Below are 288,358 nucleotides of genomic sequence, written 5' to 3' on the forward strand. Positions count from 1 at the left end.
TTCAACCTGATCCTATGTATAAATAGTAAGGGGGTCCTGCTCTAGGTAAGGGATGGGTGGGGCTGGAGTCTCACCCTTGGTCTAGGCCCTGAGCCCACTAAGGCAGGTGCAGCCACCTCAGGCTCCTCAGAGCATTTGAAACTCCCTTCATTTGACATCTGGGGGAACAGAGGCTCAAGGTGGGGATTCTGAGGTCACAGCAGCTGCAGCACAGCTGGAACCAGAACCCAGAGGAGCTGGACCCAGGAGGGGTGGAGAACATGCCCAGGAGCCCACAGGCTTCACACAGAAGCTTCCAGAATCAAAGTAGACAGGTGGGCCTGGAGAAGCAAGGGGAGAGATGGGTCCTGTCCTCCCCTCCAACCCTGGGAGGATAAGGGCTTCTGGGACATCAGAAAAGATTATGAGGTCAAATGGGGATCTGAGGGGAAGTTCCCAGTCAGGCCCTCCAGTCAGGGCTGGGGCCCAGGGACTGAGAGTGCACTGAAGCCAAGCACTCTCCTTCCTTCTCTCAATGCTTCTGGAGTCCAGGGGACTGACTATGGCAAAGGACAAGGGGTCAAGGGTCCTCTTGAACCTTCTACACTTAGTTTACACCTCCTGCTGTCGTCATGCCCATTGCACAGATAAGAAAACTGACGTTCAGGATTCAAACCTAGGTCCTCGTGACTTAGAGCCTCATTCTTCCCCAGCGTCAGTCAGCAGGTGGGCCAAGGGTCCTGCAGCCACTTCCTTTCCTCAGCCATCACAGGCAAGGGATCCAACATTAGCTAAATGGCCTTTCTGAAGCTTTTCACCATAGGCCAGAGGCCTGCTGCCAGCAGTTGCTTTGAATTCTGATTATATGTACAGCTCCTGGGCCTGGGTGAAGTCCCTCGACACAGAAGACTTACAAGACTTTTTGCTTCACCTGAAAAGATAAACTTCCAAAAATAGCCCATTCCAGCCTCCCATGTGTCTTTTTTGTCTGTGACCCCCACTCAACTGGGCAGAGAGAGTGATGTTGCAGAAATGAACAGCATCTAGGCAACAGGAATGTAGCAGTAGGGGGTGGACACAGAACAGACCCATGGGGTGTCAGTCCTGGCTCTACTACTTTCTGAGCTATGTCACATTGAGTGGGTGATTTTACCTCATGCCTCTCTGTGTTTATTTGAATATGGGGTAAATGTAAATTCATTAATACACTATAAAAGCTTAGAATAGTGCCTGGTATATAGCAAACCTCAGGAAAATATTAGCTATTTTTATCACACACACTCATGCCTCTTAAAACCTTCCTGGGCCCCCACTGCCAGCAGGATAAAACCTCACTTCCCCACCCCAGATGCAAACCAGGCCTCTCTTGATCAGCGCCCCGGCCCCCGCCCCAACTGTGGTGGGACAGGCTGTTCCCAGCACTCTCAAAGCAGGGGAGCAGTTTTAGCACTAGGATCTCAGACTCATTGAGCAGGCAGCAGTAGGGGGCATGGCAAGAAGAGATGCCATGGGCAGCCCAGGACCAGGCATGGCCAGGGCTCCTGATTCCCAGAACTGGGTCCCCTCAGCACCTGCTGGCTCCAGGACAGAGGAGGCAAAAGGGGTGGGGCGGCTGGCTCTCATTGCCTACCTGGGGTTCCCAGCCAGGATGTCAGAGGAGAACTAGTCCCCTGAGCACTTCTCAGACAAGGGGAGAACTTACATCAGGACTCAGGATAAGGAGGAAGCTTCTCCCAAAGGGGAGGAGCACGGCCTTCCAGCAGGTGCATTACTTCAGAAACTGGCTTTTTCAGCGGTCTCCCTTCCTCTTCCGGAACACCCTTCCTTTACCCTCTCAGGCTAGCTAACTGCCCTTAATGAACACCTGCTGAGCACCAGGACCTTCCCTGGCAATTTATCACTCAATTCTCACAACCACCTGAGGAGATGTATACTCTCCTCTATAGCTGAGGAGACCAAGGCTCAGCAGGGAAGCCACAGAAGAGCCTAGGTAGGTGTCTTTGATTACCCTCCAGATGCTTCCAGAGACTAAACCCTGGGCCCTCCCTTCCCTGGCTGCCTGCAGCCAGTGTCCCTTAGTATATATAGCCAGTCCTGGGTCATGGTCTCCCTTATCTTTTCCTGCAGGGACCTGGCTTCTGCTGCAGCTCTGAAGATAATGGCCCACATGGGCCATGTCAGTGAGGTCAGGCAGCATGCCAGATACATGCAGACTTTTGAAGACTTGCCTGGCTGTCTTGCCAGTGGGTTTCAGCCCCAGACAAGTTCACTACAGATTCAGTGAGACTGAGGAATGACAATGGAACATTCTTGGGGTGAAAAGGTTTATTACCAACCTTGTTTTTCTGGCAATAGGTCGAATACTAGAATTAGGTCTGCATCCAACAGTCTGCAGGTCTGTAATCCTCCTTCATCTCTGCCTCCACCCAGAGCTCTGGGCAGAGGTCTTTGTAGAGTGACTCTGTCAATAATAGCTAATAGCCTACAGGTGTGGAAGCAGTAGCCTAGTGGCAGGCCAGTTACATCATCAAGTAGTTTAGGTTCAGGTGAGGATCCTGGCCATCAAAGCCTTTACTTTATCTATACTCCACCCCTCCAGGATTCTCCTCTCACAATCTTCATGCTCTCAGTCTTTCACAATGATCCCTGTGTGAGAAAGCTGAAGCATTGTAACCAGATTCCACAACAGCAACAGAGGATAACAACAATGTAGAGATAATAACAAAATTAACAAAAAGTTGAAGAGGAGGGAATACTTCCAAACCCCTTCTATGAGGCCAACATCACTCTAATATCAAAACTAGGCAAAGACATCACAAAAAAAGAAAATTATAGACCAATATCCCTGATGAACATAGATGCAAAAAAAGCCAACAAAATATTAGCAAACTGAATTCAAAAATACATAAAAAAGATCATCCATCATGATCAAGTAGGATTTATTCCAAGGATGCAAGGATGATACAATATTCAAAAATCCATCAACATCATACACATCAATAAAAAGGACAAAAACCACATATCACATCCATAGATGCTGAAAAAGCATTAGAAAAAATTCAACATCCATTCATGATAAAAACTCTCAACAAAATGGGTATAGAGGGCAAGTATCTTGACATAATAAAGGCCGTATATGACAAACCACAACCAACATCATACTTAACAGCAAGAAGCTGAAAGCTTTTCCTTTAAGATTGGGAACAAGACAAAGATGCTCACTCTCTCCACTTTTGTTCAACATAGTACTGGAGGTCCTAGCCACGGCAATAAGACAACACAAAGAAATACAAGACATCCAGATCGGTAAAGAAGAAGTCAAACTGTCACTGTTTGCAGATTACATGATATTGTATATAAAAAACCCTAAAGAATCCACTCCAAAACTACTAGATATAATATCTGAATTCAGCAAGGTTGCAGGATACAAAACTAATACACAGAAATCTGTTACATTCCTATACACTAATGATGAACTAGCAGAAAGAGAAATCAGGAAAACAATTTCATTCACAATTTCATCAAAAAGAAGAAAATACCTAGGAATAAACCTAACCAAGGAAATGACAGATCTATACCCTGAAAACTACAAGACACTCATGAGAGAAATTAAAGAAGATATCAATAAATGGAAATACATCCCATGCTCATGGATAAGAAGAATTAATATTATCAAAATGGCCATTTTGCCTAAAGCAATCTACAGATTCAATGCAATCCCTATCAAAATACCAACAGCATTCTTCAACAAACTAGAGCAAATACTTCTAAAATTCATATAGAACCACAGAAGACCCCGAATAGTCAAAGCAATCCTGAGGAGGAAGAATAAAGCTGGGGGGATCATGCTCCCTGATTTCAAGCTCTACTACAAAGCCACAGGAATTAAGACAATTTGGTACTGGCACAAGAATAGACTCATAGGTCAATGGAACAGAATAGAGAGTCCAGATATAAACCCAAGCATATGTGGTCAATTAATATACGATAAAGGAGCCATGGACATACAATGGGGAAAAAACAGCCTCTTCAACAACTGGTGTTGGCAAAACTGGACAGCTACATGTAAGCGAATGAAACTGGATTACTGTCTAACCCCATACACAAAAGTAAATCAAAATGGATCAAAGACCTGTATGTAAGTCATGTACCCATAAAACTCTTAGAAGAAAACAGGCAAAATCTCTTGAATATAAACATAAGCAACTTTTTCCTGAATGCATCTCCTCAGGCAAGAGAAATAAAAGAGTAAATGAACAAGTGGGAGTACATAAAGCTAAAAAGCTTCTGTACAGAAAAGGACACTATCAGCAGAACAAAAAGGCATCCTACAGTATGGGAAAATATATTGGTAAATGACATATCTGACAAGGGGATCCAAAATGTATAAAGAACTCACAGGCAAAACGCAAATAAACTCAACACTCAAAAAGTAAATAACCCTATAAAAAATGGGCAGAGGATATGAACTAACAATTCTCCAAAGAAGGAAGTCAGATGTCCAACAGGCACATGAAAAGATGCTCCACATCACTAGTTATCAGGAAAATGCAAATTAAAACCACAATGAGCTATCACCTCATACCAGTTAGGATGGCCAACATTGAAAAGACTACGAACAACAAATGCTGGTGAGGATGTGGAGAAAGGGGAACCCTCCTACACTGCTTGTGGGAATGTAAATTAGTTCAACCATTGTGGAAAGCAGTATGGAGGTTCCTCAAAAAGCTCAAAATAGAAATACCATTTGACCCAGGAATCCCACTTCTAGGAATTTACCCTCAGAATGCAGCAGCCCAGTTTGAAAAAGACAGATGCACCCCTATGTTTATCGCAGCACTATTTACAATAGCCAAGACATGGAAGCAACCTAAGTGTCCATCAGTAGATGAATGGATAAAGAAGAGGTGGTACATATGCACAATGGAATACTATTCAGCCATAAGAAAAAAATAAATCCTCCCATTTGCAACATGGATGGAGCTAGAGGGTATTTTGCTCAGTGAAATAATCCAGGCAGAGAAAGACAAGTACCAAATGATTTCCCTCATTTCTGGAGTATAACAACAAAGCAAAACTGAAGGAACAAACCAGCAGGAGACTCACAGAGTCCAAGAATGAACTAATGGTTACTAAAGGGGAGAGGTGGGGGAGGGTGGGTGGGAGGGAGAGAGAACGGGATTAAGGGGTATGATGACTAGTCCATGTGGTATGTGGGGGTCATGTGGAAGACAGTTTAGCACAGAGAAGACTAGTGACTGTCTGGCATCTTACAACACTGATGGACAGTGCCTTCAATGGGTTATCAGGGGGACTTGATAATATGGGTAAATGTAGTAACCACTTTGTTTGTCATGTGAAACCTTCATAAGAGTGTATATCAATGATACCTTAATAAAACAATAATAAAAATTAAGATACAAAAAGATTTTGATAAGGTAACAAAAATTATAATAATCCTCAAGCCAAAGGAGGTTATTTCAGCTATTCAAAATCAGTTCTACTAGGATGAGTTCATGACTCACACTTAGTAGTGGTATGGATAGGGAGCTCCATGCACCCCAGCAAGGAGCAGTCTTTTTGCTAGGGTTTGTGTCCAATCCACAAAGACCTGAAGGGTGATAAGACATGTTTTAATGACACTGACATAGGCAAATCTTGTCCATCAGGTAGGATGAATGCAAGAGAGTGATAGGACTATGTGATAGGAGCGTGATAGGACTACAGCAGGAAGGGGGTCCCATCTAGGTCTAGTACTCCACACCTTTACCCCTCTGCCTGTGGGGGTTACTGAGGGGTTTATATAGAGTGCTACTGGAGGTGGATGCACTGGCCATAATGATAAAACAAAACTTCCTGGTAAGATGCTCCTACCTTTGGGCTGTTCATGATATACTACTGTGATTTGGGGGACACTCTGCTGTTACTTTAGGAATACTCAGGAGGCCAGCTTCCAGGCCTTGTCCCCAAGATGCCAGGAGGGCCAGCCATTGTTGATCCATGTGTCAAAATGACCAAGGCCACATCCACTGAATGGAGTCTCCAGGGTTTAGTGCAGCAAGATATTATTCTGGTGGCTGAACCTTGGCTTCAATGATTCTTCCTTATTTTGTACTTGCAGTCGTATAGGGGAGGCAGCATGTCTATGGGGCTTAGGGCTCCCTTTCAGGGTCTCTTATTCAAATGTCATAGCACAGTCCATAAGTGGACTGACCATCCCCGCAGACTATTGGTATCTGACTTTAATCTGGATTTTAACAAGCCATTGTGCTTCTCTATTATGTCTGCTGCAGTAGGATTGTATGGCACATGACTTCCATTTGATTCCCAACTGTTGCATCCATTCTTATAGTGCATGTCCAGTAAAATGAGTGCCTTGATCACTCTCAATTACCTATGGTCAGCCATAGGCTGCAAATACATGCTCCAGGCCTCTTTTAGTTGTCTGTTGGTTTGCACAACATGTAGGGAAAAGCAACCAGAAGTCCAGTAGCTGCGTCCACACAAGTCATAGCATACCGATATCCTTCTGACACACGTAGAGGCCCAACATAGTCTATCTGCCACCTGATGAGGGATATCGGCCCCTTAGCTATTGTTCCATGTTGCTGTGGAACTCGGTGTAAGTCCCTTTTGGATCACACAACACACTCCTGCCTAGCTCTACAAACTTCCTCAAAGGTCAAAGGCAAGCCCTAATGACAGGCTAAAGGCCACATTGTCTTTTGCCCCACATGCAACAAATACTGATGTAACCATTGCACTACCTCAGAGGTAGGCTTTCCTTCTAACCAAAGGATCTGGGCCAATTTATCTGCTTCATCATTTCCTTGGGATGCCAGTGGCAAATGACCTGTCACATGGTATACTGTAATTATTTTAGTCTGACCACAGGCCCATTAGTCTTGCCACAATTCTTGCCCCCATAGGGGTCAGTGACCAACCAGCTAATTGGCATGGTACCAGGTTGGTAGTCACAGGGTCAAGCCCCGATAGACAGCCCAGCTGTCAGTGCAGACAACTATAGAGGAGGGCTCCTGGCTGATCACAAGCCACATGGCCCACAACTCTGCCCATTGGCTGCTCTGCCCCTCACCATCTTCCATCCATATTGTCTCAGTCTTAGGATGGAAAGCTATGGCCCTCCATTTTAGGGGCTGCCCGTGGCTGGAGCCTTCTGTGTACCATGCATCTCCAGGTATAGGGGTTCTTCCCTCCCAATAGGGACTCTCTGTTACTAATGGTTCAAAAGCAAGTTCTTCCTGCTTTTCAGTAGTATATGTCACCAGCCCAGATAAGCATGGGAGTTCTTCACTTAAGGGGCTACTAGAGAGGGCACTACACTGCTGTAGGTAGGCACCCCACTTGGCCAGTGTGAGCGTTTCTGCCACACCACTCCTTGGCTTTTGGGTCCAGTTTCGTACCCACCCCAGGATGGGATAGGTGGTTATTACCTTTATTGGGGCCATTCCAGTGATGGGCAAGGCGTGATACATGGCAGCCAGGATTTTTTCTATCAAAGTGTATCATACCTCTGCCCCTTTCCAGAGTTGTGACCAGAATCCAATAGGTTGGCGAGTTCATTCAAGCTGCTGCCAGAGACCCCAGCCATAACTGTCTTCAGACACATGAGCATCCAACTCACAGGGCCTTGATGGGTCTATCACACTCAAGGCCTGCATGGCCATGACTGCCCATTTTGGTGCAGTAAAGGCAGGTGCACATGTCTCATCCCAGTCCCATATGACACCCTTTCATTACCAACCACTATAACGGCTTCAGAATTTTTGCCAAGTGCAGGATAAACACTCTCTAGTAGCCTGGAAGACCCAAAAGCTCCTGTAACAATGCCACAGTTGTAGGCGTAGGAAAGGCCTGGACTTTATCTATGACTGCTTCTGGTATAACTTTGGTCTTACCCTACCAGACAACCCCCAAGAATTTGACAGACAAACCATGTCCCAGAACCTTGGTGCTGTTTACAGCCCATCCTTTCTCCTGTAGATGTTGCAGCAGTCTACGTGCTGCACCTTCTAGATCTGAAAGAGAATCAGATATGAGCACAATATCATCAATAGAATGGTACAGCTGCACCATTGGCAGTTTCTCCCATGTAGCCAAGTCCTGGGCTACAAGTCCATGACAGATGGTGGGACTGTGGAGGTATCCCTGTGGAAGGACAGTGAAAGTCCGTTGCCATCCTTCCCATGTGAAGGCAAACTGTTCCTGACTTTCCTGCTCAATGTCAATGGAAAAGAAGGCATTAGCAAGATTTCCACATAACAGTATGTTCCTAATTCATGGCTAAGGGTATTATCAGGTCTGCAACAGAGAGGACATCAGCATGCATAGGGGTATGACTTTATTTAATTCTCTGTAATCCACAGTTATATCCTAGGAGCCATCTGGCTTTTTACTGGCCACACTGAGGAATTGAAAGGACAATGGGTGGGTTTTATAATACCCACATTTTCCAGTTCCTGGAGAGTTTCTCCTATTTCTTTATGCCAGTTTCTTTTCTCCAGACAGTTTGTATTGTTTGGTATTAGTCACCTGCCGAGGTATAGGTAAAGTTATGGGTGGGTGCCTAGCATGTCTCCTCAGAACTGCCTTCACCACACATATTCTCAGTCTGCACTCACCTGCAGTGGTCTGCAACCATAGACCCTGCAGGATATCAATTCCCAAAATACACTCAGGGGTGGGAGAGATATATACAGTATACTCCTTTGGGGTAGACACCCTTATTCGGGATTTGGGCTCATTTCACTCTGATAGTCTTACCCTCATATTTGTCTATAATAGTGGGGGTCCTGGGAAAACACTCAGGGTTACCACAAATCAGTGAACATTCAGCTCCTGTGTCCACCAGAGCTGTCCATTCATATGGACATGCTGTATGTTCACTGGGGACCAATGGATAGCTATTTCAACATATGGCCTCCGGTCCCACCCTCGTCCCTCAGGGAAAATACTTTGACCTTCCCCTCAATTAAGCTGTGTTCCCCAGTCATCTTCCTGTGTGGGTTCAAGTGAGGTTGGCTCGCTCTCCAGCACGAAGTCTTTCAAACACATAGGCCAGACTTGTGGCTCTGTCTCTGGCCTCTGCCTCTGTGTTCTTAATGGCTGGAACTGCTGGTCTGGTTTCAGTTGTTGCCATAGCTCCAGTAAGATTCTATTTCATTTCCCATCTAATTTCTTCTGTCTGCTCCTGCCCATATTAAGTCAACCCACATCTAGGTCCTCATAACCTTCACTGGGGCCTTTAAATTCTTCTTGTGAGTAGCAGACCTTATTTCTTTCTGTGCTCTTATTGCTTTAGCCTCTCCTAAGTCTGCTACTGTACAGGTAACCTCACTTATGGGCTGCCCTAACTGAGGGGCAAGATTGGCCACTAGAGACCCAAAGGGGGATGTGGATGTGGGAGCTGTTTGAAGCACATTTCTCATCCCGGAAATAAAAGACTCCTCATCTGGGCCATAATTCTCTGCACTGTAGATGGCATTTTTTATGCCTAGCTCCCATAACACCTGTTGGAGCTCAGCATATGTCTGCCATCCAGCAAGTGAGGATGGTAAATCACACTGATTGGGCCACACAGCATGAAGTGCAGCCATAAGACAATCAAGGAGGGAGTGACTCCCTGGGGTCTGATGTGCATTTTGTAATCACTGCCTCAAGACAGGCTGCACTGTCAGGGAAGCCAGCTTTCCCATCTCTGATCCAGAAGGAACAATTCCATCCACCCCTAAATCCCACAGACGCAGGAGCCAAGCTGATATTGACTCCGAGGGCTTCTGCCAAAACAAGGAGCCCAAATCCACCAGCTCAGCCTGAGTCTATGGGTGGACCATAGACTGCTCCACGACCTGGGGAGGGGGCTGCAACCTCTCCTGGGGGAACGCTCGGTTGCTGTGTCTTTATTTTTTTTACAACCACTGGGGGTACTTTCAATAGAGGAGTCAGTGCCTCTGACACCACCCCTTCATCCTTCCCCAGCTCCTCGATTTCCTGGGCTGATGGTGCCTTTCTCTCCACTCCCAGAGTGCCTCCTCTGTTACATCCTTTACCTTTTCTACAGTGCCTCACGGCAATGCTAGCTCAGTCTTCAGAAGGTCTCTTACCTTCACCTCAATGCCTCGCAGCTGGCGTTCTCATGCTGCCTGTTCCTGTGCTTCCCTCTGGAGTATGTCCTTTTCCTCTATGGCCTTTGCCTCCTTCAGAGCACCTGGCAGCGCTGCTGTCTCATTCTGTAAGGGATCTTTTACCTCCTTCACTGGACCTCACACTGCCTCTTCTTGTGGTCTGCATGGGTCTGTCCTTTTCCTTCATGGCATTTACCTCTTCCACAGTACCTCATACTGATGCCATTTCAGTCACCAACAAATTTTTTACCTCCTCAACAGCACCTCACAGCCAGCGTTCTTGTGCTGCTTCCTCTCATATCAATGCCATTTCATTCTTCAGTGAATCCACAGCAGTTCACAGCTCGCATTCTCGTGCTTCCATTTTTTGTATCTCTTTCAGAAGCATGTTCTTCTCATCTGTAGACTTTTTAATACTGTGAGAAGCAGCCAACCCACATTCCCCACTGCTTCACGGGCACTCTGTTTCTCAAAGGACCTTTGAGACTATACCAAGGGCCACCCCTACTGCCTCTGGTATCACCTCCACCTGCCTCCAGTCCTGGGGTGGGGCCCAGTCCTCTAGGAGGCAAGCCACCTCAGACCACATACCCATTGTTGGACAATAGACTGTCTCTGCATTCATACGGGCAGCCCACTGGAGGACCCCTCCTATAACGGGCAACCTGTCTTTTTCCTTGGTCAACAATGAATCCTGCAGATGTCGCCAATTGTCTTTCCAATGGGTTTCAGCCCCAGGCAAGTTCACTATGGATTCAGTGAGATCAAGGAATGACAATGGAACGTTCTTGGAAATCAAAGGATTTATTACCCAGCTTGTTCTCCTGGTGATATGTCAAGCACTAGAATTACATCTGCATCCAACAGTCTGTAGGCCTGTAATCTTCCTTCATCTTTGCCTCCACCTAGAGCACTGGGCAGAGCTCTTTATATAGTGACTCAGTCAATACCTAATTGCCTACAGGTATGGAAACAGTAGCCTAGCAGTAGGCCAGTTACATCGCCAAGTAGTTTAGGTTCAGGTGAGGATCCTGGCCATAGGAACCTTCACTTTTTCCACACTGGTGTTCTACAGGTCTTCTTCCAGGCTGTGCAAATCTCAGCCCTGTGGAGCTGTCACCCATCTGAGAGGCTATGGGTGGTAGGTGGGATCTTACTTACTGAGGCAGTGGTGCATGGTGATGAGAATTTGGGAGAGAGGCCCCAAACCCCATTCATGTTCCCTCTGTTCATACACAGGATGCCCCTGCTCTGCCCTCACCTCACCTGGCCCCAGTCCTTGGCACTAAGGAGGATGTGGGTAAAATGGAAGTTCCTTTGGCCAGGATCCTCACCTGACCCTAAACTACGTGATGTAATTGGTCTACTTCTAGGCTACTGCTTCCACACTTGTAGGCAATAAGCTATTATTGACTGAATCACTATATAAAGATCTCTACCCAATGCTCTGAGGGAAGACAGAGACTGGGAGTATTACAGACCTGTAGACTGTTGGATGCAGATGTGATTCTAGTGCTTGACATATCACCAGGAGAACAAGCTGGGTAATAAATCCTTTGACCCCCAAGAGCGTTCCATTGTCATTTCTCCATCTCACTGAATCCATAGTAAATTTGCTTGGGGCTGAAACTCACTGGTAAGTCAGGGGGTAACCAAGGTGTGTTGGCCTCTGCCCCCAGGAACCTTCTACCTAGTGGTGCAGAGGTAGCAGAAAGACCTGGGAGTCATTCATTCAGACTTGGTTCAAATCCCATTTCTGCCATTTCCTTGCTTCATGATGCTAAGCAAGGCACTTTCCTCATCTGAAAAATGAGGCTGATCCCATTCACCTTGCAGGGTGATTTAAATGTGGCACAGTGCTTGCCTCAAGGTCGGTGTATGGAGAAGTTGGGGTTCCTATGTCCAGGATCCTCACTGAACTTAAAACCACCTGATGATGTAACTGGCCTGTTGCTAGGCTACCACTTCCACACCTTTAGGCCATAAGCTATTATTGCACTATATAGAGAGCTGGCCCACTGCTCTCAGCAAAGGCAGAGATGCTAGTGCTCAACCTGCCGCTGGGAGAACAAGCCAGGTAATAAACACTTTCACCCCAAAGAACGTTTTGCTGTCAATTTCTTTGGTCATATTGAATCCATAGCAAACTTGCCCGGGGCTGAAACCTATTGGCCAATAACTGATCTTATTTCCTACTGATCTTATTGGCCAATGCGTTTCAGCCCCGGGCAAGTTCACTCTTGATTCAGTGAGACCAAAAAATGACAGTGGAATGTTCTTGGTTTGAAAGGGTTTATACCCAGCTTTATTCCCATGGTGGTAGGTCAAGCTCTAGAATACCGGGTGCCTCAGGACAAGTCCACATGCAGCAAGCAGGTCTCTGCCTCTGGGCCTCTCTGCCCCCCAAACCATCTGTCTCTGTCCTGGGTGCTGCCACTACTCCAGCCTCTACTCTCCTGCAGCTGTGTAGCCCAGAACCCTGGGCAGAGCTCTTTATATAGAGTCAATAATAACATATTGCCAACACGTGTGCAGTGAGCAAGCCGACCAGGGTCAGGTGAGATTCCTGCCCATAGGAACTTTCATTTTCTCTACAGTGGACCTTCAAAAAATGTCATCCCTCTCCTTAGAAGCCCAGACCCAGGAAACAGAACTGAGCATGTTAAAATACATCTCCAGATCTGGAGGGAGGGCATATCTCAGCTGCTGACCACAGAGTGTTTGCAGTTGATCCTGAGGTCAGTGGTCCCATCTCTGCTGGGGTGGGCTCTGACCTTGCTTCAACTGACTCTCCTAGCCACCCACTTGAGTGCCAGCCACCCAGCCTGGGGGGCCCATGACAGAAGGAGCAGTACATGGGGGAGATGGCAGCTGGGCCCCTGGTGAACATGGCCCCTGCCCCTGGCTGCAGAGAGTTCCCTGGCATGGAGGACAGTACCCTGCCCCCCCCATCAGGTGAGGTGGGCACTGATGGGCCAAGAGGAAGCAGAGAGGGTCTCAATGTGAGTATCCTGTCATGATTTCCCTTCAGGGGACCCTTAGCTGGTTGGGGTTTCTTTTCTCAGTTTCTCACAGCAAAAGTGCAAGGACACATCCTTGTCCCAACCCCCTGCCTCTCAGAAATCCAGAAAAGCATGAGCCATGCCCCTCCCTTTGCCATGAAAGGGTGATGGCCACTAAGGAGAAAGACAGGGGTCAGCACACAGATGCTTCCTCATTACTTTACTTACACAATTGGCTTTTTCCAAAATCAGCTTAAGACAGCTTACAATGAAAAACTTAATAAAGCTAATTGTAAACTAGACACAGAAATCATGGACTAGGGGAAAATAATAAGGATAATATAGTCATGAGTATGGGTGAGTATCCTAGTCACCACGGTAAAAAAAGAAATAAGATCAGTTATTAGAAAGGAGTGATATTAGTTTTACACATTTTTCTCTTGAAGCTTTGTATAATAGGCACTGAGTGTTGTGAAGGACAGAGTCACTCCATTTTTATAAAAAAGCAGATTGTATCAGTCTATTTGGCTCACAAGGACCTTTGAGAAAGCACAGGGTACAACGTTAAAGTGCCACCTACTGAGGTTGGAAGTGGTCCACAAAAGGTTTCTGACCACCTGCCTTGGCCCAGGTGTTCAGGTGGTCTCCTTTGAACTGTAGACCAGTGCTTCTCAAGCTTCAATGTGCACACAGTCTCCAGCAGGTCTTGTAAATGCGGTTCTGATTCAGGAGGTCTGGGGTGGGCCTGAGACTCTGCAATTCTAACCCCCCACCCCCCACCCTGTAGGCCATCATGTGCACCCCATTTGGAGCAAGGGTCTAAAGGCCAGACTTCCCTAGTTGTGCACTTTTGCAATCTCCCCCAGCTGAAAGGCAATGCAATGCTACCATAGACAGACAAGAAGGACCTGCTCCTGGGCTCACTAAATGCCCTATGGAGCTACTGGGCCAGCTTCCTACATTCCCATTGGCCACTGATGTTCTAGTCACAAGCCAGGGCTCTTGATCTTACACAAAGTTTATTAAGTACCTACTATGTGCTGGGGAGCTTCCTTAGAAAAATGGCTGCTCCTGCTCACCCCGCCCCCAGTCCCTTATCCACCCTCCCTTTTAGCACCTGCTTTTAGAACCCCCTTCACATTCTTGTGCTGGCCAGAGTAAAATCTCTTATGGATATACTGCTTCTCATTCCACTGAACTCAGAGAGCTTTTCCTCTTGGGAAGATCATGTTTCAGTAGAGGACTGAAGGAGGCAGCCTTATGCCAGAGGACAGTACCAAGCTCTGGGGTGCAGGGCCAGGATCCCAGTGCCCCACACACTGCACCTTATAATGCTCTACAACATTGGCCACATGCCTGAATGCTCAAATCCAAGTTCCCAAGCATGCTTTGCCAGCTTGTGTTCCCATTCAGTGCCTCCCTCTCACAAACCACTCCCATCAGCTCTGGGTGGTTCTGACATGGCTTTACCGGCTGGGTCATCAGAGTGGCAGAGGAAATTCCTCCATTTGCCCAAATCACACTCAGGATCTCCCACCATGAAGTGCAACCACACTCCCTCCCTCACATGAGGGAGCAGCTCCAGAGGCTTGAAGGAGAGCAAGGGTGAGGAGCACCTTCTCTGGGGCCCACTTTCTGGGCCCAGCCCCAGCCCCAGCAGGACTAAATCCAGGTGGCCTGACTTCCCACCAGGGCTGTCAGAGAATACGGCTTCTTGTGACCATCTCATTTTAATAGTCAATGAGAGTATTTATTTCGTGAAATGGATGCACTCTGTCCCAGCCAGTAAATGCTGGATGAATCCAAGAAGCTGAAATTGAACACGTCCCTCCTCTCTGGCCCAAGTAGGAGATGAATATAGATTCTCTTCCTGGATGCTCTAGTCCTCTTAGCCAAAGGGCCAGCCTTGTCCACGGAAAAGGGCAATCTCAGAAGGCGGGCACCAAGGGGCTCTGTAAAGAGAATATTCAGTAGCTCCAGGTTCAGACATCCATCAGTGTGTATATGGAGCACTCCTCTGTACCAGCACCGCACTAGCTCTGGGGCAGCAGGGAAGAGGTGGGAGGTTTGGGGCCAGAGGAGCCACAGGAAAAAAAAGCTATCCAGAGATGCTGAAGGAAATGAAGAAGGGGGAGAGTAGGGCACATCCATTCAACAACTATGTACTGAGCACCAACTGCATGCCAGGCATGCTCTAGGCACATCCAGTGAGTGAGGCAGGTGAAACTCCCTGTCCTGGGGGAGCCCACATTTTTGTGGGAGCAGACAGGTAATAAACAACAAACAGGAAGTGTGTTTTAGAGTGTGTTAGAAGGAAATAAAGGCAATGTAAAAAAAGAAAGAAAGGAATAGGGCACAGTAGGTGGACGAAGGATGGGGGATGATCAGGTGGGTACCACAGAGATGTGGCTATTTCAGCAAGGATCTGAAGGAGGGAGGGAGGGCCCAAGGTTCGGGCAGAGCAACGGCTTGGGCCCAGGCCTGCCTGAGCACCCTGTCAGATCTAGTTAAGGAAAGGGAGGGGACCAGCCAGCAGGGCAGGATTGGGGGTGGGGTTAGGGAGCCAGGGGAGGGTTTTGGGCAGAGGAGCACCCTGATCTGCCAAATGTCCTGAAGGAAGGATGGCTCTGCCTGCTTTGCCCTCGGCCTGGCTGTGGACAAAGTTCTGGCACAGGGGAAGTGCCCCATGTCCATGCACCGTCCTCCCTCCTGGGTCAGGAAATAGCTCATCTGCTAGGGAGCTTGGCCTCAAAAGTGTTCAGGAATGTTTACTGAACACTCACCCCACCAGCCCCCCTGCCAGGTGAGACACCTTTCTGCTCAAGGCACTCCCAGTCCAGACAAAGCAAAACACCAACAGCCAGCAGTCTGGGTGGTGCCCCGCCCACTTAGGTGCTTGAGCTCGGCATTTACCTCCCACATCCCCATGCCTTCCAGGCCTCTCCATTTTCTCTTGCAGAAGCTCAAGCTCCTCTTAGGTCATTTTTCCTTTTGTAGACATCTACCAGGCCAGCCTTCTCTCTCTCTCTCCAACTCATGGGAAGCCCCTCAAAGAGGCCCACCTTTCTTTAGAAGGATGCTGGATGGATCAAATGGCCCTTCCCAGGATGCTGGAAGACCTCTCAGCCCTCCATTGCTCAAGCTCAATCTCCTTGGGCTGCCCACTGGAGTCGAAAGAAGGATGCTCAGAGATCCCCATCAGGCAGAGCAGATATTTAAAGAGCACCTACTGTGTGTGGAATTAGGAATTGGTTCCTGTCTTCCCAAAGTTTACAACCCATTGCAGAGGCAACTCAACATCCAAGGGCAGGGACCAGGCATTGGGCACCTGTGTCACCACCCAGAACATTGCATAGCATGGTGGGACTCCCTGAATGTTGAACTGAAGAAGCTCAGAGAGGGTATTGCCCAGGGGTGTGGCAGAACAGAATGCTGGGGAGGAAGGATCTTTTAGGCAGAAGGAAACCTATACGTGGGACAGAACCAAGGGTGCTCCTAGAGGGTTCTCAGCAGGGTGGAGCAGGGGAGAGGCCTCTCACAACAGCATTCCCACCACCTGGAGGTGTCTCTTCATCCCCATTGTGCTCTTTGGGGTCTAGCTGTGGGACCGTCCTCAAGGCCCAGCTGCCTGCCTCTGGCCACAGGATTCAGATAGTCACTCCTAGGGCTGATCTCCCCAGCACAAGTTGGCCTCCTGGAGTAATTTGAAGTTCCTTATCAGGTGTTGGTCCCCAGGAATATGTCCCCAGGAATATTCTTAACAGAGTTCTAGAGCTCAAGAAACCCTCAGTCAGCCTCCCATGAAGGACATTGGTGCCAACAGTACCCTACTTAAGTATCAGAGTCCCCATGACCTCAGTGGTAAAGGGAGGGGATTGACTGTCAGTGGTGTGTGTTGTGAGGTCACAGGTGAGAAAGAGCTTCAGATGAGCACATACACACCTCTAGAAAGGTACCCAAAAGTCTCACATAAGCCTACTTCACTGCTGTGTTGTGATGCCATCCACACAGAGGAGGAAAAGCAGCAGGCAATGCTGGGGCCACCTTTCTCAGAGCAGGGGTTGTTCTGGAGCCCAGGAAGTGTAGACATGGAGGCAAGCCCCAGTGTCCCCAGCAGCTCCAGGAGGCCCAAAGGCCTTCTGTCTGCTCCCAGGCCCTGAAACCTGGGGACTATTGGGAAGGGTCAAAGGTCCACCCTATAGGTGGACAAGGGACAGAGATGTGGCAGGGCCACAAAAGCCTGAATGCAACCTTGCGGGAGAGGGTCTCTGCTGCCTGCTTCCATTGCAGGACAGAAAGAAAAAGGACCCCATCCAAGGCCTTGGCCTCTTAGCATCTGGGCAATTTGGCCTGTCCCTACCCTTGGTAATTAAATATATGTGGGTTTGGGGTGTTCCTCATGTTAAGGAAGCAGGATTCAGAAGTCACTCTGGCTTTCATGTCCTCCTTGTCCTGGTTACGGTTCCGCACTCTAACCGGGGTGGGAGTGGGGGAGGGGGCACATGCATATCAGGAAGCGGTAGGGCTGTCTGCGAACCTCGGGCCAGGACGGAAGATCATTGGTAGCCGCCGTCGCCAGAGCTACAGGGCCAGGCGGGGATCAAGGACCTGCAGCTTCCCGACTGCCACCCGGGGCGGGGTGGGGGAGGGGGTGGCCGAGCAGGATAAGCAGCCACAGGCAGGCGGTGGTCACCTCCCCACCGAAAGTCCGTCCCCGCGGGCGGGCAGGCGGGGCGCGGAGAGAGGAGGAGCCTCGGGCATGGGCCACCGCCCTCGCTGTGGATCTTCAGTCGCCGCCGCTGCTCTGAGCAGCTAGCCGGAAAGGTAAGTGACCTCCTCCCGGGTCGCCACGGGGCAGAGGACTGCGCTCTGTCCGGGGACCCGCGCCTCGGCAGTGCCGGCTTGCACCTGAACTGTCGCCGCCCGGAGGCCGGCACCGCCACACGTCTGCAGGCGACTGCGGCCGCTGGGATCAAGCCACGTGTGCCCCGCGGCAGAGAACCGGGGTCCCGGGTCCCAACCCGCGAACTCCTTCCTTCCGCGGGGACGCGAGCCGCGTGCGCCAAGCAGGGTGGGCAGGGCCGGGGGCTCCGGGGGCGGGGCTGTGGAGTGCCGGCGCCCGACTTGGGGATGCAGCTCTGCGCGCCCCCTGCGGACCCGCAGAGTCCACGGGTCCTGAGTGCTCCGCAGATCTGGCCGGCCGGTTTCAGGGGAGGGCCAGGCGCGGCCGGGAAGATCTTCCGCGCCAGGCCTCCAGGCCCCTTCGCAGCCCCGGCCGGCGGAGCAGGAGCGCACGACCTTGGTCAGGAAGAGGCTGGGCCGACCAGGGCCCGCCTCTGCCCTCGTAGCTCTGGCTGGCAAACTTACCCCGCCCACCCATTTCCCCGAAATTTGGGGGCAGGCCGCGCAGAGAGGTGTGGTTGGAACTTTGATCACTCTGGGTAGATGAAGGGTTAGGTACACCCAGCTAGTATGTCGTTTGGGGTCCAGGCGGCAGGATCCGAGGGGAAAACTCAGGCAGGTCCAGCCAGAGCCCTGGCGGAGGGCACCACAGGCCTCCCAGTGTCCAGGGCCGCCTCTGAGACAGGCTTCAGAAGTGGGGGTTCTGGCAACACCCCAGGGAAATATTTCTGTCCATCAGAGTGCAGTAATACAATTAATAGCACACATTTATTGTGCATTTGTCTGTGCCAGGCAACTTGCTTTACACACAATATCCCAGTTAATCTTTAGGACAAGAAGGCACCATTATCATCTCCTTATAGCTGGAAAACTGAGTCTCAGACAGCATGGGTATTTTACAAGAATGCACAAGTAGCAAGTTGCAGAAGTAGGATTTATACAGACTTTTCTGACTTGGGGCCCAGAAGAGCCTACTAGTGAGAGACAGGCCACGTTCTCAGGGGATGGTAACAGTCCAAAGAATGCAGTGCTGGGGGCCAGAATATCCACAAGACCAAAAGTTCTCACCTGGATGTGTCTTTTCAGTCACCTGCACAGTTTGCTAAAAAGACACATGCCTAGGCCACACCCACAGCTGATTGAATCCAAATCTGCAGAATGTACCCTCCCGGGCACGGGGAGGGTGAAGTCTGTGTCTTAGTCATCTCTGTGCCCATTTCTACCCCATCCCCACGCCAGGCCTGCAGAGGGGCCAGCTTTGTGCAGGTGCTTAATCAATGTTTAATGGGTGAATAGATGTAGTGGGACAGGGAGTGTCACTGGGACAGAGAAGGTTTCCTGAAGGAGGCTGGACAGGTGGCCTCAGCCAGGCAACCTGGAGATGGTGTGGGGTGACACTGGCCTCAGAGCTGGCAGGGAGCTCAGGCTGGGCCCCCTGTTCACTAGAAGGTTGGACAGCCAGCCCCGAACCTGCTGAACTGCCCAAAAGTCGACCTGGTCACATTTGGGACCACAGGTGTGCCCTCTCCAGTCTAGAGATGCCAAACAGGTAAATTCCTCTCCCTTTCATGTTTCTTGTCCTTGCCCCATGGCCCTTCCCCCCTCGGACTTATATGAGTATTGGGCAGGGCTTCAGGTAATTAAAAAGTGAAAGGTACTCACTAAAGTCCACAGCTACGCACCTGGGCTGTGGAGGGAGAAAGGCAGCTGAAGCTGACTGACTGAGGGAGAGCACGCTTGGCTTTGCAGGCATATGGAACCGAGTCAATCTCAGCTCTTCACCATGTAACCTTGGCCATGTCTTGAGCTCTCTGAACCTGTTCCTTCATTTATGAGACCCTGGTAAGGATTTGCACCCACCCGATAACCCTATAAAACAAGGGCAGGAATGAGTGTCTGGAGGTTAATTATTGTGAAGTGTTGAGTTTTAGGAGTTGCAATAAATATCAGCTCCCTCCCCCTTCTCTCAGGATCTAAGTGTTCCTATCTGAACCCCTCAGTTCACTGGAGAACATAATGAAGAACCAGAGAATGGCCTCCAAAGCCCCCTTCAATGTTGCAGAGCTGGCCTTGGGCCTCAGCCTCAGGGCTTCCTGCTCAGTGTCCTGACCCATGCCTCACAGACTGAAACGAGAAGTCTGTACCTCCTGCTTCATTCCCTGCACATCCTGCAAACCTAAATCTCAGCAGGCTGGGGCAGGGGAGCAGGCTATGCAGGGATGTCTGAGCTTTCTGGGCCCCAGCTGAGCCTAGATCTAGCCCTTCCTGCCCACCTCAGCACATGCAGTGGCCAGGCCTTCGCATCTCAGCGGGCCGTAGGCTCCACTCCCACCACACCTGAAATGACAGTTGTCATCGTCACTCAGCACGCAGCTGCCCACGTGCCAGGACTTGGGCCAAGCATGTGGTATGTGCGAGCACATTTGAACCTTCCAACTCTCTTATGAGGTAGGTAATGTTCTCCCAACCATGTAACTATCCTAAGAAAACACAAGACTCCAATCCATTCTTTTTACCCCAAACTTGAGGCTCCTAACCTCTAACAAGAGGCTTGTCCAAATTCTGCCTCATGATTTATTCATTCAGCAAACATTTACTGAGCACTTAGTTTGGTGCCAGGACTCAAATCCTGGCTGTGTCTGACTTCTTGCAAGATGAGTGTTGTCATTTATAACCCTGCGAACATCCACTTATTTTTTAATACAAATGAGAGAATTTGGCACCACTAAGGCCTAGGTCCCATAGTTCATGCAAGCCTGGACTCAAAACCAGAGGCAGCTCTTCCTGGAACTGGAAGGATTGACCCCTGTGCCTGCTGTTAGGGCCAGTAGGCAACTACTAATTTGTGTGGGATCATAAAGTCCTGTATTGTCACTGCCTCAGGGACAGAATGCTTCCCTCCTCCTCAGATATGGAACACTGTCACTGGAGAATTTCCTGATGCTCAACTCTTCCCACTCTGTCCTCATAAATCACCATAGTCCCCTGACAGAATATGCAACAGGTGAGCACTAATTGTCCTGCAATCAGGCAGTAACTTGTTCCTGCCTCCCCCTCCCACTAAGGAGAGCCAGGTGGGATCTAAGCAAATAGCACACCTTTTAAATCTTCTGGGACTATCAGGAGATTAAACTGTAAAAACTACATCTCCAAGGTTATAAACCAGTCACAGGTAAATGCAGGGGAATTTGGAGACTAGGATGAATGAGCCTGCCAAGCTTTGCATGGTAGAGTGGGCCCCGTCAGCTCACATGTGGGCAGCCGGTTTCCCACAGCCCATGTGCTGGGCTGCATGCTGGAATGACCCTTTGCATTACTGTGGCCTCGAATGTTTGTGGTGTGGCTGTCAGGTTGTGTGCAGGGTGACCTTCCCAGGGGGCTCAGGAGGGTGGCAGCATGTCCTGAGGCTTGGATGTGGGCGCTGTGAAGGTGAATGGCTTGGAGCACATAGTTGAAGGATGTCGAGGGCCAGGTGGCTGTGAGCTGGGCCCCTCAAGTGGGATCTGCAAAGCCCGGAAGACCAAATGCAGAGCCTGCAGAGTCACCGGCCAGCCTTTTGGAATCTGAAGGGCCTATGTGGAGGCTGGGTGACTGACCATGCAGGCTTGTACCTGGGACAGGAGTGGATTGGACACTGAGGTGGGCTGAGGAGGGGGTGAGTGTCAGTCGCCACCATCCAGCAAATCGGCCACAACCTGGTCGCAGGGCTGAGTGGCTGCAGAAAGTGTGACCAGGCACCTTGTGGCTGGTCTATGAAGATGGCTCCAGACTGGCCAGCAATAAGGTGGAGCCCAGAACTGGAAGGAAAGGCAACCAGACATGCTGAGCTGAGCAGCCAAGGATTGTGATGGGGTTTGGGGACTTCCATCCAGGAAAGGCCTGCGTTCCTGGAGTTTCTGGATTGGAACACTGGAGCTCAAGACCTGACAGTGCTCTGCTCTTGTGAGTTACCTCTTGGGCCTGTTTGTCCTCACATAAGCTTTGCTATAACTCTTCTTGAATGTTCTGATCCAACCTGGCTGTATGGGTGAGGGGAGAGGGGGTTCCCAAGATTGGGGGGGTGCTCAGAGGAGGGCTCTGAGGACCCTAGGGGACAGGGAATCACAGCTGCCCTGGGCCCCTCTAGAGCTGTGGGGTGCTCTTGGAGCTCCCTCCCTCAGTCTGGGGGATTTGCTTTCATAAGGAAGGGTGGTGTCCTGATGGCGTAGCTTTTCCACAGGGACCAGAGACCACCCAGAAGCTTCAATAGGATCGAGAGTGCTCAGCCACCCCAACTACTAAATCAGGGACTCGGGGCCTAGGGCTGCCCAGAAACCTGCCACCTAAGCTCCCACTGACCCCGTGCTCACTAATGTTTGGGAGAGCTGCCCAGCCCCAATGCCCAAGAGGCATGTCCTGGCTTCACGGGCGAGCAGAGCGCACTGTGTGGGGGGTGTGGGTACACGGCAGAAAGGCACACAGGCCCTTGCTCTCAGGGAGTTTACAGTCTAACCAGGAAGCTGAGTGACCATACAAAGCACCTCCCACCAGCGTGGGGCTTTGGGGCCAGGGTGGGAGTCTAGGCACATGCAGTGAGTTACAGGAAATGGGTAAACAAGAGTAGTTCTAAGATGTGTTTTGTGGTGATTTTGCATTTACTGTTTTACTCAGTCATCAGAACAGAGAAGAAAGTAATCTGCCCAAGGTCACACTGCTGGTACGTGGCTGAACCTGAATCCATATCCGGGTCTGCCCGACCACATCCACCCGCGAGCACAGCTGCCAGTGCATTCAGAGTGGGGAGAGACGGCTGTGGGGCTATGGAGGGCTGAAAGGTGTCTTAAGTGCCCAAGGGCTCTGACTGGATCTTCAGGGAAGGGAGATTTGGGTGGCTGGGAGGATGTCAAGACAGAAGAAGGTGGAGGTTCGGGCTTTGGCAGAAGTGGGGAGCAGCAGGGACTGGCTGGAGGGGGAGGGAAATGAGCTGAGTAGGAGGTATGTGTGCACAGGTGGCACCTGCGTGCTGGACTTCGGAGAGATTCAGGAATACCCCTCTCCACAGGAGGTTTCTCTCCAGTAGAAGAAACCAGACATAGGGGTCACAGCAGTCAGAGAACCAAGTGGGCCTTGTTCTGTAGTTGGTCATAAACCTGACAGCCTGGTGCTGTGTATTCTGGTTATCAAATGCCCAGAGTTACTCAGAGACAGAGTTTCCCAAGATAACCAGTTTTTAAGCAAGTTAAAAACAATTGAATATACTTGTCCTAAGACAGGATTTGGCATACTTTACTTCAGTGATAGAAAAGCCCCTGCACCTCCCTTCTTGCCATTGTTGTGGCCTCCAAGATCCCTGGAAGAGCTGCTGACAGCCAGCAGGCCCATGGCCACCCATGTTTGCCCTGGTGCCAGTGCTGTCTTCTGTCTTTCTCCCCACTGTGAGCACTGACTGGCAAGAAAAGAGGACTGTGAAGCCTTTGTTGGCACAAAATGCTGAACCAATTACCACTAAGCCAACGACAGCCACGGTGATTGAGATAAATTACCCCCACAGCAACTGATAAATTGCCACTTTCTGCAGCCATTATGTTTGTTTGTCAAGGGAATCGTGCTATAGACCCTAGCATCAGCCAGGTGTCACATCAGCCTGTCATTGGTAAGTATGGTTAGGGGACAGATCCAAGGTGGTGGGGTGGTATGTGCACCCTTCCAACCAGCCCTGCCAACCCCCAGCCTCCTTAAGCATGCCCCGGCATCTCTGGGTGTCCGAACAACTAGGCGTGTATGATCTCAGTTCAGGTGCCGCTCTTTTGGAACTGGCAGCACAGCCTAGTATAATGAAGTTCTTGCCAGAATAAGATGGGAAGCAGCATCTGCACAATAAGTCAGGAGCCTTTTCAAAGTAAAGAGTTCAGGGATTTATCACATACAGTGCCTTCAGTTAGTGAGAGCAACAGTTTTGTGGGTTCTGGTGTGTTTTAAAATAAAAGATGTTAATGTTTGTGATGCAGTCCTGTGGAAGGCAGGCCCATTGGGATTGTAAATTTTACTTATTGGTAACCATTTCTGGTTGTTTTAATTTATCACCGAGCTGTAAGTAATCGAAACAGATTTTTCTAGAATGATTTGAAAATCTAGATATTTGTAAAAAGCCCTATAAATTATTCATTCACTTCTATTTTGCAAAGCGTTATGCAGTGACAAACTGTTTTCAGACCAAACTTGCATGTGTGTGTATTTTTGTGTGGATCAGCTTGTGTGATGGGGAATGTGTGTGTCCGAGCTTTTTGTACTCCCTTTTGTAGGAACTTCTCAGTCTTCCTTTTTAAAATATAATGATTTCGTTTATGATCTCTAAATAATGATTCCAGGCAGTATTACAAGAAATGTAACAGCAAAATGTTTGTAAGAGTCCATCAGAAAGGGAGAGTGCCCACAGAGAAAATAGAAATGCACCCATTAAGATGTGTGTGGCTATAACCCAGCTTTTAAGTCCTGATTTGAGACTGGCCTCCTCTATCCTGTTTCCTCTCAGGTCAGTGGTGGAGGGTGGGGGATCAGGGGGTGAAGAACCTGGACTCAGGAGGAGCCTCCTTGCCTCCTGGCCCCAGGAGCCTGAGAGGAGGGGAGGACCGTGCTGTCATGGTTTGGAATCTAGGATAGAAGGCGGCCCTGGGTTCGTGGAAACAGCATGAGAATGAGGTTGGAAAGTATGTGTTCAGGCAGCTCCACAGCGCAGAGGGAAGGCACAGAGAAGGGGAGCAGACCACCTCGGAGTCCCATGGGGACCAGGTGACTGGCTATTGTTCATGCTGGCCCTCACCACCCTGGAGGCAGCTGGCCTGCAGGACTGGATGGGACTAGAGCAAAAGACAACTCTGGAACCTTAAGGAAGCCTAACTGAGCCTCAGTTTTCTCACCTGCAGGATGGAAGTAATAATAGCCTTCCACACGTGAAACCCTAAGTGTGCAAGCCCACAGTCAGGATCTCTCCCCAAAGAGAGTCTGGCCTCACCTCACAGAAGCTTCTCATCTGCCTCCTGATGATTGTGGAAGTGCCACGTGCCAGGCCCTTGATGGTTGCTGGGATGAGACTGCCCAGCTGTCACTGTCAGGGAGGGCAGAGCTCACAGGTCAGGGAAGGTCCGGAATTTCTTCAGGTCGCGGCTTTAGGGGCAGTCATGTGGAGGGGAGAACAAGGGGACTTCCCCAAAGCTGCTGCTATTTGCTTAGCAGTTAGCCAGCTTTTTACTTAGATTGTTTCAGATCCATAAAATGGAAAAGATTTTGCAAAAGCTGTTATTCATTTTATCTGACCGGAAAATGTGAATGATTCTTATTAAAGGTCTTATTTTTAATATTAAAATTAGCACATGGGGAAAAGTGATGGAGATTATGGGGACTAGGGACCCCCATCACTCTCTACCCCTTGGACCTCTGAGGTGTTGATTGGACCTACCATTGTATGCCAGTTCCCTCCTGTTGCTTGTGCTATGGAGAGCCCTGGGGGCTGGAAGAGGAAGATCAGTCCTGCCTGGAAGAGGAGGTAGGATGAGGGCTTACCGAGAAAATGGCCTTTCTTCTGGAACTTGAATTTCATCAACTGGAGGGAAGGAAATTTCCAGACACTAAACCTATGAGCTGAGCAGGAAAAAGTATGAGGCCTGTGTGGGGTGGCCAGAGATGAGCTCATAGACCAGGCAGGCCTAGTTGGGAGAAGCCAGCAAGGCCATCTGCCAGCAGCAGAGCTGGGCCTCACCTGCCCCTGAACGTCCCTGCCCGATGGGTGGGCAGGCCACTCTGCATGGTTGCTGCCCCCTGCTTCGGAAGTCCACAGGCCCTGGAGCTGTGGGCCCAGCATCCCTGAAGCCTCCTTCCACAGGTACCCATGTACAAGGCTGCACTGTGACGTGCCTCAGATCTGGTGCTTGATTTTCCACTTTGGCCAGAGCTGCATGAGTCTATTTGTGTTTTTCTATGTATTTTCAGAGTTCAAACTCATCAATGTATGAATCTTCTGTATTATTAAATTTATCAAGTAGTGACATGCCTGGCCAGGTCCAACAGTATGACCAAGATGCCATAGGGATCAGAAATTCATGGTATCATTCAATCGCCACTGGGTACAGGAGGGTCCCACCTAGGTGCTGGGGAAAATAGCCAGGACTTACAAGCACACTCTGCTCTTGGGCACAAACTAACAGTTAAGTCATTCAAGCCACACTAATTAATTGAGCACTTGATTGGCCCCAGGCCCCAGGTTAGGTGCTAGAGACACAGAAGTGAGTAAGAAGTGGACTCCCAGTCTGATGGGTGACAAATGAGTGGACCAGTGTGTGCAGTCAGTGGTAATGAGACAGAAATGCAGAGGAGTCCCAAAGTATGAGGTATCCTCTATCCTTAAAGACCCAGGAGGAAGCCAGGAGGTCTCCAAGGGCTGCCTGGAGCAGCCTTTTTAGCTCTGCTTGGAGCTGGCCTATGCAAGTGGTTGGGAGGTAATTGCATGACCCTCTCCACACAAAACAGTTGGGGAGAGGAGGCTGACTTCCAGTGTCTCTAGGAGTCCAGAGGAAAGATTTTCCAGAGGAAGAGCTGCTGAGGATCAGGGGAGGGTCCCTCAGAGGCTTCCTGGAAAAGGTGGCCCATCAGCTCGGCAGAGCAAGGGAAGCATACATCCCGAGCCCAGGAATCTGGCCACGTGATGCAGGCTGTGCTCCTTAGTAGGAGCCCGTGGAGCTGCCTCTGTGTGTTTTGGCTGCCTTTGCCTCTGCCCCTGTCCAGGAGTAGGGAGGTCTGATCCCTGATTCTGCAAACCTACTCCATGGTAGGGGAAGGGCGTGCGAGGCAACTGCAGCCCACAGTACCCTGCTGGCCCAGGGTTTGCAGCTCCAGATGTCCCTGGAAAGCAAGAAACCATCCCACCCCAGACACTGAGGCTGCAATATAGCTACTGCCGCTTGATAGCCTCCAGCCTGGCTGGATTAACTGGCCCATAGGGAGCTGGCTGCCCCCACATGCCAGCACCCTGACCTCACTGGGTAGAGATAAGCCACTCCTCCCTGGCTCCCACAGCACCTGGGCATGCCCTCATTCAAGCACTTTTCTCCTTGCTTTAAGATGTAGCTGGCCTTTCCTCTAAGAGCCCTGGGATGACAGGCCATCTTCTGTCATCTGCCAGAATACCTACTGGGAACACAGTAGGACATTTTTCCAACCAGGATTGGGAAGAGCAACTAATGCATAAACCTGCACAGGCTATGTACTACACAACTCCAGGGGTACTGTTTACATGGATTGCAGTGTAAATGGTGCCCCCCCACCCCTGGGGTTGTACAGAACTGGGACTTTCGGGCTTGAGCATCTTCCCTGCCTTGAGCCTCTGGCCTTGGTGCAGACCTAGAGGACTTCCTCCTTCCCCCTCCCAACCAGCACTGACTGTCCTACCTCTATACTGGCAATGGTAATAATGAACGGGTCAGCAAGCCCTTCCTCCAGGCCTGGCTTTCAAATAGTGATAGTGAAAGAGTCCTGGATGTGGAGTCAGGCCATGAGAATTCTTGGTCATCCAGGAAACTTGGTCCTCTGGGAAGGGCTCCCCAGTCAGGGTGTTGGGTTGGGGGCTCCTAGGGCCTCAGGATCTATGTGGTCCCCAGAACCACCCCTCGCTTTTCCCTCAGCCTGCAGTGGGCCTGACATGCAGGAAGGGAAGGACCGTGGCAGCCATCTTTGTGGAGAGTTTGCCTCAGTGGCTCAGTGAGCCATGCCACCATGGGCCTGACCACCTTCTCCTCACTAGAAAGAGCCAGCTTTGGGAGGCCAAGGGGTGTGCAGAGATCGGGCATGTGCACCTGACTTTCCAGACGAAGAGGAACATGGAGAGGGAACATTGGTACCAGGGGGTTCCAGAGGCCAGGGGAGGACTTAAGAAGGCGGCAGGCTAAGCTGGGCCTGAATAGGAGCCCAGGAAAAAAGTCAAATCTGGAGTGCTTCTCATATGCCAGTGATCTGTTGATTCATTCATCCCCGCACATAAATTCTGTGAGCATCTACTGCAGTGGTTTTCAGTGGGGACCTGGGCCCGGCAGCAATGGAAGGTCTGGGGATGGAACCCAGCAGTATGTCTTAATGAGCCCGACACGACAGTTTGGATTTGACCTAGTACATGCCCAGTGCTGGATTAAATGCTGGAGTTACAAAAGTGAGTGGGTCCCAGTTCCTGCCCTTCAGGAACTTGGAATCTAGGGAAAAAACAGGGAAAAGAAATACTGTCAGTGGGAAAGGGGCTGTTCTCAAGGGTTGTGGAGGCAGAGGCAGTGGTGTGCATTTGATTAAGGAGCTGGGGGTCCTGGAAAGGGAGGTTGGGGACCCCAATGGCATGAGGATCATCCTTGGCAGGGAGCCACATGTTGAAACAACAGCCCCTAGAGGGCTCAGAAAGCCCACTGCAGGGTCCCAAACTCTCCCAGTACCCCGGCCCCTGCCTCTCCCTACAGCCCCTCCCTCCCCATCCCACTGCCCCTGTTCTTCCTGCTGCAAGTCCCAAAGAGCAGCTAGTCTTTCCCTCCAGTTGTCTTGGGAGGAACTGTGTGTGTACCTCCAGGCTATTACCTCAGAGTGCATTTTTAGAAAATTTTAGAGTAAATTTTTTCATTCAGCAGAGAGCACCATATATAGATTTAGGTGCATCTATTTCAGCTTTACACAAAGGTTTTTTTTTAATCCTAGACAGAGAGGAACAAAATGAAAAAATTAGTGAATTTAATGGGCTCAGACCCTGGCACGTTGTTCATCTCATATAATCCTTACTATAAGCATTAAAGTAAGTAACACCACTCCATTGTACAGATGAGGAAACAGGCTCAGAGAGGTAAAGTGTTTTGCTAAGGCCACCCAGCTAATAAGTGGCAGGTCTGAAATAGGACCCCAGTTCCCTCCAAGCCTGTATTTTGCAGGCCTTCCTTGCAGTTTACTAAGGCAACTGATCCTGCATACATCCAGAAGTTTTCCTGAACCCTTGTTCTGAAGGCTACACTCAAGGGAGCCAGCCTGGCCTGGCTGGACAAGCTCCCAATGACCAACAAAGGCTCTCAGGGTCTGATCTTCTGCCTAATGAAGCAGGGGATGAGTTTGGTGGGGCAAGGGAAGGAATCAACTTAATACTAGCAGATTTGCCTCTGTGTGCTATTTTCCAGCTACAGGTCCTTATGTAAGCACTCAGCCTTTTGAGTGAGTATCAGGTAAGGCCTCCTACCCCCTCTCACTGGAACACATCTGCCTTGTTCACTGCCCCAGCCCCAGAGCTGGTAAGGCAGACCTCAGATTTCAGCTCCCTTTCTTGCATGCCTTCCAGTGTGGCCCTGGAATAGATGTCTGTTTGCATGGAGGGAGGGCAGAGAACTAACTGTGTTAGCAAAAGTTGCAGCACCTATTCAAATATGTGGAAAACAACCTGGAAGTAACTCTGGAATATTGTAGAAACACCAACATGATGTCACAAAAGCTATGCATTTAGCCCATACAGAGCCCCTAAACTCTCACCCAAAGTGTGCTTACTCTTAGTTTCCACGCATTAATAACTGTCTGTGGGAGCTCAATTTCCATTTTTTTTACAACAACTTAATTGAGCATAACTCATATGCCATGCAATTCACCCATTTAAAGTATACAATCCAGTGGTTTTTAGTATATTCACAGAGAGTTGTACAACCATCACCACAGTCAGTTTTAGAACAATGTTCAGCACCCCAAAGAGAAGAAACCTATACCAATGAGCAGTCACTCCCTGCTTTCCCCCAGCCTCCCCCTCACTCCCACCGCCCGTCCGGTCCCTGGCAACCACTAATCTATTTTCTGCCTCAATGGATTTGCCTATTCTAGGCATTTCATAAATGGAATCATACAATACATAGCCTTTTGCAACTGGCTTCTTTCATTTAACATAATGTTTTCAAGGTTCTTCTGGCTTGCAGCATGTATCTGCACTTCATTTCTTTTTATTGCTGAATACTGTCCCATTATATGGATGTATTACCCTTTATCCATTCATCAATTGATGGACATTGGGTTCTTTCCACTTTTGGGGTATTATAAATAATGCTACTAGGAACATTGGTGTACACATTTTTGTGTAGGCATTTGTTTTCATTTCCCTTGGGTGTATACCTAGGAGTGGAATTGCTGGTCATATAGAAACTCTATGTTTAGCCTTTTGAGAACCTGCCAGTCTTTCCACAGTGGCTGCACCATTTTCCACTCCCACTAGCAGTGAATGAGGGATGATTTCTCTATATCCTCACCAACACTATTATCTCTGTCTTTTTTTATTAAGCCATTCTGGTGGGTGTAAAGTGGTATCTCATGGTTTTAATTTGCATTTCCCTGAGGGTTAATGATACTGGGAATGTTTTTGTGTGCTTATTGACAATTTGTGTATCTTCTTTGGAGAAATGTTTACTCAAATCCTTTGCCCATTTTTATATAGGTTGCCTTTTGAATATTGAGTTGTAAGAGTTCTTTGTATATTTAGAAACAAGCCCCTTAGATACATGATTTGCGAAATTTTTCTCCTATCACATGGGTTATCTTTTCACTTTTTATGTGATGTGTTGGTTTGGTATTTCTTGTTCACAGCCAATTAGCATGACCTGTGAGGCCTTTAGGAGGCAAGCAGGCAGCCAGCCAGCTGTGAGAAATGTCCTGACACTGAGAGAGGATATGAGCCTATAAACAATCCTATGCAACGGTTCTGTAAAAATAGGGCAAGACCTAAGAACATTCCCTCTTGCAGAACAGGGTGATCCCTGGGTTCTGGGTGAGGATCTGACTGCCTTGGCTTGAAATATACCCTGCACTGGGGAAGGATTTCTACCCCCAGACAATAAAGAGAGCACACTGTGAAGCTGTAAGCTCCGGTAATGTGTGCCTTCAGTCAGAAATATGCGTGGGACCTCTACCATGTACAGCCATGGAACAAACATGGTAACCTCTACCCTCCCGAGCTGACAGGAAGGTAGGAAAGGGCCTGTGCACAGGAGTCGCCAGGCAAGGATGTCAGAGAAGTCCCCAGCCACAAAGCAATGCCCAGGTGTGTATGGCCTTCCACTACTCCATGCCCACTGAGGGAAGCTGGGTGGCTGCTGGTATTCCCACTTTACAGATGGGGAAACTGAGGCTAGAGTATAGGACTTGTCCAGGATCTCCTGGTGGGAAATCATCAGGATAGAATGGATTTTCAGCCTGTCAGACCTGTACTGTCCGTTTCTACAGTTTTTAGGTTTAAGAAAAAAGTTCTATGCAAGAGTTTGTTTTTATTTATGGCTTGGTAATCCCTGGTCGGGCTGTGGGCACACACCAAGTTGCCCAAGGAACAAGAGCTATTGGAGGGTCCCTACAAACTAAGATTCCACCCACCAGGCTATGCTCATGCAGCCCCCTCTTTCTGGAATCCTTTTCCCCACCACCACCACTCACACATCCTTCAAGGCTCAGCTTAGGCCTGCCTCCTGCTACCCAGCTCCTGTCTGAAATCAGTGCCTGGTTCTCAGGAGACCTTGATCAGGTTCATCCTGTGCCTGTCACTCCCTTTGGGCTCATCTCCAGAACAGGTATGGACTTCCCCAGGACTGTAAAGGATCGTTCCCGAGGGACAGGAACAAAATTTAGAATTTCCATTTGTAAATTATAACCTTATCACTGTGAATTTACATTTGTCTATATATGGTTTATAATATGGATAACATTATAGTACACAATTATATTGTAAATATATTTAATTTATAAATATAGCAGTAATAGGAGTGTGTTCCCCCCCTCAACCTCCATTTAATTTTACTGGCCAGATACAATTTAAAAAAGAAGGCTGTGGGCCACCAGGGTACAAGAATTATGCCATATTTCTCTCAGTGCCAAGACCGGCCTGGGCAGGAAAAGTTAACTCAGTCACTCTCTGAACAGGAGGGGTAGAAGGCACCCCAGATGGCCTGCAGGCCATCACTCCTCCATCCAACTGTAGGTGCCATAGCCAGCCACTCCCACGTCTGACCCTGCGGTGACCCCTTTGTGGCTGCAGCCAGGCCCAGTCACTTGATTCTAAAGTGTTGGTTGCTGCCCAGGCAGTAAAGACTGCCAGGCTATTTATGTCATGACTGCCCACTATGAGTGGCCTGCCCTGGAGCAGGCAAGAGCTGGCAGGCAGGCCTGTGGGCCCCACATGGTTCCCAGCCCCAAATACAATTCATGTCATGGCCGTGCCAGGGAGTGGGAAGCCTGGACAGAGCCCCACAGGGGACAGAGACCATGGTTTTTGCCAGCTCTCACCCAAGCCTCAATGCTGGGTTGTCAACAGCTTGGAGGAGAGGTGAGCAGGTCTGTGTGAGCGCTGCACGCTCCAACCCCCTCCACCTCACTGAAATTTGATCCCCTCCCTCCTCTGGACCTGTAAATAGAACCAGGGAGCCAGGGCCCAGCCAGGAGGAGTTTTTCTCTCAACTTCAGGCCACATGGACTGGCAACAGGGGCTCCAGTAGGCCTCTGGGGCCCCCGGGAATTGTACCACCTGTCCTACCTCACCAGCCTGCACACCTGCAGCAGGCCTGGTCTGGGCACTGGGAGGGCAGAATTTTTGAGAGGTGACTATGGCCCAGAATAGGACACACACCTGCCCACCTGCATGGGTACATGCACATGGGCACAAGCACCGGTCAGAAAAGCAGGCTCTGAGCTCGGACACATATTACCTCATTGCAACCTCACAGAAACCCTTGGAGGAAGGGACAGTTCATATCCCCATTCTGAAGGTGAGGGGACTAAGGCCAAATGTACCCAACTCGTAAGTGATGGGGGCGGCTCTGATTGTGCCCTAGCACCTGGGCCCAGGTGGCTCTGTTCCTGCATCAGAGCCATAGAGGAAGAAGCCCAGGGGTGGAAGGCTCCACAACGAGGCCGTTTTCCTGTCCCAGGGACTGAATTTTGGTGGCAAGAAGCACTTGAGAGGTGCTTTATGTTTCATTTCCATTCATCCTATGAGTGAAAGCAGGGCACCTTCCAACTGTAAGTCTGGGCCCTTTATAGATCCCTAGACTGTTGAGTCTGTGGGAGGCTGGAGCCGCTCTGGTGCCCTGGCTGCTAGAGAGGGCACCTAGAGAGGCCTACAGATGCTCCTGTGTCCCGGGGCCGCTGCAGGTGGCTGCCTTCTGCTGCAGCTGCCTCCTCAACTCCTCAAAAGGAAGCAAATAGGAGCCAGGTTCTGAGTAATGAGCCTCAAGAGCCAGCCCCACATGGTTTCTTCCCACCTCCTCAAGGTAAGTCTGGGGTCAAACATTGACCAGATTCAAAGTCTAGGTCTCACTGACTTTTTCCCTCTGGGCTGACTCAATTTTGCTGTGAGGCTATAAACCATTTCAGGCCCTTCAAGAACCAGCACATGCCATGTGTGCCATGAAGGCCCCCTGACTTCTTCACCTTTGGCAGTGGCGTCTAAGCAGACACTTGGTCAAGAAGCCCTGTGTGCCCAGCCACTCCTGGGCTGTGCCCCTTAGGGCCCTTTGTCGTGGGTGGACACCCCCCCAGCACACATAGACACACACAATTGTGAACCACCCGAGAGTAGGGGCCATGTCTTACTCATCCTTACACTGAGAAGTTCTTTGGAGATGGGAGAGAATGAGGAGAGAGAGCAAAGACAGGGAGAGGCCTCAGTGTAGTTAGTTACTGTCCCACCCAATAAAGACAAAACAGACAAAACTCACCTAGGGCTGTCCCTGGGCGGCTGAGGCAGCCACCAGGAAGAGCCAGGGTGTATCTGTCCCAACCCTGACTGACCACAGGGGACATGGGAGGCCTGGGAGAGGAATCTGCATTCACCTTGGTCGAAATTGCGAGGCTGGTCTGGGGGCCTTAAGGCCCCCTTGCAAGGCCCCGTCGTGGCCTCTCCTCCTTAAGGCCGAAGAGGTACTGGCAGGGTCTCTGCATCCTTCCCCTGCCTCATCCTTGCTGCTGGTACAGTAATGGCAAACCAGTGTTTGCTTAATAATTACTGCCCGACATCTACCTGAGTGCTTATCATGCAGCGCGCGAACACTGTTCTGTGATTTACATACATTGTATTCCTACCACCTCCTCATAAGGAAGGTACTGTCTCCCTTTTTTAGCTAGGGAAATGGAGGCACTAACAGGCCTGAGATCCCAGTGGATGGTAGAGTCAGAATTAGACCCAGGCAGTCTGGCTTCAGAGCCTGGGTGCCCAGGACAGCCCTCCCTGTCCATGGACTCAGGGCTGTTTGTGTCCAACAGTAGCTCATCACTATTTGGAATAACATCCTCCTCCCCAGAACCAGACAGAAAACTCTCCCCCATTTTTCAGGAAGGGGCTGTCCCCTTCAGGCCAGCCTGAGTGGGGGGGTGGGGGGGGTCCCAGCTGGTACTTCCATGTCTTTGAGTGTGGCCTATCCATTTGTGGGAGGGCTTAGCAGGCCCTTGGCAGGGAAATGTGTCAAAACCACTTCACAGGTGGGACGAGTGGAGGGAGTTGCTGTGCCTGGCAGAGGCCCTCTGCTCAGCCAGTGTGGGCTCAGCCCTGCCACTCACTGGGGCATCCCTGAATAGTCACTGGGCTCTGTCTTGGCAAGAGGACTCTTGGGGAAGCTCAGGCTGCCCAGGCCGGCAGAACTACGTCCACTCTTCCTTCCATGCTCTGGGTCACCTGGAGCAAGTTCCTCAACCTCTCTGAGCCTCAGTTCCCTCCACTTGAGTTGGGAATAATGCACCCACTTTGTGGGTTCTGTGAGGACTAGATGGAGAGGCCTTAGAGCAGTATTCAGCACACAGTAGGGCACCTCATAAATAGGAGCTTTTGCTGCGGCCACCTTGTAAAATGTCCAGGTCACGGTTTTCAAAACCTTTTAAGATTGCATTGTCTGTCATCTTGAAGCAGACTTTGTGACCTCCATTTACAAAGGTGGACGCTGGAGCCCAGAGAGACACAGGGGCTTGTCCAAGGACACACAACTGGCCCATGGCAGAAAAGGGACACAACCTCGTCTTAGATACTGGACTCCCCACAACTACACCCCTCACCCAGTGTTGAGCTGGTCCCAGGAGACTGCTGTGGAAAGCAGGAAGAGGGGGTTAAAAGCCATTCCTGCTGCTCCACTGGTTCCGGGCCAGGGTTCTTAACCCTTCTATCCTGAGGACTTCATGAGCCTATAGGATGGTGAAGCCTCCGAACTTCTGCTCAGAATAATGCTCTCACATGAATGAATTAACATAGGGTTAAAAAGGAAGACAAGTGTATTTAAGCACAGTTCCTAAAATATTTTTAATGCAATAGTAATTTGCATGTTTCTTTATTAATACATTAAATAAGATCTAGTGGCAGTTCTAATATTTACTATTTATTTTTTTCATTCTCCTCTGCCTTATTGAAGTATGATTGGCAAATAAAATTACATACATTTAGGGTAGACAATGTGATATTTCAATATATGTATGCATCCTGAAATAATTACCACTATCAGTTAATTAACATATCCACCACCTTACATAGTTACCATTTTTTGTATGTTGGAAACACTTTAGGGCTACTCTCGTAGCAAATTTCAAGTACATACTACAGTATTATTAATTGTAGTCACCATGGTGTACATTAGATTTTGTTCATCTTAAAACTGGAAGTTTGTGCCTTTTGACCAATGTCTCCCATTTCTCTACCTCCCAGTCCCTGGTAACCATTTTACTCTCTGCTTCTAAGTTTAAGTTTTGGATTCTTATATAGTGAGATCATGCAGTATTTGTCTTTCCATGTCTGGCTTATTTCATTTAGCATAATGTCCTCCAGATTCTCCATGTTGACACAAATATCAGAATTTCCTTTTTTAAGGTTGAATAATATTCCATTGTATAGAGAACCACATCTTCATCCATTTATCCATCAGTGGACACTCAGGATGCTTCCATATCTTGTCTACTGTGGATAAAGCTGCAGTGAACATAGGTGGAGCTATCTCTTTGAACTTGAGATTGTATTTCCTTGGATCAATACCCAGAAGAAGGATCATATGGTAATTCTATTCTTAATATTTTGAGGAGCTTTTTTCCATAATGACTGTACCAGTTTATATTCCTACCAGCAGTGTACAAGGGTTCCCTTTTCTCTATCCCCACCAACATTTATTATCTTTTGACTTTTTGATAATAGCCATCCTAACAGGTGTGAGGGAGTAGCTCATTGTGGTTTTCATTTACATTTCCCTAATGATTAGTGACGATGAGCACCTTTTCATATAATTATTGATTGTTTGTATGGTTTCTTTGGAAAAATATCTATTCAGGCCCTTTGCCCATTTTTTAATTGGATTATTTGGGGGTTTTTTAACTATTGAGTTGTATGAGTTCCTTATATATTGTGATAATTAACTTCTTATTAGATATATGGTTTACAAATATTTTCTCCAATGCTGTAGATTGCCTTTGAATTTTATTGATTGTTTCCTTTGCTGTGCAAGAACTTCTTAGTTTGATGTAGTCCCACTTGTTTATTTTAATTTTTATTGCCTGTGCTTTTGGTGTCAAATCCAAAAACTCCCTGCCAAGACCAATGTTAGGGAGCTTTTTTCCATGTTTTCTTCTAGGAATTACATGGTTTCAGGTCATACTTCCTTTTTGAGTGAGTCTTTAGCCATTTTGAATTTATCTGTGTGTGTGCTGTAAAATAAGGGTCCAATATCATTTTTTTGCATGAGGATGTCCAGTTTTCCCAGTACCATTTATTGAAGATACTGTCATTTTTCCATTGTATATTTTTGACATCTGTGTCAAGGATTGGTTGATTACATATGTGTGGGTTTATGTCTGGGCTCTCTATTGTGTTCCACTAATCCTTATGGAACACAGTACCATATTGTTTTTGATTAGTATAGTTTGTAATATAATTGAAATCAGGAAGTGTGATGTCTCCAGCTTTGTTTTTCTTGCTCAAGATTGCTTTAGCTACTTGGGGTCTTTTGTGTTTTCATGTAAATCTTAGGATTGTTTATTTTATATCTGTGAAAAATGCCATTGGAATTTTGATAGACATTGCTTTGAATCTGTAGATTGTTCATTTTAACAACATTAATTCTTCTGTCAGTTTCTTTCATCAATGTTTTTTAATTTTCCATGTGCAGATCTTTTACCCCTTTGGTTAAATTTATTCCTAAGTATTTTATTCTTTTTGATGGTATTGTAAATAGGTAAATAGTATTTTTTCTTAATTTCATTTTTATTCATTGTTAATGTATACAAACATAACTGATTTTTGTATCCTGCAACTTTACTGAATTAGTTTATTAGGTTTAACAGGTTGTTTTTTTTTTTTTGGTGGAGTCTTTGGAGTATTCTATATATAAGATCATGTCACCTGCAAACAGATAATTTTTATTCTTCTTTTCCAATTTGGATGTCTTTTATTTCTTTTTCTTGCCTGATTGCACTCACTAGGATTTCCAGCACTATATTGTATAGAAGAGGCGAGGGTGGGCTTTCTTGTCTTGTTTCTGTTCTTAAAGGAAGAACTTTCAGCTTCTCACCATTGAGTATAGAGTTAGCTGTGGGCTTGTCATATGTGGTCTTGATTATGTTGAGGTACATTCCTTCTATACCTAATTTGTTGAGAGTTTTTATTGTGAAAGTATGTTTAATTTTGTCAAATGCCTTTTCTGGATTGAGATGATCATATAATTTTATCCTTATTTTGTTAATGTGGTATATTATGTATTGGTTTGCATATGTTGAACCAGCCTTTATCCCAGGGGTAAATGCCACTAGATCATGGTGTAGGATCCTTTTAACGTGCTGTTGAATTTAGTTTGCTGGTATTTTGTTGAGGATTTTGGCATCTGTATTCATCAGGAATATCGGCCTATAATTTCCTTTTCTTGTCATGTCTTCATCTGGCTTTGGTATCAGGGTAATGCTGGCCTCATAAAATGAACTAGGAAATCTTCCCTCCTCTTCAATTTTTTGAAAATGTTGGTAGAATGAATTCTTAATTGTTCTTGAAATGTTTGGTAGAACTCACCAGTGAAGCTATCCAGTCGTAGGATTTTCTTTATTGGGAGATTTTTTTATTACTGATTCAATCCCCTTATTCATTATTGGCCTGTCAGATTTTCTATTTCTTCATATTCAGTCTTTATAGATTTTATGTTTTTAGGAATTTATCCAGTTCTTCTGGGTTGTCCAACTTGTCATATAATTGTTCATAATAGTCTCTTAGGATCTTTTGTGTTTCTGGAGTATCAGTTGTAATGTCTCTTTCATTTTTTATTTTATTTGAGTCTTTTTCTTTTCTTAGTCTAGCTTGTCAGTTAGTTAATCTTTTTAAAAAACAGATCCTAATTTTTTTTTTTCTTAATCTGATTTTTTTCTTTGGTTTTCCTAGCCTCTGTCTCATTTATTTGCACTCTGATCTTTGTTGTTTCCATCCCTCTACTAACTTTGGACTTCATTCCTTGAAAAGTGTAATGTTAGGTTGTTTGAGATCTCTCTTTTTTCTTAATGTAGGCATTAAGCTATAAATGTCCCTCTTATAGCTGCTCTTGCTGCATCCCACAAGTTTTGATAGATTGCATTTTCATTTTCATTTGTCTCAAGATATTCTTTGATTACCCTTTTGATTTCTTCTTTAGCTCACTGGTTGTTTAGGAATGTGTTGTTGAATTTCCACATAATTGTGAATTTTCTAGTTTTCCTCCTATTATTAATTTCTAGTTTCATACCATTGTGATCGGAAAAGATACTTGATATGATTTCAATCATAAATTTGTTAAGACTTGTTTTATGACCAAATATCTGTTCTTGAGGAGTTTCTGTATATGTGAGGAGAATGTGTATTCTGCTGCTGTCAGATAGAATGTTCTGTATACTCTGTTAGGTCCATTTTGTCTAAAGTATAGTTCAAATCCAATGTTTATATACTTATTTTCTGTCTGTATGATCTATCCATTGTTGACAGTGAAGTCTCTTGTTCTTATTGTATTGCTGTCTTTTTCCCCCTTCACATCTATTAATATTTGCTTTTTAAATCTAGGTGCTCCTATCTACCATAATTTTAAATTAGTTTAAGTAGTACTTAGGGAACTCATTTATAATTAAATTTATGATATGACATTGGTCAGTATTGGTAACAAACTCACAACTGCTAACACTACTGTGGTTTGTTACTTACATTCATACTTGAAGGAAATAGCAAATTTCAGTTAGAAGCTGGTTACAATTAAAACATAATTTTTCCCATCCAAGTTTACTATAAACTCCTGGCCCAAGTTATGGGCCTTTCTTCCATGTTAACTTGTATCTCAGGTTCAGTAAAGGAGATGCCAGGGCACCCACCCAATCTCAAGGTCCCATTCACTGTCATGTCCCACTCAAATCCCACCCTCAGAGAATAGGATTTCAGTGTTCATTCCTTAATTCAGCAAACATTAAACACCAACTGTGACAAATGGTGAGATCCAAAGTCAAATAAGAAGAAGTTCCTACTTTAAGCTGCTCATCTTCTACTTAAGAAAGAGCATCCAAAATGCAAAATATAAGCAAGCACAGGAATACGTCCACCTTCCTGATAAATAACACCCAGTGAAGGTGAGGTTGGGGTCACTTCTGGGCAGTAACACTGTTATCACATAATCCTTTTGAAAAGAAGTATGGCATTGCATAGCATTGATCGTGAAAATGCCATACTCCTCTTTCTCAGCATTCTCACTCTTGTGAATTTGTCCCGAAGAAATAATTCAGGGCAAAGGACAAAGAGTGGAGGCCAGGGCAAAGGACAAAGAGGAGGCCACTCCTCTTCCTGAATGGCTGTCCTCCTTGGGAAGGGGCTAGGTCTCACTCAGTTTGTCCCCCATCTAGCACACGGTAATGCTCACGAAGGCCTGCTGAGTGAATGCAGTTACAATAGACAAGAAAGGGAGGTGGTAGGAGGGGTATTCCAGGAGCCCTCCACTAACCAAGCTCCTGTTTTCTCTTCCAGCCACTGAAATACTCAGAAAGATGGACAAACCACTGATCAGCCGTCGCCTGATGGACAGTAATGGCAGCCTTGCTGAGGCTCCCAGTGGGGCCCCCAACGTGGGCATCCTGGGCAGTGGGGATTTTGCACGTTCCCTGGCCACACGCCTGGTGGGCTCTGGCTTCAGTGTGGCAGTGGGGAGCCGCAACCCCAAACGCATAGCTGGGCTATTCCCCTCAGCCACACAAGTAACTTCCCAGGCAGAGGCAGTGGTCTTCCCTGAGGTCATCTTTGTGGCCATGTTCCGGGAGCACTACTCTTCACTATGTGGACTCAGCGACCAGCTAGCCAGCAAGATCCTAGTGGATGTGAGCAACCCCACAGAGCAGGAGCACCTTCAGCACCGTGAGTCCAATGCTGAGTACCTGGCCTCCCTCTTCCCCACTTGCACAGTGGTCAAGGCCTTCAATGTCATCTCTGCCTGGACCCTGCAGGCTGGGCCAAGGGACGGGAACAGGCAGGTAGGTGCTGGGGGCTACCAACCACCATAATAATAAATATAAATGACTAAGTTCCACTGAGGACCCTCAGTGTGCAAGGCTCTTATGTGTATATTATCTCAACTTATCTCACATCACCTCAAAGTTCCATTTTTCAGAGCAAGAAACTGAGGCTCAGAGACCTTAATGCACTTACACCAAGTCCTACATCTGGTGAGCTGGGATTTGCATCCAGTTCGTATGAATCTGAAATCCATGTTCTTTCTTTTATGGTAACTTGATTTCCTGGGGAGCAAAGAGGAAAAGGTTTATGTCTTTTTATTATTGGGATACAAAAGGGAGACAAGACATTGCTTTAGAACGAGAATTAGAAAGAAGAAAGTAACACACTTATGTTCTAGGTCCTAAGGAAGCAGGCTTGTCCCAACCTTTATCTCCTTTATCCCAAGGGCTTCCAGGAACTAAGCCGATTTCTCAGAATAGCCAGCAGCAGGTTTTTGTAGGAGTGAAAAATGGCTCCAGGGCACAGCCAGAGCTGCGTGACAGTTCTTGGCAGGAGGAGCTCTTCCCAAGACAAGGTGATTTTTAATGCCAAGAGGCCACCTGTGTTTTCCTGGAGGAAGAATGCCAGGCTCCCTGTGTGCGTAAAAACTTTGACTAATGAGTCCATCCCAGATGCCTCCTCTGCCCAGCTCCATGCCAGACTGTGGGAGAGCCCACTGGTGCCCAGCCCCTGCTGACTGGGAGGCCCTATGTTCAGCCTTCATCATGGGACCCCCATGTGTGAAGAGGTGAGAAGAGTAGTTGAGTGTTGGGCAGCAGGGCCTGGAGGGAACAGAGCAGCAGCAGTTAAGGAAAACTTTCTTGGCCTGATGCTACCACATGTTGTCAGGCACAGAGGCAGGGAGGGCATTCAGGTGGATGGGACAAAGGCACAGTGGTGAGAAATGATGCTCCTAGACCTGTTTCCTCACCTGAAAAATGGGGACCATGGTACAGACCTGCAGGTTATGGCGAGGCTGAGGGGTCACATGTGTAAAGCCTGGCACATAGCAGGTGCAGAGTCAGTGCTGGGAGACCGGACTGATCATAGCAGTGTCCTCAAGGCCCATGGAGCGTTCAGGGGTCTGAGGACACCAGTGTCCTGCATGGGAACTTCCTGGGGCAGTGAGCTCTGAGGCTAGGCCTGGCTTGAGGAGGCCTAGTGTTTGGCCAAGGGCCATAGGGGACAGGGGGACATTGTCAAAGGGGATACTTCTGGACTGACGGGTGGGGCTGCCACCACAGCAGTATGTTCTGGGCTATATGCAGAGCCCAACTGCTTAGCAACTTCCAGGGCTGGCCACAGTCCTCAATATACCTAGTCCAAGTCCTCTGGTGGTGCCTAGAGGTGCATTTTGCTTGTGGATGCTGATGCCTATGAACTGGCAAAATGCTCACTATTAGGTAAGTCCAGGTGCCCTTCTTGAGTAATGGGCAGCTGGGTCACAGACTGGGAAGCCACAGGGGGTGGAGGAAAGACCCCTGGTCTGGGAATCAGCCCCCTTCTGCTTCCACTGTGCCCTTCCATGGCAGCTCACTGGGCATGGCAGCTCACTGGGCTACTCAGTGAGGAGTTTGCCAGCTGCTCTCTGAGGCCCCACCTGCCCCTGCGGCCTGTGACCCCATTTGGATCCCCCTTTGCTCCTCCCCACAGGTGCCCATCTGCAGTGACCAGCCAGAAGCCAAGCGCACTGTCTCGGAGATGGCACGCACCATGGGCTTCACGCCTGTGGACATGGGATCCCTGGCCTCAGCCCGGGAGGTGGAGGCCATGCCCCTGCGCCTCCTCCCGGGGTGGAAGGTGCCGGCCCTACTGGCCTTGGGGCTCTTCATCTTCTTCTATGCCTACAACTTCATCCGGGATGTGCTGCAACCCTACATGCAGGAGGGCAAGAACAAGTTCTACAAGCTCCCCCTGTCCGTGGTCAACACGACACTGCCGTGCGTGGCCTACGTCCTGCTGTCGCTGGTGTACCTGCCCGGTGTGCTAGCAGCTGCCCTGCAGCTGCACCGCGGCACCAAGTACCAACGCTTCCCCGACTGGCTGGACCACTGGCTGCAGCACCGCAAGCAGATCGGCCTGCTCAGCTGTTTCTGCGCTGCCCTGCACGCGCTCTACAGCTTAGGCCTGCCACTGCGCTGCTCCCACCGCTACGAACTGGTCAACCTCGCCATCAAACAGGTACAGCGCCCAAGTACAGGAGCGGCAGTGACTGGGGAGCAGCCTGCCAACTGCCATCTGCTGATTCTGATAGTGCCCACACCTGCTATCCAAGATTTTGTGTATCGGTGAACAAAACATGAAATTGCTATGACCATAGGCGCAGCCAGGAGGGGAGACAGACAAATCCAGCTGTGAGTTACAGGGTATTTAGAAGGTGGTGAGTGCTAAGGAGGAAAATCAAGCAGGGGAGAGCAGTGGGGTGCAGTTATAGAGGGATGAGGGGAGGTCCTGCTGAGTGGATGACAGGTAAGCGAAGGTGGCAAGGAGGGGACTGAGCCAGCAACAGCCCAGGGAGGAGGGAGAGCCCTCGGTGGGAGCTGGCTGGCACACTGAGGAGTGATCAGAGGACCCTGTGGGGGGCCCAGTGGGAGGGCGATAGGGGAGGCCTGAGAGGTGAAACCAGACCAGGGAGGCCTTGGACCCTCAGGTGCCAGCAAAGGGGTGGTGATCCGCCTGATGTTTTAACTGGCTCTCCCTGGCTGCTGAGCAGAGAACAGACATTAGGACGTTGCAGGGCAGACGTGGGAGACTGGTAGGAGGCTGTGAAGGAACCTAGATGAGAGGCCAGGGAGTGGGCAAGAAGGTATTAAAGGCATATTTTGAAGCAAGAGGGCACAGCATTGCAGAAAAATCCACAGGGTATGCGGGTGGTCAAGGATAACTCCAGGTTTTTTACCTGAGCACCCAAGGGGTGGAGGTGCCATCAGTTAAGATAGGGAAGGCTGCAGGGGCTTTTGGGGGGGGATGGTAATTGTTCATTTAGGAAACCCATATTGTGCTCTTTTGCCAGCAGGATTCCTGGGAAATGGGGGCCTTCAGGAAAAGCCAGGTAGCAACCCAGGCACCATCAGCTGGCATGTGCACCCATAGAAACGTCCCCCTGATGCTCCCTCCTAGTTCACAAGTTCACAGGGCCTGATTCTGAGTCCAAGCTCACATCTGTAAGCAACACTGCCTTTCTTTATTTTCCGCAACCTGCTTAATTCCACCTCCAGCCCCCAGCCCCTAGCAAGGCACAGGGTCCCGCCCACCCAGGATACTAGTTACCCGATAGAGTTTGGCCTAGGTACCAGTGAGGCACTTCTCATCCACCCCCCTCATCCAGCCCAGGTAGGCCCTGCAGTTTCTGTTCTTGTTGGGAAGCTGGCATCTTACTGAGGCAGGGCCCTCCCCAGGCACACCCACCATCCAGCCATCCCCTCAGAGGCCAAGCTGCCTCCCAGAGCAGGACTGGCCAGCAAAGGTGGGCTGCTTTCTGTGAACCCCAGACCTCACCCCCTACTCACTCCTGGGGCCCGCTCCCTCTGGCAGCTTCTCTAATGCTCTTGTCCTTCCGCACCCACGGACTCCTAGCATTAGCGCCCCTGTGGGCTTAAGGCACCTAAGAGAAGGGAAGAACCCTAGCACTAGGCAGGACATCCTGCTTTCTGCAGGAAAAACAAGTCCAAGTTAACATATGAGTAAATGACCCCAGAACTCAGGCCATTCACTCACTCATTCACTGAGCATCCACTCTACCAGGCCCAAGGGCCACAGAATGGAATAAGACATAGAATCTTGTCCCCTGCTTTAGGTGGCAAGGTGTGGCATGCAGGCCTGAAGGCAGGAGACTAGACTCCTGTCCTTCAGCATCACTGATTGGATCAAAGAGAGACCTTGACCTTGAGCAAGTCACAGTCCCCTCTTTTGTCCTCAGGACCTTGATGCTGACAGACATCTCTCTGAATGCTAATGTTTTTGATGCTCTTTGATGATATTTTCTTACTTCTAAAAAGAGCCAGCCTGCTCAGCAGGAGGCTCTGCATGGCTCCTCAGGGACTGGCACAATGCCTGCTCCCCAGGTGACAGCAGATAAGGGGGGCACATGTTTCAGGCAGTGAGTGGGGAAGGAGGTAATGCCTCCACCCCTTGGACATAGGCAAACCCCTGCACCCTCTCTTCCCCTACCCACCCCCCAACTGCCATTCTCTAAATTCTTCAGCCTGCCGAGTCTTTCCTCAATGATGTGTTAGCTCAGTTTTGCAGTGCTGCAAGTCCCAGGGTGCAGAGGGGTGCATGCAAGGCAATCCCCCAGTTCCCCATCCTTCTGGACCCCAGTGCAGGCTGCCAGGCCACTGTCAGTCCCACAGAACAGGATTGCTCTCAGGAACAACAAAGGCCTGCCATGCAAAGGGGCTTAACCTTGTGCCACAGATTCCGGAGGGTGTGTCTGGGAAAGGGAATGGTAGAGGGAGGGGGGGTAACACAGAACAAGCAGACCAGAAGTAGCGAGTTACCAGAACCTGAAGGTGAGCCCGCGTGGAGTTTGCAGGTCAGCCATGCCCTTGGGCTCTGAGACAGCAGTTCATGCCTGATGTGTGACTTTACCAGCCTGCCCTGGCTGCCCTCCCAGGGTCTCCAGGAGGGCAGGCACTCACCACCCTGCTACCCTACTGGGCCTTTGGGGAAAGGGATTGCCCTTAGCCTGGACTCAGACACTCTCCCAGTCTCCTTCCACCCCTGAGGCTACAGATTTCAAGGCAGAGCTGTATCCCAGCTGTATGGAGAACCTCTGAGGCCCTATATATTGACAGTATCATTACCTACAATGACTAATATTTGTGTGGTGCTCTGTGATTCACTTGTGTGGCCCCCTAGAAATGCATTTCAAGATCACAAAGGTCAAGGTCGAGATCAAAGTAAATGTTTAACCCACACATTGTTGTCTTCTCCCCCTGACCACAGATCTAGTCTAGGCTATTGGAGAGAACTGCCTAACACTGTCATTTGACCATGTCACTGCGAAAAAGCACTGATTCCCCACTGTCCTTTGGGTAATGAAAGACCTTTCACGATGCAGCTGTGCTCTCTCCCAGCCTCATCTCCCTGTGACATGTCACACTTGGGTCCCATACTGTCCTCTAAATGAGCAGAGCTCATTCCTCTAGTCCCAGACCCCCTAGCCTGGAATATCTTGACTGTCTGACAAACTCCTGTTCCTCCTTCAAAGACTCTACCTCCAGTCTATCTCCCCCATTTCCCATACCCACCTCTGCAATCTGCTGTATTTTGTCCACAGCCCTGTGATTCTTCTTATGCATCTCTTTGTAGTCATTTATTTACATGTCTGTCTTCTGCCCAACTCAGAGTTCCATGACTGCGTCTGGCACCCCTTGAGGTCCATGGTTTCTAACACAGATTTCCAGTGTATGTTTGCTGAGTGGCTGATTGTTAAATTGGCCACCATGAAGCCAATACCAGGCATCTCTTAAAAGGAGCACATGTAGAGCTTGGGGCAAGAACCAGTCTAACTTCCCAGCTGCCATTAAAACAACATCAGTAGACATTTATTATATTAATCACCTACTGTGTGCCAGTCACATGCTACTTGTTTCACAAACATCCTTTTAGTCCTTGGCAATAACGCTGTGAGAAAGAGGCAGTAGTGTTATTATCCGGGGAAGGGATTTTCCGGGGTTTCATGATTGCTCCCCAGTGGCAGTGCCAACATTGCAGTCGAGGTCTTGGGACTGCAAAGTCATTCTCCCACGGGAGGAAGCTGCCTCTTCAGCATCCTGCCCTCCTCTTCTCCGGGTTTAGCTGGTGGTCAGCCCCACCTATCACCCTCCCTTGGGACTTGGAGAGGGGCTAAAGCTACAGCCTCACTGTCCTCCTCCTGCCCCTGGGTCCTGCAGGGTCTAACCACAAGAAAGGACTGTCCCACACAGGAATGCCACCATGCCATCTTATTGATCAACACCCTATCCTTGTCATCCTCAAGGTGGCTGACTTGATCAGTTCTGGATGTGGGAGGATTAGTAGGGAGATGGAGAGCTGTTACATCTGTGCAACAGTTACCATGTGTGACTGGTCACTGGGGGAGCCCTCAGTACCGTACTGTGGCTCTGTCAGCTGGGTAAGAATCCCACAGGCTACTGAAGGTGGCCAGGATCCAGGTCCTCGTGCAGGTTCCCCCCATCCATTCCTCTCTTGCCCACCTCACCCCACCCCTTCCTGGTGTCACTGCAGAGTAGAAATATTAGAGGAAAAAAAACAAGACATTTTGCAAGCTAATGTGGTATGTATGTGTAATCATCCAAAGTGACTTGTGACATTAACCGCCTGATCTTACCAAAATGCAGAAAGGAATGACTAATGAAGTTTATTTGAAGAAGAAACTTGCAACAAGGAGATGACTTATTTAGCAGCAGTTAACACTGTGAAGATGTGAGTAAGCCTTCTTTGGACTCAGTTACACAGGAGACCTCTGGCCCTCTGCAGGCCACACTTTTCTAGCTAATATTGACATATTCTTGGTACACAAGCAAAATCATAGGGTTTTAGACCATCCTCTTTCAACTCTCCCAGTAAAGAAATGGGCCCAGGGCTGGAACTGCCCAGAGTCACACATGACTAGTGGTCAGGATGAGAACCTGGGTCCCCGGACCCCTGGGTTTGTGGCTTAAAGATACCAGCATGAGCCATTCTGTCCTAAAATAGAACAGAAGCAATAATTTTTTTCAAATTGCAGGCCAAGTACCCAATGGATGGCATTTTCTCATAAGCTTTTCAATAATTTTTGCTCAGCCCACTAGATTCATTTTTAATATTATTGCATCTGGTAAATGAGCTTGGGTTATTTTTTTCCTGCTAAAATACTTTCCCAAAAACCTGTTTGAGTTATTCTGTTTTTTGAAGCAGAGACTTGTCTACTTAAATATAGTCTCATTTCCTAATGCAAGTATGTTCCTTGTTCTGGCGGTAGAAGTAAAGTACCAGCATTTCATGACTTCTCTGACTCCTTACTCTCAGAGTCAGAGTTCTTGACTTCCAAGAACTTTGCTATCTGGTCTAGTCTAGAAATGGTGGTTTCTGATGGAAGGACCTTGATCCAAGTGCTTCCTTGTGTGTGTGAGCAGGGATGGGAGTTGCTCAGCTGTAAGGAAGCTCCGAGTGGGGAAGGAGAGTGTAAAATTCTCCAGGTCTGCAGGGGTTCCCTGAACTGTGTGTCCCTGGAGCTCAGTGGGGGATCCCAGAGCTCTGTGTGGGCAGGTATCCTTCTCGGCAGCCCAGGGCCTGGCACACAGTAGGTACTTCATGAGTGCTCACTGGTCAGCTTGATGAATGGATGTCAGTCTTTGTTTTCTGGCAGTAGTTGAGCTAAAGCTATAATCCTCAGAGAGCAATGGGGAGCTGTGTGGGAAGATGGCAGCTGAGAGCTTTGAGCCAGGGACTATTAAGGAGTTTAGTGTTGGTGTGTGTCTATGTGTGTCCTGAGTGCAAGCCAGTGCTGGGGACAGCTTGGGGCACCAGGAGGGCAAAGGGTCCAGGGTGAGACAGGCTGGAAGGGGCAGCAGGCAGCAGAGGCATGAGCCCACTGGGATGAAGGGATTCTGAGCTAGGAGAGCAATTCCCAGCCAATTCTGGGTCTGGGAACCAGAAAACTGGTAGTGGATGAAGGGTCTTGTTGACGTCTCTGACTGCTTACTCTAGGCTCATGGGAATGTGCTGGTTGGCTGGCCCCAGGCACATTTGTGAAAGCCATGGGGAGGGAGCCCACGTCTTCGGAGCCAGACTGCCTGGGTCCTAATTCCAGCTCTGCCATCTACTAAGCCGAGTAATCATGGGGAATTTGCTTGATCTTTGTGCCTCATTTCATTCATTGGTGGAATGGGGGTAACAGTGACCTCCACTGTGTGGAGCTGATACCTGAAAAGCACTGAGAACAAAGCCAGGCACAGGGTGTGTGTGTCTCCCATCCTAAGGTACCCGCTCGCCCACATCCCAGGGCTCAGCCTTGCCGCGGTGCTCATGGGTTTCCCTCCATCCACATCAGGTCTTGGCCAACAAGAGTCACCTCTGGGTTGAGGAGGACGTCTGGAGGATGGAGATCTACCTCTCTATGGGAGTGCTGGCCCTCGGCACGCTGTCCCTGCTGGCCATCACCTCACTGCCATCCATTGCAAACTCCCTCAACTGGAGGGAGTTCAGCTTCGTTCAGGTAAAGTGGCTCTGCCTCTGCTAGTGAGCCTCAGTCGGGCCTTGGCTCTGCCCTTGTGTGCAAGCACCTCCCCTCTGCAAAGCAGCTCTGGCTTTCATAGGCTTTCATAGTCTGTATGACAGGACCGCTCAATCAGATGCCAGAGCCTTCTAGAGCCTGAGGGCCCAGCCAGATCTCCCAAGTGGCTGCCTGGGGCAAGCTCGTCCTCATGACATCTGGGGAAGCCCAGGTATAGGCACATGAAAAAATTAGACAGAAGCCCAACTCCCAGACTATGCATTGTTTCTACGTTCTTGAGCTTCCCGACCAGAATTCCATGACATGCAGTCACTGGGCATGTAGCTGGCCTAGCAGGGAGGGAATGAGCCTAGCCAACCACTCAGCACCCTCATCTCAACCCTGCCCTGTTGTTCTCGTTAACCCCTTGATTCATGCAGGGTAGATGGGAGGTGAGCTTTAGGATCACCAGTTTATAGGGGATAAAACACAGCACTTCCCAAAAGACACCATTACTATGAAAAATCTAGAGAACAGGTCTCTAGTCAAATGAATTTGAGGAAAGATTTGCTTCCCCCTAGGAGATTCGCAGTGCACCTTGGCATGTCAAAGATTCTGGTAATGTCTACAACAAGCAAGCCCTGATAACCTATTAGAACATTAGTGCCCTCCCACCCCCACCTTTTTCAGAAAACAGCTATCTACACTTCACAGAACACATTTGGGGGGATGCCACTTGTGGCAAAAGGTTCACTGCATTTATTCATTCAGTAAATGTTTATCCAGCACTTTCTGCATGCCAGGCATGGTGCTAGACCTGGGGTGCAATTGGGAGCAAGACAGACAGAGCCGTTTTGCTTATACAGGCAAGCAAGGCATCTCGCACTATTCCCTGTGCAGAGTATATGGTCAACTCCTGAGTGCTGGCAGATTAACTCATCCCCTCTCATGGATGGGCACTGACTAATACTGGATTCTGCCTTCGAAATTGTATTAGAGGAGAGAATAGCTATCATATCCACCCCCGCTGTCAACAGAAATCTGTCATGTATTTTCTCTGTGCAGTGAGGACACAGTGGAGGATTCAAAGAGGGACACTGACAGTGCAGTGCTCTTATGTAATCCAAATTAATTGTCCCTGATTGGAGATGCTCACATATCCTAGAACAAAACACTGTTGTGGTTGTTTTTTAAAAGCATGTCGGTTTCCGAATCTCACTGGCTCTGCTCATCTCAGAAGGTCTCTGAAGGAGTGCTTAGGGTTGACACATGCCAGCATAAGAGGGGGAAAAAGAATTTTATTTATCTGACACTAATCCTCATGTGTTGTACACTCAAATCTAGGATTTTTCTGTCCCTGCCTGGAGTATCCTGGGGTGCATGTTTTATCCACAATTAAAACAGACTTCAGGTTGCTCCCCTCACCAGAAAGTTGCTCCCTTAAGCAGCTGTAGATTACAAGTCCCAGCTCTGGCTGCCAGAGAAAGCCAGGGGATTTGATTTTGTTAGCAATAGCTGCCTGGGACCTCTGCAGCATGCTCTGCTTTACATACTGAAGAGTTGAAATACAAATACAGAAGTCCTTCTGCCCCTGCAAGAGCAGGGAAGTTGGAAAGTGAAGAGATGGATAGAAAGGCAGGGTTTTGCTCATGGAAATTAAATGTCTGCATTCTGTACACAAAAAAATAGACCTGACATGGAGGAGGAACTGTCCGCACCTAGGAGTGGGCGTTCCAGCTCTACCTCCCCGCATCCTAGCTCTGTAACCATGGGCAGGTCACGTCTGCTCCCTGAGCCTCACTTTACACTCTTAAAAAATGGACTTAATGCCCTACAGAAATGCTGTGATCCACTGTGAGGATGAGGTGTGAAAGAAAAATAAAGAGCATTTTGCTATTATTCCTGAGGCGTGTGACATTTCCATTATCTCTGACTAAGCTACCAACTGCCTGCTTCTGAGTTCAGTAGGAGGCAGCAAAGAAAGGCTGAGAGAATCCAACCCTGAGCCTCAGAATGGTCCAGGGCAGCATTTGCAAATTGTGGTTGACACTCACTGGTGGGTCATGTAATCAGTCTAGTGGGTCACAACCAGATTTTTTTTAATGAAATAGTGTAACAGAATGTCAAAAAAGTCAGAGTGCTTTACATGTTCTAAATTTTTCAGTTGTATTGATTCCATAGTTATCTTTACATATGTGGCGTACCTGGTTGTGTACTGTGCAGTAATGAAAAATGTGCCCAAAAGGTTGAAAGCTGCCACCCAGAAGGTCGAAGTCACCGAATTGTCTTGGAGAACTACAGATACCAGGCCCAGCCCTGACTTATACACGGAGATGCCCAGGGATGCGAGGGAAGTCTGTTTTGGCAAGCTCCTTGGGTGTTAGGCATGCATGATGCAATATGTGGCAACCTCTAAGGGGGGAGTGGGGGGACATGGGCTGTGGAGCCAGCAGACCTGGCATTCCATCCCAAGGCCACCACTTACCAGCCCTGCACCATTAGACAGTTTCTTAGGCTCCAAGAGCGTCTGTGTCCTCACTTGTGTCTGTGTCTACCTCCTGTGATCATCAGGAGGATGTGTGCTGCGGACATATAAAATGCACAACACCTGCACCCAGTAGTGCTATATGATTTTTCATGTAAGCTTGCAACCTTTTCCTGTAAAGTTAGCACTGCCAATGAGGCTCTCCCCAGACCCCACTTCCTTCCCCAGCCACAGGTGCCCACAGCAGGGCACTAAGGCTTAGAAACTAGATGTGGGGACACTGTGGTTCTCAATGAACCTGGCATGACCCCTGGGTCTATAGTGATTTTAGCTAAAAGTCATCAAAACAGCATGTTGATCCCACAGAGGTGACTTGTGCTTATGTGTATCCTTTTGTTCCTGAGGCTGTTTTCAAAGGTTTTGATTTTGGTTCTTGTTATTGTTTTGGTTGGGTTTTGGCAGTGCTGACTGCTTCTAATTAAGCCAGTTAAGCACTGTTAGATTGCAAAATACCAGCCCTGTGCAGCTCACAGAGGACTTAGGGTTCTGCTCTTAGCAGCTCAGTTCTGCCCTAGAGTTAGAGGCACTTCCTGTGACTGCCTGAAATAATGACAGAGACCAGCTCTGAGCCCAGCTTTGTGAGCAACACTCAAAGCCCCTTCACAGCGTTGTATTTGGGCACCAGCTGGAGCCCACAACCTGGCTATTTCTTTTCTGCTAACAAGATTACATGTAATAAAAATGGCCTTAGCTTGGAAGGGGATGGCGGTAGTGGTGGGGCTTAATTGCCTCATGACGATGTCCCCCTTTCTTTGACTTCCTTTGGCTATAAAGTATTCCAAAGGGGAGCAAATTTTAGGGAAACAAACTTGCTGGAATCATCCAGGCTTCCCACTGGGTCTGGAATGCCAAAAAGGAGCTTTGTTATTGGCTGGCCTTTGGCTGTGAGCACGCCCTGTGAACCATTAGCCTAAGGCTGGGGCTTCCTGCCATCTGTCACCATGGGATTCTGGATGGCAAAAGGATGAGGGTGTATGATTGGGAGCAGCATCTCTATACTGTCCCACTGCATGTCCCAAGTGCCCAACACAATCCACTCTCCAAATTAGGGGCTGAGCATGGTGGGGCCCATATGAGTCAAATGCCAGAGTTCCAAGGCATGTCACCAAGGGAGATGGTGAGGCTTCACTGGGATCCCAGGGTTAGGTTCCTAGCCCTGGGCGGCTTCTCATCACTGCAGGGTCTGGGAAAGGCCTGTGGTGCAGCATGGGCCCATCAAGGCCCTCAGTGGCCTTTGTCAGAAGGACAGATAAGACCAGGTCCATCCCAATCAAACAGCCTGAGCAGAGGACCCATGAGGGTTTCTCAGCCTGAAGCCAGAAAGGCCTGGGTGACGACAGTCACCTAATTGAGTGGTTCTTACCCCTGCTGCACATTTTCATCATCCCCAAACTTCTCCAAGTTACCACTCTATAACAATTTAGTCTTCATGTCTGGAACGGGGGCTTGGGCATGAATATTTTTCTCAAGCTCCCCAGGTGATTTTACCATGCAGCCAGATTTGAAAACCACAGTCTCAGACTGATAAACTCTCTGGGATAAAAGGCACTTCCCAGCCTTCTCAACAAAGCCCAGGAAATCCACATGAGTTAGGGGAGCAACAGTTTGCGACTGGGCAGCTGGTGGGGGAACATCAGGGTGGTTGTCAGGCTCGTTCAAGATTTATCCCTGATGGTCAGTGTTGGGGACCTTTCCTCCCCTTCTTCAGTTTTTTTTGTGTGTGTGTGTGTGTGGTAAAATAACAACACAAAATTTGCCATCTTAGCCATTTTTGCAGTTTAGTGGCATTAAGTACATGCACATTGTTATGTGTCCATCACTACCAACCATCTTGAAAGTCTTCATCTTGTAAAACTGAAACTCTGTCCCCATTAAACAAGAATTCCCATTCTCCTGCCCCCTAGATCCTAGCAACTACCTTTCTATTTTCAGTCTCTATGATTTTGACTACCTCATATAAGTAGAATCATATGGTATTTGTCTTTTTGTGACTGGTATCTCACCTAACATTATGTCCTAAAGATTTGTCCATGTTATAGCATGTGTCACAATTTCCTTCCTTTTTAAGGCTGAATAATATTCCATTGTATAGAAATATCACATTTGCCTATCCATTCATCTGTTGATGGACACTTGGTTGCTTCTATTTTTTAGCTATTATGAATAATGCTGCTATTGAACATGGGTATGCAGATAATCTCCTTGAGACTGTGCTTTCAATTCCTTGGGGTATATACCAAAAGTGGGATTGCTGGATCATTTGACAGTTCTAGTTTTGATTTATTGAGGAATCACCATGTTGTTTTCCACAGCTGCACCCTTTACATTCCCACTAACAGCACACAAAGGTTCCAATATCTCCACATCTTCTCAACACTTGTTTTCTGTTTTTTTTGAAAGTAGCCATGTGTAAAGCAGTGCCTCCCTGTGGTTTATTTGCATTTCCCTAATGATTGGTGTTATTGAGCAACTCTTCATGGGCTTGTTGGCCATCTCTGGAGAAATTTCTGTTCAACTCCATTGCCTGTTTTTGAATTGGTTTTTTGTTTTTGTTGAGCTTACAAGTTTTCTACATATTCTGGATGTTAATCCCAAATACTTTCTCAGTGCTGGGATTTTTAACTGCAGTCTTCAATATCAGAACTCAGAAAATGTTGGTGTGGTTCAGAAGTTGCTACGAGATTTGGAATTCTTGATAGGTAAGCGGTATGGATTTGCTTACATGTGACTCACAGTCAAGGAGGCTTCCATCTGGGAGTTGACCATTTCACTATGATATATGAAGTAACAGTGGGTATTAGCACAGAGCCAGTCATGGCCTTTCCCATGAGCCAAGAAGTTGTTAAGGATGGGATAAAAAGATCCTTGAAGTGGTCACAAAGCCAAGGAGAACCAGAGTTGCCCAGGAAGCATAGAAACTGGGGATTTTTTGGCAGCTAGTATTTTATTTGGGGTCAAATATGTACCTGGAAACCTACCTATGAGCTTATAGTGCATAGCCATGAGAAAACATTTATAACTGTTTTTAGTAAAAGCTTTAGCAGCAATTCTTCTGAACCATGTTCTTCCACTTATTGAGGTTCACCCTCCTGGTGTTTGTTCTGGAGTGGGTCCAAGCAAAGTGTCCCCACACTAGGGAGGAGTGAGAACGAGGCACGGGAGGGAAGCAGACCCACTGAGAACTATGGCTGCAGGGAGCAAACAGGGCAGCACCTCTCAGCCGAGCCCCTGGATCAAGCTGACGAGCTGGCTGGCAGGAAAGCCAGGAGGTCCAGCCACAGCCTCTCTGCGGAAAGCTCAAAACCAACCTGTAAAGAGCACCCTGAGGTACCGTCATGCTGCCATTTCCCTTAAGCTGGTCCAGTGTCTCCTTGGAGAAAATGCGTATGTTTTCGCTGCTTGATGAGTCACTGCTGTTTTCATTCCTTACGTAACACAGGGCTCTCCTGCCCCAAATCTTTCAGGTGCTCCTCAGTGCTTCCAGAATTCCATCAGAACTGCCCCGTGCCTCTCCTCCCTGCGCCCATCAAGCCCCAACCCCTAGGGCCCTCTGCTCTCCATCACTGTCTGCCTCCCTGCAGGCTGGGGGATGCTCATCTACACAGCACCCCACCACCACCACCACACCTCGGACTATAGCTTTTGAAATCACACACTTCTCACTGAGGCTGATGAAAGGCTTGCCCAGTGTCACAGTATCAGTCAAGATTAGCTCCAGCAGCAGGGTCTGGAATGCCTCATTTGTAGCCTGCAAGAAACCTTACATGCAAAAGATTCCAGAGGTTGGAGTTAGAGCTCAGCACTTCTCAGCTATTTCTACAATCAAAGTTCCCAGAGAGAGTCACGTCTGTATAGCGTTTGGGATGATGAAGTGCTGCTTTTGCCTGGAGATGACCCACAGAAGCCCCCACGTGGCTTAAGGCTCCCCTTAGGAGGCCTGACCATTTCTGCTTGAATTTGTGATGGTGTTGGCCTCCCCACAGTCACTCATCTCCATCCTAGCAGGAGAATGATCCTGGTGGCATTTCCAAGTGGGGTGTTGATCATAACTCAGTACATGGGCAGGAGGTGAGGGTGCCACACCCACAGAGAGCACCCATATGGTGCCATGGGCCTTGCACACAGCATCAGGCCCCTGGAGCCACCTTTACTGTTGGTGCCAAAACCACATGCCAAGCTTTTTGGTTTGTGTTTATCTTTAAATCAAAGTCAGTTTACTTTTTTATCTGGCCTTTTCTTAGGCCATATATTACCTATGAAATTATGACTTTGGTAAACTGGCAGACATTTGTTACTCTCATATATGTTAAAATATACATGAAAGCAGTCAGATGTTTTCAAACATCTTCAAACTTAATAACACAGTTTGGGGGAAAGCATTATTTTATTGAATGCTCATGAATTAATCCTTATACACTCTGAGGACAGAAGCATTATTTCTTTTTTCTTGGGGAAACTGAGGCTCAGGGCATTTAGGTAGTAAAAAGATCATGCAGAGTGACAGGGCTGGGATTTGAACCCAGAGCCTTGACTACTAAAGTCAGCCTCCTTCCTTCCCATCTGCTAGGCAAGCAGCTGAGCCATGGGTGGAATCATGGTGTCCATCATCACCCAGGCCCTCACTCCAACCCTCTTTTCTTCTGCAGTCTACACTGGGCTTTGTGGCCCTGGTGCTGAGCACGCTGCACACACTCACCTATGGCTGGACCCGTGCCTTTGAGGAGAGCCGCTACAAGTTCTACCTGCCTCCCACCTTCACACTCACACTGCTGGTGCCCTGTGTGGTCATCCTGGCCAAAGGCCTGTTTCTTCTGCCCTGCTTCAGCCGCAGACTCTCCAAGATCCGAAGGGGCTGGGAGAAGGATGGTGCCATCAAGTTCACGCTGCCAGTGGACCATGCCCTGGTCCAGAAGACGAGCCATGTGTGAGGTGCCAGCGCCTGGCCCAGGAAACCAAATGCAGCAGGACAGTGCCCTGAGCCTGTCAAGGCTTCTTTTCTTGATCAAGCAGTATGTCATAATCATGCACAATTTGGTGGTTTGAGGCCTGAATTCCCAGAATGCAAATTTATGCAGTAATCAAAATGACACACACACGTGTGTGTAATATATGTTCATATATATTTCAGATATATCACAGGATTTGCAATTACACTTACTTAGCTAAAAAGTTGAGTCCCTGAAAGTCCAACTGGTAGACTGAAAAGCGAGTGCCAGATGTCAGATCTGCAGCTTATGTATTATTGTGACATTTACAGAGACAGATACACACTTTTTGCACAGAAAAGGCAGTGAGATTCAAAAAAGGCACAGAAAAGCTCCTCAGTGGATTCAATCCATGCCCACACTTCCTTTTCACTACTTTTCAAGGCTTTTGCAGAGCTGGGGCTGTGTGGTGGCAGCACACACGTGACCTCTGCCTGGAGCTGTTTATATGCACTGGGGTGAGGTGGTGGTGGTGAGGGGTTGCCAGTGAGCAGGGGTGCAGCTCCCCCTTTGTCACCTTTAGTGGAAGGAGGCCAGGCTGGAGCAAGAGTGCTGGTGGGGAACCTGGTGTCTGTGCCCTAGGAGCAAATGAAAGGTCCGTCCTTTGCCAGCTGTGCAGGTAAGGAAGGGGGTTGGGCTGAAGCTGTTCCCCTAATCCTTCCTGAGCTGGGGAGATTTTCTTCTTGAAGGTCTGAAGTCACCACAGTGGGTGCAAATTGATCTTCCCACAGGAGTGTGAAGTTACCTTCTTGCAGAGCCACTAATGAACCCTGTCTTGAGAATAAGTGTAATTTATTTCCCTCCTTTGAAGTGGTCTGACCGTTCTTTAAACCGCTGTGCCTTCTCACCTTTTAGATCATTAGTTTGAATGTCTCCCTGGAAGGCCTAGAGCAGACCCTCTTCAGTCAGTTCCAGAGAAAAGGAAAGGCAGAGAGGCTTAGCACCACAGCTCAGCCTTTCTCAGGAGGGGGACGTGCCCAGGGGGCTGCGGGCTGGTTGTCTTTATTGCTTTGGGCCTGTGGAAAAGCACTAGGGCCCTGTTCAAATGTCTCTGCTACCTCTGGGCAAAGAACCTGCCCTCCAAGCACCCAGCCCCACACTGCTCCGAGGAATAGGGAGAATGTGGGCAGCTGGACCCACCTAGGACCTCCAATCTTCCACTTACATTTCAATATAGCCGGCAGCGTCTTTCCCGCCAAAGTTGCAAACCTGAAATGCTGCTGCCCCAAAGCACAAGAGGCTGGACCTCAGCCAGGGCCACCAGACATGTGTGCTCAGGTCATAGGCCATCCCTCACTGATTCCTGCCCAGTTTTTATTTCCCCATGGAAAAAAAGCAGTTGTCGGCTGAGCCCACAACCCCTGGCAGAACCAGGATGATCTATCCTATCCACAGAAGAAACTTTGAAGCCAAAGAGGTGACGTCCCGAGGAATCAGGGAGATGCACACTGGACTCCACTCTGAAGTGGGAGTGTTGGTCACACTAATAGTCTTAGGTCTTCCAGGCTGGAGGGCATCTTAGGATGGACATAGTGGAGCCAGCAAAGGCTGACCAGACACTGCTGCCAGAGGATGATGCCCTTGCCTCCCCCCAGGGAGCCCTCAGGGGCTCATCTGTCTTGAAGGGTGTTAGGGTCCTTTAGTGAAAGGAAAAAAAAGAACAAATCAAGAGTATCTCATTAGGCCAGTGACTGATGGAGGGAAGGCAGTGCAGGCTACAACGATCTGCTTCCTGTCTGTGTTTCTGCCTGCTACTCCAATGGACCCTGATGGAGCAGCCGTGGTCCTCACAGAGGCTCACTGAACAGGAGGCAGATTAAGTAAAGAGGTCAGCATTTGCTTAACAGAATGAGGGCCCACAAATTTCCCGGGATAGGAACCAGGGAGAATATGGGCAACTGGGCCCCACCAAGGATCGTCAGGCCTTCTCAGCATGGGCTGCCTTCCTTCTCCTGCCTCGCTGAGCCTGGGGATGATTCCTTATACCAAAGATGCTGACACAGAGCAAAGTCCAGGATGCTCCTGCCCCTTCCTGCCCACCTCCTGCTGCAGGTGCTCCTCAGGAAGGGGACTGACTCCAGGAGGTGGCAGCAGGAGGGAACAGAGGAGCTGGCCACCCACCAGCTAGACAGTCAGTTCATGAAAGGCAGGAGGGCTGTGCACTCGGCCTCAGCTTGGTGTTTGCTGCTGCTCTTGGCGACCTTTCCAGGTGGCTGGCAATGGCATCCCCATGAAAGCAAGCCACTCCCTTATAGCCTGGTAAATTCTGTGTGCCTCTGGGTACAAGAATGCCTGAACCAGTGTGCTCCGGAAACCCTACATGCCATGGTCTGAGGTTAACATTTAAAATCTATGTCACTGAAACAGTCTGTTTTGTGTTTACCTTGTAAAGCTTGTCTAAGAAACAGTGAAAATAAACACCTAAGCTCAAGTGAATTGTAGGCTTTTATTTCTGCCATGTCCAGCACCTGCCAACTCCTTCATTCATTGGCTCAACAAGCCATCTGGTTGGAGCTTGTTCTCAGTTGGACATTTTGCAAGGTGCGCAAAGAATGATCTGAGCTAGAGCTCCCCTCTAAGGTAGGTCAGACATGGAGACCTACAGTGACAGGCCATTGAGGACATGGAGGACAGCCAAGTGACAAAGTGCAGGTTGTGAAAGGAGTACCCAAAGCCAGTGTGGGGTGGGGTCAGGGAGGCTTCCTGGAGGGCTCAGTGTCCACACTGGGTCTGAAAGCTATGGCCTTGAATGTATGCTGGAGCAGCAGTACTTCTCAAACTAATGTGCACAGGAGTGGTGTAGCGATCTTGTTCAAACAGCTTCTGATTCATAAGTCTGGGATGAGACCTGAGACTGCATTTCTAATAAGCTCTCAGTAACACAGATGGTATTGATCCTCAAACACTGTAAGTGACAAAGGCTTAGATGAATTCATCTCTTCTGTACTGTAATCTACAGCCCACACATGAGTGCATCTCTGCCTCAGTAATTTCTCCAAGACCCTGGTTGGTTCCCTGGCTGCCCTGGCAGGATGCACCACTGCATGGTGCTGCTACAGCCCTTATGTTCTCTAAAAGGCAGAGAGAGGACACACACCACCAGACCACAGCCTTGCACTTTGTGTGCTCCATGTAGGGTGCCCCCAGGGGGGGGCCAGACATTGGCCCCAGGTCCATTAATACCATAGAAACTCTCCAGAGAACACCCACCTATCCTGTAGTTAAGCTTTTCTGCTGAAGCAACCAGAATTATCTTATCACATAGGGAAGAAAAAAAGAAACCCATGTGCAGAAAGTAGTCCAGTGGTTAAAAAACATTTCTTAAAAATAATCAAAAGGTGTCCTTGAGCCCATGAAAATAGTTTTCCAATGAAAGAACCACAGCCAGAAAACAACTTCACTACAAATAATTTTCAATAGGAAAGGAAAAATCTTGGGCTTGGAGATTTGATTTTCTACTCTGTGTCCTCCCACACACAACACTGGGAGAATTAGGTTTACAAAGAAGTGATAAAATAGATGAGAAATATCAATTTTTCAGTAGTTCACATAAGAAATAACCAAAAAAAACTCACATTAGTTTAAAGAAGAATTATCAGTCAGCTATTTGACAAGCTGAATCTTTTCCAAAAGCAATGAAGTGGGCCCTTGATGTGCAGAAGCTCACCCGTTCTGGGTCACTGCCCTGGTCACGTTACAAAGGGGAGCTTGGCAACACTAGAGCAGAAACTCTCAGTCCCACCAGAACAGCACTAACATTTCCTAACAACTAGGTTGAAAATCCCTTTTAACTAACCTAAAATGAAATTCAGAAATAATATAATCTACCTATACATATACTTTTAAAAAATCAATATAAGGTCTTAGTTGAAATATAAAGTAGAACTAAGTATAAAGTAACTGGCAATAAAATATATATACTTAATACTAACAATGAATAGTAATTATTTTAAGTGATAATCTTAAATAAGTTGATTTTAAGAGACATACAATGATATTCAACTAAACACTGTTGACCTTCTTTATAACTGACATTTTAAAATAAGGGCTAAAGAAGTGTAAGAGTATGTGCATATATGCTGCATGTGTCTGAAATGAGGATGAATGCAATGGAAAACTCCTGTAAGGTGATGACCAATAAATGTCCATTGGATTTGGATATATGAAAAATTAAGAATTTCAATGGAGTGTTGGAGGTAAAATCAAGATTAGGAATATGGTAACTGGGGGATGGGGTAAGGGAGAGTTGCTTATTTTTTCCAAGATTTTAAATATGTTTTAAATGTTTCTAGAAAAGAACAAGATGAACAGAAGTAGCTGAAGATGACAGAGAAAGACAGACAGGGAGGAAACTGGAATCAAAGTTCTAGGGGATATGGGAAGAAATTAGGTCCAGAGCATAGGTGGCTCTGGTGAGGAGGAGGGTTATCTTGTCTTTTAAAATTTGGAAAAAAAGGTATCAATGAGGGTATGGTCTAGCCTGGTGATGTAGTTGTGGACGTTCTCTGACAATATCTCTATCCTTTGTAAGAAGTAATCAATGCCACCTGCTGAGAGTGACAGGCAAGGATGAGGACTTGGCTCTCAGGGTTGAAGAGGAAAGAAAAGGTTAAAAATAATTGTTGGAGAAAGCAAAATGGGAGCCGACCAGAAAACTGTGGTAGGGTTAACCAAAAAGCAAGGAACTTGTTTATAATATTTTTGTCTAAGGTGAAACATATTAATAGTGTCTCCTGGGGAGTGTACAAAGTAGAGTTTTTGTTCAGTTAAGTTCTGTTCTCTCCCACCAGTCTCTGTAATAATTCCAGATAGTTTATCTTAGTTCACTTTGATCTCTAATAGTTACTAAAAATGTTCTGGCTTCATTTTTGTTTTCTCAATTCAGAAATGAACAGTCACAAGTGGAACCTTTGATGCACTTAGCAACCAAAAAGCCTCCACTGCCAAACCTCCCATAATGTGAATAATCAACCGTTTGTTTACTGAGTGTTGATTTCATCTACTGGACCAGAAACCTAGCTTATTTCTTCATACAGAGAGCCTACTCTTAAAAATAAAATTTAATCCAACAGTTAAAATTTTTCCCCAACTAGAGAATTCATTAGGGCTTTAACTTCCCAAAGAGTTTTCCTGCTACAAAGCAACTAGTTCCTGGACAAAGGATACATTTTGTTAGTGCACTGCCAAACTCAAGGGAGGTAAAGGAAGTCACTGGCAGAAAACAAATGGGAACACCATTGCATATACAAATAAACAAAACAATGTCGTCATTGGCTCCTGGCAGAAGCAAATTTAAGTCTTTGCTGGAGAAAGCAATTTCAGTTAAACCAACTAGGAGCTCTGTATCTAAGATCAACAAACTATAGGTGAGAATCAGCAGAAAGACAACCCCCAAGAACTTCAAAGAATAGAATTATCAAAATTAGAATTATGATCTAAATACCTAATAATTAAAAACAGAGTCACAAAAATAAGTAAGCAATAAGTCGCTATGAAAGGACCATGCCTGATGAAAAATAGAAACTTTGGAAATGAAAAATTGTTAGAAAACAAAACTAATTTGAAAGATTCAATGGCAGCTTTGAGAAAATGGGTGAATTCTAAAATAGAGCTGAAGAAATTACCCAGAATGGTAATAAATTCACATCATTTCTTACATGAACTACTGAAAAATGGATAGAAAAGAGACAAATGGATAGAAAATATAAAAAAGACGTTATAAGAAATTAGGTTAAAATGAACTAACATACAAATAATTGAAGTTACAGAAAGAAAGAATGGTAGAAAGGTAAATCTTAAAAAGATAAGGCTATGTCTACATTTGCTCTCTTACAACACTAAACTTTGTTTTCTACCTTTATCTTGTATCTACCTACCACTTCAGCATTTTATTAAAAATAATAATAATAAAGAGAGAAATGTGGTATCCACATATAAATCAAGTATAAAAACCAAATGAGTATTCATATTGGAACTGACTGTTTATAGTTCATAATGCATGAGCAAAACCGAAAGTTTCTGTGATGACTGCCCTTGTACTGTTCACTATGTAACTTATTCATTATGTAAGAATTTGTTCTCCATGTAAGAACTTGTTTGTTATGCCTCAGAAGATTGGAGACTGACGAAAATTAGGCTTGGGGTGGACTAATGATTGTGCATTGAGCATTGACTCCCCTATACAGAATTTTATTGTCGTTAACAACCATTTGATCAATAAATATGAGAGATGCCCTCACAAAAAAAAAAAAAAAAAAGAGGACAGACTTCCAATGGTAAAATAAATAAGTAACCGGGATGTAATGTATAGCATAAGGAATATAGTCAAGATATTGTAACAGCTTGGTAGGGTGATAGCTGGAACCTAGAATTATGTATATAAATGTTTTATCACTGTGTTGTACACTTGAAACTAATGTAATGTAATACTGTGCGTCAACTACCCTTCAATAAAAAATAATTATCTAAAAAAAAAAAGATAAGGCTATGGATTTTCCAAAAGTAATGAAAGACTGGAATCAAAAAAAAAAAGAACAATGTACAAAGTATATCACCAGGTAGGAAAGCACATTTTAAAAATGAAACCACACTTAGGCACACTAAGAAGCTCTTGAAAGCAGCCAGAGAAAAATGAAAGATAACTTACAATTGCAAAATTATAACAGGCTTCTTAACAAATCAGTAGAAATCTGAAATAATGATCTAATATCTTAAAAGTACAGAGTGGAAGTAATTGTCAACTTAGAATTGTAAACCTAGCAAAACATTTTTAAGAAAGAAGGAAAAATAAGAACATTTCATATATACAAATATTTAGAGTGTTTACCAATAGTTCTTATCTAAAGAAATTCTAAAAAGGTATACTTCAGATAGCAGGAAAATCATCCCAAAGGGGGATCCAAAAAACAAGAAGGAATGATGAGCAAAAAAATGGTAACCATGAATGTAAATACAGACAAGCCTTATCTATTAATAATAATGTCTATATTTTATGGGGTTTCTTTAAAGGACACACTAAAAGACTGGACAACAATGACATGTAAATTAAGTAAGGGATTGAGTTAAAATGTCCTGAGACCCTTGTTTTGGGGAAAGGGTCAAATTTAGACTAATTTGGATTTTGTTAACTAAGCCTGGAAAAATGGCAAGGGTAACCACTAAAAAGCTGAAAATACAATATCCAAATCTTTAGGAGGGAAAAAATGAAATAAGAAAGCAAATGAAAGTTTCATTCCTTGAAAAGAGAAAAATATCATAGAAAAGGCAAGACATAACAAAGCAAAAAGTAGATGTTAGAAACAAATCCACATATATCAATAATCACAATAAACAAATGGGCTAAATTCTTCAGTTGAAAGATAGAGATTGCCAGATTAGATTTTTCAATATAGTTATATGCTATTTATAAGTGGCATACCTAAAGATTAAGGATAAAAGTATAGTAAAAGATGTGTTAGGCAAAAACAAACAGAAGTTTAGGTAACAAATATCATCACATAAAGTATATTGCATCACAAAGGACATTATTTAGGTTAAAGGAGTCACTATATAATAAGAAAAGAAAGATTTAAAAATTTTAGAACTGTATTCATTGAATAATATAACTTCAAAATACATGCATAAAAAAATTGAAAGAAATATGAACAAATCCATCATACTGGAAGACTGCAACAAACAAAACATTTCTGTATATATGTGTGTGTATAATGACACAGCAAGCTTAATACCATAAGAAATAGGGAAATCATATTCTTCTCAAGAAAACAAACTTAAAACATTAGACCTGAGCAAATCTCAACAAATTTCAAAGAATAAATATACAGACTACAATCTTAAAATTTTGTAAAAAAATGTTAGAAAACAGTAACAAAAGGTTATCTTTTAAATGTCCATAGATTTTGAAATTTAAAATATACATTTCCAAATAAATCATAAATCAAAGAGGAAATTATAATGAAAATTTTTTAAAAATCTAGAACTGGTAATTAATCTCCATGTCAAAAAATTAAAGGTGCAACAAAAATAGTCCTTAAAAGGAAATCAATAGTCTCAATAGGAACTAATGCACTAAAAGACTAATCCATAAAGTAAAAATAAAAAGTATACTAAATAAAAGAGCAGAAATTGGTGAAATAGAAAACAAAGATCAGTAGAAAGGAATGACAGAGCCAAAACTTGGTTTTTTGATAAAACTAATCAAATGGATAAATCTTTGATAAGGCTGGTCATAGGAAGAAAAAAGAAAAGCCTCAGAGAAATAATTTTAGGTATAAAAAAAGACAAAACTATACATGAAACAAGTGTAAAAGATAATAAGAGAATACTACTACACATGAGTTTATGTTATTAAATTAGAAAACTTAGAATGGACAAAAATATAACTTACCAAAAGTGATTAAGAAAAAGAAGTCTGAATTTCCTAAGTCAGTAAAGAAATTATCAGTAGTTTAAAATTTTTCCACAAAAAACAAAACAAAATAGAAAAAACACACAAAGAAACAAAGCCCAGATGGCTTAACAGCAAAATTCTATTAAATTTTCAAGGAAAAAAATATTTCCATCTTAAATAAACTCTTCCAAAAATTATAAAAAGATAAGCCATTCTCCAACTTAACCTAGAAGGCAATGAGCAATAATAAAAACAGACAAGAACTATATAACAAAGGAAAATTACAAACCACTCTCATTTCTGAACACAAATGCAAAAATCCTAAATGAGGATATTACCACTTAATCTTGTGATACATAAAAGGATTATACATCATGACTAAATTTGGCTTATTCCAGGAATACAAATGTAGTTTAACATAAATTCTATAAATATCATTCCCCACATTAAACAAATTATCAATAGATAACAGAAAAAGATAAATGATAAAATTCAATACCTATTAGTGATTTAACTTAAAAAAAAATCTCTTAGCAAAGTAGGAATAGAAGGGAACTTCCTTAACCTGTTATCTATCAAAAACTTACAGCAAATATTATTCTTAATGATGAAATGTTACTAGCAGCCCATTTAATATCAGGAACAAAGATGCCCACTATCACTTATTAAAGACTGTACCAGAAGTACTAGCCAATGCAAAAGAAGAAAATAATAAAAGGAATAAACAGTATATATAAAACAGGAGAGGAAGACACAAAACTGTCATTATTTACTGACAATAGAATTGCCTATACTGGTAACCAAAAAATATCTACAAATTAACGAGTGTTTAGCTATTTTTAAATATGTTCAAGAACTAAAGGGATGGGATTAAAGATAGCGGCATGAGAGGAGAGACAGAGGCTTCCTCCTAAAACTGGATACCATTAGAAAATTTAATTGGCGTAACTAATCATGAGAGAACAACAGGAAAGAGGACAGAGTCAGACTGCACACACCTGGAGAAAAGAGCAGACCTCACCCAACGCGGTGAAGTACCAGAGCCGTGGCTCGGCGGGACCCGAGCCCCTCCCCTACCCCAGCTCACCGGCGGGAGGAAGAGGAATGGAACAGGGAGGGAATGGAAGGCTTGGGACTGCTGAATACCTAGCTCCGGAGATCTGCGCTGGGAGCACAAACCTATATTTCATGGTGCTTTCATGGGACTTGCATGACTACCGGGTTGGAAAGTTAATACAAGCAGAGTTCCTGGGGAGACTGGGATTCCGGCTGCTTGTGGAAAGCAGGGATCCATATCCGGCTGCTCTGGGACAAAAACATACCTGTGTGCCCGGACCACTGGCTCAGGCAGTGGAGACAGGCACAGCAGCCGGGAGGCGGGGAACAGCTCTTTCCTCCCCCTAGGCATGAGTACTGCTCCCCTGCGACCCCCGACATTCCTTTAGGGGCTGAGCAGCTCCAGAGACTACAGCTTCTGGACACTAGAGGGCGCCATATACAAACATGAAACGCCAAAGGAACTGTGTCCACAGTAAAATTATTAATACAACTTCCGAGAAAGATCTAAATGATATGGACCTCGTGACTCTTCCTGAAAGGGAGTTCAAAATAAAAATCATCAACATTCTAATGGCATTCTAATGGAGGTACTGAAAGACATCCAAGAACTCAGGAATGAATTCAGGTCGGAGATCTAATCGTTGAAGAGCACAATGGAGGGTATTAAAAACAGGTTGGATACGGTGGAGGAGACAATAAATGAAATAGAAACTAGAGAAGAGGAATACAAAGCTGAGGCACAGAGAGAAAAAAGGATCTCTAAAAATGAAAGAATATTGAGAGAACTGTGTGACCAATCCAAGCAGAACAATATTCGCATTATAGGGATACCAGAAGAAGAAGAGAGAGAGAAAGGCATAGAAAGTGTCTTTGAGGAGGTAGTTGCTGAGAACTTCCCCAATCTGGGGAAGGACATAGTCTCTCAGGCCATGGAGATCCACAGATCTCCCAACATAAGGAACCCAAGGAAGACAACACCAAGACACATAGTAATTAAAATGGGAAAGATCAAGGATAAGGACAGACTGTTAAAAGCAGCCAGAGGCAGAAATAAGATCACATACAAAGGAAAGCCCATCAGGCTAACATCAGACTTCTCAGCAGAAACCTTACAGGCTAGAAGGGAGTGGCATGATGTATTTAATGCCATGAAGCAGAAGGGCCTGGAAACAAGATTAATTTATCTGGCAAGATTATCATTTAAATTTGAAGGAGGGATTAAACAATTTCCAGATAAGCAAAAGCTGAGAGAGTTTACCTCCCACAAACCATCTCTTTAGTCTATTTCATAGGGACTGCTATAGATGGAAGTGTTCCTAGGGTTGGATAGCTGTCACCAGAGGTAGTAAAACCACGGTAGGGAGGGTGGAGCAGCTGATTGCGAGGCAAATGCAAAATTAAATTGACTATCCCCAAAGTCAATCAAGGGATAGACAAAAAGTACAGAATTTGATACCTAATATACAAAGAATGAAGGATGAAGAAAAAGGAGGAGAAATAGAAAAGAACCTTTAGATTGTGTCTGTAACAGCATACTAAGTGAGTTAAGTTAGACTCTTAGATAGTAAGGAAAGTTACCTGGAACCTTTGGTAACCACAAATCTAAAGCCTGAAATGGCAATAAGTACATACCTATCGATAATCACCCTAAATGTAAATGGACTGAATGCACCAATCAAAAGACATAGAGTCACTGAATGGATTAAAAAACAAGACCCATATATATGCTGCATACAAGAGACTCACCTCAAACCCGAAGACATGCACAGATTAAAAGTCAAGGGATGGAAAAATATATTTCATGCAAACAATAGGGAGAAAAAAGCAGGTGTTGCAGTACTAGTATCAGGCAAAATAGACTTCAAAACAAAGAAAGTAATAATAGATAAAGAAGGACATTACATAATGATAAAGGGTTCGGTCCAACAAGAGGATATAACCATTATAAATATATATGCACCCAACACAGGAGCACCAGCATATGTGAAACAAATACTAACAGAACTAAATGAGGAAATAGAATGCAATGCATGCATTTTAGGAGACTTCAACACACCATTCACTGCAAACAACAGATCCACCAGACAGAAAATAAGTAAGGACACAGAGGCACTGAACAACATGCTAGAACAGATGGACCTAATAGACATCTATAGAACTCTACACCCAAAAGCAACAGGATACATTCTCCAGAATAGACCACATACTAGGCTACAAAAAGAGCCTCAGTAAATTTAAAAAGATTGAAATTCTACCAACCAACTTTTCAGACCACAAATGTATAAAACTAGAAATAAATTGTACAAAGAAAGCAAAAAGGCTCACAAACACATGGAGGCTTAATAACACGCTTCTAAATAGTCAATGGATTAATGAGCAAATTTAAATGGTGATACAGCAATATATGGAAATAAATCACAACAACAACACAAAGCCCCAACTTCTGTGGGACGCAGCAAAAGCAGTCTTAAGAGGAAAGTATATAGCAATCCAGGCATATTTAAAGAAGAACAAACCCAAATGAATAGTCTAATATCACAGTTATCAAAATTGGAAAAAGAAGAACAAATGAGGCCTAAGGTCAGCAGACGGAGGGACATAATAAAGATCAGAGAAGAAATAAACAAAATTGTAGAAGAATAAAACAATAGAAAAAAATCAATGAAACCAAGAGCTGGTTTTTTGAGAAAATAAACAAAATAGATAAACCTCTAGCCAGACTTATTAAGAGGAAAAGAGAGTCAACACACATCAACAGAATCAGAAACGAAAAAGGAAACATCATGACGGACCCAACAGAAGTACAAAGAATTATTAAAGACTACTATGAAAACATATATGCCAACAAGCTGGAAAACCTAGAAGAAATGGACAACTTCCTAGAAAAATACAACCTTCTGAGACTGAACAAGGAAGAAACACAAAATCTAAACAAACCAATTATCAGCAAAGAAATTGAAGTGGTAATCAAAAAACTACCCAAGAAAAAAACCCCTGGGCCAGATGGATTTACCTCAGAATTTTATCAGACATACAAAGAAGACATAATACCTATTCTCCTTAAAGTTTTCCAAAAAATAGAAGAGGAGGGAATACTCCCAAACTCATTCTATGAAGCCAATATCACCCTAATACCAAAACCAGGCAAAGACCCCACCAAAAAAGAAAATTACAGACCAATATCCCTGATGGACATAGATGCAGAAATACTCAATAAAATATTAGCAAACCGAATTCAAAAATACATCAAGAGGATCATACACCACAATCAAGTGGGATTCATCTCAGGAATGCAAGGATGGCACAACATTCAAAAATCCATCAACATCATCCACCACATCAACAAAAAGAAAGACAAAACCACATGATCATCTCCATAGACGATAAAAACTCTCAACAAAATGGGTATAGAGGGCAAGTACCTCAACATAAGAAAGGCAATATATAACAAACCCACAGCCAACATCATACTGAATAGCGAGAAGCTGAAAGCTTTTCGTCTGAGATCAGGAGCAAGACAGAGATGCCTACTCTCCCCACTGTTATTTAACATAGTACTGGAGGTCCTAGCCACGGTGATTAGACAAAACAAAGAAATACAAGGAATCCAGATTGGTAAAGAAGAAGTCAAACTGTCACTGTTTGCACATGACATGATATTGTACATAAAAAACCCTAAAGACTCCACCCCGAAACTACTAGAACTGATATCGGAATACAGCAAAGTTGCAGGATACAAAATCAACACACAGAAATCTGTGGCTTTCCTATACACTAACAATGAACCAACAGAAAGAGAAATCAGGAAAACAACTCCATTCACAATTGCATCAAAAAAAATAAAATACCTAGGAATAAACCTAACCAAAGAAGTGAAAGACCTATACTCTGAAAACTACAAGTCACTCTTAAGAGAAATTAAAGGGGACACTAACACATGGAAACTCATCCCATGCTCGTGGCTAGGAAGAATTAATATAGTCAAAATGGCCATCCTGCCCAAAGCAATATACAGATTTGATGCAATCCCTACCAAATTACCAACAACATTCTTCAACGAACTGGATCAAACAGTTCAAAAATTCATATGGAAACACCAAAGACCCCGAATAGCCAAAGCAATCCTGAGAAAGAAGAAGAAAGTGGCGGGGATCTCACTCCCCAACTTCAAGCTCTACTACAAAGCCATAGTAATCAAGACAAATTGGTACTGGCACAAGAACAGAGCCACAGACAAGTGGAACAGATTAGAGACTCCAGACATTAACCCAAACATATATGGTCAATTAATATAAGATAAAGGAGCCATGGACATACAATGGCAAAATGACAGTCTCTTCATCAGATGGTGCTGGCAAAACTGGACAGCTGCATGTAAGAGAATGAAACTGGATCACTGTCTAACCCCATATACAAAAGTAAATTCGAAATGGATCAAAGACCTGAATGTAAGTCATAAAACCATAGACTCTTAGAAAAAAACATAGGCAAAAATCTCTTGGACATAAACATTAGGAACTTCTTCATGAACATATCTTCCCGGGCAAGGAAAACAAAAGCAAAAATGAACAAGTGGGACTATATCAAGCTGAAAAGCTTCTGTAGAGCAAAGGACACTATCAATAGAACAAAAAGGTACCCTACAGTATGGGAGAATATATTTGTAAATGACAGATCTGATAAAGGCTTGACATTCAAAATACATAAAGAGCTCACGCACCTCAACAAACAAAAAGCAAATAACCCAATTAAAAAATGGGCAGAGGAGCTGAACAGACAGTTCTCCAAAGAAGAAATTCATATGGCCAACAGACACATGAAAAGATGCTCCACATTGCTAGTTATCAGAGAAATGTAAATTAAAACCACAATGAGATATCACCTTACACCAGTAAGGATGGCTACCATCCAAAAGACAAACAACAACAAATGTTGGCGAGGCTGTGGAGAAAGGGGAACCCTTCTACACTGCTGGTGGGAATGTAAATTAGTTCAACCATTATGGAAAGCAGTATGGAGGTTCATTAAAATGCTCAAAATAGACTTACCATTTGACCCAGGAATTCCACTTCTAGGAATTTACCCTAAGAATGCAGCACTCCAGTTTGAAAAAGACAGATACACCCCTACGTTTATCGCAGCACTATTTACAATAGCCAAAAAATGAAAGCAACCTAAGTATCCATCAGTAGATGAATGGCTAAAGAAGATGTGGTACATATACACAATGGAATATTATTCAGCCATAAGAAGAAAACAAGTCCTACAATTTGCAACAACATGGATGGAGCTAGAGGGTATTATGCTCAGTGAAATAAGCCAAGCAGAGAAAGACAAATACCAAATGATTTCACTCATCTGTGGAGTGTAAGAACAAAGGAAAAATGAAGGAACAAAACAGCAGCAGAATCACAGAACCCAAGAATGGACTATCAGTTACCAAAGGGAAAGAGACTGGGGAGAATGGGAAGGTAGGGAGGGATAAGGGCGGGGAGAAGAAAGGGGGTATTATTATTAGCATGTATAATGTAGGGGGTGGGGGAAAGGGGAGGGCTGTGCAACACAGAGAAGACAAGTAGTGATTCTACAACATCTTACTATGCTGACAGACAGTGACTGTAATGGGGTTCGTGGGGGGGACTTGGGGTAGGTGAGAGCCTAGTAAACATAATGTTCTTCATGTAATTGTAGATTAATGATAACAAAATAAAAAACATTAAAAAAAAAGAACTAAAGGAAGCCATGCCTAAATAAAGAAGGAAAGCCTGAGAACAATGTATCACCAAATAGAGACTATCAATAAAGAGACAGAAACCAACAATGCTCTACCTTGATCTTGGGCTTTCCAAAACTATGAAGAAATTAATTTCTGTTGCTTATGCCATCAGGTATTTGTTAGGGAAGTCTGAGCTGACTGCAACAACCATGGAGGCCAGAAGGCAGAAAGATGACATGTTTAAAATGCTGAAAGATAAAGACAATCAACCAAGATTTCTAAATCCAATAAAACTATCCTTGAAAAATGAAAGACTGCAGGGGTCACCTTCCATCATGACAATATAAGGGCCTCCACTGACCCACTCCCTAGTGAAACTGATCAAAATTATTTTTAAAACATGTATTTAAAGCCTCTCGAAATGGTCCTAAAGGCAAATAGCAAAGAAACATATATTTAAGAAAACCTCCCCCCAAGAACTGTTAAGAAAGGCAAGAGTGGACAGTATTTAAACCAAGACCATACCTGTCCTCCCTCTACAAGCTTAGTGAGGTAAAGACTGCAGACTGCTGCAGCCAAGAGCACAGGGCTACCTCACCTCAACCTAGCAGCTGACAGGCTTTCTTCCTGGGAGAAGCAGAACTTCAGTGTTTCATCCTACCCCCAGCTGCCTGTTGCTAAGGCTAATAACAAACAAACATTGTTGAAAGGTGGTGGGTCCCTTCTGCGCAGTCCTCACTTGTAGAATAGAGGCTCTATCTTGTGTATGGCATGCTGAGAATACCGGGGCTCCAATCATTCTTGCCCCAGCCCATGAGGTGGTGGTTCCACACCAGGAGAGATAAGCCAAAGGGACTTCAAGCTGCTGCCACCATCCTCCAGTGATCACTCTGCTCCTAGAGCAGGAGTACAACAGAGAGAAGCTTGTCTTTGTCCCCTCCTGGAGGTCTACAGCCCTGTCTCAGAGATTTTGCCAGGGTAGAGAAGCAGACTATAAAATAGCTCCTAATCCCTTCCCAAAAGAAATGACTGCATTTTCAACATGGAGCATGGAGAAGTTCATACCTAAGGGGTTTTGGTGAGAGGCAATGGGCAGCACAATCAGACTTTTAAGAAAACACAGCCTAAATTGTAGGCTGGCTAGTTTATGAGAGAACCTTGAAATAAGATGGCTGAGAGGAATCCTCCTGGGGTCAAAACAAATATCAGTCACAGTCCTCAGAAACTAATCCTTCAAAAGAGCCACACTCTAACTGGATTAGTTTGAATAACAATTTATACTCCAGGGTATTATGGGAGACAATAGAGCAAATCAGCTAGCATTTAGTGGAGTTTAACAGCTGGGTATGGTCAGGAAAAGAGAGAAAGAGAAACTTCACCAATACTCTGTGACTATGTGTATTTACAAGTTGGTCCTCCCGAAGCAGGAGGTACCTGGTGGGCTAGGTAGAACAAGACACGTTGCCTTGGTAGAGATCGACCAAGCAGATGCTAACACCAGGCATTGTGGTCAACCAGCCAAGTGGGACACATAAGAAACTACTCCCTGAAATGGCCAACCTGAGAAACAAGGGGGTTTTCTGATACCCTAGTCTGGCCCTAGTAACAGGTCCTAGGCAACCAGGTGGACTTCCTCCTTTCCAGTGCTTATTTATAAAATCCTGGACACTGCAGCCCAAATGGGCTCCTCTCTTGGAGCCCTCCTGATTAGGCAGGATCCATTTTCTTTTCACTCTTCATTAAAAGCTTTGCTGGTTGCTCTGTACTCTTGTCCATTGGCTCCATTCTTCATTGCCTCCAAGACACGATTCTGGGAAAAACAGCATCTCAGCTGATAACACTCCCTGAGAAGCAAGATCAGAGACCTAACACTGTATGGGAGGAGGGAACAGATGTCACTAAAGTATTCTGGTCACTAAAAAACAAACTAACGAAAAAATTAAAAACCCTGGTTGGGGGCAGGGAGGACCAGTGCCCAGAGTCACTACAATGTATTACTTAAAATGTCCACTTTCCAACAAAAAATTATGAGACATGCAAGAAACAGGAATATATAACCCATATACCATCTTTGGGGTGGGGGAGGCAATAAAAACTGCCTATGGATATAAGCAAACATCAGATTTCACTGAAAAAGACTTCAAAATACCCATTAAAAATATGTTCAAATATGAAGGAAAAAATAAAGATTTATGGGTAAACAAAAAAATGAGATAATTCATCACCAGCAGACCTGCCCTGTGAGATATACTAAAGGGAGTTACTCAGGCTGAATTAAAGGACACTAAATAGTAACTCAAATCCACGTGAAGAAAAAAAGAACACCAGTAAAGGTAACTGCACATGTAAATATGTAAACGTATTTTTAATTTTAACTCACCCATCTGATTTAAAAGACAACACATAAAGCAATAATTATATATCTGTATTGATGGTCACACGGTGTATAATGATGTAATTTGTACAATAACTGCACAAAGGAGGGGGCATGAACGGAGTATAAAGGAGAAAAATTTTTGTGTACTATGAAATAAAGTCGGTATTAACCCAAACTAAACTGTTATAACTTAATACGCTAATTATAATTCCCAAGGCAACCAGTAAGAAAATAACTTAAAATATATAGTAAAAGAGATGACAAGGGAATTGAAATGGTACAATAGAAAATGTCTATTTAACACAGAAGAAAGAAATAATGGAGAAATTGAGGAACAAAAAGGATGACACATAGAAAACAAATAGCAAGATGGCAGACATAAATCCTGCCTTGTCAGTAATTACATTAAATGTGGAAAGATTTAACACCCCAATTAAAAGGCAGAAATTGGCAGAATGAATTTTTTTTACATGACCCAACTGTCTGTTGGCTGTAAGAGACACTTTACATTCAAAGTCACAAATATATTGAAAGTAAAAGGATAGAAAAAGCTATACTATGCAAATAGTAACCAAAAGAGAACTTGAATGACTACATAATAAAAGACAAATAGACATTAAGACAAAATTTGTTACTGGGGACAATATTTTATAACAGTAGAAGAGCTGATCTATCACAAATATATAAATTATAAACGTGTGTGCACCTAACAAGAGACCCTAAAAACACATGAAGTACACACTGTCAGAAGTGAAGAGAGAAATAGACGATTCAACAATAATTGCTGGAGATTTCAATAGCTCATTTTCAATGATGGGTAGAAAAGCTTGACAAAAGACCAACAGGAAATCAAAGATTTGAACAACAATTTAAATAAACTTAAACATTACATGCATCTGTAGAACACTCCATCCACCACCACCAGAATACATGTTTTTCTCAAATACACATAAAACATTCTCCAAGACAAACCATGTATTAGGTTATAAAAACAGCCCCAGTAAATTTTAAAAGATTGAAATCATAAAAACTATGTTCTCCAACCACAATGCTATGAAATTAGAACTCAATAACAGAAATAAACTATGGGAATTAATTAATAATGTGGAAATTAAACAACACCAGTGGGTCAAAGAAGAAATAACAAAGGAAATTAAATAATATTTTTTAGATGAATGGAAACAAAAATACAATATATCAAAGCTTACAGAGTACACCTAAAGCTGTAAACACTTGTATTAAAAAAGAAGAAAGATCTCAAATCAATAACCTGAAGAAACTAGAAAAGCCAGAGCAAGTGAAACCCACCCCCCCAACACACAAAAAAAGAAGGAAGTAATAAAAACTATAGTGGAAATATATGAAATAAAAGAGAAAACACAGAGAAAAAAAAAATTGGGTCTTTGAAAAGATCAACAAAATTGACAAACCTAAACTGACCAAGAAAAACAGAGGAGAGACTTACACTGCTAAAATCAGAAATGAAAGTGGGGACATTACTACCTATCTTGCAGACACAAAAAGGATTATAAGGGAAAACTATGAACAACTATAAGCCAAAAAATCAGACAGCTTTCCAAGAAAAATTCCAGAAAGTCACAAAGTACTGACACCAGGTTAAGAAGAAAACAGAAAATCTGGACAGATCTGTAACAAGTAAAAACATTGAACTGGTGATCAATAAATCTTCCCACAAAGAGAAGCAACAGAGAAGGAGGCTTCACTGGTGGGTTCTACCTAATTTTAAAGAAAAATTAAAAATAATCCTCACAAATTCTTCCAAGATATAGAAAATATGGGAACACTTCCTGTTACAGGTTGAATTGTGTGCCCTCAAACTTCATATACTGAAGTAGTAGCCCCCAGGACCTCACAATGTGACCTTATTTAGAGAGTCTTAAAGAAAGAAGCTGAGGTGAGGTCATTAGGGTAGGCCCTGAGCCAATATGACTTGTGTCCTAGTAAGACAGGGAAATGTGGACACTTATATACACATAGAAGGAAGATGATGTGAAGAGACACAGGGAGAAGAAGGTCATCTACCAGCCACAGAGGGAGGCTTAGATAGAGCCTTCCCACACAATCCTCAGAAGGAACCAACCCTGCTACCACCTTTCTTTTAGACTTCTAGCCTCCTAAACCAGACACTAAGTTTCTATCATTTAAGCCACTCAGTTTGTAGTGCTTTGTTACAGCAGCCCTAGCAGACTAAGACATTTCCCAACTGACTGCATACAGTCAGCATCATCCTGATAACAAGCCAGACATCAAAAGAAAAGAAAACTACAGACCAATATCCTTTATAAACATAGACATGAAAAATCTTCCATAAAATACTAGAATATTGAGTCCAGTAACATTTGAAAAAAAAGTTGTATATTACAACCAAGTAGAAAATCATTGTAAAACCCTATTAAAAGAATAAAGGACAAAAATCACATAATAATCTCACTAGATGTAAAAAAAAGAATATTAAGAACCCCAATGCTCTTTCATAATAAAGATAAAACAAATTAGGAATATAAGGGACCTTCCTCAAACTGACAAAGGCATCATGAAAAAGCCCATAGCTAACATTAGCATTAGTGATGAAAGACTGGGTGCTTCTCTCTTAAGATCAAGGGGACCCTAGATAAGGGTATCTGCTCTCACCAACACTGTACTAGAGTCCTATCCAGGGCAATTAGGCAAGAAAAGAAATAGAAGGCATCCAGATTGAAAAGAAAGAAGTGAAATTATTTACAGATGACATGATCTTGTATAGAGAAAATTCTACAGAATCCACTAAAAAACTAGAATTCAGCAAGGTTTCAAGATAAATGGTCAATATATAAAAATCAGCTGTACTTCTGTATCCCAGCAATGAACAATACAAAAATGAAAGCAAAACAATTCCATTAAAATCAAGACTAAAATACTTAAGAACAAACTTAACAGAAAGGTGTAAGTACACAGAAATACACAAAAAATTATAAAACATCATGGAAAGAGATTAAAGAAGACCTAAATAAGCAGAAATACACCTGTCTTAATGGATTAGAAGATTAATATTATTAAGATTATAATAATACCCAAATTGATCTACAGAAGCAATGCAAACTCCATCAAAATTCCATCTGGAATTTTTTAGGAAATTGACAAGCAGATCCTAAAATTCATAAGGAAATGCAAAGGACACAAAATAGCCAAAACAATTTAGAAAAAGAACAAAGTTGGAGGACTCACACTTCCCAATTTCAAAACTTACTACAAAGCTACAGTAAACAGGACTGGCATTAGGACAAACATATAGATCAATGAAATCAAATTGAGAGTCCAGAAATAAACCCATACACCTATGGTTAATTGACTTTCAACAAATGGTGATAGAACAACTGGATAGTCACACAAAAAAGAAAGAAGTTTGGTCTCTAGCTCACACCATATATAAAAATTAACTCAAATGGATTAAAGACCTAAGTGTAAGATCTAAAACTTGTAACACTTTTAAAACAAAGCATAGCTGTGAACCTTCATTACCATGGAGTAGTCAATGGTTTCTTAAATGTGACACATAAAGCACAGGCAACAAAAGACAAAAATAGAAGGACTGGACTTCATTAAAAGGTAAAACTTTTGCACTTCATAGGATACTACCAAGAGGTAAAAAGACAATCTGTAAAATCAGAGAAAATATTTGCAAATCATTTACCTGATGAGGAACTTGTATCCAGAATATATAAAGAACTCTTACAACCTAACTGTAAAGACAACCCAATTTTTTTTTTAATAGGCAAAGAAGGGATCTGAATAGGTATTTACCCAAAGAAGATATGCAAATAGCCAAGAAGTACATGAAAAGATGTTCAACATCCTTAGTTACTAGGAAAAAGCACAGTCAAAAAGATACCATTTCACACCTATTAGGATAGCTACAATCAAATGAATAAAAAATGTTGGCAAAGGTGTGAAGAAATTGACACCCTCATACATTGCTGGAATGTAAAAATGGTGTAACCACTTTAGAAATAGTTTGGCAGTACCTCAAAAAGTTAAATAGAGTAACCATCTGGATATGATTCAGCAATTCCACTACTAGATATATACCCGACAGATTCAAAGACATGTTTATACAAAAATTTGTACATGAATGTTCATAGTAGCATTATTCGTAATAGCAAAAAAGTGGGTCACCTAAACTGCCCATCAACTGATGGCTGAATAAGCAAAATGGGGTCTATGCATACAGTGGAATATGCATGTATCAGTACTTCCTTCCAGAAATAAACCCATACACCTATGGTTAATTGACTTTCAACAAATGGTGATAGAACAACGGATAGTCACACAAAAAAGAAAGAAGTTTGGCCTCTAGCTCACACCATATATAAAAATTAACTCAAATGGATTAAAGACCTAAGTGTAAGATCTAAAACTTATAACACTTTTAAAACAAAGCATAGCTGTGAACCTTCATTACCATGGAGTAGTCAATGGTTTCTTAAATGTGGCACATAAAGCACAGGCAACAAAAGACAAAATAGAAGGACTGAACTTCATTAAAAGGTAAAACCTTTGCACTTCATAGGAAGTACCGATACATGCTACAACATGGATGAATCTTAAAAATATCACATGGAGTAAAAGCAACCATATACAAAAAGCCACACACTGTGATTCCTTTTATATTAAATGTCTGGAACAGGGCAATCCATAGACAGAAAGCAGATTAGTAGTTGTCACAGGCTGATGGGAGTGGGAACAGGGAATGACTGCTAATAGGTACAAAGTTACTTTTCATTTCCAAATGAAAATGTTCTGGAATTGGATGTTAATGATAGTCACACAACCTTGTAATGTGCTAAAGACCACTGGATTATACTCTTAAAGTGTAAGTTTTATGGCATTGATTTATATCCCAATTAAAAGAAAGAGATTTATTATTAAATGTGAAGAAATTTTAGGAATGCCTTAACCAATTTAATTTACATATATTTCCTTATGTGGATTCATAGGAGTGCTTTATGATAAAAATGCTTTTTAAATAATACAAACATGTTAAGTGATAAGAAAGCATTATGTCATCATTTAATTGATAGCAGTTCTTTTTTAGCTGCACTAAAATAACATCACATCTTACACAGATGGCCTCTCATAGTCAGTGAAATATGGTATAACAGAAGTGGCATTGCAGATTACTGAGGAAAAGGAGATATTAGTCCCTAAATGGCTCTTGGATAATTGGTCACACATATGGGGAAAAAATCGAATTCTACCTTACCCATTTACTGAAAAAAGTTCCAGATAAGATTCAAGTTTCAAAGGTAAAATATTCACTTATATAAGAGAAAGTATAGAGCATCTTTATGACAAAGGGGCAAGACACAAATGGCACTAAGCATAACAGAAAATAATGATACCTTCAACTCTAGTAAGATTTTTTAAATCACTGAACTGTACATGTTAAAATGGTGATTTTTATGTTATATGAATATTGCCTCAGTAAATATAGTAAGAACTCATTTATCAAAAGGTACCAGATTAAAACCAGAGAAAATATATTTTGCAAGACCTAGAATTAATTTTGAAAATGGCAACCCAGAAGAAAGCTAGGCAATTGAAAACTATGAAAAGATAATTCATAGAAAAAGATATATGGGGGAAAAATAAAAATATGAAAAGATGTTTGACTTCATTAGGATTCAGGAAAATGCAAAAGAAGACAATAAAGAGCAATATGGAAAATTAAGAAGTCTGACAATACCAAGTACTGGCAAGCATGTGGCTCAGTGGGGACTTTCATGTTCTGCTGATGACAACATAAATTGATATAACTGTAGAAAACAATTTAGCACTATCTTGGAATGTCAAATATTTGACCTAAGAACCTGTAATTTCTCCCCTAGGTACTTAGACAAATTTTTGCAAGTATATAACAGTAAACGAGTATAAAAACATCCATGGGGATTCTGGGAAGGTAGCAAAGTTGGTGGTGTAATTGTTTAATTTTTACCAATGCCCCATAAAGAGACACAGAGCAGTCAGGATTGCAGAACTAAAACCTGTGGCCATAACTGCAACAAACTAGATGACACAGATCCCCAAACTGTGAGACCCGGACGGATGGAGACACATGGACAGGACCCACAGGACTCAACAGCCTCACCAGACGTAGCGACAGAGCATGTGGCACATCTAGGCACTTCACAATAACCAACCGGCAGCCCCAGGAAGCCCGCAGACAACTAGAGGGTGCCTGCGTGGGGCAGAGGCTGAAGGCACCAGGGCAGACCAGGCCTAAGAAACCCTCGGAGTTGACTCATCCAGGCTGCCATCCAGGACAAACCCCAACGAAGGAGTAACTGCTAGGAACAGAATCTCAAGGGAGCAAGTCAGGAAAAGAGAGAAAAGGGAAAAAGAGGATCCAGATAAAAGTAAGGGAAGAGAAGTCACAAGATCTCAGGAAGTGAGATGTCAAGGTTCTTTACTACTTAACAAAACAAAACAAGAGTGTGCTCTAACTGTGCAGTTAGAACTCTGATAGCTCCTTGCTAAAAATTCAAGCAATATAATATTATGTAAACCTAAGTAACAGAAAAGGATTGCAGTCAAATCCCATACTGTTATTCAAGGGAAAAATGAGGAGCAGAGTAACATCCCTGTGGAAAATAATAGCATGCCAGAGGAACACAAAGATGAAAATGATCACCTAAAATTTCAAAATGACAAGAGGAGGGAGAGGAGATGAAGTGGGGGTCTACAGATTAAAGGAGAACTAAAAGACATTTTAAAAAAAAGAAAATTAAAAACAGGCAAAACTAAACTATAGCATTTAGGAATGGGTGACACTACAGCAAAGAAAAGTAGAGGTGATTTGCACAAAGTCAGGCTGCAGGAGGGAGGGCATTGTGTTTGGGAAAGAGCGTGTCAGGCTGATGGGGTTAGAGTTAATCTCTTTTTCGTGGGGATGTTTAAGGGTGTTCACTTTTTAATTCATCAAACTTTCATTTTGTTTTATGCTACATATACAGGTATGTGCATATATAATGTTATTTTAACTAAACATTTTTAAAAGAATGTTCACATTAGTATTGTTCATAATTGCCCCAAACTGGGAACAACCCAAATTCCATCGACAGGGCAATACATGAATAAATTGTACTGCTCACATGATGGCCTATTATTCAACAATGAAAATAAACCACCTATTCCTCCAGTGTAACTCAGAAACATCAAATGGAGTGAAAAAAGCAAGCAGAAAAAAGAAACTGTAAGACACCTTTTTTATAAATTCAGAAACCAAGCAAAAACCAAGCAAAGCATGTTTATGGATATATACATACGATATTTTTAAAACTATTTTAAGGAAGCAAGGGTGGTAAACACAAATTTAGGATGGCATACATATATATGTGATTTTTAAAACTACACTTCTAAAAAGAGAATGATTAATCCAAAATTCAGGATGGTTTTCATTTCTAGGGAAGCAACAGAGACAGTACAGATGAGGTGCACACAAGCTTTTTCTTAAGTTGTGTGGTGGGTTAATACTGTACTTGTCATTACTATGTTTCATAATTTACAAATGTTTTATATTAAGAGTTTAGATGTATATACATACACATATATACATGTACAATGGAATACTACTATAAAAATGAAATCTTGCCATGCGTGACAACCTAAAGGGTATTATGCTAAGTGAAATAAGTCAGACAAAGAAGGACAAATACCATATGATTTCATATATATGTGGAATCCAAAAAACAAAACAAATAAAACAGAAATATACTCATAAACTCAGAGAAGAGACTGGTGGTTGCCATGAGGAAGGGGGTGGGAGGATGGTGAAATAGATGAAGCAGATAAAGAGGGACAAACTTCCAATTATAAAATAAATTAGTCACTGGGATAAAAGTACAGCATAGGGAACATAGCCAATAATATTGTAATTTCTTTGTATGTTGACTGATGCTAACTACATTTAAGGTGGTGAGTGTTAACTAATGTATGTAATTGTCAAATCACTACTTGTACAGCTGAAACCAATGTAATATTGTGTATCAACTATATTTGAGTAAAAAGTTGAGTTTATCAGATCTACCTACACAAAAAGAATAAGAAATTGAAAATGTAATTCTCCCTTTTATCAGCCATTTGTTCATTCATTCGGTCACTCAGTGCATTGCTGTGTGTCTACTATAATGCCACGCACTGTGCTAGGTTCCAGGACAGAGCAGTGAACAAAACAGCCTCTGCAGCTACCTCTTGTAGCTCACAACCTCCTAGGATTTAACTTACTGCAGGTGGTGCTGAGTGGGATGTGGATTTTTAAAAATCTCTAGTAAATAAGAGACAGGACAATCCACAAAAATTCAGCATTGTCAGGACAACTGGGGCAGGGGGGACTTCCTGGTGTCAATTGAAGGAGGTAATTTGAAATGTAAGGTCATTAATCAGCCAATAGAAGACAGCAGAAAGATCAGACCAGCACTCCAAGACAGTGGTTCCCCAACACTGCAACTCAGTTCCATGAAGAAGTTTTTTAATTTTTTAAGAAATATAATATACATATACATGCACACACACACATACATAACACACACAGATTACCCTTAGCTTCTGTCCTCCCTAGATTTCTGTGTTAGCATTTCCTCATTTATGCATTGATAGTAATGATAGGTGGCTGTTGGACTTTGTTACTGTTTAGGGAAATATGGTTTTCTTTTTAATGTCTTAGTGATTTTGATTTGCCAGCTCTTTATGTCACCAAGATGTAAGTTATTTATTTATATCCCAGAGTCTGAGAATCGTTGCCTAGGGTCACATTCGAACCCAGCCCTTTCTTTTTTTTGAAAGATATTGTAGGAACACTGAGCTCACTTTTCAGTAACCAGCAACCACGGGCTGGCCTCTCAGCTCCACTCCACCCACCGCAGAATGGGCCCAGAGAAGTACCAGAGCTCATCCTGGGCTCAGCTTCTTCATACAGGAGTAGGATGAAAACTACCACACAGACTGTCATGAGGACTGAAGGACATAATTCACGTTCAAGAAGATAATGTATAGTAATGATAATGCTGTGGAGCTCAATTCCTGGCACCACATAGCAGTAAAGGCATCAGTGTGTGTATGTACGTGTGCATGTGTGTATTTGTACATGCATGTACATATTATTACAAATACATCTACCCCTATAAGATGTCTCTATTACAGAATCAAACTGCGAGAACTTTTACCTGAAGCTCCAGGGATCCTTTAGGTGGGGTGTGCTGTGTCCAAAGTCAAATGCTTAATTGGTAGTCATTTCTTCATTCTGTAGGTCAGGGTAGCCACCAACTGCACTCTAGTTCACCTTCTAGTTCAATTTCTGCCATTTCCAAATAGTCTGTGAGCCCTATTTTTTTATATCAATGTTTCCTTCAAATCAACTTACCTTTTTCCTTGAAATACATTAATTTTTAGTGTTCCTTGGAGAGTCAGCATAGCACAGAGGTTAAGAACATGAAGTCTGAACCCAGCTGCCAGGGTTTCAACACCGCTTCTACCTGAGTTAACTTCCAAATCTGATTTAACACCCCCATGCCTCAGTTTCCCTATCTATAAAATGAGGGTGATTTTAGTTCTTATGACAAAGGTTTAAAACTAGATTATAAAAATCACAGGAATTTCTCCATTTAAAACCGGCTTTCCACAAAGTAAGTGACACATAAATGCTAAATAAAAACCTCTCATGTCAGTGGAAAACCAGTATTCCTGCCCTAAAATCTTAAAACAAATAAAATCTTAAATAAATGAAAACAAAGTGGTGTTATAATTCTAGCCAGATACTTACCTGCTGAAATACTTAATGGAGTGGCCCTGGTCTCTCTTTAAAAACATTAAACAGAGAGGAGGGAATGAGGCTAAGGAAATCTTGAGGACACACCAACACCAAAGCAAGGCCCCTCCTCCACCCAACCAGAAGACCTAGGAGAGAAATGAGTCAGGAGTCCCACAGTCCTCCCCTATCCATGGAGGATGCCTTCCGAGACCCCCACTGGATGCCTGACACCACAGTCATACTGAACCCTCTGTGTTCTGTGATTTTTCCTATACATACATGCCTATGATAAAGTTTAATTTATAACAGGCACGGTGAGACCAAGAACAAGAAAAATAAAATAGGACAATTACATAATATACTGTAATAAAAGTTATGTGAGTGTGGTCTCTCACTCTTTCAAAATGTCTTACTGGACTATACTCACCCTTCTTCCTGTATTGATGTGGATGGTAAAATAGCTATGTAATAAGATCAAGTGAGGTAATGATACAGGCATTATGACACAGTGTTAGACTACTACTGACCTTCTGACCAGCCTTGGGTAGGCTGTACATGCTCTGAAAAGTTCTGGAAAGGCTAATAAGATGTAAAAAGTCAGGAAAGTGAGAGGTGTTCCAAGTGGCACATGTAAATGAAAAATGGAACCAGGCATTCCTGTGCCCATCTGTTTGTCACAAACATCCCTGAGTTGGAGTGAAATGCCTTACACTGATGGTTTTGGCTCCAATGCAGAGAACCTGTTTTCACTTTGAATTGAAGTTTTGTTGTACAAGGCACTGTGGGGATTGGGGCGGGGGTTGGAGGGAGGGGGGAACTGTCACTCACCAAGCCTCCTCTCTGTCCTTGTCCTGGGATGACTCAGCACTTCCCAATAGATAATTCCAGGTGACAGCCCACAGCCAACTTGCCTTCAAGTTTCTCTTGCAGGCAGAGCTGGCTGGTTTAATTTCCATGTATTTATTCTTTTAACTACCAGTGTCACCTGAGATGGATGGCTAGACGGGGTGGGCAATAGACTTGGGATCTTGGCACCACTGAACCTCCTGTTTTGTGTGGCCCAGTTTACAAGTGCCTGTAGAGTGTCAGTCTCAGCAGGCCCTGACAGACTGAGTGAGCACCCTAGCACAGCCTCCCTCCGTAAGAGGAGTAAGGATGATGTTTAGAAAGCAGAGCTCCATTCCTGGAGAAAAAGTGCCACAGAGATATCAACACACAGTTCTGCACAATTGGTTTGACACCAGAACAACAAAAGTGGGAAAGGGAGATTAAAAAATAATCTCAAGGTCACAGTCCTAAGGGGTGTGACGGAATGAGGAACAGGGTGAAAGCATTAAGCCCAGAATAACAACACACTCTGAGTTCACTCATAAAACCCAAGGCTGAGGAAACACCATTCTTGCCCTTGGGAGACTCCTTCACAGTCCCTCAGAAAGAGCATCCACTTTGGATGTCCTCTCTTTGTAGATGAGCACAGAAGTTGTGAAAGCTGGCCCCTTAGTGAGGATCGGGAACCATTAACCAGGCCACTCTCAGTAAAGCATGAAGTTGAGGCCTACTTCCAACCTAGGAAGTCCCTCACAGGCCCTTCTTGGAGGCCCAGGGTCCCCGAGAGATGCTGGTGACCATCTCCCTCAAGGCTTTAGGCTGGATGCCAGCAGTGGCACCACAGGGCAGCATGGGCAAGGTGGGGAAGGGTCTGCAGGAGCTTAGCACTCAGTGGCCTCTGCTGCATCCTCCCAGCCCTCCCATTCTTTGGTTTTGGGGATGTGCTTGGCCTAACCAACTGTGCATCCACCTCTCCCACATGGGTTTGATGGTCTGACTTTCTTCTCCCTCTTGATGCTCCTCCCCTTTCTCTCCTCTATGTCCCCTTTCCATTTTACAATCGTGTCCCATTTCTGCCTTAACAATCTTTAAAGACTGAGATTAGAGGATGCTTCCACTTCCAGATGTCATGTTATCAAATCCAAAAACCAGAAATTGGGCTTTGACGATGGGACTGATCTTGGAAGCTGAGACTTTCAAGAAAGTCCAGGATACAAGCTTTACTTAACTGCATGATGAAATGCCCACAAACATTCAGGCATATAACCATGAGTCAGTGTTGGCTTCTTGGTAGAATCTGGCTTTTCACCCTGCTCCCTTATGCTATGAAAACAGTTTCAGACATCAGGCTCCCTTTTCCTCTGAGCCATGCTCTTTCTCCCCCATAAGCACTGGGTTCCTAAAAGCCTTCCATGATTCAGCAGCATCCAACTTCAGTTTCTCCATGTCCTCTTAACCTCATAACCAGGAGAGCACATCTTGCTAACCAATACAAAGAAATATCCAGTCAATGACAAGAGCTATCTCCCTGTCATTGAGCCACACTACGGACAGGCACCATGCTAAGCACCTGAAAGACATCCTGACATTTAATCCTGACACACTCCATGCAGTAGGCATTGTTAGCCTAATTTTACAGATGAAGAAAATGGGGCTTGAAGTAAATTACCCTGAGTCAAACAGACCCCAGAGACTCTACTCTTAAATAGTGTATTAACTGTGCTCATAGAATCCCCGAAGAGGCCTCAATGGGTCATTGGGTTTGTGTAATACTGATTTAGGTATATATGTTCAAATACCTCCACCCTGAAAATACTGTTCCAGGTATCCTCAAGCTGTTGGTATGCAAATACTGATGTACATCAGCCTGTGCTCACTTGTACACTATACATCTTTCATTTTTTTGCAATCTAATAGTTAAAATATTTCATGTTGAAAACTCAAATATAGGTACACAGATTTTTTTAAAAAAGAAAAAAAAGTGTTGGCAAAACTGGACAGCTACATGTAAGAGAATGAAACTGGATCACTGTCTAACTCCATACACAAAAGTAAACTCAAAATGGATCAAAGACCTGAATGTAAGTTATGAAACTATAAAACTCTTAGAAGAAAACATAGGCAAAACTCTATTGGACATAAACATGAGCAACATCTTCATTAACATATCTCCCCAGGCAAGGGAAACAAATGCAAAAATGAACAAGTGGGACTATGTCAAACTAAAAAGCTTCTGTACAGCAAAGGACACCATCAAAAGAACAAAAAGGTACCCTACAGTATGAGAGACTATATTCATAAATGACCTATCTGATAAGGGGTTGACATCCAAATTTATAAGGAGCTCACGTACCTCAATAAACAAAAAGCAAATAATCCAATTTAAAATGGGCAGGGGATCTGAACAGACACTTCTCCAAAGAAGAAATTCAGATGGCCAATAGGCACATGAAAATATGCTTCACATCACTAATCATCAGAGAAATGTAAATTGAAACCACAATGAGATACCACCTCACACCAGTTAGGATGGCCAACATCCAAAAGACAAACAACAACATGTGTTGGCGAGGATGTGGAGAAAGGGGAACCCTCCTACACTGCTGGTGGGAATGTAAATTAGCTCAACCATTGTGGAAAGTAGTATGGAGTTTCCTCAAAAAACTAAAAATGTAAATACCATTTGACCCAGGAATTCCACTCCTAGCAATTTACCCTAAGAATGCAGCAGCCCAGTTTGAAAAAGACATATGCACCCCTATGTTTATCACAGCACTATTTACAATAGCCAAGAAATGGAAGTAAACTAAGTGTCCATCAGTAGATGATTGGATAAAGATGTGGTACACATGCACAATGGAATATTATTCAGCCATAAGAAGAAAACAAATCCTACCATTTGCAACAACATGGATGGAGCTAGAGGGTATTATGCTCAGTGAAATAAGCCAGGTGGAGAAAGACAAGTATCAAATGATTTCACTCATCTGTGGAGTATAAGAGCAAAGAAAAAACTGAAGGAACAAAACAGCAGCAGACTCACAGAACCCAAGAATGGACTAACAGTTACCAAAGGGAAAGGGACTGGGGAGGATGGGTGGGAAGGGAGGCATAAAGGGAATAAGGGGCATTACCTTCAGCACACATAATGTAGTGGGGGGGGGGGAATGCGGAAGGCAGCATAACACAGAGAAGACATGTAGTGATTCTATAGCATCTTACTGCGCTGATGGACAGTGACTGTAATGGGGTTTGTGGTGGGGACTTGATAATGGGGGGAATCTAGTAACCCCTCATATTGCTCGTGTAATTGTATATTAATGATAACAACAAAAAAAAATAGAAAGAAATATACTATGGGTGTTTGCTAACAGAATCTTATGGTTGACAATTTTCTAAAGGATTTAGCCTAGAATTTTGCATGAATGAATTTAGATTTGAATATCTGTAGATAGCATCATGTGGAAAACCTCTAAAATTTTGAGCCTATGCTCATGTAATATTGGTTGTAAAGACTTCAGGCAAACTAATGTGTCTGAATACAGTTTTCTCATCTGTTTGAAGAGGATGCAGTATCTCTGCCCCAGGGTTGTGCAGAAGATAGATAAAGGCTTTCATATACAAGAAGCCTGCTGCGATGCTCATTAACACTAGTATCTTGTAATTTCTTTCTCAGGTTTCCATCAATAAGATGTTCACATTTGTTTATTATATTCTTAACAATCAATAATTTAGTCAAATCCAATTCATATTATATATAAAATTATCTACTGTGCATAAAATCATGTGAAAAGAATGACACAATAACTATCAACTGACATTTTATTTAACATGATAGAGTGCCATAGTCTCAGTACAAAGTGACCTTAACTGCTTCTAAATTCCTTCCTTATTTTTATTGCAACAAATCCTATCATGAAAGAAGACCTTCACAGGGTCACACAACTCCAAAGGACTTCTTTGGGGATATGGACAGGCACCTTTGGCAACTCAGGAAGAATGTCTCATACTGTTTTTAATGTGGGGAAGGGTTTCCCACAGGATCTGTCCTGTCTCCCTTTTTATGTGTCCAGTCCTCAATGACAGGACCACATTTTCTCCATCTTTTGTATGTCACTCCCAAAACCTTGCCAACTCAAATCAACAAACACATTTTAACAGATAGTGCATATCCAACACTGTGTCAGGGCAGGGATGAAAGGTAAAAGGAAAAGAAACTGTGGTCCCAACAGTGCCGCACAATCTCATCAGACAATTTTGGCACAAGCTGAATTATGTGGATATTATTGCTGGTATCTGAATTTCTTAATAGAAGTTCCAGAAAGCCAAGTTAATTTTAGAAGAGTACATGATGCAATAGGGAAAGTGAATGCATTCGTTCATATATAAATAAATAGACCTGTTATTTTAGTCCTGATCTGGGTCAAACAGTGGAGCCACATCAGTGGAAGATGAATCCCAGAGAGCCGCATCTTGTGGTGAAGGTCAACATAGAGAAAAGCAGGGTCACAGCACATTGTCAGGGTGGTAGTAGACTGTCCAGGACAGATGAGGAAAACCTCTAAAATTTTGAGGTTGAGCCTACTAGTCATCAGGTGGTGGGAGGTGGGGTCCAAAAAGACCTTAAAGACAGGCGATCCTGGACAGAGTCTCCCAAGATGGATGAATGTCTGGTGGAGAGGGGCGGTGCCTTCCAAGATCAGTGTGAGAAACCTGAGGCATGTGGGAGCCAAGTGTGTCCTGAGAGAACAGGTGATGCGTCAGAGGTGGGCTGTGGGAGAGAACAGGGGGTGCCAATCACATGGCAGGAGGAAAGGTTGCAGATGTTCCTCTATATTAAACCAAGAAATCGCCAGTGCCATGCCACAGCGTGCACTTTATCCTGAAGGTGACAGGTATCCAACAGGTGGTTTTAAACAAGGAGGGACATAGCCAGACTTGGATTTTTAAAAGATCACTCTGGCAATAAGCATGACAGAGGGACTGGATGGATAAGATCCTGCAGGTAAGGACAGATGGGAGAATGTCTCAATGGCCAGGATGAGTAATGATAAGTCTGCAAACTGGGGCAGTGGCAGGGAAAAGAGAACAAAGGACATTCTTGAAATGTTAATTCCAGGAATTCTGAGCAGACTCATCTTAGAAGGTATCAATATCAGAGGAGTGAAAGACAAAGAAGGATCTCACTCACTCCAGCTACAATTAAGAAATCTTTCTAGCACACCTGGTGGATGAAAGAAACCTCCCTTTAACCCTCGGAGTCCCTCCTGCCCTCCTGCCAAAGACAGTGTGGTAGCTGGTTATGCAAGGTCTCTACAGTCCCACTCCATCACTCACGAGAGGGGCAACCACGTCAGGTGCCTCAGCGAGACCCTGCCCAGGGAGCATGAGCACCGACCGCTAACTGTCATCACACCTGACAGGGACTCTCCTGTGGCTCATCCTGCAGAAGTTCTGAGCCTTGCTGTGGGAAAGGTACTCATACTTGGTCTTTATAACATGGCTCTGTTTTTCATGGAAGGTCTACCTGAAGGGAGAAACCACCAGCAAGAAGCCAAGCAGGAGCCCCTCCAGTTCTTAATGTGTGGCTATCATGGGATCTCTAAACGCTTGGCACCACCCCGATCCGCCCTCACCACCTTGGCCCCCAAGTGCACACACTTAGGAAGGTATTGAAAAGACGGTCAGTCATATATTTTTTGATAAGAAGTCAGATATACATTTGAAACAGGAAATTTCAGGTTTTATTCAGCAGAACAAAGGGGAGTCTGACATTAAATATCTGTAAAAGGGACATGACATTTGTTCAAAGGCATTAAGGATCTATTTGTTTACTTGAGTTTTAAACTAAATATGTGATATGACATTGCTGGTTACAGAAGAAACCGATTACCTCAAAAGCCTTTCTAAGAAACAATAAACCTCTTTTCACTACTAAAGAAGGAAGGACATTAGATTTGTACAAGATTCTGGGATTTTTAAAAAATAAAATAGCATTGCTCTCACTTAAATTCCAATTTTTTATAATAATACAGTTATTAGTTCTATTAGTTAAGTTGGGAGAGTGATTTGGACTGTATGTATATTTCCCTCAAACATTCAAAAATGAGGGCCCAAAACTCATCTACAGTGACAGAAATCAGAACAGTAGCTGTTGATGGTGGACAGGCAGAGGGGGAACTGAACAGGGACATGTAGGAAGTTATGGAATGACGGACGTTTTCTGTAAAGACTTGTAGGTTACACATTTGTCACAAGTCACAGAACTGTAACATTTTTGTGTATTACGGTATGGAATTATACTTCAATTTCTTGAAAGGAAGGAGGGAAGGAAAGAGGGGGATTTCCATTGAACATGATAGAATGACCATGCTCATTATATCATCTCTTCTGGAAACCCCACTAAAATGAGAGGAAAAGAATAATACAGGTATAATCCCATGAAGACAGAGAGACAGGAGAGAAGACGCCAGGGAACAAAGAGTCTGTCCAGTTCTGAAGATGGAAGGCACACAGAGAAGGGATTGTCTAAGTAGAGCTGAGGAAGTTCCAAATGCAATGCTGATAAAAAATGATATGCCGAAGAAGCTGGCATACCCACCCTTCTGAATCCTGGGATCCTCAGCCCATTCCCAGGCAAGAGACTGGAGATGGATTCTGTGGACTCTGGGACCTGGAGTACCCTGGGGGAACAGGTCCCACCCAAACACAGAGTGCCCGTACAAACTTTTCAGCACCTCAAGCTTGAATATAAATGGATGGATACTTGAGGAATGCCTCCATCATGCAAGAAAGAAACCAAAGTAAATAATTTGGGTAAAGGAACCTGGAGGAAACAATGTGAGAAGAAGAAAAAAACATTTAAATAAAACTACAATTAATAATATCTTTAGGGGATAAAAAGAAAGATATTACACCCAAAAAAAGAGGATACTTTAGAAAAAAAAGAGAAAGAAATTGAAAATTGAAACTATGTTAGCAGAGATATTTAAAAATCAAGAGAAAAATAGGAAGATAAAACTTAGAAAATTTCCCAGGAAGGAAAGCCAGAAGACAAAAGATAAAGTCCAAGAGGAACAACCCAGAAAGTCCTATACATGGTTAATAGGAATGCCAGAGAAAACAGAGAAGAAAGACATCATTAAAGAACTTATAAAATAAAATATCCCAATATTGAAAGACATGAGTTTCCAGATTAAAAGTTTCCACCAAATGCCCAGCCCAAAGATTTAAAACACCCTTAGCAAAGCACATAGCTGTGAGATTTCAGTACATCTGGGATAAAAAGAATATCCTAAAAGAGTTTTAGAGAGACAAAATAGTTTACATACAAAAAAATAGAAAACAGGATGGTATTGGTCTTCTATAGCTTTCTATAAGCTAAGAAACAATGGGACAATGCCTTCAAAATTCTGAGCCAAGGTATTTTCAACCCAGAATTTAATACCCACTGACAGCGTCTGAGAGAAAAACAAAGAAATTTGCAAACATTTCAAAACATGTACTTCTATGTGACCATTCTCAGGCAACTACTAGAGGCTATGCTGCAGAACAATAGAAAAAGTAAAACAGGAAAGAAAAAGATAAAGGATCAGGACAAGAATATAGGAAAGCAAAGCGGGGAAGCCTCAGATGATGGCAATGGGAGGCCCACTGTAATACTTAGTATTTCTACAGCAGACCTAAGGAACAACCCACCCCAAGTGGAGCAGCACAGAGGTCTCAAAAAGTGTGCATGCGTGTGTGTGCGCGCGCGCGCACACGCTGGGGACGGGGAATAAGAGGCTATCTGATATGCCGCAACAGGGAAAAAAAATTAATAAAAGGCTTATGACCAACCTGGTGGGAAAAAGGACGTATAACTACATAGACAACTCTGCATATGAAAAGGAAAAGCGTATTTTAAATGTCCATGGAAAGGCACTACTGTGGTATACAATCACAACAATGTAAACACTGAATGTTCACTAAAAGCTCTTAGAATGTCAAATAAGAAGTCAGAGAGGTGAAAGTGTAGGAAAGAGCCAAATCTTCATCTGCCCTAATGGAAGTCAACAGATCCTTCCTGAAATGGACACGTCAAGGAAAGCTACAGGAGCATTTTAGGTGAAATATGTAAATAGATAGCAGGAAAAGAAAAACACTAAATAGTTGCTTAGGGGGACTGAGAGTAGGGAGGGGAGTTAGGTCCAGAAACTATAGTAGAAGTCTTTTAGTACTGTTGGATTTCTTTTTAATTTGGTAAAAATTACATGTATTTTTTAATTCTCTAAGAAAGAGAACTGGGTTCTTTTCATTATTTGGGAGTAGGATTTCATTCTGTTCTCTTTTATTAAACTAATTGTCTTGGTTAGTAACTGAAACCAAGAGGTTAAGTTGCTCTTCCTTAAATATTAGGTTGGGCCAGCATGGTACAATGCATACACATTTGTGATTATAAACATATGTGTGAAAGAAATTTCCTATTTCTTTATTTTCTTAAGTCTAGTTTCAAGTCCCCCCATTCTTGCTTGAAATTAAATCTCAGTCATTATTGACCTATCTTATCCTCCACCTTGAGGTTATTTGCAAAGGTCCTGGGGCAAAGTATTCCTGGAGTCCCTTTTAGTCTTCAGTTCACACTGGCTTTCCCAGAGATGCCCATTGTCTCTATCCATGAGGTCCTCAGAAGCTGAGCAACCTGGTAGCTCCCATACAGAGCAGAGGCCTGGCGTCTTGCATGGAGCAGGAGAGCTCACCTACTTCAGGGTAGCTATTTCCTTCTGAGGTCAGGCCACCTCCCCAGAATGCAGACAGAGTGGTAGAACCCCACCTTGGGGAATCACTCCAGCCCCGAAGCTGTCCTCTCTTTCTACTCCACCTAAAGCCATTAGCAAATTCTGCCTGACCAGCTAAGACTTTAGGAAAGACTACTGAAAAGAATCTGTCTTCAGGCTGATTCTGCTTTCAACCCTTCAAGCACCACTGGGCCAGGACACCAAAAAGTCCAACTACCTTGGAATGAAAGGAGGAAAGAATACAGGGAACCACATATAAACTTCTGTTTCAATAACCTAGTCTGTCCCCCTTGATGTGCAGACCCTGAGGAAGGCGATTTACCAGGACTTTTGCATAACAGGTCCCAACACATTTCTATCAAATATGGGAGACCTAGGACCACAGAATGCTCACTAGGCCAGGTGAGTCCCATTCAGCCCAGAGCTGCAAGAATTTGGAAAAGGGAGAGATGGGGAGGAGCTGCAATAGCTCTTACCTCCAGCAGGCTTCCTTAAGGTTCTCCCCTCTCCTCTCTGGCTCCCATCTTCTATCTGACACTTGACCAAGTCTCTCTTCAGCATTCAGCCTGGAAGTGTCTGCCAGCTGTGGTGCATGCATGAAGCTGTGGTGCATTCAAGAAGGAGATGAGTGGTGTTGACAGGACTGAGGACTGAAATTAGACAACAACAGAATCCAAAGCTATAAAGAGACCCTTCTACCTCAGACCTACTCTCAGGCCCTGCTCCTAGCACAACTCACCCTCTGCCCAGACAGTCTCCTTCCGTCAGCCAGACCCAAGCTGAACTGTGAGGACAGCCCACCAAGGCAGTTCCACACCATGGCAGATTGGTTTTTAATTCTGCTCACTACCATAAAGTTATACTTCTTAACTTTTAAAATAATTTAGAAACAAACACAAGGTTTCTCATAACTAGTCAAAGAGAGAGCGGCATTGCATTCTGCAAGAACTTCCAGCCTTCAGAAGGGAAGAGAGACACTACCTCCCGTGAAGTAATTCCCGTGTCCCTGAGATCCTAGGAGTCACTCGTCCTCCCAAAGCTCTGGACCCTGCTTTAAGGCTCACCTTTGCACATGCAAAAGGATAGCTTCCAAGCCCTTCCACGGAGCAGAATGTCTCCTCTAATGTCATTCGTTTGGGAAGGAATTTATCTAAGCACCTTACCTCTGCCAAACAAAAGTTGTATATAACTGCAATATACTTGGAAGCTGACAAAAGATCTATTAAAACTTCTTTGCCACCTTTCAATCCTTAGCTTTAAAAAATAATCCTCAACAAATAAGCAGGGGTATTTTCCAAAGTGTGACATGTTACTGTATTCATTTTAGAAATAAGTAAGATTAAAGAGGTCTAACTGATTAAAGATAGGGATTAGCTTTGGCATTGACCTTTGAAAACAATCAAACTTTTAGGCACTAGCAATACATGGTTGCTTTTGAACATGAGTACAATATTCCATGACGTTTCAGGCCTCAGCCTTTGACTTTCAGCAGAAGTACTCCAAGGCCGACTTGACAGATGGATAACCTACCTGCCCACTAAGCAGTCACTGACAAGCGTCCAGGCCTCTCTGCAGGCGACTTTGGGACCCAGGCAGACTCTGCTGCCACCTGGTGGCAGGCAGCAAGCAGACGGGGTCTAGTCCAAAGCAGATTTCCCTCCACCTGACTTGCCTGGACTTAGCCTGAGTAATGCATACAGACGAAAACTGCAAGGAGGACAAGCTGCTCTACAACATGTACAGATTAATGGGCTGGCATTAGCACCAGTAAATAAGTCTAGGTGGGTATCTGGAAAATTCAGATTGCACAACCTGCCTTTGCAAGATTGTTATTTCCAAAGAGGCTACTAGTTTAACAACCTCTGTATCCACTCATTCTACCACCCCGCCCTACTCCCAAATTATGTCCAGAGAAGAGAGAATTGAGAAGGGAATGGCCTTATTCTTGCAAAAAGGAAATTTAAATTGTTCTGCTATTGTCAACTCAGTTTTAATTGGGAAAAATTCCTACCAGAGGAATGAGAACATGCACAAGAAACAGTGGACAGGTAATGTGCTAAGGTTACCCAAGGGCAGGGCTCCTAAGGAAGGAGAATTCTGGGCAGGGGAGGATTCTTGGAACACGACAAATGAATCCTTCCCCAGGTCCCAGGAATTTTGCTTGGTGGTGGTGTTGGGGCTGACAGGTCCAGGAGAAAGAATCAGCAAGTACTAGGAAATACTGGATTTGTAGGGAAAGTCCTGGCTCTACTGCCCAATGTTTGATGTGGGATAACCTCTCATTCTATTTAAATTTTTTCCCTCTGCGATGAACAGTCTTATTCATGAAATTGCAATGTGACAGTTCTCCCCAAAAGAGTATGTGTGTGCTAGGCACCAAGGTAGGTCATCTTACCACAACCTCAGAGCAGTTCTGTGAAGTCAGCATTATTATCCCCATTTGAGAGGGGAAGAAACTGAGATGCAGATAGGCTGAGCAGTTTGCCCAAGGTCACACCTCCAGGCCAGCCACAATGCCTGCAACCTTACAACCCAGGGCTGCCTGACTGAAAAACCAATGCTTGCCTAAACCAAACACTGAAAGATAAATAATTCCAATATATGCAAAAGGCACCACTTACCTCTTTCAATTTGTATAATTTTAAATGTCACCACAAGTTCACTTCTAGGTCACTTTTAAAACAAGCAACTTTGCTTTAAGGCAAGTGGGGAAAAAAAATCCTGCTGTAATTTGTACAGTTGTAGAATCCATTGTTCAGTCTCCTGCTCAGCGTTCCAGGGACATTTCAAACAGAAACAAATGAGAATCTAGGGCACATACCTAGCCTATTGTGAATAACCACTACAGCGTTATTTCCAGCTGGTAAAAAGGCCCCCCACATAGGACGCGGATTGCCTCAAGGCATACGTAGGAACTGCACTGCAGAAAAGAACCACCAGCTGCATGATGTACAGCAAGCAGACTCAGACCAATAAAGAAAACCTATAAACAAGGTTTTAAATCTCATTTCCTCAGTTCCATTTGAAACACATACCCATTCAGACCAATTACTCCAGAACACAGTCTATACCAGTATATAAATCTGGATGACAATTCTTCAAGCACAGAATTTTCTAGAGTTTATCAAGTCTACATGAGTCTACTTTGCTATATGAACTTGAAGAATCTGTAAAGTTTTGCTTTAAAATTCAAAGACAAACTCATTCAAGAAATATTTATGCTAGCCTATTAAGTATCAGGGACTATTCTATATACTGGGGACATTCTAATACCAGGAGACAGACCAGAAAGGTTTTTTCAAAGTAAAGTAGAGTTAGAAGGACAGGCATTTTCTATTTTATATAAATAGAGCAGGGGAGTAGGGAAGTCTTCTTTAATGGCTTTAGAGCAGACACTTCACAGAAATGAGGGGACAACCCACAAAAATAACTGGAGGAAAAGGCATTGCAAGCAGAGGGAAGAGCAGGCACAAAGGCCCTGAGGCATGTGCCTGGCATGCACCATGAAGAGAACCAAGGCCAAAGCAGCTATGCAGAGTGAGAGGAGATGCTAGATGAAGTCATAGGATAGTAGGGGCTGATCACCTAGGACCTGGTAAGCCTCAGCAGGAAATTGGTATTTTCTCTGAAGATTTTAAGGTGAAGCATGACAGGATTTGACTTATGTTCTAGAAGAATCACTGACTACTATGTGGAAAATTGTAGTGGGATAGGAGCAGGAGCGGGGAGCCTAGTTAGAAGGCTACTCCAGAGTGCAGGGGAGGGATGATGGTGCCTTTGACCAAGTGACGGCTGGGAAAACAATGAGACAAGGCTGGACACTGGATATACTTTGAAGGTGGAGCAAACAGGACTGGCTGATGGATGTGGGGGATGAGAGGAAACGGAGAAATTACTCCAAGTGCTTGGCCTGAACAAATGGACAGCTAGCATTCTTTCCTTTGATGAATTGGGAAAGACTGGGGGAGAGACAAGGTTTGGAAAGAAGCTCAGCAGCTCAATTGTTGACATGTTAAATCTGAAATATCTGTTAGTTGATAACCTGTTAGCCACCTTCATGGAGATGTACAGTAGCCAGTTGGATGTACAAGTGTGGGATTCATGGAAGAGGTCTGGGCTGTGGTATAAAATGAGAGTCTGTAGCATCTAGTTGTTAAAGTCATGAGATGCAGGTCATCAAGGGAGTTGACGTAATTAGAGAAATCAGAGGACAAAGCCCCAGGCATTCCAAAGCTGAAAGGTCAAGGAGATGAAGAAGGAGCAGCAGAGGAAATGTGGCTGAAGGGCTGCCCCGCGCAGCCAGCTGAGGAAAGTGTTGCAAGGAGGGTGCCAACTGGCTCTCAGCGTCGGATGCTTCTGATAGGTTAAATCAGTAATTTGAAGACAGAGAAACATACTCCTTTCGCAACAGGAAAACCATTGGTGACTCTGGCCAGAGCTGTATCAGTAGAGCCAGGAGGCCAGAAGCCCACTGGAGAGAAGTTCCAAAGAAAATGAGAGGAGAAACAGTAGGGGAAAGAGGGTGCAGGTAAGTCTGTGAAGGAATTTTGCTGTAAGGGGAAAATGGGAGGTTCAGGATGGGACATGTGGCAGCATGTTGATGAGCTGGTGGGGGTGGTCTGGAGAGGGTCGGGGTGAAGACGCCTGTGAGAGGGGGCAGTGCTGTGGATCTCGCGGGTCCTCGAGAGATGGCGGGAGGGGCCCGCCTAGTTCACCAGCCTCATAAGAAGGGGCCACGGGGTGGAGCCTCTGCATGCTTTTCATGGCCACTAGCCCCCCGGGGAAGCAAGGAGAGCATCTCAGTGAGGAGAGGGGTTAGGAACCAGGGCCTTAGGGAACCTGGCAGCGGGAAGGAACTAGGCACGCACAGGCCTGCAGGGCGGTGCAGGAGCTCACGGGAGCTCAGCAGGCCTGAACTTAAGCTCTGTGGGCCAACATTCTTTTATCCAGCCCTGTGCCACACTATTCCAGGGCAGGTGTGGAGAAGGCAGAGAGTGCAACTGAGGCTGGAGGTGGGAGGGGTGGTAAACAAAGTGAGGGTCTGTACAAAGCAGTGATAAGGGAGGACCAGAGAACCTGTTAGGTTGGGGGAGAGACGGTGACAAGATGGTAGGGTCCACGGACTGAGGTCTGGCAAGGTTGAAGAGCTGCTGGAGGGGGCACCAAAAGAAGAGAAACACAAAGACAGGAGGCAGTGGTTGGAGAATGCGGGGCACGATAATCAGATGGTGTTGTGGGCTAGGGCGTGGCACTGATGGCTGTGGCTGAGGGGTTATTGTGGGCATAGTGACTGAGACAGAGAAGACAGTAGGTGGTAAGGACACTGCAGTTGAGCTAGTCAAGGACTGAGAAGCCCTGTGGTACTGGAAGGCTTGTCTATACTGGATGTTGACAGGAGTGGTACTGGAAAGAGTGAGCCAGCAGCTAAAGTCATCAAGGAACCAGGGGCTGCAGCACAGAGGCGTGCAGGCATCCACAACGACGGGTGGGGAGACAGGCAGTGTATAGCCTGATGGTGTAAGGCACACAACTGGGTGTTACAGGGAGGAGGAAGGGCAATGATCAGGACATTAAATGAGTTTTGGATTTTACTAAACAGAATTTAACACGGAAAGGATGGAAGATGACAGCTCTTGATCTTTCTGTCATTTCGCACCAAGTGAGAAATGGAAGGCAAGAAGCCATCATGGCCCTCATCCTCACCACTTTCTTGCCTTCATCCTGGTTAAAGAATCCAAACCATCAGAATACTCTGGTCACTGCTTCGACTGATCACAGGAAGATTGTTCTTGGTGGTGACAGTTTTTCCTGCATATTGATTGGACTGATCAGGAACAAGGCTAAAACAAAAGTTTGAGTCACTCTGCAGCATTCCCCAAACGGCTTGCCTTCCCTTATCTCAGGAGTTGTGTGACATCATCTGAGACCTGAAATGGATTTTCTCCTTCTTAAATCTCGCTGCCTATGAATGACATTATTTACTGAATACTAAGGTGAAATGCCAGAAGCATAGAATAGAGCAGGGCCATTGCTCTCTGAAAAACCACATTGTCAAGCAGCATGACACACATCCTGTACATCTCTTTTAAATCATTGCATATTATATGATCCTTTCACTGACTAATGATCACAAAATGAGTCTCCAAAGGCCATTATCCAAAGTCAATGTTAGTATTATAACCCAAAATGCACATTTGGGGCCAGGAAAGTGGTCTCAGTTCTGATTCATTGAATAAATATATCTCCTTTGATGGAAAGAAATGATAAAAGTTCCACCGTGTCCTCCCCTCCCATAAATGCTGGAAATGCAGAGTGAAAGGTCGAGAGTGGCCATGAGTTTTATGCTTTGGGTTCAGCAGGAGATGAGTACTCACCAGGCCTGCAGAGACCCAAGACCCACTGTCTTGTTTGACTTATCAGACTTTAGGCCTTGGGGAAGTGGCTCAATATCTGAGAGCATCAGGGTTCCTGGCTCCAAAATGAGGTTCATATGGACACTGCTGCTCATATTAAGCATGGTAAGACACTTAATGTGCACTTACTTTCCACTAGGCCCTGCCTACTATGTGCTCTGTGGGCAATGTCTCAGCCCCAGACTCTGGGAGGTGGGCATATTCTTCTTCATTTCACAGATGGGGGTACTCAAAGTTCTATCTAACTTAAGGACTTAAATAAGATAATATATAAAACACAAGCAGTGTCTGGCACATAGTGAGGATTCAAAAGGAAAATGAGGATTCCCAACCATATTAAAGAGAATTATAATGTTTTAAAATACATCAAATGATAATGCTTCAAAATGCATGTTCAAATAATGACATGTGCAGAAAAAAAAAACTCAGAAAGTATGAACATCAAGGCATACAAAGGAGTGACCGTTGAAGAAGGGGATTTTTGCTCTTGTACCTTAGAGTTGGTTGTTTTTAATAAGTACTACTTGTGTAACTGAAAACATACCAGAGAGATCAGAAACATTAAAAAATACACTTAGAAAAAATAACCCAGATGGAATATACCAAAATGTTGATGACAATTGCCTGATAGATTTTTTCCTGTTTTCATACATGTATTAATTTTTATTAATTCTTAACACAATACCTCTTCCTTGTAAAGTTAAACATCACAGATAAAGCTTTTGAAAATCTTCAACTCCTAATTCTTCTATTCCTCTCTCCCCAGAGGTAACCAGTGTTACAAATTTGGTGCATACTCTTCTGTGTATATGCATATATGTGTATACAATGTGTATATTCATATACACACATATACATATATATATATATACACACACATTATAAATATTATCATATTGTGTTTTTAAACAAATGATACCAGTTTCCCTCTGCAAATCATCCATCAAGGTGTCTCAAAGATCATCCCATGTCAGCAAATAATATGGAAGTACTTCATTGTTTTAGATTAACTAGTAACCCAGAATATAAATATACCAGAGCTTATTTAGCTACTCTCCTGTTGACATCACTTAGGTTGTTTACAGTGTTTTTCTATTACAAATAATACTACAGTGAATTCCCTTATAAATGCCCCCTCCTACAGACATGAGACAGTTTCTTTGGGACAGATTCTAAGAAGTGGAACTGCAGGGTCAATAGAATTTGCATATTTGTTATTTTAGTAGTCACCACACCAAATTGCTTGCCTAAGTGACTGTACATGAGTTTATATTCCCACTGGCAGTATAGGCACACATCACTGCCAGTACTTACTACCAAACCCTTGACTTTTTGCGAACCTGATGAACTAAAATGGTACCCTGTTGTTTTAATTTGAATTTCCTTAAAAAACAATGTGCATCTTTTCACATGTTCATAAGCCATATATATTTCCTCTTTTATGAAATTTATAAAATGTGTCCATTTTCCTGTTGCATATTTGTCCTTTTCACATTGACTTGTATGAGTATTCATATATTCTGTAAACTAATCCTTTGTCCACTTTCTAAATAGTTTCTACCAGTCCTTACTTGTCTTTCAACATTTGTGATTTTTTGGGGGGGAATCTAGTTTTTCATACAGCTACATCAAACTTAACAAACTATGGCATTTGCATTTTGTGTTTTAAGAAGGCCTTCTCTACCCAAAGGTCATACTTATACTCCATATTTTTTCTAATAAGTTCTTCATCTTATTTTTCATGTTTAATTATTTAATCCATCTGAAATGTTGTGAATGGTAGAAAGTAGTACCCTCAATCATTTTTGTAATGCCTAGCTGTGTTCTAACTATCCTTTTTTCCACCAGTAAGGAATACTACCTTTATTATATACTAAGTTTCCATATATATTAGTCAGTTTCTGTACTCTTATTTCATTGATTTTTTTTTGTCTATTCCTGAATCACTACCAAGCTGTTATAATTACTACAGCTTCAAATACAAGTTCAAAAATAGCTTCAAAACTTACTTTTACATCTGGTAGGCAATCCTCCCTCATTTTTGTTTTTCCAGATTGATCTTCATTATCCTTGTACATTTACTTTGCCAAAGAATCTTAAAATCAGTTTGTCAAATTCAATATAAATCTTTTGGGATTTTGACTGAGGCTGTACTACATTACAGATTAGGTATAAATCTACATGTTTACTACACCAAAGTTTCCATCTATGAATATATATATCTCTTTCCTAGGGCTTTTACATCCTCTAGTAACATTATAGGTTTTGTCCATATTTGATTTTAGGTTCATTATCAAGCACTACTGAAGTCTCTTATTAGTTCTCATAACTTGTCAGTTGATTTTCTTATAATCACATTGTCTGCAAATGTTTTGTCTCCTCCTTTGTAGTATCTGTGATTATTATTACTTTTCTAATGTACTGGCTACAGTAACACCTGCAGAACAATTCTGAATAATACTAGTAATAGTGGTCAACCTTGCTTTGTTCATATCTGATGAGTTTGCTTAAAACACTTCTCCACTAAGTAGGTTTTCTGTTGGGGGGGGCCTTCATCAAGTTAAGGGCATTCTGTTCTAGTCTTAGTTTTTATTCATGCATGGGGTTGCATATCATCAAATAATTTTTTGACATCTATAGTTTTGAACCAATCTTTTGTTTCTGGTAAGAGCCCTTGTTTGTCATAATTTCTATTTTTTATTTTTATATCTGCATTTATAAGTTATAAAAAAGCCTCAATGTAACTTCCTAATAAGAAAAATAAATACACACCAAGACAAAGGATTATATGTATGTTTTTGCATTATTTTTGAAAATATATACAGGTAGAGATATGAGTAAAAAAGAAAAACTTGTGTGAAAACTGAATGTTTGGCAAAATGAACAAATGGAATATGCTTTAACCTGTTTTACTTACTAAATTCCCTATTTGGGTTAATACTGACACTATCAACCTAGTTACACATTACAGCAAGAATCACTGAAGTCTCTCTCCATCCCTATACTTATGTTCTTCTATCCCTTCCACACCCAGCCATTCACCAAGTCCCAAAGATTCTACTGGTCACTCTACCTCATACATCTAGTGGGAGACCACAGGATGGATTGGCCAAGGTCAGGATTTTAAGGCAGATCAGGCTCCAGTCCAGTGCACATTCCTGTGTTGCCTTGGGTAAATTACTTTACCTCTCTGAGCCCTGATTCCTCATCTATAAATAGATATGATACTATCACAACTGAAGAGCTGTGGTAAGAATTAAGTAAAATACTATACATAAAGTTCCTAGCACAATGACGGCCATCTCCTGCACAACCAAATGGTATCTCCAGAATGTCTCCTCTCCTCTCCTCGCCTGTCGGGCCCTCATCAGGCCTTCCAGCCTTCACCTGTCTATGAGAATCATCTTCTAGTCCTTCTGCCATCTGAACACTGCCACTAAAACTTACGCTCTAAAATACAAATCTAGTCACTTGATCTATCTGTTTAAACCCTTCCATGGCTCCCAATTACCCACCAGATAAAGTTTCAACTCCTTAGCATGCCTTATAAGGCCCAGCTCAACCTACCTTCTGGCCTTAACCTTCCTACACTCTATTCCAAGTGCTTTACACTCCAGCACCCTGATATTTGTCCTTTCTATCGCAAACCACAAGCTCTTTCACAATTCTTTGCCTTTTTGTATGCTGTTTCCCTCTTCCTAAAAGCCTTCCCCTATTTTCTACCAAGCAAAAATTCCTATTCAATCTTTTAAGACAAAGCTCAACTGTACTTCTTTTAAAATAAAAATCCCACAGAAAATTAACTACCCCATCATCAATGTTTCCATAATTTTCAGTGCTATTATATTTACATCACTTGCTTATATATCTTTCTTCACTCACTGAGGCAAAAACTGTCTTATTTTCTATTAACACCCCCAGAAGCCTAAGTCATCTGTCCATTCAGCACTTTAATGAATGACACAATGAATAAAAAATAAGTAAAATTTGTTTTAAGTAAAGCTCTATTAAATCTTTCAACAAAGCATCTTCTGATTATGTTAACCAGACTTTCAAAGTTGATTTTTAAAAAAGAAGAGGTTTTCTTAAGTTAACCTCTCTCTAAATGACACCAGTTTTCCTGACTAGAAATTTTAAAGGTTCATAGAGTAATTCTAAAGCCAACTAGACTTTGTAGGAGTTCTGGTTAGATACGTGCTCGCTGAGAGGCCCCTTTGAAACCACTACACCTCAGCCATTATCAGGAACAGAAAGATTATATTATTGTGAAAAAATATATCTTCCATGACTTAGACTTGTTCTCAATGAACAATTTTCTTCCAAAAGAGCAAAACTCCTGCTGCCTTCTCTCTCCAAATAAATGAGTTTGGTTCTATTATAGCTTGCTCATGAAACAAGCTCAGAAAAAAATATTTCAGCAATGTTATTTGTGTAGGCTGAAATATGAAAAGAAGAAAAGAAGAAATGCTCTTACACCAGAAAACCTCCCTCAAATGCACAATATGCAATTTCATGTATGCTGGTGTGCATCACCATGAGTGAAAAGATGGCACTGATAAGAGACTCTTTCAATCTCTGCTAGACAAGGATGGTAACAGTGGCTACAATTAGAAACTATGGGAAATATACAAAATAAGCAGAATGATTTCAGTCTTATCATCTTTTTAAAGAACTTACTATGCAAGTCATCAAAATAACCCCTAATTTCAGGAAAACAAATTATGACTAAGGAATCAATATTCCATGCTGATTTTTAAATAACTATCTCCTTCACTCCCCAAAAAATCAAATGACTTCTCATAAATACATTATTTTACTACAAGACAGAAGGAGAAAATAAAATCTGCAGAGAGAGAAAACACCTCAGATTTTAGCTCCAATAGCAGAGCCGGGTATTCACTTTTTACATTTATTTGCCAATTTCAAAACTCACTAGTGGAATAAAGAGCTTAATGCAGGTAAACAAAAAGGAAGTCCCCGTGAGGTTTTCACCAGGATGAAATGGGATTAGCTTTGTAGTTCCTATAATCTTCTTCACAGAAGAATGCAATTTCAGTTTCATTGGCTGAAAAATAGAAAAACAGAAAATGGAAAAAAAATTAATGTGAAACTAGATTTTAAAGAAGTACAGAAATCCATATTAAGTGCTTTAGAAGCCTAAAATGAGAAGTATGAGTTGTTTTTCACATTACACTAAATCAACTAGAAGTCTAAGTTATAGTTATCAGAATCAAGAATTCAAGTTACTTAAAAGTAAAAAAAATTAAAAACAAGAATTAACACATGAATCTGGTTTTCAGGAAATCATACAATTTTCATTTACAGTTCTCTTCACAGTCCTGGAAAATAACAAACCTTTATTTTTTCAAATTTGCTGCTCAGTTACTCAAGGAGGAGGAAAAACTCTTTTTTTCCTCTCTGAAATTAGCCTGTAGGTATAATAATTTAATACTTAGAGGATCAGTAGAATACTTTACAGATCACTTTACATTCTCCCTCATGACCCATCAAAATATGTGTCTGAAGAAGTTAATTTTTTTGTCTGCTTATGATTAATTCATGAGGCTTCAACAATATGCAAAGTGAAAGACACAAATTGGCTTCTACCGCAATACCTTCAAATACCTCTAATTATTCACAGGGGATATGGCACAGCTAAAGGACCCAGAAAGGTTCTGAGCAGTCACAATTCTTTCAACCTAGCAGGTCAAGGACTCTGTCTTCCAAAACAATAAATCAGCAACATTATTAATTTAGACTGGAGACAAATCTGATGGAAAGCCTTCCAATTATTAAACATGCAATTCTTTAAGGTGATGCGCCAACAAGTTCCACATTCACTTTTTAAATTAAACCAGAAGTTAATACAGTCTGCTTAGCTTTTACAGAAAGAGCAAAAGGGCCTTCAGAATCTTGACAACAAAACAGACAAGATTATTTGTAATGAATACTGATCACTCAATTAACATATCCTCTAAAAACTGACAAGTAAAACTCTTCAAGCCAAATAAATAGGATAAGGAAGGATGCCAAGGATTCTCACCATCCTCAGTTTACAACTGTCACTACCTCATTAGAATTTACCACAAAAGAATGAAATTAAAGAACTTAGCATGACATTTCATTTAAAATGTTTTGATGGTTTTAAGAGTATCAAATTCAATGTTTCTCAATCTTAAATTACCTGTGCTCATTACAGAAAATACAGAAAGAAGAAAATAAAATCACCATGGTCTCAGATCCTCATTCCAGTCCTACTACATCTTCAAGATTAAATGAAGATTAATCTTGATGAAACTCAGATTGCAAACTCTTGTCACAGTGAGCCTGGGATAGGGGTGAGAAAGCAGAGAGAAACTGGGAATCAATGAGGAAGGGCTCTAAACAAATGCATTCTGTGCAAACAGGAACTTCATGTGCCATTAAATATTACAAGAAAATAGCCTGTAAAAAAATGGCTAAGAGGCTCCACATTTGGAATCAGTAAAATGGTGAAAAGGGAACTTCAAAACTTTCAGTATTTAGAGGAAAGATATTTTGAGGTCTATCCTTTATATGAAAAGCTCCCAGCATTTCCTCTTTTAAAGAGAAGCAAGCCCCAAGGTAGACCTATATAATTTGCCAGTGATTCGAATTATCCTTCTAATGGAGAATGAGCAAAAGCACCCTGCCCTAATCATCACAAAGCAAGGTTTTACCTGCGATGTGTTGTTTACACACAGAATTTTACATAGTGCTTTGCCTACACAGCTCTGCACTCAATACACAGTAACTGTAATTACAATTTTCACTTGCTGCAGTTGACACTTAGCTGTACCCCTTTTGAGAAACTAATACATGGTACAGCTCTTCAGTACAGTACTAAGAGGTTCAGAATAAGCTAGTGTAAATAAAAGACTGACAAAGCATTTTTGTTTTGACATTGGTTCTCTTGTGTCTAATTAACTTACAGATCAACCCACTATTTATCTAAAGTATTCATGCCATCTCTCATAACACAAGCCCAAAATGAAACCATCTAAGGTACAGATTTTGTTTTCAGCTGAATGCATTTTTTCAGGAAACTAGATTGGCAATGTGTTAAATCCAAATACTCCAGATTGAAGACATTTTTCACCCTCAACAAACTAGGAAACAACACACAAATTAAAAGTTAATTATTCTGACTATTCAAAAGACATAAAACAGATTTTAAACTTTAGTAATGTGGCCCTCAAACAGATACAGAATATGATGTTTTTTTAAGTCAGTAAAATCTGTTGAAAATGTTGAGAGAATGACTTCACGTATTATACTGCAAATATACTTGCCAATTAAAGTAAAAACTGAAAGTGAATTATGGAAGATTTTCAAGACCTCTATATAATCATCCTTTCCACCATTATCACTTAAATTCTTGTTTCCCAAATTCTACTTAAAATTGCTCCAGAAGAACCCTCAAGAAGTCTCCTGTGTGCCAATCCCCTAGGACACCTGATTTTAAATTAAATGTGCTGCAAGGGCAGTGTGCTCAGGTGCAGAGTGCCTTGGCATGTGAATCTGAAATGAATGTAAAATCTAAAATCCAGTAAGTGCATTGTCAGTTCATCCCTTTGTTTTACTACCAAATGAAACCAACAAAGAACCCTCCAAAAATATTTGTGGATCATTTTAATACTGACTTTCAAGGTTAATGTAACAAACACAAGCTAGGACATTCAAATTTTAGATATGCAATTAAAAACTCTGTAATGTTTCCAAACAAATGAGACACACACACATATACCTTTAGCAAGAAAATAATAATAATGACCTTAAGTAAAAAAATATAAGAAAGTCAGTTTTAAATGTAAAATCTTAAGGAAAATTAAATGCAACATACTTAAACTCTTCAACTAACTTACCTCAGTAAACTCACCATTGGGTGAGGACTTATTGCACAATTTCTAAGTCCCTAACCTCATATTAGCTGGCACCAAAGTAGTAGAAGGCATAGCAACTGTTGTCTGGAAAAGAGATGAGACACATGCACTGACTTTGTAGTACAGATAACCATCAGGACAGGCTGTAATGGGGCTGCAGTAATGTGGTAATAACTGCAGATTATTAGTGAAAAAAATATATAGGCAGGGCCATATATTTGCAATATATCTGCAGCAATTTGAGACCAAAAGGATATAGTTTCACCCTCTCTCTTGGCCCAGAAATATATCCTATCTTTCCAAGTGTCACAAAATTCTAATCTACAAATCATTCAAAACTGGGCTCATAGCACAGTTATATTTCTAAGTTTTCAGGGAAGAAGGTCCGCAGTCTGGAGAGGAGGTCCCAATCACTGTGCTTTTCATTTCATATTTACTTCAAGCATCTGTTTTAGATCAGCTGCCAGAGAAGATCTCAAACTACAGTTTGAAGAAAGCAAAGAGTAAAATAAATCAGACCCGGACACATGCCTGTGACCGCACAGTGGCGAGGCGAGGGTAAAAAGGGAGGAACAATCATGGGTTCCTGCTGACAGCTTGCTCTGGAATCCAAATTCCCTGAGGCCACCACCTGCTTTACCCAATACCAGACTATAGGTCCTTTGATGTTAACATGAAGAACAGGATGTCTAAGGAGGAAAGCATGTATGCCCTAAGATACTACTACCCAAGAACGAATGGGAGAGGGACCCAAGCCTTACGGAAACACAAACATGATCAAATATGATCCTGATAAAAAAAGTGAGAGTGAAAGAATGCTGCAATACTGCTGTACATCAGAGATAACCAAAGGTGCTAGGCACAAAGGCAAGGTTCCGGCAGTGGGTAGACAACAGGAGTAACAAACAAAATGAAAACCACAAGGGAGTTTTGGAATCATTATAGGATCTGGCTTGACATGCACTCTTCCCTGAGATAAGCACGGTTTGGCCCACTGTATCTTGTTTCAACAAAACACAAATATTCCCAATAAAACACAACTAGCTTTAGAAGAATTACCCTGCCATAATTTCTTTCCTAAACCAAAGAGAATTCAAATGATAATAGTAGTAGAATGTAACAAAATGAAGAGAGGTAAAAAAGCACCCACAAAATACTTAACATGCAAATTTATCACTCAGGGGAATTAGTCCATAAAACTACAATTGTTAATAACAAGGTAAAAAAATCCTTGAATTACAAAGAACAATTCTAGGGAAAGCCTTCTGCTTCCTTCCATAAGGCAAACCTTTTTACTTATGTATTTTAGAGCAAAAACTTCCCCTGATATCAGGAACAGAATATATAATTGGGATCTGCAATGCAGATAAAAGACCAGAGTAGGAACCAGAGAATTTCTCTGTGAGAAAAGAAATCTTCAAACAAGTTTGTTCCCCCAATTTTACCCCCTCACAGCCTTTCCTTCCTTTCATGAATTGTGCAGAAAAGTCATAATGATAAATTTGTTACACTGGCATTATTTCCATGGCAACTGGCTGGGATAGCAGTAACAACTCTACAGCAAGATCAAGTGGTAAAAAGGGAGAGAATGATGACTTAGAATTTTTTTTAAACCTCTTAGAAACCTAACCAGACACAGCCAAGGGAGAGAGAATTCCCTAGAAAAATCACACACTTCGAGTATCATTTTTACAACTCTACTCCCACTTAGGATTTTGTGTTGCTCTCCAGGGACTAACACGTGCTTCCCTGTGTGTGACTGTGGCTTGTGCTCCAGAGCACAGCAACACTGCTCTAGGGAACAAAAAGGAACAGGCAGGAAAGGAAATCACTCCCAGCAGGGACTGAAGCTGCCCTTGGCCAGGGCTGTGGGCTTGCCAGGGCACAGGGTAGTCAGCTCTGGTAATATCATGAAACTGGCGGAGAACTTATGAAAAGGCTCTGCTGCTGATCAAAGATCCTGGGCCTTAAAACAGGGATGACAAAAAGATGGATGTGAGTCTCACTTTTATAATTGGTTCAGTATGTAAGTCTGAATTTAATGACAGTTAAACCAACTCATTATTTATTAAATTCAAAACATTTGCTAATTGCCTTCTCTAAACTGGTTTCCAAATAAGTATTTTGAGGGCCTTTACATGCATTGTTCCAGATGGTTTCATACACATTCTTTTACTCAAACTCTGCAACAGATTTAATTATTTGTTTTGTCTTACAGAAATCAAAATAGAAGCTCAGTGAGACTAAATGGCTCAAAGAAGGTCACAAAACAATTTAAGGCAGAGCCTTCATTCAAATCAATTTTCTCCAGCTTCAGGGGTTATTCTTTAAAAGTGGCTCCTCAATTTACAACTAATGCATGTAAACTGTAGAAAAAATTTTAAATTACAAGAGTAACTAGACAATATGGAAAAGAAATTGCTGGCCATACCACCACCTAGAGAAACCATTTTTATAATTTTGGTGTATGATGTTTTTCTTCAGACACATACAGACATGTAAATATATGCATTTTAATGGTATCACATAATATATTCTATGTCCATCCAAAAAAACAAAGCTCTACATCAGTAATTCACAAACAGAAGGAGAGAGAGAACCCGGCCACCTCTTCAATGTGTATACCGACCTCACAGAGCTTGAGGGCACTCCTGTTGGCTTGGTAACAGCTAAGATGGAAAGCTTTCAGAAAATCTTATTGGTCAAACTCACCTATAGAAAGTTAGAAGTAATAAACTCTCCCAAGAGTAGTACAAGAGTAATATCCCAACACTAGCTTGGATATTACTACTTGTCCTATGTCCACTAGTCTTATAGTCACTGTTTGTCCAAGGTCACCCACAGCAACTGGCAGAATCAGGTTGTGAACACAAGCACTTCAGCTCTGGTCTCTAATTCTTAACCACTAGGTTAGTATACTACGTCAAACAATCTATTTTCATGTGCATTTTTCTCATTACTAAAAGGACTGAACCATTTTGCACACGTTAGCTATTCCTATCAGAATTTCTTGTTTGTCTTTCTCATACTGACTACAAGAGCTCTTTATATAAAGTCAGACAAATAACTTTTTATTTACCATAGATGCAAATATTTTTTCATTGTTCATTGCTTCTCCTTCAACTCTGTTTACATATTTTAGTCTTTATGTGGTGAATCTATCACTTCTCTTTACGGCTCTTCCTTCAAGGTCATGCTTAGAGAGTTCTTTTCCCCCCACCAGGATTATAAAACTATGGAGCTACACTTCATTTTTCGTAAGTTTTTCTTAACATTATGACATTTAATTCATCTAGAATTTATTTTGGAATAAAGTTTGAGATAAGGATTTAAATTTTATTTTCCTAAATGCTTTGGCAATGGGCCCAATATCATTTTCTGGCTAATTCATTCTTTTCCCCACTTACTTGATATATCAAAATTTTATCATATTATAAAATCTTACATTTTTCAGTTTCTTTTTGGAGTCTCTGGTCTTTTCCAAGGAGCTGTCAATTCCTTCATCAATACCAGTCTCTTATATTCATTACAGCTTTATGCTTTAACAACAAGCAGGGCTTGTGTCTAAGTGCCACATGCCTCAATAACACAGTTGCCACCTGCTATAATAATGCAATAGCTTTTGAAGAAATAAATGCCAAAATAAAAATTATTTTTCAAATAATAGCAACCAATCTTATATACGTCTCTCCATAATATGGAAAGACACTAAATCTAGCAAATAGTGTAGACATATGCAGAAACAAGTGTTAAAGATTTAATTACATGTTATTTAAAAACCTTATTTAAATTGGGAGATACATCAGGAACTTTCTTTAGCCACATGTGTAATTCAAAAGTGAACTTAGAATTTTTTTGACAGGAATTCTATTAACCAGTACATGTAAATAATTATAAACTAAGTGTGATATGTGCTGTTTCATTAGAATCACTGGCCACAGAGCTATGTCAGAGGAATAATCTCTTTGACTACTCACATCTCTCTTAAAATCTTCACTCCTACCACCAGATAATCTTTAGGTGTCTATACACAGAATAAGAGTGACATCTAATGGTCACAAAATTGTCACACAGCATTTCTTTCAAGTAGAACTACATTCATACTCCAGGCTGAAAAGCTAAATCAGGCAATTTTTCAGCTGCACACACAAGGCTCCTATTTGGAATTCCATGATGTGGTTGGCCCGAGTGACCTGGATGACTGTCGGAAACCAGACTGCATGTTACACAAACAACATCTCACTCATTATCCCACATTAGATCTACCAGCTCCATTTCTCTCAAACCATCAGTTCAAATGATGCTGATAAGAGTAAGTAGGTTATGAAGTAATAACCTGTCAATCACTTAAAATAACCTTCAGCATAATTCTGAGCATACCTTCTGAGAAGAACTATTTGCATTCTGAACACTTGGAAAGCAGATAGCTACTTCCCTCAGTCAAATGAACTGAATGTACATCATTCTCTTCCTCTTTTGCTGAATAATTATCAGGCAATGTAAAGAGCACTGAGGGTAGCATTTACTTTGTGGTGAGTTATCCAAATATAATCAGCCATCCATCACCATACAGGCCTGGGAAGCAAGTGCCCCCTCCAGCACTACCTAAGGACTCTTTCTTACCAATTCCAGCTGCTTTCAGAGTGCTGTCTTCTTTCAAGAGGAGTCTGTCATCATCTTCCAAACTCAACACGAGTTCATTTGTCTAGAAAGAAAGAAAACCTGTATTTTAGCAGTATGACTATGTGTTTAATGTTTGGTAAGATTTCTCAAAGACAGCATTGCTCCTTTGGGTCATAGCAATAATCTAAGTCACATTCTACTCCCAGTGTTGTAAGGGGAGAAGTAATCAGTGCATACCTATTAAGCATGCACAAAGCACTGGGGAGACAGCGCTATACCATGTAACTTTGGAGCTTGATCTGGGTTAAAATTCAGGGTCCACCAATGACCAGATGTGTGCTCTCAACAAACTACATAGCCTCCTTAGACTCAGTTTCCTCATCTGGAAGAAAAGGGGAAAAGAAAAGAATGCATCTTCTTTACCACCTTACAGTGAGGATGGAATGGAGCCCATAAAACCCTCAGCAAGATGTCCGTCACATGGCAGGCATTCTCTGTCAGCTGCTGCTGCTTTATTACAGTTGTCTCATCTCAGATTTCCAGGAGGAATCAGAGGCTAAGACACAGGCCCAAAGTACATGGCTGATTAGTCATGGAACTGAGGTTTAAGTTCTGACCAGTCTGACTTCTGAGAGAAGCAAATTTACCTCGATGTAAAGTCCACATATCTAAAAACCTTGCCCTAGCTAATAAACACTTGACCCCATATCATATTAAATGGAACATTTTCTATCTGATTTGGGGGTAGAAGTAGATGAGTTTGCTCTCTAAAGATATATACAAATTCAGTTAAACATTATAAATATAGGAGAAAATTGGGGTTGATACCTGCGCCTACACAGCACACAGAGGTGACCAGCAGCTGTGCATGCAGTACCACTTGCCAACCAGAATGCAACTGTTCAGCATTGGGTTTTCTCTCTAGAATATGGCTGAGAGGTACGGTCAGCAGAAAGGCCACACAGCAGTCAAAATAGAAGGCCCAGAAGCTATGCAACATGGTTCACAATTTTATTCATTCCAGAGCACACAGATTAAAAGGTGAAATAAAACTTTATTAAAGGAATCATTTTAGAATAGGTAATATATACTCATGATGCAAAATTCTTCAAGTACATATGGATAGAGAATGAAAAATAAGTCTCCTCCCAACCCCTATCCACTAGCTACCTAGATCTCCTCCAGAGAACTTGTACCAATTCCTGCATATCCTTCCAGAGATCGTCTCTGTATATATAAAATGCAGGTAGAGATGTGCATGTAAACTTTTTCACCCAAATAAATAATGTTTTAACACCTTATTTTTTGCTCATAAAATATAGTTTTAAATAATTCAAAATCAGTATACAAGCTGCCCCATAATTTATCAAGGCTACTGAGTATTCCATTAAAGGGATACACACATACATACACACACACACACACACACACACACACACACACACACACTCTCTCTCTCTCTCTCTCTCTCTCTCTGTGTCCCTCTCTCTCTGTTTCCGCCCCTATTGATGTACATTTAAGTTGTTTCCAATCCCTTACTACCATAAACAATCCTGCAGTGAATATCCTTGTACATATATTATTTTGTATACATATCAATTTTATCTGTAAGATAAATTCATAGAATTGTTGGGTCAGGGAATATATGCAATTTTTATTGCAACGGATATTGCCAAATTACTCTCCAGAGAAGTGGTATCAATTTACACTAATGCCACCAATCACTGAGAGCACCTGTTCCCCACAACCTCACCAACATGTATTTTCAATACCTTCTGATCTTTGCCAACCTAACAGATGTAGAGTAAGTGTAGTCTTAATTTGTATTTATTTTGAGTAAAGTCGTGAATATTACTTTTTAATGGACTTGTAGGATAATTTTTTAATGGAATTGTAGAATATCATTATATACTAAGAAAATTAGGTCTTTTCTGTATATAAGTTAGAAAAATTTCCCCCAGATTTCATTTGTTCCTTGAATTTTCTTAGAGTGTTTTTAATAGAAAGTACTGAATGTTGAACAAATTAAAAGTAAAATGTTTCCGTTTTTAATGGTTTCCTATCATTAATTTTTCTGTTTCCTATCATAAAGACCTTCACTCTAAGATCACTTTTAAAATTTCATGTTTTCTTCAAATATTTTTATTAATTTTTAAAAATTTAATGGAAAATTTCAAATATATATAGAATAATATAAAGAACCCTCCATGTACCTATCACCTGGTTTGAACAAATGATCCTCAATCTGTTTCATCTCTACCCTCATCTATGGGTTTTATTTTCATATTTAAGTCATTAACCCAATGGGTATTTATTTTGGCATAAAGAAAGGATATGGATTCAACTTAAAACTGTTTCCTAGATGTCTACCCAATTGTTGTAATAACATTTATTGAATCTTTCATATTTTCTCCATAGATTTGAATGTCATATTTACTATGCACTAAATTCCCAAATACATTTGGGCCTATTTTTGGACTTAAAATTCTCTGCCACTGAACTAACAGTTCATGTGACAGTACCACACTGTTTTCATTGCTATCATTTTATAATTTAGATAAATTATGCTAGAGCTAGTCATGCTCATTTCTTTCCTTCTTCCTGCTAGTCTTCATCATTTATTTTTTGCATAGTAATTTTATAATCAGCTTTAGTTTATATATGTACACAACTGTTAGTATTTTATTTGAGTGGCATTAAATTTGTAAATTAAGAGAAAACTGACATTTTCATGCTGTTGCATCCCATCCAAAATATCCTAAGCATTTCCATTTAAGTCTTACTTGGATCCTTCTTGGCATGTTTTACTTTTTTGTTAAATTGAGGTAGAATTCCACATAGTAAAATGCACAGTTCTTAAGAGTTCAGTTCAGTGACTCTGGACAAATGAACACCCTCACTTGCATTTCAAAGTTTTCTTCTAAAATACCTTACACATTTCTTATAAAGTTTATTCCAGGGCATGACTTCTTCCTTTCATAAATTCTGAACACGTATAGTTATCTTGTTTCCGAACTTACAAAATACAAGATATAAATTAAGAGTTTTTATTCCTAATCTTTTTAGTAGGAATTATTCTGACTTTATAAATAGCCTACTGAATATAATCCATAGCACACACACAAATACATTTTCTTATTAACCATAAATCATGTTCCAGTAATTATTTGCACTACACTATTCATTCATTCATTCAATAAACACTGAGCTCATAGTCTAAATAGAAGGCTCTGGTGGAAAGATATCCAGACAGACTTTCTATTGTTGTGATGGGAAGAAATTTCTGTGGACACCTGGTAATTATAATTAAGCAAATCTCTAAACCTAGAAAATTGGGGAAATGGGAAAAATACCTTTTGGGACAAGTTCACTATGATACAGGAGTTATTTGGAAGTCTCTTCCTTTGGCTGAGGAAGGAGATAAAATACTGCTGGTTTAGAAAACTAACAGGCTGGGCAAGGGATGTCTGCAGGCCCTGCAGATGGGGAGTCAGATAAAGCAAAAATGAAGACAGGTGGGTAAAGTTTATCTGAAGCTTTAAGACTGTATCCGTAAAAATATAATGACCCTTTTCCTTATAAAAGTTGAAGAGGAAATTCAAAGAACCATCTCGAAGATATATAGTATGTACATAACTAGAATTGTTACAGTTTAGATGAAAGTTTATAAAGCCAGATTCCAGAAAAATGCTAAGTGAGTTAATTTGTTTTGCGAATCCCTCTTTAAATAAATACTTTATATAACAACTGGAAAGATAAGCCCTTATTTTACAACTCTAATGTGCCAGGATGTAACATGCATTTTAAATATAATAAACACTTCTAGGGCACAATAATTCGCAATCACAATATAAGTTGGTCACAGGGATGGTAGTACAGCATGGAGAACAGTTAATGATTCTGTAACACCTTACTATGCTGACAGGTAGTAACCACACTAGAGGTAGTGAGGATTTAATATTATGGGTAACTGTTGAACCAGTGTTGTATATTTGAAATGAACATAAGATTGTATATTAATGATAGTTTAATAAAAAATAAAGAAAATAAATAGTTCTAATACATTTCCAACTACAGAGGAAAATTTCCTGATTTTTTTAAATGTCATGATATTGATAATTTGAATATTAGGGACTAGGTCTTCACTAGGATAAAGGAATAACTTGCTAATTATTCCTTTTAGAAAACATGCACATATGAACAAGCCCAGCAATGTAAAAATGCAACACTGAATAAAAGAATGACATGACACATTATTTGACATCAGTTTCAAAGAGTATGTTGCTTTAACTTTACTTTATATTATATATTTTTTCCCCTCTACAATAAGACCAAGCTTCCTATTCTCCACATTTTAGGGACAAAGTTAGGAATACTCCTGGCCCAGAGGAGAGAAAATGGAAGCATCTGAGGCCAGATACAGTAGAGAGACATTCTAACATCCATACCAAGTACAGACTCCAAACCACAGCCCCAGTCACATGTGAGCACACAATTTTAAAGCATTGACAATGAATATTATCAAATTTGTATCTATAACCCTTGGTATAAAAAAAAAAAGTTACTGGAAAAAAATAGCCCTGCCAACACCTTGCTTTTAGCCCAGTGAAAATGACTTTGGACTTCTGGCCTCCAAAACTGTAACAGAGTAGATGTGTGTTGTTTTAAGCTACAGGGAAAAATAAAAATTTAAGTCACTAACTCATAGTCAACAGATGTATCTTCATGCCATTTTCTTTGTAATCTCTGGTATACATTTATTTGAAAGCTGATTGAGCTTAGGGAAGGTATCTATGACTAGAAAAGAATGAAATTAAGCAAATACATAAATTCTTAATTCAAAAATTTTTATAGAAACATTCCTATGAATGAGGCATTGGATTAGGTATTAGAGACATGAAGAGTAAGATAGGGTCCCTTATCCTAAAGCAGGTAGTACTCCATTTGTGTAATGGAGTAAGATTATTGCTTTATTATGTAGTCACTTCAAGGTCATGGAGATTCAAGAAAAAAGATCATGCTAGTCTGTCTGTATGAGAAAAAAATCTTTGGTTGTGGCTTCATAAAAACATTACTCTAAAAAAGTAAGAAAACAGAAATGTAAACACAATAAACACATACCTAAACAGTTCTCTTTGGGGCAGATAAAACAAAGTTAGGATTGCAGGCCACGCCCTCTGTGCAAATAGGAGGTTTATTCCCAAGAGCCACTGTCCTGGGCCTTACATACAGAAAGAGTCAAGTTAGAAACAGCAAATTATTTGTATCTGCTTTTGGCTCTTTTCTTCTGATATAGAACTAAGAAAATCAAAGAGACTGGAGTGCCAGATTCCTTTGCATGAAACATGAATTTACCAAGTTTTATGCTTTTTTATTTTAAAAATTTGCTTGATATATTGTGATCTCTTTAATAACATAACAGTTAGGACCTTGACCCACCCCCCATGCAGTCAAAAATCCACAAATAATTTTTGACTCCCCAAAATCTCAACTAATAATAGCCTATTGTTAACCAGAAACCTTACCAATAACATAAACAGTCAATTAACACATATTTTGTATATGTATTATACACTGTGTTCTTATAATAAAGGAAACTAGAGAAAAGAAAATGTTTTTTCAAATGGCTGCAAATCTCCAAAAAATTTTCCATTATATTTCTTGAAAGAAATCCACATGTAAATGGACCCACACAGTTCAAACCCCTGTTGTTCCAGAGTCGACTGTAACATGTATGCTTTTTTTTTCTAGTTAATACATTTTTTCAAAGGACCTACTGCTAACATGGATATGACTTACAGGTTTTTTGTTTTGCTTTGTTTTTAATGGAAAAGTAAGGCTGTAGAAAGGATGTTTACAAAATAAAAAAATGCTATTATAATAGAAAATATTTTAGAAGTACATGTGTTGACTCATTTTTTTCACTAAGTCAACCAACACTGATTATTGCTATGTGTCAGATACCATACATATGAGACAAACCTTTGATTTATGTGCTCGATGAATAATCTTTAGTTTATCTGAAAGAAAAAAACAAGTTGTCTTTTTACAACAATCATTCTAAAACTTCATTTCAAATTATTAAAAATGAAATAAATGAAATTTTCATTTAAAATTAAATAAGCTGTGAAATTTAAGTCCTTGCCTTAATAATCAAGTACACAATAAAGGAATAATTACTTTCACATATTATCAAAATTAAAGAACGCTGTATAAAGATATCTTAAAGCCTTGTCTCTGACACACACAACTGTGTTTGTGCTATAACCTGAAGTCAGCTCAGCACATTTTCCCTTAGAATAGGAGACAGGTGAACCACACTACTGTATCTGGTTTGGGGAGCTGCTAAAGACTAGGATTAGCAAATAATGTTTTTTTAATATCTTAAATGAAGACAGAAATTAACAAAAACTGTTCAAGAAAACCTACTAATTTCTCACAGTAGATACGGTGACAGGTCAAATGATTATACTACGAGTTTATCACTCTCAGAATTCGAACACTATCAAAGATTACTGATAATCTGAACAAGGCTGCTAATGCCAAAGAATAACACTATCTGCCTTCCAGTTTTCAAACACTGCACAGGCTCACACCGTCTAATCTGCTTTATTGTATCCCTCCTTCACTCCTTAATCTGTTTATCCTGAAGTCAGGCTACACACTGCTTTTCCAATATGTCATTTCTCCACATTCTGTAATATTCTAACTCTGCCACAATCACTATTAATTATATAATAGACTTAGCATTCAAAAAGTTTAAATTCAAAAAGTTTCGACTGCTCACTTGGTTTTATTTAATCATTTAATTAATGTATTAGATTCCATTGTATTATTGTATCCGAATGAACTCAACCTTAAATTAACATTAATTTCTATCAATCATGCTGTTTAATTCAATGAGGAACTCCAACAGTGAAATGAAACTAAAACATCTATTTTAAAATAGTCCTTGATTTAACTATGTTTTAATAATAGGGAATAGGGTACCTATCCAGTTAAGAACTAGCACTCTGAATTACCCATTATGTTAAATAGTTAACTTCCAGTTACCTATTGAAATTTTTAATACAAGGTCAACCTAATCCTGGGGCTATAACCATGTATTGTTAAGAAATAAAAATAAATCCAACCCAAGTGAAATAGAAATAACATTAGGATTCTAAATATACCACAATTGCTAAAAATAAGCTTACAATATACAAAAGAAAATAAACAAATGTGACTTTTAGATTATCTATTATTCTGAGTTATGTATTACACTGTATTTCTCGCTGTAAATAGATATTGGTTTATTATTGGACACCAGTTAGAGAAGCCAGTAGCAGCTTTTCTACTGCTTAAAGTCTGTAACAGACACATTGTAACAGCCTTACAATCAACCCGCAAAAATGTAGTTTGACCTTACCAAATATTAATCATGTTCTCTATCTTTGGCTAATGAGCCTTAAATTAGAAATATCTTTGCTCTAATGCATTCTGCAAACCCACACAAAAAAAACAAACCACATCTTTGAGCAGTGGAAGAAATGCTTTGAACAAAAATTTTCACCAGGTTTTTCTCTCCAACAGAAACTGTGAAGAGGGTCAGAAAGAAGAAATTACAAGCAAGCAAGGATGTTGCACTAACGCCCCCTTCTTTGTTGAATAATCTCTTTCACTTGTTTTTACTGCTTAAAAAAAAGTCTTCATTATGAACAGAAACAACATCTGTGGGTATTGTTTACTTAAATGCCAACTGCTTGAGGAGAGTAACCTCATGAAAATATGAATAATATGTTTGTGGAGTATTTAAGATGTTTGCACCAGTATTGTTTAATCTCACACAGCCTTATGAAACAATATTAGCAGCTCTGCACGGCACAAAAACCAATACTTACTTCTTACACACATGTATAATGTCTAGGTAATATGGATTTAAAATTAAGGCAACATCCTCTGTGCTTTACAAACACAGTCTGGTCAAAGTAAATCAATAATACATGTAAGGTGCCAATTAAAAGCGGGAAGAGGCTCGGAGAAATCTCAAACTCTCAGTGGTCTGGCCAAGAGAGCCAGCCCTCGCTCAAGTACTCAGAGACAGCAAATAGCAAAACTGAAATTGGGCTGCGTCTTTTCCACTCCCAGACACACTGTGAGTTTTATTCCCACAGAACATGTAGCAATACTGGAGGACCGTGACAGATGAGAAAGTAACACTTCAGTTTTTCTTATTGAAGAACACAAAGCAGCAGATTGTTAAAGAGTCAAACTCAGCACTTGAAGTCTATCAAAGCCTAGTGATTCTCTAATTTCTTCACAGATAAATGTATTCATTTTTCCTGCTATTCATCTGATTAGTATAGAAATACTAAGATGAAATGGTATTAATAAGGTAAAATAATATAAAAGATCATTACCTCCATGATGATTAGCAGCAAGTACTCTGATGCTTTCAATTTCTAAAATTTACCTTTCAAAACAACTTACATGGAATACAGGTTTAAACACATACACCCCCACGCAAAAAGGAAAACTGTATGTAACTTCTAGTTTGAAATGGCACCTGCAGGTGGACTTAATGTAAGGTCACATTTCACAGCATTACACTTTGAAAGCCATGAAAGTCAAAATTGAGGAGTTTCACATTTACTTAATCATGCTTTCTGTTCCTTTCTCTTATTCAATATTTAGCATGTAAATTCTGTAAATCCAATAAATCAAAGTACTTTCCAGTCAGTGCTTTCAACTTCTCCTGACTACCCCTCACGACCTCCCAATTAGTCTCTGGATATTAAGATGCACACACACAGTGAACATCGTGATTTCAAAATATTTTAGGTCATAAGTTGCTCCACCAAATGGGAACAGAATTTAAAGCCACTCCAAAACATGATCTAAGTTAATAAAAAATTTATATTTCAAAATGTTAGTAGCAATTAACAGAAAGGTTTATCAGGTGCATCATAATTTTCAAGGGAAGTCTCAAAGTTTGATGAATGTCACTATGCTGAAGGCCAGTAACTGTACCATCGTGAAACAAAATAAGGAAACCCAGCTTCATGCCTTACTACTGCATTTTAAAATCAACAATTGCAACAAATAAAACTATTGGCATTTAAAATGTTATCTCTTATTTCCAGCATTTAATCATTTCTCCTTTTCTGATTACCTGGCAAAGAAATTCACTTCAGATAGTTCGCCAGAAATGCTATTTCTCACATGTCACTTCCCTACACTATTAGAATTTACTTTAACAACACACTAGGATTCCTGTATCTCTAAATAAACTTGCATATTGGTTTTTTTTTTGATATGGTTAATGTACAATTACTTGAACATTATGGTTACTAGACTCCCCCTATTATCAAGACCCCCCCACATACACCATTACAGTCACAGTCCATCAGCATAGTAAGATGCTATAGAATCATTACTTGTCTTCTCTGTATATACTGCCTTCCCCATGTCCTCACCCCACTACACTATGTGTGCTAATCGTAATGCCCCATTTTCCCCCTTATCCCGCCCTTCCCACCAATTCTTCCCAGTCCCTTTCCCTTTGATAACTATTAGACCATTCTTGCATTCTGTAAGTCTGCTGCTGTTTTGTTACTTCAGTTTTTTCTTTGTTGTTATACTCCACAGATGAGTGAAATCATTTGACACTTGTCTTTCTCTGGCTGGCTTATTTCACTGAGCACAATACCTTCTAGCTCCATCCACGTTGTTGCAAATGGTAGGATTCGTTTTCTTCTTATGGCTGAATAATATTCCATTGTGTATATGTACCACATCTTCTTTATCCATTCATCTACTGATGGACACTTAGGTTGCTTCCATTTCTTGGCTATTGTAAATAATGCTGCAATAAATATAGTAGTGCATATATCTTTTTCAAACTGGGCTGCTGCATTCTAAGGGTAAATTCCTAGGAGTGGAATTCCTGGGTCAAGTGGTATTTCTATTTTGAGTTTTTTGAGGAACCTCCATAGTGCTTTCCACAATGGTTGAACAAGTTTACATTCCCACCAGCAGTGTAAGAGGGTTCCCCTTTCTCCACATCCTCACCAACATTTGTTGTTGTTTTTCTTTTGGATGGTGGCGATCCTAACTGGTGTGAGGTGATATCTCATTGTGGTTTTAATTTGCATTTCTCTGATGATTAGCAATGTGGAGCATCTTTTCATGTGCCTGTTGGCCATCTGAATTTCTTCCTTGGAGAAGTGTCTGTTCAGCTCCTCTGCCTATTTTTTTTATTGGATTATTTGCTTTTTGTTTGTTGAGGTGTGTGAGTTCTTTATATATTTTGGATGTCAACCCTTTATTGGATCTGTCATGTCTGAGTATGTTCTCCCATACTGTAGGATGTCTTTTTGTCCTACTGATGGTATGTTTTGCTGTACAGAAGCTTTTTAGTTTGATAAAGTTCCACTTGCTCCTTTTTGCTTCTGTTTCCCTTGCCCGGGGAGATATGTTCATGAAGAAGTTGCTCATGTTTATGTCCAAGAGATTTTTGCCTATGTTTATTTCTAAGAGTTTTATGGTTTCATGACTTACATTCAGGTCTTTGATCCATTTTGAGTTTACTTTTGTGTATGTGGTTAGACAATAATCCAGTTTCATTCTCTTACATGTAGCTGTCCAGTTTTGCCAACACCAGCTGCTGAAGAGGCTGTCATTTCCCTATTGTATATCCATGGTTCCTTTATCATATATTAATAGACCATATATGCTTGGGTTTATATCTGGACTCTCTAGTCTGTTCCACTGGTCTATGGGTCTGTTCTTGTGCCAGTATGAAATTATCTTGATCACTGTGGCTTTCTAGTAGAGCTTGATTTGGGAAGTGAGATACCCCCTTCTTTATTCTTCCTTCTCAGGATTACTTTGGCTATTCAGGGTCTTTTGTGGTTCCATATGAATTTTAGAACTATTTGTTCCAGTTCGTTGAAGAATGCTGTTGGTATTTTGATAGGGATTGCATTGAATCTGTATATTACTTTAGGCAGAATGGCCATTTTGACAATATTAATTCTTCCTATCCAAGAGCATGGGATAAATTTCCACTTGTTAGTGTCCTCTTTAATTTCTTTTAAGAGTGTCCTGTAGTTTTCAGGGTATAGGTCTTTCACTTAGTTGGTTAGGTTTATTCCTAGGTATTTTATTCTTTATGATGCAATTGTGAATAGTATTATTTTCCTGATTTCTCTTTCTGCTAGTTTTTCATTACTGTATAGGAATGCAACAGATTTCTGTGAATTAATTTTGTATCCTGCAACTTTGCTGAATTCAGATATTAGATCTAGTAGTTTGGAGTGGATTCTTTAGGGTTTTTTAAGTACAATATCATGTCATCTGCAAACAGGGACAGTTTGACTTCTTCCTTGCCAATCCAGATGTCTTTTATTTCTTTGTGTTGTCTGATTGCTGAGGCTAGAACCTCCAGAACTATGTTGAATAAAAGTGGGGAGAGTGGGCATCTCTGTCTTGTTCCCGATCTTAAAGGAAAAGCTTTCAGCTTCTCCTGCTAAATATAATGTGGCTGTGGGTTTGTTATATATGGCCTTTCTTATGTTGAGGTACTTGCCCTCTATATGTATTTTGTTGAGAGTTTTTATGATGAATGGATGTTGAATTTTGTCAAATGCTTTTTCAGCATCTATAGAGATGATCATGTGGTTTTTGACCTTTTTGTTTATGTGGTGGATGATGGTGATGGATTTTCGAATGTTGTACCACCCTTGCATTCCTGCAATGAATCCCAATTGATCATGATGGATGAGCTTTTCGATGTATTTTTAAATTCAGTTTGCTAATATTTTGTTGAGTACTTTTGCATTTATGCTTATCAGGGATATTGGTCTGTAATTTTCTTTTTCTGTGGTGTCTTTGCCTGGTTTAGGTATTAGATTGATGCTGGCATCAGAGCATAAGTTTGGAAGTATTCCCTCCTCTTCTACTTCTTGTAAAATTTTAAGGAGGATGGGTATTATGTCTTCACTAAATGTTGATAAAATTCAGTGGTGAAGACATCTGGTATGGGAGTTTTGTTCTTAGGTAGTTTTTTATTACCAGTTCAATTTCCTTGCTATTAATTCATCTATTCAGATTTTCTGTGTCTTTCTGGGTCAGTCTTGGAAGGCTGCATTTTTCGAGAGAGTTGTCCATTTCTTCTAGGTTATCCAGTTTGTTAACATATAATTTTTTCATAGTATTTTCTCATAATTCTTTGTATTTCTGTGGTGTCCATGGTGATTTTTCCTTTCTCATTTCTGATTCTGTTTATGTGTGTAGACTCTCTTTTTCTCTTGATTAGTCTGGCTAGGGGTTTATCTATTTTGTTTATTTTCTCGAAGAACCAGCTCCTGCTTTCATTGATTCTTTCTATTGTTTTATTCTTCTCGATTTTATTTATTTATGCTTTAATCTTTATTATGTCCCTCCTTCTACTGACTTTGGGCCTTATTTGTTCTTCCTTTTCTAGTTTGATTAATTGTGAGTTTATAATGTTCATTTGGGATTGTTCTTCTTTCCTGAAGTATGCCTGTATTGCAATATATTTCCCTCTTAGCACAGCCTTTGCTGCGTCCCACAGATTTTGTGGTGTTGAATTATTGTCATCATTTGTCTCCATATATTGCTTGGTCTCTGTTTTATTTGGTCATTGATCCATTGATTATTGAGGAGCATGTTATTAAGCCTCCATGTGTTTGTGGGTTTTTTCGTTTTCTTTTTGTAATTTATTTCTAGTTTCATACCTTTGTGATCTGAGAAGCTGGTTGGTACAATTTCAATCTTTTTGAATTTACTGAGGCTCTTTTTGTGGCCTAGTATATGATCTATTCTTGAAAATGTTCCATGTGCACTTCAGAAGAATGGTATCCTGTTGCTTTTGGATGGAGTGTTCTGTAGATATCCATTAGGTCCATCTGTTCTAATACATTGTTCAGTGCCTCTGTCTCTTTCCTTATTTTTTGTCTGGTTGATCTGTCCTTTGGAGTGAGTGGTACGTTGAAGTCTCCTAAGATGAATGAATTGCATTCTATTTCACCCTTTAATTCTGTTAGTATTTGTTTCACATATGTAGGTTATCCTGTGTTGGGTGCATAGATATTTATTATAGTTATATCCTCCTGTTGGACTCACCCCTTTATCATTATGTAATGTCCTTCTTTGTCTCTTGTGACTTTCTTTGTTTTGAAATCTATTTTTTCTGATACATGTACTGCAACTCCTGTATTTTCTCCCTGTTAGTTGCCTGAAATATCTTTTTCCATCCCTTTACTTTCAGTCTGTGTATGTGTTTGGGTTTGAAGTGAGTCTCTTGTAGGTAGCATATACATGGGTCTTGTTTTTGAATCCATTCAGTGTCTCTTTGTCTTTTGATTGGTGCATTCAGACCATTTACACTTAGGGTGGTTATCGACAGGTATGTACTTATTGCCAATGCCAGCTTTAGATTAGTGGTTACCAAAGGTTCAAGGGTCATTCTCTTACTATCTGGGAGTCTACTTTAACTCACTTCGTGTGCTATTACAAACACAACCTAAAGGTTCTTCTTTTTTTTTCTTCTTTTTCTTCCTCGTCCATTCTTTGTATGTTATGATTCATATTCTGTGCTCTTTGTCTATCCCTTGGGTGACATTTATTTAGCCTTAGGAATACTTCCATCTATAGGAGTCTCTCCAAAATGCACTGTAGAGGTGGTTTGTGGGATGTAAATTCTCTCAACTTTTTCTTATCTGAAAATTGTTTAATCCCTCCTTCAAATTTAAATGATAACCTTGCTGGGTAAAGTATTCTTGCTTCAAGGCCCTTCTGCTTCATTGCATTAAATATATCATGCCACTCCCTTCTGGCCTGTAAGGTTTCTGTTGAGAAATCTGATGACAGCCTGATGGGTTTTCCTTTGTATGTGATCTTTTTTCTCTCTCTAGCTGCTTTTAAAAGTTGGTCTTTATCCTTGATTTTTGCCATTTTAATTATTATATGTCTTGATGTTGTCTTCCTTGGGTCCCTTGTGTTGGGAGATCTGTGCACCTCCATGGCGTGAGAGACTATCTCCTTCCCCAGACTGGGGAAGTTTTCAGTAATTACCTCCTCAATGACTCTTTCTATCCCTTTTTCTCTCTCTTCTTTTCTGGTACCCCTACAATATGAATATTGTTCCATTTGGATTGGTCACACAGTTCTCTCAATATTCTTTCATTCTTAGAAATTATTTTTTCTCTTTGTGCCTCAGCTTCTTTGTATTCCTCTTCTCTAATTTCTATTCCATTTACCGTCTCTTCTACTACTTCTAATCTGCTTTTAAATCCCTCCATTGTATGTTTCATTTCAGATATGGAATTTCTTAATGATTGACTCAACAACTGAAATTTGTTCCTGAGTTCTTCAGTATTTTTCAATACCTCCATAAGCATGTTTATGATTTTTATTTTGAACTCTCTTTCAGGAAGATTGGTGAGTTCAGTTTCATTAGACCCTTTTTCTGGGGTTTGTGAGGTTTCAGTCTGAACCATGTTCTTTTGACATTTCATATTTCTGTGTGGTGCCCACTAGTGCCCAGAAGCTCCCGTCTCTGGAGCTTCTCAGCCCCTAGAGTGAGGTTGGGGGTCATAGGGGAGTGGAGCTGGTGCCTGGCAGAAGGAAATATCTGTTTCCTGATTCCCGCCTGCAGTGCTTATCTCAAGTGTCAGAGCCAGTGGACCAAGCACACAGGTGTAAGCCTCTGTGCTTTGTGTCTATAGTGGCTGTAGGCTGAGTCTCCTTCTGGCTGGCCTGATGCCAGGGCAGTGACTGCTGGTTTGTGAACCAGTGCAGGCAGGCCAGAAGGAAGGCGCAACAGCCTCTGTGTCACATTGGGGGTCCTCAGAGCTGAGTAGGAAGCCATGGGGATGGGGCACCTGAAGCTCCTCAAAGTTCCCAACCAGCTGGGCAGAGCATGCCCAGAAAACCTTATCTAGCTCTCCCCTCCCCTGCACAGCAAGATCCGTGCAAACCCCACTCCTTCAGCAGCACTCTCGCTGCTATGACGTTTCTCAGACCGCCTGCCTTTCCCTTGTCCCAGAGCAGCTGGGTGTGGATCCCCTTCTCCACAAATCTGTTTCTCAAGCACTCCACCTATCTGAGCTCCCCAACGTCCAGAGCACCACACAGTGTAGGTTTCTGCTCCCAAAGCAGACCTCCAGGGCTTGGGGTTCAGCAGTTCTAGGCTTCCATGCCCTCCCCTGCTCTGTTTCTCTTCCTCCCGCCGGTGAGCTGGGGTGGAGGAAGGGCTTGGGTCTGACCTGATAAAGGCTTTCATACGTTACACTGTGTTTGTGAGGTCTGCTCTGTTCATGAGGTCTGCATGCAGTCTGATTCAGCCTCCTTTCTTGTTGCTGTTTTAGGGTTAGTTGTAGCAATTAACTATGTTTTCATACTATTTGTGGTTTTGGGAGGAATTCTCCATCTCACCTCTCACACCGCCAGCTCAAATCTCATGTCTCAGAATCTTACAAGAAATCTTCCCTATTGGTTTTGATTTATGGAAAGTAAACTCATTTTTGAAAACCAAATTCAAATTCCCATCAATATAAAACTGAAATTTTATTAATATGTTTTTAAAAAGTAAGAAAAATTGTTTACCATATTTATAATTTCTGAATGGTGCTAGCAGGCTGGTCCTTAAAGGGACATCTGTAAGATAAAGATTATTTTCATTACAAAATATTCAAATAGACACTTACAGTATATGCACAGTCTTTTGGCTCTGCCCTCCCATCCCAGACTAGCTACTTTGAAAAAACTGATAGAGCACAAAATGAAGCTCACATGCCAGGAAAATACAAGGATCATCTAAAATAATGGAACCACTGATGAGATGTTGAAGTGCTAGCTGAACTAAGAATTCTGTAACACTATTAAATGAATTGGCATATTATTAAACACAGTAGCATCTATATACATTTGAAATACATGGTATACATTCTTGAGACATTATTTTCCATATAGTTGATGTTCATTAAGCATATGAATCTTAGAACCAGCCCCTTGAGGATCTTTAGCCAGTAGTGGAAACTAATGATCTAGAACAACCTAACCACTCTTACCAAAATTCAGATAACCTACAATTTACTCTAACTCAGTGAAGAAAACAAAACAAACAACCAAAATAAAAAAGACAGAGTAAATACTCTTTTTAAAACAATGTTCCAAATATCAGAATTAGTTTTAATTAATAACTATGATGCTACAACCCATACAGAAGGCAATTTGGTAATATATATATCAAGATTACATATGCATATACCCTCTGATCTTGCAGTCCCACATGGGATTTTATCATAGAAATTTTCATAGAAATATTCTTTTTTTTTTAATTTTGGTATAATTAATCTACAATTACATGAAGGACATTATGTTTACTAGGCTCCCCCCTTCACCAAGTCCCCCCGACAACCCCATTCACAGTCACTGTCCATCAACATAGTAAGATGCTGTAAAATCACTACTTGTCTTCTCTGTGTTTCACAGCCCTCCCCATGACCCCCCCACACTGTACATGCTAATCGTAATGCCCCCTTTCTTTTTTTCCCAACCTTATCCCTCCCTTCCCACCCATCCTCCCCAGTCCCTTTCCCTTTGGTAACTATTAGTCCATTCTTGGGTTTTGTGCTTCTGCTGCTGTTTCGTTCCTTCAATTTTCTTTTGTTCTTATACTCCACATATGAGTGAAATCATTTGGTACTTGTCTTTCTCTGTCTGCCTTATTTCACTGAGTGTAATACCCTCTAGCTCCATCCATGTTGTTGCGAATGGTAGGATTTGTTTTTTCTTATGGCTGAGTAATATTCCATTGTGTATATGTACCACTTCTTCTTTATCCATTCATCTACTCATGGACATTTAGGTTGCTTCCATATCTTGGCTATTGTAAATAGTGCAGCAATAAACATAGGGGTGCATCTGTCTTTTTCAAACTGGAGTGTTGCATTCTTGGGGTAAATTCCTAGAAGTGGAATTCCTGCGTCAAATGGTATTTTTATTTTGAGCATTTTGAGGAACCTCCATGCTGCTTTCCACAATGGTTGAGCTAATTTGCATTCCCACCAGCAGTGTAGGAGGGTTCCCCTTTCTCCACAACCTCGCCAACATTTGTTGTTGTTTGTCTTTTGGATGGTAGCCATCCTTACTGGTGTGAGATCATATCTCATTGTGGTTTTAATTTGCATTTCTCTGATGACAAGTGATGTGGAGCATCTTTTCATGTGTCTGTTGGCCATCTGAATTTCTTCTTTAGAGAACTGTCTATTCAGCTCCTCTGCCCATTTTTTAATTGGGTTATTTGCTTTTTGTTTGTTGAGGTGTGTGAGCTCTTTATATATTTTGGATGTCAACCCTTTATTGATTTGTCACTTATGAATATATTCTCCCATACTGTAGGATACCTTTTTGTTCTATTGATGGTGTCCCTTGCTGTACAGAAGCTTTTAAGCTTGATATAGACCCATTTGTTCATTTTTGCGTTTGTTTCCCTTGCCCGGGGAGATATGTTCAAGAAGAGGTCACTCATGTTTATGGCTAAGAGATTTTTGCCCATGTTTCTTTCTAAGAGTTTTATGGTTTAATGACTTACATTCAAGTCTTTGATCCATTTTGAATTTACTTTTGTGTATGGGGTTAGATAGTGATCCAGTTTCATTCTCTTACATGTAGCTGTCCAGTTTTGCCAGCACCATCTGTTGAAGAGACTGTCATTTCCCCACTGTATGTCCATGGCCCCTTTATCGAATATTAGTTGACCATATATGTTTGGGTTAATGTTTGCAGTCTCTATTCTGTTCCATTGGTCTGTGGCTCTGTTCTTACGCCAGTACCAAATTCTCTTGATTACTGTGGCTTTGTAATAGAGCTTGAAGTTGGGGAGTGAGATTCCCCCCACTTTATTCTTCCTTCTCAGGATTGCTTTAGCTATTCGGGGTCTTTGGTGTTTCCATATGAATTTTTGAACTATTTGTTCTAGTTCATTGAAGAATGCTGTTGCTAGTTTGATAGGGATTGCATCGAATCTGTATATTGCTTTGGGCAGGATGGCCATTTTGATGATATTAATTCTTCCTAGCCAGGAGCATGGGATGAGTTTCCATTTATTAGTGACCTCTTTAATTTCTCTTAAGAGTGTCTTATAGTTTTCAGGGTTTAGGTCTTTCACTTCTTTGGTTAGGTTTATTCCTAGGTATTTTATTCTTTTTGATGCTATTGTGAATGGAATTGTCTTCCAGATTTCTCTATTAGTTCATTGTTAGTGTATAGGAAAGCCACAGATTTCTGTGTGTTAATTTTGTATCCTGCAACTTTGCTGAATTCTGATATTAGCTCTAGTAGTTTCGGAGTGGAGTCTTTAGGGTTTTTTATGTACAATATCATGTCATCTGCAAATACTGACAGTTTAACTTCTTCTTTACCAATCTGGGTTCCTTGTAATTCTTTGTTTTGTCTAATTGCCGTGGCTAGGACCGCCAATACTATGTTGAATAACAGTGGGATAGTGGGCATCCCTGTCCTGTTTCCGATTGCAGAGGAAAAGCTTTCAGCTTCTCGCTGTTCAGTATGATGTTGGCTGTGGGTTTATCATATATGGCCTTTATTATGTTGAGGTGCTTGCTCTCTATGCTCATTTTGTTGAGAGTTTTTATCATGAATGGATGTTGAACTTTGTCAAATGCTTTTTCAGCATCTATGGAGATGATCATGTGGTTTTTGTCTTTCTTTTTGTTGATGGGGTGGATGATGTTGATGGATTTTCGAATGTTGTACCATCCTTGCATCCCTGGGATGAATCCCACTTGGTCATGGTGTATGATCCTTTTGATGTATTTTTGAATTTGGTTTGCTAATATTTTGTTGAGTATTTTTGCATTTACGTTCATCAGGGATATTGGTCTGTAGTTTTCTTTTTTGGTGGGGTCTTTGCCTGGTTTTGGTATTAGGGTGATGTTGGCTTCATAGAATGAGTTTGGGAGTATTCCCTCCTCTTCTATTTTTTGGAAAACTTTAAGGAGAATAGGTATTGTGTCTTCTCTGTATGTCTGATAAAATTCCGAGGTAAATCCATCTGGCCCGGGGGTTTTGTCCTTGGTTAGTTTTTTCATTACTGATACAATTTCGTTGCTGGTAATTGGTCTGTTTAGATTCTCTGTTTCTTTCTGGGTCAGTCTTGGAAGGTTGTATTTTTCTAGGAAGTTGTCCATTTCTCATAGGTTTCCCAGCTTGTTAGCATATAGGTTTTCATAGTACTACTCTCTAATAATTCTTTGTATTTCCGTGGAGTCCATCGTGATTTTTCCTTTCTCGTTTCTGATTCTGTTGATTTGTTTTGATTCTCTTTTCCTCTTAATAAGTCTGGCTAGAGGCTTATCTATTTTGTTTATTTTCTCGAAGAACCAGCTCTTGGTTTCATTGATTTTTTCTATTGTTTTATTCTTCACAATTTTATTTATTTCTTCTCTGATCTTTATTATGTCCCTCTGTCTGCTGACCTTAGGCCTCATTTATTCTTCTTTTCCCAATTTCGATAATTGTGACATTAGACCATTCATTTGGGAGTTTTCTTCCTTCTTTAAATATGCCTGGATTGCTATATACTTTCCTCTTAAGACTGCTTTTGCTGCGTCCTACAGAAGTTGGGGCTTTGTGTTATTGTTGTCATTTGTTTCCATATATTACTGGATATCCATTTTGATTTGGTCATTGATCCATTGATTATTTAGGAGCGTGTTGTTAGGCCTCCATGTGTTTGTGAGCCTTTTTGCTTTCTTTGTACAATTTATTTCTAGTTTTATGCCTTTGTGGTCTGAAAAGTTGGTTCGTAGGATTTCAGTCTTTTGGAATTTACTGCGGCTCTTTTTGTGGCCTAGTATGTGGTCTATTCTGGAGAATGTTCCATGTGCACTTGAGAAGAATGTGTATCCTGTTGCTTTTCGATGTAGAGTTCTGTAGATGTCTATTAGGTCCATCTGTTCTAGTGTGTTGTTCAGTGCCTCTGTGTCCTTACTTATTTTCTGTCTGGTGCATCTGTCCTTTGAAGTGAGTGGTGTGTTGAAGTCTCCCAGAATGAATGCATTGCATTCTATTTCCTCCTTTAATTCTGTTAGTATTTGTTTCACATATGTTGGTGCTCCTGTATTGGGTGCATATATATTTATAATGGTTATATCCTCTTGTTGGACTGAGCCCTTTATCATTATGTAATGTCCTTCTTTATCTTTTGTTACTTTCTTTATTTTGAAGTCTATTTTGTCTGATACTAGTATTGCAACACCTGCTTTTTTCTCTCTGTTGTTTGCATGAAATATCTTTTTCCATCCCTTGACTTTAAGTCTGTGCATGTCTTTGGGTTTGAGGTGAGTCTCTTGTAATCAGCATAAGGATGGAAGGATGGGTCTTGCTTTTTTATCCATTCTATTACTCTGTGTCTTTTGATTCGTGCATTCAGTCCATTTACATTTAGGGTGATTATTGAAAGGTATGTACTTATTACCATTGCATGCTTTAAGTTTGTGGTTACCAAAGGTTCAAGGTTAGCTTCTTTACTACCTTACTGTCTAACTTAACTCACTTATTGAACTATTATAAACACGGTCTGATGATTCTTTATTTCTCTCCCTTCTTATTCCTTCTCCTCCCTTCTTCATATGTTGGGTGTTTTGTTCTGTGCTCTTTTTAGGAGTGCTCCCATCTAGAGCAGTCCCTGTAGGACGCCCTGTAGAGGTGGTTTATGGGAGGCAAATTCCCTCAACTTTTGCTTGTCTGGGAATTGTTTAATCCCTCCTTCATATTTAAATGATAATCGTGCTGGATACAGTATTCTTGGTTCGAGCCCCTTCTGTTTCATTGCATTAAGTATATCATGCCATTCTCTTCTGGCCTGTAGGGTTTCTGTTGAGAAGTCTGATAATAGCCTGATGGGTTTTCCTTTGTAAGTAACCTTTTTTTTTCTCTCTGGCTGCCTTTAATACTTTGTCCTTGTCTTTGATCTTTGCTGTTTTAATTATTATGTGTCTTGGTGTTGCCCTCCTTGGATCCCTTGTCATGGGAGTTCTGTGTACCTCTGTGGTCTGAGAGGCCATTTCCTCCCATAGTTTGGGGAAGTTTTCAGCAATCATTTCTTCAAAGACACTTCTATCCCTTTTTCTCTCTCTTCTTCTTCTGGTACCCCTATAATGCGGATATAGTTCTGTTTCAATTGGTCACAGAGTTCTCTTAAAATTCTTTCATTCCTGGAGATCCTTTTATCTCTCTCTGCATCGGCTTCTCTGCGTTCCTGTTCTCTGTTTTCTAGTCCATTAATGGTCTCTTGCATCTGGTCCATTCTGTTTTGAAGTCCTTCCAGAGCTTGTTTTATTTCTGTATTCTCCCTCCTTAGTTCTTGCATATTTCTCTGCAAGTCCATCAGCATGGTTATGACTTTTGTTTTGAATTCTTTTTCAGGAAGACTGGTTAAATCTATCTCCCCAGGTTCCTTCTCAGGGGAAGATGTAGAAGATGTCGAGGCTGTCTGGGTTAGTCTTGTCTGGATCAAATTTTTTTGCCTTTTCATGTTGATCGGTGCAGTGGAGTGCTATTGACGCATCTATCAGCTGGGAGAGTCAAGCCTCTTTCCACTTGGCTCCTGGCCTTTCTTTACTGGGACAACTGTGACCCCTAGTGGCTTGTGTTGGGCAATTGCATGTAGACTGGGTCTCTGTATCTTTCCTGGCTGGTATGGAGGAAGCTCCCTTGCTGTGGGTGTGGCCAGCCTCAGGCTGCTGCTCTGCTATGGCGGATCCCCTGAGGGGTAATGGATGGGGAGCTGTTTGGCTGTTTACCTCCGTGAAGGGTCTCAGAGCTGTTGCCCAGGGGGTTAGTGCGCCCAGAGTTTCCTGGAATTTCCAGGTGCTGGACTGTGTACCGGGATGCTTCCGTCCAGCTGTGGGGTCCCTGTCCCTTTAAGACTTTCAAAAAGCACTCGCTTTTCTTTGTCACAGGGGCGCTGGCTTCAGGACCTGCTCAAAGGTCTTGATGCCCTGTTTCCCTAGTTTTCAGCACCTCACACATGCACTGTGTCTGCGCTGTGGTGCGGATGGCTAGGGCTGGGTGTTTAGCAGTCCTGGGCTCCCTCTCCCTCCCCGCTCTGACTCCTCTCCTCCCGCTGGGAGCTGGGGTGAGGGGCGCTCTGGTCCCGCCGGGCTGGGGCTTGTATCTTACCCCTTTCACCAGGTGTTGGGTTCTCACAGGTGTGGATGTAGTCTGGCTGTTGTCCTGTGTCTTCTGGTCTCTCTTTTAGGGATAGTTGTATTTGTTGTATTTTAAAAAATATATATGTTTTTCGGAGGAGATTCCCACTGTCCTACTCATGCAGCCATCTTGGCTCCACCCTCATGCCATTGAAATATTCTTTGCACACTCTTGTATGTGTGTGTGTATGAAATTAAATAGATACAAATGTACTAACTGTAGCATTGCTTGCAAGAGCAAATACATTAAAAAATCTAAATGTCCTTCAATGAGTGCTTGTTAAATAAATTCTACCATGCCCACACAATGAAACATATTTTTCAACTCAAAAAAAGGGAAGAGGAAGAGGAAGAAGCTCTCTACAAATATGATAAGATCTTCAATTATGTCAAAGGTAAGGAAGGCACAAGGCAGAATATGATTTTTAGTAAAACACCTTTTGAGTAAAAAGAGGAAAAAGTGAGAATATCTGTTTGTATTTGAAAGTATTTATACTTCCATGGACAGGAGGAGCATGGTGCAGTAGTCACATAAAGAACAGAAATGGGAAGGAGATTTCACTGCATTCCTTTTTCTATTTTTATCTTAAAACAACATGAATGTGTTACTAGTAAAGAGAACTTTTTAAAAATCCCATACATCTGAATCAGGACATTTTTTTTAGGTACATTTAACTTTTAAAGGACAAATATATACCAAAATACAAATATGATTTATTCATTTATGTTACAAGTATTTAAAGTACCTATGACCAGGCATTCCCGAGACAGTGTGAGAAAGAATCTACTAAGGTAAGAACCCCCTCTTGAGAGCAAATGCTCCCATGTGAATCCATAACACAGGTATGCTCACAGACAGGGCTGGTGCCTTACGAGCATGGCTCCTACCTGCTACATATTAGAATGACCCAGCACAGCACTATTGGTTCAGACTCCCAGCAGGCTGGTCCCAGGCAGAGATGTTTGAAACACAAAATGAAAAACTGAGATGATTCTTGGTCAAACAAATTCACAGGGGCCAGATAGATGACACAAGTGAGGCAGCCCAGACAGGAGGGGCTGTGAGAACCAAGTGCACACACCCAATTAAAGAGAGCCACTGCCACTCAGTTCCAAGGGGTTGCCTGAATATTTAAACAAAAACACTAAAAGTATGTGGTTTCAGGTGAAATTTCCTGACTTTTAAAACACCAAAGGACAAAGAAAACTCTGCAATCAGGATTCACCCGCCAGACCGCCCCCTCTGGCTTAGGCTTACCAGAGTTTACCTACACAAACACTTCATTTTATCCTTTTTGTTTCTCACTCACTTATGAATTATGGACCCAGGTGTTAAACATTAAAAAGAATTAAATTCATTTAATTTACTCCATTTATATTTCCTGCACTAGGCAATGAGACCCCTGGAAGAAAGGGGTGTATAAGGAGCAGGTGGCTATGCGAAGCCACTCTCACTTGTAAATGTCTGCAGTCAATGAGAGCAAGTTGTTGTCTTACGTTCAATTTAGACTTCCGAAAGAAGAAACAATAACAGGAATAAACAAGAGTGCCTTTTCTATTTGTTCCTTTAGGTCAATGCAAGTGTCACAGCCACAGAGTCCCCTTGACAGCCCAGGTTCAAGAGAGGCCTCCTCAAAGAGCTTCCTTCATGACATTTATACAATTATAATTTCATCTATTTACTTATTTTGGCTTCTTTTCCCACTAATTCACAAATTCCGTGAGATTAAAACACTATGCTCTGTCTCCCAAAACCTAGGGCAGCATCTGGCACATAACAGGTTAACAAATACTGGTTCCATGAGGGCAGGCACCACAGCCTATGTTCCTGATTCTGCTGCCAGTACTCCAAAGAGTACCTGGCACACAGCAGGTTCTCAAAAATACTCATGAATGAATAAATATGACTTAATCCCTTTAATTGGTGGTTAAGAAGACCGGGGTCCCAAGAAGACAGCTGGTCAGCCAAGGGTGTCTAGAGCTAGGAATAGAATCCAGCTGTGCTGACTCTGAAACTGCTGGACAGAGAAGGCAGGAATAAGTATCATCTTCCAGACTGGCAGGAAAAAAGGCAGACTAGGGGTTACACACACTATGGTGTGATAACCGCATGCATGGAAACACATATAAAAATACCTGAAGAGAGGGAGAAAAGATGGCAGCGTGAGTAATGTGTCAGAAATCTCCTTCCAAAAACACATATATTTTGATAATACAGCAAATACAACTAATCCTAAAAGAGTGACCAGAAGTAACAGTACCCCAGCCAGTCTATATCTGGGAGAACCCAACATCTCACGGAAAAGGGTAAAATAAAAAGCCACAACCCAGTGGAATCCTAGCACTCCCCCCACCCCAGATAAGCAGCAGTAGGTAAAGAATCAGAGTGGGGAGGGAGTGGAAGGACAGGACTGCTAAATACCCAGCCCTAGAAATCTACCCCAGGAGCACAGACCCACACTGCATGGTGCTCTGGAGATCAGAGCAGTTGAAAAGCAAAGTCTGAGACTAAGACTGAGAATAGTTACCCACAACTGGCTGCCCTGGGACAAAAGAAAAGCAGGCACTTTAAGGGACCTCTCAACAGTCAGAGGGCTGGTAAAGGGGCAAGGGTTTAGGAAAAGGCACAGGTGGACAAAATCATCATAGCACACTCAGCCCAGCAGGCTGGGAACTTTCAGGAGCTTCAGGCGCCCTATCCACCTGGTTAGCAATGCAGCCCCTAAGCCCCTGACCATGATAAGCAGTCTTCTGCTCCTTCATCAGTGCGGGCACCTATGCACAAAGCAGCTGTCTGCGCCATTGCTGCAGACCACCCAGAGGGCAGCCCCACCTACAGCAACTACACAGCTTAAGGCAGGGATTAAACAATTCCCAGACAAGCAAAAGTTGAGGGAATTTGCCTTCCACAAACCACCTCTACAGGGTACCTTAGAGGGACTGCTCTAGATGGGAGCACTCCTGAAAAGAGCACAGAACAAAACACCTAACATATGAAGAATGGAGGAGGATGAATAAAAAGGGACAGAAATAATCATCAGACTGTGTTTATAATAGCTCAATAAGCAAGTTAAGTTAAACAGTAAGGTAGTAAAGAAGCTAACCTTGAACCTTTGGTAAGCACAAATCTAAAGTCTGCAATGGCAATAAGTACATATCTTTCAATAATCACCCTAAATGTAAATGGACTGAATGCACCAATCAAAAGACGCAGAGTAATAGAATGGATAAAAAAGCAAGACCCATCCATATGCTGATTACAAGAGACTCACCTCAAACCCAAAGACATGCACAGATTAAAAGTCAAGGGATGGAAAAAGATATTTCATGCAAAAAACAGGGAGAAAAAAGCAGGCGTTGCAATACTAGTATCAGACAAAATAGACTTCAAAACAAAGAAAGTAACAAGAGATAAAGAACGACATTACATAATAATAAAGGGCTCAGTCCAACAAGAGGATATAACCATTATAAACATATATGCACCCAATACAGGAGCACCAATATATGTGAAACAAATACTAACAGAATTAAAGGAGGAAATAGAATGCAAAGCATTCATTTTGGGAGACTTTAACACACCACTCACTCCAAAGGACAGATCCACCAGACAGAAAATAAGTAAGGACACACAAGCACTGAACAACACACTAGGACAGATGGATCTAATAGACATCTATACAACTCTACATCCAAAACCAACAGGATACACATTCTTCTCAAGTGCACATGGAACATTCTCCAGAATAGACCACATACTAGGCCACATAAAGAGCCTCAGTAAATTCCAAAAGATTGAAATCCTACCAACCAACTTTTTAGACCACAAAGGTATAAAACTAGAAATAAATTGTACAAAAAAGCAAAAAGCCTCACAAACACATGGAGGCTTAACAACATGCTCCTAAATAATCAATGGATCAATGACCAAATTAAAATGGATATCCAGCAATATATGGAAACAAATGACAACAACAACACAAAGCCCCAACTTCTTTGGGATGCAGCAAAAGCAGTCTTAAGAGGAAAGTATATAGCAATCCAGGCATATTTAAAGAAGGAAGAACAAACCCAAAATCCAAAGTCACATTTATTGAAATTGGAAAAAGAAGAACAGATGAGGCCTAAGGTCAGCAGAAGGAGGGACATAATAAAGATCAGAGAAGAAATAAATAAAATTGAGAAGAATAAAACAATAGAAAAAATCAATGAAACCAAGAGCTGGTTCTTTGAGAAAATAAACAAAATAGATAAGTCTCTAGCCAGACTTATTAAAGGAAAAAGAGAGTCAACACACAACAGAATCAGAAACGAGAAAGGAAAAATCACGATGGACTTCACAGAAATACAAAGAATTATTAGAGAATACTATGAAAACCTATATGGTAACAAGCTGGAAAACCTAGGAGAAATGGACAATTTCATAGAAAAATACAACCTTCCAAGACTGATCCAGAAAGAAACAGAAAATCTAAACAGACCAATTACCAGCAACGAAATTGTATTAGTAATGAAAAAACTAACCAAGGACAAAACCCCCGGGCCAGATGGATTTACCTCGGAATTTTATCAGACATACAGAGAAGACACAATACCTATTCTCCTTAAAGTTTTCCAAAAAATAGAAGAGGAGGGAATACTCCCAAACTCATTCTATGAAGCCAACATCACCCTAATACCAAAACCAGGCAAAGACCCCACCAAAAAAGAAAATTACAGACCAATATCCCTGATGAATGTAGATGCAAAAAATACTCAACAAAATATTAGCAAACTTAATTCAAAAATAACATAAAAAATATCATACACTATGACCAAGTGGGATTCATCCCAGGGATGTAAGGATGGTACAACATTTGAAAATCCATCAACATCATCCACCACATCAACAAAAAGAAGGACAGAAACCAAATGATCATCTCTATAGATGCTGAAAAAGCATTCGACAAAATTCAACATCCATTCATGATAAAAACTCTCAACAAAATGGACATAGAGGGCAAGTACCTCAACATAATAAAGGCCATATATGACAAACTCACAGCCAACATCATATTTAATAGTGAAAAGCTGAAAGCTTTTCCTCTAAGATTGGGAACAAGACAAGGATGCCCACTCTCCCCACTTTTATTCAACATAGTACTGGAGGTCCTAGCCATGGCAATCAGACAAACTAAGAAATAAAAGGCATCCAGACTCAGGGGCTCAAGATGGCAGTGTAAGTAGGGTGGAGGAAATCTCCTCCCAAAACCATATATATTTGTGAAAATACAACTATTCCTAAAAGAGAGACCAGAGATACAGTATAACAGCCAGGCTACATCTACATCTGCAAGAACTCAGCATCTCACAAAAAGGGTAAGATACAAAGCCATGACCCGGCGGGACCCAAGCACTCCCCCCACCCCAGCTCACTGACTGGAGGAAAAGAATCAGAATGGGGAGGGAATGGAAGAACAGGACTACTAAATAATGAACCCTAGTAATCTTCACTAGGAGCACAGACACACATTGTATGGTGTACTGGATATTAGAGACACGGAAAAGTAAAATCCGAGTTGGAGGCTATGAGCAGGTCCCCACAGTGAGCTCCCATGGGACAAAAGAAAAGCAGGCGCTTTTTAAAAGTCTAAAAGGGACAAGGGCTCAACATCTGGAGAAAATCATCCCAGCACACTCAGCAGAGCAGGCTGGGAATCTTGAGGAACTTCAGGCTCCCTAACACCCTGGGGGGTAATGCACCCCGAAGCCCCTCATGGCAACAAGAAGCCTGCCATTCATTACCCCCAGCCAGCACTGCAAGCAAACCGGCTGACCTGACACAGCTGTGGAGCAGCCAGAGAACAGCCCCACCCACAGCAACCACACACAGTCTCCTGCCTGTGCGCAGCTTACTGGCACAGGCAGCAGAAGCTGGAGCAAGGTCCAGAAGGCACAAAGAGGCACCGTCCTCGCAGGAGAACACACCTGGTGTGGCTGCAACCCCCGGCAGGGCCCTAGGTTATCTGGAGGGTTGCCCCACCCAATGCAGCTCAGGAGATTATCTGAGAGACTGCTCCTGGTGTGCGAGTAGATGGCACAGGCAGCGGAAGCTGGAGCAAGGTCCAGAAGGCACAAAGACGCACCATTCTCGCAGGAGAACATACCCGGTGTGTCTGGGACCCCCCGCAGTGTGCTAGGTTATCCCAAGGGCTGCCCCGCCAACAGAAGGTCAGGAGATTATTCCAGAGACTGCTCCCAGTGTGGGGGTAGACAACACAGGCTGTGGAGAAGGGCAACGCAACAAACAAGCATGAAGGGACTTTGTTCTTTCAGCTGACACACGTGCCACCTGACTGCGAGCACTTCTATTGCCATGAAAAGACAGAAGAATCTGGTCCAGTCAAAAATCACTCAGATAACCCCACAGAGAGGGCCTGGTGAGATAGATATAAACAGTCTTCCTGAAAAAGAATCCAAAATAAAAGTCATAACCATGCTAATGGACCTGCAGAGAAATATGCAAGAGCTGAAGGATGAAGCCAAAGGGAAACAACAGAAATGAACCAATCAATAGAAGGTCTTAAGAGCATACTGGATGAGGTGGAAGAGACTATTAATGGAACAGAAATCAGAGAACAGAAATACAGAGAAGCTGAGGCATAGAGAGATAAAAGGATCTGTAGAAGTGAAAGATTATTAAGAGAACTGTGTGACCAAACAGAATAATATTCGCATTATAAAGGTACCAGAAAAAGAAGAGAGAGAAAAAGGGATAGGAAGTGTCTTTGAAGAAATAATTGCTGAAAACGTCCCCAAACTGGGGAAGGAAATAGTCTCTCAGATCATGGAAGTCCACAGATGTGCCAACACAAGGGAACCAAGGAGGACAACACCAAGACATATAATAATTACAATGGCAAAGATCAAAGACAAGGACAGAGTATTAAAGGCAGCCAGAGAGAGAAAAAAGGTCACCTGCAAAGGAAAAGCCACCAGGCAATCATCAGACTTCTCAACAGAAACCCTACATGCCAGAAGAGAATGGCATGATATGTTTAATGCAATGAAACAGAAGGGCCTTGAACCAAGAATACTGTATCCAGCAAGATTATCATTTAAATTTGAAGGAGGGATTAAACAATTTACACATAAGCAAAAGTTGAGGGAATTGCCTCCCACAAACCACATCTACAAAGTATTTAAAAGAGAGTGCTCTATATGGAAGCACTCCTAGGGCCAAATAGATGTCATCAGAGAAAATAAAATCACAGTGAAGAAAGCAAACCAACCAAATAATAACTAATGCATAAAATAAAATCAACTATCCACACAAGCAGTCAAAGAAATCATAAAACACTACAGAATAAAACACCTAACATATGAAGAATGGATGAGGAAGAACAAGAAGGGAGAGAAATAAAGAATCATCAGACTGTGTTTATAATAGTATAATAAGTGAGTTAAAGTTAGACAGTTAGATAATAAAGAAGCTACCCTTGAACCTTTGGTAACAATGAATACAAAGTCTGCAATGGCAATAAGTATATATCTATTGATAATCACGGTAAATGTAAATGGACCTAATAAACCAATCAAAAGACACAGAGTAATAGAATGTATAAAAAAGCAAGACCCATCTATATGCTGCCTACAAGACACTCACCGCAAACCCAAATATATACACAGACTAAAAGTGAAGGGATGGAAAAATACATTTCATTCAAACAATAGGGAGAAAAAAGCAGGTGTTGCAGTACTTGTATCAGACAAAATAGACTGCAAAACAAAGAAACTAACAAGAGATAAACAAAGATGTTATGTAATGATAAAGGGGTCAGTCCAACAAGAGGATATAACCATTATAATTATCTATGCACCCAACAGAGGAGCACCTACATATGTGAAACAAATACTAACAGAATTAAAGGAGGAAATAGAATGCAATGCATTCATTCTGGGAGACTTCAACACACCACTCACTCCAAAGGACAGATCAATCAGACAGAAAATAATGACACAGAGACACTGAACAACACACTAGAATAGATGGACCTAACAGACATGTACAGAACTCTACACCTAAAGGCAACAGAATACACATTCTTCTCAAGTGCACATGGAACACTTTCCAGAATAGACCACATACTAGGCCACAAACAGAGCCTCAGTAAATTCAAAAACATTGAAATTGTACTAAAGTACTTCTCAGATCATGAAGGTGTAAAACTAGAAACAATTTGTACAAAGAAAACAAAAGGCTCACAAACACATGGAGGCTTAACAACATACTCCTAAATAATCAATGGATCAATGACCAAATTAAAACAGAACATATGGAGACAAATGAGAACAATAGCAAAATGTCCCAACTACTCTGGGATGCAGCGAAGGAGTTCTAAGAGGAAAGTATATGGCAATCCAGGCCTATTTAAAGAAGGAATAATAATCCCAAATGAATATTCTAAAGTCACAATTATCGAAAATGGAAAAAAAAAGACCAAATGAGGCCCAAAATCAGCAGAATGAGAGACATAATAAAGATCAGAGAAGAAATAAATAAAATTGAGAAGAATAAAGCAATAGAAAAAATAAATGAAAATAAGAGCTGGTCCTTTGAGAAAACAAACAAAATAGATAAACCCCTAGCCAGACTTATTAAGAGAAATAGAGAATCTACACACATAAACAGAATCAGAAATGAGAAAGGAAAAATCATGACAGACACCACAGAAATACAAAGAATTATTAGAGAATACTATGAAAACCTATATGCTCACAAGCTGGAAAACCTAGAAGAAATGGACAACTTCCTAGCTTTCCAAGACTAGCCAAGGAAGAAACAGAAAATCTCAACGGACCGACAACAAGCAACGAAATTAAATAGGTAATCAAAAAACTACCCAAGAACAAAAATCCCGGGCTAGATGGACACTGCTGAATTTTATCAGACATATGAAAAGATATAACACCCATTCTCCTTAAAGTTTTCCAAAAAATAGAAGAGGAGGGAATACTTCCAAACTCATTCTATGAGGCCAGCATCACTCTAATACCAAAACCAGGTAAAGACCCCACAACAAAAAGAAAATTACAGACCAATATCCCTGATGAACATAGATGCAAAAATACTCAACAAAATATTAGCAAACCAAATTCAAAAATGCTTCAGGAGGATCATACACTATGATCAAGTGGGATTCATCCCAGGGATGCAAGGATGGTACAACACTCAAAAATCCATCGACATCATCCACCATATCAACAAAAAGAAAGACAAAAACCACATGATCATGTACAAAGATGCTGAAAAATCATTCAACAAAATTCAACACCCATTCATCATAAAAACTCTCAACAAAACGGGTATACAGGCAATGTACCTCAACATAATGAAGGCCATATAGGACAAACCCACAGCCAACATCATAGTTAACAGCAAGAAGCTGAAAGCTTTTCACCTAATATTGGGAAAAAGACAGGGATGCCCACTCTCCCCACTGTTACTCAACATAGTACTGGAGGTCCTAGCCATGGCAACCAGACAAAACAAAGAAATACAAGGCAACCCGACTGGTAAAGAAGAACTCAAACTGTCACTATTTGCAGATGACATGATATTGTACATAAAATACCCTAAAGACTCCACTCCAAGACTACTACATCTAATATCTGAATTGAGCAAAGTTGCAGGATACAAAACTAATACACAGAAATCTGTTGCTTTCCTGTACACTAACAATGAACTACCAGAAAGAGAAATCAGGAAAACAATTTCATTGACAATTGCATCAAAAAGAATAAAATATCTAGGAATAAACCTAACCAAGTAAGTGAAAGACCTATATACCCTGAAAACTACAAGACACTCTTAAGAGAAATTAAAGAGGACACTAGCAAATGGAAACTCATCCCATGTTCTTGGCTAGGAAGAATTAATATTGTCAAAATGACCATCCTACCTAAAGCAATCCACAGATTCAATGCAATCCCTATCAAAATACCAACAGCATTCTGCAACAAACTGGAACAAACAGTTCTAAAATTCATATGAAACCAAAAAAGACCCCGAGTAGCCAAAGCAATCCTGAGAAAGAAGAATAAAATGGGGGAGATCTCGCTTCCCAACTTCAAGCTCTACTACAAAGCCACAGCAATCAAGACAATTTGGTACTGGCACAAGTACAGACCCACAGAACAGTGGAACAGTATAGAAAGTCCAGATATGAAGCCAAACATATATAGTCCATTAATACATGATAAAGGAACCATGGACATACAATAGGAAAATGACAGCCTCTTCAACAGCTAGTGTTGGCAAAACTGGACAGCTACATGCAAGAGAATGAAACTCGATCATCATCTAACCCCATACACAAAAGTAAACTCGAAATGGATCAAAGACTTGTATGTAAGTCATGAAACCATAAAACTCTTAGAAAAAAACATAGGCAAAAATCTCTTGGACATAAACATGAGCAACTTCTTCATGAGCACATCTCCCTGGGCAAGGGAAACAAAAGCAAAAATGAACAAGTGGGACTATATAAAACTAAAAAGCTTCTGTACAGCAAAGGACACCATCAGTAGAACAAAAAGGCATCCTACAGTATGGGAGAATATATTTATAAATGACATATCCAGTAAGGGGTTGACATCCAAAATATATAAGGAGCTCACATACCTCAATACCCAAAAAGCAAATTAGCTGATAAAAAGTGGGCAGAGGAGCTGAACAGACATTCTCCGAAGAAGAAATTCAGATGGCCAACAGGCACAGGAAAAGATGCTCCACATTGCTAATCATCAGAGAAATGCAAATTAAAAGCACAATGGGATACCACCTCACAGCAGTTAGGACGGCCACAATCCAAAAGACAAACAACAACGAGTGTTGGCAAGGATGTGGAGAAAGGGGAACCCTCCAACAGTGCTGGTGGGAATATAAATTAGTTCAACCACTGTGGAAAGCAGTATGGAGGTTCCTCAAAAAACTCAAAATAGAAATACCATTTGACCCAGGAATTCCACTCCTAGGAATTTACCCTAAGAATACAGGATCCCAGATTCAAAAAGACATATGCACCCCTATGTTTATCACAGCACTATTTATAATAGCCAAGTAATGGAAGCAACCTAAGGGTCCATCAGTAGATGAATGGATAAAGAAGAGGTGGTACATATACACAATGGAATATTACTCAGCTATAAGACGAAAACAAAACCTACCACTTGCAACAACATGGATGGAGCTAGAGGGTATTATGCTCAGTGAAATAAGTCAAGCGGAGAAAGTCAAGTACCAAATGATTTCACTCATATGTGGAGTAAAACAAAAAAGCAAAAACTGAAGGAACAAAGCAGCAGACTCACAGAACCCAAGAATGGACTAACAGTTACCAAAGGGAAAGGGACTGGGGAGGGTGCGTGGTTAGGGCAGGATCAGGGGAATAAGGGGTATTATGATTAGCACACATAATGTAGAGAGGGGCATGGACAAGGCAGTATAGCACAGAGAAGGCAAGTAGTGACTCTATAGCCTCTTACTACGCTGATGGACAGTGACTGCAATGGGGTATGTGGTAGGGACTTGATTGTGGGGGGAATCTAGAAACCAAATCTTGCTCATGTGATTGTATATCAATGATACCTTAATAAAAAAATGCCTGAAGAGAAAAAGAACACCTTCCTTACGAAAAAGGTGGCTTGCCATTTTGTACCACTGCAAATAAGGCCATACATATTCACACATGGACACTGACTTTAATTTCACTTAGAAGTGAAATGGCTACATTGTATGGTAGGCATATGTTTAACTTTTCAATAAATTGCCAGGTCATCTTCCAAAGTGGCACCTCTTTACATTCCCATTAGGAGCATATGAATTCTAGTTTCTTTTATATCCTAGCCAAACTTGGTTTAATATTAATAAACATTCAAATTTTAGCATTTCAGTGGGTGTGTTGTGCTATCACTGTGGTTTTAATTAGCGTTTCACTAGAGACGAATGATAACAAGTATTATATACCTTCTTTGGTGAAAAATCAGTTCATATCTTTTGCCCAGCATTTAAAATGGAAGAATTGGGCACGGTGGGGGGGGGGGGACTTATTTTTTTCAAGGTACAAGTCTCCTGTTGGATAAGTTTTTACAAATATTTTCTCCAATTCTGTTTGCCTTCTTCATTTTCTTAACAGTGAATTGTGAAAAGCAAAATATTTTCATTTTGATGAAGCCCAATTAATATTTTTCTTTCATAGTTCATGCTCATTGTGCTTATACCTAAGAAAAATTTTTACCAAAATCAAAGTCTCTAGGATTTTCCTCTGTGTTTTCTTTCAGCAGTTTTATAGTTCCAGCTTTCACAGTGAGGTCTTGACCAATTCTGAGTTATTTTTGTATATGACAGGAGATAAGTGTTGGGGTTTATTTACTTGCATATGGGTATTGGATTGTGTCTGCCACCTTTTTTGGAAAGATCACCTCTTCCCCAAAATACGAGTTGGTCAAAAATCAAATGAACATACCCAAATAGATCTATTTTTGGACTATTTTACATTGATATAGATGTACATGCCAATATCACACACACTGTCTTGATTGATGTATCTTTAGAGTACAAGTCATAAAATCAATTTCTCCAAATTTTTTTCTTCTTTTTGTGAGTTATACTGACTACCAGTCTTTTTAACTTTCCTTATCAATTTTGGAATAAGTTATTTCTAAGCTTTAGAATAATTTGATAATATCTAAAGGGGGTGGAAAAAGCCTGCTGAGAAACAGAAGGAACAAAATAGCAGTAGACTCACAGACACCAGGAAGGGACTAATGGTTACTAAGGGGGTGGGAGTAGAAGAAGGGGGCAGGGGGAAAGCATTAAGGGGCCCAGTAGTTCACAGTCACAATATAGGTTGGTCACTGGATGGCAGCACAGCATGGAGAATACAGTTAATGGTTCTGTAAAATCTTGATAGAAAATGACCACACTAGAGGGGGTGAGGATTTAATAATATGGGTAATGGTTGAACTACTGTATTGTATATTTGAAACCAACTTGATTGTGTATCATTGATACTTTAATTTTTTTAAAAGCCTGCAGAGATTTTGATTGAAATTGGAATTTATACATCATTAGAGGAGACATAGCATCTAAACTATATTGTTTTCTAAACCTGGTACACAGTATATCTCCATTTGTTTAGAAATTTTAAATGTTTCTCAGCAATGTTTTAGAGTTTTTGGTGCAAAAGTCTTACACCTCTATCAAATGTATCCTAAGCATTTCATATTTTTGATGCTATTATAAATGCTTTTTAAATTTTTCTAACTGTATATTACTAGTAACACAATTGATTTTTGTATATTGATCTTACATCCTCCTGCCTTGCTTAAGCTCAGCTTATTAGTTCTAGTTGCCGTTCTATAGATTCTGTAGGATTATCTACATAGATAATCATGTCACCATGAATAATGACAATTTTACTTTTTCCTTTCTAATATGAATGTTTTTTATTTCCTCTTCTTGCCTTAATGAATTGGCTAGACCCTCTAGCACAATGTTTAATAAAAATAATCACAAGCAGATGCCCCTGCCTGGGCCTAAACTTAGGAGGAAAGCACTCAGTCTTTCACCATTAAGTATAATGTTGGGTGTCAGTTTTTCATAAATATCCTTAATCAAGTAAAGAAAGTTGCCTTCTATTTCTACTTTGCTGAGAGCTTCTAACAGAAATGGATGCTGGATTTTGTCATCTGTTGAAATAATCATATGAGTTTCTTTTCTGAATCTCTTAACATGATTAATTACATTGATTTCTGCATGGTAAACCATCTTTGCATTCCTAGGACAAACCCCACATAACCATAACATATTATTTCTTTTTAAATACTGTTGGATTTTATTTGCTAAAATTTGGTTAAGAATTTTTACATCTCTATATATGAAAGATACTGGTTGATAGTTTTTTCTTTTTCTTCCAATTATCTTCTCAGATTCTAGTGTCAGGATAAGGATGTCCTCAGAGAATGAGTTGATAAACTCCCTCCTCTTTAATTTTCTGCAAGAGTTTCTGTAGAACTGGGATTATTTCTTCCTTAAATGTATGACAGAATTTACCAGTGAAGCCATCTGGGACTGGAGTTTTCTTCGTGGAAATGAATTTTAACTACAGTTTATTTTAAAATACAGAATTATTCAGCTTGTTTGTTTCTTCCTTAGTGGTCTTTGGTAGTTTGGGTCTTTCAAGGAATTTGCCCACTTACCTAGGATAACATATTTATGGCATGAAGTTGTTTAAAGTATTCCTTTATTATTTTGTCAATATCTGCAGAAATTCTGTAGTGATGTAACAACTGTCATTTCTGTTACTGATAACTTATGCCTTCTCTCTTGCTCTCTTTTTTTCCTGATTAGTCTGGCTAGACTTGATCAAAGAATCAGCTTTGGCTGTATTTTATTCTCCTCTGTGATTTTTCTGTTTCCTGCCATGATCTTTATTATTTCCTTTATTCTGATTACTTTGGGTTTAATTTGCTTTTCTTTTTCTAGTTTCTTAAAATAAAGACTGAAACAATTGGTTTTTGAGACTTCTTTTTACATTTAGGAATTTTTAGTACTATAAATTTTCCTCAAAGTATTATTTAACCTGTTTCCCAGAAATTTTAAAAAGGTGATCATTCATTTGTATTTAGTCCAAAATGCTTTGCCTTTTGATCTCTGCTTTCATCCATAAGTTACTTAAAAGTATGCTATTTGCTTTCCAAAGAGTTAGGAATTGTCCAGAAATATATCCGTTATTGATTTCTAATCTAATTCCAAAAAGCAGTCAGAAAACATTGTTTGATTCAAACCCTTTAAAATTTATCAAGACTTATTTTATGGCTTGGAATATTGTCTCTTGGTAATGTTCTGTGTGCACTTGAAAGGATGTGTATTCTGTTTTTGTTCAATGTTCTATAAATGTCAATTTGGTCAATTTAGGTTAATATTACTGTTGAATTTTCTATGTCCTTACTGATCTTCTGTCTACTTGTTCTATTAGTTATTGAGAGTGATGAAATCTCCCACAATAATTGCAGATTCATCTATTTCTCCTTGCAGTTCTATTAGTTTTGACTTCATGTATTTTGAAGCTCTGTCGTTAGATGCATAAACATTTAGAATCATGGTGTCCTCTTCATTAATTAATGCCTTATCATTCTAAAATGATAGTCTTTAACCCTAGTTACTATTCTTTACTCTGAAGTCTACTTTATGTGATATTAATATAGTTGCTCCAGCTTTGTTTAATAAGTATAACTTGGTATATTCATTATTAGTAGTATAACTTTTTCATCCTTTTACCTTTAACTGATTTTTATCTTTATATTTAAAGTGCATTTCTTGTAAGCAATGTATAATTTGGGACTTTCTGTTTTATGCCTGTTTTTAGTTGGGGTATTTAGGCCATTTACATTTAATGTGATTATTGGTAAGACTGGATTTAAATCTGTCACTTTATTATTTGTTGTTCATTTTTCCATCTGTTCCTTATTTCCTCTTCTACCTTTTTCTGGACTATTTGACAATTTTTTATGATTCCATTTTATCACTTTTGTTGGCTTATTAGCTATGACCCTTAGGGTATATATATGTGTGCACATGGTTGCTTTAAGATTTGTAGTAAACATCTTTAACTTAACAGTCTACCTCCAAGTGATACTAAAACACTTCATATAGTGTAAAAGAATCTTATAACAGTATGCTTCCCTTTTCCTCTCCCAGCCTTTGTGTTATAGCAGATATGTATTTTTCATAAACTCTGCAGTGCATTGTTTTTGTTTTTCTTTAAATGCTCAAATACCTTTGTTAAATATTTTTAAGATAAGTATTTTATATTTTCTTACATTTACCACTTCTTTTACTCTTTATTTCTTGTGTACCAAGATTTCTATCCGGTAGCACTTTCCTTCTGTTGGAAGAGGGTCCTTTAACATTTCTTATAGTTCAGGCCTCCTGGTGACCAACTTTTTCAGCTTCTGTATGTCTGGCAAGTGTTGGGAGCTGGGGCTGTGTTCATTCCCCCATGTCTGAATGCAGCATGGGAAAGCACAAGCTTGAGAACAACCGGTGCAGTCCTTGGAAGTTATCTGCCCACAAAAACATATCTTGTCCTCGAAGACAAGCCAAGACTCCTCACTCTGAAAATAGGGAGACCTTGAAGATGTGTGAAAACACCGCCCCTGCTTCTGGCCTGCCTTCCCCCACTTGCCGATGTGGCGGGAATGGAGAACAAAGAACATTCTGTTTACGCATTCCATGAGCAACTAACAGAACCCTGCTGAGCCTACCTTTGCCCGGCTACCGCTGACGTCAATACTGTGCTTAACTGTCTATTGGATAATGCTATGTCCTGGAATCATGTAACCCCACTGCATTATATAAACCCTGGACCTTCAATAAAGTGCTGCTAGTGACGCGAAGGAGCGTCAGCCCTCCCCAGTTCTCTTGTGCTTTTTCTCCGGTCTCCTCACATCCCTCGGTGAGCCTGTTCACTTGTTACAGCAGGACCACGACAGGCAAGTATTAAGCCTTCATTTCAGAAAGATTGAAATAGAATTATTTTTTGTCTTCTTGCAATACTTTAAAGGTACTACTTCACTACTATGCATTGATTCTGTTGAGAAGTCTGTTGAAATCTTCATCTTTATTTTTCCTTATATAATGTGTCCTTTTTTCTTGCTGTTTATAAGGTTTTATCTTTACCCCAGTTATAAGCAATCTCACAACATGTGCCTTGTGTAGCATTCATGTTTCTTTTGCTTGGAATTTTTTGAACTGATTTAATATGTGGGTTTATAGTTTTCATCACATTTGTAAAATTTTCAACCATTATTTCTTCAAATATGTCTTCTGTCACCCTGTCCCAACTCCTCTCCTCATGGCCTCCAATTATATGTAAATTTGGAAGTTGACCCATAACTCCCTTCTACTCTATTTATGTTTCTTTTAGTCTTCTTTCTCTCTGTGCTTTATTTTAGATTGTTTTCTTATTGTGTTTTTAAGTTTACTAATCTTTTCTTCTGATCCATCTGATCAACACATTAATCCTATCTAGCATATACCCATCTCAGACATTGTATTTTTTTATCTCTAGTTCAATTTGGGTCTTTTAAAAAAAAAGTATTATCTTCCATCTCTTAACATGTTCTATCTTTCTTCTACCTTCTTGAACATTTACAGTATGGTTATAATAACTGTTTTAATTGTCCTTGTCTATTAATTCTATCATCTGCAGCATTTCTAAGCTGATTTCAATTGACTGATTTCTCTCTTCACTATGGTTCATATTTTCTTGCTTCTTTGCATGTACCTGGTAAGTTCTGATTGGATGCATTGTGCATTTTGTCTTGTTGAGTGCTGGATATGTCTGTATTTCTAAAAACATCCTGAGCTTTTGTAAATTACTTGGAAAGTTAGGTCTCTTTGAGTCTTGCTTTTGAGCTTTCTTCAGTGAGGGCAGAGCAGAACATACTCTAGGGTCAATTTTGCCTACTGCAGCAAGATCCTTCTAGATGCTTCATAACCTGTGAATTACAAGGTTTTCCATTCTGGCTGGTGAGAATAAAAACCCAGCCCTGTATGAGCTCTGCAATTTTTGCCTTCTGACACCTTTAGGTGGCTGTTTACCCGGTCTCCAGTAGTTCCTTTACATACTTGTGTTGACTGTATTCAACTGAAGACTCATGCTCCGTAATCTTCAAAAGGCTCTGCAAATCTTCAGAGTTCTCTCTGTTCCAGTTCTCTATCCTTTGAACTCTCCAGGCTCTACTTCAAACTGCTACCTCTGACTCTTAAACTCATAGAACTCACCAAACTCTACCTGGATTCCCCTGCCCTGACCTATGGCCTACAGACTCTGTCCAGACAGTAACTCAATGACTAACTAATCTGTATGGGTCAGAATGCCAAAGACCTAAGACTAATCAGAACAATGTGCCAACATCACCCCCTGACAAGAGGCCTATCAGACATTATAGTAAGATTCCAAGGTCAAGCTATATCAAGATGCTTTTTACCTAAATTAAGAAACAATCAAAACCATAAAGAAGCATGGAGAATAGAACAAAAAATTCATTTAACCCACCAACCAAACTTAACAAATGTTAACATATTTTCATAACTGCCAAACTAAAGCATCTACAGTATATTTTGTAGTACAAATAAGAGCATTATCTCAACACTGTATTGAAGGAATAGTCCCTTTGTAACAAGGTGATAATGGAGAGGACTGCTACTGTACAATTACCCTGCTGCTTTTTAAAAAAGAGGGGTACCTGGGGACTACTTACAGAAGAATATCAGATAAAGAAACAAAGAGTGAAAAACACCCTGAATTTTGCAACCACCAATAATTCAGATGAGGAGCATCAATAGATACTAAAACTATTGGAAACAAGATATATATATATATATGATCTCAATATTTATTATCCCATACGATACTTATTAATTAGAAAAATACTTTTATGACAGAAATCTGGTAGACAGCACCTTAACCGACTGATTCGAAGTGGCATCACCAACAATGGGACAAAAAGACATCAAGCTTCTTCATGTGCTACAGTGTGGAGGAACTGTAAAGGCCAGTTAATTTAAGGATTTGTAAGCTATGCAGTCTCTGTGACAGCTATGTAAATCTGCCATTTCTTGAAACACCAAAATAGTACATATAATATGTAAACAAATGGGTTCAGCTGTGTTCCAATAAACTTCATTTATAAAAACAGATGACAGGTCAGACTGACCCAAAGGTCATGGTTTGCCGACTGACAAGTTACATAGCAATCCTGCCAAAAATGTTTAACTTCAATCTAATTATGAGGAAACAAATCAGATAAACTCAGATTGTGGGAAATTCTATAAAATACGCGCCTAGAAACAAGGAAAAAAAGAGGATTAAAGATGGCGGCGTGAGAGGATAGACAGAGGCTTCCTCCTAAAACTGGATACTATTAGAAAATATAGTTGGTGCAACTAATCCTGAGAGAGCAACAGGAAAGAAGACTGCATCAGACTGCACACACCTGGAGAAAAGAGCAGACCTCACCAAACGGGGTAACATACCAGAGCTGTGGCTCCATGGGACCCGAGCCCTTTCCCCAATGCCAGCTCACAGGGAGGGAGGAAGAGAAACGGAGCAGGGAGGGAGTGGAAGGCTTGGGACTGCTGAATACCTAGCTCCGGAGATCTGCACTGGGAGCACAAATCAACATTTCATGGTGCTTTCATGACTCACATGACTATCAGGTTGGAAGGTTGGTGCAGGCAGAGTTCCTGGGGACACTGGGAATCCAGCAGCTTGGGGAAAGCAAGGATCCATATCCGGCTGCTCTGGGACAAAAACATACCTGTGTGCCCGGCCCACTGGCTCAGGCAGTGGAGACAGTCACAGCAGCAGGGAGGCAGGGAAAAGCTCTTTCCTCCACCAGGCACCAGTACCGATCCCCTGCAACCCCCGACATTGCTTCAGGGGCTGGGCAGCTCCAGAGACTACAGCTTCTGGACACTAGAGGGCGCCATATACAAACATGAAACGCCAAAGGAAGCTTGTCCAGAGTAAAATTATTAATACAACTCCCGAGAAAGATTTAAATGATATGGACCTCGTGACTCTTCCTGAAAGGGAGTTCAAAATAAAAATCATCAACATTCTAATGGAGGTATGGAAAGACATCCAAGAACTCAGGAATGAATTCAGGTTGGAGATCCAATCATTGAAGAGCACGATAGAGGGTATTAAAAGCAGGTTGGATATGGTGGAGGAGACAATAAATGAAATAGAAACTAGAGAAGAGGAATACAAAGAAGCTGAGGCACAGAGAGAAAAAAGGATCTCGAAGAATGAAAGAATATTCAGACAACTGTGTGAACAATCCAAGTGGAACAATATTCGCATTATACAGATACCAGAAGAAGAAGAGAGAGAGAAAGGGATGGAAAGTGTCTTTGAGGAGGTAGTTGCTGAAAACTTCCCCAATCTGGGGAAGGACATACTCTCTCAGGCCATGGAGATCCACAGATCTCCCAACACAAGGGACCCAAGGAAGACAACATCAAGACACATAGTAATTAAAATGGGAAAGATCAAGGATAAGGACACACTGCGAAAAGCAGCCAGAGCAGCCAGAGGCAGAAATAAGATCACACACAAATGAAAGCCCATCCAGCTAACATCAGACTTCTCAGCAGAAACCTTACATGCCAGAAAGGACTGGGATGATGTATTTAATTCCGTGAAGCAGAAAGGCCTGGAACCAAGATTACTTTATCCGGCAAGATTATCATTTAAATTTGAAGGAGGGATTAAACAATTTCCAGATAAGCAAAAGCTGAGAGAATTTACTTCCCACAAACCATCTCTACAGTCTATTTTGGAGGGACTGCTACAGATGGAGGTGTTCCTAATGTTGAATGGCTATCACCAGAGGTAATAAATCCACAGTAAAGAAAGTATAACAGCTAATTATGAAGCAAATGAAAAATTAAATTAACTATCCTCAAAGTCAATCAAGGGATAGACAAAAAGTATAGAATTTGATACCTAATATATAAAGAATGAAGGAGGAGAAATAGAAAAGAACTTTTAGATTGTGTTTGTAACAGCATACTAAGTGAGTTAAGTTAGACTCTTAGATAGTAAGGAAAGTAACCTGGAACCTTTGGTAACCACGAATCTAAAGCTTGAAATGGCTATATGTACATACCTATCGATAATCACGCTAAATGTAAATGGACTGAATGCACCAATCAAAAGATATAGAGTCACTGAATAGATAAAAAAACAAGACCTATCTATATGCTGCTTACAAGAGACTCACCTCAAACCCAAAGACATGCACAGACTAAAACTCAAGGGATGGAAAAAGATATTTCATGCAAACAATCGGGAAAAAAGCAGGTGTTGCAGTACTAGTATCAGACAAAATAGACTTCAAAACAAAGAAAGTAACAAGAGATAAAGAACGACATTACATAATGATAAAGGGCTCAGTCCAACAAGAGGATATAACCATTATAAATATATATGCACACAACACAGGAGCACCAGCATATATGAAACAAATACTAACAGAATTAAAGGAGGAAACAGACTGCAATGCATTCATTTAGGAGACTTCAACACACCATTCACTCCAAAGGACAGATCCACCAGACAGAAAATAAGTAAGGACACAGAGGCACAGAACAACACAATAGAACAGATGGACCTAATAGACATCTACAGAACTCCACACCCAAAAGCAACAGGATACACATTCTTCTCAAGTGCACATGGAACGTTCTCCAGAATAGACCACATACTAGATCACAAAAAGAGCTTCAGTAAATTCAAAAACATTGAAATTCTACCAACCAACTTTTCAGACCACAAAGGTATAAAACTAGAAATAAATTGTACAAAGAAAGTAAAAATGCTCACTAACACATGGAGGCTTAACAACATGCTCCTAAATAGTCAATGGATCAAAGACCAACACACACAAAGCCCCAATTTCTGTGGGATGCAGTGAAAGCAGTCTTAAGAGGAAAGTATATAGCAATCCAGGCATATTTAAAGAAATAAGAACAAACCTAAATGAATAGTCTAACATCACAATTACCAAAATTGGAAAAAGAAGAACAAATGAGGCCTAAAGTCAGCAGAAGGAGGGACATAATAAAGATTAGAGAAGAATAAAACAATAGAAAAAATCAATGAAACCAAGAGCTGGTTCTTTGAGAAAATAAAAAAAATAGATAAGCCTCTAGCCAGACTTATTAAGAGAAAAAGAGAATCAACACACATCAACAGAATCAGAAACGAGAAAGGAAACATCATGACGGACCCAACAGAAATACGAAGAATTATTAGAGACTACTATGAAAACCTATATGGTAACAAGCTGGAAAACCTAGAAGAAATGGACAATTTCCTAGAAAAATACAACCTTCCAAGACTGACCAAGGAAGAAACACAAAATCTAAACAAACCACTTACCAGCAAAGAAATTGAAGCGGTATTCAAAACACTATCCAAGAACAAAACCCCGGGCCAGATGGATTTACCTCGGAATTTTATCAGACATACAGAGAAAATATAATTCCCATTCTTCTTAAAGCTTTCCAAAAAGAGAAGAGGAGGGAATACTCCCAAACTCATTCTATGAAGCCAACCAACATCACCCTAATACCAAAACCAGGCAAAGACCCCACCAAAAAAGAAAATTACACACCAATATCCCTGATGAATGTAGATGCAAAAATACTCAACAAAATATTAGCAAACCGAATTCAAAAATACATCAAAAGGATCATACACCACTACCAAGTGGGATTCATCCCAGGGATGCAAGGATGTTACATCCTAAAATCCATCAACATTGTCCACCACATAAATAAAAAGAAGGACAAAAACCACAAGATAATCTCCTTAGATGCTGAAAAAGTATTCGACAAAATACAACATCCATTCATGATAAAAACTCCCAACAAAATGGATATAGAGGGCAGGTACCTCAGCATAATAAAGGCCATATATGATAAACCCACAGCCAACATCATACTGAACAGCGAGAAGTTGAAAGCTTTTCCTCTGCGATCGGGAACAAGACAAGGATGCCCACTCTCCCCACTGTTATTCAACATAGTACTGGAGGTCCTAGCCATTGGAATTAGACAAAACAAAGAAATACAAGGAATCCAGATTGGTAAGGAAGAAGTCAAACTGTCACTATTTGCAGATGACATGATATTGTATGTAAAAAACCCTAAAGACTCCACTCCAAAACTACTAGACCTGATAATCGGAATACAGCAAAGTGGCAGGATACAAAATTAACACACAGAAATCTGTGACTTTCCTATACACTAACAATGAACCAATAGAAAGAGAAATCAGGAAAACAATTCCATTCACAATTGCATCAAAAAGAATAAAATACTTAGGAATAAACCTAACCAAGGAAGTGAAAGACCTATACCCTGAAAACCATAAGACACCCTTAAGAGAAATTAAAGAGGACACTAACAAATGGAAACTCATCCCATGCTCTTGGCTAGGAAGAATTAATATTGTCAAAATGGCCATCCTGCCCAAAGCTATATACAGATTTGATGCAATCCCTATCAAATTACCAACAACATTCTTCAACGAACTAGAACAAATAGTTCAAAAATTCATATGGAAACACCAAAGACCCCGAATAGCCAAAGCAATCCTGAGAAGGAAGAATAAAGTTGGGGGGGATCTCACTCACCAACTTCAAGCTCTAATACTAAGCCACAGTAATCAAGACAGTTTGGTACTGGCACAAGAACAGAGCCACAGACCAGTGGAACAGAATAGAGACCCCAGATATTAACCCAAACATTTATGGTCAATTAATATATGGTAAAGGAGCCATGGACATACAATGGGGAAATGACAGTCTCTTCAACAGATGGTGCTGGCAAAACTGGACAGCTACATGTAAGAGAATGAAACTGGATCACTGTCTAACCCCATACACAAAAGTAAAATCAAAATGGATCAAAGACTTGAATGTAAGTCATGAAACCATAAAACTCTTAGAAAAAAATATAGGCAAAAATTTCTTGGACATAAAAATGACCAACTTCTTCATGAACATATATCTTGCCAGACAAGGGAAACACAAGCAAAAATGAACAAGTGGAACTATATCAAGCTGAAAAGCTTCTGTACAGAAAAGGACACCATCAATAGAACAAAAAAGTATCCTACAGTATGGGAGAATATATTCATAAATGAAAGATCCGATAAAGGGTTGACATCCAAAATATATAAAGAGCTCAAGCACCTCAACAAACAAAAAGCAAATAATCCAATTAAAAAATGGGCAGAGGAGCTGAACAGACACTTCTGCAAAGAAGAAATTCAGATGGCCAACAGACACATGAAAAGATGCTCCACATCGCTTGTCATCAGAGAAATGCAAATTAATACCACAATGAGATATCACCTCACACCAGTAAGGATGGCTACCATCCAAAAGACAAACAACAACAAATGTTGGCGAGGTTGCAGAGAAAGGGGAACCCTCCTACAACTGCTGGTGGGAATGCAAATTAGTTCAACCATTGTGGAAAGCAGTATGGAGGTTCCTCAAAATGCTCAAAATAGAAATACCATTTGACCCAGGAATTCCACTTCTAGGAATTTACCCTAAGAATGCAGCACTCCAGTTTGTAAAAGACAGATGTACCTCTATGATTATCACTGCACTATTTACAATAGCCAAGATATGGAAGCAACCTAAGTGTCCATCAGTAGATGAATGGATAAAGAAGAAGTGGTACATATACACAATGGAATATTACTGAGACGTAAGAAAAAAACAGGTCCTACCATTCGCAACAACATGGATGGAGCTAGAGGGTATTATGCTCAGTGAAATAAGCCAGGTGGAGAAAGACAAGTACCAAATGATTTCACTCATATGCGGAGTATAAGAACAAAAGAAAACTGAAGGAACAAAACAGCAGCAGAATCACAGAACCCAAGAATGGACTTACAGTTACCGAAGGGAAAGGGACTTGGGAGGATGGGTGGGAAGGGAGGGATAAGGGCGGGGAAAAAGAAAGGGGGCATTACGATTAGCATGTATACTGTGGGGGGGTGCATAGGGAGGGCTGTGCAACACAGAGAAGACAAGTAGTGAGTCTACAGCATCTTACTACGCTGATGGACAGTGACTGTAATGGGGTTTGTGGGGGGGACTTGGTGAAAGGGGGAGTCTAGTAACCATAATGTTCTTCATGTAATTGTAGATTAATGATAATAAAATGAATGAGTGAATAAATAAATAAATAAAACCCACTTAGTGTATTATGGTCCCCCCAAAAAAAAACACATGCCTAGATTTTTCTTTAAAAAAAATTAGTACGATGACAGACAAAAAGTGAGGAAGCTGTTACAGATTAAAGGAGATTAAGAGGACAAGACTTAGCATGAAAAGACACAGAGGAACCTCAAATGCACATGTCTAAGTGAAAGAAGCAGACCTGAAAAGGCTACATATTGTATGTTTCCAGGTATATGATACCTTGGAAAAAGCAAAACTAGAAACAGTAAAAAGATCAGAGGTTGCCAGGGGCCTGACAGGGGAGGATGAGTAGGTGAAACACAGGGATATTTTTGGGGGTAATGAAACTCCTCTGTATGACACTGTAATGGTGGCATTATTCATTTATCAAAACCCACAGAACTTTACAGCACAAAGAGTTTACCTTAATGTATTCAAAGTAAAAAACAGAAAGCTATTTAGGACAGAGGATCCCAGGAAAGAACACAGATGGTGACAAGAGAACCCAGCTGTATTGCTAATGTATGAAACAATTGTACTTAAGTAGGTGGAAGAAAAGGTGTTAGGTAAGTAACTGTGGTGATGAATAGATTTTGTAAGACCGAGGCAAAAGAAAGGGCACCAAAGCACCGTGTCCTAGTTGATATCAAGCTGCTGCCCACAGGGCAAAGATGAGCAGCCTGGGTACTAGAATTAAACACATAAAGGGATGGCACATGATGGGAGCCCGGTTTCTCACTGCTGGAGAGGGAATGCGGTTCCCAGGGGGAAGAAGCTGTAATGATCCATGTGGTAATGGACTAGAGTTGGAAACATGAGAAAGAACTTTTAACATCTAGATACAGATAGTAACATGAAAATATTTATAGAGATGTGTATACACACAGATTGTTATATTTATTTGATCATCTGACAGAGCCTTAAAAAGTGACACCCCAAAGAGCTCTTTGGTGATATGGTGGATTCTAGGACCTGGGACAGGAAACATACAAGATGAACAGGAACATCTTACAGTACCAGAATGTTAAGAAAGTACTCAAACACACACAGAGACACACACACACACACACACACAGAGCATACATCAAAGAGGCACAGAGGGCAACTCAAACAGTTTCAAGTGGCCAAAGCTGGAACAATTTGTGCAACAAAATAAAATCTTCCATGCAGAATTCCAAGTAAATTATGTAGAAGCTATACCCAAAAGGAGGGGGAGCATAACTTTCCACTACTTTAGCTGGGACTGTGGAGAGTGACTTCCTTGGAAAGAGTATGGTATGAAAAAGGGGACAGAAAAGAGTACCTTTGCAATGGAGAGACCTACTACTAATTCACCCAAGTGATCAAGGTCAGCATCAGCAGTCATAAATCATGTAGAAAATATGTACCCATGATATGATCTGATAAAGGTGATGCTTTATCTTTGTGACCTTCCTCTCAAAAACCCATAGACTCATCTAATCCTGAGAAAAGTATCAGGCAAATTCCAATAGAGGGGTATCCTACAGTAGGCTGGACCAGTACCCCTCAAAACTATCAAAGTCATCAAACAGGAAAAATCTGAGAAATTGTCACAGCCCAGAGGAGCCTAGGGAGACATGACAATTAAATACAGCGTGAAACCCCAGAAGGGATCCTGGAACAGAAAAAAGACATTAGGTAAAAACTAAGGAAACCTGAAGAAACCATGGACTTTAGTTAATAATGCATCAATTTTGGTTGATTAGTTGCAATACATGCAGCAAACTAATTCAAGATGTTAATAGGAGAAAGTGTGGGTAAGAGCATTAGACATAAAAAAATATATAAGGTAAAAAAAGATACAAAGAAAATCTATTCTAATATTCACCCAACAGAAGAATAGATAGCTTTGCAAAGAAACATATCACCAGGAGTAATAAGGTATAAAGAAGGAAGTTTTGACTGGAAGGTTGGACAAAATCTCCACAGCTTTCTTCTTCTTATCAGTGAAATTATTTTATAATCAGAAACAATATCTGAAGCATTACAAAGTATTGAAATGCTTCCAAATAAAAGAATAATTAAAATGTGTTCTATTATCTAGATAACTGGTTTGTATGATTATTCTGACTCTAGAAAATTAGTCATATAAAAGGCAATAGATATAGTACCTCTGTGATCAGAACATCTGATAAACAAACAATCCCTATATGTCAATAATAGGTTTGTATTATTTATATTTATATACTTACACATAAACATAATATTTATCTTATTTATAAATATGAGTTTATACTTATTATACATACTACATTTATACAACTTTAGTACCTATTATACTTATACATATTAGGTTTTAATGGAAATGACATGATGTTGTGGTCCAGTGATTCTCAATGGAGAATGAATCAAATTTAACCAAAATTTCTTGGCCAAGGGAGAAATACAATGATGGCAGGAGACTAGGTTAAGCTATGGATGGCAAAAAATGACTATGATAAGAAAAGAAGAGTTAGCAAGGCAAGGAGGCATCTAAATAACCCCAAAAGATCACTCCCAAAGACCATTTCTGGCTATGTGCCAAATTCACTCTGCCACAAGATGAAACCACCCTTCTGGGCTTTCGGTGTTCACACCACTAGGACAAGAGGAACTGAAGTCAAAGACTATTACACTGTGTGAATCCACCTATTCCAGAGATCCATTTAAGCAAGTTATGTAGTAAAGAAGATAAAGAGGAAATTTAGTGTAGGTTAAAGAGTACACGTTGTACAGTTCAACTGCCTGGTTGGATTGCAGCTTTGCCTGTTACAAGCCACGGAATCTCAGGAAAGTTTCTTAGCCTCTCTGTCCCTTAGTTTCTTCACTTGTACAATGGGGATAATAGCAGCTCCTAATTTAGAGGGATTCTGTGAGGATGAAATGAGATAATCTAGCTAAATTTCTTAGAACAATGCCTAATACATACTAACGTTTTCAAAGATTCCTTAGTAAAAAACTACTTGGTATTTCTTACGTACACAGTTCATAAAAGGTAAATATGTGGCCCACCAAAGTTTCAAAGTTCTACAGTACCTCAAATCAGATGACAGACAGGCTTAGGTACAAAGTCCACAACTCAAAAAAGTCTGTACCCCAAATGCTCACTTTTTATTTTAGTCTGTGGAACACATTTCCCACAAGCACAACTGAAACAAGTAGTGGATGTATTATTACAACACAGTGAGGGCAGGAGGGAGGCGCGGCTGAATCCCTGGCTGGGAGCCGCACCACTGCTCTAAGAGGGGGGCATTCCTCAGCACGTGGGGGAGAAGAGCACAAGGACATGGGGAGGAAGACCTCTTCCCTGCCACTGTTACAGCTTGAAGATTTTATCTTATTCTCAAGGACTTCAAGAAAAATCCATTCTGCACTGAACCAGGACCATCATAACACAACTGTATCTACACCAAGAAACACTGTGACCCATAATATGCATAAAGATTGTTAAAAATGTAGGGTTTTGTTTGTATTTCAAAACCCAAATATGCTTTTGGTGATACCCTTTCAAAAGCAGAACACTCTGGAATTGGCAATAACTAAACACCAACTCTCAATCTCCCCCTAACAATTATGAACACAGAAATAAAAATATATACTCTGTATATAAGCCTGTAATTACTGTAAGGAATAATTATGTTCTTCTTAAGAAATCTTTGATAGTCACTACAGGGTAGACTGATGAGTCTATCTCTTTATGAGTCTATTACCACACCTAAGCCCTCCTCAGGTAATACTGAGCAGTAAAACTACCCAAAATTGGGAGGTGGGGGTGGGGAGAGTAGAGTTAGAAAACTTACAAAGTCAATCAGGAAGTAAAATGCCAAGAATTCACTACATTCTTGAAATTTTGCTATACACACTTATATTGCATATGAACCAAGACCTTGGTTTTCCAATAACCATTCTTCAGTAACAGAATCAGAGCCCATCAGAGAAACGGCTGATCCCAGGGCTGGGACAGAGGAAGAACAGGACAAGTCTGGACCATCTCATTACACCGAAATGTAAGGAAGTACTCAGAGAATGAGGGGGGCATAGTAAAAGGAAATAGAGCCAGACTTAAGGGTCTACCACTGCCCAAAATGGGGCTAATTAGAGCATCAAAATAAATAATGATAATGAAGAATTATAATCATTTGAATAAAGTCAGAATTCAGAAAGCCACAGTGGTATAAACAAATGATCAAATAAATAGGACAGGGATGGGACTTGACCGTCCTTCCTTATTGTAAAAAAACAACTAATATTAGCCATAGTTGTAAAAGGAATGACAGAATTTGAAAAATTGCAACTTGTCAATTTGTCATATTAATAATTGGTTCAGGCAAGAATCACCAAGGAATGTTAAACAAGTGATTTTAGAAGTAATGAGATATTTATTACACAGTCTCAGGATATACTCCTACAAGTTACTTTCCAATTACAATGAAAATTTACAGTGGAGAAACCCTGCAGACAGTGGGCAGACAGCATACTAACCACTGCTTGTCACGGGGTTGGTCAGCAGCATACACCTCTGGGGTCACTGCATTGCTGCCCTGCCAAATGGCATGGACTAAACCTAACTGAGAAAACATCAGAAAAACCTAACTGGAGAGTCTTCTACAAAACAACTGGCCTGTATACTATTTAAAACTGCCAGTATCATGAACTACAACAACTCTATATTAAAGAAATTAATTTGAGATTAAAGGAATTGAACATAGCATAGAACCTTGGATTTTCTTCTATTACAAAAAGACCATATTGAGACAATTAAAATCTCAATAAATCTGTAAATTAGGTAATAGTATTGTTCCAATATTAAATTCCTGATTTTGATCATTGTACTGTGATTACATAAGAGAACCCCTTGTTTTTTAGGAAATACACACTGAAATATTTAGTGGTAGAGGAGAACAGTGTCAGCAACATTCTTCAAAATGGTTTATTAGAAAAACATGGGGGAGGGGGAGGAGAGTGAGAGAAGAGTGGAACTGGGGCTAGGGGTGGGGAAGGGATAAAAGAAATGTAATGAATGTTGAAATTTTGGAAATTGTATGAAGGCATCCAGGAACCCTTTGTCCTGTTTTTGCAATTTTTCTGTGTCTGCAAATATGTCAAAGTAAAAAAATTAAGTTAGATATAAAGTGTACATTTGTTAATACTCATGGAAGTGTACACTAAGATCTGTACATTATACCATACATCAATTATGCTTCCATTAAAATAATAAGTTTATTCTAGATGTTTTGTCAAATGATGATTGGAACACTTCAATGATTAAAAACAGAGGTTAGACACCCATCAAGGACCTATGAAGACTAACTTCATGCCTAACGTATTTTAAGCTTAAAAAGATAAAAGTGCCCTTGACCAGTCATCTGGCCATCATTTCTGTGGCTACAATGACCAACAGCTCTCATGACTTCCTGGTTGTATAGACACAGGCCTGCCACCTCCCTGCCATGCCCCCAAAGAGGTCCTCTGTGTGCTCAGCCAGGTAACACAATTAGTTATACTAGACTCCCTTATTAATCAACTTCCAAATATGTAAACCCATTACAAGCAAAGCTAAACCTTAAGATTTTTTAATTAAAGAAAAAAAGGGCAGGAGGGGAGGAGCCATACATGAAGGTAACAACCTCTAATGAGGGCACACTCGAGGCTAAGTGAGTGCTAAGGAGAATCTGCTGGTCCCAAGGCCCAGAACAGGAAGGACCTGGCGTAGAACCTAGATTAATTTCTTTTAAAATGTTTGTAAAAGATCGCTATCAATGTAATAGTCCACTAGTTTTTCAAAATACTCCCAAAACAAAATGATCAAGACACCACATACCTTTCTTTAGAAATACGATAAATTCCTTTACGGTTTGGTCCAAATTAACTCCGTGATATACCACAGGTTTAAAATTACGATACTCAAATGAACGAATGAGGCGAACTGTAATGGTCACTTCCTCGGAATCCATGTGGAGAAATTCCTGTGGCAAGAGACATGAGAACAGCCTAAATAACATCGAACCACAGTCAGCCATGAGCCTGGCATTTCCACCATCACCTCTCTGGCACCCAGCCCACCTCTCTCACACCGTATAGTTACGGACAGAGTCCCACACCCAGGCCAGAATGTCCCAAGGTTACTCCCACCTATCCACTATGATTCCGGATATCTCTGTCACAGCCATGGATATTCTGACTGGCAGAAGACTGACTGCACAGGAGAGGCACACCCACGACACAGGCATGGGTGGCTGTGTATATAGGAAAAACACGGTTGCCAAACATAGATACATCACATATAAAGGACTCCTTTGGATTTGCTATGCCAGTAATCTCTTAAATAGGCCCTGAGATGAGGTATCCATTTACCTTAGAGTCAACTATCAAAAGATCACATTTTAATCTCACAAATGCTGCCAGATTTCAGTGTTTATTTAATTTTGTTCCATGGTATTACCCATCTTTCACACAATTGTTTAATTTGAGTATGTTTACTTCATCCTAGAATAATGTACTAGTGCTATATGCCAGGTGTTTATGTTAGCTTATTTCATTCTGTCACCAAACCTTGAGATATTATATTCATTTTATGAATGAGGAAAAAAGAGAAATAGCACAAATTGCCCAATGTCATAAAGCAATAAACAACAGAGCCAGGGTTTAAGCATCAATTTAATTCCAAAGTTCATGCTCTCTCTTATGCTATCAGAAAATCACCCCAAATTACTTTCCCTAAAAATTTTGTGAAGTTGCCAATGTTTTAAAGATACAGTTATGGTATATCTCTAGTTAGTACTACTTCATGCTACTTTCAACTCTGCATACACCTGTCAGCCATAAATACAGTAAGTACTAGGAAAAAACACATGTAATACTAATAAACATAAGATGTCCAACCTTACTAGTAGTCAGAGAAATTTAAGATAACCATGAGATGTATCACTCATCAACTGACAAATTAGAAAGTCTCACAATACCTAGTGTTGGCAAGAATGATGGAAATGTAATCAGTGAAGGTGGGCCTCCAAATGGGTACTGGTATACTTTTGGAAACAATTTGGCAACTATTCAGTAAAGCTGAAGATACACATAGCTTTCCATACAGCAATTTCATTCATAGATACCCTAGAGAATCTCTCAAATATGTGCAAGAGGACTGTAAAAGAACATTAACAGTAAAACTGTTAACTGCAAAACTGGAAACAGCGTGTTGGGAATATTTCATAATATACCCAAACAAGTCACACTAATTTGGCCTATAAGGTCTGAGTCATGGAATGCTTATACAAATAATTTATTAAGTGTGAGAGACTAGATAGCACATTATGTATGAAAAGCAAAGGATAAAGCTGATTTAATATATAAAATAATTTGTAATTATAATTAGTATAGAGTTTATGCTTAAATGAGTAATTCTTAACAAACTGAAAATCATTTTCTCCCTTCTAATATAAAGTAAGGATTTACCTTACAATCTCGGTTAGTGTTTAATGACCTTAAATTAACAAATCTTTTGATAATTCCAATATTAGCTATCACACCATATCTTATTAAATCTGGTTTACAAATGCTCCCCCAAAATTCTGATTAATAGCAGTTCAGCAGACATATAGGAAATTACAATTTAAAATATACTTGAATACTTAATGAATAGTTATCTCCTGAAAAGAGATATTAAAAACACTTCTGAACTTTAAAGCAGTGTTAACAGGCTTGTTAAAATTACGACCACTCCTCTTCTCACCTAGGCCCCAAAACAACAAAGAAGCTCTCCAAAACATATCCATGTACAGAGAGCCTGACATGCTGGGAAGCCCTATTCTGCAGTTAACGTCCCCAAATAATTTAGAACTGGACAGATGTACTGAAACATCAGCTCTACCTCTTAGCCACAACACAGAGTTGGATCTCAATGAATAGCTGCTGCTTTTATCAATAGTCTTCCTGTCTTCCTGGAACAAAACAGGTTTGGGCATAAAGACAGCTCATGCTTTTATCAACTGCCTCCTTGGGATAAAACAGGTTTCGGCATAAAGACAGCTCATGTACTCAGCAGATAGATACTGTAGTCCCAGATGCAATGAAAAAAATCATATAAATGGTCTAACCAAGAAGCCAGGCAGGCTGGCACATGCACGCCTTATGAAATTGTTTCATAATTGTAGGTTTGTTTCTTCACATAGTAAAAAGCTGCCCCAATATCATACTTGAATAGTTGAAATTTTCCATTTAAAACTCCAAATTCACATCAATATTTAATTTTGGTCAACAATGTATTGTTATCTTCATCAGAAATTTGTTGTAGTTTATACCCAATGATAAATTATAATAGTAGCTATCAGAAGCTACTATTATATAAGTATCAGAAGGAAACCATCATCTTCTTTGCCTCAAGGACTGTGGGAAATACAACTTATTAGTTTAGGGAGGCAGACATACTGAAGAGACAGTTTACAAAGCTAATATTACAGACTATAAAATGTGACGTTTTCCCAGAAGGTTTAACCTAGTTTTAAACAATGAATCTGATCAAGTATAAAAGGCACTTCTCAATTGAAGGGACAGAGAACCCAAAAACAATAAACCTACAGATAAATTAAATTTAAAAATACCCAAGGATGTAAAAGAAGATTTGAATAAATGAATGGATAGATATCCTAACTATGAAGGCTGACTGTTGTAAAGAAACCAATTCTCCCTAAATTAATCTATAAATTGAATAAAATACCAATCAAAATATAAAAGGGTGGTTTAGGGAACTTGTCACAAATATTTCTAAAATCTATCTGGAAGAATTAATTTTTTGAGCTCAGTCATAAAAGAAGAAAAATTGGTGCCACCAGCACCAATTATTAAAACACATTATAAAGCAATAGTCAGACATATAATAGTAATACATAAACAAGCTGGCATGATTTGCAAATATTTATAAAATCTAATAAAAAATATAAAGGTAAATCAAGCTATAATAATTTAAGCTGTGATGCTGAGGCAAGGCTAGACTGACATAACAGTGGAACACAACAGAAAACTTAGAAATAGAGTCAAAATTAGAGGATTTAGTATAAGAGTGGCATTTCACATTAGTGGGGAAAAGATAGTTTACCTAAGAAATGGTTGGGAAAACTGGTCACTGTTACTGGTCAGACATTTGGAAAAAAGTAATGCTGGATTCTTACCTCATTCCTGTACAAAAATAGATCGTACATGGAACAAATATTTAAATTTAACCATAAGATCATAGAGAGGCACTAGAAAAATGGGTACATATTTTTATATCCTCAAGGTAAGAAAGGCCTTTGTAAACTAATAAAAATCAGCAGCTGTGAAGGAAAAGGTTGATGGGTATAACAACATAAAAATATAAGGACAACCAATATTCTAGTAGAAATATGGGTAAAAGGTAATTAATAGGTGATTGGCTAAATTTTTAAAAAGTCAGTAATGTGAAAAGATGATCAACTTGACTAGTAACTAAAGCACTGCAAATAGAAGCAGCAAGATATTAATGCTGCCATCAGATCTGTAAAATTTTTAAAAATAAAAACTGGTCAAACCAGTGTTGGCCAGGATGTGGAGAAATAAATATTTTTATATACTACTGTCAAAAACATAAAATGGCCCTGCCATTTGGAGAGGAGTGAGGTAATCTGTATCAAAATTTTTTATTTGCCTACCAGTTAACATGGCAAATTCTACCAATTTAACCTGGGAAGATAATCACATCAAATATTTTCAAAATCTGTAAGTTCATAATGATAACTTTAAAAATATCAAATCACCAATTAGTCACTCTGGAAGCTAAAAGGGCACTTAATTTTCTGAAAGTTGGCTTATGCAGGTGGGGTGGGGCATAGAAATTAGAAAAATAATCAAATATTTTATGCCTTTCTTACACACATTGTTTGAAGTTTACCAAATAGCTGATGAAGCAAAATTATTTTTTATAGAAGAATTACAGCTACAAAGCTCTGAACGACAGAATTTAAAAATCATGATTTACATGCCTACCAGAATGGCACAAACTGTTGGTGAACGTACAGAGAAACTAGATCCCTCATTTACTGCTAGTAGGAATGCAAAATGGTACAGCCACTCTGGAAAAGAATATGGCAGTTTCTTACAGAACAAGACGTGTTTATCATACAACCCAATAATTGCATGCTTAAGCATTTATGCCATAAAAACGAAAACTCATGTTCACACAGAACCCTATATATGAATGCTTGTAGTAATATCCAAAAGCTGGAAACAAAAGAAATGTCTTTTAGCACATGAATGGTTAAATAAACTGTGTTATATCCACACCACATAATACTGCTTAGCAATAAAAGGAATAAACTATTGATATACATAACCATCTTGGCGGATGGATGTCAAGGGAATTAAGCTGAACAAAAAAGCCAGTCTCAAACTTACATACTGTATAACTCCATTTATATGTCATTCTTATAATGATAAAATGATAGAAATGAAGGACAGACTACTGTTGCCTGGGTTAGGGAAGGGTGTACTGATGTCTATAAAAAGGTGGCATGAGAAATTCTTATGATGGAAATGTTCTGATTCTTGACTGTGATATTATCCATATTTATTTACACGTGATAAAATTGCATAAAAATATATATATATATGCGTGTGCATGCATATACACACAAGTGCACATAAAACTAGTGCAATCTTAATATGGTCCCTGGATTATCTCAATACCAGTTCCCTGGTTGTGATACCAGACTACACTCCAGCAAGATGTTACCATTGGGAGAAATTGTGTGAAGGGCATAAAGAATCTCTATTATTTCTTACAAATGCATGAATCTATAATTATCGCAAAATAAAAAGTTGCTAAAACTCCTCATTTTGAAAACTCTATTGACATAATGAATATAGGCAAAGATCATAAGGAGGTGCCAAAACCATTAGGTAAAAGATTGAAGAGGAGATTCTCAAGATGGGAGCGTGAGTAGGGTGGCAGAAATCTCCTCCCAAAACCATATATATTTTGAAAATACAGTGAATACAACTATTTCTAAAAAAGTGACCAGAAGATACAGGAGCCAGGCTACATCTGCGAGAGCCTAACATCTCATGGAAAAGGGTAGGATACTAAGCTGTGACCCGGCAGGACGCAAGCACTGCCCCAACCCCAGCTCACTGGAGGGAGGAAGGGAATCAGAGTGGGGAGGGAGTGGAAGCATAGGACTGATAAACAACCAGCCCTGGTGGTCTTCCCTGGGAGCACAGACCCACATTCCATGGTGCATTGGATATTGGAGGAGAAGAAAAATAAGGTCCAAGATTGAGACTGCAAACAGGTTCCCACAGCTGGCTCCCCTGGGACAAAAGAAAAGTGGATGCTTTAAAAGTCTTAAAGGGACAAGGGTTTAACAGGTGGACAAAATTGTCCTGGAACACTCAGCCCAGTAGGCTGGGAACTTAAAGGAACATCAGGCATCCTAACCCCCTGGGTGGCAACGCAGCTCCGAAGCCCCTTAAGGCAATAAGCAGCCTGCTGTTCCTTCCCCCCCGGTGACACTGCAAGCAAACAGGCTGGCCTGCCATTGCTGCAGAACAGCCAGGGAGGAGCCCCACCTACAGCAACCACACAGCATAGCACAGAGGCTTCTCCCTGTGCCTGGCTAACCATCCCAGACCCAGAGGCTGTGCCCTGCACAGGGCTGATCGCCACAGACAGTGGAGACAGGCGCAGAGTCCGGGAACCATGAAGGAGCTTTGTTCTCACGGTAGAACATGGCTACTCACCTGCCAGCCTCGCCAGTGGACTAGGCCATCTGAGGGCCTCCCTGCCCATGGCAGTTCAGGGGATTAACTCACAGGCTGCTCCCTGCGTGCAGTAGACTGGTGCAGACAGTGGAGATGGGTGCAGAGTCCGGAAGGCACAAAGGGGCTCTGTTCTCAAGGCAAAACACACACTACTTGCCTACAACTCCCACCAGTATCCTAGGGCATTCTGAGGGCCGCCCCACCCATGGAGTTTAGGGGATAAACCCAGAGGCTGCTCCCTGCATGCGGATGACTCTCACAGACAGCAGAGATGGGTGCAGAGTGTAAGAAGCATGAAGAGGCTCTATTCTAGCAGCAGAACACCCGCTGCTGGCCTGTGAGCCCTGCCACTGGCCTAAGCCATCCCAAGGGCTGCCCTGCCTATGGCACCTCAGGATATTAACCCAAAGGCTGCTCCCTGTGTGCAGTTGACGAGCACAGACAGCAGAGACAGGCACAGAGACCATGAGGCACAAAGGGGCTTTGCTCTTGTGGCACAGCACAAGCTGGTGACCTATGACCCCTGGGATTGCCATAGGCCATCTGGAAGGCCACCCCACACATGGCAGCTTAGGGGATTAATCCAGAGGCTGCTTCCTGTGTGAGTTTAATGGGCACAAACAGCAAAGACAGGCAAGGTGACCAGCAAGCAGGAATGGACTTTGTTCTCCCAGTTGATACATACACCACTTGCCAGCAACCACTCCCATGACCATGAAAAGGCAGAAGAAACTTGCTCAGTCCAAATCCCTCAAACACCAGAGAGAGGGCTTGGTGAGACTGAAATCATCAATCTTCCTGAAAAAGAATACAAAATAAAAGTTATAAGCTTGCTGATGGAGCTACAGAGAAAAATTCAAGAGCTAAGGATGAATTCAGGAGGGAGATAACAGGAATGAAACAAACAATGGAAGGATTTAAGAGCAGACTAGATGAGGTGGAAGAGACTGTTACTGGAATAGAAATCAGAACAGGAATACAGAGAAGCTAAGGCAGAGAGAGAGAAAAGGATCTCAAGGAATGAAATATTATAAGAACTGTGTGACTAATATTTGCATTATAGGGGTACCAGAAGAAGAAGAGAGATAAAAAGGGATAGAAAGTGCCTTAGAAGAAATAATTGCCGAAAACTTCTCCAATCTGGAGAAGGAAATACTCTCTCAGACCATGGAAGTCCACAAATCTCCCAGTACAAGAGAACCAAGGAGGACAACACCAAGACATATAATAATTAAAATGGTAAATATCAAAGACAAGGACAGAGTATTAAAAGCAGCCAGACAGAGAAAAAAGATCATCTACAAAGTAAAACCCATAAGACTTCTCAGCAGAAACCTTACAGGCCAGAAGACAATGGCACGTTATATTCAGTGCAATGAAACAGAAGGGCCTTGAACCAAGAATACTGTATCCAGCAAGATTATCATTTAAACATGAAGGAGGGATTAAATAATTCCCAGATAAGCAAAACTTCAGGGAATTTATTTCCCACAAACCATCTCTACAATGTATTTTAAAGGGACTGCTCTAGATGGAACTATACATAAGGCTAAATAGCTGTCACCAGAGAAAATAAAACCACAGCAAAGAAAGTAGACAAAACAAATACTAACTAAAGGCAAAATAAAATCAGCTATCCACAAAATCAGTCAATGGAAACACAGAGTACAGAGTAAAACACCTAACATGTAAAGATGGGAGTAGGAAGAAAAAGAATAGAGAGAAATAAGAATCATCAGACTGTGTTTATAATAGTTTAATAAGTGAGTTAAGTTAGATGGTTAGATAGTAAAGAAGCTGCCCTTGAACCTTTGGTAACCTCAAAACCAAAGCCTGCAATGGCACTAAGTACATATCTTTCAATAATCATGCTAAAAGTAATGGGACTGAATGCACCAATCAAAAGACACAGAGTAAAAGAATGGATAAAAAAGCAATAGCCATCTATATACTGCCTAAAAGAGACATGTCAAACCCAAAGACATACACAGACTAAAAGTGAAGAGATAGAAAAAGATATTTCATGCAAACAATAGGAAGAAAAAAGCAGGTGTTGCAGTACTTGTATCAGACAAAATAGATGGCAAAACAAAGAAAGTAACAAGAAACAAAGGACAATACATAAAGGAGTCAGTCCAAAAAGAGGATATAACCATTATAAATATGTATGCACTGAACACAGAAGCACCTACATATGTGAAACAAACATTAAAAGAATTAAAGGGAGAAATAGAACGCAATGCATTCATTTTAGAAGATTTCAACACACCACTCACTCCAAAGGACAGATCAACCAGACAGAAAATAAGGACACACAGGCACTGAACAACACATTAGAACAGATGGACCTAACAGATACGTCTACAGAACTCTATACCCAAAAGCAGCAGGATACACATTCTTCTCAAGTTTACATGGAACATTTTCCAGAATAGACCATATACTAGGCCACAAAAAGAGCCTCAGTAAATTCAAAAAGATTGAAATTCTATGAATCAACTTCTCAGATCACAAAGGTATAAAACTAGAAATAAATTGTACAAAGAAAACAAAAGGGCTCAGAAACACATGGATGCTAAAGAACATGCTCCTAAATAATCAATGGATCAATGACCAAATTAGAACAGAGATCAAGCAATATATAGAGACAAATGAAAACAACAGCACAATGCCCCAACTACTGTAGGATGCAGCGAAGGCAGTTCTAAGAGGAAAGAATATAGCAATCCAGCCCTATTTAAAGAAGGAAGATCAATCCCAAATGAATAGTCTAAAATCATAATAACTGAAAGTGGAAAAAGAAGAACAAATGAGGCCCAAAATCACCAGAAGGAGAGAGATAATAAAGATCAGAGAAGAAATAAATAAAATTGAGAATAATAATAGAAAGAATCAATGAAACCAAGAGCTGGTCCTTTGAGAAAATAAACAAACTAGATAACCCCTGGCCAGACTATTAAGAAAAAAGAGAATCTACACATATAAACAGAATCAGAAATGAGAAAGGAAAAATTACGACGGACACCATAGAAATACGAAGAATTATTAGAGAATACTACCAAAACCTATATGTTACCAAACTGGATAATCTAGAAGAAATGGACAACTTTCTAGAAAAATAAAACCTTTCAAGACTGACCAAGGAAGAAACAGAAAATCTAAATAGACCAATGACCAAGAACAAAATTGAATTGGTAAACAAAAAACTACCCAAGAACAAAACTTCCAGGCCAGATGGATTCACCACTGAATGTTAACAGACATACAGAGAAGACATAATACCTATTCTCCTTAAAGTTTTCCAAAAAATAGAAGAGAAAGGAATACTTCCAAACTCAACTCATTCTATGAAGCCAACATAACTCTAATACCAAAACCAGGCAAAGACACCATAAAAGAAGAAAACTACAAACCAATATCCCTGATGAACATAGATGCAAAAATAACAAAATATTAGCAAACCAAATTCAAAAATACATCAAGAGGATCATACACCATGATGAAGTGGGATTCATCTCAGGGATGCAAGGGTGATACAACATTCGAAAATCCACCACCATTATCCACCACATCAACAAAAAGAAGGACAGAAACCACATGATCATCTCCACAGGTGATGAAAAAGCATTCGGCAAAATTCAACATCCATTCATCATAAAAACTCTTAAAAAAATGGGTATAGAGGGCAAGTACCTCAACATAATAAAGGCCATATACAACAAACACACAGCCAACATTATACTTAACAGTGAGAAGATGAAAGCTTTTCCCCTAAGATCAGGAACAAGACAAGGATGCCCACTCTCTCCACTTTTATTCAGCATAGTACTGGAACTCCTAGCCACGGCAATCAGACAACACAAAGAAATACAAGACATCCAGACTGGTAAGGAGGAAGTCAAACTGTCAGTATTTGCAGATGACATGATGTTGTACATAACAAATCCTAAAGAACCCAGTCCGAAAATACTAGAACTAATATCTGAATTTAGCAAAGTGGCAAGACACAAAATTAATACACAGAAATCAGTTGCATTCCTATATACTAACGATGAACTACCAGAAAGAGAAATCAGGAAAACAATTCCATTCACAATTGCATCAAAAAGAATAAAATACCTAGGAATAAACCTAACCAAGGAAGTAAAAGACCTATACCCTGAAAACTACAAGACACTCTTAAGAGAAATTAAAGGGGAAACTAATAAATGGAAATTCATCCCACGCTCTTCGCTAGGAAGAATTTATATTGTCAAAATGGCCATTGTGCCTAAAGCAATCTACAGATTCAATGCAATCCCTATCAAAATACTGACAGCATTCTTCAACAAACTGCTACAAATAGTTCTAAAATTCATAAGGAACCACAAAAGACCCCGAATAGCGAAAGCAATCCTAAGAAGGAATAAAGCAGGGGGGATCTCGCTTCCCAAATTCAAGCTCTACTACAAAGTCACAGTAATCAAGACAATTTTGTACTGGCACAAGAACAGACCCATAGACCACTGGGAGAGAATAGAGTCAAGATATTAACCCAAGCATACACAGTCAATTAATATACAATAAAGGAGCTATGAATATACAGTGGGTAAATGCAGCCTCTTCCACAGCTGGTGCTGGCAAAACTTGACAGCTACATGTAAGAGAATGAAACTGGATTACTGTCTAACCCCATACACAAAAGTAAAATCAAAATGGATCGAAGACCTGAATGTAAGTCATGAAACCATAAAACTCTTAGAAGAAAACATAGGCAAAAATCTCTTGAATATAAAAATGACCAACTACTTCATGAACACATCTCCACAGGCAAGGGAAACAAAAGCAAAAATGAACAAGTGGGACTATATCAAACTAAAAAGCTTCTGTACAGCAAAGGACACCATCAGTAGAACAAAAAGGTACCCTACAGTATGGGAGAATATATTCATAAATGACTTATCCAATAAGGGGTTGACATCCAAAATATACAAAAGAGCTCACACACCACAAAAAAACAAAAAGCAAATAATCCAATTAAAAAATGAGCAGAGGATCTGAACAGAAACTTCTTCAAAGAAGAAATTCAGATGGCCAACAGGCACATGAAAAGATGCTCCACATCACTAATCATCAGAGAAATGTAAATTAAAACCACAATGAGATATCACCTCACACCAGTGAGGATGGCCACCATCCAAAAGACAAACAAAAACAATTGTTGGCGAGGTTGTGGAGAAAGAGGAACCCTCCTACACTGCTGGTGGGGATGTAAACTAGTTCAGCCATTGTGGAAAGAAGTATGGAGGTTCCTCAAAAAGCTCAAAATAGAAATACCATTTGACCCAGGAATTCCACTCCTAGGAATTTACCCTAAGAACGCAGCAGTCCAGTTTGAAAAAGACATATGCACCCCTATGTTTATCGCAGCACTATTTACAATAGCCAAGTAATGGAAGCAACCTAAGTGTCCATCAGTAGATGAATGGAAAAAGAAGATGTGGTACATATACACAATGGAATATTATTCAGCCATAAGAAAACAAATCCTACCATTTGCAACAACATGGATGTAGCTAGAGGCTATTATGCTCAGTGAAATAAGCCAGGCGGAAAAAGACAAGTATCAAATGATTTCATTCATCTGTGGAGTATAATAACAAAGCAAAAACAGAAGGGACAAAACAGCAGCAGACTCACAGAACCCAAGAATGGACTAACAGTTACCAAAGGGAAAGGTACTGGGGAGGATGGGTGGGAAGGGTGGGATAAGGGGGGAAAAGGGCATTACAATTAGTACACATAATGTAGGGGGGGGGTCAGGCGGAAGGCAGTAGAGCACAGAGAAGACAAATACTGATTCTATAGCATCTTACTATGCTGATGGACAGTGACTGTAATGGGGTATGTGGTTGGGACTTGATAATGGGGGGAATCTAGTAGCCACAATGATGCTCATGAAGCATATATTAATGAAACCAAAAGAAAAAAAAAAGATTGATGGGAAACTTTAGAGTCGATACATCAGGGGCTGACTTGAACTTACTAATCAACCTTACCAAATGAATCAAGCCTCCAGACCTAACTCCCAGTTTATAGGTGACAACAGTGTGTGGAAGAACATGTTAAATGACATCTCAAGGAGGCCATCAGCCAAGTTCAGGGTATGGAAGTCTACCAAATAAATGACTTCATTTCTTAAACAAATAAATACCATGAAAAATAAAGAAGGGAAGGAAGATGATAAATTAAGAGACTTACAAAAGATCGATCTATATCAATGCAACATTTAGACTTTGCATGGCTCATGATTTGCAAAATATTAGATAGGAATTAATGTTAATTCTGTTTATTTAATATCATTACATTTTTGAGTCCCTACCTTAAAAGACTTAGGTACTTACAGGTAAAATGACATGATCACTGGTATTTGCTCTCAATTACCCTGGCAGGGGAAAAAATAACTATGGAAGTATAAATTAAAAAAGAAAGGTAGAGGCAGGGATTAAAGATGGCAGCATGAGAGGAGAGACAAAGACTTCCTCCTAAAACTGGATGCAATTAGAAAATTTAATTGGTGAAACTAATCCTGAGAGAGCAACAGGAAAGAGGATGGCGCCAGACTGCTCACACCTGGAGAAAAGAGCAGATCTCACCGAACAGGGTAATGTACCAGAGCTGTGGCTCCATGGGACCCGAACCCTTTCCCCACCCCAGCTCACTGGCGGGAGGAAGAGAAACGGAGCAGGGAGGGAGTGGAAGGCTTGGGACTGCTGAATACCTAGCTCTGGAGATTTGCTCTGGGAGCACAAACCTACATTTCATGGTACTTTCATGAGACTCGCATGACTATCGGGTTGGAAGGTTGGTGCAGGCAGAGTTCCTGGGGAGACAGGGATTCCGGCTGCTTGTGGAAAGCAGGGATCCATATCCGGCTGCTCTGGGACAAAAACTTATACCTGTGTGCCCGGCCCACTGGCTCAGGAAGTGGAGACAGGCACAGCAGCAGGGAGGAAGGGAAGAGCTCTTTCCTCCCCCCCAGGCACCAGTACCCATCCCCTGCGACCCCTGACATTGCTTCAGGGGCTGAGAAGCTCCAGAGACTACACCTTCTGGACACTACAGGGCGCCATATACAAACATGAAATGCCAAAGGAACCTTGCCCAGAGTAAAATTATTACTACAACTGCAGAGAAAGATTTAAATGATATGAACCTCATGACTCTATCTGAAAGGGAGTTCAAAATAAAAATCATCAACATTCCAATGGGGGTACGGAAAGACATCCAAGAACTCAGGAATGAATTCAGGTTGGAGATCCAATCATTGAAGAGCACGATAGAGGGTTATTACAAGCAGCTTGGATACAGTGGAGGAGACAATAAATGAAATAGAAACTAGAGAAGAGGAATACAAAAAAGCTGAGGCACAGAGAGAAAAAAGGATCTCGAAGAATGAAAGAATATTCAGACAACTGTGTGAACAATCCAAGTGGAACAATATTCGCTTTATAGGGATACCAGAAGAAGAAGAGAGAGAGAAAGGGATGGAAAGTGTCTTTGAGGAGGTAGTTGCTGAAAACTTCCCCAATCTGGGGAAGGACATAGTCTCTCAGGCCATGGAGATCCACAGATATCCCAACACAAGGGACCCAAGGAAGACAACACCAAGACACATAGTGATTAAAATGGGAAGGATCAAGGATAAGGACAGACTGCTGAAAGCAGCCAGAGGCAGAAATAAGATCACATACAAAGGAAAGCCCATCCTGCTAACATCAGACTTCTCAGCAGAAATCTTACAGGCCAGAAGGGAGTGGCATGATGTATTTAATGCCATGAAGCAGAAAGGCCTGGAACCAAGATTACTTTATCCAGCAAGATTATCATTTAAATTTGAAGGAGCGATTAAACAATTTCCAGATAAGCAAAAGCTGAAAGAATTTACTTACCACAAACCATCTCTACAGTCTATTTTGGAGGGACTGCTACAGATGGAAGTGTTCCTAATGTTGAATGGCTGTCACCAGAGGTAATAACCACAGTAAAGAAAGTAGAACAGCTAATTACTAAGCAAATGAAAAATTAAATTAACTATCCTCAAAGTCAATCAAGGGATAGACAAAACTACAGAATTTGATACCTAATATATAAAGAATGAAGGAGGAAGAAAAAGGAGGAGAAATAGAAAAGAACCTTTAGATTGTGTTTGTAACAGCATACTAGGTGAGTTGTTAGACTCATAGATAGTAAGGAAAGTAACCTGGAACCTTTGGTAATCAGGAATCTAAAGCTTGAAATGGCAATAAGTACATACCTATCGATAATCACGCTAAATGTAAATGGACTGAATGCACCAATCAAAAGACATAGAGTCAGTGAATGGATTAAAAAACAAGACCCATCTATATGCTGCCTACAAGAGACTCACCTTAAACCCAAAGACATGCACAGACTAAAACTCAAGGGATGGAAAAAGATATTTCAGGTAAACAATCGGGAGAAAAAAGCAGGTGTTGCAGTACTAGTATCAGACAAAATAGACTTCAAAACAAAGAAAGTAACAAGAGATAAAGAAGGATATTACATAAAGGGCTCAGTCCAACAAGAGGATATAACCATTATAAATATATATGCACACAACACAAGAGCACCAGCATATGTGAAACAAATACCAACAGAACTAAAGGAGGAAATAGAATGCAATGCATTCATTTTAGGAGACTTCAACACGCCACTCACTTCAAAGGATAGATCCACTGGACAGAAAATTAGTAAGGACACGGAGGCACTGAACAACACACTAGAACAGATGGACCTAATAGACATCTACAGAACTCCACACCCAAAAGCAACAGGATACACATTTTCTCAAGTGCACGTGGAACATTTTCCAGAATAGACCACATAGTAGGCCACAAAAAGAGCCTCAGTAAATTCAAAAACATTGAAATTCTACCAACCAACTTTTCAGACCACAAAGGTATAAAACTAGAAATAAATTGTACAAAGAAAGCAAAAAGGCTCACAAACACATGGAGGCTTAACAACACGCTCCTAAATAGTCAATGGATCAATGACCAAATTAAAATGGAGATCCAGCAATATATGGAAATAAATGACAACAACAACACAAAGCCCCAATTTCTGTGGGATGCAGTGAAAGCAGTCTTAAGAGGAAGGTATATAGCAATCCAGGCACATTTAAAGAAGGAAGAACAAACCCAAATGAATAGTCTAACATCACAATTATCAAAACTGGAAAAAGAAGAACAAATGAGGCCTAAAGTCAGCAGAAGGAGGGACATAATAAAGATCAGAGAAGAAATAAATAAAATTGAGAAGAATAAAACACTAGAAAAAATCAATGAAACCAAGAGCTGGTTCTTCAAGAAAATAAACAAAATAGATAAGCCTCTAGCAAGACTTATTAAGAGAAAAAGAGAATCAACATACATCAACAAAATCAGAAACAAGAAAGGAAACATCATGACGGACTCAACAGAAATACAAAAAATTATTAGAGACTACTATGAAAACCTATAGCTAACAAGCTGGAAAACCTAGAAGAAATGGACAACTTCCTAGAAAAATACAACCTTCCAAGACTGACCAAGGAAGAAACACAAAATCTAAACAAACCATTTACCAGCAAAGAAATTGAATCAGTAATCAAAAAACTACCCAAGAACAAAACCCCTGGGCCAAATGGATTTACCTCGGAATTTTATCAGACATACAGAGAAAATATAATTCCCATTCTCCTTAAAGTTTTCCAAAAAAAGAAGAGGAGGGAATACTCCCAAACTCATTCTATGAAGCCAACCAACATCACCCTAATACCAAAACCAGACAAAGACCCCACCAAAAAAGAAAATTACACACCAATATCCCTGATGAACGTAGATGCAAAAATACTCAACAAAATATTAGCAAAACGAATTCAAAAATACATCAAAAGGATCATACACCACAACCAAGTGGGATTCATCCCAGGGATGCAAGGATGTTGCAACATCCGAAAATCCATCAACATCATCCACCACATAAACAAAAAGAAGGACAAAAACCACATGATCACCTTCATAGATGCTGAAAAAGCATTCAACAAAATTCAACATCCATTCATGATAAAAATTCCCAAAAAATGGATATAGAGGGCAGATACCTCAACATAATAAAGGCCATATATGAGAAATCCACAGCTAACATCATACTGAACAGTGAAAAGCTGAAAGCTTTTCCTCTGAGATCAGGAACAAGACAGGAATGCCCACTCTCCCAACTATTATTCAACATAGTACTGGAGGTCCTAGCCATGGCAATTAGACAAAACAAAGAAATACAAGGAATCCAGATTGGTAAAGAAGAAGTCTAACTGTCACTATTTGCAGATGACATGATATTGTACATAAAAAACCCTAAAGATTCCTCTCCAAAACTACTAGAACTGATATCGGAATATAGCAAAGTTGCAAGATACAAAATTAACACACAGAAATCTGTGGCTTTCCTATACACTAACAATGAACTAATAGAAAGAGAAATCAGGAAAACAATTCCATTCACAACTGCATCAAAAAGAATAAAATACTTAGGAATAAACCTTACCAAGGAAGTGAAAGGCCTATACCCTGAAAACTATAAGATACTCTTAAGAGAAATTAAAGAGGTCACTAACAAATGGAAACTCATCCCATGCTCTTGGCTAGGAAGAATTAATATTGTCAAAATGGCCATCCTGCCCAAAGCTATATACAGATTTGATGCAATCCCTATCAAATTACCAACAACATTCTTCAACGAACTAGAACAAATAGTTCAAAAATTCATATGGAAACACCAAAGACCCCGAATAGCCAAAGCAATCCTGAGAAGGAAGAATAAAGTTGGGGGGGATCTCACTCACCAACTTCAAGCTCTAATACTAAGCCACAGTAATCAAGACAGTTTGGTACTGGCACAAGAACAGAGCCACAGACCAGTGGAACAGAATAGAGACCCCAGATATTAACCCAAACATTTATGGTCAATTAATATATGGTAAAGGAGCCATGGACATACAATGGGGAAATGACAGTCTCTTCAACAGATGGTGCTGGCAAAACTGGACAGCTACATGTAAGAGAATGAAACTGGATCACTGTCTAACCCCATACACAAAAGTAAAATCAAAATGGATCAAAGACTTGAATGTAAGTCATGAAACCATAAAACTCTTAAAAAATATATAGGCAAAAATCTCTTGGACATAAAAATGACCAACTTCTTCATGAATATATCTTGCCAGACAAGGGAAACAAAAGCAAAAATGAACAAGTGGGACTATATCAAGCTGAAAAGCTTCAGTACAGCAAAGGACGCCATCAATAGAACAAAAAGGTACCCTACAGTATGGGAGAATATATTCATAAATGAAAGATCTGATAAAGGGTTGACATCCAAAATATATAAAGAGCTCATGCACCTCAACAAACAAAAAGCAAATAATCCAACTAAAAATTGGGCAGAGGAGCTGAACAGACACTTATCCAAAGAAGAAATTCAGATGGCCAACAGACACATGAAAAGATGCTCCACATTGCTTGTCATCAGAGAAATGCAAATTAAAACCACAATGAGATATCACCTCACACCAGTAAGAATGGCTACCACCCAAAAGACAAACAACAACAAATGTTGGCGAGGTTGCAGAGAAAAGGGAACCCTCCTACACTGCTGGTGGGAATGCAAATCAGTTCAACCATTGTGGAAAGCAGTATGGAGGTTCCTCAAAAAGCTCAAAATAGAAATACCATTTGACCCAGAAATTCCACTTCCAGGAATTTACCCTAAGAATGCAGCACTCCAGTTTGAAAAAGACAGGTGCACCCCTATGTTTATCGCAGCATTATTTACAGTAGCCAAGAAATGGAAGCAACCTAAATGTCCATCAGTAGATGAATGGATAAAGAAGAAGTGGTACATATACACAATGGAATATTACTAGCCATAAGAAAAAAACAGATCCTTCCATTTGCAACAACGTGGATGAAGCTAGAGGGTATTATGCTCAGTGAAATAAGGCAGGCGGAGAAAGACAAGTACCAAATGATTTCACTCATATGTGGAGTATAAGAACAAAGAAAAACTGAAGGAATGAAACAGCAGCAGAATCACAGAACCCAAGAATGGACTAACGGTTACCAAAGGGTAAGGGGCTGGGGAGGATGGGTGGGAAGGGAGGGATAAGGGCGGGGAAAAAGAAAGGGTGCATTACGATTAGCATGTATAATGTGGGGGGGGTGCATAGGGAGGGCTGTGCAACACAGAGAAGACAAGTAGTGAGTCTACAGCATCTTACTACACTGATGGACAGTGACTGTAATGGGGTTTTTGGAGGGGGGGACTTGGTGAAGGGAGGAGTCTAGTAACCATAATGTTCTTCATGTAATTGTAGATTAATGATAATAAAATTAATTAAAAAAAAAAAGAATGGTAGAACACTGTTAACTACTGAATTTGGTAAAATGTGGGCTTCAGTAGCTCATACTATTTTTTAATATGCTTGGAATTTTTCATAGTAAAAACATTTTAAGGAAAGTACACAAAGGTAAATATTTAATGAAGCATTTTACTGAAGTGCTTCTAAAATTAACAAAAATTGGAATCCATCTAAATGTCTATCAATGAAAAACTGGTTAAGTAAACTGCATCATATCATAAAATAAAATCCCTGAAGCCATTAAAGGTTGATAAATCCATGGATACTAACTTTCAGTGATGGCTATGAAGTACTCATGAATGAAAAAAAAAAAAACTAGAAAACCTGTTACATTGTGTATCCATAAACATACAGTGAAGCCCAAAACAATGTTTACCGAAATACTGACAGTGGCTATCAATGAATGGTAAAAATCCAAGAGAGTCTTACTTGTTTTACATATTTTTAACATTACTTGACATTTTAATAATGTTTATGCATTTTAAATTATTTCCCTGTATACTTATATTTGCACTTTTGTGGTGTGTTATGTGCCAACAAAAGTTATTTTTAAAACTAAGCTATTTCCAGGTTTGTTTCTTTAAAGAAGAAATAACTGAACAAAAGCAAACAATACAGCACTTATCAAACACTGTAGAGGATAGAGAGGGTTAGAAATTTAGTTACATGCCTGACATGTATTGCAGGATACCAAACAAATCTAAAGAGTATTCAGCTGTCAGAGGCACCGAAGCAGGTCACATACCCCAGAACAAGTCTACACTTGCCTGAGATGCACAAAAGGCCTCCTTCACACCTAGCTACCCCGGCCTCTCTCAGGGTGTCACCATCACAACCCACCTTCCACACAGCACTCAGCAGTGGTGCCAGCCCAGAGTTTCCCACACATACCACCATGTTTCCATGCCTCTGCCACACATTTCCAACCCCAGCCTTTCTCCAAACTCCCTCTGCTCCTCGCCTCACCACCTCACCGTGTGGGCATCCTTCCAGCCTGGGCCCCAGGACACCTTTGAAGCCAGCTCCTCCTAAGCCCCAGTCTCAGCTAAGGCCCCTCTTCTCCCAACACTTAACCACATGTTATTGAAGTCACCTGTTAAGGGGTCTGGCCTGAGAGCTCCTTGTGGGAAAGAGCACCATCTCATTTACTTTTGTGGGCCCAGCAACATGTGCACCAAGGGGCCCATCAGAGCCCCTGTGAATGGGGAGAAGTGAAGAGCTAAGTGAAGAGAAGTGAAGAAAGGCTAAGCTAGGACACACTGGCCTATTTAGTCCTGCACTATGCCATGGTAGCTAGGGTCTATGAGCTTTCCAGGGCCCATGGAAATGTTTGCAACCTGAAAACAACCTTCTTGCTCTAGAAGATGGAAAGTTTTAAAAATCTGTATTAACATCTAATTAAATACCTACAACACAAAACATTTCAACATCAACTTGATTCTACTCATAATTACATATGTTAGATTTAATACAGGGTAATGCTAGATATAATATAGGATATGGGTGCACATCTTATATGATGTAGGGTGGGGATTTGAAGTGACAGTGCCTAGGGCTTAGGAAGGTCTTTAAACTGCCCTGCCTAAGAAAACCTGTCTGGCTGGCACCTTACCCAACTGGTTTGGGGTAATGAAGAAAAAGCCATATCCAGAGCAAAGCCAAACTCTTAAAAAACAAGAAACAAATAAATAAAACAAACCCAAGTCCATGTAGGAGCCCCCTGACAGGCCCGACAGGTGACCGCTGTCTCACTGGAACCCAGACGGAGTCACCTGGTGGAGAAAGTTCTCTGGTCCTGACAGGACAGGTCAGGGCTGCTTTCCATGGCCCACACTCCAGCAGCATGAACGGGTAAAGCGGAAGCTCAGCATGGAGTGGCCAGGGAAAGCCAAGCCTAGTGCCAGGTCCCTGCCGGCCCCACTGCTCTCCTTCTGGAGCCGGCACCTCTCCACGAGGCAAAGCGCTGAGCAGGGGCAGGCTTCTGGGGTGCAAAACGAGAGACAGAGCAGAAGGGCAGAGAGCCCAGCATTATGATTAGCCCAAAATGTGCACACTCACAACACACCTGATTGTTGGCTTTAGACTCATCTCTATCAGCTCAAAAAGAAAAAAAAAAAGTAACTGCAGCCGATTCTGGTTATTCACTGTGGTTATGATCTATAAAGGAGTCGGTACGCTGAATTAATGATACTGAACCACTGTTTCTAGGGAAATACAGGGTTAGGTTCTCATCAACCTCTGTTCACAACACTTTCATCGATGCATCAATATATAACCTTTTTTAATCTGTGCTTCTCAAAGACACCTCAATATATACTGTTGGTTCATTAACATTCAGCTCATGGCTAACAGCTCTGTAACCCAAGCTTGAATGAAACTTTTCTAATACAGGTATTTCTCCTTAAAGCAACTCACAGCCTTCTTGCACTAGGAAATTTAGCACTTCAGCACTGCGCTTGGGGACCACTTTACACAACAAAATCACCAACAAAAAGCACAAAAATGTGCCAAGCATGGCACTGGATGAAGCATAAACTGGACACTTGTTTACAGTATTAGCTGAAACAAGGCGACAGAGGGTCGTCTTGTTTGATGTCAGCTAGGAAAATGCACACTGGTGACACTTCTGTCACCACTCTGCACATCAGGGAATGACCAAGGAAGTGCCCTGAGTATTGCTTCTGGGGTTTCAAATAAATTTTAGTAAGTAGCAAATTCAAATATTGCATTTGCAAATAAAGAGGATTAACTGTATTGCCCCCAAAAAGTTCACATACCTTCCAGTTTCTGAAGAAGGCATGCTCTTGGCCTTTTTATAAGAGAATGGAATCCAAAATGAGCTAAATATGAGAAGCTTTAAGTGTAGAAAAGCACCTAACACCTGGGCAGTTAATATGGAGGAGATTCTCTAACAACCAGCCGGCAGAATGCACGGCTGGCCTTCCTTCCTGCAGCTGGCAGGTTTCCCAGCAGTGGTGTCTATGACTTGAATTTTAACAGACTCCTGGGGCGAATCATCTTGAAAAACTAAAATACTTTGAAAGGTTATGTCTACTCCCTAAATTTAAGTAATGCAAAATCAAAATTATCAAGTATTTTTACTTGACAATTGCTTTACAATTTGTCTTATCCATGTGAAACCTGCTGGTGCTTTATCAACAAAGTTTATGTGTATTATAAATCCTTTGTTGTTATGTCAACAATCTTCACAGCATCTTCACCAGGAGTAGAGTCCATCTCAAGAAATCACTCTCTTTGCTCAGTCTTAAGAAGCAATTCCTCATCCATTCAAGTTCGATCATGAGATTGCAGCAACTCAGTCACATATTCAGGCTCCACTTCTAACTCTAGTTCTCATGCTGTCCCCACCACACCTGCAGTAACTTCCTCCACTGAAGTCTTGAACCCCTGAAAGTCATCAATGAAGATTTGAATCAACTTCTTCCAAACTCCTGTTAATGTTGGTATTTGACCTCTTCCCATTAATCACAAATGTTCTTAATGGTCTCTAAGAATGGTGAATCCTTTCCAGAAAGGTTTCAATTGACTGTCCAGAACCATCAAAGGAATCACTATCTATGGCAGCAATAGCCTTATGAAACGTTCTTCAAAAATAAGACCTGAAAGTCATTACAGACTGGATGTTGTATCAGCAGCCATGAAAACAAGACTCATCTTGTTGTACATTTCCATCAGAGCTGAGTGATCAGCTCTTGGGTGACCAATGAGCAACAACATTTTGAAAGGTATCTTTTCTTCTCAGGAGGCATAAAATATTCAGTAAACCATGTAAATAGATATGCTGTCATCCATCCAGCCTTTGTTCTTCCATTTATAGAGCATAGGGAGAGTAGATTTAGCATAATTCTTAAGGACCCTAAAATATTTTGATTGGTAAATGAGCACTGGCTTCAACTTAAACTCACCAAAGAGAATCAGTTTGTTCTTTGAAGCTTTGAGCCTGGGCATGACTTCTCCTCTCTAGCTATGAAAGTCCTAGATGGCATCTTCTTCCAATGAAAAGCTGCTTCATCTCCACTGGAAGCCTGTTGTTCAGTGTGGTCACCCTCATTAATGATCTGAGCTAGACCTTCAGGATAACATGCTGCAGTTTCAACATCAGCAGCACTTGGGGCTTCACTTTGTACTTTTAGATTGTAAAGATGTTTTCCTTCCTTAAAACTCATGAACCAACTTTTGCTAGCTTCAGTTTTTCCTTCTGCAGCTTCCTCACCTCTCTGAGCTTTCACAGAATTAAAGAAAGTTAGTGCCTTGCTCTGGATTAGGTTTTGACTTAAGGGAATGTTGTAGCTGGTTCGATCTTCTCTCCAGACCACTAAAACTGTCTCCATATCAGCAGTAAGACTGTTTCACCTTATCATTACTGTATTTACTGGAGTAGAACTTTGAATTTCCTTCAAGAACTTTTCCTTTGCATTTACAACTTATATTCATTAACAATTTGGCCCATGAGGCCTAGCTTTCAGCCTCTCTCAGCTTTCAACATACTCTCCTTGTTAAGCTTAATCATTTCTTGCTTTTGATTTACAGTGACCGATGTACAATTCTTCCTTTCACTTGAACACTTAGAAGTCATTGTAGGGTTATTAATTGGCCTAATTTCAATATTGTGTTTCAGGGAATAGGGAGGCTGAGGAGAGGAAGAGAGAGGGAATGGCTGGTCAGCGGGTAAGTCAGAACACACAAAACACTTACTGATTAAGTTTGTTCATGGTGCCTCAAAACAATTATAATGGGAACATCAAAAGTCAGCTGATCACAGATCACCATGACAAACACAATAATGAAAAAGTTTCAAATATTGTGCAAATTACCAAAATGTAGCAGCGACAGGGAATGAGCAAGTGCTATTGGAAAAACGACACTAATAGATTTGCCCAAGTCATGGCTACCACAAACCAATTTGCAAAAAACACAATACCCGCAAAGCACAGTAGAGTGAAGTTCAATAAAATGAGGTGTTCCTATAATTCAAATTGAAGCACTATTAGAAAATTAAGTTTATTCACTTTTCACTGACATAAAACTTGAGACATTTTCAATGTATTAACTTATGATTTTAAAGTCTTTGACCTCAACCATTTTTTAGTGTAAAAAAAAAGTCTCTCCAACTTAAATGTTTAGATAATGCAGGAAGTGTAAAACAAATGTTGGCTAAATCTGATGACTGCACAGCTGCTTCCTGATGTTGTAATTCCTTTATTGCATGACATCAGCAGCTGGCCTGAGGAAAGATCATCATCAATTATAGTAAATAAACCTTTAGTTGCTGTTCACCCTGAGTACACCACCCACTCCACAGACCTGCCTGTGACCGTCAATTTGGAGCAAATTCACAAAATACACAACGTGTTTTCTCTGCTCAAGGCAGATAAAACTCTCAGAGAACTAACTTCTCTGGAGAGTTGAGTTTTCCACAAGGTTATAAACTTAACCATTTAGAAAGAATATTTCACATACATTCCTTCTTAAATAAGGTATACCAAAAATAGTTCTATTTTTCTTAATTCACAATCATCAGCGAGAATGTCAGTCCTTGTATGTTGTGTTGGGAGACAATTCTCCATGGGTCTCTCAGGCTTCTGCATATTTTATGAGGAGAGGCACTGGCTGCTTCGGTTCTGAACCATCTTTTCAAGGATGTGTGTATAGCCAACAACCCAGAGAAACAGCAATATTACCTCCCTCCAGAGTAGAGGCCAAGGTTGTTTACCATCCTGTATAAAAAAATAATGTCTCCCTCTGAGCTAAGTTTGAACAGCCCTTTACAAAATATTTAGATCACCTAAACTCCGGGTTCTGTAACTATGGACTTAGGGGGCAAGAGGCACATCAGAAACAGTAAGCTCATGCTCTGGCTGGGCTGTAATATAATATTTTGTCCCTGACCCAGAAGTCCCATGTCTTGTGCCAGTGTCCAGTGACAGTCTGACTTGTCAGCTTTCAAATAGGATAAAATCCCAGACTCTTCACCGATCTTGAAGTTATTGATGACAAGGATGGGATACTGGCAGAGACATGGCTTTCTGGAACAGAAAAAAGGTTAGGGATTAGGGGATAGAAGAAGATTCCCTGAGATCCCACAGCAAATATTCTTGTCCAAGTGATACGTGTGGGGTTATCTAAAGATAACGTTTAGAGGATGAGCATCAAGAGGCAGGATTGAAACAAACTGCCCAGTGGTACTCTGGTTGTTATTCACTCTCTCTGGGATGGGAGGAGGAAGGGATGTTATCATGACAATGAGGCAGCAAGCCCCATGGCCCCAGAAGAGAGGCTATATGGCTGCAGCTGTTGAGAAAAGGAGTCACCAGAGCTAAAACAAATGACATCAGTAATGAGGATCTAGAGCTTTGGTGACTGGCTGGAAAGTTCACTAACTTGAGACATGAATAGCCACTTGGGCCACCTGAAACTAAGTGTGCCTTGCTTACTGGCCCAAAGCTGCTTCCCCTCTACACCACCTGATTCCTCCCCTCACCCTATACCTTGACATCTACTTTAAGGAGAAGAATGATTAGCGGTGGGCTGAGGTCTCCCTGTCCCCAAGTAAGACTTGAAGGCCTTATGCACCCAAGTAAGCTGAGGCACTTTAGGGAGGGGAGTCATTCAAACTTTTATGGCTCTGTGGATACAGGCACCCAAGTCGCCATCCTACTTGGCCATGTTCAGGGAGGAGGTACTCAGATTCAGCTAATGGGGTTTGGACAGGATTCACAGTGGAGAAAGGAAACTAACATAATCTACAGGATGGGGTCCTTTGGGCTAATTCTAAGTATTATTGTTTCAACAACTGAATGTATCAATGAAATATTATACATACTTACACTTCCCTGTCCATAGTGTCAGAGGGTATTCTCCTTCATCAGGAAGAGCTACAGGTAGAGAAATACTGGTAGGATAAGCTCCCTTCCCATTTATCAAGAATGGGTGGGTCAGAACTTTCTGCAATCTGGGCCCCTCTAATGTTCAAAGTTTTCAATATATATAAGATGTCCTGTTGGTTGGCAAGTCAGAAACCTCAGTCACAGTAGCTGTGCTGTTATCACACTTCAGCCAGCAAAATCCAGAGGCCTACTTGCCAAGGAAAGTTTATTGGGACTATGCAGATGGATTCACAATGCCCAATCCTTTTGGTCATCAAGGAATAGCAGTCTCCTCAGCCACCTATCACCAAAAAGAAAGGCTAGCACCTTGTTGGACCCTTTGGGTAGCAGAGACAGTGTGTGTCTGGGACGGGTATGTGAAGGTTCAGCATGGCCAGGCTGGACTACAATCCGCACAGTACCCTTTCCAGTATGCTTCTGGTTACAATGGGTTCCAGGAGATACTCTCTCCTGAGAGGACAGAGGAGTGACTGTTTTATAATACATACATTCTGCAGATGAAATTAAAGTCCACAATCAGATGACCTTAATCAACTGGGTGGGCCTAACTGAATCAATGAGAAGCCCTTTAAGACTTGACTTAGGCCTTCCCTGACCCCGGAGACTCCAAACCTCAGTAGGGTCTGACACTGTTCGCCCTTCCGCCGGGTCCTTCCCCTGACCCTGCATGGGCCCATGAGCTTCAGCTGGTGTCTGTGAGGCCCAGCCTGCTCCTCATAGGCACTGCCTGCCTCTGGGCTGCAGACTTTCTTAGCATGTGTGTGTGTGTGTGTGTGTGTGTGTGTGTGTGTGTGTGTGTGCGCTTCCTGCCCGGCCTGCTCCTCATAGGCACTGCCTGCCTCTGAGCTGCAGACTTTCTTAGCCTGTGTGTGTGTGTGTGTGTGTGTGTGTGTGTGTGTGTGTGCGTGTGCGTGCACTTCCTGCCCAGCCTGCTCCTCATAGGCACTGCCCGCCTCTGGGCTGCAGACTTTCTTAGCGTGTGTGTGTGTGTGTGTGTGTGTGTGTGTGTGCTTCCTGCCTGCCTCTGGGCTGCAGACTTTCTTAGCGTGTGTGTGTGTGTGTGCGCGTGCGCTTCCTGCCTGCCTCTGGGCTGCAGACTTTCTTAGCCAGTCCCTGTGTGTGTGCGCGCGCACGTGCGCGTGTGCTTCCTGCCTGCCTCTGGGCTGCAGACTTTCTTAGCCAGTCCCCGTGTGTGTGTGTGTGTGTGTGTGTACTTCCTGCCTGCCTGCCTCTGGGCTGCAGACTTTCTTAGCCAGTCCCCACAAGTGTGTGTATGTGTGTGTGTGTGTGTGTGTGTGCACTTCCTGCCTGCCTGCCTCTGGGCTGCAGCCTTTTGTGTGTGTGTGTGTGTGTGTGTGTGTGTGTGTGTGTGTGTGTGTGTGTGTGTGTTTGCGTGCGCACTTCCTGCCTGCCTGCCTCTGGGCTGCAGCCTTTCTTGTGTGTGTGTGTGTGTGCACTTCCTGCCTGCCTGCCTCTGGGCTGCAGACTTTCTTAGCCAGTCCCCACAAGTGTGTGTGTGTGAGTGTGTGTTAGCCAGTCCCCACAAGTGTGTGTGTGTGTGTGTGTGTGTGTTTTTGCCCTGTGGGGAAATTGAAAGTTCCTTTGGCCATGATCTTCACTAGCCTACTGCTAGGTTACTGCTTCCACACCCATAGGCAATGAGCTATGACTGACTGAATCACTTTATAAAGAGCTCTGCCTAGTGCTCTGGGTGAAGACAGAGACACAGAAGTGGATTACAGACCTGCAGACTGCTGGATGCAAATGACTCTAGTGCTCAACCTACCACCGTGGGACTAAAGCTGGGTAAAAACCCTTTTACCCCAAGAACATTCCATTGTCATTTCTCTGTCTCACCAAATCCGTAGTGAACTTTCCCAGAGCTGAAACCCTCAGGTAAGACAAGCCACCACTGGGTTTCACTTTAGCCAAACCATTCATGAACTAGGCCCAATTATTTAGGAGAACCCTGCTGAACTGAACATTCTGTTGAGCCAGCAACTTTTGCTTCACGTGGTGGAGCAGAGAAAAAAGTTTTCCCCAAAGGGAGAGCTGCCACTGTTCCATACCAACCTGATATGCTTCTGGTGCCCAACTTGCCAATTATTAAATATATTACTTCCATTTGACAAGCAATACTGACACAGCTGTGACTCTTTACCTTAATACTCCCATATGGGAGTGAGTTGACTCCAAGTCTGTGACTAACCAGGGTGCAAGGACCAAGTACGTTCACTCATCAAATCTGTGCCACATGTTGGTTTTCCATGCTACCTGGAGTCTTACAAAGGTACACCTTTTATCACAAATGCTAAAACAATGGGCTAAAAGTCAAGGTTTTCAGTAGACCATCCACACCTCCCTACTATTCACAGGCACCTGGTGTTGTTAAGAATTGGAACCGCCTCCTAAAAAATCAACTCAGAAAGATTTCTCATGCTAACTCCCTCATCTCCATCTCCTCCTGGGGCACACAACTTAATAAGCAGTCTGTTCACTGAACATGGCTGTCCCCAAAACGGGAGCCTCCACTATCAGCTGTTTCCTAGTTAATGATCAGGACCAACAGAGAGGGGGTCGGTAAATTATGCAGACCAATGTGAAATCCTGGGATTCCACACTAACCATCCTTTTGCCTAATGCTTCTTCCTTTACTCTACAGAAGCCCCTAGCCAGCCTGCCTGGTACATCCTCCATGTGGCAGGTGGCGAAAAGGAGGTTCAGGGGGTTTGAATGTAATTCTGGTTCAGCTACCTGGATTCTCTTACTGGATTGATAAGGTCCTAGATCACAAGGATAATAACCACTCAAGTACACTACAAGCCAAATTGGGGGACATAATGGGTCTCTTAAGTTTTATAAAAATACCCTTCAGGGAACAGGAGTTGATTAGAAAAAGGTGAAGTTAGAGCTACTGGAATTTGACACAAATTTTGTGGAGGTGGAAAAGAAAAACAACCTCAGCAAACAGTGAGAGAACTTACACCCCAGGAGACACAAGAGAGTAGGATTACTGATTAAAGATCTTTTGTCCTTCAGAACTGTCCCTGGAGCAGTCCTCATGAAGCAAAACACCCTGGTGAGCTTCCCCCAAACTGTTTTAAGTTCCTTAAATTTAACTGGCTCCTGAATCTACCAACTCTGCCAGATGGCTCTGCCAATGATATGATCACCAATAAGTCAATCTGAAACATATAACCCAGCTCCTGCACCTCCCAGGCAAAACACCTGCTCACACCTCCAGATGTCTTCTCCACCAATCCCAAAGCCATCCCTCCCGCACTCTGTGAGACACACAAAGGCCTCTCACCTGGTTCACAGAAACAGGATGGACCAGAACAACCGCCCTCAGGCATTCCCTACAAAATAAGTTCTAAATGCAGTGCTGTGAATCCAAGTAAAACCCTAAAGCCTACCAGCTAGCCAAAGGTCACATTGGAGGCCCTGACAACCTGTGCCCTTGGAACCATGTATGTCCCAGAGGTAAATTGTAAAGTAAAGTCTTTCTAAGGACACCATGTACACCCCAGGTCTGTGATTCTTTTGTAGAAGCCAGTATTAATTTGCCCCCCACCCCCCACAACAACACTGTTATTTGCATCTTAGACCTGCAGATGTTTCAGAAAACACCGTAAGCAAACTGTCAGAAAACAGCAAGCAGACTAATGGTAGCAATCTCTCCAAAACTGCCCTTGGTTACTCAGGGGAGCATCCAGGAGGCTTATGTGATTCAGTATCTTAAGCACACCCTATGGGCAGCTTTCCCTACAATGAGTCTTCTGAATTAGAAGAGGTAGTAAGAAACCTGTTCCAAATTTTAGCTAAAGTGATGAGTAACACCACCTTGCCCTACTCAAGTGAAGGTCAACTCACTGGCCAGGTTTGTTATTACAGAAATGCTCTAGGTTTCCTCAGGCCTCAGGGTGAATCTGTGTTAACTAATACATGCCCTTGCATCTGAATGATGCCTCAGATCAAGAAGGAAGGTCACAACAGAAACCAAAGAACAAAGGCCCCAAGTTTCCTAAAGGCCATGGCTGGTTTTTGGGATTTCTTCATCTGGCTGGGATCAGGACCCTGGGGGCATGGTTGAGGTCAGCACAGCAGGTTGGCCTGTCCTGCTGGTTGGAGTCTTGCTGAGAACAGCCCTAATTAAATGCTGAGACTAACAGAACCAATTTAATCCCAGCACCCATCAGTCCAATTAATATGAGTGGCAGACAGATTGGCAAACTCCTAGAACTATTCACCAGAACCTGGTGTAGAAATGAGGAGTGGCTCTTAGTGGGAAGCAATTCTCCTTGAGTCTGAGTTTCTGCACATCTTGAGAGCAGAGCACTGGTGGCCTTTGTTCTGGACTGATTCTTCTAGGATATCTGCATAGCCTGCAGCCTTAGAAGACAGTCTCCCCCAAGCAAAGGGCCAGTGTGTTTACACTGCAGAAAAATACAGATATTGCTGTCTACACATGCCTGATCCTATATCCCTCACCTCCCATTCTCTCTTCAATCTACTCAAAATTAGACTTTGCACCCACCCCTTAGATGAAAGAACATGAGGTCAAATCCACTGGACATGTCTCAGTCCTTATCTTCATATCAGGTTGAAAACACCTTATCTTCATATCAGGTCAATAAAAGATGATCTTAACTTCTCAGATACACTGGGCATGGTTAAAGAATTTGCTCATTCTTTTCTGCCTCAGTGACACCACGTGGACTCTCCAGCTGTCTCTTACTTTACAGCTCCTTTTCTATATCTTTTCTGGGCTCCACTCCTCTTTGACACCTAGAAATACTAGTGCTTCCAGATTCAGCACTGTACCTCATCTCTTCTCTCCCTACACTCACCCCCTAGAAGATCTCTTCCATCTCTTTCCTATCCATGGCTTTGTCATCTGTATACTGACCACTCTCTAAAACATATTTTCAGCCCTGAATTCAAAACTCATACATTAAGTTGGCTACTTAACTACTCTAACTTAGGTATCACCAGACATTTAACAAGTAACATATCCCAAACTGACCCTCGCACTTTAAATCTGACCCCTACCCACAACCTAGATTTCCCCATCTCAGTAATTACACAACCACCCACTGAGTTGCTCAAGCCATCAGCAAAGGATGTTTCCTTTCCCTTACCCTCTAGCTAATCGATTAGCAAATCTTATCAACTCTTTCCCCAGAATATACATTGAATTTCCCCATTTCTCTCCTCCATTACTGCCACCTTAATCCAAGTCACCATTGTGTCTTTCTTGGAATAATGGAAAAGCCTCCCAGTTGGTCTTCCCACTACCATTCTGGCTCCCTCAATCCATACCACACATAGCAACAGGAGTAATCTTCTAAAAATGTAAATCTAAGTATCTCTCTTCTGCTTAAAATTCTTCAAAGGCCCCCCCACAGCCCCTAAGACAACGTGCAAACTCCTTATCATTGCCAGCAAGTCCCTAGATGATTTAGTCCCAAACACTGTCTCCCTGGGGTCACCACTCAACAATTACATTGGCCCTCTTTCCAGTACATCATTCTATTTCTGGCCTTTATACAGGTTGCTCCCTGGCTTGAAACATTCTTGCTTTTCTAAAACTGGATCCTCTCTGTTCTCAACTTAAATGTCACCTCCTCAGAAGATCCTTTCCTGACTGGCTTAGTCCCGTATATCACTTCTTTGCTCCCTGTTGCCCACCACCACAAGACAGTGACACATAAGGGGAGGGATTGGGTTTTTATACCAATTCACTTACTTCTAGTTTGAAGATGAATACTGTTATGAGTTGAATTGTGTCTCCCAAAAAGATATGTTAACACCCACCCAGTACCTCAGAATGTGACCTTATTTGGAAATATGGTTGTTGAAGATGTAATTAGTTAAGGTGAGGCCATACTGGAGAAGGGTGGGCCCCAAATCTAATAATTCACAGAGAAATAATAATAAATCTTATGGCACTGTCCTATACTGCTGCATCTGGGAAGGTGGAGTAGATGAACTTTTCCCTATGCTTCTTCCTAAGTACAACTAAAAACCCTGGACATTATCTATAAAAAAAGCACAAGAAGACCTGAAAGTTGGCATCAGACCAGCTAGGTATCTTGGGAACCCAAGAAATGACACGATGGTGAGGTCCCTGGGTTTTTATATATTTCTGACGTGAAGCTGAGGAAGTCAGCAAACCTGCAAATACCACGAGGTGCAAGAAAGAAAAAAAAAGCCAGAACAAAAGCTTGCTCTCTCTAGTCACAGGACTAAGAAAGGGGCAGCCTAGCAAAACTTTTAGATGATAAATGCTCTACTTCTGCAAGAAATCAGAGAAAAAATTGCAGCCTTACCCCAACCCACACTGGCAAAGGCCAAGATGGAGGCTAAACCTCTATTTTCCCAGGCTTCAATGAGGAGCTCCCCCACCCACCACCACCATGGTGATGTTAGAGAAAGCAGAGTAGGGAGCTAGGGAATACTGAACCTGACTCCCACATCCCAGTGGCAGTGGAGACCACCTGAGGAGCTCAGACTTCTACTGCCAAACACAGTTAGGTAAGGCCGCTTCTGCTCCACCAAGCTATTAGTATTGGTGCTTCCTGGGCATTCCTGAGTGGCCTACAGGGAACTTAAACTGACACTAGTGCTCATGAAAGCACATGCCCTAGGTAACAGCCTGAAGGGTAATAAGCAGATTAAGTTCCTGATATGGCTTCCCCAGTAGTTCTACTGATCAAGTCTTCCCTGTCCCCCCAGTACCTTCCCCTTGCGTGCCCCTTAGATAAGACCCCCAAGAGGCTTACCAAAACCTGTGCTTTTGGTTTGAATTAACCATTCCAGCATTAGCCTGGGAACCTCAAAGTATGGCACCCACAGACTCTATAAAGGCATGTGCCCCAGATCCCACTGCTCTCTGTCTGCACTCTGCCTTGACCTCCCCATGGAGCACCACGGAGTGCCCTCAAGGAGTGGCATGTACAGCCTCCAGGACCTGTGAATAATAAACTTCTCTATTTCAATTTCTCTTATGATCTTTTATTGAGCTCATCATACAGCATCCTGTGCTCTGCTTAACAAATGTTAATTTAACAAAGTCATAACAGGCGGTATCAGGAGAGGTCTGGTGGGAAGTCAGGACTCTCACCACTCATCTATAATGAGGCCACCCCCATCTCCACCCCAATGTCCATGGAAGACACTTTGGGGAGCAGTAATGAGGCACCCCTACCCCTTCTAAAGAGGGAGGGATCCTGTGGAGGCCTGATGGGGAGTCAGAACTCCCACCCCCACCTCAGGTGTCAGTCAACATGGACCAAATCAGGAATCAGAATTTCTAACCCTACCTGTTAGTAATATGCCAGTGCCAACCCCTTTCCTGTCAGAGTGCTGTCAGAGACAGTCACTAAAACAGGAGATTTAAATAAGATCCAAAATCTCAAACAACACCCAAAATATCCAAGATTCGACTGAAAATCACTCAGCATACCAAGAACCAGGAAGATCTCAACCTGAATGAAAAAAGATAATCAACTAATGCCAACACCAAGATGACAGAAGTTAGAATAATATGACAAAGATTTTTAATCAGACATCATAAAAATGTTTCAATAAGCAATTATAAATATTCTTGAAGCAAATGAAAAAGTAAAAGGTCTCATAAGAGAAATGGAAGTTATAAAGAACCAAATGAAAATTTCAGAACTGAAAAACACAATAACTGAAATTTTAAAAACTGAATGAATTGGCTCAGTTGCAGAATGGAGGGAACAAAGGAAAAATTCCATGAACTGGAAAATAAAACAACAGAAATTACCCAATCTGAACAATAGAGAAAACAGACTTAAAAATAAGTAAGTGAACAGAGCCTTAGAACCTGTAATACTCCTGTCATCAGAATTCAAAAAAGAAAGGGTAAAAGGATAGGGCTAAAAAAGTAATGGCTAAAAACTTCCCAATTGTGGTAAATATATATATATATATAACTCTACAGACTCAAGAAGTTATGTGAACTGTAAACAGGACAGACCTAAAGAAATCTATTATAAAACACATCACAATCAAACTGTTGCACTAAAGACAAAGAAAACATCTTGAAAAGAGCCAGAGAGAGGAAAAACATTACTTACAGGGAAGAAAACATTCAAATGACAGTGAAGTTTTCATCATAAATCATGGGAGCCAAAGGGAGTGGCACAATATTTTTTAAGTGCTGAAAGAAAAGATCAACCCAGAATCTTAGGCCTAGTGAAAACATTTTTCAAAAAGGATGGGAAATTAAGGCATTCTCAGAGGAAGGAAAACTGAGAGAATTTGTTAGTAGCACATCTGCCATATAAGAATGGCTAAGAGATGTCTATAAACAGAAGAAAATGGTAAAAGAAAAACTTGGACCAACAGGGTCAATCCACCAACAAGATAGAGCAATTCTGTGTATGAAAACAATAAAGCTGTTAAATATGTAAAGCAAAAGCTAAAAGAGCTGAAAGGAAAAATAGACAAATCTACAATATAGTTGGAGAGCTCAACATGTCTTTCTCAGCAATTTAACTAGACAGAAATGCAGCAGGGACATAGAAAAATTCAACAATACCATCAATAAACAGGATTCAATGGACATGTATAGGACATCCCACTGATAACAGCAGAATGTACATTCTTTTCAAACGCTCCCAAAACAAATACCAGTAAAACCATATCATGGCCCTTAAGAAAAACATAAGAAAATATGACAAAGAAGTGAAATCATACAGAGTGTATTCTCTGACCTCAGTGTAATCAAATTGGAAATCAAAATCAGAAAGATATCAGGAAAACCTCTAAATACTTGGAAACTAGGCAAGAGACTATTATATAATCCCTGGGTCAAAGAGGAAGTCCCAAAGGAAATAGAAAAATACATTAAACTTTGATAATGGAGGGAGTCTAGTAGCCATAATGTTGCTCATGTAATTGTACATTAATAATACCAAAATTAAAAAATAGATAAATAAAACCTTTAAATTTAAAAAAATACATTAAACTGAATGAAAATACAACATAACAAAATCTGTGGGACGCAATTAAAGCAGGAGTAAGAGGTAAATATATAGCACTAAATGCATACACTACATAAAATAAAAAGTCTCAAATCAATCATCTAAGTTCCCGTCTCAAGCACGTAGAAAAAGAAGAGCAAAACAAACACAAACCCAAGCAGAAGGAAAGAAATAATAAAGAGCAGATATTAATAAAATTGGAAACAGATAGACAATAGAGAGAAAATAAATTTAAAAGGAGCTGGCTCTTTGGAAATGTCAAAAAAAAAATCTGACAAATCTTATGCAAGCAAGCCTGGCAAAGAAAAAAAAGAGAAGATGTAATTAACCCATATCAGGAATGAAACAGAGGATATCATCACAGATTCTGTACATATCATGAGAATAAGGAAATACTATGACTGTATATATGTATGTAAATTCCACATATAAAATGGATGAATTTCTTGAAAAACACAAAGTACAACCACTTACCCAATATGAAATAAATAATTTGAATGGCCCTACAACTATGAAGGAAATTGAATTCATAATTTAAAAACTCCCAAAAAAGAAATCTCCAGGTTGTTTTCATTGAAGAATTCCATAAAACATTTAAAGAATTGACATCAGTTCTATACAATATCTTCCAAAAAACGAGGGAATATTTCCCTAATTCATTTTATGAAGCTAGCACTTTCACAATAACAAACCAGACAAAGACTTTATGAAAAGAAAAAAACACTACAGTCTAATATCCCTTACAAGTATAGACATAAACATCTTTAAAACATTAGCAAATGTAATTCAGCAACATATACAAAGAATTGTCCACTATGACCAAGTGGGGTTTCTTCCAAGGAAGCAAGGCTAGTTCAATATTCAAAAAGCAATCAATGTAATTTACCAAGTTAACAGGCTAAAGAAGAAAAATCATATATTAATATCAATCGATGCAGAAAAGCATATGACAAATTTCAACAACATTCATGATAAGAACTCTCAGAAAAACAGGAACAGAGGGAAACTGCAACTTGATAAAGGGCATCTACCAAAAAAACCTACACCTAACATACTTGTGAAAAACTGCCTTCCTCTTAAGATCAGGAAGAAAGCAAGCTTACCCACTCACATCACTCTTTTTCAACATAGTACTGGAAGTTCTAGCCAGTGCAGTAAAACAAGAAAAGGAAATAAAAGGTACATACAAAGATCAGAACAAATTGCACATGTTTGCAGATAACATGATTACACAGGAAATCCCAAGAAATCTGTAGGGGCCGGCCTACGGCCGAGGCTGAGTCCCACTATGGCTGAATACCGCCCTTCCACTGTAGCTGACCAACGCCCTAAGATGGCGCCCGCTTCCTGGGCGCCACCCTTCCTGGTTTGGTGGCATTAGCATAAGGAAGTTGCTCCTATAGGCTTGCCCCATGCCTCCGCCCTCGTGCTCAACTCATGCAGAAGGCATGCTACCAATCAGCTTAAAGGTCACGCATGATCTTGATCACCATAGGCCAGCTTCCTTTATATAAGGCATAAGCAGGAAAGAGAAGGACTCTCTCTCTCTCTCTCTCTCTCCTCTCATTCTTCCTCTCACTCGCTCCCTCCGGCTGTTGCTTCTTCTCACTCACCTTCTCCCGACCTTCCGAGCAACAATAAAGAACTGAAGTGAACCAGGTCTGTGTACGTATCGCTGTCGTCACCGCCACAAGGAGCGAACGCGATAGAAATCTACAAAAATAACAATTTTTCTAGAATAAGTGAGTTGAACAAAGTCACAGGATATGAGATAAGTATCCAAAAACCAACTGTATATACTAACAATGAGCAGTAGATACAATTAAAAATACAATGCATATATCAACTCAAAATGGATTATGTTGACTGTAAAACACAAACCTATAAAACTTTTACAAAAAAAATAGACAATAGGATATAGGAGTAGGCAAAGAGTTATTAGACTTGACACCAAAAGTCCAGTACACATAAGGAAAAACTGATAAACTGGAGTTCACCATAATTAAAAATGTATGCTCTGTGAGAGACTCTGTTAAAAAGACAAAAAGACAAAATAAAAACTGAAAATATTTGCAAACCACATATCCAACAAAGGACTAATATCTAGAACATAAAAAGAAGTCTCAAAACATTAAAAAATCTAATTAAAACATGAGCAAAAGACATAAGACATTTCACAGAAGAAATATGCAGATAGCAAATAAGCACATAAAAACATGTTCAGGGCCATTAGCTATTAGGGTATTCAAATTAAAACCACAATGAGATACCACTACCCATCTGTCAGAATACCTAAAATAAAAAATAGTAATAACACCAAATACTGGCAATAACATGGAGAAACTGGATCTCTCTTTCACTGCTCATAGGAATATAAAATGGTAAAGTCACAATGACAGTTTCTTAAAAAACTAAACATGGAATGACCATATGGTTCAGAACTGCACTCCTGGGCATTTGTCCTAGAAAAAAATGAAGACACAAGAATCTATAAATGAGTGACTAGCAGTAGCTTTGCTGGTAATAGCCAAAAAGTGGAAACAATACATATATCTATCCTTCAACAGGTGAATAATTAAACAAAGGGGTTCATCCATATCATGGAATATTACTCAACAATAAAAAGGAACAAACTTTTAGAATACATTCAAACTTAAATGACTATCATGTTAAAATTCACATTAATTTTATGGTAACAACAAACCAAACACATATAATAGACAAACAAAGAAAGGAACTCACCAATAACACTAAAGAAAACCATTGAACCACAAGGGAAGAGGCCAAGGGAAAAAGAACAGAGAAGAACAACAAAACAACCAAAATACTATTAACAAAATGGCACTAAAAGTACATATTTATTGATATTATACTAAATGTAAATGGACTAAATGCAGCAATCAAAAGACACAGGGTAGCTAAATGGGTCAAAAAATAAGACCCACCTACGTGCTGCCTATAAGAGACTCACTTCAGATCTAAAGACATACACAGACTGAAACTGAAGGGATTTTTCCATGCAAATGCAAATGAAAAGAAAGCTGGATAATAATATTCATAACAGAAAAAACAGACATTGAAACAAAGACTGTAACAAAAGACAAAGGCATAAGATAATGATAAAGGGGTCAATCCAAGGAGAGGATACAACAATCATAAATATTTATGCATGCAACAGAGGAGCATCTAACTGTGTAAAACAAATATTAACAGAAATAAAAGGAGAAACTGACAGTATTACAATAATAGTAGAGGACTTTAATATCTCACATCAATGGACAGATTATCCAGACAGAAAATCAATAAGGAAAATGGTCTTAAATGACAAATTAGACCAGAGTGCCTTAACAAGTTCATACAGAACATTTAATCGAAAAACTGCAGAACACAGTTTTTTCTAGTGCACATGAAACATTCTCCAGGATAGATCACATTAGGCCACAAAACAAGTCTTAATAAATTCAATAAATAAAATAAGAGTGAAATCATATCAAGCACCTTTTCCAACCACAAAGGTATGACACTAGAAATCAATCACAGAAAAAACACAAACATGTGTAGACTAAAAAAAAATGAATGACTCAATGAAAAAATAAAAAAATACCTTGAGTCAAGTAAAATTGGAAACACAACTTTCCAAAATCCACCATGGGATGAAGCAAAGCAGGTATAAGAGGGAAGTTCATAGTGATACAGGCTTACCTCAAGAAACAAGAAAAATCCCAAATAAACAATCTAAATTTACATCTAAAGGAATTGGAAGAAGAACAAACAAAGCCCAAAGTTAGCAGAAGGAAAGAAATAATAAAGATCAGAGTGGAAATAAATGAAATAGACTCTAAAAAAAGGAAAAGAAAAGAAAAACGGTAGAAAAGATCAATTAAACTTAAGAGCTGGTTCTTTGAAAAGATAAACAAAACTGATAAACCTTTAGACAGACTCATCAAAAAAAAAAGGCCTAAATAAATAAAATCATAAATGAAAGAGATGTTACAACCAACACCAAATACAAAGCATTATAAGAGTCTTTTACTATGAACAATCATATGCCAACAAATTGGACAACCTAGAAGAAATGGATAAGATCCTAGAAACATAAGTCTCCCAAAACAGAATCAGGAAAAAAAATAGAAAATCTGAACTGACGGATTACTAGTAATGAAACTGAATCAGTATTTTCCAATTTTAAAAAGTCCAGGACTGAATCATCACTCTGTAGGCGAATTTTACAAACATTTAAAAATGAGTTAGTACCTATCCACTCAAATTATCCCAAAAATATTGAAGAGGAAGAAACGCTTCTACACTCATTTTCCAAGGCCAGCATTACCTTGATACCAAACCAAGGGCACCACAAAAAAAGAAAATTACAAGTCAATGTTCCTGATAAACACAGATGCAAACATCCTCAACAAAATATTAGTGAACTGAATTCAACAATACATTAAAAGGAATTATAACCCCAGGACCAAGTGGGATTTATTCCAAGAATGCAGAGATGGTTCAACAAGCACAAATCAATGTGATACACCATAAGAACAAGATCAAATTCTTATGATCAAAATCTTATTATCATCTCAATCAATCAAATGCAGAAAAAGCATTTGACAAAATTCAACATCCATTTATGATAAAACTCTCAATAAAGTGGGTATGGGGGAATGCATCTCTACATAATAAAGGCCATATGTGACAAAACCACTGCTTACATCATACTCAATGGTGAAAAGCTGAGAGCTTTTCCTCTAAGATCAGGAAAAAGACAAGGATGTCACTCTCCCCACTTTTATCCAACATAATATTGGAAGTCCTAGCCACAGTAACGAGGAAAGAAAAGACATCAAAATTGGAAAGAAGGAAGTAAAACTGTCACTATTTGCAGATAACATGATACTACATACAGAAAAACCTAAGGATTCCACCAAAAAACTATTCAATTAATTCAGTGAAGTTGAAGGATACAAAATTAACATACAGAAACTGCTTGCATTTCTATAACATTAATAATAAGATTTCAGAAAGAGAAGTTAAGAAAACAATCTCATTTACAATTGCATCAACAACAATAAAATACTTAGGAATAAACTGAACAAAAGGTGGTGAAAGACTTGTACTCTGAAAACTATAAGACACTGATGAAAGAAACTGAAACCAACACAAATAAATGGAAAGCTACACCATGCTCATGGACTGGAAAAATTAATATTATTACAATGTCCATACTACCCAAAGCAATCAGTCTTAGCAATATTCAATATTTTTTTTTGGACCAGTCTCCTCAGGCAAGGACAAGAAAAGAGAAAACAAAGGGGATATGTCAAACGAAAAAGCTTTTGCACAGCAAAACAAAAAGAAACAAAACAGACAACTTAATGAATGGGAGAAGATATCTGCAAATCATACATCCTACAAGGAGTTAATATAAAGAAATTAACACAATTTAATATCAAAAAAAAAACCAACCTGATTAAATAGGTTTAATGACAACTTGAACAGACATTTTTCCGAAGACATACAGATGCTCAACCTATTAATTATCAAAGAAATGCAAATCAAAACCTCATACCTCTAAGACTGACTATTATCAAAAAGACAAGAAATAACAAGTGTTGGCAAGGAAGTGGAGAAAAGGAAAACCCTCATACACAGTTGGTGGGAATGTAAATTGATGCAACCACTACAAAAATGTATGGAGGCTCCTATCCTATAAACCAGCAATTCCACTTTTAGGTAGTTAACCAAAGAAAACAAATCATCAATTCAAAGAGATATGTGCACCCCCATGTTCACTGCAGCATTATTCATAATAGCCAAGATATGGAAGCAATCTAATTGTCCATTGATAGATGAATGGATAAAGAAGATGTGGTAAATATTCACAATGGAATATTACTCACCTGTAAGAAAAAAAAAAAGAAATGAATGAAATCTTGTCATTTGTGATAACATGGATGGACCTAGCAGGCATTACACTAAATAAAGTCAGACAAAGAAAGACAAGTACCATATGACTTCACTTATATAAGGAATATAAAAAACAAAACAAAACAAAAACAGACTCATTGATATAGGGAGAAAAACTGTTGGTTATATGAGTGGGAAGGACTGGGGAAACATATGAAATAGGTGAAGGAGATTAGAAGATACAAACTTCCAGTTAAAAAATAAATAAGTTACAGCAATGTAATGTACAGCATACTGTAGTCAATAGCACTGTGGTAACTTTCTATGGTGACAGATGGTTACTACACATTGTGGGGATCACTTTGCAAAGTATAAAAACATCGAGTCACTAGGATGTACACCTGAAACTAATAGGATAGTGTATGTCAATTATACTTCAATTACAAAAAAATATTGGTACATGCAACAATCTGGAGGAATCACTAGAGAATTATGCTGAATGAAAAAGCCAGTCCCAAAGTTGCCAACTACATGATTTCACTTACATATCATTTTTTCAAAGACAAAATTATAGAAAGAGAGAACATTTCTGATTGCCAGAAGCTAAGGAAGGGTAGGTGCAGTAGGGAAGTGGTTTGTGTATCACAGGGTAATATGAGGGATCCTTGATGATGAAAATGGTATCTTGAATATATCAATGCCAACATACTGATTGTAGTATGTATTACAGTTTTTCACAGTGTTACTATGGGAAGAAAATGGGTGAAGGGTGCAAGAGATCTGTTATTTTACAGCTACAGGTTAAGTCTACAATTACCTCAAAAACCAGAAGTTTTTTCAAATGACATTATGTCAAAATAACAAAGTTTTTTAAAATAGCATTGTCTCCAAAGGAATTATCAGCCAAAGCATTTGTCATCAGATTTTAGTATTTCTAATTTTCCTGTTAACAGGCAGTAGAAGAATTCACTAGAAAATTCATCTCTAACAACCTAGTTCCAAGCATTTACCAAGGGTTTATCATGTGTAACTAGGAGCTGGGGAAATAGGCAAAAATGAAGACAATGTAGATGGAGTAGAGAGTTTATACTTCTAATGAAGATGAACAAGAACTACAGAATTACATTCAAGATATCTTCATAAGGTACTTTGTTACTCCTGCCCATAATCTAAGTATTTCTAAACAGAATACAGGCAGCACCTGACCAGTGTATGACCAACCTGTTTAAATAATTCTAAAGCAAGTTTTCCTCCCTTCCTGCTCTTAGCCAGTGCAGGACACTTCCCCACCAGAACCACTGCTCCCAAGCCCTGGTCTCCACATCTAACCTCAGTCCAAATCCCCACCCCGTTCTGTTGGCTGGGTGGAAACAGGATGGGGGAAAGGAGAGAAATCATACACATCACACACACCACACACAATGACTCACTCTTCTCTCAAGCCCAGCTTGCTGCAAGTCCTCCAAATATGAACACCCAAAAGAAGAAAAGAATGGCAAAGGGGAAGGGTTGGCTAAAGCCTCCAGCTGCCAGGCCTCCTATCACCAGTTACAACATCAGAAAAGGAAAGGGACAAAGGAGAATGAAAGGGCAAAAAAAAGAAAAAAGAGGGAAAGGAGAGAAAAGCTGTTATTCATTCTTATTCCATCCCTTTAGCTCTTACTTTTCCCAGCTTTCACAAAACAAAGGCCCCCAACACTGCCCATCTCTTCCCACTCCTATCCTACAAGCATTTCTTAAGTGCCTCATTCCCTTTAAAACACACCAGTCTCCTCCCAGCTTTGCTGGAGCCATGCCTTCAGAGTCACATTCCAGGAAACTGGAAAACAGATACTGAATGAATATAATTCATCATTTGTGAATAACCTAACTCTTACTTCTAGTAAAGCTTTACTGTAACTGTATTCCATTTTTTAATGATCAAGTTACTTTTAGAAATTAGAGGTTTAGTTTATACCAAGAAACCTAATATTAAACTACTATTCACAGCTACTGGGCAAAAAAAAACTCTTTTCACTTGTTAACACTAGACCTTGCCCTTCTGGCTTTACACTGAGACCCAGCAAGTGTTTTACCAGACAAGGGTCTGCTGCACAATGCACCACAAGCCAAACACGGCACACCAGCTTTTGCAAAAGAAAGGTTTATAGCAAGGCCAGCCAGCAAGGAGACAAGAGGCAAACCTCAGCTCTGTCTCCTTGAACTCAGAGGGTGTGCAAAATTTATTCAAAAGTGTCTTGCCAATGGGTCTCAGGCCTGGACAAGGTCAGTATGCATTCAATGAGACCAAAGAAATGACAGTGGAATGTTCTTAGGGTGAAAAGTTTATAGCCAACTTTATTTCCACGGTGGCAGGTCAGTCACTAGAATCCTGTCCACTCAGAGCAAGTCTGCATGCAGCAAGCCAGTCTCGGTCTCTGGGCTGCTCTACCCCTGCAGCCATCTAAGTCTCTGTCCTTGGTGTAGCCACCACTCCAACCTCTGCTCTCCTGCAACCTTGCAGCTCTGCAGCCATGCAGCTGTGCAGCAGCCATGCCACCGTGTCACCCAGAGCACTTGGCAGAGTTCTTTATATAGTGACTCAGTCAATAATAGCTTATTGCCTACAAGTGTGGGAACAGTAGTCTAGTGGTAGGCCAGTTACATAATCAAGGAGTTTAGGGTCAGGTGAGGATCCTGGCCACAGGACTTCCATTTTCCCCACATTTGCAATGCTGTACAAAGTTAACATGCTACTGTATACATTGCATTCTCTAAAAATGGCATCTAACCCAATCTCCAGAGGTGATTTTAAAATGGTAATGAGGAAAGGTGAACTGAAGACATCTGGAATTGTTTCTGGTTTAGGCTGGTTCCAGGCACAATTGCAACTTCTCACAGCTCCTTGAATTCTTACTGGGCTCTGAAAAACAGGCTAAACACATTTTGTTACTATTATTCTTTTGGTGTCCTCAACCTGTGAGTTCAGCTAGAATTAACCCTGTGGGGTATTTTTTCAAGTGAGGTCTGTTGAGTCATCAAAACTGGTATTCTAAGGATATGAAGGCAAGCTGCAATACTGAAATAGCTTCTTATGAGGTGAGGAGGTCACTTAGGCTGGCTAGCTGGCTCATCAGGCTCCCCATCCTCCCTTAACATTTCAAGTGTTCCGTTTCCATCCTGGGAATGGTACAGAGGTTACTACATGGTCCCTGCACAAGAGTTCCTCTATTTTACTCAAGCCCATCGTTTCAGTTCTAATAAACCTATTGGTTTCCAAGTTCATGGTTAATCAGAAGAAATACATTTCACAGAAAGAAAAGTACTCCGCTCATTCACCCACATTGGAATTAGAGTACTCAACCTTTTCCTCCCTGGCTTATGTAGGGGAGGGGGCTCAGACAATGGAAGAGTAAATAAAAATAACTGTAAATGAAATAATTACAAGTGTGATAGTTGCTAGCAAGGACATAAACAGAGCTGATTTGCTCTTTCTCAAGATATGAAGATCAATTTCCTTTCCAATATGTTGAAATATAGTGCCCTGCCAATGGGTTTCAGCCCAGGGCAAGATCACTATGGATTCAGTGAGACCGAGGAATGATAATGGAACGTTCTTGGGGTGAAAGGGCTTATTACCCAGCTTGTTTTCCCAGTGATAGGTCGAGCACTAGAATTACATCTGCATCCAACAGTCTGCAAGTAACCCTCCTTCGTCTCTGCCTCTGCCCAGATCACTGGGCAGAGCTCTTTATATGGTCTCAGTCAATAATAGCTTATTGTCTACGGGTGTGGAAGCAGTAGCCTAGCAGCAAGCCAGTTACATCATCAGGTAGTTTAGGTTCAGGTGAGGATCCTGGCCATGGGAACCTTCACTTTATCCACATATAGAATACATATATATTAACTGACCCCCAAATACATTCTAAAATTTACTTTAAAAAATCAAATCCCAGATGCTGGCTTATTACCATCTCTTTATTTTAAAGTTAAATGCTGTTCTAATTCCCTACAGTAGAGGTGGTAGGTGGAGGGCTGTGGATAAAGTGAAGGTTCCTGTGGCTAGGATTCTCACCTGGCCCTGGTCAGTTTGATCACTACACACGTGCAGGCAATACTTGTGATTAACTCTATATAGAGAGCTCCACCCAGTGCTCTGGGCGACATGGCTGCAAGGCTGCAGGACAGCAGAGCAGAGGCTGGAGTGGTGACAGCGTTGAGGACAGAGACTGAGACGGCTGCACGGGCAGAGAGCCCAGAGGCCAAGAGGCCGAGATGGGCTTGCTGCATGCAGACTCACTCTGTGTGGTCAGGATTCTAGTGACTGACCTGCCACCATGGAAATACAGTTGGGTATAACCCTTTCACCCCAAGAATGTTCTACTGTCATTTCTTTGGTCACATTGAATCTAGTGAACTTGTCCAGGACTGGAACCCATTGGCAAAACAAGGGCTTAAGGCAGCATTCCCATAGGTGGAGACTACCAAAAATAGGTCACTGAGAAGTGAGGCAAGGAAGCAGGAAGTAGGCCAAAGGGCATGCCTTCAGCTACTTTGAAAACTGGCTTATAGTGGCCCTGTAACCAGGAAAAAATTTCTTTCTCCTCCTCATCAAGATCATTTAGTACCCTCCTCCCTGGAACCCATAATCCTTACCAGTCCCATACTGCAGTTGCTTTAAGCAACTTCTGTAGACTCACCTGGGCATAAAAGCACCATGGAGTTCTAAACAAGCAACTGACAATCAACCCCACTAACTAGAGACTTCCAAGTTAATTTAAAACCCTAGCCTCGCTTTCTACAATGTTTAACTCCAGTCAAAACCCAATCACACCAACCAACCTTTGAGAAATATAAAGAAAATTACATTATCAGAGGTACCTAATCTTTTCAAATGTGCCAAACATAATAACCTAATGTTAAAACCTACTGACTGAAAGATTCATTTGACTACAAATTTGACCACACAGGCATAATCTGAATTTCCATCAAGGAAGCTATAAACACCAAATGATGGAGCACAAATGAATCCAGGCTTCATCTGGGCCTCAGAGGGTAAAAAATAAACAGCTCTAAATTGCCAGTTTGGAAGAACCTACATTTTCTTATATTAAAGAATTACTGATATACAATCTTATGAAGGTTTCACATGAACACTGTGGCTTCAACATTCACCCATATTATCAAGTCCTCACCATCCTCCATTGCAGTCACTGTCCATCAGCATAGTAAAATGTTATAGAGTCATTGTCTTCTCCATGCTATACTGCCTTCCCTGTGACCTGCCTATATTGTGATTGAAAATTATAGTGCCCCTTAATCCCCTTCTCCCTCCCCTCCACCCACCCTCAACACCTCCACTTTAGTTACTGTCTTGCAAATGGGTTTCAGCCCCAGACAAGTTCACTATGGATTCAATGTGACCAAAGAAATGACAGTAGAACATTCTTGGGGTGAAAGGGTTATACCCAACTTTATTCCCACAGTGGCAGGACAATCACTAAAATCCCGTTCACTCAGAGCGAGTCTGCATGCAGCAAGCCCACCTCTGCCTCTGGGCCTCTCTACCCGCGCAACAATTCAATAGGCCTGTGCTTGGCGCTGCCACCACTCCAGCCTCTGCTCTGCTGTTGTGCAGCCCTGCAGCCGTGCTACTGTGTCCCGCAGAGCACTGACGGAGCTCTTTATATCGAGTCAATAACAACGTATTGCCCACACATGTGTAGTGACCTAGCCAACCAGAACCAGGTGAGAATCCTGGCCACAGGAACCTTCATTTTATCCACAGTAACGATTAGTCTCTTCTCAGAGTCTGTTATTTTGTTCCTTCAGTTTTGCTTTGTTTTTATACTCCACAAATGAGTGAAGTCACTTGGTATTTATCTTTCTCTGTCTGGCTTATTTCACTGAGCATAATACCCTCTAGCTCCAAGGAACCTACATTTCTGTGGAGAAAATAAAGGTTCCTATGGCCAGGATTCTCACCTGGCCCTGGTTGGCTTGCTCACTACACACGTCGGCAATACGTTGTTACTGACTCTACACAAAGAGCCTCTGTCCGGTACTCTGGGCTGCTGCACGGGTGCAGGGCTGCAAGGCTGCAGGAGAGCTGAGGCTGGAGTGGTGGCAGCACAGAGGACATTGACTGAGACAGCTGTGGGGGCAGAGAGGCCCAGAGGCTGAGACCAGCTTGCTGCATGCAAACTTGCTCTGAGTGGTTGGGATTCTAGTAATTGACCAGCCACCGTGGAAATAACGTTGGATAATAAACCCTTTCACCCCAAGAAGGTTCCATTGTCATTTTTTGGTCTCATTGCATCCCTAGTGAGCTTGTCTGGGGTAAAATCCATTGGCAAGACAATTTCTTACAATTCAAATGTAATTTCCCCAAATTTAACTCCAAGATTTCTGTTCATTTGTTTGACTTTGCTTTATCAAACGAATCTATAGACCAAAGACTCCAGATTTGCTCCCTGCTATTTCATCTCCACTTGTTCCCAAAGGTTTTATAAAGCCTGACCTACCTTAAGTTAGGAAATCATGTCTGAAAGCTTCCACCTGTCCTTTCTTTTTAAACACCTACAGCTGTTAATTGTACAGGTGGGGAAGGTGGAGATTTGTAGTCCAGCCCTCTTGTGACAAAATAGGAATTGGAGAGGAGTGATCTTTTTTAAAGATCTCTAGAGAACTTTTTCCATCAATTTCCCACCTTCACTCAGCTTCTGTGTAATCCAGTCAGAAAATTCTCCCTTCAGTGTTTCAGGCATCACACTTCAAATCTCCCATCCACCTGTGCTGCTCCTTTCTACTCCCATGGAAACATCAGCTTCTGTACTACCTTGCAAAGAATGCTCCCCACCCCCCATCATCCTCTGTTCAAGACTCTTCACTTCCCTTCTCACTCAGAATAAACGCCAAAGTCCCTATAAAAGCAAAGCTCTTCATCACCTAGCCAGCCTACCCCCTCAACTCTCCATCCTCTTCCCCTCACATTTTTTGCCTAGAATCCTCTCCTTGAGGGGCTTTCTCAAATGTTGTCTTCCCTTAACCCTCCACACACACCCCACATAAAACTGTAAATTTCCAACTCCCCAATCCCCTAACAAACTTCCATTTATCGCATAACTCTTATCCCCAATTTAAGTTCCAGAAATGCAGAGCTATCTATTTTGTTCACTGTTGTATACCCAAGATCTAGAACAGTGCACATTAACATGAAAGAGTTCTTCACTATCGAATGTTTGCTAGAAACCTGGTCCAGGCCAAGTTTATAAACCAAAACAATTAAGGCACTGTCCCTGCCTTTAATGCACCAGATTAAGAACTTCACCACTAACAAAAATTCGCAATACAAGACTGCAAACCAAAACTACGGGCGTGCCCCAAAACTCAAGAGGCAGGTCAAGGAAAGAGGCCTTGGCTTCGCCTTTCTGGGGACAGGTCGAGCTTCCTGCCGTCGCGCAGTTCTCCAGAGACCATCCCTAGAGGGTCCCCCCTATACCCCTGAGAGGAGCGGGGACTATTCGCGCTCCCCATATGGCCTGAGACATGCTTGTCCAGAGGTGCAACTACCGGCCTCACGCCGCGCACATGATTTAAGGAAACAAACTTAAAAGCCTCTCCTCTTTGGCTCTGGCTTCCCCCCACCCCCCGCCTCCTTTGCCTCACGAGCCTTTCCCAGAGTGGCCGGGAGTGACGCCGGACAACCTAACCCTACCCGCCCTCACGACCAAGTGCACCCTACTTCCGCGGTGCCCACCTGCTCCCGGCGTCCCCTTCGTCTCCTTGCTGCGCGTGCGCGAGCAATCCCACCCGGGCTCCGGCCAAGCTCGCCGCGCCCCATAGTCTGGGCACGCCCCCAGAGGAGAGCGGTTCTTGATTGGCTGCTGGTCGCTCGCCCACTCTCAGTTAGGGAGGTCTGCGGCTGCGCCTCTGAAAGCGCAGCCGGTCTTATCGTGTAGTACTTCTTCCTGCTCCTTGCTGCCTTAGTGGCCTCGTGGGATTCCTTGCAACGCCAGCAGCATGTCTCAGGTATAACGCGTACCCAGCTTGGCTGCGAAAGTGCAGCGGGGCTGAAGCCCGATGCGGGGATTATCCGGCAGGCAGGACCCCGCAGGGTCTTTCCCCTCCCTGCTCCACTGCTTCTCCTGGATTCCTGCCCGACCCTGACAGTTAAGAAAGACCCTTGTGAGCGAACTTTCCATTTGGGACCCCCATCCCCGCTACCCACCCTGCAACTGCTGGAAAGTTACCCACGGGGTGAACATCACGGGGAAGTAGGAATAGTGATCGGAGGCGAGGGCCCTATGCCTATTCAAAGATGGGACGTGGAGGGTTACATGGATTGAAGGCGCAAGGGGACCGACGCCCCATCCGGAAGGACAGGCCAGAAGTAGGGCACCCTGCAGAGTGGAGAAGCGGAGAGGCAGTGGCTGAGAGCTTAGAGGTCAAGTGAAGTAGGGCCTAGTGTTGGGAGTGCAGGAAAGGGAGAGTCACGGCCTGGGGAGAGGTGACCCAGAAGCTTTAACCACCTTCCAATATGCATTCTCTTCTGAGACTGAGTTGTGTGGACCGACCTCTGGCTCAACTCACCTCTCTCTTGTTGAGGCACTGGAATAGAGTTTGACCCTGGACGGCCCGGCCCCAGGGTTTGGGGGCCATCAGACTCTGGCCGCTGACATTGCTGCACTCAAGCCTGTGCCAGTCTCAGCTGTTTCAAGCAAGCTGTGCCAGCCCTTCGCACAAATCAGGGCTTTGCTGGGCCCCCAGCCTGGTCTGATGATGGCCTGGCGATTGACCACACTGCTTTTCCCATGAAATATATGCCCACTGCAGGCAGCTCTAGCCTGCCTCCTTCACTTCTGTATTACCACCACCTGATATGTGGTGTGGAGAGAGCACCCAATACATAGCTTTCCACCAGATGAGTGAGCCCATGTGCTTCCCCTCCTTGTTCTGCGGAGTCTTTCTAGCTGCCCTGTTGGGGAAATAGCGGGGAGACACACTGCTCTTCCACACCTGCACTGCAGGAGGAATGCTGCCTTTCAGCCCCTCCATCCCCATTGTGGAGTCAGTTCAGGCCTCTCCTTTCCCTGGCTTTTAGGCTGAGTTTGACAAAGCTGCTGAGGATGTTAAGAACCTCAAGACCAAACCAGCAGATGATGAGATGCTGTTCATCTACGGCCACTACAAGCAAGCAACTGTGGGTGACATAAATACAGGTAGGCTGAGATGAGGTTGGGAGGGCCTACTCATCAAAGCAGGTTCGGCAACCTTGACTGTTGCTGGAACTCTTACACTGTGGGAACCACACTTGCAAAACCACCTGAGGCCCTACCCCCTACTCTGCTGGCAGGACGTGGGGGTGGCTCATGGCATTCCTGGAGTTCAAGCTTGTAGAGGCTCCCTAGAGATAATGTTCCTGGATGGGGTTCACACACCCTGCACTGTTTTGGTTTCTTGGTGGCTCAGGTAGTAATATTCAAATCCTGAATTCAAATTGGAAAGACTTTACTGGTTATCACCAGCATTTCCCATCTACTTGAGAGGAAGCAAAGATCCTCTTTGGAAGAGACTTGCTCCATGCCCTCAGCTTAGTAGTAGTCTTGTTGAACTAGACTGCTATGTCTGAAAGGCAGGATCAAAGTCAGCACTCAGCAGTGGAGCCAAACTTGATGTCAGGAGCAAAGAAACAGCTGGCTTCCTGGAGCAGGTCAGAAGCATTTTTGCTGACAACAGCTCCTGATAAAACCATTTGTTCCCTGTCAAAAAATCTTGGTTCAGATTTTGAAGCCATGGTTTGGACTAATATTCTGTAATACTGTCTTTCCTGCCTTGGACAGTTTTCATTCTGCCCCTAAATCCCTGAAACTCGGTGCGTATACTGAGGCAACAGCATTGTACAGTCTCTGCAGGGTCTCAGAGGTGATGTCCATGACAACGTAGAAGGACGTCACCCCACCCCTGTTTAAGAGGGTGAACATGGCTCCCAATTCTACAGCAATTGGAGCAAAGGGTGAAAACAGGTAGACTGGCTGCCAGCCAGCTGGATGCAGGAAATAGTGCCCAGAATTAAGGATCACGGGCAATGCGAAATCAAAGTTCACAGGGAGAGCTTGGTTGAGAAAGGTCTTGTGGTGAAGGTGAGTTTTATTCTTGGTTGATAAACTGTATGTATACTACCAGGGAAGAAAAGGAGAGATAAAGTAGGGGAGACCAGAGGGGCTAAGATGCTTGTCTGAGATGCTTGTCTGAAATTCTGCCAAACAGATTTTACTAAGACTGGCCTCCACCCCACTTCCCCATGAGCCTAGGTAGACTGGCTTGGGAATCTGTCAGCTCCTGATCAGGGAAGTATATCATCTCACTCTAGGATGACACTGTCCAGTACGGTAGCCACTAGTCATGTGTGGCTATTTAAATTTAAGCTGAAAGTAGTTAAAATAAAATCAAAAGTTCTCAGTCACACAAGCCACATTTTAGGTGCCCAGTTGTCCCAGGTGGCAAGAGTTCCCTGAGCTGGACAGTGCAATTGTTCGTTACCATCATCACACACAGAGTTGTTGGGGTGTGCTGCCTTAGGGCTCTGATGACGACTCTGCAGGTGCAGTTCCTCTCAGGTATCCCTGGGAATGCTTCCTGAGAGCACGTGGAGAGATGTGATGTTCTGAGACACAGCGGTCCAGGTTCTGAGGGCTGCAGTTGCTCCCCTGGGCTTTGTTCTCAGCCTGGCATTGAAACAGGTCGACAGGAAGGTAGTGAGTGTGTTTCCCAAGTGCAACTGATGACAGGTCTGTAAGCATAAAATCCTGGTATTTTATGAATACCTTGCCCTTGAAGAGTCCTTGCCCTCAGGGGAAAAACTCCCACAAATCAACAAGAAACAGATTAACAATTTAGTAGAAAAATGGGGCAAGAGTATAAACAGAGTTCAAAGAAAAGGACACCCAGAAAACTGGTAACTGTAATATATGAGGGAGAGAAATTGAGTGGCTAAAACAGGGCTAGAGCCCCCTTTATACTATCCACTTTTGTAGTATTTAAAATTAAGCCATGTGAGTGATGTAGTACTTACTATTTTTCTAATGTAAACAGTTTTTAAAAGGAGAAATTTTGGAGTTACTTAACTTGTGAGGCAAGGACTGTTTGGAAAAGAAAACAGTTTTCCTCCTATTTTCTCTAGATTTTAAGTTGAGATTTCTGTGCATCTGGGTTTCTAAAGGCAGAACTCACTGTGCTAGACCCACTTAACTCTATAACAGAGCCTAGAAGAAATAGATGTAATAAAAGGTGCCTTTCCTGGCAAAAAAATAGTTGATAAAGTTGTACATTAGAATTGCAGCAGATCTGATGTCTTTCCTTCCCTTGTGTAAGAGCGGCCTGGGCTGTTGGACCTCAGAGGCAAGGCCAAGTGGGATGCCTGGAACTCACTGAAAGGTAATTGTTCTAATCCTTTTCCCTGGTTTGTGAAACCCAGTAATGAAATACTCTTCCTGATGGACCATATTAAGAGGTGAGGAGAGAAGACAAAGTGGATGAGCATGTACTGGAAACCAGCTTGACCTGTGCCAGAATAGAAAAAAACTCACGTCACCTACTTTTTCTCCTAATCCCTTTTATGGCTTTTCCACAAGCACCATCTCCGGAGAGGACGGACTAGGGACAAGGCCACTGAAAAACAGATTGGGAGGTGATGTGGTTGGCTTGGGCTTTATATGTATTCATAATAAGGGGTGGTTTCCTGCCCACACCTTTCCCCAGCCAGGCCAGGCAGTGACCCCCTCATCCAAGCAGCCCTCCTCAGGTCCCTTCCGGTCAGAAAGGCCAGTAAAAGGAAGCAATGAGGTAATAAATGCATGGCAAGCTGCTGGCACAGTGAATGGAGCTATTATATGCTAGGCAACAGCCGCCAAGAAATATCCTGGCTCTAACTTAATCACATGCCACCTGTGGCAGCAAGACCCAAAAGTTGGCAGTAGAATGCCTGCCAGCTTTTGTCTCTCACTGGCTAGTTTCTGAATAAGCCCTCTGTCTTCCTGAAAATGAGAAACCCTTGAATTCAAAGAGGGCCAGAATAGAATCAATACACTCCTATGATTTGCAAGTAACTGAAACAGGAATGCCTGTCTGTTTTCCCTGGGCATTTCCATACCATCCTCAGGCCCGTGTACTCTCCCGTGCTACAGAGCACACTCTGATTCCCAGTTTGTATCTCCCCTGCACCACGGAATCCAGGAAATTGGGTGTTATTGTCTCTGAGGGATAGAGGCAATATCTTATGTATTGCAGCAAGAAGGCAAAAATTTGCCTTATTCCCGTCCAGGAACCAGATGCTTTTTCCTAGAGTTGCTTGAAACTTTTCTCATAGCTTCCTTCTGGGGAGAAGAGGTTGCCTGGCTTTGCTTTTTCAGAGTCAACTTAACAGCTCTGGGAGATAAAAGCCCAACAGAGAAACACTTGACAGGTCAGAGGCAACGGTGAAAGTCAGTAGAACTGGAGAAGTCACCTCAGCTCCCCATGTTAGGATTTCCTGCCTATCTGGGGTGCCCAGCCTTTGCTTGAGGCTCAGGTGACCACTTCCTATGGACATTGGGGGACTCACATGGCCAGAGGCCAGGGAGGGGCCTCAGGACAGCTGCACACACATGAAGCTTCCTAGAGCATTCACTATGGGCAGGCTCTGGAGCACTTCAAGTCAAATCCTGGCCAGGTCTGGGAAGCAGAGGTAGTGGAACCCCCACTTCATAGGTGAAAAACTGAGCCCAGAGCATTAAACAAAAGCTGTCTGGGGCTCTGAAGTCTGCTGTTTTTCTACCATGCTGCCTCTCTGACAGATAATCCTGTTGATTCCTCACAGGAACTGCCAAGGAAGATGCCATGAAAGCTTACATCAACAAAGTAGAAGACCTAAAGAAAAAATATGGAATATAAGGGACTAGATTAAACTGCCAGCCACACAACTTATCTGAACTGATATAATGCCTTGTTTTTCTAATACTATGGATGAAATGAAATAATGAAAATAACCAGTTAGCCCAGTTCTTCAAGACTGTCCAGGATATAGCTCTAACACATTAGGGGCTGAAGTAGCTACTGCTCTTTGCTGAGTAGTTCTATCTGTAGGTAATTAAAAGTGCATTTGTTACTTAAACATTTGGTAACCTGGGTTCTTTAAATAGTTTACTCTCTTCCAGTCTCTCTTCATCACTTCTTTTTACTAAAGATTTTGTCTAGAAGTGTTTGGCTTACCATTCTCCACACTCTGCTGGGGCAGAGTCAGGCAGTCCCACCTGGCTGTGATGACAGACTTACCTGTGAATCGCACTTCAGTCCTGTAGGTGCTAGATCACATATCTTCTTAGAGCCACACTTCCTGGATAATGAATGGGCTGATTAAATGGTTAAAGTGCTTTGCATGATGCCTAGAAATAGAACTTGCTAGCAGCCTGGAGGTCTTACCTGGTGTGCATCCTCACCTTCAATACTTCCCTCCCCACCGTCTGGACAAGTCCTGACCTGGGGTCACAAAGTGCTGCTCCCCACTTTGGCAGTGCTCCAGTAATTCGGGAGTCAACCATGCAAGTAAGTGTGGGGTGGGTACCCCAGGATGTTCTCACCAAACCAAAAGTGTTCCAAGAACCAGTGCCTGTGAACCAACCAGTGCTGCAGATCAGGGACCAGACATCTTGGGGGAAAGGCCACTGGACTGCAATGCAGGGACCTTGGCTTAGCCACTGCCCGAGTTGTGTAGACATGGGTAAGTTATGTCACCTCTGTAAACCTGTTTCTTCATCGATAAAGTGGGGTTGAGCAGAAGGTCATGTGCCCAGTGTAGGTAGAAACGGAAGCCAGAAGAGAGGAAAGAGAAGCTTGCTTGATAGAAGGCAGGCTGGGAAGTTATGAGGGAGTGGTTTAAGAAGCCAGATGATTAAAGGTGCTCAAAATTAAAGTACAGGTGTTTGGAGTTGAGGATGAGCCTAGAGAAATACCCAGCAGAGGCAGGCTTTGGCAGAGCTTTGGAGCTTCGTTAGGCAAGACAACACCTCTACCCTCGGCAACTCCCAAGGAGAAAAACAGAAAGTTTCTTCCTTTATTTGCTTATTTGTATGATTGCACACCACTTCTCTTTTGAAAGGACTTGGGGTATCCAAAAACAGATAAAAAACTAAGCAAAGCCCCTTCAAGACCCTAGCGTTTCAAGATCACTCAAAAGCCTCCTTGCCCTGAAAGAGCTGTAAAGCACAAATTGCAGTGCCTCACAGGTGTCCTGGGAAGCCATCTCTTCACTCCCTTAACTAGAGAACCTCCCCCACCCCATTGCTTTGCAACACCTCCCTGTCTTGGGTACAACGCAACCCTTGGAAGACCAGAAATTGGTCAACCAACAGCTTTTTCTTTTGTTTTATGATTTTTGTTAAGTATTCTTGCTGAGTAATAAATGAGCATAAGTCTACAGATCACAAATATTTTCCTTTTTATGTGGCTGTAAAGATTAAAGATAGCTGTAAAGACCCAAAAAGCTGTTTTTCCAGGAAAATTGGTGAGATACCAAAGATAACACAGGACTCTGCACTTGGTGGGGAGTGAGAGGAGGGTAACATCTAAGAATATGACTTGTGGGGCCCAAAAATATCCTGTTTAGTAGGTTGAGCTGTATCTCACCAAAAGATATATCCAAGTCCTAACCACCCACACACCATACCTGTGGACAGAAACTTATTTGGAAATAGGATCTTTGCAGGTGTAATTAAGGTAAGGATCTCAAAATAAGATCAGCTTGGATTTAAGGTGAGCCCTAATCCAATAACTGATGTTCTTATAAGAGAGAGGAAAGGGAAATTTGAGACACAGAGACACAAACATGTGCAGATGGGGGGCAGAGATTGGCGTTATGCAGCTACAAGCCAAAGAAAATGCTGAAGAATGTGGACAATACCAGAAGCAAAGAGAGGGCATGGAATTCTCAAAGTCCCCAAAAGGAATCAACCCTGCTGATACCTTTAATCTGGACTTTTAGCACCCAGAATTGTTGAAGAATAAATTTCTATAATTTAAGTTCCCAGTTTTTGTGCTTTATTGCCATTGCCCAGTGATCTGTTCCACCAGGAACCCTTCTTTAGAAGGCAGACCCTAAAGGTTTTTATCAAGTACAAAGGGGAGACTTACCTAGGGGCCTCTCTTGTGAATACTCGATTGGGTTCGGGCCTTAGAGGTATGAGAGTCAGCACAGTTTTGATGGAGACCATGAGTAAGATAGAGCTCAGAGTGCTGCTGAGATGACCACACTGAGAAATCACCCACCAGCACCAGGACATCTTGTCCAGTACAGCATATGCCAAAAGAAAGGGGCAGGGGGAGCATTCACGTAGGAGGGGAAGGGCTGATTGCCTCAGCCCTTAATACAGTTTTGCCCAATTGTGGCCCTAGGAACAATGCCAGATCATGAGGTGATATGTTGGGATGGAAAAGCACGATTTTCACAGATAGATTTGAATTTAAACCATAGCATGGCCACTTCTATTCTTTGTGACCTTGAGCAAGGTAGTTTCTTACGTCCTCTAAGCCTCATATTTTTGTCTATAAAATAAGGATAATCTCTGTGAGTGAGGATTGAACAAATGCCTAATAAACACACACAAAAATGAATATGTGATAGCTATTCTTAACCAAAGAGCTTTGAATGAATAAAGAATGAATTAATCTTTTTAGGTTTTTAAGATTCAAAATGTTCTGACTGAGGTAGCCCAGACTCTTTCTTTCTCAATCTCAACTTGCATCTCTTTCATGCTCATGTGTGCTTGGACCAGCATCCCTTCTTTTGAGGAATAAATCCGCCTCCCTACTCCTGGGGAATTAGACCATTCCAAACCCTATGCTATAGGAGGGATCATTTTTCCTGATTCCAGCATGAAAATTCTAGGTAAGAATGATGACATTATCTGACCATCTCTAATCCAATCTCACAGCCAGGGGCATGGAGGATCTTGACTGGCCAGGCCTCAGTAGAAAGTTCACCCACCTACAGAATTTCTAGTAGGGACATCATAAGCCAGAGCTGCTTACTGCCATCTTTCCCAGCAGCATAGAGGAAGCCAGTTCCATAGCAAAGAACAATGTCAATATTTAAAAAGAAGTAGGAACAAGGGATGGGTAGAAAGAAACACAGAGCTCTGTAATGTCATTTGGGTTCTAGAATTAGGAACACAAGATGCCAGATCAACCCCAGGGCTTTTCAGAAATGTGAGCCAGTACATTCCCTTTTCATTCCCTTCAACAGAAAAAGTAACAAATAGCATTGTTAACTCTTTCTTCTGAGTTGAGTAGCCTGGAGGGTGTATCAGTCATTCTTTTGCTATCATAATGTTCTGTAACAAATAATCCTCAACACTCTACCTTATAAAAATGAGTGTGTATTTCTCATTCATGGGTCTGCAGTTCAACTATGACCCTGATAGACTTTCTTCAGGTCAACTGAGTTTGACTCCAGGTTGAGCTTTGGGTTCAGGTCTGTTCCACATATCTCCTCCTTCTTAAACTAGCAGCTATCTGGGGCATTTTTTTCTCCTGGAAGATTGCACAAAGTTCAAGAGACCAAATCAAGATGTGCACACACATTCAAAGACTCTGCCTGGGTCATATCTACTCACATTTCCTTAATCAAAACAAGTTTCATGGGCAAGCTCAAAGTCAACAGGGCAGGATGTTCACTCTGCTTACTCCATCAAGAGGCACTACAGAGTCTCATGACAAAGGACATGGGTATAAGATTCGGTTAAACGGAGAAGGAGAAAAACTAAGAACAATAATCGAGAAAAGAGAATAGGCTTAGGAGCTGTAAAATTCTAGATCATAAACATAGCTCCACCACTAGTGTCCTTGATCAAAGGACATTCTCCTTGGTCTGCAAAGGCCATCCTCTCCAACTAAGTCCTCAATTTCTGAAGACTCCACGTGCAGTGAAGAAGGAGAAAAAAGACACACAGGCAGACATGAGAGGGAGATTCAAGAGCCATACTGAACCACGAGGAGAATTTAAGGACAGAAACAAAGATAAGAGGATCCTGTTTCCTGATGACTCTGAAGAAGCCTTGAATTATCTTTGGACTGCTTACCTGAAGACTTCTTCCCAAAAGAGAATCTATTTGTCTTGCTTTAAGATACTCAACCTGTGGCAATTTATTGTAGCAGTAGAAAACTATGCATGATTGTAGGAAAAATATGCAGGATCTGTCCCTAAAGAACCACACATATCTCTGCTTACATCTCATTGGCCAGAATTTAACCACATAGTCATGCCTACCTATAAAAGAGACTGGGCACATTGTCAGCCCAAATAAAATTGGAGTGCCATTAAAAGGGGAAAGGGACAATGTGCAGAAGGCAACCTAGGTCAAAGAACTCTGTTCCTTGGGCCACAGTGAGTATACAGACGTGGGCATATGACTCAGCAGACTAGCTTTCACCTGATATTTTATTTGGACACTGGAAGAAAAACTGTCTGGTTCTGTGTGATGAGTCACCTCAAAAATTAGTGGCTTAAAATAACAATAATTTCATTATCATTCTCATGGTTCTGGGCTTGACTGGGGTCAGAGGGGTGGCTCTTGTTAAGGATGGTTCATGTGGTTATACCCACATGATGGCAGAATGGAGTCCTCCTTACACATGTGTCTGGTGGTCAAGCTGTCTTCTGGCTGTGTTCCCAAAGTGAGTGTTACAAGAAACCCAGGCAGAATCTGTATCACCTAGCCCCTCAAATCACATAGCATAACCTCTGTTATTGTCATAAACACACCCAAACTCAAGAAGAGAGAACATAGACCCCATTTCTTGATGAGGGGGAGTGTCAAACTCACATTGTTGGAAAGGCATGTGGGAGGGAGACACTGTTGCAGCCATTTTTGGGAAACGTAACCTGCCAAAGATTCATGAGTTTATCATATGAGGCCACCATCAAGCTGTCCTTTCTGGATAACAGAACAGTTCTATCCACTTTTTGTCCAAGCTAGTCTGACATGGGTTCCTGTCAGTTCCTTACATTATATTGTACATTTCACAGGGCTGTGTTAAGGATTAGATGATGATAATGCCTGCCAAATTCAGATCACCATGCAAACTGTAGGAGCTCCATAGTGAAAGTTCCTTTCCCCCATTCCTTGTCTTCCAGTAACCATTGCCTTCCCCTGTGGATGGTGGGAATTTGCAGAGAATGCCATCCATGTTGTAAGACAGCAGTGGCAGCGACCTTTACCACTGTGGACAGTTCATGTCCCTTGCTTGCAATTACACTCTGGGGAATTTCGTAATACCTCCACTCCAGCCCAGTACAGACAGAGCTCCACGCTCTTCGTTCCTTCCACCTGCTGACTTAACTCTTCCATCAGTATGATTCTAAACTGGGACCTGTACTGTCTTTATACAATAAGCAAAAGATTTTGCAATTAAAATTTAAGAGGTGTTTTTTTTTTATTGAAGTGTTGATATACAATCTTACATTGGTTTCAAACAAATATACAACTTTTAAGAGTTTTTAAACAAGCCTTTAAGGTACAGTCATATCTCAAATCCTCAGAGAAGATATCTCTTTCATACACCAGTTCCAGAAAGCTGCATTTTTAAAAAATTGTTTTCTAATTTGAAAAACAACGTGTTTGCATTGACAAAAATTTGGGAAATACTGGAAACTATGAAAAGAGAACAAATAATCACTCATAATCTTTTAGCATATAATGGGAATGACAGAATGTACAAAGTTCTATAACCTGGGATTTCTCCCCCAAAAAGTATATTTTGAAAAATGCCTGCATAATATTTACATCACATTGTTGAACTGTAATTTTAATTAGTTAGTAAAGGCAATATCCAATTTTTGCTATTATTATAATAACTTCTTAAACATCTTCATATATAGATCTTTGAAACATTTGATTTTTCACTTACAGAACATATATATCCTTGGATATAACTTAATGAGTCACAATACATGATCTTTTATGCATATTGTATGTTATTTCCATGAAAAGGCTCTAACTAATAATAAAAGGGCCCTTTCATCAATCACATCCTTGCCATCACTGAATATTATTAACTAATATTAACTAACTAATAATAAAAGGGCCCTTTCATCAATTACATCCTTGCCATCACTGAATATTATTGTCTTGCCAATGAGTTTCAGCCCTGGGAAAGTTCACTATGGATCCAGTGAGACCGAAGAAATGACACAGCCACACCATTGGTGGTTTCTCCCAGGCTGCCAAGCCCTGGGCTGCAAGTCCATGACAGATGGTGGGACTGTGGAGGTATCCCTGTGGGAGGACAATGAACATCCACTGCCGCCCTTCCCACATGAAGGCAAACTGCTCCTGACTTTCCTGCTCTATGTCGATGGAAAAGAAGGCATTAGCAAGATCTGCCACATAATGATATGTTCCTAATTCATGACCGAGTGTATCCATCAGGTCTACAATAGAGGGGATGGCAGCATGCATAGGGGGTTTGACTTTATTTAGTTCTCTGTAATCCATGGTCGTATGCCATAAACCATCCAGCTTTTTTACTGGCCACACTGGGGAATTCAAAGGACTATGGGTGGGATTTATAATACCCACCTTTTCCAGTTCCTGGAGGGCTTCTCCAATTTCTTTATGTCCTCCAGGGAATTTGTATTGTTTGCTATTAGTCACCTGCCAAGGTGCAGGCAAAGCTATGGTCAGGTGCTTAGCATGCCCCTCAGAACTGCCTTTACTACATGTATCCTACTGTCTGCAACCATAGGCCCTGCAGGATATCTATCCCCAAAATATATTCGGGAATGGGAGAGATAGACACACTATTATCCTTTGGGGACAGAAACCCTATTCCCAAAGGGATTTGGGCTTATTTCACTCTGATAGCCCTATCCCAATATCCATCTATAATAGCGAAGGGCCTGGGAAACCACTCAGGGTTGCCATAAATCCATGAACATTCAGCCCCTGTGTCCACCAGAGCCAGGACATATGGTATGTTACTAGGTATCAATGGATATATATTTCAACATGTGGCCTCCAGTACCCCCTTGGTCCCTCAGGGCAGGTACCTCGACCTTTCCCTCAATCAAACCGTGTTCCCCAATCTCTTCTTGTATGGGTTCAGGCAAAGTTGGCTTACTCTTCAGCAGGAAGTCTTGCAAACACACAGGCTGAACTTGTGGCTCTCTCTCTGGCCTCTACCTCTTTGTTCAGTGGCTGGAACTGCTACTCCAGTTTCAGTTGTTGCTACAGTTCCAGTAAGATTCTACTTCACTTCCCATCTAATTTCCTTCTGTCTGCTCCTCCCCTTATTAAATCAGCCCACATCTGGGTCCTCATAATCTTCACAGAGCCCTTTAAATTCTTCCTCTGAGTAGCAGACTTTATTTCTTTCCATGCTTTCATTGTTTCAGCCTCTCCTAAGTCTGTTACTGTATGGGTAACCTATCTTATGGGCTGCCCTAAGTGAGGAGGAAGAATGGCCACTAGAGGCCCAAAGAGGGATGTGGGAGCCATTTGAAGCACAACATTTCTCATCCCTGCAGTAATAGGCTCCTCATCTGAGCCATAATTCTCTGGACTATAGAAGGCATTTTTCTTGCCTAGTTCCCATAACACTTGTTAGAGTTGAGCATTCATCTGCCATCTAGCGAGGGAGGATGATAAAATCACCCTGATTGGGTCACACAGCACAGAGTGTAGCTATAAGCCAATCAAGGAGAAAGTGATTTCCTGGGGTCTGATGTGCATTTTGTAATCACTGCCTCAAGGCAGGATGAACTGTCAGGGAAGCCAGCTTTCCCATCTCTGATCCAGACAAAACATTTCCATCCACCCTTAAATCCCACAGATGCTGATATTGACTCCAAGGGCTTCTGCATAAACCAGGAGCCCAAATCCACCAGCTCAGCCTGAGTATAAAGGTGGAGCATAGAGTGTTACATGACTTGGAGAGGAGGCTGCACCTCTCCCAGAGGAACACTTGGTTGCTGTTTTCTTTACAACCACAGGGCATGCTTTCAATTGGAGTGGTTGGTGCCTCCAGCATCACTCCGTCATTCCCCAGCTCCATTTCCAGGGCTGATGGCACCTTTCTGTCCACTCCCTCAAGTGTTTCCTCTGCTACACCCTTTACCTTTTCTGCAGTGCCTTGCAGCAATGCTAGCTCAGTGTTCAACAGCTCTCTTACCTTCACCTCAAACCTCACAGCTGGCCTTCTCATGCTGCCTCTTCCTGTACTTCCCTCAAGAGTATGTCCTTTTCCTTCATGGCCTTTGTTTCCTTCAGAGTACCTGGCAGCTCTGATGTCTCATTCTGTAAAGAATCTTTTACCTCCTCCACTGGAGGCTCATATTCTTGCACTGCATTTTCCTGTGCCTTTTGCAGGGGTCTGTCCTTCTCCTTCATGGCCTTTACCTCTTCCACAGTACCTCACAGCAACACCATTTCATTTTTTAACAAATGTTTTACTTCCTCCATAGCACCTCACAGCCAGCATTCTTGTGCTGCCTCCTTTCATATCAGTGCCATTTCATTTCTCAGTGAATACACAGCAGCTCACAGCTCATGTTCTCATGCTTCCATTTCTTGTGTCTCTTTCAGGAGCATGTTCTTCCTATCTGTAGACTTTTTTAGTATTGTAAGAAACAGCCAACCCACAGTTCCCACTGCCTCACAGGCACTCTGTTTCTCAAAGGACTTCCTTATTATACCAAGGGACAACTCTACTGACTCAGGTGTCACCTCCACCTGCCTCCAGCCCTGGGGTGAGGCCCAGCCCTCTAGGAGGCAAGGCACCTCAGGCCACGTGCCCACTGGGAGACACTCAACTGTCTCTGTATTCATAGGGGCAGCCCACTGAAGCACCCTTCCCATAAGGGCAGCCTGTCTTTTCCTTGGTCAACAATGAATCCTGCTGAGTATACCAATATTCTTGTCAGTGGATTTCAGCCCAGGGAAAGCAAGTTCACTATGGAGTCAGTGAGACTGAAGAATGACAATGGGATGTTCTTGGGGTAAAAAGTGTTTATTACCTCGCTTGCTCTCCTGCGATAGGTAAAGCACTAGAATTACATCTGCAACCAACAGTCTGCAGGTCTATAATCCTCTTCATCTCTGCCTCCACCCAGAGCACTGGGCAGAGCTCTTTATATAGTGACTCAGTGAATAATAGCTTATTGCCTACAGATGTGGAAGCAGTAGCCTAGCAGTAGGCCAATTACATCATCAAGTAGATTAGAGTCAGGTGAGGAAGGATCCTGTCCACAGGAACTTCAATTTTCCCCACATGTGGGTTTATTTCTGGTCTCTATTCTGACCCATTGATCTATGTGGTTTTTTTTATGTCAATAATATACTGTTTTGAAAACTATAGCTTTATAATAAAGTTTGAAATCTGGCTGTGTTGTGTTGCCAGCTTTGTTCTTCTTCCTCAAGATTGTTTTGGCTATTTGGGTCCTTCTGTAGTTCCATACAAATTTTGGATTATTTGTTCTATTTCTGTGAAAAATGCCATGAGAATTTTGATAGGGATTGCATTGAATCTCTAGATTATGGACATTTTAACAATATTAATTCTTTCAATCCATGAAGACAGACTATCTTTCCACTTATTTTTGACTTCAGTTTCTTTCATCAGTGTGTGGAGAAAGTGATGGTTCCTATGGCCAGGATTCTCACCTGGCCTGGTCAGCTTGATCCCTACACAAGTGTGTGCAATACATTGTTATTGTCTCTATATAAAGAGCCCCACCCAGTGCTCTGGGCTGCTGCGTGGCTGCATGGCTGCATGAGAGCAGAGGCTGGAGTGATAGCAGCATCAAGGACAGAGACTGAGATGGCTATGGGGACAGAGAAGCCCAGAGGCAGAGACTGACATTCTGCATGCAGACTTGCTCTGAGGTGGATGGGATTCTAGTGATTGACCTGCCAGTGTGGGGATAAAGTTGAGTATAAACCCTTTCACCCCAAGAATATTCCATTGTAATTTTTTTTGGTCTCACTGAATCCCTAGTGAACTCGTCTGGGGCTGAAACCCACTGGCAAGACACGGTGTCTTATAGTTTTCAGTGTGCAAGTCTTTCACCTCTTTGTTTCAGTTAATTCCTAGGTATTTTATTATTTTTGATACAATTGTAAGTGGGATGGTTTTCTTCATTTCTCTTTCTGAAAGCTCATTATTAGTGCATAGAAATGCAACTGATTTTTGCATATTGATTTTGTGTCCTGCTACTTGACTGAATTTAGTAATTCTAGCAGTATTTTGGTGAACTCTTGGGGTTTTCTAAATATAGTATCATTCATGTCTTCTGCAAATACTGACAGTTGTACTTCTTTCTTTCCAGTCTGGATGCCTTTTATTTTTTTCTTGCCTAATTGCTGTGGGCAAGACTTCCAATACTATGTTGAATAAAAATGGGGAGAGTCAGCTTTTCACCACTGAGTATGATGTTAGCTGTGAACTCATCATATGTGGCCTTTATTTTGTTGAAGTACATTGCACTTATACCCACTTTATTCAGAGTTTTATCATAAATGGATGTTGAATTTAATGTTTTTTCTGCATCTATTGACATGATATTATTTCAATCCTTCATTTTGTTAATGCAGTGTATCACACTGACTGATTTGCAATATATTGAACCATCCCACTGCAGTCCTGGAATAAATCCAACTTGATCATGATGTATGTTCCTTTTTATGTATTTTTTAACTTTTTCAGAGAATTTTTAGGTTTATAGAAAAATTATGCAGAAATTTTTACAGAGAGCTCCTATATATCCCCTTCCTTCCATACACCTAGTTTTCCTGATTACTAATATCTTGCATTTAATGTGATACATTTATTACAATTAATGGATCAAATATTGACACATTATTATTAACTAAAGTCCATAGTTTACATTAGGGTTCACTCAGTGTTGTATGGTTCTTTTGGTTTTACCAAATCCATGATCTCATGTATCCAGTGTTACAGTCCTACAGTATGGTTCCACAGCCCTAAAATGCCCTGTGCCCCAGCTATTCATCTACCCACTGACAACCACTGATCTTTTCACTGTCTCTATAGTTTTGTCCTTCAGAATATCATATAGTTGGGATCATTCAGTATGTAACCTTTTCAGACTAGCCTCTTTTACTTAAGGTGCATTTAAGATTCCTCATTGTCTTTCCAACAGGTTCGCTTATTTCTTTTTACCACTGAATAATATTCCATTATATTATTATACTACAATTTATTTATCCAGTTATCTACTGAAAAACATGTTGTTTGCTTCCATGTTTTGGCAATTATGAGTAAAGCTGCTATAAATATTCATGTACAGGTTTTTGTGTGAACCTAAGCTTCCACTTAATTTGGGTAAATACTAAGGACAGCAATTGCTGGAGCATATGATAAGTAGTAGCTTTAGGTTTATATATAAGAAATTACCAAACTCTCTTATAATGTGGCTGTAGCATTTTGCATTCCCACCAGCAATGAATGAGCATTCCTGTTGTTCCACATCCTTTCTGGCATTTGATATTGTTAGTATTTTGGATTTTAGCCACTCTAATGGGTATATAGTGGTATTTTGTTGTTTTAATTTGCATCTTCTGCCAGTTTATGGCTTGTCTTTTCATTCTTTTTACAGTGTCTTTCACAAAGCAGAAGTTTTAAATTTTCTTTCATTACCAAATCCAGTAGATTTTGTCCTATGCTATTTCTAAGAGTTTAAGTTTTGCATTTTATATTTAGGTTTACATTGATCTATTTTGACGTAACTTTCCAGACCTTTGACAAATGGAGCTGAAACAACTGTATACCCATATGAAAAAAATCAACAAACTATGGTTAATTGTCTGTTTTTATAACTAAAATTTTATTAGCAATAGCCATGCCCTTCATTTGGAAGTCATCTGTGACTCCTTTTGCTTTACAACAGTGGAGTTGAGTAGTTGCAACAGATACCAGATAGCCCAGAGAGCCAAAAATATTTGCTCCTTCACCCGGTAAGAAAAGGAGCTAGACTGGAATAGCCATAGATAGGACTGCAAAACTAACTACCATGTTTACACTGAATTGTGTTTAAAATAGCAACACTACGGGGTTCATCTTATGATCATCACCCTTAAACTTGTTCCTTTACCTTTGTAGAGTCATGGTGGTGCTTATTTTTTTATTATTATTATTGGTTTCATTAATCTACAATTACATGAAGAACATTATGTTTACTAGGCTCCCCCCTTCACCAAGTCCCCCCACATACCCCTTCACAGTCACTGTCCATCAGCATAGTAAGATGCTGTAAAATCACTACTTGTCTTCTCTGTGTTGCACAGCCCTCCCCGTGCTCCCCCCGACACACTATACATGCTAATCATAATGCTCCCTTTCTTTTTCCCCTCCCTTGTCCCTCCCTTCCCACCCATCCTCCCCAGTCCCTTTCTTTTGGTAACTATTAGTCCATTCCTGAGTTCTGTGATTCTGCTGCTGTTATGTTCCTTCAGTTGTCCTTTGTTCTTATACTTCACATATGACTGAAATCATTTGGTACTTGTCTTTCTCCACCTGGCTTATTTCACTGAGCATAATGTCCTCCAGCTCCATTCATGTTGTTGCAAATGGTAGGATCTGTTTTTTCCTTATGGCTGAGTAATATTCCATTGTGATTATGTACCACATCTTCTTTATCCATTCATCTACTGACGGACATTTAGGTTGCTTCCATATCTTGGCTATTGTAAATAGTGCAGCGATAAACATAGGGGTGCATCTATCTTTTTCAAACTGGAGTGCTGCATTCTTAGGGTAAATTCCTAGAAGTGGAATCCCTGGGTCAAATGCTATTTCTATTTTGAGCATTTTGAGGAACCTCCATACTGCTTTCCACAATGGTTGAACTAATTTACATTCCTACCAGCAGTGTAGGAGGGTTCCCCTTTCTCCACAACCTCGCCAACATTTCCTGTTGTTTGTCTTTTCGATGATGGCGATCCTTACTGGTGTGAGGTGATATCTCATTGTGGTTTTAATTTGCATTTCTCTGATGACAAGCGATGTAGAGCATCTTTTCATGTGTCTGTTGGCCATCTAAATTTCTTCTTTAGAGAACTGTCTATTAAGCTCCTCTGCCCATTTTTTAATTGGATTATTTGCTTTTTGTTTGTTGAAGTGTGTGAGCTCTTTATATATTTTGGATGTCAACCCTTTATCGGATCAGTCATTTATGAATATGTTCTCCCATACTGTAGGATACCTTATTGTTCTATTGATGGTGTCCTTTGCTGTACAGAAGCTTTTCAGCTTAATATAGTCCCACTTGTTCATTTTTGCTTTTGTTTCCCTTGCCCAGGGAGATATGTTCATTAAGAAGTCACTCATGTTTATGTCCAAGAGATTTTTGCCTATGTTTTTTCTAAGAGTTTTATGGTTTCATGACTTACATTCAGGTCTTTGATCCATTTCAAATTTACTTTTGTGTATGGGGTTAGACAGTGATCCAGTTTCATTCTCTTACACGTAGCTGTCCAGTTTTGCCAGCACCATCTATTGAAGAGACTGTCATTTCCCCATTGTATGTCCATAGCTCCTTTATCGTATATTAATTGACCATATATGTTTGGCTTAATGTTTGGAGTCTCTATTCTGACCCACTGGTCTGTGGCTCTGTTCTTGTGCCAGTACCAAATTGTCTTGATTACTGTGGCTTTGTAGTAGAGCTTGAAGTTGGGGAGCGAGATCCCCCCCACTTTATTCTTCTTTCTCAGGATTGCTTTGGCTATTCGGGATCTTTGGTGTTTCCATATGAATTTTTGAACTATGTGTTCCAGTTCATTGAAGAATGCTGTTGGTATTTTGATAGGGATTGCATTGAATCTGTATGTTGCTTTGGGCAGGATGGCCATTTTGATGACATTAATTCTTCCTAGTCAGGAGCATGGGATGCGTTTCCATTTGTTTGTGTCCTCTTTAATTTCTCTTAAGAGTGTCTTGTAGTTTTCAGGGTATAGGTCTTTCACTTCCTTGGTTAGGTTTATTCCTAGGTATTTTATTCTTTTTGATGCTATTGTGAATGGAATTGTTTTCCTGATTTCCCTTTCTACTAGTTCATTGCTGGTGTATAGGAAAGCCACAGATTTCTGTGTGTTAATTTTGTATCCTGCAACTTTGCTGAATTCGATATTAGCTGTAGTAGTTTCAGAGTGGAGTCTTTAGGGTCTTTTATGTACAATATCATGTCATCTGCAAATAGTGACAGTTTAACTTCTTCTTTACCAATCTGGATTCCTTGTACTTCTTTGTTTTGTCTAATTGCTGTGGCTAGGACCTCCCATAATATGTTGAATAACAGTGGGGAGAGTGGGCATCCCTGTCTTGTTCCCGATCTCAGAGGAAAAGCTGTCAGCTTCTTGGTGTTCAGCATGATGTTAGCTGTGGGTTTATCATATATGGCCTTTATTATGTTGAGGTCCTTGCCCTCTATACCATTTTGCTGAGAGTTTTTATCATGAATGGATGTTGAATTTTGTTGAATGCTTTTTCAGCATCTATGGAGATGATCATGTGGTTATTGTCCTTCTTTTTGTTTATCTGGTGGGTGATGTTGATGGATTTTCAAAAGTTGTACCATCCTTGCATCCCTGGGATGAATCTCACTTGGTCATGGTGTATGATCCTTTTAATGTATTTTTGAATTCGGTTTGCTGGTATTTTATTGAGTATTTTTGCATCTATGTTCATCAGGGATTTTGGTGTGTAATTTTCTGTTTTGGTGGGGTCTTTGCCTGGTTTTGGTATTAGGGTGATGTTGGCTTCGTAGAATGAGTTTGGGAGTATTCCCTCCTCTTCTATTTCTGGAAAACTTTAAGGAGAATGGGTATTCTGTCTTCTCTGTATGTCTAATAAAATTCCGAGGTAAATCCATCTGGCTGGGGGTTTTGTTCTTGTGTAGTTTTTTGATTACCGCTTCAATTTCGTTGCTGGTAATTGCTCTGTTTAGATTTTCTGTTTCTTTCTGGGTCAATCTTGGAAGGTTGTGTTTTTCTAGGAAGCTGTCCATTTCTTCTAGGTTTTCCAGCTTGTTAGCATATAGGTTTTCATAGTATTCTCTAATAATTCTTTGTATTTCTGTGGGGTACATCATGATTTTCCCTTTCTCGTTTCTGATTCTGTTGATGTGTGTTGACTCTCTTTTTCTCTTAATAAGTCTGGCTAGAGGCTTATCTATTTTGTTTATTTTCTCAAAGAACCAGCTCTTGGTTTCATTGATTTTTTTCTATTGTTTTATTCTTCTCAATTTTATTTATTTCTTCTCTGATCTTATGTCCCTCCATCTGCTGACCTTACGCCTCATTTGTTCTTTTTCCAATTTCGATAATTGTAACATTAGACTATTCATTTGAGATTGTTCTTCCTTCTTTAAATATGCCTGGATTGCTATATACTTTCCTATTAAGACTGCTTTTGCTGCGTCCCACAGAAGTTGGGGCTTTGTGTTGTTGTTGTCATTTGTTTCCATATATTGCTGGATCTCCATTTTAATTTGGTCATTGATTCATTGACTATTTAGGAGCGTGTTGTTAAGCCTCCATGTGTTTGTGAGCCTTTTTTCTTTCTTTGTACAATTTATTTCTAGTTTTATACCTTTGTGGTCTGAAAAGTTGGTTGGTAGGATTTCAATCTTTTGGAATTTACTGAGGCTCTTTTTATGGCCTAGTATGTGGTCTATTCTGGAAAATGTTCCATGTGCACTTGAGAAGAATGTGTATCCTGTTGCTTTTGGATGTAGAGTTGTATACATCTCTATTAGGTCCATCTGTGCTAGTGTGTTGTTCAGTGCCTCTGTGTCCTTACTTATATTCTGTCTGGTGGATCTGTCCTTTGGAGTGAGTAGTGTGTTAAAGTATCCCAAGATGAATGCATTGCATTCTATTTCTTCCTTTAATTCTGTTAGTATTTGTTTCACATATATTGGTGCTCCTGTATTGGGTGCATACATGTTTATAATGGTTATATCCTCTTGTTGGACTGAGCCCTTTATCATTATGTAGTGTCCTTCTTTATCTCTTGTTACTTTCTTTGTTTTGAAGTCTATTTTGTCTGATACTAGTATTGCAACACCTGCTTTTTTCTCCCTGTTGTTTGCATGAAATATCTTTTTCCATCCCTTGACTTTTAATCTGTGCATGTCTTTGGGTTTAAGGTGAGTCTCAAGTAAGCAGCATATAGATGGGTCTTGCTTTTTTATCCATTCTATTACTCTGTGTCTTTTGATTGGTGCATTCAGTCCATTTACATTTAGGGTGATTATCGAAAGATATGTACTTATTGCCATTGCAGACTTTAGATTTGTGCTTACCAAAGGTTCAAGGTTAGCTTCTTTACTGCCTTACTGTCTAACTTAACTCGCTTATTGAGCTATTATAAACACAGTTTGATGATTATTTCTCTGCCTTCTTATTCCTCCTCCTCCATTCTTCATATGTTGGGTGTTTTGTTCTGTGCTCTTTTTAGGAGTGCTCCCATCTAGAGCAGACCCTCTAAAATACCCTGTAGAAGTGGTTTGTGGGAGGCAAATTCCCTCAACTTTTGCTTGTCTGGGAATTGTTTAATCCCTCCTTCACATTTAAATGACAATCGTGCTGAATACAGTATCCTTGGTTCAAGGCCCTTCTGTTTCATTGCATTAAATATATCATGCCATTCTCTTCTGGCCTGTAAGGTTTCTGTTGAGAAGTCTGATGATAGCCTGATGGGTTTTCCTTTATAGGTAACCTTTTTTCTCTCTCTGGCTGCCTTTAATACTCAGTCCTTGTCCTTGCTCTTTGCCATTTTAATTATTATGTGTCTTGGTGTTGTCCTCTTTGGGTCCCTTCTCTTGGGAGTTCTGTGTGCTTCTGTAGTCTGAGAAACTATTTCCTCCCCCAGTTTGGGGACGTTCTCTGCAGTTATTTCTTCAAAGACACTTCCTATCCCTTTTTCTCTCTTCTTCTTCTTCTGGTACCCCTATAATGCGGATATTGTTCCTTTTGGATTGGTCACACAGTTCTCTTAATATTGTTTCATTCCTGGACATCCTTTTATCTCTCTCTGCATCAGCTTCTATGCATTCCTGTTCTCTGGTTTCTATTCCATCAATGGCCTCTTGCATCTTATCCATTCTGCCTATAAATCCTTCCAGAGATTGTTTCACTTCTGTAATCTCCCTCCAGACATCATCCCTTAGCTCTTGTATATTTCTCTGCAGCTCCGTCTACATGTTTATGATTTTTATTTTGAATTCTTTTTCAAGAAGACTGGTTAGATCTATCTCCTTCTCAGGGGTTGTGATTTTGGTCTGTATCAAATTCTTTTGCCTTTTCATGGCTATAGAGATAGTTTGCGGAGCTGGCACAAGTGACGGCTGGGAGAACGTCCTTTCTTGTTGGTTTGTGGCCTTCCTCTCCTGGAAGAACAGCGACATTTAGTGGCTTGTGCTGAGAAACTGCGTGCAGATGGGGCTTCTGATTCTTGCCTGGCCGCTATGGAGTTTAGCTCTGCGTTTGCTGTAGGCGTGGCCTGCCTTGGGCTGCTGCTCTGATATGGCTGAGCTGCATCAGAGGGGAAACGGCCAGGAGGCTTTTTATCTCTGTGAGGGGCCTCTGAGCTTCCCTGCTGTCCAGGGGGTTAGGGTGCCCAGAGTTCCCTAGGATTCCCAGGTGCTGGGCTAAGTGTCCTGGGATGCTTCCGTCCAGCTGTGGGGTCCCTGTCCCTTTAAGACTTTCAAAAAGCACTTGCTTTTCTTTGTCCCAGGGGCACCAGCTTTGAGGATCCACTCACAGGTCTTACTGTCCTGTTTCCCTAGTTTCCAGCACCCCATGCATGCACTGTGTCTGCGCTCTGGTGCTGATGGCTAGGGCTGGGTGTTTAGCAGTCCTGGGCTCCCTCTCCCTCCCAGCTCCAACTCCTCCTCCTGCCAGGAGCTGGGGTGAGGGGCACTCAGGTCCCTCCAGGCCATGGCTTGTATCTTACCCCCTTTGCGAGGCACTGGGTTTTCGCAGGTGTGGATATAGTCTGGCTGTTGTCCTGTATGTTTTGGTCTCTCTTTTAGGAAGAGTTGTATTTGTTGTATTTTCAAAAATATATGTAGTTTTGGGAGGAGATTTCCGCTGCTCTACCCACGCCACCATCTTGGCTCCCTCCCGGTGGTGCTTATTTTGATACCTTCTAGGAATGTAGGAAAAAGATCCTAAAATAATGAAGAGGGGAGAGAAAGGAGAAAGAAGAGAAGGAGGGAAAGGAGGAGAAAGAGGGAGTAAGATATGCTTTCTTTATGAGGACTTATTTTAATTAACTAGAACAACTAGAGGTTTTGTCTCCCAGAACCCAAGTAATGAAGTATGGGCCATTTTCTTTTGCTGGCTAGCCTAATGCATCATTGCAACACAGTCTCGGGCTTCTTCCTACTTTTTGATGTTGAGTGTCCACCAATACTGATAGGTCGTTTCCTGCTCTTCCTGGCATCTCTGCTTACTCACACTTTCTGTACTACCCATTCGCACTTCTGAACACAGACAACATGCTGGACACAGTTTTATAAAAAGCTCCTTAAGAGGGGAATTTTCTCAAGATGGTGGCATGAGTAGGGTGGTGGAAATCTCCTCCCAAAACTGTATATATATTTTGGAAAATACAGCAAATACAACTACTCCTAAAAGAGAGACCAGAAGATAAAATACAACAGCAAGGCTACATCTACATCTTTGAGAACTCAGGATCTCACAAAAAGGGTAAGGTACAAAGCCATGACCTGGCAGGACCTGAGCACTCCCCCCACCCCAGGTCACCAGTGGGAAGAAAAGAATCAGAGTGGGGAGGGGGTGGAAGCACAAGACTGCTAATTAATCAGCCCTAGTAATCTGCACTGGGAGCATAGACACACATTGCATGGTGTACTGAATATTAGAGAAACAGAAAAGTAAAATCTGAGATGGAAACTGTGAACAGGTCCCCGCAGCCAACTGCCCTGGGACAAAAGAAAAGCGGGCACTTTAAAAGTCTTAAAGGAACAAGGCTTTAAATGGTAGACAAAATCGTCCTGGCACACTCAGCCCAGAAGGCTGGGAATTTTAAGGAACTTCAGGCACCCTAACCCCCTGGGTGCCAATGCAGTTCCAAAGCCCCTCATGGTGATAAGCAGCCTGCTGTTCATTCCCCTGCCCTGCCCCCTCGGTGCTGCAAGCAAACCAGCTCACCTGCCATTGCTGCGGACCATCCAGGGAGCAGCCCCACCCACAGCAAACAGACAGAGTCTTCTCCCAGCATGCAGCTAACCAAGCCAGACCCAGTGGCTGCCCCCTGTGTGCAGCTGCCCAGCAGAGGCAAAGGAAGCCAGGACAAAGTCCAGAAAGCACGAAGGGGCACTGTTCTCGTAGGAGAACACATGCCGCACACCTGCAATCCCAAGGAGTGTGCTAGGCCTCCACGCCCACAGCAGCTCAGGGTATTAACACAGAGACTGCACCCTGTGTATGGTTAACCAACACAGGCAGTAGAGAAGGACAAGGTGATCAGCAAGCAGAAATGGACTTTGTTCTCCCAGCTGACACACAAGCCACTCAACTGCAATCACTTCTATCACCATGAAAATGCAGAAGAAACTGGTCCAGTCCAAAATCACTCAAACACCAGAGAGAGGGCCTGGTAAACTGATATAACCAATCTTCCTGAAAAATAATTCAAAATAAAAGTCATAACCATGCTGATTGAGATGCAGAGAAATATGCAGGAGCTAAGGGATGAAGTCCAGAGGGAGACAACAGAAATAAAACACACAATGGAAGGATTTAAGAGCAGACTGGATGAGGTGGAAGAGACTGTTAATGGAATAGAAATCAGAGAACAGGAATACAGAGAAGCTGCGGGAGAGAGAGACAAAAGGATGTCTAGGAATGAAAGAATATTAAGAGTAATATGTGACCAATCCAAATGAAACAATATCCACATTATAGGGGTACCAGAAGAAGAGGAAGAGAGGGAAAAAGGGATAGAAAGTGTCTTGCAGAAACAATAGATGAAAACTTCCCCAAGCTGGAGAAGGAAATAGTCTCTCAGACCATGGAAGCCCACAGATCTCCCAATGCAAGGGACCCAAGGCGGAAAACACCAAGACATACAATAATTAAAATGGCAAAGATCAAAGACAAGGACAGGGTATTAAAAGCAACCAGAGAGGGAAAAAAGATCACTTACAAAGAAAAACCCATCAGGCTATCATCAGACTTCTCAACAGAAACCTTACAGGCCAGAAGAGAATGGCATGATATATTTAACGCAATGAAACAGAAGGGCCTTGAACCAAGAATACTTTATCCAGCACGACCATCATTTAAATTTGAAGAAGGGATTAAAGAACTCCCAGATAAGCAAAAGTTGAAGGAATTTACCTCCCACAAACCACATCTACAGTGTATTTTAAAGGGACTGATCTAGATGGAAGTACTCCTAAGGCTAAATAGCTGTCACCAGAGAAAATTAAATCATAACAAAGAAAGCAGACCAACCAAATAATAACTAAAGGCAAAAAATAAAATCAGCTATCCACAAAAGCAGTCAAGAGAAACACAAAAGAGTACAGAATAAAGCACTCAACATATAAAGAGTGGAGGAGGAAGAATAAGAAGGGAGAGAAATAAAGAATCATCAGACTGTGTTTATAATAGCATAATAAGTGAGTTAAAGTTAGACAGTTAGATAGTAAAGGAGCTACCCTTCAACCTTTGGTAACCACGAATCCAAAGCATACAATGGCAATAAGTACATATCTTTCAATAATCACCCTAAATGTAAATAGACTGAATGCACTAAACAAAAGACACAGAGTGATACAATGGATAAAAAAGCAAGACCCAACTGTATGCTGCTTACAAGAGACTCACATCAAACCTGAAGACATACACAGACTAAAAGTGAAGGGATGGAAAAAGATATTTCATGCAAACAATAGGGAGAAAAAAGCAGCTATTGCAGTACTTGTATCAGATAAAATAGACTTCAAAACAAAGAAAGTAGCAAGAGATAAAGAAGGACATTACATAATGATAAAGGGTGTAGTCCAACAAGAGGATGTAACCATTTATAAATATATAAGCACTGAATACAGGAGCACCAGCAAATGTAAAACCAATTCTAACAGAATTAAAGGAGGAAATACATTGCAATGCACTCATTTTAGGAGACTTCAACACACCACTCACTCCAAAGGATAGATCCACCAGACAGAAAATAAGGACAAACACACAGGCACTGAACAACACATTAGAATAGATGGACCTAACAGACATCTACAGAACTCTACACCCAAAGGCAGCAGGATATACATTCTTCTCAAGTGCACATGGAACATTTTCCAGAATAGACCACATAACTAGGCCCAGAAAGAGCCTCAGTAAATTCCAGAAGATTGAAATTCTACCAACCAACTTGTATAAACTAGAAACAAATTGTACAAAGAAAACAAAAAGGCTCACAAACACATGGAGGCTTACAAACATGCTCCTAAATAATCAATGGATCAATGATCAAATTAAAACAGAGATCAAGCAATATATGGAGAAACAAATGTCAATAACAGCACAAAGTCCCAACTTCTGTGGGATGCACCAGAGGCATTTCTAAGAGGAAAGTATATAGCAATCCAGGCATATTTAAAGAAGGAAGAACAATCCCAAATGAATAATCTAAAGTCACAATTATTGAAACTGGAAAAAGAAGAACAAATGAGGCCCAAAGTCAGTAGAAGGAGGGACATAATAAAGATCAGAGAATAAATAAATAAATTGAGAAGAATAGAATAGAAAAAATTAATAAAACCAAGAGCTGGTTCTTTGAGAAAATTAACAAAATAGATAAACCCCTAGCCAGACTTATTAAAAGAAAAAGAGAATCTACACATATAAACAGAATCAGAAATGAGAAAGGAAAAATCACAATGGACACCACAGAAATACAAAGAATTATTAGAGAATATTACCAAAATCTATATGCTAACAAACTGGATAACCTAGAAGAAATAGAAAACTCCCTAGAAAAATACAACCTTCAAAGACTGACCAAGGAAGAAAAAGAAAATCTAAATAGACCAGTGGCCAGCAATGAAATTGAATTGGTAATAATAAAACTACCCAAGAACAAAACCCCCAGGTGAGATGGATTCACCGCTGAATTTTATCAGACATACAGAGAAGACATAATACCCATTCTCCTTAAAGTTTTCCAGAAATAGAAGAGGAGGGAATACTTCCAAACTCATTCTATGAAGCCAGCATCACTCTAATACCAAAACCAGGCAAAGACCCCACTAAAAAAAGAAAATTACAGACTAATATCCCTGATGAACATAGATGCAAAACTACTCAACAAAATATTAACAAACCGAATTCAAAAATACATCAAGAGCATCATCCATCATGATCAAGTGGGATTCATCTCAGAGATGCAAGGATGGTGCAACATTCAAAAATCCATCACCATCATCCACCACATAAACAAAAAGAAGGACAGAAACCACACAATCATCTCCAAAGATGCTGAAAAAGCATTCAGCAAAATTCAACATTCATTCGTGATAAAAACTCTCAACAAAATGGGTATAATGGGCAAGTACCTCAACATAACAAAGGCCATATATGACAAACCCACAGCCAACATCATCCTTAACAGCAAGAAGCTGAAAGCTTTTCACCTAAGATCAGGAACAAGACAAGGATGCCCACTCTCTCCACTTTTATTCAACATAGTACTGGAGGTTCTAGCCACGGCAATCAGACAAAACAGAAAATTAAATGCATCCAGATTGGTAAGGAGGAAGTCAAACTGTCAGTATTTGCAGATGACATGATGTTGTACATAACAAACCCTAAAGAGTCCAGTCCGAAACTACTAGAACTAATATCTGAATTTAGCAAAGTTGCAAGATACAAAATTAATAAACAGAAAGCTGTTGTATTCCTATACACTAATGATGAACTAGCAGAAAGAGAAACCAGGAAAACAATTCCATTCACAATTGCATCAAAAAGAATAAAATACCTAGGATTAAATAAACCTAACCAAGGAAGTGAAAGACCTATACCCTGAAAACTACAAGACACTCTTAAGAGAAATTAAGGAGGACACTAACAAATGGAAATTCATCCCATGCTCTTGGGTAGGAAGAATTAATATTGTCAAAATGTCCATCCTGACTAAAGTAATCTACAGATTCAATGCAATCCCTATCAAAATACCAACAGCATTCTTCAATGAACTGGAACAAATAGTTCTAAAATTCATATGGAACCACAAAAGACCCTGAATAGCCAAAGCAATCCTGAGAAGGAAGAATAAAGAAGGGGGCATCTCACTTCCCAAATTCAAGCTCTACTAGAAAGCCACAGTGATCAAGATAATTTCATACTGGCACAAGAACAGACTCATAGACCAGTGGAACAGAACACAGAATCCAGATATAAACCCAAACATACATGATCAAGTAATATATGATAAAGGAGCCATGGATATACAGTGGGGGAAATGACAGCCTCTTCAACAGCTAATGTTGGCAAAACTGGACAGCAACATGTAAGAGAATGAAACTGGATCATTGTCTAATGCCATACACAAAAGTAAATTTGAAATGGATCAAAGACCTGAATGTAAGTCACAAAACCATAAAACTCTTAGAAAAAAACATGGGCAAAAATCTCTTGGACATAAACATAAGCAACTTCTTCATGAACAAGCAAGGGAAACAAAAGCAAAAATGAACAAGTGGGACTATACCAAGCTGAAAAGCTTCTGTACAGCAAAGGACACCATCAATAGAACAAAAAGGCATCCTATAGTATGGGAGAATGTATTCATAAATGACAGATCCAATAAAGAGTTGACATCCAAAAAATATGAAGAGCTCACACACCTCAACAAATGAAAAGCAAATAATACAATTTAAAAATGGGCAGAGGAGCTGAACAGACATTTCTCCAAAGAAGAAATTCAGATGGCCACCAGGCACAGGAAAAGATGCTCCACATCACTAATCATCAGAGAAATGCAAATTAAAACCACAATGAGATACCACCTCACACCAATTAGGATGGCCACCATCCAAAAGACAAACAACAACAAATCTTGGTGAGGATGTGGAGAAAGTGGAACCCTCCTACAGTGCTGATGAGAACGTAAATTAGTTCAACCATTGTGGAAAGCAGTATGGAGGTTCCTCAAAAAACTAAAAACAGAAATACCCTTTGACCCAGAAATTCCATGCCTAGGAATTTACCCTAAGAATGCAGGAGCGCAGTTTGAAAAAGACATATGCACCCCTATGTTTATCACAGGTCTATGTACAATAGCCAAGAAATGGAAGCAATCTAAGTGTACATCAGTAGATGAATGGATAAAGAAGATGTGGTACATATACACAATGGAATATTATTCAGCCATAAGAAGAAAAGAAATCCTACTATTTGCAGCAACATGGATGGAGCTAGGGGGTATTATGCTCAGTGAAATAAGCCAGGCAGAGAAAGACAAATATCAAATGATTTCACTCTTCTTTGGAGTATAAGAACAAAGCAAAAACTGAAGGGGCAAAACAGCAGCAGACTCACAGAATCCAAGAATGGTCTAACAGCTACCAAAGGGAAAGGGACTGTGGAGGATGGGTGGGACGGGAGGGATAAGAGAGGAAAGGCGGCATTATGATTAGCACACATAATGTAGGAGGGGGTGCACGGGGAAGTCAGTACAACACAGGAAGACAAGTAGTGATTCTATAGCGTCTTACTACACTGATGGACAGTGACTGTAATGGGGTATGTGGTGGGGACTTGATAATGGGGGTAGTCTAGTAACCATAATGTTGCTCATGTAATTGTACATTAATGATACCAAAATATAAAATAAGAGCCTTAAGAAATAAGAGATGCATACACAGAAGCAACCTTAATGTACACTGATAGGTGAGTAGATAAAAAAGGATGTGGTACATATAGAATGGATTATTACTCGACCATAAAAGAAAATGAAATCTTGCCATTTGTGACAACACAGATGGACCAAGAAGGCATTATGCTAAGTGAAGTAAGTCAGACAGAAAAAATACAATTATTATATGATTTCACTTACATATGTATCTAAAGAAGAAAACAAACAAAAGAGAAATATTTGGGCTAGCTATTCTATAAACTCATAGACACACAGTGGGGGGATGAGTGAAATAAGTGAAAGGGAAGAATTAGTGAGAATGTTTGATATCTTGATCTGAGTGATGGTTACATGAGTGTATATACTTGTCAAAATTCACCAAGCTGAACACTAAAACTTATGCATTTTATTGTATGTATCTCAACAAAATAGAGATCCATACATAACATTCTCCTTACTATTGAAATCTATCAAAAATACTATATTTCTGTATACTTTATATAAACTTTTCCCTTTCTAGGTATCATTATTGTTTCAGGTCCTTTTAGACTAAACTTGCTCTTAACAACTACAATTAGCATTTAATTTTGACACTCAAATTGTGATAAGTTGTTGTCAATTGTTACAGTTTGGTCAAACAATCCCTTTTTCAATAGCTGCCATCCCTGCCCACCCATTTCTGAATCCATTGTTTGAGGCCAAGAAAAAGATATTCTAGGCCCTTTCCCATCTTTTTATGCTCCCTAGATGGGGACTCAGTCACCTTGTAATAGAGTCTCAATCCCCTTTAGTGTAGAATTTTATTAAAGTGCAACACCTGGGTACTGAGAATTAAGCAAAGTAGTAACAATCTTCTGTCTTTTTGAGGTTGTTAGATCTAGACAAGAAATGTCTTTAGAATGTGTCATTGCTCACCTTTCAAACTGAATTTGTGCTTTTTTTTTTTTTAAATCCTGGAAAGACAGCAATTTTGAAAACTTGGCTTTCTGGAGAGAGAAAAGGTTTTCTCATTTCCAGAAGCTTCCCATTACTTATCAAAAGCAATGCTTGGAGGGCTGAGCATAGACCATCAACATAAAATACAGTTTAAAGAGGATGCAGAATCTGACGTAAGGGGTGTTTTCATTCCATGGAACAAGGAGAGCCTCTAACCTCTTGAAAAGAAGGGTGGAAGTGGAGACTCCTTCAGAGAGTAGGCCCGATGGGGAGTCTTAAATTTGAAGAGAATTAGTATTTGCAAAAGTGTGTTTCAAGCCAGAAGAGATCCAGTACCTTTAATGGGCAAATTACCACCTGCCCATTACTCAGTTCCCACCCTCAGTGGACTGAAGGCAGGGTAAGGTAAGGCAAGATGCCCATTTGGAGGGACCACTGCCTCGTCCCCCAGTACCTTTTCTTATGTGTAAGTCTTGCCTCCCTCCCGGACTGGCCCTCGGTGAGGCTGCCGGGCTACACGTGGGACCTGGCAGACAGAGGATGAAGGGACTTTGACATTAGCTCGTGTTGTACTTTGGGCCCTTGGCCTCTAGGGGGCGCTCCAACGCCTGGCGTAGTCAAGCTGGTCTAGAATTTTTCCAGCCTCGTCTATACTCGTTACCTTGTCCCCGCCTTGGGTGTTCCCCAGCCTGAAAAGGTCATCACAGCTTCACCCAATTTTTGTGTCAGGCTTTACTTTTGTAGGATGTGTTGCCATGTGATAGAGTTTTTTCCCTCTTCCAACATAAATTGTAATTTGAATGTGGTTTCTAAATACGCCTGTTCCAACCCACCCTGCAGATTTTCGTATCTTTATGTGACGCGCGCGCGCGCATACACACGCACGCGCACACACCCATCTCTTCGAGAATGACTCGGGAAGACCTGTTTCCCCAACATGGCAGTTCTTGGGACATCCTGGGACCGCCCCCCATTCATATCAGGAGCGAAATGTGTTCAGAGCCTCTTCTGACCTGTAAGCTACTCCTCCAACGATGGGATCATAACTCCTTTACAGTCACCCCTTCCGAAGTCTCCACTTACCGGACTTTTCCCCTTCCTTTCAGTCCCTCACCAGAAAAACTTAGCATTTGATGCTGACTAGAAATATTTGCTTTTCAAAAGGAGAAATGGGCAATGAAGCGATGCTTACTGTCATGAGATGACTTACTCCTGGTGCATTCGCAGACAGAGAGGCAAGGAAGCTGTCCCAGGCAGTGCCTCCCTCCCAGGCTCCTTCATGTCTCCCCACCCAGGCCACTGCCTTCCCCGCCTGGCTGGCTGAGGGGCCTCAGCTCTCACCTGGGCATTCAGGCAGACGGAAGAGCTGGCTATAGGTAGGATCACTAGCATTGAAGAGCAATTAGGAGCTGTGTACCAGGAAGGCTATTCTATACCCTTAGGTGGAGTAGGTACTATTATCCCCACTTGCTAGATTAAAAAATGGAGACACTAAAAGATTAAGTCTTGCAGAAGGGGCAGAATAAGGGTCAGAGCTGGTTGTAACCCAGGCATCGCACCCCAGAACCCTCACCCTCACACCACTTTGCCTCATCTTCAGCTTTTTACTGCAAATAATGGTGACTCGGTGATGCCTCCTATTCCCATTTCTGCCCATCCTGGGAGCAGGGAGAGTCTGGGAAAGAGCTGCCTTGGAACTGATTCACCCACCTTGCCCATGGGTGGACTGGATCCAAGATTAGGCAGATACTTAGCACAAAGATGAGCACCACACTGACGGGGAGAAGGGATTTGAGCTGCCCTCACCCAGTGATGGGTACCAGGTGTTACAAAGGAAGACACAGGCACATCATGGGCTCACTTCTCCTAGGCCAAGTCACCAAACTGGGGCTTAATGCCTTACCTAAATTCTTATATTCACATTCTAGAAATTATACCAAATTATTTATGGATGAAATATGGTATATTTGCTTAACAATCATGGGGCTAGGGGAGTAAGTAGTGGCATATAGATAACACAAGATTGGCTTACAGTTGATCATTGTTGAAGGTATGTGATGGGTACTTGGGGATTTTACCCCTGCTTTTGTAGAAATTTTAAGAATGAAGACGTAAAATAGAGCTCTGAGGGCATAGGCACATAACTAATCAATGATCCTGCTTGCAGCCAGTTCTCAGGCTTGAATTTTCATATGTGAATCCAGGCCTCTCGCACTATCAGGAGTGGAGCTTTTCCTAAATTCCTGTAGCTCCTGGGGAAGCCAGGGAGCTTCTGTTTCTCCTAACACCCTGTGTTGCACCACCGAGGAGCCACAATTCTCTAAGTAACCCTGTTGTTCCTTAACTACACCAAACAGTGATGATGCTGGAGGCCAACTTTACACGCTGTCTGCCAGTGAGCACTTGCTGAATGTCTCCCATCTGCCCGGCTGTGTTCACTTAGTGCTTACAGAGATTCAGCAGATGAGCACAGAAGGCTTGGAGGACAGAAGTGGACTTGGTAGGGCGGCCCATTTCTCTAGTTGCTCAGGACTGGTTGTAGCATTGGAAGTCCTACCCCCTGAAAAACCCTCAGCCCTGGGGCCAACATGGACAGTTGGTCACCCTGAGCCCACAGCTGAGAGACCTCGTTCTTTCCACCATGAAACATGAAAACAATGTTCTCAATTTCAAGTGCTTTTCCCATAATTTTTCCCCAGTAGCAACAGACTTTTTAATGAAAAAATTAATATTAATGGAAAAGTGAGAAAATAATGATGATTATTAGTTTGATGGCCTATATTTCTGTGTAGGATTCATAGGATTGTAGTCTCATCATATAACCATCTATATACTTTTCTCATGGAGCCGGATTTTCCACTAGTTTCTTCTTTCTATTTCACATAAAGCAATTCAATACGTCAAAGTTTCATGATGCTTGGCAAAGAACATCACAGTTCTGTGGGGATTCCTTACTGGACCAGTTTTTTAGGGTCAGCTGGCTCTATCCTGCTTTCTGCCCAGCTGCTACCTGTCATGGTAACTGGTGTCCCTTAGACAGGGAAAAGACTGTGTGGCTCAGCTTATGCCACTAGAAGGGCCTGTGTTCTCCTCATCCAAAGAGAGCAAACAGGCTTGAATGTAAGTGCCGGGTTCAGTTGAAGGATCACTGGTAGAAGCTGCCTGAAGTCCTATGTTGAGGATTCTGAAACCAGGGCCATGACTTGGCAAGAAAACTCCAACTAACTAGTGATGCCAGCCCTGGGAGCAGTTAGAGAGATTTGCACTCATGACATACACCTACTGTGCCAAGCTTACTATCCCACCTTTGTTTTACAAGTAATTGCTAATATTTCTTGGGCACCTACGATGTGCCTGCTGCTGTGCCAAATGCTTAAACATATTGCCACACTTAATTCTCATGATGACTTTGAGTTAGTAGTTGTTATTATCATCTCTTCAGCAATGAGAAAGCTGAGGCAGAAGGAGGATAAGTAAGTGAGCTGGGTCACCCAGGAACTTTATGGCAGAGCACCAGTCTCCTCATTCTTAATCCAACAATCTAACACCAGTGGTGCTCAAAGTGTGGCCCCTAGACCAGCAGCCTCAGCATCACCTGGGAACTAAATAAAAGGCAAATTCTCAGGCTCCACCTCAGATCTACTGAATCAGTGTTTTGTTTTGGGACAAATTATGGTCAGAGACTATTTATCTTTGCCAACAATTTATTTAACACAAGTTCACTGTGTTAAATATTTTTTCACAAGCCAAGAGCAAACAGGATAATGTCTCCTAATAAGCCACTAAATAAATAACATACTCCAAATCCCACTATTGTTGCAGGCCAGGGGAAATGAGAGGAATAAAGCCCAAATTTAGTTGAGGTGTACCTTTATACAAGTCGGTGCTTTGGAGTGCTGGCTTAGCCAACCAAGTACTGTTGTCCAGCTGCCAGCGAAAAAGGCAAAGTCCCTTGTGTCAGAGCATGTTGCTAGGGAGTGACAGAACCTGAGTGTCAAGGGGCAAGATGACCTTCGCGGGCCACTGCAGGAGAAAGTCACCTTAAACACAGCAGGAACTAATGCCCCAAGGTCTTCAGAGATCTGTTTCAGATGGGCAAAGTGTGGCCTTGCCCAGACTGAACACGCTCAGATAGTCCTCACAAGCACTCAGTATTCACAGCCTAAGTGGCCCCTTGCCAGAGTTGCTTCTTCGTGTTCTATTGCTAAGCTCCCAACAGGGGTCCCTGAGCAGCTGAGCTACTGGGTCCTTATCAGTGATGGTGGATGAGATGATGCAGTCCTAACACAGCTGACTCAATCCTTAATGAACTCAGCCTTCGTCCTTCACCCTTCAAACAACTTTAGTTCTAAAAACAAGTTTTTTTTTCTTTGTCATAAAAAAAAGTGGATTTGAAATCATTTCAAACTAACCAGAGATTCTGAGGGTGGGGCCCACGCCCCACGGTTTTAACCGTCTTCCTGTGGTTCTGACCCATGTTCCAGTTGGAGAGCTGCTCTTCTCCCTGCCACTGCCTCCTTCCTGCCTGTCCTGCCTACAACCACCACCTAGGAGGAAGAAGCCACACAAGCTTGGGGCTGGAATTCCATGACTGCAAGGGGCAAAGTGAGCAGGAGAGCTAAGACAGTGCTTTCCTGAGCACTAAAGGCTGCCAACAAGCTTGGAATCTAGAGAACACCTACAGTGCTGGGCAAAGGCTTCTGACCCCTCCAGCTTCACTCAGCTATGTGTGGGCCTGCAGGGAGTGTCTGCTGGCATCTGAAGTGCTGACCCAGACACACACACACAGCCTGAAGGCATTTGGGGCAAGTTTTTCCCTCCTTCCAGGCATTGTTCGGGTCTCCATTCATTTATTCACTCAGAGTGTTTGCTGACTGCCGCTGTGCACAGACACTGAGCCCAGAAGGTTCATCTGCTTTTAGTACAAGTAGATAAATGGAAGCTTCCTCTGTTCCCCCAGGGACCCCCAACCCTTATTCCCCACAGTGATAAGGAAAATATTCAACACAGCCATCAAGGTCAGCAAACCGCTTTTTTCCTCCAGTTGGCAAAGCCCTCCCAGCTCCCCCCTCCCCTCCTCCAGGTTCCTCTTTTGCTCTGTGCATGCCGAAATGCCACATATCAAATAATATAAATTGCTCCCCTTGCTTGTGCTCAGAGCTCAGAACTTGGGAGATTACTCCCCTCTGAGTCCGCTGGTGTAAAATAAAACCTCAACACTCCAAGACCTCCGAGGGCTGCTTGGTTCTTCCATCAGTGATCCAGTCCAGGTTTTCCAGTATTTTCCATAACATTTGGTTCCCTGACCTGGAAACCCAACTATGCTGGCCCACTATTGCCACCACATGGGGCAACAGCTTGTGGTGATGGAACAGGAGATCACAACAAAGAAGGCGCGCCCTGCCTGATTTTTCGGCAGTCTCCTGTCCTGTCGCCCTGTTCCCACCAGACTCAAGGAGGCTTGGCAGGTGAGGACCTGGTTCCAACGTCGAATCCAGTAAGGCCCCACAGCCCCTGGCTCAGCCAGTTTCCACCCACTGGGGTGGAAGGGATGCCTGATCACCTCCCGGACACTTCTTAGAAGTCTCACAGGTAGACATTCCCAGGGGGAATGTTTAAACTCTGGTCTGAGTGTGTGAGTGAGTATGCAGGGGGGCTGAAGCCATTCAGTCTGCACTGAATCTGTGTGGGCCCTCATCTGCATTCGCGGTTGGCCGCCACAACAGAACAGTGACTCAACTTCGGCTGACCTGGCCCTGTACTTATACGGGTGCACCTTAGTCAAGGCTGAACTAAATTCTCTGCAAGGAAAGCAAACAGACAGGCATCTAACTGGTCTCCTGTCTAGATGAGGCACCCCTCCCTTATCTGTTGTCGCGGCACTGTTACATGAACACATCATGGGGTCAGGGCACAGCAAACCCACATTTCTCGACACCATGATCAAAAATTTCAGGAATGAATTTTCAGAAAACTACAGAGTAAAATTAACTTCTGGCAGGTTAAAAACACTGTGTGAATCTGTATAGCCTACCGTTACTGCAGGGTGGCCTCCAGAAGGAACCCTAGATGTCCCAACAATCTGCCGAGTCTAGTGGGTCATCACTAGAGATCCAGGTCATCCTAATCAGTTCCCATACATTAACTCCTGATTAGAAGTTGCCCAGACCCTTCCCCCTTGGATGAGATTTGCTTGCAACAGGCAGGGACAAAGTAGAATCTTAGTCGCCTAAACAAAGCAGCCCACAAAGAATCAACAGAAGCCTAAGCCTCCACAAATTCTTGCTGGTGATCCAGAGGAAGAGCCAATATTGCCCCTACCTCATGCAGCCCCAAGGCCATCAGCACCCAGCCCCCCAGTCCCGGATACCCTGCCACCATCAGCCTCCCTGCCAACTCCAGAACCAGTGGACCCACCCTCCTCTGGACCAGCAGCCAGACTGCACCCTCCTCGGGGAGCAGGCACCCTTCAGATGCCAAACAAGAGATGTGGGAGCCTTGAAAGGTGTAATAAAGATGGGACCATCCAGCCTGGATGGTCCATGCTTTACTATCAACCCTTCTCCATGACTAACCTCCTCAATTAAAAACATAACACCCCCTCGGAAAAGCCACAAGCCCTGGTTGATCTCATGAAATCCCTCTTCCAAACCCATCAGCCAACCTAAAAAAACTGTCAATAGCTTCTCCGCACCCTTTCACAATGGAAGGGAGGAGGCAGCCGGGGTCCTTGATCTGGTGCATGGGCTGAAATCGCTGTCCTCAAGAAGCTCCCTGAGTGGGACTTCACCACCCTTGAGGGACAGCACCAGATCCGCTGAAGTCAGGACACCCTCATCCAGGGGATCAAAGCCGGGTCCAAAAAGCCTAAGAACATGACCAAAGTATCTTCAGTCACTCAGCTACCAGGAGAGTCTCCTGGGGACTATTATGAAAGACTGTGTGAAGCTTGTTGCATCTACACACCCTTTAATCCTGAGTCTCCAGAGAGCCAACAAATGGTCAACACCTCATTCATAGCTCAAGCCAATCCAGACATCAGACAAAAGCTCCAAAAACTTTAAGGCTTCACTGGGATGAATATCACTCAACTGATTAAAATTGCTAACAAAGTATATCTAAACAGAGAAGTTCAGGCTGACAGAGAGGCTGAAAGAAAAATGAAGAAAAAGGCCAGCTTCCTGGCAGCTGCCCTAAAAGAGAGATGACCAAAAGGCAGAGAAAAGCCGGCTGCCAAGAGGGGGGAGGCCTAGGACGCCCCTAGCCAGGGACCAGTGTGCTTACTGTGAAGAGAAGAGGCACTGGGAGAAGGAATGCCCCAACAGAGGCAAAGCCCTGAATCCCAGTTGCTGCCGGGAGGAGCCTCACAGGGAAAGGCTCATTAGTCTGGCAGGAACAGACTCAGATTGACAAGCACTCAGCTCTCTCACACTCAGTCCCCATGAGCCCACAGTCAGAGTGAAAGTGGGGGGACAACGCACGACTTTTATGGTTGACACAGGGGCAGAACACTCTGTGGTCACCCTCCCTGTAACTCCCTTCAGTAAAAAGACTGCAACTATTCTTGGAGCCACTGGAACATAAGCAGTCCGGCAACACTTTTGCCAAGCCCACCAATGTGAGTTTGGAAGCCACAAGGCCTGACATAAGTTTCTCTACCTTCCTGAGTGCCCCGTTCCCCTCCTCAGCCAAGATATACTCTCAAAGTTTGGAACCCAAATAACTTTTGAACTAACTGGACACACAAGCCTCCAACTAAACCCAAGAAGAGCCAGGGTCCCTAGTACTGGCAATAACCACACCCAGGGAAAAGGAGGGGAGGCTATTCTGTGCCCAGACCATCTCAAGTAGCCCACCTGAATTCAGAGCTGCTTCCCCTCAGTATGGGCTGAAGACAACCCACCTGGACTTGCTCATAACCGAGCCCCTGTCATTGTAGAACTGACTCTGGGGGCCCAGCCACAAAGACAGCGGCAGTACCTCCTCTCACAAGAGGCGAGAGCAGGCATCCAGGAACACCTGATCAGACTCAGAGAGGCAGGCATTCTAACCGAGTGTCAGTCACCCTGGAATACCCCACTCCTACCAGTCAAAAAGTCAGGAAGAGGGCACCAGCCTGTTCAAGACCTGTGAGCCATTAACAGAGTGACTGTTTCTTTACACCCGGTGGTCCCAAATCTGTATACCCTCCTCAGCCAGATCCCGGGGTCTGTCAAATGGTTCACTTGCCTAGACTTAAAAGATGCCTTCTTCTGCCTCTGGCAGGCCCCCAAAAGCCAGCTCTTGTTTGCCTTCGAATGGACTGAACCAGATACAGGGCAGCAGATGCAGTCAACATGGGTACAGCTTCCACAAGGGTTCAAGAACTCACCCACTCTCTTTGGAGAGGCATTGGCCACAGACCTTGCTAGCTTTCTGAGGGAAGCCATGTGCTTCACCCTCCTGCAGTATGTATATGACCTCCTCCTTGCCAGTGACACCCAGGAAAATTGTGCAAAAGGCACAAAGGCCCTCCTGCAACTCCTGTCAGACTCAGGATACAGAGCCTCATTAAAAAAGGGCACAAATCTGCTAGCAGCAAGTCTGGTACTTGGGCTTCCTCCTCACCCAGGGAGAGAGGGCACTAGGGCCAGAGAAGAAAAGGTCATTATCTCCTTACCTCAGCCCTAGTCAAAGAAAGGCATATGAGAGTTCCTGGGGGCTGCCGGGTTCTGCAGAATCTGGATTCCCAGATTCTCGGCCATGGCAAAACCCCTCTACAGCCTCCTGGGGGGCAAGACCAAGAGCCCCCTATCTGAACAGAAGAGGCAAGAGCCATCTTCCTGGAAATAAAGGCTGCTTCAGAACAGGCACCAGCCCTAGGCCTGCCAGATACAAAAAAGCCCTTCAATCTCTTCATACAAGAAAAGAAAAAGTAGCCCTTGAAGTTCTCACATAACCTGTTAGGCCCTGGCAGTGGCTGGTTGCATACCTGTCAAAAAAAAAACTAAACTCAATTGAGGCAGGATGGCCACCCTGCCTCAGGACACTGGCAGCCACAGTTCTATTCATTAAAAAAGCAGATAAACGTACCCTGGGACCAAAAAAATGTCAATGTTCCTCATAGAGTTGTGTCTCTCTTAAACTCAAGGGGACACCAATTCCTCTCCAACTCTCAGCTGGCACAATAGTAAAACTCCTCAAGGCTGCCTGGCTCCCCAAAAAAGTAGCAATTCTGCATTGCAAATAACACTGAAAGGAAAACAACCCTAAACAAAGGGGAACCACCTGGCTGATAAGGCAGCTAAAACAACGGCCAATAAAAAACAGATAAAACCCCTTCCCTCACCATGGCCCTAACACCCACAGTGGAGGCGCCTCCACCCAAGTACACTGAAAAAGAGAAGGACTGGGCCATGGCTGAATGAGCCACCCTAACTAAAAAAAAAAAAAAAAAAGATGGTTGCTGCCTGACAGATGCATCTTTGTCCCAACTGTAACCAGAAAGCATCTAGTCAGCAAATACCATCAGCTCACCCACCTAAGAAAAACAACTACAAGCCCTCCTCAAAAAGCAATACTATATCAGCCAGTTGCCAGCATTATTAAGCTGAGCAATAAGTGAGCAGAGTATGACTTGTGCCAGAAATAATGCTCAATCTGCACCGTGACCCCCACCAGGTGTCCAAAGAACAGGAGTTGCCCCCTTTGAAAACCTTGAGATAGACTTCACAGATGTCCAGCCAAGCAGAGGACTCAAATACCTTCTAGTAATAGGATGTACACACTCTGGGTGGGTCAATGCCTTGCCAACCAGGACAAAACAAAGCCAGGAGATAGCCAAAGTCCACCTGAGAGAAATTGTGCCCCAGATTGGCCTACCATCTACAATTCACAGTGACAATGAACCTGCCTTTGTAACAGATGTAGTACAGATTTAACTAAATCTCTCAACATTACCTGGAAACTCCATACTGCATACAGGACACAAAGTTCAGGGAAAGTGGAGCAAATTAATGGCACCTTCAAAGGAACCGTAGCTAAATTTTGCCAAGAAACTGGCCTCCCGTGGCTGGACCTACTGCCCCTGGCTCTCCTACATGCTCACTGCATACCTGGGACTCAAGTCTTTTCCCCTTTTGAATTAGTGTATGGACACCCTCCCCTGTGTCTAGGAAGCCTCCCAGGGAAACTACACCAGATAGAAAATAAGAGAGTAAGAAAACAGCTCCAAGCCTTAAGAGCCACCGTAAATAAGCTGCAGCAATATACCATAGAAGGAGCCCTGATCTCCTTAGGAACCCCAGTAAATTTCTTCCAGGATGGGGACTCAGTCTGGATCAAAAATTGAAAAAGGGATCCCCTCAAACTTCAGTGGACTGGCCCCCACACTGTTGTTCTAATCACTTCTACTGCCCCCAAAGTTACAGGCATCACTCCGTGGGTCCATCATTCCAGAGTGAAAAGGGCCCATAATCCGGACAAAGAAATACATCAGTAGAAGGCCCAGCCAGACCTCCGGATCCTCTCCGCATCCGCATCCGACGATTACCCACTGACTCATGAACACCTGCAGCTGTGGATCCTGGCTTTCGCCAGAATGGAATCTCTCATCCTGGGCATTAAACTCTCTCCTGCTGCCCCCTCTGACTAAACTGTTGCTCAAAAAGTTGCCCTTTCTATTGTTTATTAGGTAATCATAAGTTGTTTTGCTGTGCTTACCTGTCTCTACTACCTGAACTCAAGTCTCAGCCTGCATTTCCCAAGTACCTCTCTATAATGTTTAACTGTACAAAGTTATAAAGTGCATGGTCATCACCCAAGGGAGCTGCCCTCAGTGGCCCTACACCTTTAGCACCTGTCCTCTCACACTCAAATGAACCAGCCTGAGTGTAATGCTCAGCTGCATAAAAATTAATTAGGACTGGAAAAAACTGGGTATTTTTTGTTAAGCACAGGTTTATCAAGAGTCTGAAGGACTCATTTCAACTTGTACACACAAGGCCCATACAGACAAATGAATAAAAACATAATCACTTGTTTTCTTCACAAAGTACTGAGGACTTAAATGAAAAAGTCACAAGGAAAAAATCCTACCTCAAAGCAATTAAAACTATAAAGACAAGCCATTATTACTCTATCATAAACCAATAAGATGATGCTCCCTTAAACGAAGTGTTTAAAGGGGCATTAGAGTGGGGAGTGATAAGGAAAATATTCAACCCAGCCATCAAGGTCAGCAAACCGCTTTTTTCCTTCAGTTAGCAAAGCACTCCCAGCTCCCTCCTCCCCTGCTCCAGGACTGGCCTCAGTGGACTGGCCCCCACACTGTTGTTCCAACCACTTCTGCTGCCCCCAAAGTTACAGGCATCACTCGGTGGGTCCATCATTCCAAGTGAAATGAATACCTGCATGCCGTGGATCCTGGCCCTCACCAGAATGGCATCTCTCATCCTGGGCATTAAACTCTCTGCAGCTCAAAAGAGAGTAGATAATATGGGGGATGCCTCTTTTGCCCTGTGCATGCCAAAATGCCACATAGCAAAATAATATAAATCGCTCCCCTTGCTTGTTCTCAGGGCTCAGACCTTGGGAGATTACTCCCCTCTGAGCCTGCCAGTGTAAAATAAAACCTCAACACTCCAAGACATCTGAGTGCCACTTAGTTCTTCTGTCAGTGATCCAGTCCAGGTTTTCCAGTATTTTCCATAACAACAGAAGCCCTCCTGAGGGGGCCCCCAAGACCAGCCACAAAGGGTTAAGGCCAGCCTAGTAAGGAGCAGCCAGGCCCTGCTTCCATGATGTCCATTCAGTGCAGATGAACCTTTGTTGGATGTGAGGTGCCGGTGGGAAGGATGGACAAGCAAACAGACCAGTGCAGGGAGAGATCAAGTCCATGGCAGAACCACTCAGCCCAGACCCTGAAAGCCCAGGTCCCACTGAATGCTCTGGGCCCAGCAGCCATCCAGGCTCTAGATGCTGCAGCTTGTTCCCAGGGACAGGGTGGGCCAAAATTATAAAATGGCTTTCAGGGTGTGAAGGTTCCTTCTGTGCCCCACAGTGTCCTCACCTCAGCCATGAATGTTATTCCAATTTTTCCCATGAGAAGGTAGAAGTGCTGAGAATCTTGTCCAAAATCCCACATCTAGGAATCGAATTTCAGTCCCTGATGCCACCACTGGGCTGCCCTGTCACCCTGGGCTGCCTAGGCAGGGAGGGGACACAGGGCCTTTGCCTAGGCAATATTCCTAGGAGCTGTTTCAGCAGTGGGGCTTCAGTGTGGAAATGAAGAGCCTTGTTTTGTGTGTAATCAAACTCCTTCAGGTCTCTTCCCCCATATTATCTGCAAAATGATGGGGTGAGTGTGGGTAAAATTGTATTACATCTGCATATCAATAGGTGTTCAGAGGTGGAAAGAAGTATGGCTTTAGTGCATTTGCATTCCTCAGGAGTGGAGAGAAGTTAATCTCCATATCAATGGGTAGTTACCTGGGCAATGGAGGGCTTATCTGTACCTGACCGGTGAGGGGAATGGCTGGTTTTGCTTCTGCTGGAGCAGGAAAGAGAGAAGGCCCCAGACTGCAGTTTGTAAGCAATAAATGGATTTTAAACTTTATTTCTTCCTTTGACTGATTTAGGTTTTCTGAAGTGTTTTGCCCCAGGATTTCCTCTCCCCAGACTTACAGTGGGAAAGGCCCGGTCTCCATCCCCCTCTGCCCCACAACCCTTGTTCTGGTCCTACTCTGCCCTTGTAACTGTGTGGAGGGCTTTTCTCCACAGATACAAAGTAATTCTCCAATACCAGCTGGGTTCCCTACAGTTCAACTCAATTCTGACACCCCCTACCCAGAGAGAGCACCAGATTCCACAGCTGAAGGGATCAGTCCCACAGGGCTGCCCCCAACCCCGCTCTCACTTCAGCTTCCAGTCTCAAGTCCAGGCTGTCCCCTGTGCTTTTGACTTGCTATAAATGAGAGGTTCCCACGACCTCATCCTTGGGTTTGATTAATTTACTACAGCAGCTTGCAGAACTCAGAGAGGCATTTATTTACTATATCACTGGCTAAGTATAAAAGGATATAATTCAGGAATAGCCAGACAGAGAGATGCAAAAGCAAGGTACTGGGAAGGGCGCAGAGCTTCCACATCCTTTCCGAGGAGGCCACTGTCCCCACACCTGCACATGTTCACCAACCTGGAAGGTCTCTGAACCTGCCCTTTGGGTTTTTATGGAGGCTCCATTAGATAAGCATGATTGATTAAGTCATTGTCCATTAGTGGCTGGCTCAGTCTCCAACCCCTCTTCTCTCTCCGGAGGTCAGGGGATGGGACTGTAGATTCCAATCTCTATTCACAGGGTTAGTCTTCAGGAAGCCTAAGGATAGGGACCAAAGGTCACCTCATTAACATAATAAAAGACACCTTTATGCTCTTATCACTTAGGAAATTCCAAGGGTTGTAGGATGTTTGCCAGAAACAGAAATGAAGGCCAAATATATATTTGTTATACATCCTAATACCACAACATGTTTCTTTAGATTCTTGGAGTTTTGATTTCAAAAAAACTGTAAAGAATGACTGTTCTCAAGTTACTCAAATCTTTCCATCTCCCTAAAACCTCCCAAAGGAATCCTCTTGCAGAGTTTTCTCTTAGGCAGAAGATTCTTTTTACAAATCTGGGATTTAGGAGACTGTTCAGGAAGACTTCAAGCTGGGTGCTGCAGCCACCAAAGCCTAAGGGAAGAAGATTCCTTGAAGATGGTACAAGTTCAGTGCTGTGGGTGACCAAAGAGGGAGCATGTCTTGAAAGACAGACTGACTCTTCTGAGAATCCTAAAGACTAAATAACTGACTAACCCATTAAAAATTCATGAAACACCCTGCCAATTAATTGGTCCTGAAATGTTCCTTTAACATAACAGAATACTGTAGCTTCAACAAAACTCAGTACAGTGTTTTAACTGAAAGTACTTCCCAGAGAACAGTGATTAGTTCCTGTACCAAAGCAGAGTATTGACAAGGTATATGTGAGCAACAAGCAAGGCAACAGATTTGTTTCCCCTGAGGTTGGGCCCCATTCTAGGTTTCAGGCAATCCCGTGGGTGACTGGAGCACTAGGAGCACAAATTCAGGAATAACCAGCTGCGGCCTGAACACTACTGAGACTTCACAGTCTTTAAATCAGATTGATTGTAGTAAAATATAACTTACCACCTTAACCATGTTTAAGTGTACAGTTTTGTAGAGTTAACTGTATTTAGTGTTGTGCAAACATCTCCACTCTCCATCTGCAGAACATTTACATCCTGCAAAATTCTATCTATTAAATAGTAACTTCCCATTTCCCCTCCTTCCAGCCACTGACAACAATAAGCCTATATGTTTGAGACATGGACAGTGGACTTAGACAGAGTAGGGTGAGGGCCTCCAGAAAAAGCAAGGCAAGATACTTACAGTCAAAGCAATATAACAATATAAAGTCCCTATTGAAACTCTGTGTTCAGCATTATGCAAAGTCAAGGTCACACAAATCCTCTAGGGTAAAGATACTAGACTAGGAATATAGACATCTTTAGTGAGATCAGTTAAAGGTCAAAAGGCCAGAATCAACTTGGCCTGGAATGTTTGATTGTTCTGCAAGGGTATCTCAGCATAACCTGTGACTTCACTGTAAACAGCCCTAGCAAACAGATAGCAACCCAGCCCACTCTGAGGGCAGGGCAGGTGGTACAAGTCCACACCCTAAGCCCTCAATTCCCCCAAATCCTCAACTGCCTATAAATACCCCAGACAACTCACTACACTGGGCTCTCTTGTCCCCTCCTGGCATGAGCCAGGAGCTCTTTCCTCTCACTTTATTTCTAAATAAAAACCTCTACCCTGGCTCTCCTACCTTGGGTGTTTGTTAAGTTCATCCTTTGACTCCGCAAACAAGAAACCCAGCATCAAGTTGACTCTATGAATTTTACTATTTCCTGTAAGTGGAATCATGCAGTATTTGTTCATCTATGACTGGCTTATTCCACTTACCATAGTGTCCTCAAAATTCATCCATGTTGAATCACGGATGAATTTCTTTCCTTTTAAGGCTGAATAATGTTTCATTGTACAGATACACCACCTGTTGTTTATCTAGTCATCTTTCAGTGGACACTCAGGTTGCTTCCACCTTTTAGCTGTTGTGAATAATGCCGCTATGAACATGAGTATAGAAATATCTCTTTGAGACCCAGATTTCAGTTGTTTGGGATACATACCAGAAGTGGGATTGCCGGATCATATGGTAGTTCTATTTTTAATTTTTGAAGAACTTTAAAATTTTTTTAATTTTGAAGAATTGCCATACTGTTTTCCACAGCAGCTGTTCCATTTTACATTCCCACTATCATGAGTGTGAGATACAGCTTTTAAAGGGGCACCTGTGTCTCCGTTTCATAAGATGCCCAGGTTAATAATGTTCCCTGAGTAAAATCCATTTTTACTTAGGACTTCTGTACCTAACCAGAGACTGAGAGTAAATGCCAATCATGAGAGGAGCCATTAAGTGAGGGCTGGAGGGAAGACTCACATCTCAGAACATTCCAGCATGGACCAATTGTGATCCTGTGGCAGACACTGCCCATCACCTACCTGATATCCATCACCCCTTTAGTTCTTACAGGAAGATACCAATTTGAATGGGAAAGAGTGTGCCAGTGAAAAACTGCAAATTCCTGTCTCATTCACAGAAATTGCCAGTTCTGGCCAAGGAAGTAAAGCCAGAGTTGTTAGGTAGTGCATCTGGGAAAATCTTTTGAGAGGGAATTAACATGTGCCTTTTGATCTTTGCTCTTCCTCTTCATTTTGCCTGGAAGGGAAACACCACCTCAAAGGTGGAGCAGCCACTGTGGAGTGTAATGAGACAAGCTTTAGACCAAAATGCACTTGCTAAACAGAAAGATGGAGATGGAGTCCCAGAAGTCACTGTGGAGCAGCTCTATCAGCCCTTGACTCCCAAACACCAGATTTTTTGATTTGTGAGAAAAAATTAAGTTCCTGATTATTTTAAAATATATGTATTTTGTAGGTGAAGACAAGATAGTGGTGTGAGTAGGGCAGAGGAAATCTCCTCCCAAAATCATATATATATTTTTGAAAATACAACAAATACAACTATTCTTATAAGAATAGTTTATTCTTATAGATACAGGAAAACAGCCAGGCTACATCTACATCTGCAAGAAACCAGCACCTCACTAAGGGGTAAGATACAAGCTGCGGCCCAGCGGGACCCAAGCCCCACCCCTACCCCAGCTCCCGGCAGGAGGAGAGGAGTCAGAGCGGGGAGGGAGAGGGAGTCCAGGACTGCTAAATACACAGCCCTAGCCATCAACACCGGAAGCGTAGACACACAGTTCATGGTGTGCTGGATACTAGGGAAACAGAACAGTGAAACCTACGATCAGGTTCCCACAGCTGGAGTCCCTGGGAAAAAAGAAAAGCGAGTGCTTTTTGAAAGTCTTAAAGGAACAGGAGCCTCACAGCTGGATGGAAGTATCTGAGACACTCAGCCCAGCAGATGGGAATCCCAGAAAACTCCGGGCGCCTAACCGCCTGGGCAGCAGTGCATCTCTGAGGCCCCTCATGGTGATAAGCAGCCTCCCACCCATTTCCCCTCTGGCATGGCCCCACCATAGCAGAGCAGCAGCATGAGACTGGCCACGCCAACAGCAGCCACGCAGAGCTTCCTCCACAGTGGCCCGGACAAGAATCAGAGACCCCGTCTGCATGCAGCTGCCCAGAACAGGCCGCTAGGGGTCACCATTCTCCCAGAAGAGGAAGGCAAGGTGCAAGCAGGAAGGGACTATGTTCTCCAAGCTGACACACATGCCAACTGCCCGTGACTACCTCTATTGATGTGAAAAGGCAGAAGAATTTGATTAAGACCAGAATCACACAGACATCCTCCCCTGAGAGGGAAACTGGGCAGATAGACTTAACCAATCTTTCTGAAAAAGAGTTCAAAATAAAGGTCATAACCATGCTGATGGACTTGCAGAGAAATATGCAAGAGCTAAGGAGGGAGGATACAGAAATAAAACAATATCTGAAAGGAATTAAAAGGAGAATGGATGAAGTGCAAAAGGCCTTTAATGGAATAGAAATCAGAGAACAGGAACACAGAGAAGCTGATGCAGAGAGAGATAAAAGGATCTCCAGGAGAAAAAATATTAAGAGAACTGTGGGACCAATCCAAACGGAACAATATTCGCATCATAGGGGTCCAAGAAGAAGAAGAAGAGAGAGAAAAAGGGATAGAAAGTGTACTTGGAGAAATAATTGCTGAAAACTTCCCCAAACTGGGGGAGGAAATAGTTGCTCAGACCACGGAAGCACACAGAACTTCCAACACAAGGGAACCAAAGAAGAAAACACCAAGACACAATTAAAATGGCAAAGATCAAGGACAAGGACAGAGTATTAAAGGCAGACAGAGAGAGAAAAAAGGTCAAAGGAAAACCCATCAGGCTATCATGGGACTTCTCAACAGAAACCTTACAGGCCAGAAGAGAATGGCATGATATATTTAATGCAATGAAACAGAAGGGCCTTGAACCAAGAATACTGTATCCAGCACGATTATCATTTAAATATGAAGGAGAAATTAAACAATTCCCAGAGAAGCAAAAGTTGAGGGAATTTGCCTCCCACAAACCACCTCTACAGGGTATTTTACAGGGATTGCTCTAGATGGAGGCACTCCAAAGGCCAAATAGATGTCACCTGAAAAAATAAAATCACAGAAAAGAAAGCAGAAAAATCAAATACTAACTACAGGCAAAAAATAAAACCAACTACCCACAAAAGCAGTCAAAGGAAACACAAAAGAGGACAAAATAAAACACCTAACGTATACAGAATGGAGGGGGAGGAATAAGAAGGGAGAGAAATAAAGAATCATCAGACATTGTTTATAATAGCTTAATAAGTGAGTTAAGTTAGACAGTAGGATAGTAAAGAAGCTAAATATGAACCTTTGGTAACCACGAACCTAAAGGGTGCAATGGCAATAAGTACATATCTTTCAATAAGCACCCTAAATGCAAATGGACTGAATGCACCAATCAAAAGACACAGAGTAATAGAATGGATAAAAAAGCAAGACCCATCTATATGCTGTTTACAAGAGAATCACCTCAAATGCAAAGACGTGCATAGACTAAAACTGAAGGGATGGAAAAAGATATTCCATGCAAATAACAGGGTGGAAAAAGCAGGTGTTGCAGTACTAGTATTAGACAAAGTAGACTTCAAAACAAAGAAAGTCTCAAGAGATAAAGAAGGACATTGCATAATGATAAAGGTGTCAATCCAACAAGAGGATATAACCATTACAAATATATATGGACCCAATGCAGGAGCACCAACATAAGTGAAACAAATACTAACAGAATTAAAGGAGGAAATAGAATGCAATGCATTTATTTTAGGAGAATTCAACACACCACTCACTCCAAAGGACAGAACCACCAGACAGAAAATAAGTAGGGACACAGAGGCAAGGAACAACACACTAGAACAGATGGACCTAATAGACATCTATAGAACTCTACACCAAAAGAAACAACATACACATTCTTCCCAAGTGCACATGTAACATTCTCCAAAATAGACCATACTAGGCCACAAAAAGAGCCTCAGTAAATTCAAAAAGATTGAAATTCTACCAACCAACTACTCAGACCTCAAAGGCATGAAACTAGAAATAAATTGTGCAAAGAAAGGAAAAAGGATAACAAACACATGGAGGATTAACCACATGTTCCAAAATAATCAATGGACAAATGAACAAATCAAAATAGAGATCAAGAAATATATGGAAACAAATGACAACAACAACACAAAGCCCCAACTTCTGTGCGATGCAGCGAAAGCAGTCTTAAGGGGAAAGTATATAGCAATCCAGGCCTATTTAAAGAAGGAAGAACAATCCCAAATGAATAGCCTAAAATCACAATTATTGAAACTTGAAAAAGAAGAACAAAGGAGGCCTAAGGTCAGCAGAAGGAGGGACATAATAAAGATCAGAGAAGAAATAAATAAAATTGAGAAAAATAAAACAACAGAAAAAAAATGAATGAAACCAAGAGCTGGTTCTTTGAGAAAATAAACAAAATAGATAAGCCCCTAGCCAGACTTATTAAGAGAAAAAGAGAATCTACACATATAAACAGAATCAGAAATGGGAAAGGAAAAATCATGATGGACCCCACAGAAATACAAAGAATTATTAGAGAATTCTAGAAAAACCTATATGCTAACAAACAGGAAAACCTAGAAGAAACAGATAACTTTCTAGAAAAATACAACCTCTAAGACTGACCAAGGAAGAAACAGAAAATCTAAACAAATCAATTACCAGCAAAGAAATTGAAGCAGTAATCAAAAAACTACCCAAGAGGAAAACTCCCAGGCCAGATGGATTTACCACGGAGTTTTATCAGACATACAAAGAAGACATAATACCCATTCTCCTTAAAGTTTTCCAAAAATTAGAAGAGGAGGGAATACTTCCAGACTCATTCTATGAAGCCAGCATCAACCTAATAGTAAAACCAGGCAAAGACACCAACAAAAAAGAAAATTACACACCAATATCCCTGATGAACATGGATGCAAAAATACTCAACAAAATATTAGCAAAACGAATTCAAAAATACATCAAAAGGATCATACACCATGACAAAGTGGGATACATCTCAGGGATGCAAGGATGGTACAACATTCGAAACTCCATCACCATCATCCACCACAAAAACAAAAAGGAAAAATATCACATGATCACCTCCATAGATGCTGAAAAAGCATTCAACAAAATTCAACATCCATTCATGATAAAAGCTCTCAACAAAATGGGTATAGAGGGAAATTACCACAAAATAATAAAGGCCGTATATGACAAACCCACAGCCAACATCATACTGAACAGCGAGAAGCTGAAAGGTTTTCTTCTGAGATCGGGAACAAGACAGGGATGCCCACTCACCCTACTGTTATTCAACATAGTACTGGAGGTCCTAGCCATGGCAGTTAGACAAAACAAAGAAATACAAGGATTCCGGATAGGTAAAAGAGGAGTCAAACTTTCACTATTTGCAGATGACATGATATTGTACATAAAAAACCCTAAAGACTCCACTCCAAAACTACTAAAACTAATATCGGAATACAGCAAAGTTGCAGTATACAAAATTATTACACAGAAATCTGAGGCTTTCCTATACACTAACAATGAACTAGCAGAAAGAGAAATCAGGAAAACAATTCCATTCACAATTGCATCAAAAAGAATAAAATACCTAGGGATAAACCTCAGCAAGGAAGTGAAAGACCTATACCCTGAAAACTACAAGACACTCTTAAGATAAATTAAAAAGGACACTGACAAATAGAAACGCATGCCATGCCCTTGACTAGGAAGAATTAATATAGTCAAAATGGCCATACTGCCCAAAGCAATCTACAGATTCAATGCAATCCCTATCAATTTAGCAACAGCATTCTACAATGAACTGCAACAAATAGTTCTAAAATTCATATGGAACAGCAAAAGCAATCCTGAGAAGGAAGAATAAAGTGGAGAGGGGGGAATCTCACTCCCCAACTCCAAGCTCTACTACAAAGCCACAGTAATCAAGACTATTTGGTACTGGCACAAGAACAGAGCCACAGACCAGTGGAAGAGATTAGAGACTCCAGACATTAACCCAAACATATATGGTCAATTAATATATGATAAAGGAGCCATGGACATACAATGCGGAAATGACAGCCTCTTGAACAACTGGTGTTGGCAAAACTGGACAGCTACATGTAAGAAAATGAAACTGGATCAGTGTCTAACCCCATACACAAAAGTAAATTCGAAATGGATCAAAGACTTGAATGTAAGTCATGAAACCATAAAACTCTTAGAAAAAAACGTAGGCAAAAATCTCTTGAACATAAAATGAGCTACTTCTTCATGAACATATCTCCCCAGGCAAGGGAAACAAAAGCAAAAATGAACAAGTGGGACTATATCAAGCTGAAAAGCTTCTGTACATCAAAGGACACCATCAATAGAACGAAAAGGTATCCTACAGTATGGGAGAACATATTCATAAACGACAGATCTGATAAAGGGCTGACATCAAAAATATATAAAGAGCTTACACACCTCAACAACAAAAACCAAATATTCCAATTAAAAAATGGGCAGAGGAACTGAACAGACATCCAAATAAGAAATTTAGATGGCCAACAGATACATGAAAAGATGCTCCACATCGCTAGTCATCAGAGAAATGCAAATTAAAACCACAATGAGATATTACCTCATACCAGTAAGGATGGCCACCATCCAAAAGACAAACAAAACAATTGTTGGCAAGGTTGTGGAGAAAGGGGAACCCTCCTACACTGCTGGGGGGACTGTAAATTAGTTCAACAATTGTGGAGAGCAGTATGAAGGTTCATCAAAAAGCTCAAAATAGAGCCAAGATGGTGGCTTGAGTAGAGCAGCGGAAATCTCGTCCCAAAACCATATCTATTTTTGAAAATACAACAAATACAACTCTTCCTAAAAGAGAGACCAAAAGACACAGGACAGCAGCCAGACTACATCCACACCTGCGAGAACCCAGCGCCTTGCAAAGGGGGTAAGATACAAGCCGTGGCCCGGCGGGACCCAAGCGACCCTCACCCCAGTTCCCAGCAGGAGGAGAGGAGTCGGAGCGGGGAGGGAGAAGGAGCCCAAGGCCGCTAAGTAGCCATCCCTAGCCATCCACACCGGAGCACAGACACACAGTGAGTGCATGGGGTGCTGGATACTAGGAGAACAGGACAGTAAGACCTGTGAGCAGGTCCCCGCAGCCAGCGCTTCCGGGACAAAGAAAAGCAAGTGCTTTTTGAAAGTCTTAAAGGGACAAGGACCGCACAGCAGCATGGAAGTGTCCCAGGACACTCAACCTAGCAGCTGGAAATCCCAGGAAACTCTGGGCGCTCTAACCCCCTGGGCGGCAGTGCAGCTTGGAGGACCCTCATGGAGATAAACAGCCTCCCAGCCGTGACCTCCCTGACATAGCTCCACTACATCGGAGCAGCAGCCTGAGGCAGGCCACGCCCATAGCAACCGCAGAGCTTAACTCCACAGCAACTGCGGAGCTTAACTCCATAGCTGCCGGGCAAGAATCAGAAGCCTCGTCTGTGCACAGCTACCCAGCACAAGCCACTAAATGTCGCTGTTCTCCCAGGAGAGGAAGGCCGCAAACCAACAGGAAGGCACATTCTCCCAGCCGTCACACACGCCAGTTCCGCAAACTATATTTATCACTATGAAAAGACAAAATAATTTGATACAGACCGAAATCACAGAGACAACCCCTGAGAAGGAGATATACCTAACCAGTCTTCCTGAAAAAGAATTCAAAATAAAGATCATAACCATGCTGATGGAGCTGCAGAGAAATATACAAGAGCTAAGGGATGACATCTGGAAGGAGATTACAGAAATGAAACAATTTCTGGAAGTATTTATAAGCAGAATGGATAAGATGCAAGAGGCTATTGATGGAATAGAAACCAGAGAACAGGAATACATAGAACCTGACACAGAGAAAGATAAAAGGATCTCCAGGAATGAAACAATATTAAGAGAACTGTGTGACCAATCCAAAAGGAACAATATACACATTATAGGGGTACCAGAAGAAGAAGACAGAAAGAAAGGGATAGAAAGTGTCTTTGAAGAAATAATGGCTGTAAACTTCCCCAAACTGGGGGAGGAAATAATTGATCAGACCACAGAAGAACAAGAACTCCGAACAGAAGGGAGCCAAAGAGGACAACACCAAGACACATAATGATTAAAATGGCAAAGATCAAGGACAAGGACAGAGTTCTAAAGGCAGCTAGAGAGAGGAAAAAGATCACCTACAAAGGAAAACCCATCAGGCTATCATGGGACTGCTCAACAGAAACCTTACAGGCCAGAAGAGAATGGCATGATATATTTAATGCAATGAAACAGAAGGGCCTTGAACCAAGAATACTGTATCCAGCACGATTATCATTTAAATATGAAGGAGGGATTAAACAATTCCCAGAGAAGCAAAAGTTGAGGGAATTTGCCTCCCACAAACCACCTCTACAGGGTATTTTAGAGGGACTGTTCTAGATGGGAGCACTCCTAAGACTAAATAGATGTCACCAGAGAAAACAAAATCACAGCAAAGAAACGAGAACAACCAAATACTAACTAAAGGCAAAACATAAGATCAACTGCCCACAGAAGCAGTTAAAGAAAACACAAAAGAGCACAGAATAAAACAACCAACATATAAAGAATGGAGGAGGAGGAATACAAAGAGAGAGAAATAAAGAATCACCAGACAGGGTTTATAAGTGATTTAATTTAGACAGTAAAATACTAAGGAAGTTAACCTTGAACCTTTCATAACCACGAATCTAAAGCCTGCAATGGCAATAAGTACATATCTTTCACTAGTCACCCTAACTGTAAATGGACTGAATGCACCAATCAAAAGACACAGAGTAACAGAATGAATAAAAAAGCAAGACCCATCTATATGCTGCTTACAGGAAACTCACCTAAAACCCAAAGACATGCACAGACTGAAAGTCAAGGGATGGAAAAAGATATTTCATGCAAACAACAGGGAGAAAAAAGTAGGTGTTGCAATACTAGTATCAGACAAAATAGACTTCAAAACAAAGAAAGTAACAAGAGATAAAGAAGGACATTACATAATGAGAAAGGGCTCAGTTAAACAAGAGGATATAACCATTCTAAATATATATGCACCCAACTCAGGAGCACCTGCATATGTGAAACAAATACTAACAGAACTAAAGGAGGAAATAGAATGCAATGCATTCATTTTAGGAGACTTCAACACGCCACTCACTTCAAAGAATAGATCCACTGGACAGAAAATAAGTAAGGACACGGAGGCACTGAACAACACACTAGAACAGATGGACCTAATAGACATCTATAGAACTCTACATCCAAAAGCAACAGGATACACATTCTTTTCAAGTGCACATGGAACATTCTCCAGAATAGACCACATGCTAGACCACAAAAAGTGCCTCAGTAAATTCAAAATGATTGAAATTCTACCAACCAAATTTTCAGACCACAAAGGTATAAAACTAGAAATAAATTGTACAAAGAAAGAAAAAAGGCTCACAAACACATGGAGGCTTAACAACATGCTCCTAAATAATCAATGGATCAATGAACAAAGTAAAATAGAGATCAAGGAATATATAGAAACAAATAATAACAACACAAAGCCCCAACTTCTGTGGGATGCAGTGAAAGCAGTCTTAATAGGAAAGTATATAGCAATCCAGGCCTACTTAAGAAGGAAGAACAATCCCAAATGAATAGTCTAGCATCACAATTATCAATACTGGAAAAAGAAAACAAATGAGGCCTGAAGTCAGCAGAAGGAGGGACATAATAAAGGTCAGAGAAGAAATAAACAAAATTGAGAAGAATAAAACAATAGAAAAAAATCAATGAAATCAACAGCTGCTACTTTGAGAAAATAAGCAAAATAGATAAGCCTTTAGCCAAACTTATTAAGAGAAAAAGAGAATCAACACACATCAACAGAATCAGAAATGAGAATGGAAAAATCAAGACAGACTCCACAGAAATACAAAGAATTATTAAAGACTACTATGAAAACTTATATGCTAAGAAGCTGGAAAACCTAGAAGAAATGGACAACTTCCTAGAAAAACACAACCTTCCAAGACTGACCAAAGAAGAGACAAAAAAGTTAAACAAACCAATTAAGAGCAAAGAAATCAAAGCGGTAATCAAAAAACTACCCAAGAACAAAACCCCTGGGCCAGATGGATTTACCTCGGAATTTTATCAGACATACAGAGAAGACATAATACCCATTCTCCTTAAATTTTCCAAAAAATAGAAGAGGAGGGAATACTCCCAGACTCATTCTATGAAGCCAACATCACCCTAATACCAAAACCAGGCAAAGACCCCACCAAAACAGAAAATTACACACCAATATCCCTGATGAACATAGATGCAAAAATACTCAATAAAATACCAGCAAACCGAATTCAAAAATACATCAAAAGGATCATACACCACGACAAAGTGGGATTCATCCCAGGGATGGAAGGAAGGTACAACATTTGAAAATCCATCAACAGCATCCACCACATCAAAAAAAGAAGGACAAAAACCACATGATCATCTCCATAGATGCTGAAAAAGCATTCAACAAAATTCAACATCCATTCATGATAAAAACTCTCAGCAAAATGGGAATAGAGGGCAAGTACCTCAACATAATAAAGGCCATATATCATAAACCCACAGTCAACATTATACTGAACAGCGAGAAGCTGAAAGCTTTTCCTCTGAGATTGGGAACTAGACAGGGATGCCCACTCTCCCCACTGCTATTTAACATAGTACTGGAGGTCCTAGCCACGGCAATCAGACAAAACAAAGAAATACAAGGAATCCAGATTGGTAAAGAAGAAGTTAAACTGTCAGTATTTGCAGATGATATGATATTGTACATAAAAAACCCTAAAGACTCCACCCCAAAACTACTAGAACTGATATCAGAATACAGCAAAGTTGCAGTATACAAAATTAACACACAGAAATCTGTGGTTTTCCTATACACCAACAATGAACCAATAGAAAGAGAAATCAGTAAAACAATTCCATTCATAATTGCATCAAAAAGAATAAAATACCTAGGAATAAACCTAACCAAAGAAGTGAAAGACCTATACTCTGAAAACTATAAGACACTCTTAAGAGAAATTAAAGAGGACACTAACAAATGGAAACTCATCCCATGCTCTTGGCTAGGAAGAATTAATTTCATTAAAATGGCCATCCTGCCGAAAGCAATATATAGATTTGATGCAATCCCTATCAAATTACCAACAACATTCTTCAACGAACTGGAACAAATATTTCAAATTCATATGGAAACACCAAAGACCCCAAATAGACAAAGCAATCCTGAGTAAGAAGAATAAAGTGGGGGGGATCTCACTCCCCAACTTCAAGCTCTACTACAAAGCCATAGTAATTAAGACAATTTGGTAGTGGCACAAGAACAGAGCCACAGACCAGTGGAAGAGATTAGAGACTCCAGACATTAACCCAAACATATATGGTCAATTAATATATGATAAAGGAGCCATGGACATACAATGCGGAAATGACAGCCTCTTCAACAGATGGTGCTGGCAAAACTGGACAGCTACATGTAAGAGAATGAAACTGGATCACTCTCTAACCCCATACACAAAAGTAAATTCGAAATGGATCAAAGACCTGAATGTAAGTCATGAAACCATAAAACTCTTAGAAAAAAACATGGGCAAAAATCTCTTGGACATAAACATTAGTGACTTCTTCATGAACATATCTCCCCAGGCAAGGAAAACAAAAGCAAAAAATGAACAAGTAGGACTATATCAAGCTGAAAAGCTTCTGTACAGCAAAGGACACTGAAGGGCCCCCACCAGTAAGATGGTGAACTTCCGGCTTCTCTTCCGGGTCCTCAGTTCCCGACGGCGCCACCTAAAGACCAATCACCTCTCTCCCCACTCCCACTCCCAGCTCCTAGCCAATAGCCACCAGCCCCGTAGAAGTAACACCACAATCACCCCATGCCCCTTCCTATATAACCCAGCACCTTTCCCCAATAAAGCGGAATTCTCCGGTGAATTGCTGCTGTGTGTCGCACCTTTCCTTTCATTGGTGCCGAAACCCGGGAGACGGGACACCCCAACTGGGCCCCGTCTTCCCCCCGACACCAGCAGCAGCTTGCCCTCGTCCTCTTTTTCCGGCGCTGGCTCCTCACACTCACCACTCCTCTTTGGCCTTTAGGTAAGTTTTCCCCCGGAGCTGGCCGCTCTTCCCCGAGCTATCACAGTGCCATTGACTGTGATCGTCCGGCAAGGCCCTGATGCTCGGGGATGAAGAAGGAACTCTCCCCGCCTCCGGCCTTCACAGCTCCTGCAGACCCTCAGGCCCCCTCTCCAACAGCCATAAACCCCGCCTCAGGCCTTCACAGCTGTGACAGACCCTCAGGCCCCTCCTCCAACAGCCATAAACGAGGTGACTCCTTTGTGGATGAGAACGCTCCCTTTTCCACTTCCTCCTGTTCTGCCTGCTGAAATCCGTTCCGTCTGCCGAAAACTCCTAGTACTAGGTACCTCGGACTCCGGCACTCTGCCTTCTTAGAGAAGTCTGGGTGACGACCCACACTTCCTAAGAAACCGACTCGTATACGAGTTTCCGCAGACCCCCAAGGATCATCAGGGACGCCCTTTGTCTCCTTGCGGTCTGCTCCCAGTCCAAGGATCTCCGTTCGTCTTCCCCTGTTTGTCTCCTTCTCTGTCCTTTAGCCATGGGAGCCTCCTCATCCCTCCCTGGAAGTTCACCTCTTGAATGCCTGCTCAAGTATCTAGCCACCCTCTCCCTGACGCCTGATATAAAACCAAAACTTCTCCGTAAATACTGCTCCCAAGATTGGCCGACATGCCCCCTAGACAATAACAACCAATGGCCCGCAGGGGGAACTCTTGATCCTAACATCACTTGCAATCTCTTTAATTACTGCCAGCCCCTGAAAAAGTGGAAGGAGATTCCCTATACAGAAGCTTTCCGCCTCCTCCCTCCGCCCCCCCCAAGTTCTCCTAGCCTGCAAGCCGTCTCCCCCGCAAAAGCCTCCCTTTCACTCCCTTTCCCCTCCTCTCCTCCAACCCCTCCCCCTTCCTCCACCAACATCTCCTCCCCCACCTCACCCCCCTTGCAGTTCAAGCCTGAGCCTTTCAGCCCCCCTCTAACTAAGTTCCAAGAGCCTCCTCTGTCTTTGACCTCATCACCTGTTTCTCCCCCACCGACTGAGCCAGAACCCTTCAGTCCTCCTCAGACTCGGTCCCGAGGGCCTCCCAAAATTATCGCCCCCCCCAAGAAGTAGCAAGATCCGAAGGCATCTTGCGCGTTCACGTCCCTTTCTCCTTAAGAGAGTTAGCCCAACTTGAGAAACGCCTAAGTTCCTTTTCCACTGATCCCACAACATATATCAGAGAGTTTCAATAGACCCTCCAGTCATACAGCCTCACACATCATGACATTTTCATGCTCCTAGCCAATACCCTCCCTCCTGAAGAGAATAGACGAGTTTGGGACTTCGCCCAAACGCATGCCACAGAAACCCACAGGACTGACCCCACCTATCCCCCTGGCCCCACCGCTGTCCCCGAACAAGACCCACACTGAAATTATAACACCACTGTGAGTCTCCACTCTCGAGATATCTTTGCCTGCTGCTTAATAGCAGGTCTGAAAAAAGCAGCTCGTAAATAGTCAATTTTCAAAAGCTCCCTCCAAGTTCTTAGATAGACTCACTCAAGCCCTATTACAGTATACCAGCCTGGACCCAGAAACGCCTGACGGGAGACATGTCCTTATGACATACTTCCTAGCTCAAAGCTACCCCGACATTAAAGCTAAACTCAAAAAGTTAGAACAGGGCCCCGCTACCCCACAGACTGAGATCGTAACAGTGGCCTTTAAAGTCTTCCATAACCGGGAGGAGGAGAAAGAACGCCGTAAACAAAAGGCTGATCAGGCCAATTTCCAAATGTTGGCCCAGCTGATAAAACCACAACCTGGGCACTCCTCTACAAACAAGCCCCCCACAGGAGCTTGTTTCAAGTGCAGACAAGAAGGACATTGGTCAAGGGCTACCACCCCATGCCCCAGATGCCACAAAAAGGGCCACTGGAGGTCTGATTGCCCAGCCACCCGAAGGGGAGGCTGGACAAACAACCCCCATCCTAAGCCCTCCGTAGTGGGGCTGGCAGAAGAAGATTGACGGGGCCCGGGGGCTTCTCGCCCGACCATTTCCATCACCAAACAGGAGCCCAGCGTTACTTCAATAGTGGACGGTCGCCCCATCTCCTTCCTCCTAGATACAGGAGCCACCTTCTCAGTCTTGCGGGAACACCGGGGCCCTACCACGCCTGCCATTACTCCTATAGTCGGGGTAGGAGGTAAACAGATTTTCCCATTAAAAACCCCCCTTTTTATGCACAATCCAAGACAATCCCATACCTTTCTCCCACTCCTTCCTGGTTATTCCCCAGTGTCCCATCCCCTCACTAAGACGGGACATCCTTTCTCTCCTCCATGTTTCCATAACTATATCCACTCCCACAGCCCCCAGTACTCCCTTTCTAATGGCCCTCATAGCTGACGACTCCCCTCTACCCAATGAAAGCTCCAGTTCCGCCCTCATACACCCTGTAAATCCCAGAGTTTAGGACATTACAAGCCCCTCCATAGCTCTATGTCCTCCTGCCTCTATCAAATTACGTGACCCCTCTCAGTATATCTGTCAGGCCCAATACCCCCTAACCACTTCAGCCCTCATAGGCCTCCAACCCATCATTCAAGATCTTTTAAACAAAATTACCTCAGACCCACTCACTCCCTGTTTAATACCCCCATATTAGCTGTTAGAAAAACCAACGGATCTTTCTGCCTCGTCCAAGACCTTCACCTCATCAACATGGCCATCATCCCTATCCATCCCTTAGTCCCAAATCCATACACCCTTTTATCGCTGCCCTGCCTTGACTTCCCGAGACCCCTCCCCCCAAGATTTTTTCACTTCACCTGGACGGACCCATACACAAGACATTCTGAACAACTCACTTGGACAGTTTTGCCACAAAGCTTCCGAGTCCACCTTATTACAATACGTGGACGATCTTCTACTCTGCAGTCCCTCGTGAGAACAGTCTCAACTTGACACTGCCTCCCTACTTAACCTTCTAGCTTCCAGAAGTTACCGAGTATCCCCCATCAAAGCTCAAATCTCTTCCCCTTCTGCCACTTACCTCCAATTTCTTCTATCTCAACAAAGAAAGTCCATTACCTTAGACAGAATACGGCTCCTCTCTGACCTGCCCGTTCCCAAAACCAAGACAGAAATCCTTTCCTTTCTAGGCCTGGCTGGGTATTTTAGAGCGTGGATCCCTAACTTCTCCCTGTTGGCAAGACCCCTATACGACCTCAGCAAGGGTCCCCCTGAAGAACCGTTATCCTCCTCACCCCGACACTCCTTCATTAAGCTCCATCGAGCCCTTGTGGAAGCCCCAGCTCTCCATCTTCCTGATTTGTCGAAGCCCTTCTCATTATACATTCATGAGAGGTCCAGTCAAGCTCTAAGAGTCCTAAGCCAATATTATGGCCCATCCTTTGCCCCAGTAGCTTATATTTCCAAGCAATTAGACCCCACAGTTCAGAGATGGGCCCCCTGCCTACGGGCATTAGCCGCTGGACAGCTCTTGCAGAAGGAAGCTCATAAACTGACATTCGGAGCGCCCCTTACCATTCTGTCCCCACATCACCTAAAGGATCTCTTAACCTACAAAAGTTTACAGACTCTCCCTCCCTCCAGACTCCTGACCTTACTGTCCTCTTTCCTCCAAAATCCCGTTCACCCCCTTTGCCATCCATACCCAAATCATGACTTTTTCCTCCTTTACCACTCTCTTGCTTTTTCTCCTCATTCCTATTGTCTTCCCCGCCACCCCAGCCTCCTTTGTATGGCGATTCAAAGCAAGACAGACTTACACACAGCATCAAACAAAAGTTACTGCCCTCATTGCCACATCAGACTGCCCTCTGAAAAGCTGCTCTGAGCCTTTATACCTCCACTTTCCTCCCTCCCCCAAGTGTTCACTAACAGCTACCTTTATTCTCCCTACCTCTGCTTCCTCTGTGACCAAAGACAAGCCTATTGCAGGCGATGGCAAGACACCTACGGGGGATGTCCCTACTGGTCTTACACCATTCACTACATGAGTAACTCCCAGTACCCACAGTATTACTCCTCCAACCGTTTCATGAAATACCCCAACAGCTCATTCTCCTTATCAATCCCAGATCCCTGGGACTCTCGATGGGCCGCCGGGGTCACAGCCTCAGTTTACTATGGGGGGGTCCTTGACCCCCCATGGTACCCTTCATATCTCTCGAGAGTATGTTCCCTCTCACTCCCAGATCTCTCAAGTTGCATCAGATATTGGACATTCCGAAAAAGTCATTATCGAAACTCTTGATGGCACTTCTTCATCTTCTTATTCCTCCTACTCTTGGTTACAGCTTATTCAAGACACCACCATCTTTCTCAACCACACCCTCAACACCACCAATTGTTTCTTATGCGCATCACTACAGCGCCCATTGCTGGCCGTTGTGCCCCTTAATATTTCCAACTACTCCTTCCATGCAGAAAGACAACCCCTCCGCCCCCTGGCAGACATACCCCTATGAGAACCAGAATACGCAGATAATCTCACCATCCACCACTGTGTAGGGCCAGCTCCACCCTCCTCCAGCGCACTTCACTGCCTCTCTATCTACACCCCTACCTCCGGCTCTAAGACTTTCACTCAACCAGGACACTTCTTTTAGTGTAATGGCAGTCTTTTCAACTCACTGCCTCCCAACTCCGATATACCCTGCATTCTCATCACCCTAATCCCACGGTTTACACTTTACAGCATGGCAGAATTTCTTGATCTCCAACCTCCCTTGCCCTTGCGCACAAAAAGGGCTGCTTTCCTTCCCATCACGGTCAGTATCTCTTTGACCACCTCAGCCATTGGGGCAGGGTTTTCGAGAAGAGCCTTGAGTCACTCTCTATGGGCAATTAGAAATCTCAACGACAAACTTGAAAGACTGACATCCACTGCCGATTCCCTAGCCTCTCTCCAAAGACAGGTCACTTTGCTAGCTAAAGTCACCCTTCAAAACCGGCTGGCCTTAGATCTGCTTACAGCTGAAAAGGGCGGCACCTGTGTCTTCCTTCGAGAAGAGTGCTGCTATTACATCAATGAATCCGGCATTGTAGAAACTGACATTACCAAACTCATCGACCTTGCCTCCAGCCTCCACTCTGCTTCCAATTCCAACCCATTCTCTTCAATACCAAAAAACCCCTCCTTACCTGGCTGTGGCCCATTGCAGGCCCTATAATAATCAATCTTCTCACCTGTCTCTTCTTACCTTGTATAGTAAAGTTTATCAAATCCCAAGTCGGTAAAATCTCTAATCAAACTTTCAACCAGCTTTTACTCAGGAACTATCAGCTTCTGGCCACAGAAGATCCCTCACCCTCACGTGACCTCCTCCCCACCACACGCTGAGATGGACCCCTCTCTCTGCTGGAAACTGTTCCTGGAAACAATGGCTGCAGACGCCTGGCTTCTGGCACCCGTATCCTCCTGGCACCATTGGAATCAACAAGTCCTCAACCTATAGTTACAAGGAACGTTCATTGATTTCCAACCTGAAGAAGTCCACATCTACTCGTCCTTACTGTGGGGAGTCCTATCAACCTTTTTCTCCCAATCCTCAAGCCCTCACTCCCTTCTCCACCCCCATTCAGCAGGAAGCAGTCAGAAAGAAAGCAATGTCCACAACCCCATAGAGGAGAAAGGGGGGAATGAAGGGCCCCCACCAGTAAGATGGTGAACTTCCGGCTTCTCTTCCGGGTCCTCAGTTCCCGACAGTGCCACCTAAAGACCTATCACCTCTCTCCCCACTCCCACTCCCAGCACCTAGCCAACAGCCACCAGCCCCATAGAAGTAACACCACAATCACCCCATGCCCCTTCCTATATAACCCAGCACCTTTCCCCAATAAAGCGGAATTCTCCAGTGAATTGCTGCTGTGTGTCGCACCTTTCCTTTCAGACACCATCAATAGAACAAAAAGGTACCCTACGGTATGGGAAAATATATTCATAAATGACAGATCCTATAAAGGCTTAACATCCAAAATATATAAAGAGCTCACACACCTCAAGAAACAAAAAGCAAATAATCCAATTAAAATATGGGCAGAGGAGTTGAATAGACAGTTCTCCAAAGAAGAAATTCATATGGCCAACAGACACATGAAAAGATGCTCCACATCTCTAGTTATCAGAGAAATGCAAATTAAAACCACCATGAGATATCACCTCACACCAGTAAGGATGACTACCATCCAAAAGACAAACAACAACAAATGTTGGTGAGGTTGTGGAGAAAGGAGAACCCTCCTACACTGCTGGTGGGAATGTAAATTAGTCCAACCATTGTGGAAAGCAGTATGGAGGTTCCTCAAAATGCTCAAAATAGACTTACCATTTGACCCAGGAAATCCACTTCTAGGAATTTCCCCTAAGAATGCAGCAGCCCAGTTTGAAAAAGACAGATGCACCCCTATGTTTATCGCAGCACTATTTACAATAGCCAAGAATTGGAAGCAACCTAAGTGTCCATGAGTAGATGAATGGATAAAGAAGAGGTGGTACATATACACAATGGAATATTATTCAGCCATAAGAAGAAAACAAATCCTACCATTTGCAACAACAGGGATGGAGCTAGAGGGAATTATGCTCAGTGAAATAAGCCAAGCAGAGAAAGACAAATACCAAATGATTTCACTCATATGTGGAGTATAAGAACAAAGAAAAACTGAAAGAACAAAACAGCAGCAGAATCACAGAACTCAAGAAGGTACTAATAGTTACTAAAGGGAAGGGGACTAGGGAGAATGGGAGGGTATGGAGGGATAAGGACGGGGAAGAAGAAAGGATGTATTATGTTTAGCATGTATAATGTGGGGGGGATGGGGAGGGCTGTGCAACACAGAAAAGACAAGTAGTGATTCTACATCTTACTACTCTGATGGACAGTGACTGTAATGGGGTGTGTGTTGGGGGGGAGTTGGTGAAGGAGAGAACCTAGTAAACATAATGTTCTTCATGTAATTGTAGATTAATGATAACAGAAAAAAAAAGCTCAAAATAGAAATACCATTTAACCCAGGAATTCTACTTCTAGGAATTTATCCTAGGAATGCAGCAGCCCAATTTCAAAAAGACAGATGCACCTCTATGTTTATTGCTGCACTATTTACAATAGCCAAGAAATGGAAGCAACTTAAGTGTCCATCAGTAGATGAATGGATAAAGAAGAGGTCCTACATATACACAATGGAATATTATTCAGCCATAAGAAGAAAATAAATCCTACCATTTGCAACAACATAGGTGGAGCTAGAGGGTATTATGCTCAGTGAAATAAGCCAGGCAGAGAAAGACAAGTACCAAATGATTTCAGTCATGTGTGGAATATAAGAACAAAGGAAAACCTGAAGGAACAAAACAGCAGCAGAATCACAGAACCCAAGAATGGACTTACAGTTACGAAAGGGAAAGGGACTGGGGAAGATGGGTGGGAAGGGAGGGAGAAGTGGGGGGAAGAAGAAAGGGGGCCTTATGATTAGCATGTATAGTGGGAGGGCATGGGGAGGGCTGTGCAACACAGAGAAGACAAGTAGTGATTCTACAGCTTCTTACTACGCTGATGGACAGTGACTAATGGGGTATGTGGGGGGGACTTGGTGAAGGGGGGAGTCAAGTAAACATAATGTTCCTCATGTAATTGTAGATTAATGATACCAAAACAATACATATATATGTGTATTTCTGCATTCTGGAGGCTTCTCTTGAGCCCACCAATGGGAGGGTCCATTTTGGTCCTGCCCTGACAGGTCTTGCCCCTTCCAAACCCTTCAGAGAATATTTCCTGGGGGTGGGGTTGAGGGTGGACAGCAGCTTGTGGAGAAAGTTAACATCATATGACTTTGCAGAAGTTCAGTGGTTTCTCATCAGCTCAGTCTCTGTGGTGTAAAAGAAAATATAGTTTTAAGGATTTCCTAAAAGAGTGGGAGAGGGAGAGAGAGAGAAAGGGAGGGAAGGAGGAAAAGGAAAGGAAAATGTAACCTTCTCACCGAAGAGAATTTTGCCACCACTCCTAGAATGCATAAATGGCTCAGGCCTTAAAATTTGCACTCTTCTTTGATCCTGCTGTGCCTGGGACTCCCAGGTCTAAGGCAGAAGAGAGCCAGACTATTTTCCACCACTAAGGGACACTTGGGCCATCCCACCTCTGTGGGTTCCTGCATCCCTGCAGCCAGCAGCTATGTGGAGATGGGCAGAGGAAGGGTGTGCTCCTGCCATTGGGTCCCCAGCCACATCCCTGGGTAAATTGAGGCTTGGCTGAGGTCCTTCAATTTAAAAACACAGGACCTAAATCACTGGGTGGAATGAAAGCACCTGCCCCAGCTCAGGAGAGAGTTAGAAAGCCTAGCATTTAGGGTGACAGGTGCTTCAAAAATACAGATTCAATGAAAGCTAATGAACAGTGTGATCACTGACTGAGGGCATTCTGCATAACACGGGCCGATTTACATAGCCACAGAAGGTGGGAAGCTCTCTAGGGAGCCCCCAGCTTCCTCCTTTGGAGCCTTTCCTCCACTTAAGTTTCAAATTCCACAGCAAACCCTGCACTCAAGAAAGGACCTGGCTGGCCCCCTCCAGATCTAGAAGCCCACACAAGGCTTCTGCTCTCTCCAGATGGCTTCTCTGCACCTTGGCCTTGTTCCTTCCAGGGGTGGGCGGTCTTCACTATGCTGGGAGGAGGCCCCAGTCAGCCCTGGTTGAACATCCCCACTGGGAGACCACAGAGGGAGGTGGACTTCCACAGTGCACAAGTATTAGTGCCCCAGGACTGTCCTGTTTGGGTTATGTGCCCCCTGCTCAGGCCCCTCACTGTTATGACCCTGGGCCACATGCCCACTGTCATGGCCAGGGGGCATGAAATTCTGAGATTGTGGCTCCATTAGGATGGAGAGACATGGGCAGTGGGAGAGGGCCAATTACCTCCCATCCCCAGACAACTGGGCAGTGCTACCAGAAAGTGTTTATGGGAGGCAGTGGGGTGCCTGGCTTTGGTGGGAGAATAAAACATTGATCCTTTGACTGTAATCTCAGTCATAGGCCAGCAGAGGGAGATGTTGTGATTTGCTGGGATTTGTGGGGATCTCTGCCCAGAAACAAGACGGGAAACCAACTTTTTTGCTCAACAGGGACAGTTCTGTTGGTGGTGACCTGGCGGGAGGGGCAAAGGAAGGAAGAGGGACAGAATGCTTCCTCTCTTGCCTCCAACTCTGCCCAGCCCAGCCAGCCTGCCAAGGCACGTGGGGCAAGCAGGCCAAGAGCCAGAGACCCATAATTCTCCTGCCAAGTCTGTTCTATACTTTCCTCAGAGAGGAATTTTCTGGTTCCCTGCTCAACATCTTAGCATCTGGGCATTCTGGAAAGTCTCTAGAAAATATCTGCTATAAACTTGTGAGACTCTTTAAATAAACACAGGCCTTTTCAGAGCTCCCAGGATATGAGCAGTGAGTCCAGGGTGTGGGTTCCGCATGCTCACCGTGCAGAGACCCAGGTGGAAAGGCCCCACCTGCCATTACTGACTGCGGGTGTCTGAGTAAGGTACCTAACCTCTGTACTTCTGTTTCCTCTCTCTAAATGCAGATAGTAGTGGCACCTGCCTTAAAAGGAACAAATGAAGCAATACATTCTAGTAAGCTTGGCATGGTATTGAGGACATCAAAACTGCTCACCAAATATTATTTTATCATTACACCTCCTCATACAAACCCACATGTTCATACCCTATTTTTCTGACTGCACATAAATCAGCCTTCCGAATATTTGCTGCTGGCCCCTTCAAGCACCAACATTCTATCAGTAATGGATAAAACCTCTTTAAGTGACTTGCAGGCTCCGGTCTTCTTAAGCAACTGTGAGCAAACTTTTCCTCTTGACTTGAGGTCATGGGAACCTCAGTGTAACCAATTAATTCAGTAATGATTGTGGGAGTTTGTTTAATTGTTGAGGAATTTCAAAGGCATATTTCTTGGTTCTGACTTGTTTTGAGACATGTGATATTGCCAAGTAAATGACATGTGGCTAAACAAGGATAACTTCTGTCTCTCCTGGTGTGTAAACAGCTGCAGCTACATAGATCATCACTGTACACACACAGAGGCAGCCTGTGATGTACAACATTAACCTATACGAAGAGCCAACCCCCACCATCCACTTCTGAACCCACATTGCTCTGTGAACAGTTGTAACCCTACAAACAAGAAAAACTTCAAGGTCAAAACACAGATGAACCCAGAAGAGGAGAGGAGGGCAGGATAAGAAACCAAGGAAAGCAGATGGCCTTTAGGACAGAGGTTTTCAACTTCAACTGCTCATCATCATCACCTGGGGAATATAAGGAAGAATGTCCTCACCCTGCCCCACAGAGACACCAAGCTGATTGGTCTAGGGCAGAGGCTGGCCTCGGGTGGTCTTTAAAAGGCTCCCCAGGTGTGTCTAGCATGCAGTTAGGGTTGGCAGTCCTGAGTTAGGGGCTGGCCTCAGCGTAAAATGCTCCATAGTTTCACTTATTTTTCTACGCTGCCAAATAGTCCTCACTGTAAACTAATACCTCAATGTTAAAAGTTTGTTTCATTAGGGAAGTAAACTGGCCATTTACGACCTAATGTTAATTAGTTCTTCACACCCAGTTGAGCTCCAGGTCAGTGGAGGAAGGAAAGTTGGAGAACGGTGGGGAGACTACCAGAGTTGGGTGTGCCAAAGCTACAACTAAGGTCTAGCACAGGATTGTGAACTAGCCAGCCCAGACCCTCCATCACTGAGCAGCCATGGCTCGGGAGCACTGGTCTAGGGGCAGGAAAGTCACCAGGGAGCAGGATTGTACAAGGAGATGAGAAGGTAATGCTGTTCCTTCTACTCTATTTTTTTTATTAAGTTATCATTGATATATACTCTTATGAAGGTTTCACAAGAAAAACAATGTGGTTATTACATTCACCCTTATTATCAAGTCCCCCCCCATACCACATTGCAGTCACTGTCCATCACTGTAGTAAGATGCCACAGAGTCCCTATTTGTCTTTTCTGAGCTACACTGTCTTCCCCATTACACCCCACACACCATGTGCACCAATCATGACACCCCACAATCCCTTTCTCCCTCTCTCCCCACCCACCTTCCCCCACACCTCCCCTTTGGTAACCACTAATCCTTTCTTGGAGTCCATGAGTCTGCCACTACTATGTTCCTTCAGTTTTGCTACATTTTTATACTCCACAAATGAGGGAAATCATTTGGTATATGTCTTTCTCTACCTGACTTATTTCACTGAGCATAATACCCACTAGCTCCATTCATGTTGTTGCAAACGGGAGAATTTGATTTTTTCCTATGGCTAAATAATACTTTTTATGTATATGTACCAACTTTTCTTTATCCATTCATCTACTGATGGACACTTAGGTTGCTTCCATATCTTGCCTATTGTAAATAGTGCTGCAATAAACATAGGGGTGCATGTGTCGTTTTAAATCTGAGAAGTTGTTTTCTTTGGGTAAATTCCTAGGAGTAGAATTCCCAGGTCAAATGGTATTTCCATTTTAGTTTTTTGAGGAATCTCCATACTGCTTTCCACAATGCTTGGACTAGTTTACATTCACACCAGCAGTGTAGGAGGGTTCCCCTTTCTCCACATCCTCACCAACATTCGTTGTTCTTTGTCTTTTGGATATTGGCCATCCTAACTGGTGTGAAGTGATATCTCATTGTGGTTTTTATTTGCATTTCCCTGATAATTAGGAATGCGGAGCATCTTTTCATGTGTCTGTTGGCCATCTGAATTTCTTCTTTGGACAAGTGTCTGTTCATATCCTCTGCCTATTTTTGAATAGGGTTATTTGCTTTTTGGGTGTTGAGGCATGTGAGTTCTTTATATATTTTGGATGTCAACCCCTTGTTGGATATGTCATTTACAAATATATGGTCTCATACTGTAGGATGGCTTTATGTACTGCTGATTGTACCTTTTGCTGTACAGAAGTTTTATAGCCTTGATGTACTCCCACTTGTTCATTTATGCTTTTCTTTCCCTTGCACAAGGAGATGTGTTAAGAAAAAAGTTGCTCATGTTTATATTCAAGAGAGTTTTGCCTATGTTTTCTTCAAAGAGTTTTATGGTTTCATGACTTACATTCAGATCTTTGATCCATTTTGAGTTTACTTTTGTGTATGGGGTTAACCAATAGTCCAGTTTCATTCTCTTACATGTAGCTGTCCAGTCTGCCAATACCAGTTGCTGAAGAGGCTGTCATTTCCCCATTGTATGTCCATGGCTCCTCTATCATATATTAATTGACCATATATGCTTGGCTTTATATCTGGGCTCTCTAGTCTGTTCCATTGGCCTATGGGTCTGTTCTTGTGCCAGTACCAAATTGTCTTGATTACTGTGGCTTTGTAGTAGAGCTTGAAGTAGGGGAGAGAGATCCCCTGCACCCCACTTTATTCTTCCTTCTCAGGATTGCTTTGGCTATTTGGGGTCTTTTGTGGTTCCATATGAATTTTAGAACTATTTTCTCTGGTTCGTTGCAGAATGCTGTTAGTATTTTGAAAGGAATTGCATTGAAACTGTAGATTGCTTTAGGCAGGATGGCCATTTTGACAATATTAATTCTTCCTTTCCATGAGGACAGAATGTGTTTCCATTTATTGGTATCTTCTTTTATTTCTCTCATCAGTGCCTTCTAGTTTTCAGAGTACAGGTCTTTCACTTCCTTGGTTAGGTTTATTCCTAGTTATTTTATTCTTTTTGATGTAACAGTGAATGGAATTTTTTCCTAATTTCTCTCTCTGCTAATTCATTGTTAGTGTATAGGAATGCCACAGTTTTCTGCATATTAATTTTGTATCCTGTAACTTTGCTGAATTCAGGTATTAGATCTACTAGTTTTGGAGTGGATTCTTTGGGATTTTTTATGTACAATATCATGTCATCTGCAAATAGGGACAGTTTAACTTCTTCCTTGACAATCTGGATGTCTTTGATTTCTTTGTGTTGTCTGATCGCCATGGCTAGGACCTCCAGTACTATGTTGAATAGAAGTGGGGAGAGTGGGCATCCTTGTCTTGTTCCCAATCTTAAAGGAAAAGCTTTCAGCTTCTCGCTGTTAAGTATAATGTTGGCTGTGGGTTTGTCATATATGGCCTTTATTATGTTGAGGTACTTGCCCTCTATACCCATTTTGTTGAGAGTTTTTATCATGAATGGATGTTGAATATTGTCAAATGCTTTTTCACCATAGAGATGATCAGGTGGTTTTTGTCCTTTTAGTTGATGTGGTGGATGATGTTGATGGATTTTCGAATGTTGTAGCATCCTTGCATCTATGGAATAAATCCTACTTGATTATGATGGATGATATTTTTGATGTACTTCTGTATTCAGTTTGCTAATATTTTGTTGAGTATTTTTGCATCTATGTTCACCAGGGGTATTGGTCTGTAATTTTCTTTTTTCATGGTGTCTTTGCCTGGTTTTGGTATTAGGGTGACACTGACCTCATAGACTGACATTAGGAGTATTCCTCCTCTTCTACTTTTTGGAAAACTTTAAGGAGGATGGTTATTAGGTCTTCACTAAATGTTTGATAAAATTCAGCAGTGAAACCATCTGGTCCCGGAGTTTTGTACTTAGGTAGTTTTTGATTATCAATTCAATTTACTTTCTGGTAATTGGTCTATTCAGATTTTCCATTCCTTCCTGGGTCAGCATTGGGAGGTTATATTTTTCTAGAAAGTTGTCCATTTCCTCTAGGTATACAATTTGTTAGCGTATAATTTTTCATAGAATTCTCTCATAACTCTTTGTATTTCTGTGGTTTCTGTAGTGATTTTTTTCTGATTTCTAATTCTGTTTATGTGTGTACACTCTCTTTTTTTCTTGAAAAGTCTGGCTAAGGGTTAATCTGTTTTGTTTATTTTCTCAAAGAACCAGTTCCTGATTTCATTGATTATTTCTATTGTTTTATTCTTCTCGATTTTATTTATTTCTGCTCTAATCTTTAGTATATTCCTCCTTCTACTGACTTTGGGACATACTTGTTCTTCTTTTTCTAGTTTCATTAATTGTGAATTTAGACTGTTCATATGGGATTGTTATTCTTTCCTGAGGTAGGTCTATATTGCAATATACTTCCCTCTTAGCACGGTCTTCGCTTTGTTCCACAGATTTTGCATTGTTGAGTCATTGCTGTCATTTGCCTCCATATATTGCTTGATCTCTGTTTTTATTTGGTCATTGATCCATTGATTATTGAGGAGCATGTTATTAAGCCTCCATATGTCTGTGGGCATTTTCATTTTCTTTGTGTAATTTATTTCTAGTTTCATACCTTTTGTGGTCTGAGAAGCCAGGTGGTACAATTTCAATCATTTTGAATTTACTGAGTCTCTTTTTGTGGCCTAGAATATGATCTATTCTTGAAAATGTTCCATGTTCACTTGAGAAGAATGTGTATCCTGTTGCTTTTAGATGGAGTGTTCTGTAGATGTCCATTTGACCCAGCTGTTCGAATACGTTCTTCAGTGCCTCTAACTCCTTACTTATTTTCTGTCTGGTTGATCTATCCTTTGGAGTGAGTGGTGTTTTTAAGTCTCCTAAAAGGCATTGCATTCTATTTCCCCTTTAGTTCTGTTAGTATTTGCTTCACATATGAAGGTGATCCTGTGTTGGGGGCATAGATAATTATAACAGTTATATCCTCTAGATGGACTGACCCCTTCATCATTCTGTAATGTCCTTCTTTGTCTCTTGTGACTTTCTTTGTTTTGAAGTCTATTTTGTCTGATACAAGTACTGCCACACCTACTTTTTTCTCTCTATTAGTTGCCTAAAATATCTTTTTCCATCCCTTTACTTCTAATCTGTGTATGTCTTTGGGTTTGAAATGAGTCTCCTGTAGGCAGCATATAGTTGCGTCTTGTTTTTTTAACCATTCAGTAACTCTATGTCTTGTGATTGGTGCATTCAGTCCATTTACATTTAGGGTGATTAACGATAGGTATGTACTTATTGCCATTGCAGGTCTTAGATTCATGTTTACCAATGGTTCAAGGTTAATTTCCTTACTATCTAAGAGTCTAACTTAACTCACTTAGCATGCTGTTACAAACACAATCTAAAGGTCCTTTTCTGTTTCTCCTCCTTTTTCTTCCTCCTCCATTCTTTATATATTAGGTATCATATTCTGTACTTTTTGTCTATCCCTTGATTGAGTTTGGGGACAGTTAATTTAATTTTTCATTTGCTTAGTAATTAGCTGTTCTACTTTCTTTACTGTGGTTTTATTACCTCTGGTGACAGCTATTCAACCTTAGGAACACTTCCATCTATAGCAGTCCCTCCAAAATAGACTGTAGAGATGGTTTGTGGGAGGCAAATTCTCTTAGCTTTTGCTTATCTGGAAATTGTTTAATCCCACCTTTCAAATTTAAATGGTAATCTTTCCGGATAAAGTAATCTTGATTCCATGCCCTTCTGATTCATGGCATTAAACACATCATGCCACTCCCTTCTGGCCTGTAAGGTTTCTGCTGAGAAGTCTGATGTTAGCCGGATGAGCTCTCCTTTATATGTGATCTTATTTCTGTCTCTGGCTGCTTTTAACAGTCTGTCCTTAACCTTGATCTTTCCCATTTTAATTACTATATGTCTTGGTGTTGTCTTCCTTGGGTCCCTTGTGTTGGGAGATCTGTGGATCTCCATGGCCTGAGAGACTATTTCCTCCCCCAGATTGGGGAAGTTTTCAGCAACTGCCTCCTCAAAAACACTTTCTATCCCTTTCTCTCTCTCTTCTTCTTCTGGTATCCCTATAATGCGAATATTGTTCCACTTGGATTGGTCACACAGTTGTCTGAATATTCTTTCATTCTTCGAGATCCTTTTTTCTCTCTGTGCCTCAGCTTCTTTGTATTCCTCTTCTCTAGTTTCTATTTCATTTATTGTCTCCTCCACTGTATCCAAGCTGCTTGTAATAACCCTCTATCGTGCTCTTCAATGATTGGATCTCTGACCTGAATTCATTCCTGAGTTCTTGGATGTCTTTCCATACCTCCATTAACATGTTGATGATTTTTATTTTGAACTCTCTTTCAGGAAGAGTTATGAGGTCCATATCATTTAACTCTTTCTTGGGAGATGTGTTAATAATTTTACTCTGCACCAGGTTTCTTTGGCATTTCATAGTTGTATATGGCGTGCTCTAGTGTCCAGAAGCTCTATTCTGGAGCTGCTCAGCCCCTGAAACAATGTCGGGGGTCACAGGGGAGCAGTATTGGTGCCTGGAGGGAGGAAAGAGCTGTTCCCTGCTTCCCAGCTGCTGTGCCTGTTTCCACTGCCTGAACCAGTGGGCCAAGCACACAGATATAAGCTTTTGTCCCAGAGCAGCCGGATATGGATCCCTGCTTTCCACAAGCGGCCAGAGTCCCAGTCTCACCAGGAACTCCACCTGTCCCAGCTTTCCAACCCCGTAATCAGAAGAGTATGATGAAAGCACCATAAAATGTAGGTTTGTGCTTCCAGCACAGATCTCTGGAGCTAGGTATTCAGCAGTCCCAAGCCTTCCACTCCCTCCCTGCTCAGTTTCTCTTCCTCCCCCCAGTGAGCTGGGGTGGGGGAAGGACTTGGGTCCCGTTGAGCCAGAGCTCTGGTACTTTACCCTGTTCGGTGAGGTCTGCTCTTTTCTCCAGGTGTATGCAGTCTGGCGCCATCCTCTTTCCTGTTGCTCTCTCAGGATTAGTTGCACCAACTATATTTTCTAATTGTATCCAGTTTTAGGAGGAAGCCTCTGTCTCTCCTCTCATGCCACCACCTTTAATCCTTTTGTATTAGACATCTCTAATCTGCTTTTAATACCCTCCTTTGTGCTCTTCAATGATTGGATCTCTGACCAGAATTCATTCCTGAGTTCTTGAATATGCATGTTAATGATTTTTATTTTGAACTCCCTTTCAGGAAGACATGAGGTCAATGTCATTTAAATCTTTCTCGGGAGTTGTATTAATAATTTTACTCTGGACCAGGTTCCTTTGGTGTTTCATATTTGTGTATGGTGCCCTCTAGTGTCCAGAAACTCTACTCTCTGGAGCTGCTCAGTCCCTGAAGCAATGTCGGGGGTCGCAGGGGAGTGATATTGGTGCCTGGGGGAAGGAAAGAGCTGTTTCCTGCTTTCCGGTTGCTATGCCTGTCTCCACTGCCGGAACCAGAGGGAAGAGTAGAGAGGCTTAAGCTTTTTTCCCAGAGCAGCCAGATATAGATCCCTGCTTTCCACAAGTGGCTAGAATCTCAGTCTCTCCAGGAATTCTGCCTGTCTTAGCTTTCCAA

At 41.9% G+C, this 288,358-nt stretch overlaps 3 protein-coding genes across 15 annotated transcripts; 2 read left to right on the forward strand and 1 right to left on the reverse strand.

Moving 5' to 3' along the window:
• Window positions 1-17,746: 17,746 nt before the first annotated feature.
• STEAP3 (STEAP3 metalloreductase) lies at window positions 17,747-58,701 on the forward strand. Of its 5 annotated transcripts, none has more exons than XM_036886622.2 (7): window positions 17,747-17,950; window positions 19,778-19,870; window positions 20,938-21,032; window positions 40,014-40,513; window positions 42,189-42,716; window positions 48,574-48,738; window positions 55,927-58,701. In XM_036886622.2, exons 3-7 carry the CDS (start codon window positions 20,969-20,971, stop codon window positions 56,206-56,208), a joined length of 1,539 nt encoding a protein of 512 aa, XP_036742517.2. In that variant the 5' UTR covers window positions 17,747-17,950; window positions 19,778-19,870; window positions 20,938-20,968; the 3' UTR covers window positions 56,209-58,701. The 5 variants fall into 5 exon arrangements, with proteins under 5 accessions (XP_036742517.2, XP_036742520.2, XP_036742519.2 ...); XM_036886625.2 differs by lacking the exon at window positions 20,938-21,032 and adding an exon at window positions 39,457-39,622 and having other exon boundaries at window positions 17,748-17,950; XM_036886624.2 differs by lacking the exon at window positions 20,938-21,032 and having other exon boundaries at window positions 17,748-17,950.
• Window positions 58,702-104,489: 45,788 nt separating this feature from the next.
• Window positions 104,490-213,108, reverse strand: C8H2orf76 (chromosome 8 C2orf76 homolog). Of its 8 annotated transcripts, XM_057505691.1 has the most exons (8): window positions 213,013-213,077; window positions 200,984-201,083; window positions 171,668-171,780; window positions 165,035-165,179; window positions 127,763-127,813; window positions 118,133-118,170; window positions 112,151-112,232; window positions 104,490-104,691 (listed from the first exon to the last, which is right to left on the reverse strand). In XM_057505691.1, exons 4-8 carry the CDS (start codon window positions 165,165-165,167, stop codon window positions 104,615-104,617), a joined length of 381 nt encoding a protein of 126 aa, XP_057361674.1. In that variant the 5' UTR covers window positions 165,168-165,179; window positions 171,668-171,780; window positions 200,984-201,083; window positions 213,013-213,077; the 3' UTR covers window positions 104,490-104,614. The 8 variants fall into 8 exon arrangements, 5 of the variants coding, with proteins under 5 accessions (XP_057361674.1, XP_057361673.1, XP_036742452.2 ...); XR_005025013.2 differs by lacking the exons at window positions 171,668-171,780; window positions 200,984-201,083 and adding an exon at window positions 105,855-105,953 and having other exon boundaries at window positions 213,013-213,108; XR_008998837.1 differs by lacking the exons at window positions 171,668-171,780; window positions 200,984-201,083 and adding an exon at window positions 105,811-105,953 and having other exon boundaries at window positions 213,013-213,108.
• Window positions 213,109-213,146: 38 nt separating this feature from the next.
• Window positions 213,147-218,403, forward strand: DBI (diazepam binding inhibitor, acyl-CoA binding protein). Of its 2 annotated transcripts, none has more exons than XM_036886561.2 (4): window positions 213,147-213,284; window positions 214,357-214,474; window positions 216,627-216,689; window positions 218,110-218,403. In XM_036886561.2, the coding sequence occupies exons 1-4, from the start codon at window positions 213,276-213,278 to the stop codon at window positions 218,181-218,183; spliced, it is 264 nt and encodes an 87-aa protein (XP_036742456.1). In that variant the 5' UTR covers window positions 213,147-213,275; the 3' UTR covers window positions 218,184-218,403. The 2 variants fall into 2 exon arrangements, with proteins under 2 accessions (XP_036742456.1, XP_036742457.1); XM_036886562.2 differs by lacking the exon at window positions 213,147-213,284 and adding an exon at window positions 213,303-213,440.
• The last annotated feature ends 69,955 nt before the right edge of the window (window positions 218,404-288,358 follow it).

This window comes from Manis pentadactyla, chromosome 8, assembly GCF_030020395.1.
Source record: "Manis pentadactyla isolate mManPen7 chromosome 8, mManPen7.hap1, whole genome shotgun sequence".
Classification (NCBI taxonomy): domain Eukaryota; kingdom Metazoa; phylum Chordata; class Mammalia; order Pholidota; family Manidae; genus Manis; species Manis pentadactyla.

Excerpts from the sequence above, each read along its gene's own strand:
- DBI (XM_036886561.2), top strand. Across the intron at positions 214,475-216,626 it reads TGTGGGTGACATAAATACAG|AGCGGCCTGGGCTGTTGGAC; the intron begins GTAGGCTGAGAT and ends CCCTTGTGTAAG. Across the intron at positions 216,690-218,109 it reads TGCCTGGAACTCACTGAAAG|GAACTGCCAAGGAAGATGCC; the intron begins GTAATTGTTCTA and ends GATTCCTCACAG.
- C8H2orf76 (XM_036886557.2), bottom strand. The coding sequence starts at position 213,096 with ATGGGGCGCGGCGAGCTTGGCCGGAGCCCGGGTGGGATTGCTCGCGCA. Across the intron at positions 165,180-213,012 it reads GAAGGGGACGCCGGGAGCAG|GAATTTCTCCACATGGATTC; the intron begins GTGGGCACCGCG and ends CTCTTGCCACAG. Across the intron at positions 127,814-165,034 it reads TATCGTATTTCTAAAGAAAG|ATGTCCCTTTAAGGACCAGC; the intron begins GTATGTGGTGTC and ends TTTATCTTACAG.
- STEAP3 (XM_036886622.2), top strand. The coding sequence starts at position 20,969 with ATGCTCAACTCTTCCCACTCTGTCCTCATAAATCACCATAGTCCCCTG. Across the intron at positions 40,514-42,188 it reads CAAGGGACGGGAACAGGCAG|GTGCCCATCTGCAGTGACCA; the intron begins GTAGGTGCTGGG and ends TCCTCCCCACAG. Across the intron at positions 42,717-48,573 it reads TCAACCTCGCCATCAAACAG|GTCTTGGCCAACAAGAGTCA; the intron begins GTACAGCGCCCA and ends CATCCACATCAG.